The sequence below is a fragment of the Thunnus thynnus genome, chromosome 13, assembly GCF_963924715.1.
Source record: "Thunnus thynnus chromosome 13, fThuThy2.1, whole genome shotgun sequence".
Taxonomy (NCBI): Eukaryota; Metazoa; Chordata; class Actinopteri; order Scombriformes; family Scombridae; genus Thunnus; species Thunnus thynnus.
The window spans coordinates 24,826,742-25,115,099 of record NC_089529.1 but is presented as its reverse complement, the minus strand read 5'-3'; the positions used below and the strand labels follow the sequence as shown (position 1 = coordinate 25,115,099).

General features: G+C 39.2%; 3 protein-coding genes and 1 long non-coding RNA gene across 8 annotated transcripts; 2 read left to right on the top strand and 2 right to left on the bottom strand.

Annotated features, from left to right (window-relative positions):
• The first annotated feature begins 37,208 nt into the window (after positions 1-37,208).
• Positions 37,209-38,574, top strand: LOC137195053 (uncharacterized). The gene is made up of 2 exons (XR_010931066.1): positions 37,209-37,345; positions 37,994-38,574. It is a non-coding gene; the product is annotated as an uncharacterized lncRNA (long non-coding RNA).
• A 69,898-nt stretch (positions 38,575-108,472) lies between these two features.
• Positions 108,473-248,720, top strand: LOC137196011 (glutamate receptor 4). 2 transcript variants are annotated; one of them, XM_067608781.1, is made up of 16 exons: positions 108,473-109,347; positions 115,609-115,767; positions 174,249-174,488; positions 187,273-187,457; positions 192,655-192,708; positions 194,128-194,286; positions 198,238-198,405; positions 199,548-199,652; positions 201,691-201,801; positions 211,544-211,750; positions 220,312-220,685; positions 234,152-234,350; positions 236,200-236,447; positions 240,432-240,546; positions 244,199-244,336; positions 246,700-248,720. In XM_067608781.1, the coding sequence occupies exons 1-16, from the start codon at positions 109,257-109,259 to the stop codon at positions 246,862-246,864; spliced, it is 2,718 nt and encodes a 905-aa protein (XP_067464882.1). In that variant the 5' UTR covers positions 108,473-109,256; the 3' UTR covers positions 246,865-248,720. The 2 variants fall into 2 exon arrangements, with proteins under 2 accessions (XP_067464882.1, XP_067464881.1); XM_067608780.1 differs by lacking the exon at positions 240,432-240,546 and adding an exon at positions 239,600-239,714.
• A 3,663-nt stretch (positions 248,721-252,383) lies between these two features.
• Positions 252,384-268,890, bottom strand: LOC137196010 (14-3-3 protein epsilon). Of its 2 annotated transcripts, XM_067608779.1 has the most exons (7): positions 268,626-268,890; positions 262,518-262,717; positions 260,912-261,018; positions 259,803-260,009; positions 257,865-258,001; positions 257,382-257,436; positions 252,384-253,726 (listed from the first exon to the last, which is right to left on the bottom strand). In XM_067608779.1, exons 1-6 carry the CDS (start codon positions 268,687-268,689, stop codon positions 257,429-257,431), a joined length of 723 nt encoding a protein of 240 aa, XP_067464880.1. In that variant the 5' UTR covers positions 268,690-268,890; the 3' UTR covers positions 252,384-253,726; positions 257,382-257,428. The 2 variants fall into 2 exon arrangements, with proteins under 2 accessions (XP_067464880.1, XP_067464879.1); XM_067608778.1 differs by lacking the exon at positions 257,382-257,436 and having other exon boundaries at positions 268,626-268,886.
• Positions 268,891-271,117: 2,227 nt separating this feature from the next.
• Positions 271,118-285,465, bottom strand: LOC137196009 (adapter molecule crk-like). 3 transcript variants are annotated; one of them, XM_067608774.1, is made up of 5 exons: positions 284,929-285,460; positions 281,087-281,691; positions 275,986-276,991; positions 275,885-275,901; positions 271,118-275,621 (listed from the first exon to the last, which is right to left on the bottom strand). In XM_067608774.1, the coding sequence occupies exons 1-3, from the start codon at positions 285,146-285,148 to the stop codon at positions 276,857-276,859; spliced, it is 960 nt and encodes a 319-aa protein (XP_067464875.1). In that variant the 5' UTR covers positions 285,149-285,460; the 3' UTR covers positions 271,118-275,621; positions 275,885-275,901; positions 275,986-276,856. The 3 variants fall into 3 exon arrangements, with proteins under 3 accessions (XP_067464875.1, XP_067464876.1, XP_067464878.1); XM_067608775.1 differs by lacking the exon at positions 275,885-275,901 and having other exon boundaries at positions 271,118-275,606; positions 275,917-276,991; XM_067608777.1 differs by lacking the exons at positions 271,118-275,621; positions 275,885-275,901; positions 275,986-276,991 and adding an exon at positions 280,641-280,980 and having other exon boundaries at positions 284,929-285,465.
• Positions 285,466-288,358: the final 2,893 nt, after the last annotated feature.

The following is a 288,358-nucleotide window of genomic DNA, read 5'->3' as shown; positions in this document are numbered from 1 at the left end:
TATCATAATTAGTAATTAGCATGTGGAAATGCTAATTGTCGCTCATTGGCAGTGGCTGGTTTTATTTGTGTTGCATTATCTGCCTGAGCAGTACCGTTTGAGTAATTCCCACGTCTGAGGCGAGGCACCGCAGTGATCCAGGAGGAGTGTCTGTGTACTCTCAAACAACACAGCAGAACTAATGTGTGAAAACAGAGCAGCTGCAAATGCATGAATAGTCATCTTAGGAACCTTCCCTGTGAGGAAAAGAATGAGATGGAGAGAAATTTAAAACATGGACGGTTCCATAAAAAGGGATTGCCTCCATGTTTTTCTAATCCATGAGTCAGCAACCTATGGTCAGCAGCCATGACAGTAATTTAGGGACGGCAAGCATATCCTATTAGTTTTTCAAACAACATACGGTTACTAAAGCTGTCCTCGTGTTAACTGGAGACCTGATGTGATGTTTAACAACTGCAGAGGTCATCTGTGGAAAAAATACCGTGTTTCATCAAACACAGATGTCACAGTTGTACCGTGTGAATCAGCATCTTGTACTTTCAACCCTATCGGCAGTCAGAACACTGATACTGTACAATTCTGCAAAACCCCACATAATATTCAGTGACAATGTTTTTAATAGTTCAATGCCAAGGTTTTAAAAAAAAATGATTTCTTTCCACAATATCTGTGCATTTTCACAGAGAAAGTCTGGAGTACACTGATTGATTTGCAGCCTTTAATAGTGCAAACAGAACAAATATGTTCATAATCGATTAATCTGCCGATCGATTTCTCGATTTATTGTTTGTTCTATAAAACATCAGGAAAGTGCGAGAAATGTCTGTTACGATTTACTACAACCCAAGGTGACACGTCTGTCAGGGTGGTGGGTGAGTGGAGCAGGTGGACCCGAATGCAGAGACAGCAGGCAGGTTGGATACGATACTGAATATTTAATGAATTAACTCAAAAATCACAGGAGAAACTGGGACCAGGAACAAAGACTATGAACACAGGAAAAAAAAAACTCAGGAAAAACCATGGAACATACAGTGTGAAAGCAGACGACTTGACAAAGACCAAACTGAAAACTGGACTATAAATACACAGGGTGTGATTGCAAACGAGACACAAGTGAGGGAAACGAGACACAGGTGAAACACATGAGGTGATCAAACAGAGGAAGTAAAGGTGACAAGACACAAGGAGAAAATATTTCAAAATAAAACAGGAACTAAAGTAAACAGACAACAAGTGACACAACACACGGGCAGACTGGGAGCAGATAAACTGGGATAAGACACTAGGAGCAGGGCTGGGCTACACAGGAGGAACACACAAGGGAAACAGAAAAAACCAAAACCAGGCAACATAAATACAACACTGAAACTCAAGAGAACAAAATACACGTGACAACATCTTGTCTTCTAAAACAAACAGTCTAAAACCCAAAAATATTCACTTTACTACAATGTTAAGATGAGGATAAGCAGCAAATTCTCTCATTTAAGAAGAAATGTTTGGCATTTTTGCTTGAAAACTGACTTAAACGATTAATAGTTGCCGACCTATCGGATGGACTCATTAATGTTGGGCAGCTAAAACACTTTTGTGGGGTTAGTGAATGATTATAGTTAGGATTGTGGATTGTGACAAGATATGAACTCAGTCATCCACCACCTCGACCCACACGCCGTTATTTTCCATACAGTAAAATAAAGGGCACACTACATGAATCATACGTAGCAAAATCACCCGGTATGAACGTAATTCTGAGATATACTTGGCTGATAATTTGGGTCAGGGTAGTTGTTTCTTTTGCTTTTTCTTGCAAAGATTACTGTGGCTTTACATGTTTCGGTCAAGTTTATAAGTGATACAGTATATCCATCAGGTGTTGTTGTGGCGCTATCAATTTACTGAAATGTGCGATATATATATATATAACTATAAATCGATTTCTACACTGGAGGCATCTATGGTGTGAACACTCTGTTGTATTATTATACATGAAAACTCATTCTTCGTGCATATTCAGGAGGCTCATGTCGCTACTCAGCATGGAGGGCCATTATGTCTCAACGTATTCACAGATAATCTTTAGGATTTGGTCAGTACATTTGAGTGAAGCACAGATTTAATTTATCCAGAGAAGGAGTGAATCCCATGAAAAACACGTGAGGTACGTTTATAAATCACAAAGTCTCCCAGGTAATACTAGGTAGGAAATTAAGCAGCATCATCTTCAAGGCTGAAATCTTGTCTTTTGGGACACAGTGAAGCCTTGATATCCTTGTTTCTTAGGAAGAGAACACATTCGCTGTTAGCTGAAAGCTGCAGGAGAAGAGCGCTATCAGTAGAAACAGAACCAGCTACAGGAGGCTTTAGTGCTGAGGCATCACATAAAATACGGTAACCCTGTAACGCCACCCAGCCAGCAGTGCTTTCATCGGAGCAGGAGAAGCAACAGCTGATTCAGTTGTGTTGATGTCTGGCAGATGAAGGTTTGCAGTTTCTAAGGCCAGATGTGATGTTGATGTCTGAACCGTCAAGGTGGTGGATCTGACTCTGACCCCAGATAGGAAAATTGCTGTGGCCCAGATCTGTCTACAACTGACACTTTCGGCACTTTCATCCGGCCCACATACTGCGTAGAATGATGGCACTTGGGCGGTCCGCTCCTGTTTCCCAGATCTGGGCCACAAGCGAGCTGTATGTCAACCAAGAACAAACCAGATAAATCAGAATCTTTTAGTAAAATATCTTAACAACTAGGGGATGCCTTTCTATAGAATATGGTACACATATCAATGGTGCCAAGAGGATGAATCCTAATGACTTTGGTGATCCTCTGACTTTTCCTCTGGAGCCATAGTGAAGTTCACATATTATTGGATAGATTGCCATGGAATCGGGTATAAACATTCACGTCCCACTTAGGGTGAATTGTAATAACTTTGACGATTCTTAACTTTTAATCAGATCAAAATTTCTGTTAGCCCAATACTTTGATTTATCACCAAATAGCTGCAGAACTAATGACATTACAAACAGCCTCAGCTGTACTTTGTGTTCAGTGCTAATGAGCAAATGTTAGCATGCTAACACACCAAACTGAGATGGCGAACATAGCAAACACCTGCTTAAAATCAGCATGTTAGCGTTGTCATTGTGAGCATGCTGACTTAAGCATTTAGCTCAAAGCACCGCCAACAGTCTCACAGCTTTACTGAAGACTCAATGTTTAGTTTTAGGACACATTTCAACGCAGTGTTGCAAGTTAAACATGAATTCAGATTTTTTTTAAACATTTTTTCTTTCTGTATAAAAAGTATACATTCATCAAATCTTTTGCAGCACTAAGTAACATGCATATTAACGGTGTCTGGTCGGAAGAATCACACAGTAAAGGCCTGAAACTGAGAGACATAACAATAATGAGATAAGGGGATGAGGGACGGTGAGTCCTGAAGTTAACTATAAAATTTCAAAAATCTTTTGAGACCCTCCAGAGGCAACCTGAGCAGGCTCTTTTCCACACTAGAAAATGTAATTGATGCGCTAGATTTTAATTTGGACTTTGACAAGAGGGCTTTGAATAAAACAGGGAGCAGCTCACTGTTCGGGACATATTAGCATTCAGGAGACGGAGAATGAGCTCTGATTGAGCACAGAGCAAAGGATAGGAAGTTAAAGGTAGGACTGCAATGACTGAAATCAAAGTATGGTAGTGTGTGTGTGTGTTTGAGTGAGTGAGTGAGTGAGTGAGTGAGAGAGAGAAGATAATAAGAAACTAGGACGCCATCAGAAAGCTAATTATCAGTGTTTGTTATCAGTGTTTACGCAAGGAAATAACTGTGATATGATCTCAATATATTAACGGAAGATGAACAAAGGTGTCTATTAATTACATTCATATTAAAGCAATATCAACAGAATCAAGCATTAATTTGAGCATCTTCTGGCATGTGTTCTCCGCAGAGGAGTGCTTTCAATTTTGGGCACTCTATCGGAGAGTATTTATTGAGCGAATGCAAATTATTGCAAATAAAATGTGCATTTTTTTTCTGCTACTGTTGAGCTGACGAAGTGCTGCTAAATGAGAACCTGAGTTTTGGCTGTTTAAAGGCATAGTCCAACACTTTGGGAGATATTTGCTGTCTTGAGACAAGATGATGTGCTATATAAAGTGCAGACTTGGAGGTGGTTAGCCTTCACATACAGACTAGAGGCAGGGGGAAACTTGACTAGCCAAGCCTCGCTGGACGGATGGATAAACTGCTACCGTTTTGCAACAGAAAGTGTTGCAAAACGGTAGCAAGTTTGTTAGCTTGGCTTTAAAGGAACAAGTTATAATAATATAATAAATAGCATAAATAACTTTATTTATAGAGCACATTTCAAAAGATCGGCGGTAAAGCGGTAAAATGTGCTTCACGAAACATGAGCGATCACACAGTTCACACCGTTTATTCAAAAGATACCAAAGATGACCTTGACACTTCACTGAACTTGAAGATTTAAGAGGATTTACTTTGCCCCTGTGAAGGAATCCACATAAGCGATTCAATTTGAAATTAATAAATACATTTATCAATTTCACCGTGAAATTTTGTCATTTTAAATGCCATAAAACCACACATTGACACTTCTGCATAATGTTTGTTTAAAGATAAAACAAACAAGATAAAACATGCTAATCTGTGAGCTTTAGAGGTGTTGGTAAAGGCTCTGGTAGAAAGAGGAGGGAACTACAGCTGTTTCCCATTACGTTGAGTATTTATGCTTAGCTAAATTAACCACATCCTGATTCTAGCTTTTCTTGAACGCACACCTGCAAATAAAGTGAATTATTATGTCTCTCAAAATGTCGCATATCTGGAAAATATTGTAGAAAATGTTGTCTGCTGTTGAATAAGGAATACTGATTGAACAAAAGACACTTGATATTGTGCATTATTCCTGTAAGAGAAAGAAAATATGTGGGAAAATACTAGTTTAAAAAAAGATCAATGATTGAACTAAAAAGCCCTGCAGTTATTTTTGACGGTTCTTAAAACTTTTACTTCATTTCTCTCTAAACTTGACATAATTTAACAGATAAAAATATTCAACAGGCCTACTAAAAAAGTATTTGATTGGTTGTTTCAGTTGAAATGCACAGAACTGGACCATTAAGTTAAATTTTAAATGAAAATGCCTGAGGGAAGTTGTTAGGTGAAAAATGATATGCTGGTCTTTTGTCTTGTGTGGTGTTGTAGCGCCTGTAAACTGACTTCATCTTATAATATGTGTTTTCAGTCTCTCAGCTGTTACTGAAGAAGATGGGCTAAAGGTGTCTAATCACTTGAAAAGGGCCATAAATAACTATCACTCTATAGGATAAACTGTCAGTTTTGTACACAAGATAAGGAAATTGCTGATCTATCACCCAAATTGCCAGAACAACTGGCTAAAAGTGACCGAATACATGAATGACACAAACAAAAGGTTGTTTTTCTGCGTGGTTTTTTGATCATAGCTCATAGGTTTGTTTGGTCCAAAAAAAATGCTGTACCTGCACTCAAGCGCTCAAAGCAATAACTCAGGTACACAGAGGAGCTGTCAGACTCCTGACATCACGTCCAAAGCTCTCCTCCCCTCTGACTGATGAAACTGCAGAAACAAGCTCCCTGTCTTAATCAGGCAACAAACTTCAATTTACTGTTAACACACAAACACAAGGAAAGAGGAAAGTGTTCAGCGTGTAAGGTTTGAAGGGAGTTGAGTAGGAAGAAATTAGCTTTTTATCGTCTCCAGGCTGCACTTTAACTCTAGAGTTTAAGGCAGTCAGAACAAATTCCTGTCCGTCGCTAAACATGATGGAGTTCCATGTGCTTTCTGCTGTAAAGAACATATTTGGTGCTAATAACCAGAAACAATAAAAGAAGAAGCTTGAGGCAAGTCATGTGACTCTCAATGGTTATGCATCAGTTTCGCTGGTAGGCAAGGTGTTGGTGGTAGTCTGAAGTACTTTAGATGATAGCTGGGATTGTTTCTTGGCAAACAACAGTTGGGTGCCATGGATGTATAAAGAGAACTGGGTACAACATTGGAGCCCTCTGCTAATTTGAATGGGGATAAAATTTAATTGTGTGGCTCTTCTAGACTTTCCAAATCTTATTGGACCTAATGGATCGAATTCTGATAGTGAAATGAATCACTTTGTGGGGGTGGTAACAAAGCCTGGCGCACTTCCTGGGGGCTTGCTGGGTGCAGTGACTGTACTTCCAGGAGTCTTAGGGCATTTTCAAACATATAGTTCATTTTCTCTGTGGATGAGTTGGTTAACTTAGTGCATTTTCCCCTTGGTTTGGTTTCTTTTCACAAAGACAAAATCCCAAGCAAACCAAAATGCATCACTAAGAGCCATTGCTTCAGCTCATTGGTTAGTTGTGTCTGGGGTCTGGAGAAAGAACGTTAACACAAGAAGAAGGTCTTGAAGAAGATTGCACACTTGCAGAGTTTTCCTTCTAGTTGAGTCCGCTTGAGGTCGGATCAAGTTCCCAACACAAAATTTGTTTGGGACTGGACAGAGACCACTTCCTCTAAAGCGTCCTACACCTGAGAACGATGGCTGTGTTCAGATCTGCTTAAATGAACTGTACCAAGGGGGAAACGAAGCACAGTCCGATTCAACTGGACTAAACAACGCAGATTGGAAAACGCACGTAGTCTTTGTGAGGTTTCCAGGTTTGATACCAGAGTTGTGATGTGGAACTGGCTATTTTGGGTTCTCCCGGTTCAGGAAGTGAAAGTCACGTTCATTTTCATCACTGAGGATGTTCCAATCTCTTATATGCAATTTAAGATGAGGAGAGGGGAGGCCCTCAGAGGAACTCTCAGAGTGAGGAACCTCAAGTGTATCTTATGCAGAGGTTTTTTATTGGATGGCAGCATCCTTTAAACGTGAATTGGTTTAGTGAGAGGCTGATCTGATGGGACAGTGAAAGGAATGGACTGTTGTGAACTTGCTGTACTTGTACTGTAGCCGTTCTATTTCAACAGCTCATTTAAATTTAGATGCAGACATGCTGGATATTCTTTCAATATTCATGTGTGGCAACTAAACTATGATAAACATTAATATGATGAAACATAACATAATACATATGTTTATATACTACTAAATTGCATTTGCAAACATAATCGCTGGTTGATTCTGTTCTCAAGCAATATTTTTTTTAGAATGAAGCATTTATGATTAAACGTTGTCTTGTGTCTTGTGCAAGTCATCGTGGACTTTTTTTCTGTATTAATCCAAGACCACAATCTTTCCTTAACCCTCCTGTTGTCCTGACAACAGTATCCTGACTAAGAAATTATGAATTATTTTAACTATAGTTGAGATCAGAGGAAAATATGTTGATGGATTATGGCAGACTGGTACATGTAAAAGTTTAGTCAGGATACTGTTTTAAAACCATTTCAATTTTTTTGATGACAGCACATAATGACACCTGTTGTCCTCGGGTCAACCTTAACTAAGTAATTTAACCATTTAACATCCACCAGGTCGTCGGCAACCCGAAAAAGTCAGTTGTAAGCGGTAGCATCACACAGTAATGAGTCAAAGCAATTGGCACAATTTGGCCAATTGGAGATGACTGGAGAGGTTCAGGGACACCAGTGACACCACAAACTAAAAACTCCTTAGCTCCCATAAAGTTAGGCCTAGAGGTCTGGGATTTTATACAGGTTGACAAGATGTAGAGGGTTTATGGTGTTCTGCATAGTTCTGGCATTAAGCATATCCTAATTATTGTTATTTAAATATGACTCATCATAGACGAGGACCAAAAACACTTTTTTGAGCCTTATTTGAACTGATGTAGTTTTGTTTGTGTTTTAGCCGCATGCTAAACAAACACATTTCCAGAAACTAGAAGATGTCACTTGTCAAATGAAGCCCAATACATACATCATAGCCTTACAGTTCTTCTGTTACAAGCTTTTCCATTTGAGTATGCCAAATAGGTGAAAATTCTATAAAAAGGGTGGATGTTAAGAGGTTAATGTAATTTCTAGGAGACAGAGTTTGAACTTTGTACTTAGATTTTCCAGCTTGGAGTGTGTTTTCAAGAACACATTCCAGAGTACAAAACCACGTAAAACATGTTTTGTGTGAAGCATCATCCAGCTGGAGGCTACCAGTGCTGCCCTTTTCTTCCAGATACAGTTTGCTGTCAAAATTTGCCCGGCTCATATATAGGGCTTTACAACGGGAGAGAAGAGAGGTGCCAGCTGGTCTGGAAAGTTAGAGGTAAATTCATGTACATGTGCTGTTTTCATTTTCTCTTAACCTTTCCATGAAGGTCTCTTTGGCTTGACGTTTTGTCACATAGTCAGGGTCACACAGGTGAGTTCTTACTTGTCCTTCCAACACAGCCACTTTTTTGTGGTGAAGGAACACTCATAAAATGAGCAGCGTCCTCCTTTTGTGATGGATTTCTTTTGATTGCTTTATGAAAAATGTACGGCTGCTTTTTTGTGTGCAGCCCCTCTTTTCTCTGTTCCACTCAAAAAGCATTTTCCCCTACACTCCAGAGCCTGAGGACCTGAATGTTTCTTAAGAGAAATAATAAATTGCATTCTGTCATTTGCAAATAATTTGTTACAGTATGCAAAGCAGAGGACAAGAAAAGAAGCAATATATCCACGTTTCAGCAGAAATGCAACCTCTGCTCCAGAGGGAACCATTCTCACATCCTTGTAGAAACAAAACAGACGTTCATCTTTTTGAGACATGAGTGCGCATAATTTCATCAGAATATGAATTAGCCCCAAGCACAAAGTTCCAATTTCCACAACAGCAGGCCTTTGAGGGTTTGGTATCACTGTATATACCCTGTTGTCTATCCCCAGTCTAGTATTTTAAAGAAGATGTTGACAGTGATTAATATGTTTGCAGAAGAGAAAGAGGTGTACAGCATCTCTCCTCCAGTTACGGCACTTTCTTGGCATCAGTTTCACACCTTTCATCTGATTAAGCGCCCAGCTTTCCCTCCTGGTACTGGCTGTCTTGTTGACAAGCTCTGTTGGAGGGCACAATGCAGAGAAACACCAGCAGTGCTGATATTTTTGGACTGAATATGCCAGTAGCCAATATCTGATGTTTATATTCAATATCCTTCACTCAAGAAGTTTTCACTTTTATATTTTTCTTCATGGCATCATGCAAACGTTGAAACAGAAACATGAGATGCTAATTCTGCTTTTAGGAGCATGGTAAACCTGCCTTTCTTGTAGGAAATGTATTCAATTAAAATCTCTTGTTCATTATAACAATAAACCTACAGTATATTATTGTACATATTGCGATATTTTGTTTTGCCTCAATCTTTCCCAACGTTGGAATTACATAGTATGATGCAACTGCAGCATTATGCCAGGATCAGGCTACACTTGTGGTTGCCTAATCTGACACTGTAGCTGTTTCAAAATACAAAACTATTGTCTGAAATTCTTGCCAGTTAGTCTGTGGATTTCATTTCTTATCCTTTTGAAATTTCTTGTGTGTGACTTGGTCGATTGTCCTAAAGAAAAGCGACAGCATGAGTTATTTCAAAGGAGAAAATAGTGTGATGTTATAGAACCACGAGGTTCACAGAGGGAGGAGGTCGGGGTGATGTCAGACTTTGATATGGGAGACAGCGGTTTGCTTCCTGTCTCGACAGTCAGCTTTGGTTTCTTTTAACTGTGACCATGATTATTTCCCATCGTTAAGTAAGTATGGCTGTATTGATTGATAGTTGGTGTTACAGCCCTCTAAACCGGCTCGCCCACAGAAGGTCCCGACATAATTGAGAGTCAGGATTTACCACAATAATTAAACAAATTTATTAACAAAAAACAACAACAAAATAATAGAAGGTGGTGAGCCGGAAGAACAAAAAGAGGAGGAGACACCCAGATTAGCCCACAAAGGGCCGCAGGATCTGGGCTCTCCTCTCTAACCTAAATCCACATAACTAAACCTCACAGAAATAAAGCCGTGAAAAAAAGACTACCGGACTCACCAACCTAAACCAAGAAACTAACAAAGGCAACTGCAACATAACAGAACAACCACAAAGACCAAGCTGCTGCTGCTGATCAGGCTGGGAAGCCACCTGCCTTCCTTCTTTATAGGCCCTCCCCTCAATCATTCACTCAAGGCCACCTGGGAGAGAGAGCACAAACAAAGGGTCAGTAATAAGGCTATACATTTCCCATCCAGCAGGGGGGGGGAGTATGTAACAGGCCTAAACATTTAATTTTAATCATACATTTGTTTTGTTATGGATTTAGTTTAAACACATATGAAGCAAAACTACTAATAGTAATTTAATTAGAGAGATAGAGACCAAGAGAAGGAAGGGGAGACGGTTTTGTTTGAACCTCCGCTGAGTCTCCTCGAGTTCACGATGTAGTGATCGCAGTTATTATCGATGTAGTTAGTTACCTTACAACGACCTGTGCATCTGCATCAATCACATCCATGTTTGACGTCATTTTTCTGTCGCTGTGTTTCATGACTGTAGCAAAGCAGCAAGTTAGCTATGTAGGAGGATGACGTTCCCATTCTCAATCCTGCCTACAAAGCTCTCTGATTGGTCGATTGTTTTCTCCAGAAACTGCCCTCCATGAGCACAACATTTCATTCGCTTAACAAATCTGAGATGTGGGTGGTGATTCAAAGGTCTGGCACCAGGCTACAGGTGTAACATAGATAACCACTGTATTGATGAATTCTACAATAATCAAACTGTATCCGATCTTTATTAAAAGGCCAGTATCATCCTGATGAATCAGTAAATCAGTGTGTCTGTGTAAACCTAATTCCACTTCCTGTCTGAAAGTAATTCCCCATAGAGGATCATTACGAGGAAGATACAAAGGGAAAAATAGAGCACACGCATTAATAGACTAAAAAAGTGAAAGAGAGATTAAGAGAGAGCAGAAAGAAGACGATAAAAAGAAAGGAAGCAGAGAAGCTGCTCATAGATGATATGGTATATGCCCCAGTAAGCAGTGCCCTCACAGCTTTCACATCTCGGAGAAAATATTATCCAGGAGGGCATGCAGGAGGAGATGTGCCAGGGCCTGCAGCCTGTCCACACATTATACCGCTTTCAGCAGAGAGCCAGGCGGCCGCACACACACACACACACAGGATGAACCACACGTGCAAACAAACAAAGAAGTATACAGGGCTCAAGGTGGCGTACATGCTTACACACAGTATGTACATGTTATACAGATTGCATAGATTGTAGATTTATTTATAAATCTACAATCTATAAAATGTATTTTAAATATTTCCCTTACACTTAATCTCACATTCTTTTTTTTCTTTTAATATAATTTTATTTTACTTCTTATTTTAAGATAATTGTTCTCCTCACCATCTGCAATGGTCGTTCTTTTCTTCAGCCAAGATGGATCATAGCTCATGCCAACCACTGCTGTATGTTCCCAAATCCAAATACTATATTTCTAAAAACAGCACCCCAGCTTGCACCCCTCTACTTTCTGTCATCTTATTAATTAAATTATCATTTTGATTTTGTGTATTAATTCAATTGCTATTCAATTGCTTGATAATGCCTGTTCTGCTTGGTACAGTGATTTTACAGCTAAATTTAGGACCAAGCTGCAGGTGATAAAAAATAATAATATTCAGTATTTGTTAAATGCGTCCCCTTGGACTCATGTCGGTTGTGACAAATTGTTGTGACAGAAGGGTAAAACTGCTGCTAATACAACTCAGAGTAGAACAACAGAAGTGAGAATGCGCCTCGATGCTTGTGTTCACAGATAACAATGGTCCGTACTCAGCCTAACTATAATACCAGGACCAGTGTGCGTTCATATTAATCCTTGAGGTAAATAATGTAGCCAGAAGTCCCTTTTTTGTTGTGGAACAGCATCCTTGAAAGGGTCTTATAAGTCAGATTAGGACCTATTTATGGAACAGGGTCACAGATTTATAATAAAATCTTACACTGAAATACTTTAGCCATTAAATTGTCATGCTAAATCTGTTGGATTTGGGGACAGAATTACACCAAAAAAGGATCCTTAAATACAATAATACTATTGACTGACTTAATATGGCGAACATTGTACGTCGGGGCTTGACTGTTCCTGTTTTTAGCCGGTCTCGAATAAAACCTGACATCTACAAGACTGTTGACAGCAAAGTTATTGTGGAGAATGAGTTGCTTAACTTCTTCGCTGTAAAAAATTAAGACGTTAAGCCAAAGATAAGATTGTCCTGTTGGCTGCGAACACTTTCGACTCCGAATGGATAGAGTCCTGGAAGAGAGCGTTGTCTGAACTTTGCCCTACTACACAGCCGTACGTTTCCCATAAATGGCCACAGAAAGACATCAACAACATAAAGAGTTGCCTTAATGAATAAGTGTGGGGAGAACATTCCCAGATTTGTCTCTCATTACTTGGATAAACTTCCGCCAGTGACACTTACCAACATGGGTGTCTCGAGCCTATTGGGGAGAATGGAGCAGTTGTACACTGAGGTCTGCTCTGTGAAGCACGCAATGCAGCTACAGACTGATGAACAGTAAGCAAAGATTTCTGTGCTATCACTGTGGTGATCAATCACCGAGCGTGTGCAGTGACACGTTCCACTGACCTGACTCGGGGCCGCTCTGGCAGGAACCTTGGTCTTGGGTGCCGGAGAGAGGTCTGCGGCAAGGGCCTCCTCTTTGGACGTCGAGAGGGCTGTGACAGCGGAAAGTCCCAGTGGATTAATGTTTTTGCCAGGCTCTCCGAAGTGGAGTCATGTTGTGAAAAAGGGCTGACGTCTAATGCATGTTCTAGAGAATGCTGCTGCTCAGTAAAGATTGTGTACTGTTACCCCCGGGCAGAGAAAGAAATCCAGTAACGTTATGCCTATTGTTGGCACCGGAGCTGTGGGTAACATCAAAATGGTCAAGACAAAGTTTACCATACCTAGAGGCTGAATCTTTATCTGTGTGTCTTAAAGAAAAACTTCACCCTGAGGTTACATGTCCAAAAACTGACATTGTACACAGTAGATTTGGCTCATTTAAAGTAATGCTGAATGTAATGACGTTGGCAAAATGTACAATCCAGAGCTCTGGCCAGAAGGGGCATTTGTCTGGCGCTATTATGAGCTGCGCAGAGCTGGAGTTATCGGGTCAAACATTGCACTCGCTGCGGGGGGAATGAGTGTGCCTGCTGGTGTTATGGGCAGTTGCTAGTCTTGCCAAATTACCATTTGGGTTTTGTCATACAACTGTCATGACCTGCGTCTGGGCCAGAGTGCAGGGGATAAAGCTTGTTGCATAGTTGTTGGCAACCTTTTGGAGAACTGTAAGATACTATGTATGCAAGAGAGATTTTTAGCAAAGCAAGACTTGGAAAAACTAAACTCTTTCAATAATAACTTTCATGAGGACTCTACATCTGACCTTGGCTTGGGAATAGTCAGAGGTAGGATGCCAGGGGATGTTCTGTGGAATAAGAAGCTTGACTCATTGATAAATTGGTTAGTCTTGGTGTGTTCCAATACAGTTTACTCACAATGACAAAAATGAATTATCCTAAATGTGTATACACCCTATGAATGCCATCAGAATGAGGATGAATATCTAAATAGGCATCCCTTCATCAATTCCTTTAGTCAGGATAATACTTCTATAATAATATAATAATCTAGTGTATACGTCATTGGAGATTTGAATACGGATATGTCAGACAGGAACTCATTATTTGCCAATCACATGGCTCAGTTCTGTCAAGATAATTTTATATTGTCAAGCAAAGTGCTTTTGCCTACAAATAGTTACACTAACATTAGTCAGGCCTGGCACACTACGTCATGGCTGGACCGTTGCATTAGTTCAGCTGATGCACATGCTTCATTGGGGTGTATAAGCATTCTGTATGGCAACAACTGATCATATACTGTACCTTTTGCTATGTCAATGAATGTTGAACATCTACCTGTGACAACACAGATGAACTGGACTGGCCAACCCTCACAAAGGAAGACTTCTTAGCCTATTATGATCATGCGGATAAATCCTTAGGTAATATTAATCTATTTAGAGATGCAATTATGTGTAGTGATATTAATTGTAAGGATGTGAAGCATAGGATAGCTCTCTGCTCCATGTATAATGATATAGTAAGTGCTTTGTATGAAGGCAGTAAGCCCTACTACTAGCATTAAAATAGGGCACATAACATCAGGCCTGGTTGGAACAAGTAGCTGAGTATGATACTGAATCCTGTGAAGCCTCTAAATCATTGTCTATGGCAGGTAGACACAGACATGGACTTGAGCTCAATTACAAGAAGCTCACTGATGCAAGATATAAGTATGCTATTCGCTTCATTTGTAAAAATGAGCGAGCCATGAAGGCTGACTCCATGGCTAACCAGCTGCTAAGTAACAATGCTATTGATTTTTGGAAAGAAGTGAGTTCTTAATAACTGTAAAACATCTCTACCATACGCTGTAGATAGAATTACCGGATAAGACAATATTGCTGAGTTATGGCGACGGCATTATAGCAGCTTATTCAACTGTGTCCAAAGTGATTTGTATAAGGGGGACAATATTGAGAGTAATGACTCAATGATGATTATGTCACATGAGGTGTACCAAGCTATAAACAAGCTGTCTGATAACAAAGCAAGTGGTTTAGATCATATGACTGCTGAAGACCTTAAATATGCCAGTCCAAGGATAGCTCCTCTCCTTGCTTTTTGTTTTACTGGCGTTATGACTTTGGCTTGTTGCCAGACTCAATGTTTTCTGTTCTGTTAGTGCCAGTCATTAAGGACAAAGCTAGTAAAGTATACAGCCTAGATAACTACAGACCCATAGCTTTAGCCAGCATACTGTCAAAAGTCCTAGAAAGAATCCTCATGGATAGATTAAATGAGTTTATTAACGCTACAGATGACCAGTTTTTATCCTTTAAATTGTCTGATAATAATCTTGGTGTCTGTAATAAGGTAAAATATCTTTATTTTATTATTTTATTAGAGAACAAATGACAGATGGTATGTATAGACAATGCTGCATGATGTATGCACAAGCAAACATTGTCTCATGTAAGTTTAGTATGTGTACAGATGGAGTGATGATGTCCCTGTTCAGAGCATATTGTACACAACTCTACACTGCACACTTGTGGACAAACTACAAAAAAGCAAGCTTACAGAGACTTGAAGTAGATGATGATGATGATGATGATGATGATGATGCCATGAGAATATTATTTAAGAGACCTAGATGGTGTTGTGCAAGTAAAATGTTGCTGCAGGTGACAATACCTTCCAAACTGTTTTAAAAAATCTCATGTATAAGTTTATTTGCCAGCTTAATTATTTGTTTTATCAAACATAAGGTTTAGTAGTTTTGAATATTTAATATTTCAGTAGTGGCTGTTTTTCAGATATGTCAACATGGTGCAAATAACTCAAAATACATTCTGTCGTCTTAACTGTGAAAACGCTCATCTCTGTCTCCTTGTGGACTGTTGTGGTGAAACCTTCTTGTTTTGAGGCTGAGAAAGTAAATCTGCATCCAGTGTTCTTAGTGTATTCTTTGGTTTAAAGTCTCAACATAGCATAGGCGTTACGGCATGTAACTCCTACCCGAGCCCTCTTCCCTGCTCGTTCACAAAAGACCTGGTGTATACAAGGTACTCTCTCTTCTTCCTGTGAACACTGGGGAATAATGTACTTTGTTTAATGCTGCACCAAACACTTAATCTCCCATCATAACCAATGTGGATTTGCTGCCAAGAGCTGTGTAGTTAGCCCTCACTCTGAACTCTGTCTGTTAACGTGTCATGAGATGTCACAGAGGTTGCCTTTGGAATCTCCTTTTCATGCAGAATCAGAGCCTTTTTCAAAAGCCCTCTGAAGAGATAGCGCACCCTGCCAACCTGATTCTGGAATACAAATGACCTTTTTAGCATAGTGAGGTGAAAAGGGAAAGATAACACAGAGGGAATGTGTCAGAGGAGAGACTGTGCATGAATATAGACCTTATGGCAAACCAAGGCAGGGAAGGACAGGCAAAGGCAGCTATGTATGCACAATCAAGAAGATGTGGACAGAGAGGTAAAGAGACAAGGGTTGGTGTGATACATGGGTTTGCTGAAATACTGTATTGACTTTGGCATTTTGTTAAATAGAAAATTTCCGTCTGTCAGTATTATTTTCAGTGCAAATGTAAGGGTTTTTTTTTGTGATCATAGCTACAGGAAACTGTATACATATTTTTTTTTTTCTTGAGTAAAGTACACTTGATACATTTGGCTCCTGGTTGCAGGCACTAGAAATTACACTAATGGCTGAGGCTGATGGGAATGTCATTAGTTTGCAGGTATTTGGTCATAAACCAAAGTACTGGACACATTTAAAGTTCCAGCTGATGATAGCACTAGAGCATATATACTCATTAGGCAGACTCTGGTCCAGATCCAGACTGAATAACAGTTTAATCCAGACCAGGAACAAAATGTAACTACATCCTGGTACATCGCTATCACGTCACCTCAGCTGTCACCATTCAGCCACCACAGTTAGTAAGTTAGTTAGTAAGGTTGTTGTGGAATGTAAAAGCTTCAGTAGATAAAGTAAAATGTCTTGTTCAAAACTAGCTGATACAAAAAAAAGAAAGGTTGACAGCGAAAAACATGCATTTAAGGACGACTGGACCGAGAAATACTCATTAATTTTGCCCGAGGGAAGATAGAGACCATTTCATTTTCACATGAATGCAGCGAACAACTCACCAACGAACACTTACACCAGTGTCTCCACCTGGCCGTCACACCTTTTTATGCTCAGGTTTAAGGACTTGGTTACACAACAAAGGTGTCACATCTCCCATTAACACAGAAATGCTGTTCATGTACAGAGATCCGGAGTTTTTGTATTGAAATATCATCATGTTTTGTACACTTACTGGACCTTTGATGCAGTGGAAATCAATTAAGTGGACTTGTATTTGATCACTCCTGCACTAGAGGAAAAGTTACTCATCAAAGTCATTACAACTCATCCTGTATAGGAAACATGAATGTGAATGAAAGATTTCATAGCGATCCATCTAATAGTCGTTGAGACATCATACTCAAAACCACAAATGTGAACCTCATGTTGGCGTTAGAGGAAAAGTCAGAGCATCATCAAAGTCAGTAAAATAAATCCTCTGAGTATAAAATTTCATGGCAATCCGTACACCAGTTATGAACCGACCAACTGATAGGCCGACATTGCCCTTCATAAGGCTATGCCGCTAGCGTGGCTAAAAAAATGATAGAGAGGAGAGGAAAGTGAGAGACAGCATGAGGGGCAGCAATGACAAAAGAGGAGTACAGAGTCAACCGCCTGGGGGCAAGACTATCAGCTCTTCAGAAGTTTAACTCCATACAGCACAGCTATCCTGAGAGCAGGTTCCTTAGATTTCCCCTTTCATATGTTCACTCACCAATCTTATGATGCATATTAAATCACTGGGTGAATGATGAAGCCTATCTCACATAAATTAGAGAGACATGCTGAATTCCCCTCAGGTTCAATCACCATGAATATTAAAGCAAACTCACAAGGTTACAGAGAGAAACGGAGACAGGGAGAACAAGCAGAGGATAGATGAAGAAATATGAAGAATGAAGGACAAAGAGAGAGCAGATAAAGAAGAGAGCTCCTGTCCAGAGAGGAAAGCAGTCATTATAAATTAATGTCAGCATTGACAATATAATCATTTTGCTCACATCTGAAAACAGGGTTAGAGAGAGGTGTAATTAAATTGCCAGTACTGCATCGAACATCACTGTTAAATCTGCAATTTAAGAGTTATTTTTTAAAAATGTGTCTGGAGATATGGAAAAATTAAATAAATGCATAGTTGTTGGAATGAAAAAAATCTTGGAGTAGTATAGTTCAGTGTAGTATAATTAACTGTAACTACTCGTATCATATGCTGCATCATCTGAGCTACATGCAGCCCTGCAGACATAGAGACGTGATTTGGACGCTCCAACTAGAGAGTACGAATGTTTTCACACCAACACTTTAAATCAAACTCTGGTTCGTTTTCCCTCTTGGTGTGTTTTGTTTTGGTCGCACTCGGGTGCAGACCAAAACCACCACACCCAAAGCCCTTTAGAGGAGGTGGTCTGAGTTTGTTTGTGGTGGGAACATGACCCGACTTCGATCCAACCCGACTATTAGTTATACTCCGCAAGTTTGAGTGAAAGTGGGATGCAGATGAGCGAATTTAACAGTTGCTAACAACTAGCTGGAGAATGAATCGAGGTTTGGCCAGTGGACCTCCTTCAGGACCTTCTTCATGTATTTACGTTCTTCTGACCAATGAGTGAAGTGACGGCTTGTAGTGCTGCATTTTGGCTCACTTGGATTTTTCTCTGTGTGAAAAGAAACTGAACCAAAGGGAAAATGCATCAAGTTCACCAAACCATCAACTGATTTCGACCAGAGCAAATGAACTACTGGTGTGAAAACGCTGTAGGAATGTTTTCACACATGTTGTTTAGTCCTGTTGAATCGGACTCTGGTTCCTTCTTCCCCCTTTGTGCGTTTCATTTAGGCAGATCTGAACACTGTAGTCGTACTTGGGTGCAGACTAAATCAACCGAAACAAATTCTGTAATGGATTCGTTTGCTACAAGTTTGACCTAAACTGGTCCCCATAACCAGGTGTAGCTTTGCATACTGAGATGCGGATGAATGGAATCAACAGTTGCTAGCATCTAGCCGGAGAATGAATCGAGATCCAACCCAAACTAGCCCAACAAAGTACGTTACATTCTTGATATTTGATAGGGGCATCTTTAGGACTTTCTTTGTGTTTATGTTCTTGTTTGCACCCAGACTCAACTAACCAATGAGGAGTGAATGTTCTCACATGGCTTGTAGTGATGCGTTTTGATTCGCTTGAATTTTTTCACAATAAGAAGCTTTAGATTTGAAGATGTAAGCTTTAGATGGTACTCCAGAGTCAGTATTGCAGTATGTTTGACAAAATTACTCATGTGACATCGTGACAAACGTGTGGAAATTTGGTCATGATGATAAGTGGTCGACACAAGGGTGAAATCATTGCCCTTCTCACTGTTAATAGATGGTCTTTGATGTTGCATGTAAATGGTCTTGTTAATCTTCCTGGATGATGACTTTGACAAAATGGCTCAGTAAAGCTATTAATTGGATCTTTAGTTGAGATTATTTTATCAAACATATTGTTCCCAAGATCAAAAGTGAATTGCTCTGCTCATATATTGTAGTTACAGAAATATGGATCGCCCAATGCAAACAACTCTAAAATCATAAGTGATGACAAATTTACTGTTTTTCAAAATATTGGAGAATTATGTCAGAATATTTATGTAAACTCTAATTCAACTGCTTTTTGTTGTTAGTTTTCTTTTATTTTTCTCTCTGTAGGAACAATTACAAAAATCTTTTGCAAAATGGATTCAGTGCTATCACTGATAAGAGCAAAAAAGGACAGATTTATTTGGGTTATTGTCACATACTTGCAAATCTTGTCAAAATGCTGCCTTTAGATGTAGTTGGACATATCAGAATTATGAGTAAACAAGGGTAAGTAGGATTTGCTGTGATGTTTATGGGCAGAAAAAAACAACCTAAAACCACTGATGGTTTAAGTGATTATCCTGAATTATATTTAATTTAATTTTATATTTAATTCAATTGAAGTGTATCCAAATTATATTTCTTAGATTCTAAAATTACATCTACTTTTCTCTACATGGCCATATTTGACAAAATCAGGAAACAATGACAAAAACAAATACAATTTACTAAAGCTTTCGTGAGCTGGCTGTCAGTTGAAACATTATCACTTTTTCAAAAGTAGAGTCAAACCTCCTGATGTTAACAAAAAAGCCAGAGTCAAACTCTTGCATTACATCTGATGGATGGCATTCCTGTTATTGACTGTGAGAATTACACTTCTCTTTCCAGAATTCACAGAGGAAGAAGTGAACCAGCGGAAGTGGACTGGCACTAAATGACTAAAAGATCAAGGGGATTTTGGAGCTGCACAGGGAAGCGTATTGCAGATTACTGATCGGAATAAGACATTCGTGTTTTCAAATAGATATTTCTCTTTGCTTGAGTGAAGTTTCCAATTTTAGCCGTCGGTTCAGTTCAGAGAACGTTATCTGAAGTGTGTAAATAAGGTTTGAAGGGATGAAAGTGGAGCTTTGTTGGTGTATGTGTATGTGGTTGTCCTAGACCTGAGCAGCAGTCCACAACCCTGACTTTGCATTCACCCTGTGATACTCTGTGTTGCACAAAGTACATAGATCTTCACTATTTACAACAAAATTGCGGTGGAAACCTCCAAAAACTGGTCTGTGGTGTGTGTATTAACTGATCTGCACAACTCATCAGAAGTTTTGCAGCTGTTTCCCAACAAAGACATTAAATGGTCCCTGTTCAAACAAGGCTTATGTTACGCATAGTTTGCAGCTCGGGAAAATTTGTTTCAAGTGAAAATTTGCTTCAAATGTAGCGCAAACCTTTAACCAAATTTCCATAAAATCAGCAAAAGGAAATGCAAATTAATGTGTGTTTCCATCTGCTACTGTGAATATTAGGAGTTCAGGGCTCCCCACCACCCTCAGGACAAAATATAAATATTGGACACAAAATATCTCACAGGCAGAAGAATCCACATTGCCACTTTGGTTATAAGAAAGGAAATAACTGACAGTTATAACTGGCATCTGGCTGGATGTGAATGCAGCATTATAGAAAGACAGAAAACAGATGAGTTAGTCAGTGTCTTTTGGCTCCTTCCCTTCTGACGTCTAATCGGATAATAGGGACGGATGCATGCTCTCCTCTCTATCTGGCACTCCCACATTCCCATGTCTTAATGCCCCCATCTCGCCTCACTCTGTTCACACTTAGCGAGCACACAGCTGGGCTACGAGTGACGAATTCTCTCTTTTGTGGTAGCACACACTCAGTCACACACGCATGACAGGATAGCCTAATGTTCAAAAAGATGACCTGAGTTTAGACCCCTGCAACTGCAAGCATCAATCTTTTATAAATACCCAACAGCAGCTCTAACCCACTGACAACAAATCACTGTTACTTCACATCACAGCAAATGTTTTAGAAACCATGCTGTTGTGTATTTTTCTACCATTCAAGGCACCCATTGGTTTCCATTCATTATTTTATACATTTTTTTTTTGTCAAAGCTATGTTATTAGTTTGAGGATTTAAAATAAATTTGCACTGCCTGAACAACTGCCTGACAATGACCTGCCTGAAACTGGCACGCGGCGATCAGATGGGTCGATTATCTAGAGGAAGAATCATCAGTCTCTTTGAAAAACAAAAAGACACAGACCACCCACAGCAGTCTGAGCCTGCACTATTTAAAAAAACAAACAAACTACACTAAATTATACACAGTCATTTATTTCTTTTTTCATCAACAAAACCCTCTTTGGCGAATTGTGAATGTACAAACACTGGCATGCAGATGTCGTAATAAATCTTTGGACTTCAGAAGAAGTTTCTGCAGATGTCCCAAATTAGTTCAAGAAAAACTTCTCTTTGGTGTCCAAAAAATCATCAGGAGTCAAGAGTTCAGAGCAGCTAAAATAATCCTTAATGCCGACAATAGAGGAGAGCAGTTTACAGTGCACACAAGGTTCACCAAAAACGCTCTGACTTGCAAGGGCCAGTGCTCCTTCTTTTATACTGTTTGGCTTGTATAGGTCACGCCTCTGGTCCTACCCCTTCATACTGTCCAATTACACAATTAGAAAACTCTTTACATCAGCTATTGCCAGGATAGGTCTCAAATAGGCCTGGACATGTCTGGGCATGTTTTGTTTGTCCAGACATGTCCTGATACATCTGCTTTTATTTTTTAAAGGTTGTTCAGGTTCGTTTTACACTATTATTTCCATATCCTTCTTTTTGGCCTTAATTTTTAAAGTTATTCTTGCCTTTAATCCTCTCTTGGGGTTATTTTTAAAAAATAATGAAGCTTAATACAAACACACTTGGAATTTCAACAGTGTGATTATCTTTAACATATTACGTGCTCTTACATTAATCACAAGATTCTATGAGGTGTGAATATAATATGACTGGTGTAAGGTTTAAAAGTGAAGTTAATTTATACATTCAAGTTAATTCAGAAAATATGTATTTACAATGTTTACACAGTTAATTATTTATATATCGATGCTGTATTAGTTATATATTTACAAGTTCAAATATTTGCATCAGCATCCTGCTAAGGTTGAAACAGTATTGAATCTGCTTCTGTGGTTTTACCTCATTACAGTTGGATCTGCCTCAGTCTAGCTTATGATTGGTTGGTTTAGTCACATGTGCCTAAAAGACGAGGAAGTGTTGTGGTTATGTCTCTGATGCCGGGAGCTAGAGTAAAGTGCTGCTTAAAAAGTCACCTGTCTCCATCCTGCTATTTTCTCTCATGAAGAGTGTCAAATTACCACCTACCGAACCCTCACGTTACATTTGGTGGCAGCGTGGTGCTATTTTGGTGGTTTGACGCATTTGGTGAGTTTTATTCCCCTAAACGGCGGATATCGTCACTTTTTGCTAGCGGGATTTTTTTTTTGCCACTGTTTGAGAGCAGCGGATGAACTGTAAACGGAAGTTTTGGAGATATTAAGGACTTTACCTGTTTCTTTTCTACATTTTCATGCCTTTTGTGATTTTTGAGCCGGACATTTTTCTCCTACAATGTCGGCTGATGAAGGTGAATCTGTGCATGAGCCGCAGCCTGCTCCCGCGCAACATCAAAGGTCAGGGGACGATGTCACGAGGTCCAGCGCTGCACATGTAGCCCCACATACTGTCTCCAGCGCCTTAAAAATTGACCTTCCACCAGTTTTTAAAGGAGATGGGACAGAATCTTTCACAAGTTGGGCTCGACGTTTTGAAGTTTCAGTGCAGGCTATGACTCAACCAGATGCAGATTTATCTACACTGATGGCCTCCATCCTCCCAACTCGCCTGGCAGATGCTGCATTTCTGTACTGGGACAGCTTGCCCCCTTTAACCCAGAAGAACTATGGTTTAGTCAAAGACAAACTCAGGGATGTTTTTGGGCCAAAATACTCCCTGCCCTTCTTCCAAACAAATGTGAATGCTCGCCCGCGTAAACCAGGTGAGAGTTTGGATGTGTACAGTGCAGACATCACTCGTCTTGTGCTTGAAGCCTTTCCCAGCTATGACCACAATGCAATAGAAGGCGAAAAATTCCGCCGCTTTGTAGCTGGCTTGGACCCAGCCTTACAGTCAAAGATTCATGAGATGGGTGCAGACAACCTTGATGATGCCCTGCTTATTGCCAGCCGCTGTGAGAGAGCACGTGCAGCGCTGCAACTGACCACTGCAGGATCCCCATACACTCTGCCTTCAGAACAAGTAGCTATGGTACGTCCTAACCCTGTTAATGACAAACTCCTGCAAGCAGTTGAGCAGCTAACTCTTACTGTGACTAACTTGAAACATGAAGTACAGCATTTACAAGAGAAACACAGTTATCTTGCTCAGTGTTTGGACTCCAGACCTGACAGATCCCCCTCCTGTGATACTCGTTACAGTGCACGCAGCTCCTCTCCCTCACCTTATCATACCAGACAGCACCCCAGAGACTATTACTCACCTGAGCAGTATTACAGGCATGATTCAGAGTCCCACTATGAACGTTGTCCTCCACCCCCTGTGCATCAGAGACGCAGTGAGCGTTGCAACAAGGACGAACGTGACCGGTATCACTCTCCGTCACGCCCATCCTATCGTCGTCATGACAATGACACTAACGGATACAGACGCAGTCCTAGTCCAGCTCCACAGAGAAACAGAGATGGAAGTCCACACACTAGGAGCAGTGTTCGATTCCAGTCACCTGAAAGACCTGCACACTCCAGCTCCAACCGACAGGGAAACTTCCATTAGCTGCTGTTGAGGGGCAAACAGCAGCTACTGCATCACAGCTCCAGGATGATTCCCCACAGTCAATGCTGGACGGCAGTGACTCACAAACTGATAACTCTGTCTCTTCCAACATCTTTGCTATTGTTGAGGGCATTGAAGTGTGTGCTTTAATTGACTCAGGCTCATTTGTCTCCATTGTGAGCGAAGATTTTCGAAACTCTCATCCAGCTTTAAAGAAACGCCCTCTGACAGCCTCCTCTCTGCCAGCTCGTGCAGTCAATGGACAACGCCTGGACATCCTAGGCAAGTTAACCATTGGAATCAGACTTGGAAAACAGGTGTGGCAGCAGGAATTTGAGGTTCTCAGGGGTGCTTTCCAGCCAGTCATAGTGGGCTGGGATTTTCTAGAAAAACACCATGCCCTCCTTGATCTCAAACAAAAAGTACTGCAACTATGGGACATGAAAATTCCCCTATTGCCCAAAGGACATGAAGTGGCCGCTTGCTGTAATGTGTCTGTGCTAGCACCCACTAAGATACCAGCTATGAGTGAAACCCTTATCACAGCTTGTGTGTCAGCAGCTACACCCGCCTCACCTATGCCAACTGATTATTGTGGCGTTCTCATGCCCAACCCATCCTGTGCCATCATTGTGGCCCACTCTGTCAGTGAAGTTCAAAATGGCACAACTGTGGTTCGACTCCTCAACCCTTCCAGAGATGACATTGAGCTGCATCCTGGACAACATCTTGGTGAGTTTCATTCTGCCTCATCTGTTGACATCGTACCAGTTGGAGAGACATGTTGTGCAACATCTCCAGTACACGATGAAGCTCCTCCAACTGTACAGATTGATGAACAAAACCTGTCAACCTCTCAAGTTCAGTCACTGAAATTATTGCTTCACAAGTACTCCGCAGTATTCAGTACACACTCAGAGGACAGAGGTCGAACAGGCATAATTAGGCATCACATTCGCACTAACGAGGCCACACCAATTAAACAGCGAGCCTACAGAGTAACACCAGAACAGAGAGCAGAAATACAGACTCAAGTTCAAAACTTGTTAAAAGCAGATGTCATTGAAGAAAGCTACAGTCCTTGGGCTGCGCCAGTTGTTTTGGTGCGCAAGAAGAACGGCACATGGCGTTTCTGCCTGGACTATAGGAAACTCAATGCAGTGACAATCAAAGATTCACACCCTCTTCCCAGGGTCGACAACGCACTGGATGCACTATCAGGCTCTGCCTGGTTCTCCACAATGGATCTTCAGCATGGATACTGGCAAGTTGAGCTGGAAGAGAAAGACCGTGAAAAAACAGCGTTTACGACAGGCAGTGGACTCTATCACTTTAAAGTTATGCCGATGGGACTCACAAATGCTCCAGCCACATGCCAACGTTTAATGGAGATGGTACTTCGAGGTCTCCCCTGGAAAACCTGCCTTGTCTATTTGGACGATGTTCTCATTTACAGCCGCTCCTTCAGTGAACATCTCGAGCACCTGGAAGAAATACTCTCCAGATTCCAGTCAAGTGGCCTCAAGTTAAATCCATCAAAATGCAGTCTTGTCAGAGACCAGGTGACCTTTTTGGGCCATGTTGTATCCAAAAACGGCATTCAGCCAGACCCACGAAATGTGAAAAGTGTTCAGGACTGGCCTGTTCCACACTCAGCAACTGAAGTCAGAGCATTCTTGGGACTTTGTTCATACTACCGCAAGTTCATCAAGAACTTTGCACATCACAGTGTTTCACTACATGCACTCACTGAGAAGAATGCACTCTTCCAATGGACTTCTCAGTGTCAGGATGCATTCACTTACCTGAAACATGCTCTTTCAAGCCCACCAGTGGTTGCATTTCCTGATTTCACGTTACCATTCTCCCTCTACACAGATGCTTCAGGCTCTGCTATTGGTGCTGTGCTTGCTCAGAGACAGGGACATCAAGAGAAAGTAATTGCATATGCCAGCCATGTTCTAACCAAAGCAGAAAGGAAATGGTCAACCTATGATAGAGAACTCTGGGCTATTGTCTGGGCGGTACGTCATTTTCGCCACTATCTCTACAAACAGCCCTTTATTATTGTCACAGACCACAAACCTCTCTTGGGTCTCAGAAAAATACCCATTGACAATGACAGAACTGGTCGTCGCGCACGTTGGGCTCTTGAGCTTGATCCTTTTGAGTGGACTGTAATTCACAAGGATGGCCGCAGCCACCTCAATGCAGATGCACTGTCACGTCGCCCTGCTGACACCAGATACACAGAGCAGAGCACCTCCTGCACCGCTCCTCCCAGTCCACATCCTGATGAGAGACACTCAAGCCCTGTAAGTACATCTTGTCCTATCAGTTCTGTATGTCACCACAGCTCTTGCAGTACTGATCCAAAACCTGTTCCTTGTAATGAGACTTTGCCACAGCCTTCTGGTCCAGACTTACAGTGTGCTACACAAGCTGTCTCCTCCACATTTGTGCTGCAGCTCCCTGAAGAAGATCTTAGAAAGGAACAGCAACAAGATTTCATACTGTCAGAGGTCATTAAATGGACAGTCAAAGGTCAGAAACCACCATACTGGTGCATGAAAAAACGCACGCCTGCTGAAAGAACACTTTGGCAAGAGTACCACAGACTTACCTTTCGTAATGGCTTGCTCTGTCGTGAAGTTTTCAACGCATCCACTAAGTCAATGTTGCACCAAGTGGTTGTCCCTCAAGCCTTAAAAGACACTGTTTTACAGTTGCTGCATGGAAATCCAGTAACTGGTCATCTGTCTGCAGATAAAGTCCTGAAACGTGCTCAGCAACTGTGCTACTGGCCGTTCATGTCACGTGACATAAAGATGTGGTGCAAGCAATGTACGCCATGTGATGCAAGACGGAGTCCTACACCTCACCACAGGGCTCCGATGAAGACAATTGTTGCTACGGAGCCATTCCAAAAGGTCGCAGCTGACATACTTGAGCTTCCCATCACAAGTCGTGGCAACAGGTATGTGCTTGTTGTTCAAGATTATTTCTCAAAGTATGTCAACCTCTATGCCATTCCGGACCAGCGCTCCACAACAGTTGCAAAATGCCTGTTTGAAAGCTTCATATGTGAACATGGTATTCCAGAAATGCTGCACACAGATCAAGGACGTCAATTTGAGTCTGACTTGGTGAAACACCTGTGTCAACTGCTGGGCGTCCAGAAAACACGCACCAGCCCATATCATCCTCAATGTGATGGCATGATTGAGAGATTCAATAGAACACTCATTGATCAGTTAGCCAAGTTGCTTCTTCAGCAGCCTGGTGAATGGGATGACTGTCTCAACCAAGTCGCTTTGGCTTACAACACCAGCCCTCACTCTACAACAGGTTTCACTCCATTCTTCCTCACACACGGTCATGAGGCCAGGATGCCTGCAAACCTGCTGTTGCCTAACAACACACCATCTCCATCTACTCCAGGTTCTCCTGCTGACTATGTTGCACAGTTGACCCGGAAACTTCGGTCAGCTTTCAGTGTGGCTTCATGGAACAGAGACTGTGCCCATAACCAACAGAAACAACAGTATGACAGAAGTGTCAAACACACTCCCTATGTCTCTGGAGACCTTGTGTGGTTAAGTGACCCCACTACATCAAAACAGAAACTCGCTCCTCACTGGAAAGGCCCCTTTGAAATATTGGAGTGCCTCGGATCTGATGTGGATTCTCCTGGAGTGACATACAGGATTCACTATCTCCTGGACCAGGCTGACAAGTCTCAGATCGTCCATTACAATCGTCTCAGACCTTACAATGCTCCTGTGCCGGATCATGGACAAAAGACACCTGATTGTGACTCACCATTGCAGCCTCAACTCCCCTGCTTGACTGCATTGTCAGGTGCTTTGCCCTTTAAACCTTCAAGGTCTGCAGCACCAAAGAGCTACAATGTACCTGGCTGCAGCAGTGCCCCTTCAGTGGCCCCCCGGATCTCCCAGCCCCAGCCCCAACCCCAGCCCCAGCCCCATTCTCAGCCCCATTCTCCCCCATCCCCTGTCCCTTGGACTCAGTGTTTCACTGCTCCCCCTTCTACCACTCAGGGTCGCTCTGATTCTTCACTGCGCCCCAGCAGGCGTCAGGTTAAACCTCCCAGATACCTTATGGACTATGTTTTGAAGTGAGACTGTTGCTTTGTTTTTCCCAGTAGCAGTTACTTGTTTTGTTTCCTTATATGAAACGGGGACGTTTCTTTTGTGAAAGGGGGAGGAAATGTAAGGTTTAAAAGTGAAGTTAATTTATACATTCAAGTTAATTCAGAAAATATGTATTTACAATGTTTACACAGTTAATTATTTATATATCGATGCTGTATTAGTTATATATTTACAAGTTCAAATATTTGCATCAGCATCCTGCTAAGGTTGAAACAGTATTGAATCTGCTTCTGTGGTTTTACCTCATTACAGTTGGATCTGCCTCAGTCTAGCTTATGATTGGTTGGTTTAGTCACATGTGCCTAAAAGACGAGGAAGTGTTGTGGTTATGTCTCTGATGCCGGGAGCTAGAGTAAAGTGCTGCTTAAAAAGTCACCTGTCTCCATCCTGCTATTTTCTCTCATGAAGAGTGTCAAATTACCACCTACCGAACCCTCACGTTACACTGGTATAATGCTTCATAATAATAACAATGCCACATACTTCTGCTTAAAACTTATCATATCAATAATCATCATTTTGCATTGCATTTTGTTTCCTTCAGCACATCACAGGTCTTTAAAATTATACCACAGAGAGAGCATATTAACCAGACAACAGCCAAGATTTTTTTTTATTGTTTCACCAGTTCATAGAATTAACATTAAAGCAGCTACAATCAATATGTTTATATAACCAATCAAGCAACTAAGTGTATGTAAAAGGTGTTGCTGCAGTTGCCCTTTATAATATCTTTCAGCTCATTGTTTTAGTTATCTGGCATTCAATCTCACTGCTGTCAACAGTGGGGGTTCTTTTTTCCAGCAAAAAGCTCTGATAAAGCCAGCGTCCACTTCCTGCCCAGCACCAAACTGACAGATAAAGTAAGTGACTAGTTGATGAACATAGTGGAGATTTAGCAGTGAAAAAAGCTAGATTTTTTTCTCAGGAGTTAATGGAGACAAAAACAGAGCTGCTCGCTCCCCTTCAGAGTCACTTACAGAGTCATCAGGTGGCCAGAAACATGACTCTAAATGAATGATAATGTTGCTCTGTGTCTGCTTGATGTGTAAATGGGCGACTGTTTACCCCCATATGGCCAAAAAAAAACAGCTAGTGCGGGTTTAATGAACTACAGCAGAGTAGAATAATTTATATTTTCCATCCTGTGTCTGCTGTCAGCGTCAGTTTTTGGTTCACAATTTTTTCAAGTCTGTCTTCAGAAGCTCAAATGAACATTGAAATAAGTTTTTCTTGCCATAATCATTCCTCCTGTTCATACTGGCTATTAGAAGTGACGGGGGACAAAATCCACAGTCCTCCTTCTGTGCAAAAATGTATTTAAAAGTCGTCCAAATGAGTCAAATCAAGTCTTATCTTCCAATGTTACATATTTTTAGTGGCTCTTTTTGTTACTATACTTCCACCTGCAGCTCAACAGGGAAACACTGTCCGAGGAAACACAAAGAGGGAATTTGATGCTAAAAAGAAAGTAAATGTGGCAGATATCCACTTGATATGACTCACTCAGTCATATCAAGTGTCCTTGATAGTCCTGATGCCTCATAGAAGCTTTTGATATAAAAGTATAAAATTTCAAATGTATTTTTACACAAAATGACTCACACTGAAATTAAGCTTTGAGCCTATCCTTTAAATGTGCCAGAGACTGTTACCATTATAGCAGGTGAAATCGGTGCTTGCTGAGTAAAACCTTCACCTTTTTATCTTTGTTAAGACACTGTTAAATATGTAAGTTCTGATTTATACTGTGGATTTGAAAATGACACTTTCAGATGGATTTATTATCTATGATTACTGTTCAACCCTGACTACACATTCTTGTCATCATTAACGGAATAAATTATGCAGATTTGCCTAATACATTCAATTGTTTTTTCTCTCATTTTGAAAGGTCAGATTTTATTTCTGAGGTTCACATGTTGAGGGATTCTTTCATACCTCAAAGAGATCTTGTAATATCACAAGATAGGTGCTAAAGAAAACAAATATAAAGAAGGCGGCCGGCCCTGATGCAATTTGTGGGCGCATTATGAAATACTGTGCCGACCAGCTCAGTGAAATCTTTTCTCGCCTCTTCCAATTGTGTGCTGATCATTGCAAACTTGCTTCCATTTGGAAAACTTCAACCATAATTCCCATTCCGAAATCGAAAAAATCCCAGAGAGTTAAATGAATTTAGACGTGTAGCTTTAACGTCTTTGGTAATGAAAATTTTTGAGGTTATCTCCTTAGTGTCTGACAAACCTGATCCCTTGCAGTTTGCCTAGGCCAGCAGGAGGATAGAGGACGCAAAAGTCTTCATTCTCGATAGAGTCTATAAACATCTGGAGAAACCACAATCCCATGTTAGGCTTTTATTTGCAGATTTTTCCTCTGCTTTTAAAATAAAATGCAGACACATATTTTAATAGATCAGCTCTCATCTTATTTTAAATTACCTGATCAGTTCTTATTATTGCTTTTAAACTTCTTAACTGACAGGAGTGTTCTTGTTAATGGCATTATGTCAGATCCACTGGCTTCAAACATAGGTTCACCCCAGGGTTGTGTTTTGTCACCCCTTCTCTTTATCCTGTACACAGATAGCTGCAGGTCTCATAGAGAAGGCAGCTATCTGGTCAAATTTTCCGATGATACGGAGTCTGACCATGGTAGTGCTCTAACTGACTTTGTCAGTTGGTGCGATGAAAAGACCGTAATGTGTCGAAAACAAAAGAACTTCTTGTTGATTTTAGAAGAAACTGTGGAAAACCAAAATTAAGTACTATCCATGGTGACAATGTTGAGATTGTTGACACATATAAGTATTTAGGAATTGTGTTTGACTCCAAACTGATGTTAACACTGAGAGTATTGTGAAACGCGGCCAACAGAGGATTCACCTGCTAAAGAAGTTAAATTCTTTTAATGTCTGTAAGGAAATTTTATGTATTTTCTATCAGTCTTTTATTGAAAGTATCTTAATATTTTCTTTTATTTGTTGGTTTGGGGGTCTCTACAACTGCATCTACAATATTGTGAATGTCTGATCTAAGATAATTGGTATCCGACAAAGAGACTTGCATTCTCTGTGGGAGAGGCAGGTGGTCAAAAAAGCACGGGGAATAGTTTCCCAACCCGACCACATCCTGTCCTCCGACTTCATTTTAATGCCCTCAGGCTGTCGTTTTATAGTGCCACTTGTGAAGACAAATCGTCTTTCAAAATCTTTCATTCCTTCTGCCATCAGGCTTGATAGCAGTATGTGGAATGAATAATATTTCCGTACTAGTGGAGTTTTTATTTGTCTTAACTAATCATTTTGGGGCTTGTTATTGTTGGGACTAGGATTTTACTTATTTATTATGTACCTATTTATTGTTCATTTATTTACATGTCTGTGAGTACCTGTGTACTGACTGTCTCTGGCATAGATCTGTTTGTTTTTTGTTTCTCTTATGCATGGTCTGGGCACACTGCCAAACTGAATTGTCCTTTCAGGAGTAATAAAGTTGCCTGAATCTGAATCAAATTTTTAGTGAAGGGGCTTAACTTGCACTGAAGAGGCTGAATCCTTGCTAGCTCTCGGGCTGACCTGCTCTGTAACTGACATGAGACCTGGGCTCATACAAATTATAGTAGACAAACATCTCGACTTCGGAGATATCACATCTGCTCTTCTTGAGTCTTTTCTCAATATGAATCTTTGTCACACGAAACCAAACGAGCATGCACTCCTCGTCCGCTCAGCTGCACCATCGCTTCATTATTGAAGTAAAAATATTTGAGCCACAGTTGAGGTTTACACTGAATTGTCTTTATGAATGAATTGAGCTCTCTCTGAATGATCAATGCTTACTGCATTACAACAACAAAAGCGTGCCCCGCTAGAATTGCACGGCTCCATTTTCTGACTTAAATGAAAATCAAATCAATCATTAAAATAAAACGGGGTTACGCAATTTTCAGGCCATTGTTTTCATAATTACAGGTTTTAATTTAATATAATGTGAAATCTCTAGCTGCATGCCCCTCGCTACAATGAAGTAATCCATCCACCCACCAGCTCATTCAAGGCTCTGACAGAAAGCAGTGGTTCCCAGCCCACCAGCCTGTGGAGAATCGATTGGCTCTGGCTGGGGAGAAAAAAGAAGATCATGCTGACGGATTTGCAGCAAGCAACTCCACATACACATACACACAAGAAATATATTATTATGGCATAGAGTCAGAAATACACACACACACTCACAGGAATGCAAGAGAGATACATACTTGCAGAGACCCTGCAGCACATTTAGCATTTGGGTCTACTTAATTTGATTACTGAAAATTTGTTAGAAATTCGCACCATTTAAATACAATATTGACTGCGACGGGTCCTCCATCCTCCATCTTGTGGTCCTGCTCTTCAGTTTTAAGACTTTTAAATGTTTTAGTTTATAATTGTCTTCATTTGTTGCACACATAAAACTGAGGGCAGGCTAGTATTATTCCATAAGTACTGTAAGGCTGCTACTAATAATTATTTTCATTATCAATTGGCCTGACAATTACTTTCTTTAATAATCGATTCATTATTCAGTGTATAAAATGTCAAAAAAGAGGATAAATGCAGACCATTATTCCTTGAAGTCAAGATTAACATATTCAGATGAACTATTTTGTTTGAACAACAGTCAAAAACTCAAAGATGTTGAGTTTACTATCAAGGAAAACTTGGCATTTGAACAAGAGAAGTTGGTGTGTGAATTTTACATTATGTTGCCAATTTTCTGTCAACTGCTTTATCAAATAATCATCAAACAATTTCAGCTCTAGAGTAATACTGTGTGGAGGCCCAACAACAAACATAGGAGGTTAATCTGACTGTGCTTCCATCTCCCTACTATCTACCAAAAATGACATATAGTTACGTTTGAGTGACAGATGCTATCTAGCGGCCGTACTAATTCTGACACGGAGCAGTGGCGCATTTCCGATGACGTCTACAGTATAAGTTGACAATTCCTCATTCAGAGGAGGAGGAGGGATGACGGGTAGTATCAACCCAACAGTGGACTTTGCCAGTGTAACGATTTTGCAAAGCTTAGACAAATGATGTTGCCCTGACGATTATTGCCGATAGGGGCGACCAATTAGAAAATGCTCCTATGTGTCGTTCTGGAGTCATATGGTCAAACGACGTACTTGGTCCATTAATTTGGAGGACTCGTAGTGTTGCTACATGTAGTCCAGAAGGACACACATAAGCGTTTTCTGATCTGCTAACGCTCCTATCAGCAGGACAACATTTGTCTGTGCTCTCCAAAACTGTTAACGCAAAGTTTCATTTATCTTTTGGTCCCTAAAACTGTTATTTTTGGAAGTTGTGTTACAGCTCGACTAGTGTAGGAGCTCACAAACCACTGATCACTTGTTCCTTGTAATGATTTTTTAACATAATACTGTCATTTTATGACAGATATCACACATATCTCATATGTTTTAAGTATCAAGCCGAAGATGGTAGCTTCATTTCTCTGAACATCACAACTGGACTCCAGACTTCATTTTAAAAGTTGATCAAGGCTTTTGGAATGCGTGGCAGCGAAGATGGAGGTGGATGGTGAATTTATACAGTGTTTAATTTATTGATCTGAGTCAGCTTGATGTTTGCGATTTCACATTAACAGCCAAACTCTCAGACGGCATTTAATTTGGTGTTATCAGAAACACCAACAGGAACACAGCTGTGCTGTCTCATCAGCCATGCCGAGGGAAAAGAAGGAAAGCGAGATGGGACCTTAACAAATCAACCGCAAATGACGAGGCTGATTTGATTTTTCATTTTGGCATGGGAGAGGAACACATTTTCAGGCTGAAAATGCGAAAGGGTACATTAATTCATTAGCATGAAATATAACTTTAGGTGGAATTTGGAGTTGTTATCATTGGCTCTGGGGAGAGGCAGCGCTGTGCGGGGGCCTGCAGATAGGATGAAAACCCCAGCCAAGGTTGTGCAAATTGAGTAAAAGCACATCCTGACTGACACACAGGATAGATGGCTGCTGTAGCTGGCAGTTTGCCAAGAAAATCTTACCCTACAGTCCTCTAGCCCACCGCTTTTTAATATAGAAGACCATATGTCCAGAGCAAATGGAAAAATAGAAGACCGGTGCCAGTAACAGTAATGAGACGTGCAACAAACAGGCCTCAGACATGGTTCTGACATTTTATCATCTGAATGCTTTCTCTTTATTGCATTTTATTTGATTTTATTACATATTACATTTAATTTACATTGAATGCATGAGATGTATTCACTGAGTCAGTGATTATGATGGATTTTCTTATCTTCTCATCTTCTTGAAAGTAAACAGAAATGAGAATATTCAGCTTAGCAACAAAACAGCGAGAGGACAAAACAATTCACGGCAATACTTTTTTTGTAGATCCTGTTAAGATGCCAAACGATGGGGTGACTCATTTGTTTTAGATCAGCAACTAACGATTGTTTTCATTATCAATTAATCTGTTGATTGTTTTCTGGGTGTTTGGTCCATAAAATGTCAAGAAATGGTGAAAAATATCAATCGCTGTTTCCCAAAGCTTCAAATGTCTTGTTTTGTCCACAACAGTCTAAAACCCAAAGATACGCAGTTTACTGTCACAGAAGACTAAGGAAACCAGAAAATATTCACATTGGAGAAGCTGGAACAGGAGAATTTGGACATTTTCTTCTCAAAAAATGATTCAAAACAATTAATTTAATAGTTGGCAACTAATTGATTAATCGACTAATTGTTGCAGCTCTAATTTGTATGATGCAAGTCATACACATTCATGTACTTAATGATGAGCCAGTAAATGGAAAGAGCAATTTAGCTAACATCCATGAGTTTAATTCCTTTGTCACTACTGGCTGAAAAAGCAGCACACAGATATCAACCTGCCTTAAACTATTGTTTATTACAATTTAAGTTTTATTTTTATAGCTCTGGCCATTGGTTTTATCATCTGATAGTTGTTGAGATATCTCAGTGTAGGTCAAAGTGGTGGACCGACAGACAATGCTATCCATAGAGCTACACTGTTAGTGTGGCTAAAAACTACAAGACACTCAGGACGTGTGATTTCCATCTTTTCACAATCTTACAGCGTCAACATCCTTATCCAACTGACACTGTGATCACACTCAGCGTATCGTATTTCACTGGGACTCATCACCACATGAATCCATGGAAACTACATGAGTCACTGCTATTGTGTATGAAACTAAGACATTTACAGGCTTTAACGTTGTATTTGTTACTGTAGTCACCAGTTACTTTGCAGCTATTGCCTTCAGGTAGTCCTCATTTTGAGCAAAACTGTATTTAAAGGTTTATCTGAAGATAATATGAGGCTTCAGCAGTCTGAGTTAGTCATATAAAGTGGATCTCTTCCATTGTTACAGTCTTTGTGTTTTGACAGTGTTTTTCAGCTGCAGTGGAAGGATTGTAACAAAAAGAGGGAATTTGGCACTAAATAGACTGTAAATTTGAAAGACATGACTTGATTTGACTGATTTGGACGACTGAAGCTTCATATTAGCTTCACATAAACTTTTAAATATATTTTTGCACAGAAGGACGACTGTAGATTTTGTCTCCCATTATGAAGGGATCCTCTAATGGTCAGTATGAACAGATGTTGATTTGGGTATCTGACTGTTGTTTTAAGACAGATTTGAAAAATTGTGAACCTGTATGATCATCAGCTAGTCACTCACTTTGCCTGTCTGCTGTTTGCTGGGAAGCCCGTTCATTTTTCACACAGACAACATTATGATAGTCACAGTTTGAGCACTTCTACAGCTTGGATTGGCATGAAACTCTCCTGGTTAAATCATCTGCGTACTGCATTAGAAAATATCTCGTTCTTTGGTAAAAAAAAAAAAAGTGTACAAGACCATGTGCATAAAAATTTCAATGTAGAAGCTAATTACGACTCCCAAGGTGCATTTAGGCAAGAAACAGTCAATCACCAAGCTTAAGATTCAGTCACATGTGCTGCTAACGGCGGGCAGAAGGGTGTTAATAAAACTAATTTTACAATCTACACAGAGGGAATCAGTGCACTGGGTAATTTTTGAGTGAATTCAGCAACTATGGCGCCACGTTTGTTTTGCAACTTCAGCAACGAAGCCTTTTGAAATCACTACATCTGATTCTCGCCCATTTTCGACCCTTCTTCTCCATAGCAACAGCAGCTGTGGCTCATGGGTATTGTAGTGTTCTTAGCCATGCCAGAAATCACTGTCAAAACCATAGACTGTATAAAAATATGGACGTAGTTACCGTGACGTCACCCGTTGGCTTCTGAAGAGCGGTTTTGAAGCTCAAAGTGAGCCACTCCGGTCGTCGCCATCTTGGCAGTGCGTGACTCTGCCTAACTCCCAGCCAATCAAAAATGGGCAAAGAGGCGGGGCCAAATGGCTGAAACAAGCCGCCTAGCGGCTGGCGGACCTGTCACTCAAAGCAGCCATGTCCTTCATTATGCAGAACTTTATGACTTAATAAAATTTAAATGGGTGAGTTATAAAAAAAATTCACCCCCCGTACAGTTGTCATGAAAGGGGAAATTAGTTAAAGAGACCAAAACCGTTTTTGTACCAGGCTGCAAACATGTTTATTTCTGCTGTAAAGTTGGGCATTTTAACATGGGGGTCTATGGGGATTGACTCGCTTTTTTAGCCTCAAGTGGCCATTCAAGGAACTGGAGTTTTTGGCACTTCCACACTGGCTTCATTTTAAAGCCCCGGAGGTTGCTGCTTGGTCAAAACATGATTTTTCAGAAACAAAGTAAAAATAATTGAAACTGGTGGTCATAATATAATCCCTTACTGTTACTTTATCTGGGAGAGTCCTGAGTTTCTGTGTTCAGTGACACTGAGGATATTTTGAAGAAAATATAGGAGCCCCTATAGCAGCTTTAACTGTGGGAGTGTTAGCAGCTTCCAGTGTTGTATTTAGAACTTTGTTGCCGTGACGACAGTTTTGTTTACATTTGGTTTACAGATTGTGCCTTCAGAGGATTTTGACCACTGGTAACTTCTTCTTCATTCTTCCTTTTGTCAAGGTATTATTTGACACCCACAGCCATGAATAAAAAACGTGAGAAAAGAAAAAGAGGTAAGCTAAAATTTAACACTGTTCTCCTTCTGGTACATGGCATTTCTTAATTGCTATGCAGGTGACACATGGCTCAACGTCTCTGTAGAGATGATTAAGAATTACATTGATGCACTCTGTAGCTTTTTCCGGATAGAAAAATCTTGATGTCACACAGTTTCTTCTACAACCTGGTAAAAACAGCTATGTTAGAATCACCATCATTTCACATTATTTTTGAATGACTTGCCACTTTTGTTATTGTGAAATTTAACAGTTTTCTGATAAGACAATCTTGTAAAATTACAACCATTTTGTAGAATCACTGATTTCAATTTGAAATCATGAAAACTTTAGCCTCATCATTTCCCTTCATTATCATTTTTTAAATTTCTACTTTTTTGCAATATTACAACATTTAAGAGTATGTTCTTGCCTTAACAGTTTACATTTTTGCCAGTATGTTTTATAATTTTTCTTTAAAATTTGGCCTCCTAATCTTTTATTCTTTAACTTTCTTTCCTGTTTTACTCTCAGACTTTATTCTTCACTACTTAAATTTATCTCCCGAGAAAAACATCTTTGTAAACTTTATTTTTTATTTTAAAAAGTGCACAGAAATAAAGTTGTCATTAATACTTTTTTTTTGTCTATGCTATCATTCCGCAGTTTATCCACCAGAAAAATATCTGCTATGTCAGATTCCACCAGAGTGGACTACCCTGCCTGTACATTCTGGTCTGGAGTCTGGTCCACCACCTGACAGTGTTGCAGTTTATACAAAGCATGGGCCGAGCAAAAAGCTTGTTTATGAAGGCTACATTTGTCCATCTGCTCCTGAAAACGTAGCTATGACAGTGTTGCAGCCACCGCCATGGCCGCAGAAAGAGGAGAACTTTGGGAAGAAGTATGCAAGACTTCTGGAGAAGATCAGAGCTGAGGAGGCTGAGGCTAAAGTGAACAGCCAACCAGAGCAAGGTGTTGTCAAAGCACTGTCAAGCACTACTCCAAGTCATACAGATGATGTATCAGCACAACAGACGAATGCAAAGGCTGCAGCCACCACTGAAAGCAAAAACAAAACCAATACATCTAAAGAACAAACAGAGAGTCTAAATCTTCCCTTGCAGAAGACGAAGTCCAACAGCGATTATCCTCTTCCTCTAGAAATCCTCGACAGAAGAGAGAGTTTTCTCCCTGCACCAACTGAAGAAGGGAAAGAAGAGTCAGCATATTATTTTGTTCCATGGGAGAGCATGAACATAGACTTATTGGACTGTGATAAACCGGATTCTTCCCTCCAGCACTTCAGCTCAGCCAGATCTGAGACACGATCCTGAGGAGAGTTTAGAAGGACCTGGGTTAGTGTAAAGGGTTAAAATTCACAATGAATTTCAAATATTTTGAGAATAAATATTTTGAGCAGTAATTAAATTGTGCTTTCCTGATTCAATCGGCACTTTGTCGTGGACAAGATCTTCAGTCAGGACATCCAGAGTTGTCACTAACACAGAAATTCAAATCATCTACTGGCCAACTTCACTCAAACAGAATAAAATATATTTTTTGTATAATGCAACTGACAAAACTGTGAGAGATAGATACACATTAACATGTAGCTGCATGTTTTATTAAAGAATTAACCTTTATTTATAGGATATGCCATCCAAAATTGTAATGATGGACATACTACGATAAATATTAGACATAGAGATATAACATAAAATAGGAGCAAAACAGATTGAAAACAGATTCAAGGTTCAGCTTAATTGTCATGATACGTTACACAATTGCACAATGAATTGCAGTTATAGCCACCCCCATGCTACACAGACAGCAAATGTATAAACAATTATAATACTTTAAATTATAACAGAATAAAACAATGCAATTGGCAATGAAATAGAACAAAGTATATAAAAATAGCAGTAAAAGAAGAAATGAAAAAAAGGAAAAACTATATTATATTCACAAGGGATATACAGTTACATACTGTATATACATATAAAGAGTATATACATACCCAGAAACATATTTTTACAATATGTACAAAATGAATGTAATAGGCAAGTTATTGTGCAAAACAAAACCTTGAGGCAGTAGTCGGATTGAGGTTAGTGCAAAGGTAATGTTATAATAGGAAATGATATAATAGGAAATTATATGTAATGTGCATAAGAAGACCAAAAACAACAGAATAGTTTAGCCTAAGGATAACAAATAGATAATAAAAAGCAAAGGGGCGATGTTAGTCTATCATACAAGTGAGGGATAATGTACAGCAAGCGGGTCATTATTGTGAAATGAACCCTGAAAGGGTGATGCGGGTCTTGAATCACTGTGAAGGGATACAATTATAGTCTTTGACATGTTCCTCTTTGACATAGCATGTTTGACTTGGTAGCGTTGGTTATGTGCAAAACATGAAAACAAGTATGAAGAAAGAGAAAATGTGTAGTTAAAGGAGCAGTGTGTAGGATTTAGTGGCATCTAGTGGTTAGGCTGCAGACTGCAACAAACTGAATACCCCTCCCCTTCCAAGGGTGTAGGAGAACCTAGAGTGGCCATGAAACTCGTGAAAAATGCGAAAGACCCTCTTTAGAGCCAGTGTTTGGTTTGTCTATTCTGGGCTTCTGTAGTAACATGGCGGTGCAACATTGCGGGCTCTGCTGAAGGATTCTTATTTTCAGGTGATTATACACTAATTAAAACATACTTATGAATATTATATTTCATTTCTGCCAAGTCTGTTACACTAGATGCCACTAAATTCTACACATTGCTTGGCATTAAAAAAGTTATGTGTGTCGCTCTTTAATGGAAGAGAATTAACCCAACATATGTTTTCTAAACAAACCACTTAGTTACCATCCTTGAGATCTTTTCCTTTTTAAATTACACCTAACCCCTAACCCTAACACTTTAAAATCACATTGATCAATAAAACAAAACAAAAAACAAAACAGGCCAAATATGAAGATCAGGAAATGAGTGAAATAACTTTGAAAAAGTAGACGGTACAAGTTTGAAAGCTTAATTCTTACCTTTATGTTGCTTGTCCAAGTTTGTTTTCGAGTACAGTCAAAATGCTTTAATTTCTGCCCTTTGTGGCAGATGGAGAAAAGTCAGGCAGTAAGCCTATTCCAGCTCAGCGCATCGGAAAGAGGCGAAGAGTACAGCACAGTAGAAATCTTACTTGGACATCCCACACAAAGGTGACATTCATGCTTTATTAGAAGTGTTTGTTTTCTGACAGTATGATGACATACAGCACATAAGACTTTGGGGGGTAAGGACTAAGTGGTGGGTTTGGCAAATGCCGGTGAAGTGCAGGTCGCAGCTGCTTCTCTAAGCTTAAGCATCTGCTTCCGGGAGAAAAGCTTATCCGCTACATGGGAGACAGTCCCAAATGAGGCTAGAGAATTGTTTTTGTTGAGAGCATGATTAAGTAAAAAGGTCGTTTTAATCTAAGTGACAAAAACATGTTTTCTCTGAGATTTCACCCGTCATACCAATGAAATAAAGGTTAATGGAATTTAATTTGTGGGGTTCACTGCACTGAAATCTTACATTTAAAAACAATTTGACAGAAATGTAAAGGAACAATTTTTGATTAAACACCACTCAAACGTCCAAATGTCACATCATCAAAAACTCATACTGCTACGCTGTCACAACACAAACCTGAAACAGCCATATTTTCCTCTACGCATCTCCTGCATCCTGTACTCTTTTCTCTTTTTTTGCCCAACTCTTAATGACTATTGATTTCCTCCATACAGGTTTGATTGATTTTGTTTGTCCTTACTGAATCAAGGGGCCAGAGATTAAATGTGTGACCCTCTCTCACACACCAGGAACATGTATAACCAATTCACTTGTGATGCCAAACCATGTCTGTAATCAGTGTAAAGGTCATGTAGTGTGTCCTAAGGACTAATGATGCCTGTGGGGACAAAGGTTGTGCTGCTGCTTCTCTAATAATTTGTTGTTTGTTTTTTCTTTCTTAAGATTCTGCAGACTCTGCTTACCTCAATCTACAACACATCATTCTCATTGTATGTGCACCCTAAAGGTGGTGTTGTGGGAGATATTCTTCCTTGTTATCTCTATCTTTAATGCTCCAAGTGATTGCTCTTTCCACACCTCTCTGTCTCTTGTCAGTCAAAAATGTGTCTAGTACTGTGTCAAAGTAATTGATTTTTTGGCCACTAGAGGGCAAAAGGACTCACCTGTTAATCGCCTGTTTGCACATGCAGCTGACATAGAGTAACATTAGCATTTGTAACAAAATAATCAAAGCTAAAAGGCCAATTTGCTAGCTTTTGGAACATCTCACATTCATATATTCCCAAAGGTCAAGAATGGACATGCTCAAATGTTGTCATACATTTTGAGTTGTGTGTCTGGCCTGATTCATGTAAGTCCATTATTCACTCTCCTTTTAGCTCTGTTTTGGTCTCCACCAACTCCCGAGGGAAATATCTGTCCCTTAAGCTGCTAAATGCTCCACTTTCTTCACCATTTTGTTGCTAACATTGTCTGTCTGATGTTTGTCGCTGGACAAGTAGTATACAGTGAGTTTATCAGAGCAGAGCTTTTTTTTGTTGCTGAAAACAGCTACCTGCTGCAAGTGGAAATGAGGCAGATACATTTTGGGTCGTAAAACCAAAATAATGAGCTAAAAGAAGCTAAAAAGCTCCATAGAGCTGAGGAAAACTGCAGAGTTGGGTGATAATCTTCTGTTTTTTATCGCTATGATTGACACCTTTTCCTAAAGTGAGTTAAAGGTGAACTTCACTAATTTAGCATTGCACTCCTGTAATGGACATTGTCAGCCTTTTGTTGCTGAGGTTGTTTCATGGGTTGCTCACGTTGTCTGTTGCATACTTCAGATCAGATTTAGGCTTGAACATGTGCGGATACATTTGAGAAGTTTCCATTCCGAGTAAAGAACAAGAAAAATAAGTGAAATCCAACTACTATTGTTTGTTTGCGTTGCCTCCGCAGTTGGAGGAAGTCTGCGAGGAGCTGGCCAATCAGAACAGAGTGGGCTCATATCCGGAGGGGGACAGGAGCTAAAAAAGCAGAGACTGAAGTGAGGGGCTGCATAAAGAGGCAGTATAAGGTAAATAGGGAGTTTTTAACTGTAAATGATAAAAATATAGACATGGAAATGTGCATGATATGCCCCCTTTAACTTTTGATGGAGGGACTGAACAGAGATTTCGTGGTTGTTATCCGCTGTTGTTTTCTTTCACTGCGAATGTCACTTTGTTTCTTCTTCAAGCTGAATCAGACGGTAGAGTATTTGTCTATTCCAGCTCCAAGGTCAAGGATAATAACTCACTAAGTGGATAACAGGATTACAGGCGTTCACATTTGCTTGGTCATGGACAACCCCACCTTGCCCTCCCATCTCACACATACACACACACACACACACACACACACACATACATTGAAATGCAGGTGAAGTGTACGATACACAAACACAAACTTTGTCATTGCCGATTATCTTTTGCGCTCTTTACAAAGTCAGTCTTCTGACCCTTTTCTGAACACACAGGCTTTATTCCCACAAAGTCAAGCAATCACTGAATCAAGCTGCCTGCAGTTTGTATGATTTATTCCACTCTAATTGCCTAACTCCAATATTAATAAGTTTCCTCAGCCGTGCTATAATCCCTGCAGAAAAAATTATCAAGGAATTACATATGCTGCAAACAAACCTTGTGACTATTTTTTTTTTTAAATAAATGACTTTATAATCCATCAGAGGAATACAAATGTCATTTCATGAGACAGACAGAAGACAAGACAAGAATAGGCCTCTGACTCTATACTTATTTCCCCAGCTGTCAAGTCTCAGACACTAAATCCAAATCTTTGCTAGCCAGAGCTCTTATATAAAGTCTTAGCAGTAGATTGGTATGAATGGCTGCATACTGTTTAGATGCCCTGCAGAGTTTCAATGATGAAGCTTTGTCACTGCACTGTGCAGAATTACCACTCATGATTTTATGTATATACTGCATGTTAAAGGTGCCTAATGCCTATTGAATAATTTAAACATCGCAAAAAGTCAAAAGGATACATTGTATGTGTGGGAAATCGCAGCAACAAAATCAATAGGACTTACATTGGGTGCTGAAGGGACGATAAGGTAAGGTAAGATAAATCTGAGGGGTTTAGAGACAACGAGTCCTCATAAATAATTGACAAAATACCCCCATTGACAGAGCAATATGATTTGTCTGTGCCTTCCTAAGCCATTACAAATCGCTGTTGACACATAAATTGTTTTATAACGATTAATCTTTCTTTTAAATGTATCACACATCAACTGAAGTGAGTAGACTCATACACATGAAGCCTACCATTAAGTCATCCCCAACTATAATTACCACACTGAATAGTCAGTGTTAGACAGCCCTGTAAATAGGACATTGGATTGCCTTGGACACAGCCATTTTACATCGATTAAGAGCTAAGAAAGACTAAAAGCAGTGAATCTCCATGTCAGGATTTCACCCGGTCACGACTGCTATGATCTCTGTCAAAGATTTATTTTTATTTTGTCCACTTAAAATTGAGATGTCTTTTTAAACAGAGGCCTTAACAATTTCAATTAAAGAAACCACACTATACAAAACAGTCTTCATCACACTAAACCATAGCAAAGATTGAGACTGTCCTTCCCCCCCCAAAAAAACGACACAATAGGTCATAATGTCAGTCACCAAAAAACGACCTGTTGTCACGTTTGAGTGAAAGATGCCATCTAGTGGCCGCAGTAATTATGACCTGGAGCATTGGTGCAGTTCAGATGACGTATATATGTTGACAAATTTCCTCATTCAGAGGAGGAGGGGTTGGAGGCATTAACTCAGCAGTGGACTGGTTATTACTGTTGCCATGGTGATGAATGTTGCCTAACTTTAAGGAAGTAGTAACTTTAACCCACACCACATGTTTCTGTAACCTTAACAAAGTGATCATTGTGAAAGAAAACTGAATAGTAGGTTATCATTTGATGTGTTTCTTGAATGTATCATACATATTTCAGTTTAGTGTTAGTTTGTGTGTGCTGTGTCTATTCTAAACTTAGTTCTAATTCTGTTATACTTTTACCTGAGCCAGTGATAAAATAAACTATAGTCATTCAGATGTTTATGTGTAAATCTGATAAGCTTTTAGAGGATAGTGTGGTTTGTCCTTCATTTAATATAGTAGTAATGTTATTTTGTGATGCTACTTGGTGCATGCTTATGTACTGTCATATATGGTCGTGGAGAAAGACTGTTCCTTGGTTAGTTGAACTTTTGACTTGTGTTTCTATCTGAGGGTTGGTTGCTGACCTGTAAGGTTAGTAAACAGATATAAATTCTGTACAAGTAGTATTTAAGGGACTGGTTAAGTGCCAACTTTTCAGACAAAGAAAAGATAGCTAGGTGGTATCTTTGTCTCCAGAACTATGATGCATTATACTTCTGATTGTATTATTTGATTACATTATTTCATAACCTAACAATGCTCTCTTTGTGTGTTTATTGAGTTATCAGCAATTTCCCATCACATCATTTTAACCCAAGCCATGATCTTTCCTTAAACTTAACCAAGTGGTTTTTGTTCCTAAATCTAATTTCGTCCTGCCCATTACTGTTGATAGAGGTGCCAAGTTAGAAAACACTCCCATGTGTCTTTCTGGAGTGCATGGTCAAACAACTTGATTGGTCATTTCATTTGGAGGACTTGTTGCACTTTTAGATATTTGTGACTCTGATTTTGTTGCTCCATCCGTGGTTCACCTCCTATTTACTCCCATAATTCAGGTGGAAGGACTGAAGTCAGACGGCGTTCCACCTCCTCCATACCTGTGGGCCATATAGCACCTCCTCTCGATCATTCACCACCAACGCTGCCAGATTAGACAGACTCTGCAGCATAGCATGACAACACACACACACACACACACAGGGCACACACAGAGGGCTTCAGAAAAACCCCAAACTGTTCGTGTTCAAAAGGGCTGCGCTCATCAAAACGGCAGCTGTCTCACTGACTGTGTGTGGCTTTCTCCACAAGCGTATATTTGGTCAGGACGGGACCCCCTGCTGACATCCGAGCCCACTCTGTGAGGGGCTTGTCATCCTCGACAGCTCTGCTCACAGAAATGTCGCTGGAGGATATTAGCATGGCGTCTCTGTGCCCCTCCACTCATTTTTATCAGTGTGATAGGTTTCAGCTCTCGATGAGTCATTCACCGTTGAATGTGCTTAGTGATGTTTGATGTAATTTCTTCCAGCCTCTGGCGAGCCATATACACTATCTATGGCAAGACTCAGAGGCTGTGATGCATTACAGATATTATGACGCATGCACACACTCTCAAATAATCACCTCTGTGCAACTGTTTGGCGTCACTACAATGTGCAACCATCACTGTGATTCTGTCTCACAACTGCAGAACTCTCCTGTAAAGATCTGTGCGTATCTGGTAATCAGCGTGTATAATAGTGCCCCCTGCTACCACCACTCATGAAAAAGTTCATGTTATTATGCGTCATGGGTATTCTGACGCATGATCAACCTGCTTTTCTTATCTGATTGGAAGTGTTACAAACATAAACCCTCATCTCTGCTCTCTTTCTCAACAGTAGGTCTCAGCTTGAATGGTGGTATATTCCTTTTTTACCCTTGTCATGGCTGTTGCTCTATTTACCCATTCAGGCTGTACCTGAGTGCACCACTGTACCTTCTCTTGTTAGAGGGTTGTTGTTTAATATCTGATCTAACTTGATTTTTCTTGTGGTTGATCCCTTTAAAGGGGATGTATCATGCACATTTCCAGATCTATATTTTTAATCTGGGGCTCTACTGGACTATCTGCATGATTTACAGTTTAAAAAAAATCCTTATTTATCTTATGCTGACCCCTCAGTGCAGCCTCTGTCTGACACAGGCCTGTCTCTTTAAGGCCCCCCCTCCCTCTGGAAGCTACATCTCAGCTGACATCTGGCGGTTCAGGAGGCTTTGTAAACAAGCAGTAATGGTAGGATTTTACTACTTCTTCTTCTTCTTTCTTTACTCGAAATGGAAACTTCCCAAATACATGCATACATGTTTGAGCTCAAATCTGAAATATGAGAGTGGACATCTTGAACAACAATCAGAAAAACGTTAGCAACAACCTGGCAACAAAGGACGGACGGCCATTTATGGGCATGCACAATGAGCGAACGTGTTTGTTGGCAAAGTAGAAAAAGACGCAAATGAAGCGTTTACAGCAGGCTGAAGCCCTGACTTTTGACTTGCAGGGAGCATTTTTACATATGTTATATATATGTTATATTCTGGTTTTATTATGAAAAGGTCCGAGGATGATGTTTTGCTGTATCAATGATCATGAATGGTTCTGTACCTGAATTAGTGTGTAAAACTTTAATGCCAGCTACTTCACTTTAACATTTAAAATTTCAGATAGCTACACATGGCTGTATTATGTCTGTATGACTCTCATAGTGAGTGGATATTTAATTCAGTGGAAAAGCCTCTTTCCTCTTGGGAGACGTCATTCTCTCCTGTACCTTATTTATCAAGCTGTAGAAATGGTAGTAGCAGTCTGTCTTTGCCTGAATTCTCAGTCAGGTTGAATTTGCAGGTATTAGTCTGAAAAAAGGTCAAGTGTAAAGTGGGTAATAGGATGAACTGGGGCTGGTGCACAAGGGAGGATAGACACTGTTCAGATGTGAGCCAAGTGAAGTCAGAGTATTGATGCTACAGACAGATGTTGAGGGCAAGAAAGCAGGTAAACTGCCACAATAATAAAGGTGATGCATGTGTGCAATTGAATATATTTGTACAAAGTAACCATCAGTTCAATTTACAATTCATTTGCCAAAACCATCCCAGTGTAGAGCTGCAGTGTAAAGGCAATCAGCTGAAATGCGTCATTTTTTGTGAAAAGGGAATTCTAATGCGTATTATGGGTGAGTCACCACTCCAAGGCCACATTTGCAACTTGCTCCTTGTTATCTCCCCACTGTTAATTAAGACATCATAGCTGTGTTGATGACAGAGCTGTGGTTGGCCTGATCACAGATAACTAATGAAAAGGCCAACCTGAAGGAAGTAGAGGACCTGACCTGCTGGTGTCAGGACAACAACCTATTCCTGAACGTCAGCAAGACTAAAGAGCTGATAGTGGACGTTGGGAAGAAGCAGGGAAGGAACTACGCCCCCCTTAATAAGAATGGGTTCTCGGTGGAGAGGGTGGACAGCTTAAAGTACCTTGATGTCCACACCACCGAGGGCTTGACCTGGGTGCTGCATACTGACTCGGTGGTGAAAAAGGCAAGGTACAGACTGTTTCACCTCAGACGCTTGAGGAAATTTTGGGTATCCCCTCAAATACTGAGGAATTTCTTCTCCCGCACCATCAAGAGCGTCCTGAGAGGGAACATCACTGCCTGGTATGGAAACAGCACCCAATAGGACCACAAAGCCCTGCAAGGAGCGGTTCATTTGGATGAACAGATAATAGGCAGTGCTCTGCCCTGCCTAAAGGATATATACGCCATGTGCTCCAAGAATAAGGCTAGGAGAATCATTAAGGATCCCAACCACTCGGATAACAGCTTTCTCTCCCTGCTGCGGTCGGGAAGAAGGTCCTGGATACACCAGCACTGAGAGGCTCAGGAGGAACTGTGGACGGAGGACGGAGGACTGCACAACAAATGGAAACACTTTCTGATGATGAGCCCTTGAGACTACGGCTCATATCAGAGGCCTTGGTTATGTTTATCTTGGTTATGTTTATAAGTTTGACAATTGGCAGCTCTGGACATGATCACAAACAAGCTAATAAAGGCTGACAGATGGCAAGTCTGTCTACGAGAGGGGCCAAACAGCTGGCGAGATTTAATCTAGTTCCCGCAAAAATGTATGTTAGACATAGTGCTAGTGATTCATGTTCCTTCTCATGTTTTAATTGGAGCCATATGCAGCATTTTAATCAAAAGATTCCAATAAATAAGTAATTACCACATGAAATCTTGATACACGAGTGTGAACACTGAAGACAAACAAGACCATCACCATCATTATGTTTACCAGCCTCGGCACTGCTGATTATATCTGCTGTGGATGTGAAGAAGGTGACATTCCTCCAGCACAAACACAGCTAAAGCTTTCAGTGGTAGATAATGGACTGAACGGGAACAAAAGAACAAAAAATACCACCTCCAATGTGATTATCATTTTCAGAGAGAGGAGTGGTAGTGGGAAGGAACTGAAAATAGTAAACAGAACATTAGTGGTTAATTGTTGTGACAGATCAACCTTTCCAAATAATCTCTGAACCAATACGTATATGTAATTATTTCTAGACATATGCCCAAACTAAACCATTTTAAATGTCAACTTACATCCATTTTTAATCTGGATCTGTTAGGAAATACCATAATAAAATGACCATTATTTACCTGTGACTTAATACTTAAACATCAAAGAAAGCAGAGGACAGCTGCGCACTCAGTGATGCAATTATAACTAATTTATATCTCAGTTATAACTAGCAAGCTGTGCTCACAAGACCTTTGTCAACAGTTGCTTTCCCTCAGATTCTTTTCTCCTTTGGTAGCCTTTGTAGACTTTACCTTTTAAAAAAATGACATGATAGCTTAAAGTAGAGCCGCAACAATTAGTCAATGAATCAATTCCTTAATTGATAAAAAATGAATCGCAACTAGTTTGATAATCGTATAATAGTTTTAGTCCTTTTCAGCAAAAACACCAAACATTTGTAGGTTCCAGTTTTTTAAATGTCAAGATTTGAGTCTTTTCTTTTTCATTCATGATGTAAACTGAACATATATTCGTGTTTTGGACTGTTGTTCTCTCTGGGGAAATTATAATGGGCATTTTTCACAATTTTCTTACATTTTATAGACAAAAAAACTAATTGAGAAAATAATTAGCAGACTAATCAATATGAAAATAATTGTTAGTTGCAGCCCTAGATTCAAGTTCACCTGAAGTCTTCAGCACCACCAATAGTTCAACTAGCATTTGAAGATATGTTTGAGTGCTAAACTATTTTTATCCATCCTTCTGCAGGAATGGACACATGTGCACCTGTAGAGGAGGGAAGAGAGCTCATCAGAGGCTCTAATATTGTTTTAGATACAAGAAACAGTCCATTGAACTATTTATTCTGCCAATAATAATAGTTTAATTAATAACAGTATAATTAAATGTAGTGTGTGACAGTTGTTTTAGTCTGTTTATGTTGTTTGTATGTATTGCTGTAACAATGTTTATGCTGCACTCTCGGCCAGGTCTCTCCTGAAAGAGAGACTTTGAATATAAGAAGAAGAAAAAGAAGGTATTGAAGTAAAAATTCAGTATTTCGGATAAAAAGCCACGTTGGATATGTCACTTACTAGTAAAATAAAGAGCCAACAGTGTTTATAATCACCTGATGAGGCTGTGAAGGCATGAGGCTGACAGACTAGCTGATGAGTGACAGAAAAGATGACATCAGCTGCCACTCTGCTGTCTGTTGATGGCGGGCAGCAATAAAATGGACATGGATAAAAGCTCTGTACTCGCGCCATTACAGAGCATTTCCCAATCACACATTCCCAGCGTGTCATGTGTGGAAGCAGCTCCAAGCGTGTTCCTGCTTACAGGGGGAGGAGAGAAGAAAGTGCCTGCAAACCTTACTGTACAAAGTAGAGAAATACTGTGTTGTATACAACATATTCATGCCGCATGTACAAGCATGAATATAAAGTAGTATTCCATAATATCTGCATGCAAATGGCTGTTTTGTTAATACAGAGAGAGAGGTGGTATGAATTTATTTTTGCAGTCAGCGTTCCAGTTATTTCATGAATTAGTTTTTTTTTTCTGCATCTGGTCTGTAACACCTCTACCTGAGATGTTGCCAAAAAAAACAAGGATTATATTGGTTAAAAAAAAAAAGTGCTTTGAATTTTTACACCAAATGCACAAGCATCTTGTGTCACAGTCTGCTCAAAACACAGGTCAGATCAAGGACATCTGTCAGTCTGCCAACCTGCATCAAATGTCAAGACAGAAGCTTTCAGTACCTTAGAAACAGTGACAGTACGCTGTGTGTAGTGCAGATCGATTGATACTTGAAAAACTGAATCTATTTTAGATTGAAGACTGAACAAAACACTGTAGTGAAATTAACCTACATCACCAACAACAAATACAGCAATAAAGAACAGAGCAACCAGTTTGTTGAGGGAAGCTGTACACTTGCATCAAAGCCATATTATGTAGATTTAAAAAAAAAAAAAAAGTGATTATACAGCAGCACATTTCAAATTATTCTGATGGTTTAAATTTTTGTCGGTAAGATGAGACAAATTTGGTGCAGTCCAGGTGTTCCTTTCACGATTATGCATGCATTTATTTCAGCCAAAGTGTCCCAAAAGAGCAAAGACTTTACATGTTTTACTGGTTAAAAAAAGGTGTTTTGAATTGTTACACCAAACGTGTGCATGTGTCACAGTCTTTGCTCAAAACGCAGGTCAGCTCAAGTACGTCTGTCATTCTGCCAACCTGCATCGGATGTCAAGACCGAAGCTTTCAGTACTTTAGAAACAGTGATGGTCTTTTGTGTGTAGTGTAACGTGTTGAATCTGTTCTGATTGGCCAGCTTCCTCTGGCAGACGACTTAAACAAACAGAAGTAGTAGGATTTCCCCTTTTTTTTCTCGTTCTTTACTCAAAATGTCAACTTTTCAAATACATCCGTACATGTTCGAGCTGAAGTCCTGGCTTTTGACTTTCAGGGATCGTTTTTACATACATTCACCTCAAGTTCTGAAATTTTGACCATGTTTTTTACATAGACAGCCAACATCATATCATAAATGATAAAAAAAAAAAAAAAATCACAAAAAGCAACGTAACTGTAACGATTGTTTTGTTCTGTTGTTATTTTTCAGCCCATGCAACACAGGCAAAATGCAAAAGATAATTGTTGTGTAACAAATAATATAGTCCGAAATTTGTATTCCGACATAATTTCTTGTGAAAAATATGTTTTTTTTCTGGATTGATTCTTTTGTACGGCAGTTTACTAGTCCCAAAGAGGAACACAATCTCTTATTTAATCAGACTGCTTGTCTATGCTGTGCACATACATTAGTATATATGATGCTTTAGTATCATAAAAGCAGGCTGTACAGTTAAAAAAGCCGAGATAGGAAAGAGAGGGAAGACCTGCATGAATGGTCCGAAGCCAGATCTAAAACCAGTAACTGTAAAAAAACAGTTTTGTCGATACTGATAGTCAGTATTCTCATGCATTCCTAAATTCTTAAAAAGCCAGCCTTTTTGTTCTTTGTGCTCTCAGTGAATATACACCAGGAATATGTAACCTGGTAACACCTGCTTTGTGCTCTTTTGCCTTCTGCCAGTGAGAAGAATAGCACTGACAAGGTGATGGGCTCCAAAGAAAAGGATTCAAATCAAACCTTTTGAGCCCAGCTTGACAGATGTGTCCAGATGACAAAGGACCAAATGGCAGTCTTTACATGAAAAAGTCACACATTGCCAGCATTGTCATCTTTTGTCATTTATTTATTTTTTTCCAAAGATTTATTCAGTCTAGGGTCTAAAATGCTCAGATTATAGCAGGCCTGAAGTGAACTATGTGACAAGATGTAGACTTAGTGTACATTCTTTCATGTTTTACTGCCGTTTTATAAGCACGTCGCTGACAGCGGAAACGCTTATTCATCTCTGTTGTCAAATTCTGAGATAATGAGAGAAAACATGTCACAGTAGGAAAAGCACATGTGTAAATAATAAAATGAATACTGGCTGAATTCATTTTAGCTGCTTTAGTTCATACTGACTCACAGTCACACTGTCATGGCTTACTGGGAAAAAAAGATCCATTGTTAATGTTATTAGTTACACCTGTGCTTCTCCTACTATGACAAGTCAAATTGTCTGCTGTAAAAAGGTCTTGAACAACAGTATTGAGACAGTGTGCCCTCCAAATACAGTTTGTGAGATATTTAAGTTTTAAAATATTTTTGTTGTAGTGTGTCGACAGGCTTACACCTACTTTATTATTCTGCACAGTAATTAAGAACTCTGGAGTCCCAGAACTGAGGTCTAAATGCTGCTGTTGAAGCTTTTTTAATTAGAAATTATGATTATATACTACTGAATTCTTTTCCCAATTACGTTGCATTGGCTAACATAATCATTGCCTGGATTATGTTCACAGGTTTTTTTTTAATGAATTAAGCACTACATTTATACTGTATATCACATAAACTGGACGGCTGGCACACAAACTGCAAGACTTGGACACCAGACACCAAGGTTCACATCCTGAATCCCATGCCACATTTCAGACTACACCTAAACACCCCATGCCAGCTCTCACTAACCTCTCATTTCTTAAAAGACCAAAAAAATACCCCAAAAAACCCTGAGCACTTGTGTGTAATGCAGCACTGAAGATGTTGTTTGTTTGGCAGGAATGCACCTAAACATTTAGATGACATCTAGCTTTTCTTACTTTGGAGGTTGAAAGCACGTATTTTGAGTTACTGCATCTGCTAAATGATTGCAATGTAATGTCAAATCAATCCAGTCATATATGTACATATCTATAGATATATATTCCCTGTGCATCCAGGTGTTTTCCTCTGCAAGGGGACTCTGATCACTGCTGTTTACAGTAATGGGATATCTGGGATGTGTAAAACTTGGCATGAAAATAACGAGCCCGATATAGTTGCCCAATCATGTCCAAATGTTGTTGAATGGCTTCTTTGAAAATCATCTCAACCTGCTGCTCAGACCAATTTCCCAGCAGCCACTTCAGCTTCCCCACTGTTGTTCGTCTTCCTCACATCATACGGTGGTCAGGCTTACTTGACAAGCGCATCCTGACACACACTGCATCATGAGCAGCTCTGCAACCGCAACGCACCGTGAATAATGATTGTGGCGTGTATCGATGACGCTAACTTGTGTGAGCACCAGAACAGAGTTGTCTGGTCTTGTTGCTGTGGCTCTGGCTCGTGTGTTTTCTTCGGGGAATGCAGCAGACGATGAAAGCTGCTGGCTGTATGAGCACAATTACTTTAAAAGGCCGAAACAGGCGAGGAATCCTCCCAATATTAACATAAACAGCCCTCTGAGTCTTTGCAAATGTACTGATTAAGATTAAAGACAGTATTTTGCAGGAATATGTGCGTCAGATCTTTATCTCAGCGTGGTTTTATCATTCGCTACTTGCGGCATCTCTCCTCCCCCCCTCACCTCTGTCTCTCAAAGTTATTACAGCAGTGTGCTCCTTTCCCTCTGCTCTGCGCAGATAACAAGCAGCTACACTCATCTGCTGACTCCTCTTCACCCAAAGCAATGCTTATCGTTCTTAAACACACTGCTCCTGTGAAACTAATTATTGTGCTGGCTTTCTGCCGCTGTGTCGCTGGACCAGTACTGTAAAGAGTATGCAAGGATTTTCAACCCAACCCGTCCTCTCTCGTCACTTTGACTTCTCACTCTCAGAGTCCCACTCAGGTGACAATTCAGAAGCAGATCCTTGAATGTTAAAAGCACGCGGTCAAAGAGTCAATCTGAATCATTTTTCTCTCTTTTTACAGTAAACATCAACACCCAGAAAGCCTCACACTCTGAAGTGTTGAACTCCTCTGGATGAGAGGGATCACTGCCAAATATTTCTTAGAAGTAAGAGGATTTTTTGGTACCATTTAGCAAAAAGGACTGAAAAAATGAAAGATATCATGCTTATTGTGATTTTCTGTTATTTATTTACTATTATATTTTAAATTGTATGTAAATATATTATGTATATATATTATATGTAAAAATACCTGCAAGTCAAAATTCAGGCCTTTAACCTGATGTGAAAGCTTTGTTTGAGACGGTTTTATCTACCTTGCTAACAAGATAACATTGACTCATCATGCTTATTGTGATTTTCTGTTATTTATTTACTATTAAGATGTCAATGTCTATGTTAAACATGGCTAAAGTTCCAAAACTTGATGTTAACATATGTAAAAATACCTGCAAGTCAAAACGCAGGGTTTCAACCTGCTGTGAAAGCTTGTTTGAGACGGTTTTATCTACCTTGCTAACGAGCTAGCATTGGCTAGCCGTGCATGTCCCTAAATGGCTGTCTGTTTTGTAGCCTTGGTTGCTAAGGTTGTTATTCACATTGTCCACTCTCATATTTCGGATTGGATTCTGACTTGAACATGTAAAGATGTATCTGAGATATTGACCTTCCGAGTAAAGAATAAGAAAAAGTAGTGAAATCCTACTACTATAGTTTTGTTTCATGGTTATTTGACATAGCCTCCAGAGTTGCCAGAAGTCGGCCGTGACGCAACTTCCTTAAAGAGACAAGAGCTAAAACGGGCTGTTTCAGACAGAGGCTGAACTGGGGGGCTTCATAAAGGGCCAGGGCCAGGACTTTTTAAAACTGTGAATCATGCAAAGATATTCCAGTAAAGCCCAAGATTAAAAATATAGACCTGGAAATATCACCAACTCAGTGGCCTGTCTGTTAGGACAGATGAGCAAAGGCCAAGGGGTTCCAGTCCATTGTTTTAATAGGGAATAGTTTAAACTGGTTTATCTGACAACAGAAGAAAAGGATAACATAAAATATTGATATAAACATCATAATTCCTAATAAATTGATAATCCAACAAAGACAGTTTAACTTCACTGTTTAAACATAGGGATGAAACAATAACTCAACCACTACTGAAAGTCGATCAGTACAGCAAATAAATCATAAACTACTAAAGCTGCTATCAATGCATTTTAAAGACAAAGTGAACTTACAGATCAAACTAGGGATGAAGCATCCACATGAGGCCAGCCAGCTTCTTTTTTTCTGTCTATATAGATTCTGAGGCTTCATCCATCAAGGGAACAGTAAGGCATGTAGAGGAAGGTTAGAGTGGGAGGAGATTTTCCACATCCGCTTTAATCATTGTCATCATCATCAGTGTCTCGCTCAAAAACACCACAACAGGATGAGACACTCGCTTGACACCAAGGTTTGAAAGACAGCTTCTCTGGTCATTGTACGACTCCGCTGCTTTACAACGTGCACTGTGAACAATGTGTTTGATTTGTGATTTTCCTGTTGAAGCTTTGCAATCTACAACGTGTTCATGTGTATTTACTTTGCCGTAATTGTATTTTCGTGCATCAAACTCAGCCAGAAAAGTTCCTCGTGAATGTAAATATTCCTGCAGATCGACAAACACAGAAATCATTACACTGTTACTCTGCCAACTCAGTTTACTGTGTATTTTTATTGGCTTGCTCCATTTTTATTATATACTGAAACTGTAATACACCGCTCATTGTTAATCTTAATAGACACACAACAACCTACAATACCTATTTATTGTGCTGTGCTATATGTGTAATTTATAATTCACTTTTATTGATTTGGACATGGCTGATAATTCTTCAATATTTGTATATTTTTATGGCAATTTTGACAAAATGATTGATTGTTATCCCTTTAGCTAATCAAAGCCGTTACATTTATTTCGTCAGTAATGACAGTCTTACATCCACACTATCATCCAAACGGTCAGCCACATCAGTCAAACATTTCATGTCCTAAATCAAAATTATGAGATACAAAGTCAAAATGTTCAAGTCAGAGTTATGAGATTTTATTGCTGAATTAAGAAACTTAAAATTTTGACTCTCCTTTTTTTCTTGTAGAAATGCGCTTCCATATGCAACAGCCTCTGAATCAATATTCAACATCCTCCTCTTTGAGTGACTTTGGTTTCTCTCCCTTTAGGCCTTTTTGCCTCTGATAAAATGCTTCTACATAGAAGAAACTTTGCATAAAGAGCAGGTCCAACTAATGTCAGCGTCTTAGTCTCAATATTACTCATTAAATTAAATATTTTGGCTAATTAAGTCAAGAAGTTTAGTGTTGCCACTGATATCTGTGTGTAGCTCCCTTCGGTAAATGAATGTGTAAGTAACTTATTTGTAAGTAACAGCTACATTGTGTATGTTTTCTCTTATATTTTTTTAGTTGCAGTATGCACCAAAGCATATGTTAATGTGGAGAGGCTCACTCAGAGAAGGCCATAGTCAAGGGTGGAAGCTCACAGCTGTCAATCAATACATGAACGCGCGTAACCTCACTACTCCTCTCTTACCGAGGCTCCAAGCTAGCGTTAGCTGCTTACTCACAGGCTAGCGAGCTTGTGATACCTGCAATCGAAGAACTCCATTACTTCCAGTCCCAGCGGAGGAATCGATACATCAGGATGCAGGTGGAGGGCTGGATGGAGCACAGCAGAGCAGAGAGGAGGAGGGGCGGGAGGAGCAGAGAGGTTTGCTCTCGAGTCTCATACTAGCACAAGATTTCCAGAGCTTGTATATTGAAGCTTTCAGCACAAGGAGAATCATTTTTTTTTCAGAATATGAAATATGAAATTGCCCAGTGTTGAAATTGCACATGCACATGTTTTTATTGCTAAGTTATGACTGCACCGCCCGTCTCTGCATCCTCCTCTCTAAGGATCTACATATATCAGCAAGTTACTCGAAATATTACAAATGTGAATATGAATTTGACATGTAGCGTTGTGGAAGATGTATGGGGTGGGTCTAGGGGCGTCAGAAAGGGGTTTTCTTTTGAGTTGCAACAGTGTACAGTAGCGTATAGAGGGCTTACAGTCTCTAGGAAGGGCAGATAATAAAAGTGTGAAAAGAGTGAAAGAAAGAAAAAATCACTTCCAACATGTTTATCTCCTCAGGAGCACCAGAAACCGCAAACACTCTGACTATTTACACCCACACAATAGAGTTGCATTGATTTTGTGTCTTATCCTGTCCTGCAGGTAAAACACATTATTTTATAGGGTAGTATTAATAAAGAGATGCACACCTATATTTTACTATGGTAATAACAGCAAAATTACGTTTGTAGTGCATAATTTCATTCATACAAGTGCAATAATTACAGTTATTCTAGTGCAGTAAGTAGGCTACGCCTGTTCTAGGGTAAAATTACATTGTATTTATTTATTTTAGCCTACTTATGTGTGTATGTGGGGTGAGGAGGAGCTGCAGCAGGTAGCGGGGTCAGAGGGCACCAGGAGGACCACTGACTGAGCACTCAGCCCGGCTCTGTGAGAGCCGGCTTGCAGCAATGGCTAAATCCCAGTAACCCCAGTATATTTTTGATCCCCCGCTCCCGCCAGCAGCAAAGTTAAAACCGCCCGCTCCCGCAGGATTTACATTGGGTCCCACTGGATCCCAATCCTAATGCAGTCCTCTAGTCTGTAGCTTAATTTTGAAATAAAAACAGACAGTAGATTTACATCTGCTGTATCTTCACCACGAGAGTTATATTATGTTATATTTATGTTGCTCCCTGTTGGTCAGAGATGCTGGACTTTGGATGCATCTAGAGATAGTCTGGCTTTGGCTTGCTTGCGCTGAGAAGGCTGATTGAAATCTGATGGATAATTTATGTTGTCGAGGTGAGCCTGTAATTTCCAGGGGAGCAGTAGTCTGTGTGCTTGGCTGGCCACCATGAATGATTAATACGTAAACATTATTCATAATTTTCCCTCATAAATTTAGCTGGTCATTAATTCTTCCATCCTCCACACAGGTCGACAGATGAGGGAGAGCGAATGAGTTTCAGGCTGAGAATGTGTCCAGACTGGAAAGACACGACGGAGGAAAGGATGTCTTGTGATTTCTAATGTCCCCCGTTCAGTTCAGGCTTACCCACTTCTGTCTGTTGCGTTGTTTTTGGGACAGCAGTCTAATGTGGTGGTTAAACATGCTGTTGACATTTTCAGACCAGCAGTTTGAACTAATTAGCTGCTAATTAGGCTGCGCCTGTGTTGTCCTCTGAGAGTATGTTTCTCTGAGATTTTTCAAGGAAGGACTCCAGAAAGCAGCTGATCAGAGGTGAGAGGCTTTTGACAGAAACACGAGGAGATTGATTGTCCTGGCTAATGAGTGCAGGAAATACACTCTCTGTCTAGGACTGAGAGTTTGACTAGACAGCTATTCTGTACACACAGAAAAAGAGGTGTTTTTAATTTTAGTACCCTAGAAAAGATTTGAATTTTGCACTTACACTGAGCTGTTATTTGAGAAATTATTGCTGTGTTTTGGAGCATAGAGGAGGATAAGACAGCTGGTTTCTACTACTTCAACATTAAGCTGAAAACACAAAGGGCCTGTTGCTGTGTCATTAGCTGCAATTAAAGATTTTACCCTTAACCACACCTGTGGTTTAGTCTAAAACCCAGGTGCTGTGTCCCGAAGAAATAATCTAAACACCTCCAGACCATTTCTACATATGTTCACCTCAAGTTTTGGAACTTTGACCATGTTTAACACAGTATCCTAACAGTATATAAATAACAGAAAATCACAAAAAGTGATGTCCCCTTTAACTTCAGCTCTAAAATTTTTAGCAAAACACATAGCCTAATGCTGAACCAGTCATCAAAAAAAGCCTTATTTCGATGTCAATGACCCCATATATGTCACACATTAATTCCATCAGGAATTTTGTTTTTTGCTTGTCTGTAAAACAAATAGAAGGAAGTTTGGTTTCATTCCAGAAGACATCTAACAGCCCCAAGAAACGGTCAGTTGACTATGTGTATAGAGTGATAAATGCACTTGAATTTTTTTTTAATCCTTGCATATTTTAACTCTTTCTAACATTGTCATAATTGTATTTTTAAACTGTCTATATGTGCTTCTGCTTGCAAACTCGCTTGCTTCAAAATTGCCCCTTGAGGGACTAATATAGTATTTTGAATTGAATTTCTACGCATACTGTGAACTACCCCAATTACTTAGCGGGAGGGTATAAGCGGTGCTAGGATATGGTGATGTTGCTGCTCTTCTGTCATGCTGCTGCACATATAGTGTCACATAAAATGTCAAATTAAAGCTGGTGCGTTCAGTAAAAGTCCTGCCTCTCTGAAAACCTGCTTCTCTTCTGCCCACCTGCATCCTTCAGCCACAAAATGTTCACCTGCCACCAATCTTAATTAACCGTGATGTATTCCCTCTGATTTGCGGCGGAGGCCACTGCAGAGAGAATGATATATTGAAATAGATTTGTGCATTTTAGTATGGAGAGGTAGCATCAAGGCAGGGATAGAGATACTGCACACCTTACTGAGGGAAATACAGATCGTTTGGATGTCAATAATGTGTAAAATCACCCTATAACACGCACAAATATATGCACATACACACACGTTTATACACTAACAGGTTTTTTTTTTGTCACTGGCCGATCATTAATGCAAGAGCTTGTGTTTCTCCTGGCTGTGAATCAATACAGGTTTAGACACACGCAGTGCTTAGGTTGGATGGCCTATAAATAAACCAGTTTGAGGTTTAGCCCATGACTGGATTTGATGTTGGATAGCTGAGGGGACGACATTTTTCGATAGTGGAAGTGATACAAAAGCTTCAAAAGACCAACTCTCTGGAGAGTCTTGGAAAGGTTGGGCTCTTTGACCAGAAGGTGAATTATTTTACATACCTTTAGAAGCTGCCAAAGTGTTCACCTCCTTCCTTTTCTTATTTGCTCTCTCTTAAAGTGAATTGGACCTGACTTCAGATCAGCTGCAGAGCCAATACATCATTAACTGGAGAAGCTTCTGTTCTTGGCGCAAAACAGCAAAATGAGCCTCTCCTGCCACTCATTTGAAGTTTCCCTAAACAACATTGATTGACTTTTAACTGACTTTGCATGGGGCTTGTTATCAGCCTGGATGTGCTGACTCCAGCTCACATGGCTCACGTGACAACTCAGCCCTCTCCGCTTCTGCATTAGCACTTTAAAGCACCACATCTGTTGGCTGCCAGGGCAATTACTGCCACAGATAGGATGATTTCACATGAAGATTTTTCCCAATCACACACAGAAAATGAGGCTGGAATTTTTAAATGAAGGAACTAATGACCGAGCTGGAAAGATGTTTAGGATTGGAAAAACAGATGCACGCGGAAAAACCCCCTAAAGATATTAAAGACGGAAGGAAGGCCAGTATGAGTCTTATGTACTGTTGTCTTGAACACTGTACTTTATTTGTACTGACCCACATTTCCTGTTGGTTTGCCTCGGAGGACTTGGCTTTGTTTTCAGGGTTGCATCTCTCCGTCTGGCCATTTCAAACAAAAAAGGCCTTTTCCAAATAAAACCATATGCTGCGCTGGAATCCTCTCTCTCTCTCTCGCCATCACTCAGAAACACACATATGAGCATTTTGCAGCACTCATGTTGAAGAACTACAGTTGAGTCTAATTTTGACTGAAGCAGTCAGTTCTCAGATACACTTTCATTGAATATACCATACAAATAATGGAAATGACATGTCAAAGATCTGATCAGAATTCATGACGGTCTGTCAGGATTAAAGGATAATTCTGGTTTATTTGAATGTGGATCTGATTTTTGTAGTTTTGCTGTGATCTGGAAAACCGTCGACATCGCTGCAAATTCAGATGAAGCAAGAAACACGAGCTGTTGCAAACAAGCGGCGACTACTATGGCTTGAGGCTGAAGCCAATGCGGAAGTACCTTAAAGTGCAACGCCACCGACAGCCGCTGGATGTTGGCTCCAAAAAATCCCTGGCTCCAATTAGATTGTCAACTTCTCTCTAGAAATACTAAGTCAATGATTTTTTTCACTGAGTCATTATAGTCTCAAATGCTAAATTCAGACCCTCCAATGAATGTGCTGGTGGTCATTTTAAAAATTTTTGCTCTATTAATAAGACATTAAGGGCCCTATTTTAACGATCTAAAGTGCACGGTCTGAAGCGCATGGTGCAATTGCAATGAGGGTGTGTCCAAATCCACTTTTGCTATTTTAACGGCGGAAAAATGGTCGCTGCGCCAGGCGCATGGTTCAAAGGGGTTGTCCATAGTCTCCTAATTAATCATAGGTGTGTTTTTGGTGTAACATGCAATAAACCAATCACAGTATCATCTCCCATTCCCTTTAAGAGCCAGGTGCACCTTGGCGAATTGCTATTATGACGGCGCATTTGCCAAGTAGTAAGAAGGAGCTCTTCTCTGCAGAGGAAACGGATCTGCTCGTGCATAAAGTGAAAGTGCACCATCCATAACGAGCACACTGCTGCTCCTGGACCCTCCCGTGGTCAGCCCCAGACCACCAGTTTAAGGTCCTGTTCATTAATTTGTTGCAAATTTATCTTCGTTTGGTTTTTGAACAGGTTTATTTTTTTAGTTACAGCTTTAGTTTCTTTAAAATCATTTTGTTCAGTCATGGAGTGACAGGTCAAATCAGCAGGGTTTTAATTGCTGAAAGTGTGAAAACCTGATCACTGTAATCTCAAAAATTTTAAAGAATATTTGTTAAATATTGTTCAAAAATTAAATAATTCATTTTAATCATGTAAAGAATCATTAACACAGTTGTCAGGGCTTGATGAGCTCTCCAAGGTGCTGATCCTGCTGCTGGCAGCAGCTTGAAGCTGTGCAGATTTATTTCCTTCTTTAGTTTAATAATTGTTTTCACCTCATTTATTTCCTCATGTGGTCCTCATGTCCTCATGTACTGATGCAGCAGGAAAGTCGATCTGTGTCTGATCTGTTGTCCGTCTGTTTAAATACCCACATGTATTGCCACGATTTGGTCAAATAATTAAACAATTTAATCCATCATTACTGTGATTAGTTAATTCTGGTAAATATTAAGACTAAGCATTATGACATTTATTTTTTATTAATATACACAATAACAATCTTTCACATTGTAATCATTTTATTTGTTACCTTTTGCATGTTTGTGTGCTGCTGCGCGTCCTGTGTATGTAACAAGCAGAGTGTATGTTGTGCACCCACCTCTGTTGGTTCATATTACTATAATGATAATGCGCCCTTAAAATAACAGTGAAACATTGTGCCATTGACTTCAGACCAGGTTTTTGTTGGTCAATAGCGCAATCGCTCTCTGCTGCCTCAAGATAGCAATGCGCCAACAATGCGCCTGACCACACCTTACTTTTAGACCAACAGGACCATGGGTGCACTGATGGGCGCAAGTGCCATTGCTATTTTAACAACGTGGGCGCTGGATGGGAAAATGACAACTGTGTCGGTCTTAGAATAGCAATGTGACTGCGCTGCGCTTAGCGCTGCTCTGCGCCGGGCGTAAGATAAGGCCCTAAGACTTATAGTAGCTTTGATGTCTGCTGTGTGGGTGTTGATTGACAGCTGTGATTAACAGCTTGCTCATCTGCTGCTCTATTGCTACAATATTTCGCATGACGCTGGCAGTCAGACGATCATGCAGGTTGTAAATAAGCCCACACTTTAACCAGATTATCTACTGAATGGACCTGCAATGCTGCTGTACTCAACTATGGTGAGTTGAGTCTGTGATGGATGTTTACAGCAGTCAGATTGTGTATTAATTGTACTGTCACTCTTTGTTTTCTTTTCCAAAAAGGTTTTTGCTAACCTGGTGGTTTGTTTACAACCTGTCTGATAGTCTGACCACTTGTGTTTCTTTCCTGGTTACACTTATTTTTAGTGATGCTACTACATTCCCAGATCTCAACAAGTAGTTTGGTGAGTATAACGTCATCATTCATCATTCCTTTAATGTAGTCATCAGCACAGAAAGTTCTCCTGTGCAATGAGGAATATTTGCAACTGATATTTAGATGTTGCCCTGTCTTTTCTGATCATCTAACTGTTTGTGTTTCTTGTATCTTTGTTGTAGTGATGTTGCCTTGTTCCTAGATCTTAGCAATTACTTTGGTGATAACAATGATATCATAAAATACAGAAATGATGGCCAAAAACTACAAAAATGAGACCTAAATTGTAATATTCCATAATTCTCCTTTAAATTTTCTCCAAGCTGGCAGTGATGGTGCAGTATTTGCTCTAATTTAAAAGCTTCCTCTTAGTTATCGAAGCAACATCTGACTGTGTCTTTTTGGTCTTGCCTCCATTGCTCCATGCTGCCCTGATGATGATCACACAAGTGTCCCCCCCCCCCCCCCACTTATCGCTACATAATCAGCAGTTTATCAGCAGTAACATTTTTGGAGTGAACCCAGGTATCACACATGTCCCTCCCTCAGTCACTAGTGTTATCTCCCATTGTGAAAACCACCCACCATGAGCCTTGTTTTATGGCAGATTTGCATGAATCACACGTTTCTATTCAAAATCTACAGCAAAAGAACAAGAATCTGACATTTCCACCAACATCTATATTTTTTAAAACAGTCTTTCTTTAAAAAAAAGACTTTAATTAGATTTGGTAAAATGTACCGAGAAACATCTCTGGACAAATCTAATCTAAAATTGGCTGAAGACATTCTGTCCTGACCTCGACAGCTGAATAGGACTTTTAAGTCCTGAATTAGAAACTGCTCTCACATCCCAGGATCCATTAATTTTAATCTTCCTCTGCATGAAGAAACCCACAAGCTGTAAAATCAAGCCCTATTTTGGTTCTGGAGCCATAAAAATTAAAACTAAACAATTATTGTTAATTGCACACGCTGATATAGAAATTAGACTTTTTAATTGGCACTATTCATGCATTACAATGTGGATTCTTATTCAAATTAATTAAAATATAAAGGCAGAAAGTTTCTGTTCAGTATTTCCACTGCTGTTTGTGTACAAACTCTTTTTGGTACTTTTGAGACATCCTGAACTTCAGGAATCTGTGTCTGTATGAGGGTTTTAACCTACCTGTTCACCAATTGTTTTAACTACATTTAATATCAAATCAAATGACCACAGTATGTGTTAAAGACTTAATCACTCAATTTCACTGTGCTGCAGAGCTTTTTAGCCTCTTATCTTGCGTCAATCGGCTTTCACAAAGCAAAGTGTAAATGCAACCAAGAAGCATTCGAGACACTGAAATCTGATCCTAGCCAGATGTTGAAAAATTATAAATGCATCCATCTCATCGAGATGCATATGCAATCTTTACTCCTCCCAACTCTAAGTACATCAGCAAGTGATCTGTGGAAATAGCTCCTATATGTCAGCTGAAGTTACACTGAAGATACACCAGAATTAGCTGTCAGTCTTCCTGTCTCATTAAAGCGACAAGAAAAAGAGGCTCCACTCTTTTACTGTTTATCTGATCTCTGATCAATACAATCACTGAATGATCTGTATGGGTGAGGGAACGGCGTGAATGAGAGCTCATGAAGATGAGAAAACTTTTGTCTTGCTGGGAGTCATCCATGTGTTTGTCAGTTCATGGATAACTAGCTAAACGTTATTGTTGTAACTACTCACGTGCACATGTTATTCGTCTTCTGGTGGCTAAGCATGAACAAAAGAATATTAAACACATCTGGATTTTATCCGGAAACGAGAAATTACAGATGTAAATGGGCAGTGTGTCTGCTGGATATGTAAATGGGCAATAGTTTGCTGACATGTTAGTCATATGAAACTAATAAGACAAAAAATGTCAGGGCTTTGTGTGTGTTACCTTGTTTTCTGCTGGTTTCTTTACTTAACATAACTCATTGTAAGACTTTCTTCCTGAAGTTGTTTAACATATATGTAGATGGAAGAAGTTACATAATAGCTTAAAAAAGATGGAAAACAGTTGCTTGTTAGCTTGTCAGGGTAAAAAAAAAAAAAAAAGATATCTGCGTATATGCCTATAACAGATCAGGGTGTCACTGAAAACTTGGCAGCAAGGCCGACGTTGCATCGCAATTCCAACAAACCTCCTGAGTCTTGAGAGCGCAGGAGGAGACAGCTGCCAATTCAGACTGCCTCGCCTCTCTGCTGTGATGGATGAGGCTGCCTCGTTCTCTCACCTTGCTCATGTAATTGAGGCTTCAGTTGTTGTCACACCACATGGTTATGGTCGTAGAGGGGAAAAGACAGAGAACATGGCCCTGTACTTAAAGGCAGCACTGGCAACTTGTGCCCAGAGGGAGGAATCTGGATTTGTTGAAGTTCATGTTTATAAAAAGAACTTGAATTTCAGGTTTATTCTAGGGCTCTATTGGAATATCTTTGCATGATTTACAGTTAAAAAAAACTCCTTATTTATCTTATACTGGCTCTTTATGCAGCCCCTCAGTTCAGCCTCTGTTTGAAACAGGCTGTTTAGCTCCTGTTTCTTCAAACCCCCCCTCCTGATGAGCCCACTCTGTTCTTATTGGAAAGGCAAGGCAAATTTATTTATATAGCACCTTATCCTGCACAAGTTTGAGTCTGAATCCAATCCAAAATATGCGAGTGGACAGTGCAAACAACACATGGAACAACCATAGCAAGAAAGGCTTCAGAGCAGACGGCTGTTTGTTTGTTGGGCATGCGGGAACAATCTGAGGTCAGTTCGAAGAGGAAGAGGGAACTTTGCGAACGAAGCGTTCAGAGCAGACTGAAGCCCTGGTTTTTGACTTGCAGGGAGCTTTTTACATATGTTCAACTCAAGATTTGGAACTTTAACATAGAAATCTGACATCATAACAGCATAAAAATAACAGAAAATGACAAAAAGCACGTTATGTCCCCTTTAATAGAGAACTATTTATGCCGATTGTTGAAAGAGCACTTTAACTGTAACTGGACATCTCAAACGTTGGATAGAGGCTCATAATTTAAAAACTGTGTCGTCAGTCGACAAAAACTATTTTATTGTTGTTAGTTCTCAAAGAAACTAAGAAACGCCAAAAGAACAATGTTTATTAGACCATTAAAGGATTATATACACCACGCACCAAACAAGTAAAACATCTCCCTGACAAATGATCCATCCTCTCCTCGTGTCATATCTTCGGATGCGTCATCAGAACCAACATGCTGTGCAGCCATTATGGTCTTTCAAAGTTTTAAAATAGATCTTTAATGATATCGCCCCCGTCAGCCACTCACTGAAATGTTTTTGAACACAACAGCAGAGTGCCAATATGGCTCATTCAAAAAGTTTTATAAGCGGTGTCGGCCTGATATCTGCAAAGCTTTTGCCAAATTCATAAATAGAGCTGATGGGTGATAATGGTCAGTCTTCTGTGTGCAGCAGAGTACAGAGAACATAATATAACATAACATTACACCAAATCTAAGTGCTACAGTCAGATATTTAATAAGCTAAAAAGAGCTTGCAATATTCATGTTTGCTGCAGTGCATATCATTAGGCTGAATACAGCACCCGCGCTAAGTATGTTGATTCAAATGAAGTTTGATGGCTCAAAGTATTTCTGCTTGGGTCAGACACATCTCGCCTGATAGCTGAATGCTTAAAATTTAATATATAACACAGGCTAGCGATCTGTGAACACAAACTGCAATATATATGAGCAAACACGCAGCGAGGAACAGAGATGCTTCAGTGGAGCTGCTCTGAAGCGAAGGACGTTTGGCTGGATAAGGAGCTGACGACCACTTGACACCAAGTCTCCACATCTGTCTCTCTGCTTCCCTTTCCTTCAGATTGGATTGGGTGAAAATGACTGAAGAGTCCGTGTGGATGAAATGTGGAGAGTGTTAATGTGAGCGCGAGTATGTGACAGTAGAGCAATGAGAAACCGTTGGTGCTTAAGCTGGTATCAGCCACTCTGTATCAGACGGCGGTTTTGTTATTTGAGTCAGAATCAGTTAATTTTCAGTCCTGCAAATGGTTGCAGAGACAATAGAGCTGACAGACAGCTTCGACTGAAGGCTGTATTTATGGAAACTACTACAACTCTGTAATTTAAAGATCATGAACCAAAATGTAACACTGCATAATGATGTTGGGTTTTGGAGAAAAAACCCTGAGAAGACAGATATTTAATTAATTTTTTTGCAAACTCTTTTTTTATTGGTTTTGTTAGTAGGAATACAAACAGAGTAAGAACAATTCAGGTCCATAGATCGTTACATAATCGGACAGTTACGTAAGTACACAAACCCATACAGTCAGAGAAAATCAAAGAAGAAAAAATATGCCAAAATGCACATACACACACACACAAAGGGGACGTATATAGAAAATAAACAGCTAGCAATACCTTTATGTGAAATCCACAGGAAAGAATTAGTTAAAAATCAGTCTTCCCAAAATAAGCTTTACTTGTCAGTTTGTCTTCATTACACATGCAGTCTTATTTGATTTACCAGTACATGATTATTTAACCCTGTCTCATGGAAATTACATTTATATACAACTAATTTGAAACGGCAAATATGTTTTGCAGTAAATATAATCAGGAGATGTTGTTAATCATAACATATCTGGCATGTCTGGCAAAAATGTTAATACTGAACATATTGATAAAATGTTTAATGACAATGTATATTATTTGTTTTTCACCAAAATATCAGTTCATGCAGTACAATATACTAATAAACTTTATTATAATGTTTCAACACTAGAAGATCTTGGTCTTGGTTTAATACAGAAAAAAGTCCTCACTGTCTTTACAAAAATAATTAAAAAAAAAATAAATTGAAGCAGTAGAGGCAGAGATATCTTGATTCATAATCCTTGGTATGGGTCAAGCTCCAAAAACACTGAATCCTACATTTCCCATAATGCAACCAGTATCATCTCTTTGTCAAAGCGTCCCTTCTAGATAACTCAACGCCCCTGTTTTTTTTTAATGCAGGCTGTCTATTACATGTCTCCATGCTTAAGTGGATATTTTCCTGATGACATCACAATGACATCATCGAGCTCATTATCCAGTACAACTGTCGTACTGCTCATGATGACGAGTAAACTGACCTTCATATTTAACATTGTCGGTGTTCCTCTTTAATGTGGCCGTTAAACTACATGCGGACATGCTAACAACATGCTAATCGACAGCAGAAAACTATAACGAGCGCCTTCCGATGTGAATCATGATCGACGTATTGAGCGCACATTTTGAAGGATAAATATTAACGTCATTGCAAACATGTCATGGTCAATCAGCTTTTCTCACTCTGGCACACAGACGTCATTTTTATGGAAAAGACTCTCCAAAAAAGAAACTGTGTTGGGACAAGGACACCTTTAAATATGGATATGTGACACCTGAATATGCTGCCAAATACAGACACGTTGACACATTTGCAGCAGTGATAATTAAAAACAGTGCCATGGATTGATGTGCACCAACTGTTATTTTGGAGGACAGTGACTCACACAGCAACTACATGTCCTGTTAATTTGCTTAAGCTGTAATTGTTTTTTTTTGTTGTTGTTTTTTTTTTTTACTAAAGTAATTAAATAGAGTGCATTCAATTAATCAACTCCCCACAATAATCCAATTAATGTGACTGAAGTACTTTAACAAAGAAAGGCAAAGAAGAAGAACATATTTGTTTCCTGTCCAGCAGATATCAAACTAAGCAAAAGCAAAGACAGACATGATTTGTACATCATATTGTTCTATTCATAGCAGCCGTGAGGTTTTCTCTGTGGCAATTAAAAGGCAAAATCACACATTCCCTATAAAAGGCTTTATAATCTGAACTGCGTAAAACATCCAGTTCAGATAAAGAGGAGGCATCTGTCTTCTGGGGGGAGTCCAGAGGCCCATCAGCTCTGATGGGACACACCAGAATCTGTGTGCGCTCTGGGATTTGAAACCTAAGTCATCATCTTCTCTGTCTGTAGAGGCAGAGTTAGGTGACCTTTACCATATTGTGAAGGATTTATTTGTTCACAAGAATGTACAAACAAGAATGTACATTTAGTGTACACAGATCACATTCTGCAGATGTGGCTAGCTGATCAGTATGATTGTTTTAAGAAAGACATATCCTTTAACTTGTGTTATTTCCTCATCCAGATAAAATATCCAGGCACAGATCACATGTTAATGGCAGATGTAAATGTGGTTAAACACATTTATGTCCTCCACTTTTCATCCATCCATTAACAACACTGATATCACTGACATAGCCATACAGTAAAATGGCTTTTTAACTTTTGAATTTAGTGAGTGTTTCCTGTTTGGTCACAGTATTTGGGTTTGTGTCTCTCTACTAACCCAGTTGTGAGATTATTTGGAACAGCTGGTCCTGAGGGAGCTCCGTGATGTCTCATACAAGGAGAACTTCAAACCAACCCAAACATCATGTTCTGTGTCAGCTTGGAAATTGCAAAGACATTTGTGTAGTCACACTGTAACAACGTGGATATGTTTTCAACTTATTTAAAGCCCCCTCACCGGCAGAGGAACACATCCCTCACATTAGGCATATTGTTTTTGTGATTTTTTGTTATTTATACTCTTATAATGTCGGATGTCTATGTTAAACATGATCACAGGTCCAAAACTTGAGGTGAATGTTTGTAAAAATGCAAGATAATCTGTTATGATGTCAGATTTCTATGTTAAAGTTCCAAATCTTGAGTTGAATGTATGTAAAAAGCTCCCTGCAAGTCAAAAACCAGGGCTTCAGTCTGCTCTGAACGCCTCTTTCGCAAAGTTCCCTCTTCCTCATCGAACTGACCTCAGATTGTTCCCGCATGCCCACAAACAGCCGTCTGCTCTGAAGCCTTTGTTGCTAAGGTTGTTCCATGTGTTGTTTGCACTGTCCACTCGCATATTTTGGATCAGATTCAGACTCAAACTTGTAAAGGATAAGGTGCTATATAAATAAATTTGCCTTGCCTTTCCAATAAGAACAGAGTGGGCTCATCGGGAGGGGGGGCTTGAAGAAACAGGAGCTAAAATGGCCTGTTTCAGACAGAGGCTGAACTGAAAGGCTGCATAAAGAGCCAGTAAAAGATATATAACAAGTTTTTTTTTTTAACTGTAAATCATGCAAAGATATTCCAGTAGAGCCCTAGAATATACATATATATATAGAGTCCTGGAAATGTTCATGATACATCTCCTTTAAAGTGAAGCAGTGTCTACTTGTGCTCACTGCCAAATCACAGGTTGCATGTGTTGTCACAAGTTGTGAGCAGTCCAAACAAAGAATGATTTTCACCTCCAAAACTGTCAGCTCTCATCTTGTTAGAGGCCTGAAGAGGTAAAAAATACCTAGTATTTCACAAGAAAACAAGCAAAAAACTTATAAAGTTTGGTTTAAGCACAAAACTACTCAGTTGGGCGATTGCAGTCATGGTTGGAAGAAACCAACCGTGACTGACTGTATAGGACACGACTTTATACATTGTGATATTTGTACTGCATTTGCATTCATAGCATATGGTTATTTTCATATTCCATTCATTAAAGATGTCTCTGGGAAGTGAGACATGATTCCTTAATGATGACTTAATGCTGAACACTTTTTACACGAGCAGGTCTTCAATTCAGTCGCTTACCTTCCACCCTTTTTGACTAATTTAGCCTCCGGCTGTGCTCATCAGTCAATGCAAGATAATCTGGCATATAGTTGAGATTTGTGTCCAGAACATGATTGATTCTGGCAATGTTTACATCTCTTTACTGGTGCAAATCAAACGTGCCATCTGTGTGAGCAAGGCAGATTAACCACAGCTCGATCTGTCTTTCTGGTGTTAAATAGTGGCTCCAACTGTGAACATGTACACACTGACTAATGCACATTATCTCTGCTTTTACAATATGCACAAAGTCAAATGGCTTTAAGGTGGGTGCATACTGGAGGACACCCAAGCCAGACACACAGCCATACAGATACAAATACGATAAATTCAGCCAGATCTCCAGACATGGTGGGTATGAAGGAGAAAGCACGTGCCATATGCCACACTTCATAGGCTCTATTTAGTAGCTGTTGTTGTCGAGGATCAAAGCATTCGCCATTGCGCTCCCTTCCAGTGAGATTTCAGTGCTGTGCAACTCTCAGCTCAGCTAAGGGATTAGGCCAGCCTTGAATTTAAAGGGGTGGGGGTGAATTTTAGCCTACAGGGGGTGGCATGTTTCTATTTATGGCATGAGCTGCATAAACTCAGGCTTGGTGTCTTGCAGGCATTCACTGGAGTCTTGGCCCTGTTTTGAAATAAATACTGCAGTAAAATTATGTATCGGCACAAAATGAGCTTCATGCAGGTATTTTACTTCCACACATCAGTAATTCAGCATTATGAAGGGAAAAAAAGGATCATTTTCCAAGAATACTTAGGTTCTTAATGCACAGCAGGCAGTGGATTTTTAAATACTTTGCATTTTTTTTGTTGCCAGATATGAAAGTGTATCTGGGATGCATCGATTATCCATGCCTAACTCTTTATAATTAATGGGAGCCATGCTGCGTTTGTGTCTTTGACTGTCGTCTTGTGTGAAACGCAGGTGTCACCGAGATCATCGGGGCCCGGGGCCTGGTGTCACATCCACCAATCATACCGGGGCTAAGTGCAGATCAACCAATTACACACCAGCTGTGCACACAGAAGGGGGGAGAGGAGGTGGTGGGGGTGTGGGGGGCAGTAAAAGAGGATGCAGATGATAGAGAGACACAGAGAGAGAAATCTGAGCAGAGCCGTTTTGACAGGAATGGCATGTTTCCCTTTTTCTATTAATAGTTGAATGTTTGGTGGTTGAGTGAATAACTGATGCTTGATCTCTCATTCAGTTGGTTCCCAAATGGTTGCTGCTCTCCTCTCTTCTATTAGACACAGAGATAGCAAAAAAAACATTCACTCTTTCTTTCCAAACTTTATTCATGCCAAAGAGCCAATGAGGCAGCAATTAATGAAGCTATAAAACAGTTTTTCACTACTATTACTATCAATAACGTTATGTATCTATCAGTGTAGTATTGCTCTACTATATACATCATATCAGATGTTGGATTTAGGCAGTTTTGAATAATAAAAATTTGCACAAATTCTAAAAATTTGTAGATAGTTCTCTGGATTTTCAGCAAAGTGGCAACTTAATATCATATGTTAAAAAAAGCTAAATATTGTTTTTCACTTTAAATCTGCATTTACTGATTTTTGGCCACTTGGGGGCAGCAGAAACAAGTTGTGAACACGACACTATCATCACCTTTTAAGTTGATATTTTGAATTTATTAGTAAACAGTTGCTTATTTACACATCCAGCAGTCACTGAGCAACATTGTCATTCATTTGGAGTCGTGTGTCTGTCCACCTGGTGAATGTCAGTCCAATATTCACTCTTTTTTAGCTCTCTGCCAACCCCCGAGGGAAATATCTGGCTCTTTCGCTGCAAAATGCTCCACTATGTTCACCAGCTAGTCTCTATCTGTGTCTGTTTGGTAGAACAGGTAGTGTACAGTGGGTTTCTAGAGTTTTTTCTCTGAAAACAGTTCCTGCTGTGGTGGAAATCTGCCAGACTGCTGAACATGCATTGTTATTATAAAAATCTTGATCATGTCAGACCCACCACTTATAAGATATACTTTATGAAAGGTACAAGGTAGTGAGGTACTGGAGCTCCAGCCTGGAAGCAGCTGTGTGTTCAAGTCAGTTAAGTATTTCCTCTTAATGTAAACACCCATGGTGATTTCAGTTAACTAACCGCATCACACTGAGTTAAAAGAATGAATTTGTCTGAAACATGATTTATTTGCCAATTTCATCAATTTATCACACTAAAAGCCAAGCTGGGCAATTCAAGAGAAAGTTACAACTTTTGCAAAGTGTTGTTTTTAGGTTTTAGTTTGAGTGTAGATTAAACACATGAGATACAGTGTGTTAATTTGTAAGCTTCAGAGGTGTTGGAAGGTGTATTTCTAGGTAATGTTGGTTTGTTAGCGAGTCAGTCCACCAATTTGGTCCAGACTGAAATATCTCAACAATTACTGGGTGGATTGCCGTAACATTTCTTACAGACATTCATTTTACCCAAGGGATGCAGCCTGATGACTGTATTGATCCTCTGACAATTTAGATTTTAAATGTCTTGACAGCTATTGGATGGATTGGTATAACATTTGGTACAGACATTCATGTACCCTCTCCTGATGAATTGTATTAACTTTGGTGAAACCTTATCTTTTCATCCAGCACCATCCTCAGGTCGAAATTTAGATTTGTTCAGCACTTTTAGTTTAAGACCAAATACCTGCAAAACTAATGACATGTCCATCAGCCTCCACTGTTGCTCACACTCTAAGATGGTAAACACGACAAAGTTTATACTATCAAGATTTTACTTTGGCTTTGCCATTGTGTGCAAGAAAATTGGTATCTTTTTTTCTCATGTAACTCTTTGAATTGAAAATGCAAAAACAGATAGCACTGCCTACAACAACTACAACTTATACAGAGTGTGTATATTTCCTTGTAAATGTGTAGTACTGCATGTTTAAATCAGTAAAAAGTTGCTTTTCTTGAGAACCACTGAGCCATATATCCCAGTTGCTTATGATTATTCACTGTAAATGTGTTCCCAGTGATCCCAGTTTATAATAAGTGAATGTTACTAAATTAATACTGTATACTGTAGTGGATGGATAATGATTCTGAAACCCACAGCGATGATGACAAGTCTGAAAATCGAGAGGAACTGAAGACTAGAGTCTCCACTTTCAAACTCGACGTTTGCTTCTGTTTTAGAGCACTTCACATTTTAATTCAAGTGGTCGTTACCCCTGGAAGAGAATGCCAAATAGCTCGCTCGAGTTTCAGAGAAATCATACAGATATTTCTCTGCTGAACCAGTGAAAAGCATATCTATCTGTGATAAGACATGAGCCCTGCCTGGTTGTCAGACAGATAGCCAGACATGTCTGATAGATAGACAGACGTTATCATAGTCCATCCATTATAGATATTGTTGAACATGTGTCAAAGGGAGAGTATGTATGAGTATGTTAAGCAGCCATGGTGGCCAGGCGGGCTTCTTATAATAATTGGAAATATTTCCTGAAAAATATATGCCTGCATTCCTTAAGTCCTATTTAAAAATTCATGCAGTTGCCTCTCCTCCACTCAATAAATAAGCACTTAATAAAATGCTAATTAATATTTAATTGTCTCATTGTGCATTATTAAAACCATAATGAGTCAGTTAGGCATTTCTCATTGATTTTGCTAATTAACCGTGTTCATATAGACTTGGAGATACCTCTTTATTTGTTTACTTAAAGTACTTAACCTGGCTGAGTCGATCTGGATGAAAGAGAAAGAACAGACGAGACCGACAGACAGAAAAGAGAGCTTCAGTGGTGCAGTCATTAAAGATTATTTAAAATGCATTGATAATGTCCAATTCATTCCATGCCAGTTTTAAATGTTTTCATCTTTAAACCCATGCTTATCCATCCTGTGATGCAACACTAAATAAGCATAATTATACTGGTTATAAAGCCATTAATTAGGCTAATTAATTACAAATCCAACTGTGGTGTAAGGGTTAATCAACTGGCAGAAATAAGACAGCCCACACACTCCTGTTTGTCTGCAGATGAAAAGTAGACATAATGCAGTGGATTTGTCTGTCTTCTCTTTTGCAGCAGTGTGAAGGTCTGACTGTTTCTCCTCAGTGGGGGCTCTCCCCGCTGAGGTGTTTACTGGTGAATCGCTCCGACTGAATATCAGCAACATCGGTAAAGTATGCGTCATACCCTTGGTGTACGGAGATTGGATGGTTATAGAGACCATATCCTGTCAAAGAGTCCTTAATCAATGCTTTTACACTTGTCCCAGCTTATTCATATAACATTTACATCACTGTCAATGCATTATTACAGACTAGGTAGGCTATAATACAGTTTGCACACACTCAAGTGCTACAGAAATGTAAAAAGCAAAACACAGTGAAAAGGATTAAGGAGAGTGAAATGATTAAAAACAATATTTAACATATAAATACCTTAACCTATAGTTAGTTTACTCTGGTCCAAATTAGTGAATTAGTTATTAGCTTGTTGCGTTTTCCTCTTTGTTCGGCTTCTTTTCACACAGAATAAAAATTGAATTGAACACAAATTCATCACTTAAAGCCACATGATAACAATGTACTCTACTGCTAGTCCAGGTCAGACCTTGATTCATTCTTGTAGCAACTGTTGATTTGCTAATCCACATCCCAGTGTGCAAAGTACACCCGGCTACAGGAGCTGTTCACGTGGTCTACGGTGACCATACATCCCGGTTTGTCCGGGATTGTCCCCGTTTCAAGCTGGGTGTCCTGAGTCCCGACAAATATCTGTAAAACACTAAAATGTCCCAGTTTTCAACATTCACTGCCAAAACGTCCTGGTTTTAACCACAATTTGTCGTATCCCGCCAGGACTTTCTTTGTTTTGTGTTCAGACTTTTAGTTTAGTTCCTATTTATTTTGAAATGTCTTCTCCTTGTTACTTTTACTTCCTGTGCTTCCCCACCTTTCATGATTTCCTCATGTGTTTCACCTGTGTCTCGTGTCACTCACCTATGTTTAGTTAGTAATCAGTCCCTAGTGTTTCCCCTGTTTAGTTGTCGTTTCCCTCGTGTTATCTCAGTGTTCCTAGTTAATTTACTTTTAGTTTCCCAGTGAGCTTTTCTTGTGTACGACCTGTGGACTGTTTCTGGCCTGCCTTTTCCACATCTGGATTTGTTTGCCATGCGGACTGACACTCTGGTTCTGACCTTAGTAGTCTATGGATTTTTGCCTTTGCCTCGTCCTCATCTGACTGTTAGCCTGATCTTGTTTTTTTTAGTAAACATTATTATTGTGAACTCATCCCTGGCTCCCTGTGTTGTCCTGCTTTTGAGTGATTCACCAATGTACAAATATCGATAATATTATACTTGTTTTTCAGCTCTTACATAGAGGTTTATCATGTTCTGTCCCACTCATTATCACCTAACCCAATATAAAAACATAAACAAGACAAACATGGACAATCAATCAATGTGTCGTTGTCAAGGCCATTACTAGCTCATGATGCTTGTGGCTCTTTCTGTCAGAACCAGTCAGTATGCTAACGGTTAGCTATCATACATAAGAAAGAGCTCCAGGAGGCTTAGTCGGTCCTTCATAAAGTACCTGGCAACGAAAATGCTGCATTCTGCACACACTGCAAGAGTACGTTTTCAGTCGAGCACAGTGGAAATGCTGATGTAAAAGATCATATTAAGATGGCCAAACATAAGCGGTGGTTTCCCCCCCTGAGAGCTCCAGAAAAGAAACTCTAAGTAAAAAAGACTGCAAAGCATAAACTACCCGGCAGTCTTCTTAAAGGTAACTTTAAATCTTTCTCGGTTTTTGTTGTTAACAAAGTGCAATAGTGATTTAATGTTTTGATGTTTTAATCTTTGTAAACTCTCAGCCAGCTCGTGGCCTAGTGTCCTGAAGATGTGAGTTAAAGTTATTTTTATGTTAAAGTCTATAAAGTTCTTATAGGCTAAAACTTCTGTTGTGATTATATAAATGAAATTGACTTGACTTGATTGACTTTAAGCATAAGCAATCTAAACTTTTAATAAATGGTTTTTACACAATATAATGTAGTTGTTAGCAGATATAAGTGTTTATTTTATTTTTATTTTTATTGGTGATACAGTTGACAAGACATAGTGGAAAGGGAAAAAAATAAATAAAAGACAAATCTAGCAAATAGACAAACAAACAAAAATAATGACAAACAACAGCAATGACAACATCATATTACAATGAAAAAGATGTAAATGTAGAAAGCAACTAAGCAATATGGATTGATTGTGGGAAAGGGGGGGTGAGTGAATGAAAGTGAGAAAAGAAGAGAGAGAGAGGAGGCGAAGAAAGAAAAAGTGAGAGCGTTAATAATTATTATAATAATAATAATGATAATAATAACAGTACAATTATATGAAGTAATAATGATAATAGTCTTGTTTGATAGTATACTGTGGCGGCGGTAGCGGCAGAGGCAGCCACAATAACAGCAAAATGGGTTAAATAATTAGATATTTATATTAAGTTATATCAATTTATATCTATTTGAGTTTATATCAATTAAATTAAATTAATATGGCTATGGGGGGTGGAGCCAAACACACAGAGCCCAAGGAGGGGAGGACACCATCACCCTCTAGATATAAGTGTTTATTAATGTATCCGACAACAACTACAACTCCTCTTATGGGCCACCTGTAAATAGAGGCGGGTGTATGAACAATAGTATGTTGTGCTAAAATAAGTATGTCTTCATAGGAGAAGTTATAATTGCTGACAAATAACTGCACATTAATGAATATTGAAAATGCCCTTATATCTCCTTATAACTACATTATAGTGTGTCAATTTATTAAATGTTTATATCCTGCTTATAAATGCTAAAAAGAGTGACTTAAAGTTAAGTGTTAGAAGATATTTTTCTCAGAAAATGGTGGAGACCGAAACAGAACTAAAAGGAGAGTGAATACTGGACTTCCATTCATCAGACAACCAGACACATGACTTCAAATAAATACTGATGTTAACCTATGCCTGATGGATGTGTAAATAAGCAAGTGTTTGCTAAAGATACAGTGTTTGCTGTGTATATTTATTTAACTTTTATTTAACCAGGAAGTCTCTTGAGATACATGATCTCTTTTAAAAGGGAGACCTGAAAATGGCTGCATAAAATAGGTGTCACAAAGTTGCACAAAGACACATCATTAATTCACAACAATCACATCTAATGCAACAAAAACAGGACACGAGAAACATAAAAACGGACTATTTAAAACAATTACATTCCTCATGAAACATTTAGACCAGTTCTTTTTATATATCTTCTGCTATCTGCTTCTATCTTGCCAGCAGTAAGACAAAGGTATATAAATTGAGATTTGGTGGTTTTTATGGCCCATATGTTCTGAATATTATGAGCATAAATAAGCAGTCTATTGCCATGATTTAATATTTTCTCCTTAAAGAAACCTTTAGTCTAGCAGATGAAAGTAAAAGCACTTTGTCACTTCGTTTTCTGTGAATTGAAGGCTTCTGTGGACAATAGGCTTCTTGCCGAGAAGTGAGTAAGAAGTGTTTGTCCAGTGCTTTAATCTGCGATGTCAGACTGATATATGGCTCTACTAAAAGTCAACGTAGGATGGACAAATTGATGCGTTCAGAAGGGCATCTTGAAGCTTCAGCCATTGTATCACTATCAGAGATACTTGTGGGGGTTTTTGTCTGCTTGAGTGGATGGTGTGTTGGCATCAGACCTGATGAGTGTCCTACCCTTCACTGGTGGTGCAATAATTTAGAAAATAACAGCAGTAGATTGTTCAACCATTACTCCTGAGCCAGAGAACAGTACTGGAAATGAGAAGATGATGCACAGCGTTGTGGCTCATGCAAATATCAAATTGCAGATTCTCTTCCGTTTCACACACTTTATCCTCTAAAAGAGTTGTAGAGGCTCAGCCATTCATCATTGCATATCCGTCCTCTAAAAAATGTAAATGCTGAGCCAAACAGGCTGACCTGTATTGGCAGCTTATGTGCCAGCACCAGCTGGAGTTTGTTGGAAGATCTGGGTGTTTTCTCCTCAAATACTGCATCGGGTGTAGATCACCTGCATTTTGGGAATGCTCAAAGTCCAAAAAACAATCACTGTAAAATGTATGACACACAAGAAAATAGATTTGAAGCTTAAAAAAAATACTCTGAGCTACAGTCATGCACATATAGTCTGAGTGAAACACAAGCTATTACATGACCAACACTAAATGGCTGTATTATGGGTGTTCAGGCTGTATTGTGCTTGAATTACATCCCCCACATTACCTTACAGACAATGGCCTACACACATGGTTACATCCAGGTAATTTCTTTTTTTTCTTGTGTCACTATTGAATAGGAGATGATGTGTTTACTTTCTTTCAGTCACTGTGATCCATAGTCGCTGTTGGTCACATGTTTAGTCACGTTTTTAAGAAGGGGCACTGCTTAGCTACAGTTGCTATCATGGGTGTAACGGTAAGTGTATTCACCCCGAACCGTTCGGTAAAAGATGTTTGGTTCGATGAGCGACTTCCTCGGTTCAGTTTGCTCTGTGACCCAAACAATTACTGTCAAAATAGTTTAAACTATAAACTTTAAACTATGATTAAATATGTTCATCAACAACCTTTTTTTCTATGACTAAGATGAGACAATGACGAGATGGCACAGACGTCATTAAATACTAACTGTGACTATATCAACATGCAGTATTAGACAAAATAATAGATGAAAAAAGACGAGACTATGGTGTAGTTCAAAAAATAAAGACTTTACCAAAATTTCCCTTTATTTTTGTTGACAAAAAAGAGGAAACAAGATATTATAGACTGTTTTTTTTTCTTTCTAAATTACAATCCAGATATCCTGTTCATTGGATGGCATGTGCTGCAGTTTCGAATCCTGGGTTGCGTGCACCACCACATCAACTATTGTACAGAAAAGCAAGTTAACAGTAATAAGTGAGTGCAAGTGGTTATATGCTGAGGTGTGTGTGTTCAATATAATCTGATGGCTAAAAAACACTAAAAGGTCAACAGACGAAAACTTGACTTAACAAAACAGGATGACGTTGACTAAATATGATAAAATAAAAACTAGCAAGGACATTTGACACAATATCTAGTAATCTTAGTCCTAGGACTAAGAATAAATTAAAAAAATAGCTGACAGAATTTACGCTACTTAGCTGTAGCATGCTCATGGATATTTGCTAGCTGGCCTGGTTACCCATGCTCATGTAGTGTCACTGCCATCGAAGGACAAACAAGAGACCCTCGATCCTCCCATGACATTGAGATCCACTGTGTGGGAGCATTATGGTTTCCCCGTCAGCTGCAGCGATAATGGACAAAGATTAGTGGATGAAATGAAAAGCCCAGTCTTGCAAATTAGCCCTGTTTAGGAGCAGCATACAAGTGTGCATCTGGCAGAGAAACTATATGAGGTGGTATCAGAGTGGAAAGACCAATCTGTGAAGCTGGACTATGTGCAACACCCTGAATGCCTTCCAAGAGAGACTGTCTTAAAATATGCACCGTTATCCCCCAATTTAAACGATATCTACCCCTCCGTGATGGTCAGCTTTTAGCTGCAACTTTCAATGAAGCCGTTGGGAACAACTATAAACACATTTGATTTCCGACATGGTTGGACAGCATGTTGTAAGAATCAGGTCTGATTGACCATAAATCAGCATAAACCAGCTGTCAGCAGGTGTCCTGACTCCTGGCAAGAAACAAAAAGCTTGTTTTGTTGGGCGTCTGTGGCTCAGGAGGAAGAGCGGGTCGTCCACTAATTGAAAGATCAGCGGTTCGATTCCCGACTCCAATCCTACATGACGAAGTGTCCTTGGGCAAGATAGTGAACCCCAAATTGCTCCCAAAGGCTGTGCCATCGCTATGTGTGTTTGTGTGTGTGTGTGTGTGTGTGAATGATTAGAAAACTACTCCTGATGGCACCTTGCGTGGCAGCCCCTTCCATTAGTGTGTGAATGGGTAAATGTGGCTTGTAGTTTAAAGCGCTTTGAGTTGTCAGAACCCTAGAAAGGTGCTATTTAAATGCGGTCCATTTACCATTTTCCTTCTCCACTGCAGCACAAATAAACTATCTCAGTAATATCTCTGACCAGTGATGGATGTTTACAATTTCCAAAATAAAGGGCAAAAATGTTATTCTCTACCTTTCTTTTGTTTTCTGCTGATAACATACTGAACCATGACACGAAAACCGAGGTACATATTGAACTGTGAATTTTATGTAAAGTTACACCCTTAGTAGCTATGCTTTAACCTGTAAGCGCAGAGCTATCCAGCTTTAATGGTTGGGCTTCGAGAAGAAAAGCTTGAGCAGCCATCAAGCTGCTCAGCTGGTTCTGGTGGAGAAGAGTCTCCTGTTCTTCTGTCAAAGTGTTTGTCCTCTTCTAAAATGTTTCTCGAAGGACATGAAGAAGCAACTTAATTCTTCCCATTAAGCAAAATGTTCTTAGATCATTTTTAAATAAGACAAGTGTATGTGCTTTACCTTTGATAAGAGAGCATGTGATTTGTGCGCCCTGTGGTCCAATTTGCTTACATGACAATATGTCAGGAGCATTAATTAGATACAACCTGTCTTTTATGCCTGCAAACCCAAAAGCAGAGACTCATCACAGCACAGACCTGTGTGTTGGTGGGGATGGACTCCTCTGTTTGTGCACATTCTACAGCAAGTGTTGTGCAGTTGCAATGCAGTTCAGTGAATAAGAATCTGTATTTTTCAGTACTTTTCATCATATTTTACTGCTGGAAGTGATCAAGCTTTTATCCAGGTTTGTTCTCAACAGTGGTGCAAAGGACATGAATAAGATACTACCATTGAGCTGCTCCCTAACCTTCTTCAGTGCAGACTCGTGTTTGTACTGCAGCATCTTTTTTTGGACTGCCTGTGAACTTAAAGGAGGCAGGTATGTTACTTAGTTATGCTAGAGACCTAAGAAGCTTTGTAGAAGCGGAGTTATGTTTAGATGTTGACTACAAATGAAAAGAACTGAGTGCTGCTGACTCGACTTTGATAGGTGAGCGTCGATCCAAGATCAGACATCCTGGACTGTGTAGTGTCGCTGTTGAGTGGTAGAATCTTCCTGACTGTCAGATGTGATTAGGACTCTCCCTTGCTGCTTTTGTGAGGGTGTTAGTGCTGATGTGCATGTGTCAGCTGTGCTGCCCATCACATAGCAAGAAGGATAGCTGGAGAGGGACAGGCTATTCTCTATCTGGATGCATAGGCAAATTCTGTGGGTGCTTGGGGGCTCAGGCATGTTGGGAGATATGGCATAGCAGAGGGTAGGCAAAGCGGAGTTTTAACTGTGAGCTAAACCTGTGTTCATTCCCATATTAAACCTTCTTGGTGTCTTGACAGTCCCCTTCGGGTTTTGACAGTATGTTGAAAAGTACATCTATTTGCATCACCTTGTGAACCGTTTGATCTGACCTCCAACATGTTCACAGTATCTTTTAAACTGAGGTCGTTGCAGCCAGTATAACGCATCCGCTTGATTAACAACTAGACCTTTTAAAAAACATAAGTTTATAGTAAAAGTTAGAGTTCTCCCATGGCACCAAAAACCTACAGGGCCACGACTGAGCCTCCAAAGGTGGCTGAGGATACACCATCTATCTTTGTACCAGTAACGCACAATATTGCTTTATTTAAATAGAATTATTGTGAGCAGTGCGAGGTTTAGTAATTATTTCCTGTTATGTACAGTGTCCCATAGAGTTTCGACTAGGCTTATGTTGATCTGTTGTGTGAGGGATTTTTGATTAAACAGATCTCCAACAAGAACTTAATAACTACATAACAGGTTAACTTAATACTAACTAAAATGTGGCATCCTCATGAGTGGTGAGGGTGGGGGTTAAGGTATCGGACAACCTCTGGGAATTTATTAATTCAGCTCCTATGTCTGGATGACCTGGTGCGCTGTTGTCTGCAGTCAATCGGTTTAATGTCACAGAGAGTTGGAATAAAAACATAGTGGGCCTTCATGGCTCACTCTGCTGGCCTTACTGTTGCACAGCTTAATGTGATGTTGGGTCACAGCAGGGTGCAAAGTTATCAGGACTCCGCTGAGAAGTCTATGTGAAATGCAATGATATTTTATAAGAAGTATCTCCCACCTATTGCTCCTATTGCACCCACAGCGGCCTGAGGAAGGATGATTTGTCTTATGATTGCCGTCTCCTAAAGGGTTTGCCATTGTTCTTTATTAAAATCTGTGCAGTTTGTCTTTACTTTTTAATTGTTAAAAAAACAATCTTATCTTAGTCTTATATCTTAATTTTTGATGATATTATTGACTTTGAACGGACAACGAACAAACAATGCAAATTTCCAATGTGCAGATACACAAAAATGGGTGGCAGAGCCTGCAATGCACCATTAGAGGACTGATTGTAGGACTGGAGTTTCAGTATTTACCATTGTTGTTTGTAACCATTGTTTACAATTTAATTACAGACCTGTCTCCACTGTAGATGGGGAGATGGTGGTGCTAAACGTGATTACAAAGTTTGCTCTTGTATAGACCATTTAATTAGAAGTACATCGCTAGAAAATAGCTCCCGTCTCAGTTTATTTCCTGTCAGGTAGTGATATTAGTACACACTGCTACAGGAAATAATACAAATAAACCATTTAAAATGTTCACTTTAAAAGTGTGAAATAGTCTAATTGGCATTGTTTAATGTGAATTAACTTACTCTGTAATTAGAGTATGCTCTGGTTTGCTGGGCATTACTTTAACACATCTCTCAGGGACCACAAGAAAGATCTGTGGACCCTTATCCCCCAATTCAGGAAAAGGAATGCTAGAAACCAAAAAGACTCCTGGGAACACAACCATGCTCATTTTTGCTGCAGTCTAACAGCACATTTTTCTCCAGTTGTATGCTGAAAAGTGCTATTAGTCAATATTAGTTAAAACTGCATTTGAATAATTAAATAAAGCAACATTATTTTCCCCTCCGTATTTAGAGTCTGATGCCTGTCTGCTGTTTTTTTGGTGCTCAGCAGAGTGCAGCCCAACCCTCTGTGTAATGGGACCAACAGCTCTGATTAACCAAAACTGGAAATGTAATGAGAAACGATTCATCATGCAATGCAGTCAGCCTGTGACACAATGTAATCTATTGATCACAACAATGTTGAATCTGATTATTTTAGGAAACATATTGCTTTCCTTATAAGAATAATGATACTTGCTTCTCTGTTTGTGTGTTGAACTGGCAGATCTGCTTCTTATTATTTTGCTGTGAAATAATATATTATGTTCAAGGATGCACTGTATATGGGCACATATCTTTATGCTATCAAATGATAGTGTAGCTCATATCAAAGTAGAACGATCTGTTAAAAGGACGGCTTTACCATGATTGGGGTTTTGCTCATTTATGTCACTAGATGCAGGAGTTGGAAAAAACAAAAGGGACATCTCCCAATATCATCCACTACAGGAGCCAGACTGTACAATAAACACTATCTTTATTAACATTCTAATATTTTTGTTGAGGTTTTTACCTTAAGGTCTTATTTTAACTTCACATAGTTTCAGTCTTATTCATGGTGTTAAAGTTCATGTAAAGCAATAATGAAAATGTATAATTAACCACCCAGCCAAATTTAAATGATTAAAAAAATCACCAATTATATAAAAGTAACTCTCAAAATTGTGGAAAAATAGGCAGTATTCTCTGCTCTGAAATGCTGGGGGCTTTCAGCACCGCTGAAGATGCTGAAAGCACGGCCGACTGAACAGCCTCTGAGTTCACAACACTCATACCGAACTCCCGTATAAAAATACAAAATTTAAAATAGGCCTTGTTTGTTGGTGTAAGGCAAGCAACATGGATGATATTTTGAAAAATAAAGTAACGTTAGGAGCCATTGTGTCATGGTTCTGTGAGTCTGACTCTGTATTCCTTAGTTGACATTGTCCACCAGATGCCCTCAGACCTTTTCTCTGTTTTGTGAAGACAACTGAGTAGGAGAAGTGTTACTTCTGTACTGAAGTAATTTTCATGTATATTTTGTCAAGCTATGTCAGTCAGTGTGCGGAGTCATTTCTGTTATTCACTTTAAGTAAATAGACAGAGATCTAATATTGGGATATGTGAACTTATAGGTTGAGTTTCTTTAAAAGATTCTGGCATTATTATTGTTTTAGTTGCCTTTCTAGTTAATCTGTCTTTGTTTTTATTTCTTACTCAGTCTTAGTTATTAAGAGTATTGTGTTTTCTGGGTTTTGGTTTTCTGTTTTCTCTGCGTTTCCCTCCTGTGTTCCTGCACTCTTCCCCAACCCATTTTTCCCCTCCACACCTGCCCTGCATCTACCCTCGTCAGTCCTGCCCTGCTCTCTGTGTCCTCCCCAGCCAATCAGCTCCTTGCCTGTTCCCCATTTCTTCATTAGTTCGGTTTGTATTTAAGCCCTGGTTTTCTTTTCTGTTCTGTTCTGTCAGTTCAGTTTCTTCAGTCTTATCCTGTGTTCAGTATTGCTCAGCTCAGCTCGCTTTTTGTTTTTGCCTGCAGTCTCTGCATTTGGGACCACCTGCTCTGCTACTCATGATACACAGTTTAATTCAGCACATATTTTGTAGGTAAATGTGGACTTGTCTTAGCAACAATATAACTTAAGTTAACAAGCGAGCCAATCATCGTTATGTATTTTTTTTTCAGTGGAGTTTGGTGCACTTAACGTTGTGCACTTCTCTGCTGAAAAGTCCTTGTTAGCTTCATTGTGGCTGTCACCCATGGGGCAATTGCCTCTCTCATGTTGTGCTTTTTGGTGAAGTGGCAAATGCTCACCCTCTGGCCGGGGACCTCCCAGCTGCACAGCCGGTGCTGAAGCCAAAGCTGCGGGCGGTGTCGTCTGCAGCCGGCAGCGGCGCTGTGTCTGTTGATTCTATCCATCCTCCCAGCTAAACAGCCGATGCTGAAGCTGATGTCACTGGTGGCTCCACCTGTCAACAGATGCTTCTGCTGGGTTTAAAATAACGTTGACCGAAAATGGCCTCATCCACCAGTAACAGAAGATTATCTGAAGTGAATCCCTTTGTAACCAATGAATGCTTGTAAAACTACTTGGTGTAAAAATAGTAACTGTGCGTATGTGCACTCTAGTGTTCATATAGTGGGGGAGGGCTAGTAACCCTTCAGCAATAATTTTCTAACATGTATAATGTGTTGAAGAAAAAATCCCTGATTTTCCTTTACACGCAATGAACTGAACTGCAAGGTGTTCCTGTTGTTTTGTCCAAATATTTTTCAGTGCTTGTTAAATTTTAGTTAGAGAGAGCTGATCTTACATATCCCTGAAAATAACATTTTTGATACTTTCCATTTTGGATTTACATCACTTAGCAATACAGAAAAAGCACTCAGAATCAATTACCTCTTGCTGGCAGAAGATGCAGGTAGTTACCTGGTTTTACTATACGTAGCTCATCACATCCCATCGGCTGAACGTTAACAACTTTGGTGATCCAAGCACCATCATCACAGCCAAATTGTACTGTACTTTAAATACCTGCAAAACTAATGACATGCTAAAATGAGATGGTGACCATAGTAAATATCACACTTGCTAACGTACATTCTGCTTGAAGTTCACTGCTGTGTGTAAGTACAGCCTGTGAGGATTGTGTAGAAGAGGATCTGTTCTGTGTTGTTGCACTTTAATGAGGCTCAAGTCTAAATGTTACAGATGTGACATGATTCAGATAATACATATTTTAAACAAACCCACATATTAGCCAAATGTATAGTTGAGAAGACAAATGCAAACAAAAAATTAAAATCCAAACTGTCTGTTGTAAACATCCACCATGGTATATAGATCAACTTCCTGGTGCTTGTACCTAGTTGTGCACACTCACAGTTTTCCTGCCCAAAGAAGGATTATTAGCGATGCTTGAGCACCCTCAACTTTGACTTTAGCTCCAAATAAACTGGTTTAGATAATCTGGCTAAACCGTTTACTTGTTTTTCACCTGTCTGCTCATGTTTCTTGCCATGTTGGAGTTAGTGTAGCGATGTTGCTGTTACTGCATCAAAGCAATTACTTTGGTGTGCACTATGTTATCATAACCCACAGAAATCGTGGCCAAAGCTACAAAAATAAGAACCAAGTTGTAATAAACTGGAATTCGCCTTTAAAACTGAGGTTGCATCGAAAAAAACAGATTATCCCCACATATGAAAGATGAACAAGGCTGATCTACACCTCTCACAACCTTTTGTTGCTCTTCCCTCAGCTCACATCACATCACATCTGTTCCCTTCAGGTCCTCCATGTTCTCCTGGAGCACTATAGAGCTTCCAGTGATGTAGCTGCGCGATAGAGATGAGAAATTAGAAAAGAGCGGAGAGAGATAGAGAGAGAGAGAGAACGGGGAGAGGCGTCTGATGAAAACCCTGTGACAGCAGCTTTAATCACAAGAGCGCAGGCATTTGTTCTGTCAGCAGAAAAGAGATAGTCATAGGGGATGTGTGTATTCAGAACGAGGCTGATATGAGCATTCCTGCCTCTGAGGACTTGAGTGTGAATCCGAGTGTGTATTACGGTGAGAAACATTGCAATGAATGCCAGTCCAGATGTGAAGCACCTGGATGGAAGTGAGGATTTGTCTTATTGTCTCAGTGAAAGAACCCACGTAGGGGTGAATCCTGTCTCTCCTCTTCACCTTCCTCCTCATCTTCCCATCCCTCTTGTGATTTTGGCACAACTGGCAGCAATCATTCACACCCGGTTGAAGATACTGATGGTTGCAGCTCGACCTCTTGGGCTCCCTGGCACTCTCACACACAGAGAAAACCGAGAAGAAGAATGGAGCCTTGTCTCGTGTAGTTATATGTCTCTGCTGAGTTTTAAATCACTGTAACTGGCTTGGTTTCAGCTGTAAAGACTGTTCTGTTAAGTGTAAGGTTAGAGCGATACATCTGTTTGCTGACACGTAGAGCACATATTGGCTTTAAATAATAATCGGGCGTGAAAAAGGAAGAATGGAAGAATAGAATACCATAATTGTTTAAAAATAGCAGAGAGAAGCATTGATGAAAAAGCCAAACTTCTTGTGTCTCTCATCTACTAATATCACCTTTATGTAACATAGATGGTATAGAAATATTTATGAATTTATACTAATTTTTAACTAATGTAATTCACACTCATTTTAATTCTTCGGTTTACATGAAAACGGGGTTTCCAAATTTCAAAAAGATCTCCACTGAAACAGCAGAAACTGCCAAAGAGATTAGGATGAGGTAACGGTATTATTTGACAAACATGACAATATACTCAGTACATTTCTGAGCAAATGCACTCAGAGTGTCAATCAAATCAATCAGTGTTTTATAGTAATTTGACAGAAAGATACTGTATGTCAAAGACAACGCGAGAAACTTGGCCTCTTAATTTTGCTTCTGTTCAGTGCTCATGTCACTGTTTTCAAAATGTTGAAGTTGGTAGGGAGTTTTTGAAGAGCTTCTGGTGGTGGAAGATACCAGCTTTGTGATGACAGGAGTCCAAAATAGAGAAAAAATGATACTGAGCGATACTGTGAGACCAATACCAGTATTGATGAGAGCTAAACACAGTTTTTTTTGGGCTGATATTCATTTTATGACAAACACATTTTTGATTAGAATCTGTGACATTTGGTTAGTGAAGAATTGTGAACAAGATATGTGCAGAGTGGGACATTTTACAGTTGAAAAATAATGGTGAAACTGTCTCTAATTACCTCAAACATACTGTATCCTCACTACCACTTACACAATTTCAATCCTTAAACACGTGTTGTGATGCATGTCATATGCTGTTGGTGTGTATTGCCTTTTAATAGTTTTAGATATTTTTCTACAGCCATGCTAGCAGCTCTGAGGATATAGGCCTACTGAGCTAAATGCTAATGTCAGCATGAGAACATGCCCACAATGACAATACTAATATGCTGCTGTTTAACAGGTATGTTTACCATGTTCAACGTCTTTGTTTAGCAAGGTACATGTAGCATGCTAATATGTGCTAGTTAGCACTAAACTCAAAACAAAGTAAGGCTGATGGGAATATCATTAGTTTTGCAAGTATTTAGTGATTAACCGAAGTATTGGACAAATTAAAAATGTCACCTGAAGATGGCGCTATATTAATGAAGGTCCATGAATATACCAAACAGTTGTCATTCTAAAAAAAAAAACCCACAAATGTTAACCTCATGGTGTGCGTAAAGGCAGTGGATGACCATCATCATTAGGATTCAATGTTTGCACAGGATTTTGTGGCAATCCATGTAGTATATGTTGAGATATTTCTTTAAATAAGTGAAAATTTTGGACTGCTGGCAATCAATGAAAAGTCAGAGCATCACCGGGATTCATCTTCGGGACACCCATGTATATCTCTACCAAAGTTCATAGTAATCCATCCAGTAGTTAAGATTTTTCTGCCTGAACCAAAGTGATCGATCAACAGACAAAAAGGTCTAACCCATGCAGCTAACATGGCTAAATATACTCAGCTGTAAACAGGATGACCATCAGCAACAGATGTAACCTTGGTTATAAGTTCAACAAGGAGGCACTTGTTTTGCATAGTCAGATGTATGACTCCGGGACACGAGGAAAGGTGATAGCATGCAAATAGGTTAACCTATTTACAAAAGTCACTAGTTTTTATAGGTCAGATTCTCTACAGCACATAATGACTCATGCTATGTGAATCACACACAGCCCAACGGTTGATAATGGTGGCTTTCCTTCTCTGCATCCCACCTCTGCCAGTCGCAGAATACAGAAAGGAGCTTATAGAGGAGTGCAAAAGGCAGGAGTTCAGAGCTATGGATTATTCTCACTAATGGTTAAGACCTTCTGCAGTGGCAACAGCCTATAGCGCATTGCAGGGACTCCACATTTTATATTCATGAATTGAGCTAAAGACGGAAAAGAAAGTGAAAAAAGACAGAATGAAAGAGGAAAAAGAAAAGAGTGAGAAGACTGAAAAGAAAGGACTCGCCCGCCGCATCCCATTCATGCTTCAAAGAGCCTCCAGTTGCCATAGAAAGTGAAGCTATCAGCCTTGGGTGGGGGGTGTGAATCAATGAACGGGTAGATCAGTGAGGAGCTGTGGAGTCTTGTGTAGAAGAAGTGGGAGGAGGGTGTATCAGAAAGGAGAGCTTTGGGCTTTAGTGACAGGGGGTTGCTAGGTTTCCAATCAACGCGTCCTTAAATAAAATCTGCATTCATGTATTTGAAGTGGCAACTCGTAATTCAAAAGCACTTGCTCATGTGTTGAAACTCATTTGAATGATTTCAAATGTTGTGGAGTTTTATTGCTTCAGGTTGTTTACCACACATCAAGGTTGAGAGGGTTACATTTCTCAAATTGTCTGCCTCAAAATTTTGTTTTATCATAGTACTGTTACACAACAGACGATGACTATTATCAATGGCGACAAAGTTGGAAAAGGAGAGGCATAAGACAGGAACTAAGAATCCTTGAAACTATTATTGCTTTGGGAGCAATTCAATTTGAAAGTGCTGCGTCAAGACTCTGTTAGCAGTGTTGCAAGATGGGACTGACAAGCAGTAGCCCAATCAAAGCCTAAAACCTGCCCAATCATAATAAAAGTAGCCCAGTTTTTCATTTTCATTTGGGAATGGGTTCATATCACATCAGGTCTTTTGTTTTACCTGATTTATTTCCTTTGCAAATTTTAGATAAAGTTACATTAAAAGTATAAAAAATAAAAGTTTTCATTCATATGAACAGTGGTCAGAACTATAACAGAATAATAATTTGATTGATGAATGAAAACGTTTCAATTTAGCTTAACTTTAGCACTGAAATAACAGGGTTTTGACGTTTACCATATATCAGAGCTTTCAGAAAAATCAAATTTTCCCAGTCAAAATTGTGACTTGGATGCTGACGTGAACACTATTTACTATTTTTACTTGCCCAGTTGATTGGGCAGTCCAGTAGTAGTCCAATAGTCCAGGCGATTGGAAAACTACCAATGTGGACCGTCTGCTAGCAACAAATCTCATGTGCAGAGTCAAACCAGCAATTCACTGATCCTTACATGTATCCAAAGCTTGATGTATCTTATTCCTCTGTGTTGTAGACCTCCATTGTTGTCCAAAAATTATTAAAAACACGTGAATGAGCCACACTGTAGCACTGGGTGACATGTTCCTCTGTTTGTTTGTATGTTTATCTCAAACATGTAACAAATAAAAAAAAACCAAGAATAAGTCTTCAAGTTCAAGGATCAATTACTCAAACTGGGTCACATTTCATTGTCTTATTATCTCATGGTGCCCGAGCAACACACTTTTGATGCAGTGCAGTTTTCGGTCTAAATGCCTGGTAAAAGTTAAATAACTGCCCCTCCTGGAAGGCCAGTCCTAGATTTCAGGGCTGGCGGTGCCCTAGAGCCTTTAGTAGACGGGTATGTGGGGGATGAGGAGGACACAGGCTGCAACACTGTGCAAAACAAATGAATTTCGCCGCAGCAAATGTCGTGTATCAGTGAGGAGGCCAACCTGGTCGAGAGCTAGCTGTGTGTGTGTGTGTGTTTTGGGAGGGTTGGCGGCAAGAAAAGGGTATTTATCATAAAACACCAGGACTGTTTCCTACTTACAACACACAGTAATCCAGCCTGGAGCAGCCACCAAGATTACAAAGAACACACAGCACACAGGCATTCACATACTGCTTCACTCATTCTCACACACACACACACACACACACACGCATGGGCTTTTGCACAAATAATACATGTATACACCATCCTGGGGGTATGAAAGGGGAGTGCTGGTGCAATGAGTTCCACTTGGCCTGCACAGTAAGAGATGGCTGGTGGCTATAGGAAACTGTCACCCTGACACCAAAGAAACATACAAATGTAGCTAATATAGCTGCACTATTCCTGCTGCAGAGTAACTATAAAATATATTCTCTTCAGTGCACTAAATGATATCAGTTCTCGCTGTGCGGCCTGCAGGGGTAAACAGGTTTAGTCTTTCAAGCTCAGTGTGCCTATGGGCACATTGGGAAGGCTCAGATCAATAAGAGAATTAATATCTACACACATTTTTTATTAGGATTACTACATCACTCACCTTCCTCCTGCAGGAGCCTCTGAACTCCACCTATCTTGCTGTCTTCTTTTCACTGACACTACTAAATATCAGCTAAAGAATTTATAGAAGTAGTGAGGGATACCTGAGGAGGTGCATGTTAAATCACTTCTGTAGAGGAAAAGAACTACTCTCCACAAAACTGTTTGTCTCTGCTGCCTCCATTAAAACCATTTAATGTACACCTCGGAGGGCATTCTTCTGCGTCAACCAGAGCCAATTGTTAAAGATTAAAAACAGAGTGCTTATTCATCTACTCCGAGAGCATAATGATATTTGAGCTTTTTCAATGCTTACTTGAAGGAAGATAGTCCCTTTGCAACATACTGCTTGACAAGCAGAACGCACCGGCGAATGCAGCTGATGTGCTAATGCTCGACTGCAGGACTTTAAAGGAATTCCCAAATCCAATGAACACGGTGTCAATAAGCCCAGTGCTGATTTACTACCTTGTAACAAAGCTGGTCAGGCAAAAATCAAAACACCAAATGGGAGAATATCTTTGGGAAGAATGGTGTTCATCCCTCCACTTGACTTCTAGGGAGCAGTGAAGCTGTTCTGTAGGTTTGTGGTGTATTAAAACCACATTAATGTTTTCTATTGTGTTTTTTTTTTTTTTTAATTTATCACCCAAATATATCTCAACAAGCACTGACCAGATTGTGATGAATATCCATATCACATTTCATTTTCCTGGGCATACTCATAGTCCCCAGATGACGATTCTTGATGTTTTTGGTGAGGCCCTAACCTTTAGTTTTGTGTCATCATCATCGTCCACTTGTCCTCAAGGATATTTGGCTTTCCTGTAGCTCCATCCTCATGTCAGATATCTTTTCGTGACAAAATAATCTAATAATAATCTCATAGTCACTTGTTTTGTTTGCAGCCAGAAATATTTTATTGTGAAAATATTAAAAAAAATATCAAAAAATACTGAAGACTTTTTCCCAATTGCTTTTATGATAAGAGCTTAATACCCACATTACAAAATAATAAATAGCAATAAAGAGATGGCCTTACTGCCTGAAGGTGCCTCTCTATCTAAAACAATGAGGGTTGTGTTTTGTGTGGTATTATCCTTGTAAATATCCCCTTAAGGAAAGCTTTATTCCTTGGCCTTTATTGCCAACTTCTTCAACTTGTATTATGGGAATTCCTAAATGGAATAAACAAAGCAGCCATACACAAAACACACTTTTCCAACTGTCTTGTTAAAACAAAAAACTGTAGGTTGAGTTCAGATGTGGGGCTGCGAGCTATTGTAAATGGGATGTCTTTGTAAAAGATGATGTCTAATAGAAATAATGATGCATTCAGATATTATGAGAATAACTGTCTGAGTGAGTTGCTGGTTAGAGGCAAAACTGTCACAAAAGTAATTCAGTGTTTAAATTCTTTGGAAGGCGTTTTGATGACAGATCAGATCTACTATCAGGGTGTTCTCAGTGAGCACCGAGGGGCCCGGCATGTGGATTTATAGTAGGACAAGCTGCCTTAAGGTTATAATCTACAAAACCTAAACTTTTCAAAACTTGGAATGACCTAGGTGTCAGTAGGAAGTAGCATTAGCTGCTAACGCTAGCGTTACTCTCCTTGTGTTGACGCTCCTTTCGGTAACTTTTCTGTCAGTGGACACATCGCCTTCACACAGTAATTTAGGGGCAAGATGTGTGGTTCCCAGGATATTTATTATACCAATGTGTGTCTTGAGGACTGTAAATGTGAGGCAGCGGTGAACACGGTGGTACCAGCGTTTCTTTCAGCGTGGAAATGTGGTGAATGGTTTGAAGCAGGTGTGTGATTGGGAAGCGAGGTAGCAGGAGACACACACAAACAGAGGATCTGTGGTTGTTCATCAATGTAGCAAAATCTCTGACACTTCTATCGGTTTTCCAATAGGTAAACCGGTTAATCTTTACGCCCCTAGTGTCTGCGTACATATGCTCAGTTTGATTTTACCACCGCAGTCATGGCGGCAGCACTTGAGAGTGCAACACATAAATCCATCGCTGGATTCGTCTACAAGTCAGGATAACTGTCTCATTAGGGTCATATACCGTATGAACACTTGGTTACCGGCTTGTTTTGACAACCTGAAAGCTTAGTTGATCTGTAACTTGTAGGTTGATCAGCTCTAAACAGCTGGATGTTGTCCCCGTCTAATCTGCTGTGTCTGCTGTATCTACCTGTGACATGGATCTTCTGTAATGGACCAGATGAAGGAGGAGGCAGCGTCCGTCTGCCCGTGCTCTGACACGGAAGTAGAAATTGCTTTTCTCCCATGAGGCAACCTGTGAGTCAGACCTTCCCTCAGTGAGCCTTTCTCAGGGGTTGCTGCATGGTCTTGTATCCCTTCTGTCTTTTCTTGTCACTTTCTATTTCCTTCATTTTCTTCACACTGCTTTTCCCCCCTCCCTCCCTCCCTCCTTCCCTCCGTCTTGCCTGTTCTGGTGCTTTGGCTGGTTATTGTCTCGGACTAGTACAGTCAAATCACCCTATATCCTTAACTCTTTCCTTATTTTCCCCCCATTTACTGCCCGGCTGTGGAAATCAATACCATGCCTTCACCAGACCTTAGCTATTTAATTTGACATATGATCCAGTCGTCCAGGTTATTTATGTGTAGGAGATACAAATGAATTCTTTCTCGCTCTTTCGTTCCCCCCTCTGTGCCCACCCACCCCCGCTCCGCTCTTTGTCCCCCTCTTTGCTCTGGAGGTATAGCCGTCTCCAGTAGAAGTGTGCTTATGTAAGCCTCCTTGATACACCATGTAGTAATGCCCACAGGACCCCAGTTACAGCGATTGGTGACGCTACCAAGTCATTCCCTTAGCTGTGGTCTAGATCCCCATTTCAGGTTGCATGACTAATATCTTGCATGACTAGTCACATGCATCCAGCTCTACATACAAACTAAGGCAATTGGCAATTTAGATGGGGCCTCACGCAGTTATGGTGTCCCTGCAAGTTAAGATTTAGCCACTGCCGTTTTATAATCTGGATGACTCAACTGGGGTGACGATGGTGTCAGATTGTGCATGCTTGCATCTGTGGTTCTTATTATTACATAGAGCAGAGGAACAATTATTTTATTATATTTAACAAAAGAAAACAGTTTTTCTCTTCATAATAATGATGATTTTTGGGACACAAATTATGTGAAGGTTATTTGCCACAAATTGGATAATGTGGGAATTATATGACAAACACGTACATTTGATGTGACATCTTTTTCAGGTTTAATCACAGGAAAACCAGCTATAACCATTTGGTTAAGGTCAAGAAACAAGTTTGTTTATTTCCCTAACAGTAGAAAAATTGCCTTGCTGTGAGGTGTGAATTTAAACTGGATCAGTTTAAGATCATCAAAATTCTAGGTTAGGGCCCATATGTAGCCAGTCAAGCATCTCAAGAGCAGAAAATTGGTTCTAACTGGCCAAAAATTCTCATGCTGAATTTAGGCACAGTACTAAAAGCATTTTATTACCTTGGACTATGACTCTTTATCTATGATTCCAACCTCAGTCGATATTTAGGAGAACCCCTGAAGGGCCCTAACCTGTTTTGGAGTCACCAGGTGATGGCGTTCAGGCAGAAACAATCCACATGAGTGGAAATGTTTTGGGAACACTTGATGACAAAAAGCTTTTTAAAGGATACTGTTCTGACAAAAACTGGGTAATTTTTTGTGACTGATTTTTGTAACCTTACACCTTTTTATCGACCCAGGAATAGCTGGAGGAGAGATGCCCAGGTGGAAATAACTAGAAGTGGGCTCAACTGGGGAGATCTAGAGGGATTCGTTAGTAATCGAGTGAAATGGGGGTCGTTTGTTGATGGCCTATGCTCCCTGGATGAGCAAAGGGCCTAAGAAGAAGAAGAACACCTTTTTGTCATGCAGCTTTGCAGAACAGATCATTTTGGTCACAACTAACAACTACAGCAAGTAAGGTCATAAATCGCTATCTTTTATCAGTCACACAGAGCATGCTAACGACTCAAGGTTTCAAAGTGTTATAAAAAAATATATATATATATATAAATATCTAAAAAGTGCAGTGTATAAACCATAAAAAGATGTTATTTGGCTATAATATTTGACAGATATGATTATAATGGTGTATTTCCCAATACTTTTACCCCTAGCTGTGCATAGATGAAAGGGGAACTGGACAGTGAAAGACAAGACTCCAAAGATATGCATGATGTGGCACCGTTACAGGCGATTTAATAGGATCATTTCATTTCATACAGCTGAAATTCCCTACTATTTCAAATCGTATACTATCTGCCAGGCAAATGGCAAAGTTTATTTAAAAAGCACTTATCAAAACCAAAGATTACATGTTTTACAACATAAACTAATAATAATAAAAGCTATTTATGTTCTGCACTGTAAGCTACAGTATTTCTTAAGCTATTATGTATGTAACCTTGTGTACATTTCCTGTACACAAAAAGCCTACACATGATGAATGGTGCTATTATCTGCATTTCATTTGCATTATACTGCAAATTGCAACTGTCACAAAAACATGTCATCATAATTTTGTATTTTGTGGCTGTGAGTGCCATAAAACAGCAATGTCACACTGGCTCCAAGTAGTAGTCCATCTCTTTGCTGAAAGTGTATAAGTTACATAAATAACTACAAATGTATGAGGTACAAGTGTTTTTAGTTTTTTAGTAGTTTAGTAGTTTCTAGTAGTTTGATGAATATGAAATGTAATATCCTTGATCCAGTATTTAGAAGAAAGTTTAAGAATATAAACCTTGAAGCTATTTTACAGTTCATATCCCCTTTAGACTTTAAAAAGAAATGTTTGTTGTTTTTAAACTTTGAATGACACTGGGATTAATGAAGCTTGTTTGACACTGATCAACAGAGAAAAGTCTATTAGGGAAAACTAATCTTGACACATTGATACAAACTATGGATGAAAAAATATGTGGAACAAAAGTGTCAAGGCTGACAGTACGGATTAAAAATGTTTGGTGGCTATGGGTTTAGATGCCAGAAAAATAATTTTATAATCAGCCAAAACTGTAGTTAAAAAAAGAAAAAAAAATCCCAAGATACAAATCTTAAGCAAATTCGGTCAAAGCAATCGAAAAAGCCTCAAAGTGCTGGAATGGATACATTTTTAATGAAGCTTCCTCCAATGGAAATTGAATTTCATGCGGGGAGTAATCACTGCTGCTGTGTTGTACACACTCACAATCACTGTTTGTGTGGCACTTAATGTTTGTAAGATAACTTTTCATATTAATGCTGCTGCTTCTTGACCTCCCTCTCCCTCCCTGTGTCTCTGGCTTGACTGATGAGGATAAACATGTTGGAAGTAATTTTTTAATCAGCCTTTCCTTCATTCCCCCCACCATCTGTCATCACTAGAAACTCTGAAAGCTTTAGCTCCATTTGCAAGGCTCCCTACGCCTGATCGAGCCATGGAGCCGTCCAGCAGATTTCCTCCTAAATTCGACATGGTGACACATAGTGCAAAATGCTGTGAAGGAGCCACCTGTATGGTAATTGCAGTGTTTCCCCACAGGTTTACAGTTTATTTTCGGTGGTGGGTAGTGGAGGTTGTGTGCTTGTGGCCAGCTGCTACATCCAGGATTTGAGGCACAAAAGCATCACTATCACAAGCTAACTTGTGATCAGGACAGGCATATTTGGCCTGGCTCAAGAGATGGCAATGCATCAGTTGCTCTACCACTTTAATCCAGACAAACTATGGATTAACATAGTTTTTGTACAGAAATTCATGGTCCTCACAGAATGAAGCCTGCTGATTTTGGTGATCTCCTGACTTCCTGGAGAGCCATCATGAGGTTGACGTTTTTGTTTTTTCTCAACAATTTCTTTGATGGATTTCTATGACATTTGGTAGAGATATCCACTGGATGAAACCTATTGACTTTGGTGATCCCCTGAGTTTTCATCTAACACCACCAGGAGATCAAAGTTTTCATTTATCCTGTGAAATATCTCAACATCTGTCAGATGGATTGGCACAAAGTTTGGTACAGACATTCATGGTTCCCAGACGATGAATCCTAATGAGTTTGATGATTGCCTGACTTTTCCTTAAGTGACACTGTTGAGACTGACATTTTTGCTTCAGAATGAAATGTCTCGTCGTTGTATGGATTGCCATAAAATTTGACACAGACATTTACGTTTCCCACAGGATGAATTGTAACAATGTTGATGATCCCCTAACATGCCATCTAGGGCCAATATTTTGGTTTATGACCAAATACCCATTAAACTGTGGCTCAGGAGGTAGAGCCACTAACCACTATACCCGGCTCCTCCAGTCCGCATGTTGAAGTGTCCTTGGGCAAGATACTGAACCCCAAATTGCTCCCAAAGGCTGTGCCATCAGTGTGTGAGTGTGTGTGTGTGTGTGTAAATGATTAGAAACTCCTGATGAGGCACTTTGCATGGCAGCCTCTTCCATCAGCATATGAATGTGTGTGTGAACGGATGAATTGGCTTGTAGCGTAAAGTACTTTGCGTGGTCGGAAGACTAGAAAGGCGCTACATAAATGCAGTTCATTTACCATTTAAACGAATCAGCCTCAGCTGTACTTTGTGCTCGGTACTAATTAGTGAAAAGCACCAAGTCTCTTTGTTCTTGTAAGCTTTGCTCCTACGCTATTTAGAAACTGACTTTGGCAGGTCATATGTTATATAAAGACAAGAAAATGTACAGACTGTAACTAATTTATCAGAATGTATGTTGAGCTGCTGTTGGGGACGGCAGCTCCACAGCAAATGGTCCAGTTGATAAACTGCTTTCAGCGTCTTTAAATGAACTTTCAGTGGGTATAATCACGAGTACTCTTGATAACAAATAAAAGTAAATAAAATTAATAATCATGTTATACTGGACATGGTTCAACGAGTGCTTTAATACACAAAAAAGTGTCTGGACTCCTCATTGGTTTTATCTATAATTTTGTTGAAAGGATACTTCACGACGGAGAAGAAAACTAGCGGTGAAATGATTTTTTAAAAGATCTTAATTTTTAAACAAACCTTTTGTTTTCATTTTTTTCACTCTGCAGACTTAGAAATGGTCAAAAGCACTGTTACACTATCCAAACCAGGCTAGAAAAATTGGGTGTCAAGAGCTGGAAATTGAATTCTCAAGTCCACTGAAAGGAGGACTTTCACACACATACTGAGACACGAACACACACACACACACACGGACACACACACACATGTACATAGAGAACGACACTGTGTGTGTGGGATTCCCTAACATACCTGAAAAACACTCACGGTCACCCCTGATGTGAGCAGGAAAAACCTACTGCAGGCTTGCAATCTGTTCAACTCCAGAGTCAATGCCAGAGATCCACCACACACACACACGCACACACACACACACACACACACACACACACACACACAGAATCTCCTCTGAAGTTTACTTTTTACATACTGTGCCATTTAGAGCCATTACTCAGTCGCCCTGCTGTGCATGCTCAGTGTGTGAACAGTTTCCTGACTGTTAGAATACAAACCTTAAAGCTATCAAATGTTTGAAACGAAGTGTTGTCCTAGCATTGCAAAGATGACCCCGATTTTTTTTAAAAAACACTAAAAAATATTTGTAAACCTTGTTCCTTGGACAATCAATAGTTTAGTCAATAGTGAGCAATAAATCAAGATTTTGGACAGTTTTGAATTGGCACCCCTAAAAACACAAAGTCCTCTGAATTAAATCATAACTTCGCTCCAGAACAACGAATATAAGCATTTTATAATCTGACACCTGTAAAAATAAAACAATTTTCTGATCTGACGAGGCAATGGTTAAGGTTTATTTAGATTTAGGCACACAAATTTCTTAGATATGGTTAAAAAAAGATTGCGGTTTGACTTAGAATAACTGTGTTAAGTGTAGGTGACCTTAGTTCTTGTGGTTAAAATAAAAACATCTTGGTGAAGACTGAGGAGCCGTCGTGGTCTTGGCTGAAAGAAACCAACATACAGTGTTATTAGGAAATGGGAAGCAAACTCTTGTCCCCTGTGTCAAAGTCTGACATTTTGCTGAGACATTCAACCACCCAACCTCCTTCCTCTGCAGACTTTGTTACTCTATAACAAACTCACACACTAGTCATAATTCCTTCAGCTGCAAGAGGGCTTTGTCAGTGTCGTTATTGGGCATTTGCTGAAACAACTGATACTGTTGTTTTTCCTCTCTCTTCACATGGTGCCCGAATCGGAAGTTAGCAGAGGCCACCAGGTCTGCTTTTTTCACCAGAAAAAAACTGATTAATTTTGTGTGATAAAGACAAAAAACAATAAATTATCTTACATGTTCTACCATAATCTCTGCTAAATATATAATATAGTAGTTTAATGACTTGGTGGTACTGCTATCAGTGCTCTACATATGAATTAATATGGCCACCTTTATTAAGGTTTCTTGATGTGTCACACTGAGAACGAGGCCTCTCTATGAAAACACTGAGGAACAAGTCAGACTTTATTGTTCTTGAAAGTAAAAAAATTAACAATGAACTGAATTTAAAGGGATAACTGCCAGTGAGACTGACATACTACATCACACTGATGTCTCATCTATATGATGGTGTACTACACTAGAAAAACTGCACTGCGATAAATTAGATAATGGAGCAGAAACTGAATGACGTGTATTTAAAAACATAGGGTTGTGGTTTTGATGTTGGTGGGTTTAATGGATGTGAAGTGTATAGTTATGATAAAAATAGATACTCTCAAAATGTTCTTCTACAGTGTGGTTCTGTTGTGCAAGTGCATATAAAATACTGAGTTGAAGTATACAAGACATTATTATCATCTATTTTCCAAAGCACAACTTTGTGTTTTGCATTTTTGCAAAGTTTTTAAAGTGTGTTGGTCATTTCAGTGCAGCATTGTAGAGACTTGAACCTTACTTGGGGTAGATAATCCATCACATAGATCATGATTCCTGCTCACATTTTTTAAAAATGTAATTATTAATTCTCTTTTATCAGTGCAGACCTTCAGAATCTCCTCTGACAACCGCATAACCTCTTAACACCGACAACCAAAAAAAGCAGACAGGATGTTCAGTTTAACTAAAGCAAGTTTCTCGTCTGAAAGGAAATTGTTTCAAGGACTTCACCTTTGGAAATCTTCCTTTTCATCGGCTTGGTCTTGATCATTATGCCCTCGGTTTCAGGACTTGCATGGTAGTAATGTTACCGTTCTCTTAATAAACACAGACAAAAACATAAAAACATCTTGACCGTCGAATTTGCACTTGAAAGGCTACTTGTTGCAGGGCAGCATGAATCCCAACATTTAATACAGTATATTGTTGCCCTGAGGCATTTTTCTTTGCATCATCAATTTTCTATGAATATAGGAATGGACAATTAGGATATTTGTCTGTCGTCATCTAGAGAAATTCTCAATTCTCATATTTATTTTTTTCTCTTCATAAATAAGACTGGGAGCCTCTGTGCCTTTGCTTTGCATTTCACAGTGTGCCACCAAGTTGAAAAAATGCTTCAGTTTTCATAACTTAAACAGACAGTAGAACAGAAGAATGGTAAATGGACTGCATTTACATAGCGCCTTTCTAGTCTTCTGACCACTCAAAGTGCTTTGCATTATATGCCAACATTCACTGATTCACACACACATTCATACACTGATGGCAGAGGCTGCTATGCAAGGTGCCTGCACATCAGGAGATCTGATCTTATACTCATTCACACACACTCACGCACCGATGGCACAGCCTTCAGGAGCAATCTGGGTTTCAGTATCTTGCCCAAGGACACTTCGACATGCAGACTGGAGGAGCCGGGGATCGAACCGCCGATCTTCCGATTAGTGGATGACTCGCTCTATCTCCTGGGCCACAGCCGCCCACAAGAAAGACATAAACAGAAACATAATTTCCTTTTTGTTTTGATTCAGTCAGGGTAGATGCATCAGAGAAGTAATACAGTAAGTAAGTAATAACAAGAAGCAGCAGAGTTTATGGGAAATGAGGTTTAAATTATGAGAAACTATGACCGCTGACAGCACCACAGCAGTGAGCTGGAGGCTGCCTCCACCCTGTGTTTGTGTACAGTAGAGTTTCCCACCTATGGCGCTCATAAAGACCACTGTTTGTTCCTATTTGTTTTTAGTTTTGTGTTGCCTTTTTGTGTTAAATAAAAAGAAAAAGAAAAACATATAATAATTAAAATAACTGCAGCTGCAAAGATTAGTAGATTCATCAGCTTGTAGAATACCAGAAAATTAACTGGCAACTATTTTGATAATTGATTAGTCAATGTTCTTTTAGTCAGTAATTTTTTTAAAAGCAAAAACACCAGATGTTCTCTGGTTGCAGCTTCTCTTATGAGGTTTGCTGCTCTTCTCTGTTTTATATAATTGTAAGTTCAATATCTTTGGGTTTTGGACTGTTGGTGAGACAAAAAAGACATTAAAAGACATCCCCTTGGACTCTGGGACAGAGAAACTTTCTGACATTTTATAGACCAAACTATTTATCGATTAATGGAGAAAAAATCAGCAGATTAATGGATAATAATAATTATAATTCATTCTCTAACATTTCTGTTTGTGTAACAAATGACATACAATCTGTTAACTGTTAAGTAAGGATTAGAGGTGTTGGTGTGTTTTTACACTTTGGACATAGCCAGGTTAGCTGTTTCCTCCTGGTTCTGGTCTTTATGCTAAATTAGGTTAACTAGTCCCGACTCTGTCTCTGTACTTAACTCACAAACGGTTGACTTCAATCTTCACTCTCATAAAGTAAATAAGCATAATTCCCAAAATGTTGAACTATTCCTTTAAATATGTTATGCGTCTCTAAAATAAGCAAATACAGCCCAGAGTCCAGGCAAGTGTTGTTGTTTTTTCAGCCATCTATAGTGACTCAGTCAAAAGCATTCAGCACCAGGGACAGCTCCTCTCCCCTGTATACAGTTAAGTCCTAATGAGTTATTCATGCACCACATCAACAAAAATCCCTCACAATGTTCTTGTTTTTATTGATTTAAAGGCTGACATGAAGAGCCAATGAGTTGCATTTGTTTGGATATAGCAACCTAATTACATTTCCTAATTTCAACACATAGGAACACTGCCACACTCACAGATTTGCAGTAGCTTTCCATATTTAACACATTGCCAGAAAAACTTGCTTCTACATTGACCTTTCTTGTCATTACATCCAAATAATGTGAAAGATGGTTTAATGGGTTTTGTGTTCAGGCGGCCTCAAGACAATAAAAACTGGAAATGTGAAAAGTGTGTGTAGACATTTGTTATCCACTGGAGATGAACCGAGTCTTTCTGTTACATTTTCTTGTAGAACCTCAAACTGGGAGACAAATAACCTTGCACTTTTTGCTCATCATCCTAAAGTGCTACCAAAGCAAATATTTTCAAAGAGATGTACATTTGATGCAAATTCCAAGAACAGCAATTAGGAGGCGAGAGATCTGCCCAACAGCCCATGCAGGACCACTGCATTCTGCAGATCTGGTGCACAGTGAGAGACCGCTTTCTGCTTCATAGCAACAAAGCTTAAAGATAAGCAAAACTGAGCTCAGTGATAACTTAATGAGTATATCTATTTGCCTATATGGAACATGTGCCAGAGAATTACATTATTAATGACTTCATGATAAGGTATTTACAAACTGTATTCACTGGAATTTAATCAATTTCTCAATACGTCAGCGACATTTTCCCAAAGACTGTGAGTAAAATGAATCTTTATTGATCTCTGTGGGGAAATCAGACCTTAGCAGCAGCAAATATAATTGGATACAGAACAGAAGTTGAATGTGGGAGTGTTTTTCTTGACCTTGGGAACAGAATGTGTTCAATTTTAACTAGACGCCACTTTTACCAAACTGTACTGCTCCAATGACATCCAACACCTCAACAACAACAACAACAACATCTCACACATCAAGTTCAATAGTTAGCAGGAGGAAGATGGTAAGCTTTTGTTCCCAGACACCTCAAAGTTGATTGAAGTAAAGACAACAGTGTACAAGAAAACTACTCACACTCAACTCTTAATTTTAACTCCAACCACCACTTACAATATAAAAAAATCAGTGATGAGGATGCTACTTCACAGAGCAGAACATCTTATTATTGAGGAGGAGAACAGACACACATGCACAAGCCTGATTTCCAATCCCACAGTTTCCTGTAACAGCTTGTAGAATATTTACATTGTCTTATACAACGATTTGTCTCATGGCGGTATGGTTGCCCTGATTCATTATAGTATACCACAAAAATGTCTGTTCATTATGTAGTTATTTTGTTGTTTTCCATGTTGGTTGAAATTTTTTTAGAATTGGCCATATGGCCCACATTAATATATGTCAATATCAATTTTCTTGTATAATCTGTTTATAGTTTTCAGTCAATCAAAATCAATCAAACTTTATTTGTATAGCACCTTTAGTGCAAGTTCAGAGTGCTTTACAGATGACTGACAAGCTGATAATAAGACAGAACAAATTGAGACTGATGCACACAATAAAAATGTAATAAAACCAATATAGATAGATAGATAGGTAGGTAGGAAGGTAGGTAGGTAGGTAGATAGATAGATAGGTAGGTAGGCAGGTAGATAGATAGGTAGATAGATAGATAGATAGATAGATAGGTAGGTAGATAGATAGGTAGGTAGGTAGGTAGATAGATAGATAGATAGATAGATAGATAGATAGATAGATTAGACCCTGTGCTAAATTTTGACATTGATAACTGAATAGAAGGAACAATCTAGTTGATTTTATTGTTTTTGGATTTTTGATTGAGCACAATGTTTTATTTTTTTCTTCCAATCTCACAGTTAGCCATAAATTGATGTAGAGATGCCCTTAATCAGACATTTGCATATAAACACTTCTGTCTGCTCCACCACTAGTTAGACCTCACCGCTCATTCTTCTTTTATGAACACTGGTTTATGTTTGAGTTATGGAATATGCATGGTTTTTGTGCGGATGCATTGTTTATACATCTCGCCCCAGGAAGGCTGCTACTAAATTAACAGGGACCACCAGAAGCATCCCAGTAGGACTCCCATACCTGGCTATGCTGTTGGAACATTTGACCAGAATCTTCAAATTACAGGGGATCAGTACTTATCATAAATCATTCAACACCTTATGATCTCAGCTAGTACACCTTAAAGACAGGATGAAGACGTTCCCCAAGAGGAAGACTGGAATGGTGTATAACGAAATTCTAAAAACATATGACAAGTATAGATTTCTGTCATGTGGGGATATTACAGATGATTTCAACCCAGAGAGAACAGAGGAGCTGAAATTTCCTGCCCTTTGTGAATCAGAGTTTTAAAATATCATAAATATCAATATGATTTTCTGTGATAAGGTCTCTTTTAATTGAATTCAGGATTGAATGTTTAAGCCTCCATTAATATTAGTAGAGATAGCTGCTTGTGTTGTAGCATCACAGACTGAATTTTTATTTGATTTCTTCTCAAGGATGAATGATCCTCCTTTGATCACAAGTTGTGTTTTTGCTTGAATGCCGAAGGTTTTGTTTACCCAGCCTTGCTCACATTGAGAAAAGCAAAATCAATTTCCTCCTCGCACACATAATTACTCATTTTCCAGCAGTTCTACCCGAGGCAGCTGCAAACCTCAAAATCAGCAGAACTTGAGTTGACTGCAGTTTCACCGTCTTCTGCAGTTCCTTCTTTAACCGCAACACCTCAAGCGGCCTAGCCTACACTTCCTTAATGTCTCATAACTCTGGTTTTCATTTCCCCTCAGAGAACTCCAGAGAACAAAACTTCCAAATTGATTTATTTTAATTACATTTCTGGAGACAAACTGAGGTTAAAGATGCAGTGTGTAGAATTTAGTGGCATCTAGCGGAACGGACTTGGCAGAAATGGAATATAATATTCATAAGTATGTTGTAATTAGTGTATAATCACATGAAAATAAGAATTGTTGTGTTTTTGTTAGCTTAGAATGAGCCCTTTATATCTACATAGGGAGCGGGTCCTCTTCCATGGTGGCCGCCATGTTACACCACCATGTTTCTACAGTAGCCCAGAACAGACAAACCAAACACTGGCTCTAGAAAGGGCCTTTCATGGTTTTCGAGGCCGCTTGGAAGTGGAGGGGAAGGTTGCAATCTGCAGCCTCACCACTAGATGCCACTAAATTCTACACACTGCACCTTTAATGGCTGAAATTATCCGTTGTTTGGTCAATGTACGAAGGTTTTAGTTCACCAAATCATCAGCTTAAATGTAACATTGATGCTGGAGGAGTCTCAGTAGTGACAGTGGCAAAACATATCCATCTCAAGCCACTTAGTTTCATATTCATCAATATTTTATTTTATCAAAGCACACGTTTGCCAGTGCTGATATATTTCAACACAATTTTGTTCAGTTTTTGTAAAAGTTTTAATACAGTATCAGATGTGTTTGTTTCCCTCCAAACAGATTTAGAGAAATAGGCACACTGTTGTCCATCAGCTGTAGGTAAAATTAAAATAACTATGAGATTTAGAAATCAAGTTCATATCTTTGAAGAAAGATGGGAAAATGGGTGAGGATATACAACACACAATATTTATAATCCTGTTAGATTTGATAACTAAGACAATCATATGATATTAACTGTATTGATGTCTTTCTCTTTGTACATGGGTATGTAGAGGAATGTGTGTGTGAGTATATGCATATGTATGTGTATGCACACACCCATGTGTGCATGTATATGTGTGTGTGTATGTGTGTGTGTGTGTGTGTGTGTGTGTGTGTCTGTGTGTGGATGTGTATATCTATGGCACCCCCTTGTTGTTCCTGCATTGGTATAATGTATCCTCTGATTTAACGTTATCAGTTTATTCAACTTCATTAGATATTTATGTAATCAGATATTTTATTTATTTTTTCTTGTCTTTCCCTCTTTATCTGTTTCTTTGATTTTTTTTTCTTCTTATGCTCTGTAACCCCAGTATTATTATGTTATATAATTTCTTAAAATGCAGCTGGAGGTAAATTTTTCCAAAATGATCATTGCATTAGTTGATGCACTGATCTGAATCTGCTTTAAGGAAAACAAACATTTCTCTTAATTTAAGTTATTATTTTCTGTACATTGTACACATCAGCAATGTTTGTAATGTTCTTCAAACATTCAAACTAATCCAGGCTAAAATGATTCTGTTAATACTGTACACATCCAGCTAACTTGGTGTTTTGAACATTGTTAGAGGAGGTTTGATGAACGCTTGTTTATCTTGGATACAGTTTTGAGCAACAGTATGTTCTTGTTTTGAGATAAGAGCAACATGGTCAGTTGATTTGCTGGCATGGCAACTGCAGCTGCAAAGAAGATGTCAAAGAAGAACCTCCTCTAAGTTAAATATACATTTCTTTCCTTTCATCATAGATATGCCTTTTACACTGAAATCATATCAGGAAGAAATCTCTCTCCTCACTGGAAAAAATGTGAACCTATCTCAGTTAAGACTCACAGAGTTTTTAAACGCCTCGCTCATAGAGATTCAGGACAATCTTCCAGGTTTCATTGACAAAAAACTGGGTGGAAACAATTAGAGAGTTTTAAAAAAAAACTTGTATTGCAGAACCAATCCAAAGTCTTTAGGGCAGCCCTTCATACTGGGGTGTTGACATGCTGATCACTGTGGAGGAGAATGGGTGGAGAGCATCATTTCCAGTAAGGTGTGTCCTTGACAAAATGTAAGGGGTGTAGGTTTTTTTTAGCGGCTGTTCTCGTCACCGTTCAAGCAACTACTGTGCATTTAGAAATTCCCAGACTTCGCTAAGAGGAGATCTCCAATTGTCTGGTATTGCGAAACTGATCTCGGTAGCATTTTCTTGGATCCAGCAACTAGTGGCCATTAGAGGAACTGCAGCTTAAGACATCTTATGTTTAGTCTCATAAGACTTGTGTAGGTTTCACCTCAAACTCTTTGACACTGAGAACATTTTGGCACTTTTTCTATTCATTTTCTTGTAAAAACAATGGCACATTTATGCTTATAAAGAACATTTCTCTAACCTTTGCCAAAAGGGACCTTTAAGGGATGTACAGGGGCTTTATCTTGTTTGCTAGTTTAAAATACAAAATGTGCAATAACATGTATACATCATATCATCCATCACTGTCCTATAGTAACTTATTATTGCACTACTTGCACCCTGTTTACAATTGACAAAAACGGTTTTACCTGTGCACAGACATTGTATATTGTTGTCCATGTGTTATTTCTAAATGTATGTATCTATATTTTCACCTACTTGCTTGCACATAATAGTGATATGTTTATGTTTGCTTTTCTTTCTCCAGCTTTGTTGTCCTTGTTTTGGCTGTATGTCCATGTGTATCTCCTGAACTCTGTTGTGAGTACATTATGAGCCACCAGAAACAAATTCCTTGTGTGCGCAAACATATTTTGGCCAATAAAGCAGATTTCGGAAAAAGAAAAACAATAAATTAAACTAAATTACCCAATACAAGGCTATTTTAATCCTGGAAAATTAAGTGACGTTTGGAAAAATAGAAAATGCCAAAACCCGCTGATGGATTTGTTTTAGCTTGTCATTTAAATCCTACTAATTGGGGCAATTTATGCATTTTAAATGACACGTTACAGCACCTTTACAGGCTGTATGGCGAGCCGTTTGAGCATTAAGAAGACAGAGAGCAGGGCTTTAGAACATTTATCTGCTTCAGCAGAAAGAATAGTCCTTATCTGTAGTAATTTGTCACATGGGAGAAAAAAAAGAAGAAATCTCTTGTCAGCCATCAATCATCAGTTCATCATCAGATATTCACTGTGTATTCTTTGTATCAGCGGCTCTGGAAGTTTTGGTGTTATATGAGCTTCGGGGACTTTTCCGCCGCCCGGTGCTGAGCGGACTGACTGACGCCCCTCCTGCCTGCCCTGTTCGGGTACAAGGCGCATGTGTGTTATTGCTGTGATGTGAGTTGAGCCGCATCCAGACGCACTGGCCGCCGCTGGCTGATGCTCCCCCACCCACCCACCTACCCCCCCTTCTCATCTTGGTGGTGTTGTGCGCAAAATCTCCAGCGCCGGACGGACGGACGCAGTTTGACGGTACAAACGAGCGGCACTGCGGGGGGATATCCAAGAAAAAAGGCATCCAAAGCAGACATGGATATATAAAGGGCATTTGATTCTTTTTTTTTTATCTGTTTGTCTTTTTTTACCTTGTGATGTTGCTTTTGCCCCGGAGGTGTTAATTGAACCTGCTCGATGTCTCTCATCAGTTTATAACCGAAACAAAATGAGGATTTCTTCTCGCGACTGGTTTCTGTTGATATTCTCTGGCTTTTTGGGATTGACAATGGGTGCTTTCCCGAGCAGCGTTCAGATCGGTGAGTGGAAGCCTTAATGTTTAATTCTAACCAGAAAATGAATCATGTGCATGAATGTGTGGACGTCCTGTCTGCCGCGTCTGTCCTGTCATTTAACACCTCAGCGCCGCTCAAAGTGGAAACTGCTGATATGCTCCACAGTCTGTAATTTTTATTCTCTTTTTTTTGTTATTGCAGACATGGTTCTTTCCTCTGTTGATGCTGTGCATGTTTAACACACACACACACACACACACACACACACCCCTAATGCGCTTTGTATCTGCAGGCTAGAGTGTGTATCCTAGTGCACTCCGCCACTGCAGCAGATCAGAGCAGCAAAGTGTGTGTGTGTGTGTGTGTGTATTCCCGATGCAGGCTGCCTGTGCATTGACTGCTGTTAACACTCTCACAGACTCCGGACCTGGCGCTGCAATAAACCTCTGCCATGGTCCCACAGACCGTACAGTTCCACCGTTTCCCTATTTTCCCCAGTTGCAATTTGTTAAAAACAAACAAACAAACAAACAAAAAAACATCTCCATATTTGCATTTTAACAACTTAGCAGTGTTTGTCATGGGAGGAAATAAAAATGATGGATTCATAGTTTTCATTTCACTAGCAGGCAGATTGACTTGGCTGATTTAAAGGCAGGGAATGAAAAGAAGGGCAAACTGTGACCTCCAGTTGTTGATCATCACAACCCTCCTAAAAAAATCAATTATTAGAAAAGCAGTCATTCATGCTTTTTACGATACAAATCCTGAATCCTCACAGTCGAATCTCTTAGAGACAATGTTCGAACCGTTTCCCTGGAATTAAACTTTTGCTCAAGCTGACTTTTTTTTTTTTTTTGTGGGTTTACCCTCCACTGCACCCCGGCTTGTAGTGGAGTTGAGGCACATCAGAAGCAGTCAGACTGATGAAAAATGACAAGCTGTTCAAATGATTCTCCTTGTCCTTTTATATCAACGTGATACTCGAATCCCCAGGCCCCTACAGGGGGGGTCAGAGGTCAGGGTCTGTTACAGAACAGCACCCCTAGAAGTGAGGACACTTGAGCAGGGTGGGGGGTTTAAATCCAGCTCTGTGGAACTGCTGTGCCATCATGCTTAACATTATTTTGCTGCTGCAAGCAAAACTACAGTTTTTTGCTCACTTTTCTGTGCCGTGTCAGACTCCTGATGTTTTTCACATTATATTCTTTTTTCATTATCATTTGGCTAACAGCATTGCTGCTAATGATAGCAAACATTGTTGATGTAATAGCTGTGCCATCATATCTCCTGTCTCAGCTGTGGTTATTGACCTCTGGGAGAGTAAAAATCCACACTGCGCATCAGCCAACAGACTTTATTATTTAACACTTTATGTAGCTTTGAGCTCCATCAGCACTCAGAGGGCAAACATCTCTCCAATCAACATGCGTCACCGAAAAATCAACACTTATTAGCAGTGGGAAATTTGCCATGTACACATGTATGCATCACAAAAACAAGTTCACAAATACATTCATGGCAACGACCACAGATTAATTAAGACACCACTGACACATTAGACTAGATACTGAGAATTATTGATGCCATTTTTCATTCATGCTTTTTTTTCATTCATTTTCCATACTATTTCTTTTGAAGGCCAGGATGGGGCTGCAGCATGTCCCAGCATGCAATGGATGGAGGACAGGGGGGCATCCTTTCATCCATCCATCACATCCAAAAAAGCCTGAAATATTCTTAAAATAATCATAAAAAAATGACCAAAACTAGATTAAATACATTTACAGAGCACACTTCAAAGTCAACCAGGAGTTAGTTTTTGATAATAACCTGGAGTAATTGATACTCCAGGTAACATTAAAAGGTCTTTCAGAGTTTTTAAAGGTTTTACAGGTTTGTTTTTTGAAGGATCCTGAAGCTATTATCACTTCTAAAGAAGAAAGACTTACTGAGACCAGTTACATCACCACACATGAAGAACTCATTTACACCTCATATGAACATGTGATCTGTATGTATAGTCTTTTTTTATCTGGATAAAAAAAACATTAATGCAAGTGTAAATGCACACAAAAGGCATGGCAATCAGATCAGCCAGACACATCTAGCAACACTGTTCCCTAGAAATGATGTTCATATACGACTGAATTGCAAGAGCAAATACATTTTGCAGCAAACATAATGCTGGCTGAATTACGTTTTCTCTCAACATAAGGAGAAAATGTTAATGTATTTGGCAAGTTGCAAAAATGTTGACACTGAACGTATGAGTGATCTGAACAATATCTGCTAGTAGAGACTAGAGTACTGTTAAACTGTTTATAGTTTTGTTTAGGCAGCACTCGGTTGAGGTTAGGGAAAGAGCTCAGCAATGACTTGAAGTACAACATGTTTATTAACATTTAAGCAAAACCACAATCTTTTTCTAATCTTAATAATAATAACTTTATTTGTATAGCACCTTTCATACAAGAAATGCAGCTCAAAGTGTTTAACAACAAAAGAAATTACATCTTAACCAAAGTGCTTGTGTTGCCTAAACCAAACCACACGCAGGACTCAGAGTTCTGTGTCTTGTACACCCACCATCCACTCAGACTTCAGTGTGACATATAAATGTAGTGCCTGTGAACATAATCCAGGCAGTGGATGTGGAACATAATTTTCAGGAGACAGGGTTGCATCTGTTTGAGGTGATCAGGTTCACAGTGAGAACAGGTGTAAATGACATCTCTTCAGTGTGACCACAGTCACAAGAAAAAAAATCTGCTGAACATTTTGAAAGGTCTTCTCGTTATCTCAAGCCACTTCTTGGCAAAAGGGAAAATTAGTAGAGCCTTTGAAGCGTCTTTGCTTCCACAGACTCTTCAGGAACCAATATGATGTGCAAAATGAGGGTCACATGACCGATGAGGGTATCAGCTAGCATAAGCACCTTTAAGCTTCTCTAATTACTCCCTTCGAGATAAGTAATTTTAGCCTAGTTAGCAAGTCTTTTAGGGATGCCATCCACTTGTGACCCTCACCTTGCACCTGGTAGCGGCTTGTGGAGAATATCCTGCATTGCTTCCCTCCGACCTGAGAGAAAATATGATTGTTTACAATTCAGCAAGCTCCACCTACCTAGTTTTCAACACAAATTTGACTCAGGGGGCTTTAAGATCCGCACAGCAATGCATCTTATATCATTAGACCCTCGATTCAGTTAAGGAAAAACTCCCCAAAAAAACCTTTTAAAGAGGGAAAAAATTGAAGAAACATCAGGAAGAGCAACAGAAAAAGGATCGTTCTTCCAGGAAGGACAGACATGCAGTAGATGTTGTGTACAGTGTGCACAGAATAGACCAGGTAGCAAAGCTACAGAAATACAACATGACAAAAACAGGATGACAAAAATCATAGATAGATTGATAACATATATAGCAGAATTGAGATAAGACAAAAACACCAGGAATAAATTCAGTCCTGTGATGAAATGTCATCATTCATATAACATAACGTTAAGAAATGGGGTCAAAAACAAACAGGATCCTCGAAGCCACAAGAGTCTTGTTTTATGCAAACCATATGGCATTCATGAAACTTCAAAGTCTGAGTAGTTTTATACTGAATCTCATTTTGTGTTACATCCAGCTGTAGAGAAGGTCATAGCTGAATAAGTGGGATTTAGGCCAAAGCTTGATGTTATTACCTTCTAATCAGCAGCGAGGATAAGTTTTCAAATTTAAATTGTGTAAAGGGCATTCCTGCTGATTGGGAGCCAAAATGTTCAAAATGTTTACACCATTTTTTTTTTTTCCATAAATCAGGAATTAACTCCTCCTGTGAGCATTTTGTAGTGAGTGTGAGTCAATGAGATATGTGGAAATTAACACAATTATCACAATCAAAACTTTGCTTTATCTTATCTATACTGGATCCATATAAGGGATTTTCATGATGATGATCATGGCATCATAAAGGAGTATAATATTCTAAAGAGGTCAACCATGAAAAGAACACAGTGGCATTTTGCTTAAAGGACACTTACACTTGTCTCGTCCCAAGAAATATAGCCTTAAGTTAAATTTTGAAACATGAAACAAACTGCTTCCAACCTAAAACACCACTGACATTTGCACAATCATGAATGGCTTAGTCAAGATATTTGTATGTGAACAAGGGCTGTAATGTCAAAAGAGAGAAAAAAATAAACCAAGACTAAAGACTGATTGTTGATTAGGGGTGTGCCTGAATACAAATACATTATTCGGCAAAGCACAAATAATGTTGTTTTTTTTTTTTTTTTTCACGAATATTTGTTTCATACAAATATTTAAAAAAATTATTTGTTAGTTAGAGGTCTGTCTGCAATGAGGTGATGAGTAAAGTTTTAGCTCAGTAGTCAGCACAGTAGTCTATGATCTGGGAGACTCCAGTTCAAGACCCGATGTGGGGACCTCCTTCATAAGGTAGTTTACTTATGAACACTTATTGTAACACTTTAATTTTCTAAAATTAAAAGCATAATAAAAACAAAAACAGGATTTTTAAGCCTCTTTCCACTTTTATACAAATACAAATACAAATAATTTTGCTGCCTCAACAAATACAGATACAAATACAAATACTGGGCTTTCTGCACATCCTTATTGTTGATGCTGCTTTTGTGTAAAATAGAATAAATGAAAAGTTGTGTTGATCCAGAAGGATATTTTGTGAATATTATATCACTGTTTTTTACATGTTAGACTGAACCCGACATTGTCACAAAGCCTAGATATGCCTAAAGAATCACAAGTTACTATATTGTAACATTAAAACTGAATTGTCAGCAATAGGATATTGGCAAAGTGATTTACCAGACTTATATTGGTCCTTTATTACTTGTCATATATTGTCCAGTCAGTTGTGTTCACCTCTAATATGACTGAGGTTCCTCTCTGATCACAGCTGCTAAAACAGCCGGTAAAACCATAATAAACCTTTGGTGACAGTCTTTTTTTAATTGAGATGATCCTCAACAAGAAAGACAGCATTAATCGTTTGTTCTAATGTCTAATACAACGTGTGTTTACCTGACAAGGTAACCCCCTATTGGCTGTGTGAATTATCACACTTGTCTATCAGAAGCAAAGACAGAAGTAGCCTGAAATTGGAGTTCAGCTCCACAAAACCTCTTGGGAAAGAAGTCAGGCTGGATTGATGGGTCTAAAAATAGTGTTACTTTGACTCGGGATACCTGTTTGTTTCCCATTTCCTACCACTCAGCATTGTTTTTGGTGCACCACCTGGTAGAGACTGAAATATCTTGGCAATTTTGGGATTGACTGCTATGATGCCATGGTACAGATGCCGCCACCAGGTCAAAGTTTTCATTTACTCATTAAAATATCTTTTAACCAAAACAACAATCTTTCCCTAATATTAACAAGGTAGTTTTGGTGCCTAAAGCCAAACATATCCAAACCATAGTGGGTATGGTTAGCCATAGTGTTGGCAGATCAGGAAACGGTTATATACATATGCATAATACTCATTCTTGACATTGGGAACATTCTGTATGAAACTTGCTCAGACACACAAGAGGACGTGACAGTGTCTGAAAAGGGAAAAACTTAGGCTGTCAATACACAACATACAGTACTACGATCATGTTATAGGTGTATATATACATATATAAGTGATCTTATATGGAGGTTGGTTTTGGAAGGTGCTGACAAACTGTGTTCTTTCATTTTGGATAGCAATAACAAAAAAAAAAAAACCCAACATATTTTGTCATTTAGTTTTGACGGAGTTGTCTCTCATATTGGTCCACGTTTGCTTCTTAAATCAGCAAACCACCAGGGGAGGAATGGTTTAATTTCAAATTTGACATCTTCCTCCACAGAAAGTGTAGGGGAACCACTATTGTGATAAAAGGTTTCATTCTCACTGCTATTATCTTCTAGTGTAGAGTGAAGATAAATCAATATTGGGGATAATCAATCTGGAGACTGACTGGTCAAATAAGGGTATGTTGCTCTAATGTCAGATTTTTTGGAGGTTTGACTTAGGAGTGTGTGAAGACCTGTGTCCTAGAAAAAAATGGCTTCATTTGTATTCAAAATAGTGAAAATCTGCAGATGATGGTGAGATTGTTTCAGTGGTTTTCACTTGTCTTGTGTCTCTGTGCCAGGCAGCAATAATTGAACTGTCTGTAGAGAGATTAAACATGATGGTAAAATAGAGCTGGTTCCTCTCTGGTGCTTTCCTGTCATGTGGTTCTCATCGGACCTGTGTTTCTCCCCCTCTGTTCAGGCGGTCTGTTCATCAGAAACACTGATCAGGAGTACACCGCCTTTCGTTTGGCAATCTTCCTGCACAACACCAGCCCGAACGCCTCGGAAGCCCCGTTCAACCTGGTGCCTCATGTGGACAACATCGAGACGGCCAACAGCTTCGCCGTCACCAACGCCTGTAAGTTGAGTTGATTAGAGTAAAACAGGAAAATGAGGATTCTTGCACAGCTTAAGTGTTCAATAATATTTAAACAAACAACCATGTGAGGTTTTCAGAAGATTTTATCAAGATACATGGTCAGTAATGGCCTTTTACTGAAGGATAATTCAAGGTTCTTCATTTCACCATCATCCTATAAGTAATAATAACATTGTACTCACCAAGTTAAAGGGATAGTTCTTCATTATCTTGTGTTAAGGAGCTGGATATTTGATGTGCTTACATCATGTAATTTCCTCTAAAAGTACAAATTGTTACGTTACATTTCTGTTTATGTGCGTATTAAACAACAAGTTGTTGTTGTTGTTGTTGTTTTTTACTTACTTTACTGTGGACACCGTTTTTTCCACTCTTTATGGTAAGCAAGGCTCAGCGCACCCTGATTCCAGCTTCCACAGACATGAGATCGTTTCATCCTCAGAAAGAAAGCAAATAAGCACATTTTCTCAAAATGTTGAAGTATCTCTTTATTTGCTATGAGATGGGATCCAGCAATATCGCTAAAAAGAAGTCAGATAAATCAAGAAACACAAACCGTGAGGCGATCAGACTGTTTTGAAACAAATACCCAGATTAGCCAAACTTACTTGAAAGAATGATCAGAAACCTGGATGAGGTACCGCAGTAGTACTGCACTACACAGGAGTACTCCTGGTAACATATCCACGTTTCTCAAAACTGGGACAAGGCCTCATTCAGGTTTCTGGAACCAGGATAAGATGGTTATATGTGAGAGGAGAAACTGGGAAAAACCTGATCATAACCAGGACACTCATGCACATGTGAATGCACTGATTGATACCCAAACTGTCAGTTGTAAACACGTGTCACAGTTCACAGCTGTATTTATGGCTGTACTTTACTGGAATTATGTGCACACAGTTCATTTAGTTTTACATCCAAATAAAGTGGTTTAAATTATCTGACTAAACAGTTGTTTGATTGTCTGATTGCTCGTCCACCTTTCCCTGTTGGATTAAGATATTGTTGTGTTCCCAGATCTCAGCAATTAGCGAGAACAATGTAATTATAACTGATAGAAATTAAATCCCAAACTACTAAAATAACACCCAAGTTGTGATAAACAGGAATATCATTTAAAAATCTGGATACTTTCTGACTCTAATATGATGAATAAGAACATCATCATTATCAGCATTAGTGCCGGTAGATGTAGGTGTAATGGTGTAAAGAGTAATAAAGCTAAATTATAATAATATAATGGGTGTGGGCATGTGTGTGTGATGATGTGGTGATACAGCTGTGTCTGTATGCTGGTTCACATCTGATCTGAGCAAAGCCACACATGCTGACGGCAACAGCAGCTGTACACACATACATACATACATACACACACACACACACAAAAACAATCACACACACAGCCATGGTTAGATCTCCTAACCGTAGTAAGCAGTGATGATCCCTGGGGAAACGTCCTCTTTCTTTCCTTCTTTTGTCACTCTGACTGTGAGTGAGTGTGTGCCTCTGAGTGTGTGACGGTATGTGTTTGTGTGAATGTGCCTGTGTGTGTGTGTGTGTGTGTGTGTGTGTGTGTGCAGGAGGTGGGGGTTCCTGCAGACCCATAAAACACTGCAGCCTGATGTCTTCTACTATCTATGGTGTGATCTGGTGTTAGAAAAATCGATGGCTAAATTAAGCAGAGAATGAAGTGCTGTTATGTTTGTTGGGTAATGGAGTCGGTGTTATTTATGTGTGTGTGTGACGGTTTTCAGAAATGTTCTTATCCTGTGATCAGATTTGGAGAGTTAGTATTTTGAAAAGTCTTAATATATTTACTCCACTTTTTTTATTTTACATAACCATTTCAGACCTCATATTTACCTGTAAAAGATAAGGCTGGAGATTTTCTATATTTTTCTTATTGTCAACAAATGTCATGTGTAGAGCCAAACCAACAATGAACTGATCGTATCCAAAGCCTGTCATATCTTATTCCTCTGTGCCATAGACCTCTGTTATTGTCCAAAAACTATTAAAAAAGCCACACCGTTACAATGGATGACATGTTCCTTCATTACGAAGAGTTTGGTCCTCATGTTTTCAGTCTCCAGAGAGTAGTTCTGTGTAAGGCTACGTTTACAGAACTTCGCTAGCTTGTTATGCTATATATCACAACCTTTTGGCTTTGTACTGAAGTTATTTACAATGTCCAATGTAGAACAAAGTTGAGACATTGTGAGATATAGCACATCAAATTAGTGAAGCACTATTAACGGAACTGTGTTCCTGCACATGCTCAGTGGCTTCTGCCTTACACAGAACTACTATCTGGAGACTGAAAATTTGAAAAACCTCTGAACAAAATAACGTAGCCAAACTCTTCAAGGACGAAGGAACATGTCACCCAGTGCAGCGGTGTGACTCTTTGGCGTGTTTTTAATAGTTTTTGGACTACAACAGAGGAATAAGAAATATCAGGCTTTGGATACACGTGCAATACTTTTAAGTAGGATCAATTCATTGTTGGTTTGGCTCTGCACATGAGATTTGTTGACAATAAGAAAAATATAGAAAATCTCCATCCTTATCGTTTAACTTTCAAATTACACTGACAACACCTCATGTGCATTTTCTGCTGAATCTCAGTAATTTTAGGGATATCTCATACATAAATTTTCTATAGCTGCACCATCACAGCAAATAAAAAAAAGTTCTTTTCTGCAACATTATATTTGCATTTTTCTGGTGGAATCACCTGAAACCTTGAAACCATGTTGGTGCAAGCATTCAGCTCAAATCCCCTTTTAACTAAAACCAGTAAATGTAAATGTATCAGTAAAAGGTTTCGCCTATTAGTGACCTTCCAAGATGAAATTACAGTAGATGAAGTGGTATTGATCTTTGTGGGGAGTTGTGGCTGCAGCAGATAGAATAATGCAGGGAAAAAATAGAAAAGTAGGTTATGAGCACAAGAATAGAATATAAGATGAGCAATTAAAATATTTACTGTATATATGCATGCATTTGCAGCTGACAGTTGAAACATATGTAAAGTGGACTGCAGGAAAGAGCTTGAATATTGATGTGTGGTTTAAAAATACATATACAGTTCTTAGATATACAGTTTTTTTATGAGCTACTTAAAACATTGTCAATAATTTGCACAAAACAGACCAGGGTTGCAGAATCTGAAACATTATTTCAATTTCAGCTTGTATACTTGCAAGGTTACACCATCCTCGAAACAGGCATTTTATGTTCACCCGGTCAATACTGACACTGAAATGAGGCAGTGAGACAGGAAACGGCTGTTAGAGGAGCTCTAAATGACCGACGCTATGGAAAGAGAACAGCAGTTATCTTGTAGTAGAGGCATGGGGTGGATGTAAACTATATATTTCCAGGAACAGAAGAAGTACTATGGGATTTTTCTCTTCTAGTCTAATGGCTGCACAGTCACAGGATGTGAGTCTACAGCCCATTGATTGGCCAAGCCAAATCAGAGCAGAATTACATGAGCCAATCAATGGCTCTGATAGCTCAGGGCCAGTGGGGGAATCTGAGATCGAACCACATCACTTGTTTTCACCCCTCGTTTTTACATTTCCCTGTGTCTTTATTCCTTTATGCTTCTCGCTCCATTATCAAAGGCCCTGAGATAATGGTTATGAATAGGCAGCGTTACCATGTGACGTTTAAGGGCATAGCGTACATTTGGGAAGGGGAGATGAGAGACGGAGCTAATTTGTGAAGAGAGATTAGGCCATTCAGCGGCTCAGCGTGCTGCTGTCAGTAAGGCTGATGGGGATAATTGGTGGGAGGACACGGACAAATGTTGTTGTATGTTCCCATTGTCACTGATAATCATTCAGTGGACCCAGACACTGTGCTACATTTGATTAACAATATAGACTCCTTATTAATCACAGCAGGGTTAGTGGTGTTACTCTGATGTAAAGGTACTCATAAAATGTATTTGGTTGGTTATCTCACAGCTTTTAAAGGTCCTACTGTTAGCAGTTTACAGAGCGACACACACTGCATCAATATCAAGTTAATTGTGACGCCTCAGGGTAATTACCATTAACAAATGAGACAATGGTCAAGACATTTTTTGGTCTCTGTGTCGCAGCGATGGTATTCAGTGTTTCCCACAGGCTGAGAAGTTATTTGAGGTGGTCGGCTCTTTGGGGCGACATTCGGCTTTTGCCAAGAAATGGACTTTTGGGGATTGTTTGTCTTTTACAAAAGGAAATAGTTGAAAATCTAAATACACAACTGTACTCTTTATGTATAAGAGTGTCATATTTTGCTCAGCTCATCATATTTTGCTCATTATTTTTGCTTTCTCTTGTCTAATTGATCAATGTGGTTTTGAGTAGTTCTTTGTTTTATTAATGCTATTTTTATGTGGGCCAAAGGGGATTCAAATAAAGAATGAAGGTTTTGAAAAAAGGTAAGCTGTGTCCCCAATCCATACTAACTCTATACAGTATATACAACTGTACATACTACTCATCACAGAATACTGTTTCTGCAGTTAATATACCACAAATAAAGCCTACTACATGTCTCATACTAAACAGAAATGACGCAAAACCTACTGTGACGGACATCATATCTTCTGCGATCTCAGATAATCAGCAAATGGAGATGTTTTTTGTTTTTTTTTCCAGCTTTTTTCCAGCCTCTGTTTTTCTTCTTCTTTTCATGAGATTCCAGAAAGCTGTATGCCACCAGGTGTGTTGCATTGTGGGACATTAGTGTCCCACACAAAAATGGAAAAACCATACTTAATATGGTTTTCCACTGTGAAAACACTGCATACTCAAAATCAGCTTAGAATTAGTATGTAGTATGCATTTAGGACACGGCGATTGTCTTAAACAAGGTAAACTTACTGTAGCTTTTTTACAGTAACTGTGTGTAGAACTGCAATGTGTGATAATAGCATCTTTGAAATACATTACTGTCTACCACAGTGCCTTTTTGGTCATTAGCACAGTGATCCCCAAAGTTGTTTTTAAATTCTAGACACAGTGGCTTTATGATGATATTCTATATTTTCTTCACGTCAACAAATCCAATGAAAAGACCAAAAACAACAAGGGACTGATACCACTAACAAGTATTGTCTGTGTAGCCACACACCTGTGTGCCATAGAGCTCCATTGTTGTCCAAAAAACTATTATACATCAATGAGTCACACTGTCGCACTGGGTGACATGTTCCTCCATTACCATGAGCACACTGCAGTTTGTTTTGAGTCAATCCCGCTTTGAAATATGCATTAGTGCACTAAATATGTGTTAATCCGCCACTGAAAACAGTGAAAACAGAAAATAAATGCACTATTTACTCATGTTTAAGTGGTGTTTGCTAGAAACTTTTTAAAAATGAAAGTATATATTTGTAACCTGTTTTAAATGTTCTTGGAACTGATTCCCATTGAAAGTCTGAGGAAGTTGGACATATTGTTGGTTTTAGTATTTTTTGGGGGTTTGTTGAGAATTAAAAAAAGTATAGAATTAGACCAGCCTCATCTTTTAGTTACTTTTGAAAGAAAAAAGAAAACGCAATAAAAATGCACCTCATGAATCCAAGTTTAGTTGACATGCATCATATTTTTCTCTACAAGCTGGCTCTTTATTTTGTATTTGTAATGAGGAAGAGAGTATTATTGGTCCATCCATTCATTCTTTAATTTCATTTCATTTCATTTCATTTCATTTCATTTAATTGCACACAACGTGACTATGACACCAATTATATGATTTTGTGATAATGGGACATGTTGCATCTTACTACTGCGTTTTGACATGTTGAAAGAGGTCATGAGGTCAAAACAGTGACGCAACTGTTACTAACTGGCCTGGAGGAACATCGGTTGTGGGGAATGAAATGTTTAATGTTGTCTACAAATGATGCGTGATGCATCACTTACATCATATTTCACATAGACTGAAATCTGTAATTTGGAATAATTTGTTTTTTATGCATGCACAGTGGATGCAGATTTCAGCCTGTCTGTGTTTTTTTTTTTTTTTTGTAAACTGGTGTTAAGACAGAAAATCTCTTTCCCTCACATATATGTGTGCGCCGGAGGTAAAATGCCAAAGCAACAGACTGCCTGGTTTATTATGAATCACAGAGCCAGCATGACGATGATTTCATGGATCTCTGCCTGGCTGTCAAGGTGCCATTTCTGGTGATGTGCTGAAGTTCAGGACAGTCAGAGTGACTGTTTTAGAATGAGTCCCCGAACTTGAATGGCTTCTCAACCGTTTGTCACTTGGAAAAAAGGATTTGTCTTCTGGGAATTCAGACTGAAAGTCCCTGAGAACATTCAGGTGTTTCTGACAACAGTAGCGAGCGATGTCATTCGATTAACATCACCAGTGAAAATGTCCCTGACAAAAAGTAGAAAATAGATGGAAAATTGAGGCACTGTGACCATATGGTACAAGTGTAATGCTTGAGAACTTGGGATATTCCATCTATTTTCAGCACAATACTGCTGATACTTTTGAGAAAAATGCTTCACTGAGGAGCTTTCACCTCAGATAATTCTGTAAGCTGAGATTCTTCACATTGAAGCGGAATAAAAATGAGGAGTATACGTGAAGAAAATAATTGAAAGGAGTTTTTTTTTTTTTTTTTTCTTTGGTGACAGGTTGCAGTAAAACTCCACCTACCGGATTTTACTGAAGGGTTAGCTTAGCACGGCTATTGTCACTGTTCAGAATACTTTGAAAATGCATACAGACTTTAAATATCCACACGTCGGTCTTACTATCACCAAATTATACTTTAAAAGCCAAAACATTACTGTGATAAAAATCCCAGTTTCCTAAATCTTTATTGTTGTTTGAGCTGCAGGCTAACACTTCCTTTGGCTTCATTATGTGATAGTTGGAGTGAAAAACTTGAGAAAATAAGAAAACTTGGCAGCTGTGTCATTTACAGTGTTTACATTAACATGTGTGGCGTTGTGTCTGGCAGTTTTGTGTAGGAGTTTTAGGTCTTTTTAAGTCTTCACCCTTGTGGCAATATATGTAACAAAATGATCAAACGTCCACTTACTGGCTTTCCCAGAGCTTTCAACTGCATCTTCATTCAGCCCTTGATGTCTGATACCAATGCACAAGATACCCTTCGGAGTCTGTATGAGGCGCACCGGGCTTTCAACTAACTCCAATCAATATTAGACGCTATGAGGCTGATGACGTCTATATGAGGTGACAGTTTACGTCTCAGGAAGAGGTGGGTTGGGTGGATGGCTCCATAGTTAGGTGGCAAAAAGTGGACTTTGCTGCAGGAGACCACGACTGTCATGTATTAAACCACGACTCTGAACAGTTTCTTGTCGTCATGTTGTTACTGTGGCCACGACGACATTTCAAGTGATCATTCTAACCCAAAATATGATGTTTCCATAACCCTAACCAAGTGCTTCTTGTGCCTAAACCTAACCAGACCACTCCAGTTCTGAGCGTGTAATGCAGCGGATGGGTCAACATTTGATTTAGATGAAAGCCCGATGGGTCTCATACAGGTGCCAAAGGATACCTTGTGCATCAATATCAGGTGCCAAAGCGTAAGTATTTGACAACCTGGAATGAGAATGTGTTGGGAGTTAAGAAAATAAAAGTATTAAACTGTAGTTTTCGTTTAAATTGATTATGAGATGTTACTGTGTATGAAGTCAGTCTTCCTTTTTTTGAAAATTGCTAATATCAGTTCAGTAAGTAAGTAAGTAAGTAAAGATTTATTTGTTTTGAAAAGTACTATAACTTTTCAAAACAAAAGATGCAAAGTGCTTCAAGTTTAAAAGCATCAGGCAAACATGACAGTAACAACAAGATTTACATTTAGAGAATAGGAAATAAAATAGTTACAAAACAGAAATGATATGAGCAAAAACAACAAAACATAAACACAACGAGGGAATATAAGTGAGTTTTGAGAGGGTTTTTAAAAATGTCAGTTGAGCTGTATAGTCTGATAGTAAGAGCTAAACTTAGTCTCCCTTCATCTTAAGTCAAGCTCTGGGAACGTACGGTAGACTCTGGTTAGCTGATCTGAGACTTTAAATTACTGTAAGGACACAATAATTCAGAAATGTAGTCAGCTGGCTTCACCATGTAGAGCCTGATAACCAAAATTATATATCTAAATTGTGATGCTTAACTCTTGAATAAGAAGCCATGTAGGATTTGAGCCAATGACCTACTGAGGATGTGGATGATTTTATCTTCTGTAAAAATGTTTTATACCGTAGCTTCATTTAAAAATGAGACAATCCTGCTAAATCCGTGTTGATTCCTTTTATAAATCTGGGGATGGGGAGATGATTGGCTAGAAGACTTGAGTGAACTGAGGAGGAAAGGTTAGCATTTCACTGTGCAGCACACAGCAGAATGAGTAGGGAGTTGGAAATAGGATATTGAATAAATTAACCTCAAAGAGACGAAGAAAGGATTTCGTAGGGCTGTATTTAATCAAGGCACAAAGTTCAGGTGAAAGTGAGTATTAGAATCTCTACACCTTCATTATAAACTCCAAATTTAATCAGGCTTTGGGCAGACTCTAGCCACTATCCTGTAGAAAACAAAATGAAAACTAATCAATATGTCTCTGAGCAGCTTCTCAGTAGTGTGTGTGTGTGTGTGTGTGTGTGTGTGTGTGTGTGTGTGTGTGTGTGTGTGTGTGTGCTTTTCATCTGCAGTTCATTCATTCAGTTGATTCTTGTTGTGTGTTTCACGGTAACCTCTTAACCGCACAGCCACAGACAAAGGCTTTGAAGGCAGTATGGGGGCGGAAGGGGTTAATTTGACCTCCTACATGCTGCCCCTGCCTTTGCCTTCATTGAAACAGTGACATCTTAATCTGCATTGAGTCATTTATATTCAGCATGGCACTCTGACTCACTCCAGATCCAGATAGCAAGCAGCCTGTGCTCCTATATGCACTCATGCAGCATAGAAGACTCTGCATTTTCTCTGCTGCTCTCACGTGAACACATGCCTTCTTTGTCTGTCCTTGAAGTGGGAAAACGCCCCCCCCCATTTGTGTATTATGTGTGCCTGTGTGTGTGTGTGTGTGTGTGTGTGTGGGCTTGCACGCAAATAATTCAGCTGTGCAGCATGTTTAAGCCTTATCTCTCCTTCCGTGGGCTCCAATCAGAGGGGCTCTTCTGTTTTGTAGTATTGCCCTTTAAATGGCTGCCTGTGCCCCTCATTTGTCTGAGGATTCTTCTGATGCACGGGTGAAAAAATACAGGCCTTTTGGCGGTGTATACTTGTATGCGTAATGACTGGTGTTAGGAGAAAAAGGATGGAGAGAAAAAGGGGGAGGGGGACACTAATGAGAGATTAATGTGGTGAAGCAGGGAGGAAGATGGAGGATGGAGGGGTGAGGAGATGGAAGGGATAAAAAGAAGAAGAGGTGGTGGAGAAAAAGGGATTTTTACAAGAGGGAATTAGCCTGGTACAAAGTCAAATGTAAGCATGATAATGTAAGTGTCCCCCCTCATGTAGCCATATTTTTTTTGTTTTTATAAAGTAAAAGCTGTATTCAGCTGTAATTGCATTTATTACCTGTTCCTGAAATGGTGCAACGTTAGTTATACGTTGCTAAATTTAGTCAAGGCATTTGGATGAAAAGTGCCCCCTGCATTGCTGTTTGTATAAAAGGGAAAATGCAAGGACGTCCAATGAAAGGGTTGACTTTGCAGTCATAGAAAATGCACAGTCCTCTTCCCTTCGCATAATAGTCTGCAACCTTGTTAGCCTGTCAAAAAAACAGTGATTTTAATCTATTCAAGTGGTAAAACATTCAAAGTCTTAATTGATACACAACACAGGCTTTACGTCATGGTTAACAAATGTCAAACATCTGCAATTTGAGGTGAAGAAGTGGAAAAATTCATTACTGAATAAATAATTTGGCACATTCCTTTATCCCAACTGAATAACTATGTTAACCTCACGAGGTGGACACACAATTAAATAGTTTTAATCTTGTTTATGTAAAACAAAACATACACTAAGTATGCATGCTCACAAGTATTTTACATCTCTCTGACTCATTCAGCATCACTGCTTTTGTGGAAAAGAGAATAGAGCAAAAACTGATTATGCACAGCTTGAGGTATTTTATTATTTGTTTTATATTGCACCCACATAAACCCGAGAAGTTCTTAATTTAAAAAAAAACAAGCTTTTATTTGCATTTTACAGCACAGAGCTGACACCTTAACTGCACCACTGAATATAGAGTCTCTTAAATGTCATTTCTCTGCTCTGATGGTTTCTCCATGTTTCTCATTCAACTTTGTCTCCTCCTCTTCCTTCCCATTCCACCTCCCTGCACCTCCCCCTCCTGATCTGTGTACTGGTTATGTAAGTGGCCCCCTGAGGTGTGTTCGTGTTTGTATGTGTGTGTGTGTGTGTGTGTGTGTGTTTGTGTGTGTGTTTGTTTGTGTGTTTGTGGAGGTTGCACAGGTTGAGAAAGAACTCTGAGGAGACAACTTGCACTGAACAACAGTTATCTGTTAATGCAATCCTCCAGATGCAGTTTGATTCATGAAGTTGATAGTCTGACATTTATATCTCACAATGTTTTAACAACAGATGTTTTAACACAAGGAAATATGGTTATTTCAACAGAGAGAAAGGTTTTCTACACATAACCATTGTCACCATAAGACAGTTTTAAAAAGTTTATGCAGACACCGAAAATGCTTGTACTGAAGCTGACAAACAGCCTATATTTCATGATAATCATTATTTTTTAAAACTGACCATTTCCATGCAAAAAACATGAGCACAGTGCACTAATATGGTATCCTTGTTAGAAAGAGAAATCATCTGAAACAACATTTAGACCATCATGGGATGTTAAAAAGCTCTCCACTGAAACTCTAGCTCACAAAAAATAAAGTCTATGTAACATATCATTTGTCATCACCTACAAAACCAAAACAACCAATATGGGTGTTTTCTGATCTGGCACCACTGCAGGATGATATCGTTTGTCACTGCCTTCCAAAACCTTTACAAATCACATACAAACATAGGTTATGTGTTGGCACAAAAACTACCCTGAAGGGAAAGATCATGCAACCTGATGTGCCAGATGATTTGTTACACAGAACCTTCTGAAAAGTCGTCCTTGGAAGTTATTTGGAAAAGGGCAGGTGCTTTCAAAAAATACTTGGCAGGTGATTGGATGAACCATCTGTCTATCACCGTCTATCACCCTCTTACCTTGCAAGGTAGCTGGATTTGCGAGATCATACAAGAATCTTCGTAGGACAATGATTGGTCCGAACTACCGGTTGTTTGGACACAAACGCATAACTTGAAGCCTGACAAGACGGATTCTCACGTCGCAAGGTAAAAGATCATGATTTGGGTTAAAAATAAACACTAAGGTTAGGGAAAGATGGTGGTCATGGTCAAAAGAAATCAATATTGACTGTTGAAAACAGGATATAAACTTTATAAGGAGGAGTTCAGGGTCGATGGACGGAGGCTCCTACCGACAGCTGACGGTTTATTTTAACCATGACTGTGATCTTTTCTCTACCTTAACCAAGTGGTTTTTGTACCTAAACCTATCCAAACCTTAACCATAGAGGCTGTGTTGGAAGGTACTGACAAATAATGTGGTCGACTAATACTGTTTTTTTTTTCTTGGGAGGACAGTATCTAATGTTTGCTAACATTAGCTAACATTATCCACCACAAGCTACTGGTCATACCAGACCAAGTAAAGCTGTAGCTGCATTGAATAAGACTGAATGTACTGAACTGAGCAATGGTGCACTTGATTGCATATGAATTATGGTGAAAACCCACTGGAAGCAAACAAATCGCACAGAATCGCCTCTGCCACTTCTTGCTTGTCACTATGGGCGTGTCAACAGCAGCTGACAAGGACGCACAGTCAGTTCTTAATTTTAAATCAGAAGCTGCTGGAACTCAAAGTGCATATGAGAGTGGAGGGGTGACGAGGTGGGTCAAGAACAAGTACAGAGCACGCTGCTGAAAACAACATGCTCTGCTCACTCACTAAGCTGTTGGGGTTACAGGCCTCAATTTTAACTAATTTGCATGATATAAATGTATGGTAATAATTTAAAATTATTTTAGGCTACGCCCCCCTTATCACCAAATGCTTAACTGTGGGGCTTACACCACTTGCAGTCAAAAAAATTCATTTCTCGGATCAGATCTAACATATACAGTAAGAATACTTCACAGTTCACAATAAATAATCACACAAAGCTTTCTAAAATTCCATTATTATTTGAAGATTAGCATGGCAGCCCAATAAAACCAGTTGAAATGGCGACTTATCTTGTTATCCAAAAGACCCCACACCATAGCCATGTTTGGATTCTCCTCCTCCTCCCTGTCCAGGTTTTACTGTGTATGTCTGTGGCAGTTCTATTTCCTTTGGCCACCCACGACATTATGTAAGGGACTGGATTGAATTTGGCCTGGGGGGGAGGGGGGGGTCCAACAAGATATAGAAATACTATAGACAGCAACCGATAGCTCCTTTAGTTCATCAGCAATGTCTTTTCCATCTGAGTCTCTGGATTCTCTGAAGACCTGAATGTCAAAGTGCAAACAAAGCAATTCAACTTCAGTCCCCTTGGGCCAGTACTGTGCGTAAAGCACCTTCAACTACTCAATAAACTTGTTATATACAGTTTTATCTGGCAACCTCCCCACTTGGGATAACGTACGGTCCTCCAAGTTCTTAGCCAAACTTTGGAAAAACTGCCTCTGGTAAAGTGTTTTGTCACTGGGTTTTCCTCCGTTCAGTGTGACACCCTGGAAAAAGTTCTCCTCAATTCCCCTTTGGCTGAGTTCAGTGTAGCATCCTGGCTACTTCGACATGGCCTCAAATACCCTAATTTGACAGTTCAGTGCACATGATGCCTAGGTTGTATACGAACACATGGGAAGATATATGCATAGCAAGTCCACTGTATGTTTGCCTCATAATACCATCACAGGAGGGATCCTCTGTTGCCGTTTTAAAATGCTTGTAAAGTGCTGGGTAATACTTCCACACTACTACTGTTCTAAAACTTGATGCCACCCACCTAGTGTCTAATATCTGACTGATTTTGCATAGCTGGACATCTAAACTCTCTGTAGACTCTCTCAGCTCCATTCAGTTTTTGTTAAATGTGCTATAAATTGCATATAGCTTGTCCATCAGGATTTTGATATAATTGATAGTGCCCTCTTTCACTATGTTATCTACTGCAAGCTCAAGCCTATGGGCTGAGCAGTGCCAAACAGTAATATTAGGGAAAATGGCCTGGAGCCTACTTGCTACTCCGCTTTTGACAGAGGCGCCATCACATGTTACTTCAATGAGGGTTTTAGAGAGAAATTCCTGAGTCAAACGTAGGTGCTCCAGAGCAGATAATAGATAACGGACAATTCCTTCAGCAGTTAGATCATCTAGCTCTACGAGTTCAGTAAACATTTTCGTAGGTTTGTCCATAACAGGCAACTGAACCCTAAGGTATAAAATCATGGATAAAAAAAAACATTATCCTTATCAAACTCACCCAGAAACTAAACATTTTCATAGTTTGACCATTTAATCATCAAGCGGTTTCATAATGAAAACCTGACAGCCAGATGTAATTGCACATAGAAGGGCTATAATGGTTTTCAATCTTCTAAACCAGAGCCAGAGAGTAATTTGGCAACACATGCTGAGGTCATGTTGTTAAAGTGCATGTCAAACACTGCCCCTCTACATTCAGTAAAAGTCCTATGAATGGCTCTCCTGTTTGCTCATTGAAAAACAGCTGCAGGTGACGCTGGACAATGAAAAGTTAGCTACCTATGGCTTTTGTCATTTGAAGGCAATAACTGAACATTTAGAAGCCATCAGGGGTGTGAAGCAGCTTCGCCACCTTCTTACTCAATTAGAAGGCTATTTTTGGATATGTTCTGATGGATTTTTTCAAACTAGGACAGTAAGTCATGTCACTTACTTTGTGTTAATCATTTAGAGATTTCTGCTCAAATCTGAGCATCTTTGAACTCCTGTTTGAATTGCGATGCATCACTTCGAGGGAAATAAAGTCACAGTAAACAGAACTGGGTGAACTTTATGATACAAGTAAACAAGTGCATAATTTGCCTGAGGGAAGCCAGGGTGGCCTTGAATCATCTCACTCAGTATCAGAATATGTCATGTCTTTTGTGTCATCCTTTGCTTCAACAGTTATTTCACTTTTTTTATCATTTTGGGACAGAATGTCAAGTGGGAAATATGAATTTACTAATTTATTTTTGCTTGCTTGCTTGTGGAAATTAGGAGAGGAGACAGAGTTTTATGTTGATGATGTGTACGGCCTTGTGCTCAAACCCTTACTTCCACCTGAGGAAGACCATTTGCTGTCAAGGAGAGTCCAGAAGGAGGTGGGAAATGTCTCTTTTGTCTCACCCAGCACCTGCAAAGAATTGATGGATGTCTGCTGATGATTGCCCGAGCACTAATCAGTTTTTTTTCCACTTCAAAAACTCTCACTTGCTACCTTTAGATGGTGTTGCGGTGTTTATCACACCCCACAGTACAAAGAGATGGATGGACCAACATAATGAAGATACTGTTATTCTGAGAGCGTTATCGTTAGAGGGACTAAAAACGGTACCCACCATCCTCAGGGACAAAGGAACATGTCATCCAGTGCATCAGTGTGGCTCATTGATGTATTTTTAATAGTTTAGACAACAACAGAGGTCTACAGCACAGAGGAATAAGATATATCAGGCTTTGGATACATACACAATACTTGTAAGTAGAAGGAGTTCATTGTTGGTTTGGCCATGCACATGAGATTTGTTGACAATAAGAAAAATATAGAAAATTGCCGGCCAAATCCTTTAAGAAGAAAAGAATGGATGGATTGACCAAATAACTGACATCATGACCCCAAGGTTGTGTCACCAGCGGGCAAAATTGGACATAAATGTTGTTCAGCTGTGATATAATACAGGTGATGCAGTGTGAGTGGCTGTATGAGTGCTGGCCGTCTGCAGGAATCCACCTGAATTCACTCCATGCATATTCTAAAGAAGACTTGACACACTTAATTTTTTCCACCCACAAAAAAAACATTAAAGATACAGAATATACACACATCTTCTTTGCCAAACCATTGCTGTCTATGCCGACCTTCAAACAACCGTATCAGTCAACTGCTAATATCAACATTGTTCATGCAACATTAAAGCTAATGAAAGCCTAACGGATTGAAGTAGATTGCTTTTCGAGACAGAGAATATTTCAAGAGACTGACAGCGACAGGGAGTTGAGTGGGAGAGAAATAGCAGTAGGTCTGCTCTCAGATCACAGTGAATAAATCGTGTGAATTCACAGATGGGTTTTAACAGGAGCACACTCTGACCAGGGGAGGTATTCTCACATACTGGAGAATGCTGGTACAGCTCACACATATACTCATACATACTGGACTCATGAGCCGCTATCACATTTCTGAAATGACAGGAAGTAGCTGCAACACTGCGATCCTTAAATTTCTAGCTGCAAAAGATTCCTTTGGTATGTAAATCACGCAGAGAGGACAACACTGGAGTGATAAGGCTCATGTGTAATCGTAAAAATCATCATGATAAAAAGGACTGAAAGGAGAAAGAAAGTTTTCTTTTCCATTTAAAGTAAAGCTGTTAACTTTTAAAAGAAGAAATATCTGATTCATTCTCTTACGGATTAAAAGTTTTGTACCTAAAATATAAAATGCACCCATGATCAGCTCAGTACATTCTGGGGTTTTGAAGCTTTCAGCCTTACTTGTTCTGGTATGACCATTAGCTTTGCGGTGGCTAATGTTAGCTAATGTTCACAAACTTTAGATAGATATTTATCTATTTATTAGATAGACTTTATGTCTCTTCTGTACACATGCTACTGTTATGTTTCAAGCATTTCAGTGGTTTTATCACTAAAATAAAACCAGAAGTAAAAACATCTAAGTGTATAGAGCCGCAACTAACAACTATTATCATTATCAGTTAATCTGATGATTATTTTCTCAATCAATCAGTTAATGGTTTGCTCTATAAAACATCTGAAAACAGTGAAAATTGTCTGTCACAGTTTCCTAAAATCCATCTTCAAATTGCCTGATTTGTCAGACCAACAGTCCAAAGATCACATGAGGCTATGAGAAGCAGCAAGTCCTCACAAATGACTGGCTGGAACTGGGGAGTGTTTGACATTTTTGCTTTTCAAAATTATTTAAACAATTGATCGATTATGAAAATAGTCCCTTTTTTTTTTCTGTCGATCAACTAATTGCAGTTCTAGTAGCGTACCTCACCAGGAGACTCCTCTGACTCTCAGTCAGGTCTGATGATGATGTCTTTATAGCTGCACTAATAAATATTACAAAATTAATCAAATAATTATGTATAATGTGAGAGGGGTTGCTCATATTGATGAACCTCATAGAGAATTATCACTAAACGCTGCAGCTCTATGGAGCGTTTTAGCGTATTTTAGCTCATTGTTTTGGATTTCAGCAGTGAGTATTGGAATTACATTGATCAGGTGGACACAAACTCGACTGTACATGAATGTTAATGTTGCTCTGTATCTTCTGGATCTGATCTTAGGTGATAATATATTGTGTTTTCAGGCTGTTCCATTAAGAAGAAAAGAAAAATCAAATAACATAGCCTCAAGACAACATGCTGGTGTACAGTATCATCAGAAAAAAATGGAGGTAAAGAGATTATTTCTCACAGTATTGATTGAAAATGGCACAACAGAAACACCTTTTATTAAACATTTAAACCTGTTTCCTATGTCTTCCATCGACGCTGCAGGCACTTGCTGCCTCTAAAATAAGTAGCAGATATGCGATGTGAATGGAAATTAATAATTAGTAGTCATAAGGTGATGACTCATCACAGTATAATACAATGTTTTTCACTCAATAAGGTGATTCAGCATTATGGGCCTGAATTACACTCCAAATCACACAAGGAGCTCTGATAGAAAAGCAGACAAGGTGTGATGAGGGACCTCTGTTCTCCTGTGGACGCCTAAAGACAAATGAATATCATATCCGTTAGTTAAATGTGTAGGTGTGTCCAAACAATTAGCAGCTCTGGTTTCATGGTCATTAGATTTCCAATGAGTTGAGGTGCTTTGATGGAGAAACCCTTCAAGGACTTTGTTCATTAGCTGCAGCGCTCATTAGTTAGAGGTCAAACTCCCACTGAAAGGCCCCAGAAGGGAATGGATTCTGACCTTACTTTCCCTCGCCCACAGTCATGGCCTCATGACCTTTAACCCCTCATCCTTGGAAAAAAAAAAAAGATGTAAGGGAGCCAAATGGTTTCTCTCAATCTGGGGCTGATTGAGAGAGCATTTCACAGGTACAACTCCAAAAATATGGATTATTGATGCCATAGTTTGACCAATATGAATTTTTGAAGAATCCCACTGTCAGATATTTAGGCTAGTCTCTGAACACTGAAAACAAACCCATGCTCATAATGAAGCTATTACATGTAGATGCACACATGCGTTAATTCTGTGTCAGATCAAAATCTGAAATTGAAATCAGCTTAGTTTAAGGTCTCACTGGGAGGCTCCTGTAGTCCCCGCAGAGCCCGCGGTGTTTGAAAGTGTTTCTAACTAATTACCGCTGTGTTCATCAGTCTTTATCTGTGTGTGTCATACAGAATTGTATGATTAGTTTAGCTGCTTGTGTTTTTTCTGTATTTGTCAGCTTTTTTCTAAATGTGATGTATGTGTTGTCAAAAGGGTGTCATAAAACACATCAGATAATAAAGTTTTGTTTTACAGTGGCCATTTAGCAAAGAAAAAAGGCTTTAAAATTAAATCCTTTTTTAAAAGTGTGTTTATAGTCAGTTGGCTAGTTTAGTTAAACCAGTGACTTAAAGGTTTTTTTTGTAAATGAAGTAGAACATACAGTTTCTACAAACTAACAAACATCTTGAATGCATTTTCTTCAAAAACATTTGTAAAACCAATTTTTAAAATATTTTAAATCCTGCATTGTTTACATTTGCTAGCTTGCACCCTTCCTCGCCTTTGTTAGGGCATTGCTATATTTACCACCACAACTGTCGATTAGAGTAATAGTATGAATATTATGTTTATCGCAAATTAAACCACTCCTCTATAGCACTACTAGTGGTCAAAATATCCACAGGGTACCTTTTAATTAAACGATTTTTACACATAAATACCAGATAATCAGAAACAATAATTTTCTGTGACACATGGTGCAACACTTTTTAACCAGCCATGCTTTATCAGTCAGCAGTGATTCAGTCAAACAGTTGGACATGTGGTTTACACTCTGTTCATACTATGTTTCCCAAACATACTGATCACATATGTCTCTGTAAGCAGCCATTCAGTCAGTGATGAAACACAGGACCCCACCTTAGCAATTACAACGCCCACTCTCTCTCTCTCTCTCTCTCTCTCTCTCTATGTCTCTCTCTCTCTCTCACACACACATGCATGCATGCACACACATGCACGCACGCACACACGCACAGACACATACACATCCTGACCTTTCACCCTGCGCTACTACTACTGCTTCATCTAATGATGAGACTATTATTAGAGTGGATCATTACTAGTTATCAGTTCTCTGCAAGCCATTCACCCTCTGTGTGCCACTCTGTGTGTGTGTGTGTGTGTGTGTGCAAGGTTTATCTTGACAAAGCTGTTGTTGGATGGCCCCAGCATTTCAACTCTCCAGCAGGCTGCTTGAGAAAAGCCTCTGATTGCAACATGATTGGCCAATTACTGCATTTTTATCGCACAGGGGATAAACCCCCTCATTGGTCGGTGGATGAGCTGATTAGGACTAGTTCTGCATTTTTGCTGCCATGTATGGTAGCTTAATAACAATAAACATAATTTGAAATCACTCAGATAATGGGGTTGATGACTGTGATTGAGCTCAGGATGCTCACAGTGTGGCCGCTGAAAAAAGGGGCAAGGATAAGAAAAAAAGAGAGAGAGCTGCTCTTTGGAATAAACAGAGCATGCAGGTAGTTTGCAAACAAGGATAGCATGAGCGGAAATGTTTGTGCTTATTACCAAGGGCGTAGGTTTGATTTTGACATTGGTGGGCACGTAAAAGCGGTCCACAGTTTCCAAGGACGACTTCTCAGATGGTTCTGTGTAACAAACCATCTGGCATGTCAGGTTAACTCATAAAGGAAGGTTTTTTTTCTGTCAGTATGTTCTTGAGACAATGGGCCTCATTCACAAACAGTTTTAGATGACAATAGCTTATATCGGAGCACACTTATATGGTGCACCCTAAATAGAAACAGCCCAGTGTCCACTGCCTTGCTCCTAATTGAAGGAGCCAAACACATGCCTTTAACAGAAACAGACTGTTGGTATATTTATTTCACATCAATATTGTGCAGGTTGTCCTGGTAGACATGGCACACAAGCAACATTGTTCAGTCTCACTTGTGTCATTGTTGTTCTGAGCCATGTTTTCGGTCTCCTGAGAGCACTGAAACTTCTTTTAGCCTGAGCTGATGAGACTGAGATGACTAAAAGCAGGCTGACAAGGGTTTCAACTTGATCAAACAGGCCTCTCACTTCAACTGTCATTCCTCTCATGATATTAGCCACTTCAGCACTAGATTTGAAAGTCTTTTTGGACCAAAAAGTGGTTAGGTAGACATAGATTCTCCCTGTTCAGTTCCGTGTACTGATCAACAATGTCATTCACTTCTCCAGTCAGTAGAGTTTCCTCCAGCTTCTGCAAGACATCTATATCTAGTTGGTTGAACCTCCCCTTAAACTGAACATCTACACTATCTAGCATTTTATAGAGCTCATTTCTGTAATGCTCCTCGGGTGACTTGGGAGTGTTTTGGTAGCTGTGTTTGGTGAAGAATCTAAATGGACTCAGTCTCAAGGGAGTCAACCATTGCCACTGCTTTGTCAAAAACCTCCTGACAGCTTTCCTCATTCATTTTGCCTTGTTAAGTTTCACACTCTCTTGCACTTCTCATTCCTGCAATAGTTTCAGTGCATTTTTACAGGGACTTGTTCAGACACTCCCCAAACAAATCTAATGCCAAAAGAAGCACAATTTTACCCTTTTTGAACGTCTCTCTCAAACATGTATTAGATGCTTTTGATGTCATCTCCAAGCTAGACAAAACACTGATATACTGAGACAGCTACTACTCTGATAGCTTTTCCTTACACTGTCCTCCTGGTTGGGCATAGTGGTCTGAGTGATGTTGACGGTCCTTCTGAACTTACTGCTACTGCTGAAAATATGGCCTTGAATTTTCCAGACTGTTTTCTTAATGTCTCTAGCTCATGGACCCACTGCAAGGCATCACATATCAAGGGACTGGCTAAGCATGCAGACTGTGTGATCAACTTAAGACAGTGTGTCCCACAATGCACATACAAAGCCGATGGCTGCTGTCTCTTTCAGTTCTGCTTGTGCTCCCGAATGTCTTCCTGACATATTGGCAACACCATCATATGTCTGACCCCCTAAACCAGACATTGGAATTTTTAGCCTCAAGAGGACATCCACAGCCACATCCACCTCATACAAACCAACAAAAAACAATTCCTGAGACATCTCGAGTGCCATCTATTATGATTGAGTGCAGCAAAACTGGTAGAGACTGGATGGATAGTGCAATGCTCCTGACAATACAATGTCCTAACAATTGCAAAATTTCATTTTGCAATGGAGAAGAGGTATAGTCATGACAATGGAATAGCCTACTAGAGAGACAGGTATCATCTGTGGCTTTGAATTTCAAAAGCTGAAATATATTCTCATCTTACATCTCACGGCCTCACAGTGCCATACCTTGCCTAGCGAGGTCCTATTGTATTGAACCTACAATATTTTTCAGGCAGTGCTTAGCATCTTCTTGTTTTGTCCAGGCACGTAAGAGTTGTGAATCTATTGGGGCACTATCTGTGACTGCATGATGGTGGGATTTACTATTCTGGTGGTGTTCAAACCTAACAAGAGTATTCTTCCAGTTATTGTATCCCTTTGACGAGAATGCAGGGTCTGCCGTTTTGGACAGTGTACTTTTCTCTATAGTGTATGTTTTCACAGGGCTAGAGTGAAGCCCAGGATACTGCTTGTACCAACTGTCCTGAAAATGGAGGACCCCATTTGACAGCTTTTAAATTGCAATGTATTTGTGGTGAGGTTGGTTTGGCTTGACTTCAGTGTACAGAATATCTCCTAAAATAACACATTGATGCATCCCATATGATCCCATATTAAGTGTGTATCTTCTACTAATGTGTATAATGATTTTCTGAAGATGCTTGTCATAGGAAAACAATGTCATAATCCATTGCATGTGTATTAACTGAGATAGTCCAGCTAATTTGACATTTTTGGAAGAATTGTTTTTGAAAAAATACTTACAGATTATATAAAAAGGCTGGCCTTTTTTCAGCCACAGTTTTCAAAACAGTCTCCTCTTGTTTTGTAGTCTGGAAGGCCATTAACAAGTCAGGACGACAATTACTCCTCTTTCTCAAATATTAATGGCGCAACCCACGCTGTACATGAAAAACAGAGGGTTAAAACCAAGTTTTTGGGCAGGCCCTGGCTGTGGTAGAAAAATCTGCGCTTCAGCAATGAAAAATGATCACACAAACATTTCTGCTTCTAAAAATAGAGGAATAGCTGCTGACATGCACTTAAAGATGTTACATGAATGGAACATGATTACCTTACATTACTAACAACACTAGCATTAGTCGTAGTAGCAAGAGTACCATTAGTAGCAGCAGCAAGGATGTACTCTGAATAAAAGTAATTTTGGTTCTAGATAAGTCAAGATTTAAAAAAAAAACACAAAACACTGATTAGATTTTTAGCAAGGCCATTTTTCACATTCACACAGCTGACGTAAGGGCTTATTTTCTGAGACATCTTGCAGCGGCTTTGGAGAATGAGCAGGGAAGCGATTTGTTTATTCGATGCCCTTGGCATTTCCCAGCTCCTCACTTCAGCTCAGTCAGAGAATCAAAACTCATATTATTGAACTGCAGTCCTACAGACCACCGCCACATCTACATCCACCCCCACTCTTGCTGTTCCACACCCTGGCTGTGATAATGAATTGTCCTTGAATCCTGACTGGGGATCTTAAACCCCCTTCTCTCCTCTCTGAGTAAATCTGCTGACTTGCCTGATCCTGTGGGAACAGCCTGCATGATGATGCACATTAATGGCCCAGAGAGAAAAGACATTTCCATCTGATGCTGCATGACTGGTACCGATGAGATGTTTGATTTTTGTAAGAGAAACAAAGAAGGAGATGGAGGAGAAAAAGGGAAGGATGGAGGGAGAGGAGTAAGTATGGGGTGGGGAAAGGAGAAGAGTGTTTGACATTGAATTGTCATATTATCAGTGATAAGACAGAAAATGCAAATGACTGCAGATAGAAAGAAAGAGAGGGGATTCTTTAATAAGTGAGTAAAACCAGACACTCTCAAACGCCAGGGTTTATGTGACTTGGTAGGACAAATTAATGAAAACATGCACATGTAGGGATACACTGTACTCCTGGTATATAATGCAGGGAGTTGTTGTTGTTGAAAATTCAGACTTTGTTGTCAGCTATCAAGAGGAACAAGGTGAGAAATAATTTTGTCATGAAACACTGAGATTTTAAATTTTCAAGAAGGTTGTGTCAAAAGATGCTGCTGCAGTGTAGACATGTGGTTTCGTTTTCAGCAGTACGTCAACTCTCTGCTGGGTCTACCAAGGTGGTAGACCCAGCAGGCATCAGTACAAGTATTGAATATGAAAAATATTACTCTTCCTTTGCTATATAGTAGTAGGGGTTGGCTTGTTTCCTAATATAACTCGGGAGGTGGGAGAATATAACGATACATTAGTTTGAAATCCAGCCAAGATTGAAGTCAACCAATTTGAGACATCGGCACAAAACATTTTCAAATCATCAGAGGATGATGCAAGACTGCAACAACACAGTTTTAATAAAGCTTTCGTAAAAAAAAGTATTGGAGATTTACAATATATGCCAAAAAGCTTAAAAGCAGTATACATGTATTGCTTGTTTGTACAAAAGCCTACAATACCCATTATGAAATTGGTGTGGCAGCATTTGTGGTCACTGGTGGGAACAGCAATGGATTTTACGTGTCTCAGAGTTCAATTTAAAAACGTGTATGAACCACTGGGGTAGAAAACACATCTTGAGTAGCTGCTCTATCAGAGATGCAATGAAGAGCAACTGGTATATCTGTATACAACACATCCAAATAAACCAGTAGCTTATTCCTCTGATGCTTGGTTTTTGTCCAAAAACTATTAAAAACACATCAATGAGCCACACCGTTGCACTTGGTGACATGTTGCTTCACCACGAAGATTACAGTCACATTTGTTTGTTTAGAAACATCTCCAAAGACTAATAACAGCAATCACATTTTCAGTCTCCAGGGAATAGTTCTGTGTAAGGCAACGGCTGCTGAAGTTCTTTGAGAAATTAACAATGAAATACAAAGTCAAGAGGTTGTGATATGTGGCACAACAAGCTAGTGAAGCTTGTTGTGCTACATCTGCCTTACACGGAACTACTCTCCGGAGACTGAAAATGTGATTGCTGTTAAACGAACTAACATGCCAAAACTCCTCCTTACCCAAACCCTATTTGTAAGAAGGACCAATTCATTGTTGGTTTGGCTCTGCACATGAGATTTTTTGACATTAAGAAAGATATTAAAATCACCAGCCATGTCCTTGAAGAAGACGATCAACAAAGTTGTCCGACATTGGTTATGTCATGCATATTAAAAAGTGCACATGCACCATCTTTTGTTTCCTATACCACATTCAGTATCTGCTTGTATAATTTCATGTGAATCCCTTGTGCAAGAGTATGCAATCCGAATCCTGTGTGGGAAAGGTGGACTCTGCCAGTGTGACAACTGCTTTATAAAGCTCATATCAAGCATGATGCACCTTTTTTGGCAACAAGTTTTAAGTATAATGATGTGCATACTATCAAATCTACACTTGTGAGAAAGAATATCTTTGGGACAAACCCAGATAACTCTAAATGTTTTGAAAATTTTGGAATGACAAATTAAACTACTGTATATTGATATTGATTTTCTAATGGTAGTTTTAGTTTCTAGACTTGGAATTCCTTTTTAAATTACATAATAGCTTACGATCATAACCTGTAGTAATTCTTTAGTTGCTCTCATCTTCGTGTTCCCTCCTTACATCATTGCTTTCCGATTTTCCCTGAGCTCCTTTGCCCCATTTTTCTTTTTGTCAACCAAACACACACACACACATGCAAGAATACACACAACGCCCATCATTCATACCACTTCATGCATCCTGCCCTCCCCCCAGTTTTATTTCCTGTCTCCATGGGGAGCTGAGGGTGGGTTAATGAGGCAGATAGGCCAGATGATGCTTCTCCTGGTGAAGAACATCCAAAGTTCCTTGCACCTGCATTATGCAAGACCCCTGTCTAACAAAAAATCTTGTTTGGTGCTGTGTATACGAGTGTCTGTCTGTGTCTTGCAGCATGAAATACTTGTTTTGGAATGTGTTTGTCTGTTCAACAACCTCCTTTTATACATCTGCTAGGTACACTTAAAGGCAAATGTTATGCTTTGTCAACCAGGGTTTTATATTTATGGCTGCACTTCCATAGGCTTAGATATTCCCCCAAAACTCTCTGAAGCTGCTGCAGCCAACAAGAAAGTAGTTGTTGAGCAATTATCTGATGCTGTAGAGCAATCTTTATCACATAGTATCAGTCAGTGAAAACAGTACGATGTGTGTCTCATCATTTTATATTTGAAAAACTTGCAGACAGAGACGTCTTCTCTTCTTAAACTTTGCTACTACTTCTCTAGCATGAGCATGAGCTTAAGTGGATGCGAGTCGCCATGCACGCATGAATATGGCTTCTAATTCAGCCGGCAAGTTAACCAGATGGTGGCTATGCTATACAGTTCACTACAACATCTACAAGAATTTCCAGGTGTATAATGTCTTGGTTTACTTTCAGTCAAACTCTGGGTCAAATTTTTCAGAAAGCTGCTGGAGGTTTGTGCTTCTTGCCCTGATTAACATTGTTGTTTCCCAAATCTCGACAAAGAGGTGATGACACACTAATGACCAATAGTCATAATGAACAAAAATATGAGAAAGAGACCCAGGTTTTCTCTTTAACCAAGTTATCCTCCAATTATGTCCTCAAGAAACACTGTCGAGATCTACACCATTCAATCAATATCATTCTTTAACAGGAGTAACTGTGTGTTCAGACAACATGAGAAGCGAATTTTAGTGGCGGCGTGATTGTATATACAGTCAATGGAAAGACGCAAGTAGATGCAAATTGACACATGTGTGACTTAAACTTGAATGAAAAAATAGCGCATATTATCCAGGGGTAAGCTTTATGAATCTGGTTCATAGATGTAGAGATGAGAGAGCAATGGAGAGAGACTAGAGAGAAATAACTGAAATAAGCAGAATCTCTGGTGAGTTCTGAGTTCAGTCAGAACTGAACACACAGATATGGTCGGTTGTCTGTTGCTAGCTAGCTTACAGCTAATGTACAGTTGGTATTTTGGCTGTTTGGAGTGAATAAACATAAATTAGTCAAACTTGCATGAATGACGCAAGGTGAAAATTTTCCTTGTGTTCTGTCTGAATTAAGAGTCTACAGTAATGCTTTTATTAGCATGTTAACATGCTGATGTTTAGCAGGTAATGTTTTTGTATTCACCCTCTTTGCTAACGGTTAGCAGTTAGCATTTAACACAAAGTACAGCTGAGGCTGATTGTGGTTTATGACCAAATATCTACAAAATTAAAGCACTGTACAAATTGAAATTTCAACCTGATGACGACGCTAGACAGCAAGTCAGGTGATCACTAATGTTAATATAGTTCATCCTGTGGACGAAGATTATATCTCTAACAAATTTCATGGTGATCTATCAAATAGCTTTTGAGATATTTCACTAAAACCCATAAATGTCAAGCTATCAAGTTATTATGATTCATTACGATTCATCTCCTGTGGACTTTGAATGTCTGCACAAAACTCCGTGTTAGTCCATTCAATAATTTTAGATATTTTTCAGTCTGACAGACATTGCCATTCCTAGCAAGAGTTAAAGGTGTTTTCATGTCAGATATATCTAACCAGTCTGAGTCTGGGTACAGACTAAATGCAGTACACCCTGATGATGTGCATCCTTGTTAGATGGTTTAGATAGATGTTGGTGTCTGTTTGGGTGACTGATGGAACTGAAAGATAATAGGCACAAAAACACAGAGCAGGAGGGAGAGAGAGAGAGAGTGACGTTAAGAAGGAAGTGCTAAGGGGATAGAGGAGACAGGGAGGAGAGATTTTCTAATGTGGTTGGACACCATGAGCCTAATATAAAATGTAAACACACACACACACACATACACTCTCATTGATGTGGATAGGTAGCAATGGTAGAATAGGGTTGTGTTGTTACTGCACAAAACTCCAGAGCTCGATGTTGGACTAAATCCAGTCAGGTGTCCTCTCCACTCACGGTTTCTGTTTACTTTATGAAAAAGGAGGAAACTTTAATGATCTCTGCAGGGAAATTGTTTGTCAGAGCAGCAAAGGAATAACAGGACACATTATGAATTGAAGTATTAAAAATCAGAGACAATAACAAAACCTTTTTTTTGCAGAATTTATTTACATTTACAGATTTATGTGTGCATTAAGTGGCAATTACCACGCCTTGAGATGCCTTTTTTTCAACGAGTCATTATGGTTTCAGTTGCTAAATTTGAGCCCTGTAATAAATTATTGCTCCATTAATAGGATCTGAACACTTATAGTAGCTTTGACGTCTGCTGTGTGAGTGTTTATTGACAGCTGTGATTGACAGTTGGCTCACCGGCTACGCTCCCTGGCTCTGTGACTATTGTCCCAATCCTTCAGTAAGTTCAGTGTTACTTGATTGAATGTTTTTAGTAAGCTAGTGTTAACTTTGGTCTGAGGTAGCGGGGCGTGTTTCCAGAGTGTGAAAGGCAAACACCCTGCACTCCTTATTTGGAAGGTCCTGGCTCCAAATGGAGAAGATGGAGCCAACCATAAACAGCAGCTCTGGGCTTTAAACCAGTTCCAATGCAAATCAATGGGTCACACTTCATTACATCTATCTTTATACACAGTCTGTGGTGTACATATATAAGCTAATCTGTCTATTTGACAAAATATAATCAATACAGTACAGAAGTATCTGTTTTGGAAATGTGTTTTATTAGTGAGGGGCTTCCCAAGCCAAACCATAGGATCAAGTTCAGACCCGATCAAGGCACCTGCTCAATTTTCAATCCTTTGTTTGTTGCTCATTTCCCAGGTACACCAACTATTCAGAAATGCACTAAGTTAAATAGTCAAACCACTCGGCAAGTGAGTGAGCAGCAGAGCTGAACAAATAAATAAACAGCAGCCAGCAGTTTTAATTAATGATACACACACTGACAGCGAGCTCACCTGCTGACGCTCACAACACACTCTTTGTCTCGATTTCAGTGACAGTTTGCAGGTGCATCACTCCTCTGAAGGGCTACTCTTCGCTGAAAACTGCACCTGGACTTCAGTAATTTGTTTATGCGGCAGATGCAAAACTTCTTGCAACAACAAATCCAGAACAACCTCTCCGTGGGTTATACAAAAGGGCACTATAGGCAACCATAAAAGGAAAGCTTTTTATCTTTGTACTAAAAAATATGACTGTGTTTGAACATTGTTCTCGCTGGCCAAGTCACCATCTGTTTTTTCCTCAGTCAGCAGTAAACCTCCAGGATGTTTTTCATCTTTTGTCCTACAGTGTCCTTTCATTTTGGATTAATTCTTTAGACACTAGACATTATATCAAATACATTTGAGGGCCACAAGATACAAACCTTTGTTGAGAAACACCATTATGATCTTTTCTTTTGTGATTTTTTATCCCTGTGCTGTAGCTCTGCTGTGGAGGAAAGCTGGGAGGTTTTCTGCAAACTACACAAAGCTTTGATCTTGATATAAAGATCATTTTGTAAACTCAAAATGCAGCATGTAACTCCGTGCAAGAGGTCAGGAAGGGAACGTCAAGTCAAAGCAGTTTTAAGGAAATGTCTTGATTTAAATATTAATCAGGAGAAGAAAGATCAGAAAGACACAGAAGGACCAAAATAAAAATCTGGAAAAAAAGATACTCTTGTTCAGGCGTAATTAACGGTTTACTTATCAGAGTTTAACGAAAATTTTACCTCCATTTTGAGTTGAATTGGAAACCTCTGTTAGGAAAAAACAGAAATTATAGGCAGCTAAATCACAGTGACACAGTAATACAGTGTAGTGACCCAGAGGTTAGTGCTGTAGCAGGGCTGCAGATATATTGGTGTCACACACACTAAATACTGTAGGTTAGTTCAGGTTCCCTGTTGTGACGTGATCTCCTGCTTGTTTTCCTTTACCTTTGTACTTGAAGTCATATATTACATAAAACAGAACCACATGGAGAATGGATATGAAGTTCTCCTTAAAGTCCCCCAAATATTTTATTTCATCCGATGCAGTGCATGAAAACTGAATACAGGGCAGCAATTTAAATGGCTCTCTGGATGACAGTTTGTATGAAATGTAAAATGTGCTGTAAATGTAGTATTACACACATGATGTTTCAGACAAAAAATGGCAAAACACTAGTAGACTAGTGAAGGTCTTTGACCCAAAATAGTGGACCCAAAATTATTACTACATATATAGGGTTGCAGAAGTATTTTTCCCCATTCTGTCTTCCCAGTTCAATTTTTTCTTTAAACAATCTCCTCAATATTACTTAACATAGAGACACTGGACCCTCCCAGATGAAGTAACAGTCCTATAGGTTTATATTATGACCACCATCTTTGGCTTGTGCTCACCATTAGTGGTGCACATGACTATATTTTAATTATATTTTTTCTCTTGCTGAAATGCACCTTAGGAGTTGTAGTCAACTCCTACTCCAAAATCTTTATTTACCCAGTCTTGTAACTTTGACTCTTTTTACTAAAGAATCAGATACTTTCTAATGCAGCTGTTCATTTTTTGTACTGAAAATTTAACCAGGAGGGTTTCATGCCAATCCAAGCCGTAGAAGTGCTTAAAATGTGAGTCAGGTAACATTGTCTATTGTCTATTCTGCAATATTATATACTATTATACTATAGACATAGACAATACTATTGTCTATTCTGCAATATTATATATGTAAATCTCAGTTCTGTAGTTTTCCAAAGGAAAATCCTAAATCCTTGTAGGGTTGTTTAATTTTTTGGCATGAAAGGACTTCAACGAATGATGCAAAACATAAGTTACAATACTGGCAGACTTTTGTTTTTTGTAAAATCACATTGGCCTTCATTTAGCCTAGACTGAACTCTGTGGTGAAAACATGCTTTTCAGCACCTCAGCTTCAATGCAGCGTGAGTGTCTTCTGTTGCTGTGCAGCAAAAGGAACAAGGGAGTAACGGGAGGAAGAAGATAAATCCTGAGCACAAATGATGTTGATAACGCTTGTTACTGGCTGTAATGAGGTCAGAGTCGCCGCTGTCTGGCTCCAATGGAGATTTATAAAGAAATGAAGAGGTCCAGCTGTCTTCCACGGCACATACCAATAAAGATAGATCTACTTGAGTAGCTTGGTGCATGAAGGGTGACGGGCATGATAGAGGACGCTGGGGGCTGATACAACATGCAGGGGCATTTCACATTGTGAAGAAAAGTGTCACATTTGAAGATTATTTGACGTTTTGGATGGCTAAATGTGGTACATTGATCCCTAGTCACAGTCAGCACCCATTATTTTTGTTTGGCCGTCTAATGCCTATCTGTGATTTCACATTGTGAACAATTTGGATAATGGGTCACTCTTCTGACCAACAGTGGGTGGTGGGAGATGCTTGATTACATCTGTGCTGGAGTCTGTTCGCTAAATATAGGCAAATCACAGACTTTTCACTGCTGGAATATAGTTGAGTTGACCGGTGCGCATTCGAGAAACATGACTCGGATTCACGTTGAGTCAGCAATTTGATGATTTTAGACTGTTAGACTTGTCAAGATCAAAAAAGACTTATAACTTTGACTTCAGCACCAATGACTCATGACTCAGGATTTCAGTCTTCTTCAGGCTTTGAATGACTTCATATTTTCCCCAAGCCTGAAGATTAAAAATAATATTATATAAAAAAAAATTGGACAGCGAGTCAACTCTTCATTTTCCCTGGCAGCGGATATATTTCTAACCGATTGTGGTGCACGAGCATGAGGGGAAGGTACATTTGGCACTGCAGACTAACAGACAGCCAACAGATGATACCACAGATTATCACATTCTGATTTAAAGGCCTGGTCAACAAAAACTGGATGGTGACACACAATACACCCGGTTCAGAAATGATAATTGATAGTAATTGTGTTGATAGCTCAGAACTTAATACTTAACAAGACCTCTAATTCTTTTTATACACTTTCTCTCCTTTATTCCTGTTGTCTTATGCATGTATAGCACAGAGTTTTCTGCCTAACAGTCTTTGCCTCACAGCTCACCACATTATTAACATTTGAACACTAGACGGGTCCTGTCTGTCTGTCATTGTCTATCATTAATCACTTTTGGATAGTCGTTAACGGGTCACCCTTTGGCTACTTGGAATCAGCTCAGGATCATCGAGCTGTAAGTGGGCATGAGAAAAATTTGTGGAGGTGGATTATTTTTGTGAAGAATTGTGAAATACCACAGTTGTACCTCACAAGTCTCACCCCAATCATCTGATGTATGAATTTCTCTTGTCTGGGCCAGCAGGAAGGCTTCTTGGGAGAGGAAAGCAATTAAATAGGCTGAACCAAATCACTGGACTGTGCTTTACTGAAGTGTAACAGTAGCAAGAGGAGGAGAGAGACCAAAGGACCAGAGTTACCTACCACCGTGTCATCTCTTCTCTACAGTGGGAAAGAGACTACATTAGTGGCAGAACAAATACAGAGAGCAGACAGGTATGGGCTGCTGGGACCAGACACAGTCACAGTCAGCTGGGAGGAGAGAAAAATGCAGAAAAGGAGAAAGAAAGAAAGAAAAATACAGGGGATGACTGATGGAGTTCATAGGACCATATAGTGTGTGTTTTGGAACTGAAATATCCTTGTGAGGATAGATGGTGACATTTTGCCATGTACACCCTCCAGAGGCGCCAAGTAAAGTGTTCAGCAAGACTGGACGGTTTGTTGCTTTGATAACTTCCAGCCTACTTCCAACTTTATATCCCGAGAAGATCCTTTACACTTCTCTGTGGCTGCAGTACAACTGTGTGCTGCTGAAAGTTTAGAGACTTTTAAAACTGTCAGAAAGAACGCAGAAAGAAAAAGAAAAGTCCCAGGCCTGGCCATGTCTCCTTAATCCTTAGACCATCAAGGTGCCCCAAAAGTTTAAATCTTTTTAATGATAGGGTTTGTCAGGTGAATACGGTCGGTGCTTCTATTGCACCCTTTTCAAACACTCATTAAAGGTTACATAATTTATATTCAACCTGCTCTGAACGCTTTGTTTGCAAAGTTACATCTATTTCCCCAACGAACGTCAGATTTTTCGCAAACGGCAGTCTTTGTTGCTAAGGTTGTTCCATGGGTTGTTTATGTTGTCCACTGGCATATTACAGAGCGGATTTGGGCTCAAACATGTACGGATGTATTTAAGAAGTGTCCATTCTGAGTAAAAAACAAAAAGAATAAGTGAAATCCTACTACTACTGTTTGTTTACGAAGCCTCCAGAGCTGCTGGAAGTCTGTCGAGGGGCAGCTTCTGGAAGCTGACCAATCAGAACAGAGTGGGCTCATCGGGATGGGGGGGGCCTTAAAGAGACAGGAGCTAAAACAGGCTGCATAAACTGCCAATTTAAGATAAATAAGGAGTTTTTTCAACTTAAATCAATCAATCAATTAATTTAATCAAGTTTATATGTCACATGTAATCATATAAGGTACAATAACAGTGAAATGTAATCCAATCAGATCCTTCAATTTGTGCGATAAAAAGAGTTTAAATAGGATATAAATTGTAATAAATATATGTGTGTGATAGGAAGGAAAACAACAAAAACAAGACTCTTCTTCTTCAAGCCATCGTCTCATTTCTTACTTTATATACCGTTCACCTTGAGACCCATGCAATCATGCATGGAACTGTGCATTGACATGAGCGGAACAAATAAATGAAATGAAATGAAATGAAAAATAAAATGAAAGATAGTCCAGTAGAGCCTCCATTAGAGCCCCAGACTATAAATATAGATAAGATATGTGCATGAAAAAAAATATAATGGTGTCACAACACTGGCCAGCCTCTCAGTTTCAAGGTGAGAGCTCCCTCTTTGATTGTGCAGCGATTTTTTTTTACTGAAAAAACAATTCATGTTGCATTGTGAGGCGTGTAAATGCAACACGGGGGTTTGGATTACTCATGGTCCGAGTTTTAATAATGCATGGTGTTTTACTTTACATTCACTGCATATTTTACAACAACAACAGTGAAAGTGAGATGTAGCTGTGTGTATGTGAGCACTCCTGCAGCTTGTTGGGTCGTCAGTTTAAGCCCCTGGAGCGACGGGAGAAACGCAGGAAGTCTCCCCTTTTTCAACAATTACTCTTAAGGATCAAGTAACAGTACTGTGCTTGTGTGTGTGTGTGTGTGTGAGAGAGAGAGATTGGGTGTCCATGCTCCTCTGAGCACCCAGATGGTGTTTGCCAGTGACGCAGTTTTTAGCTTCAACCTTCAATCCTTCATCACACACATCTCATACTGTAAAAACACACATACACACACTCTCTGTTGGGTCTCTCAGCGCTCCCTGTTGGTGCGGCCCGACACCGAGGCGTCGTGTTCAGGCATGACTTTCTCCTCATTAACCCTCCCATCTGGTTGCAAGTTGTTGGCGGTGTTTAAATAGAAGCATGCTTTCCAAGCACTGTCACTCAATCACCACTTCCTCTTGTCTCTCTTTATCTCTGTCTCTCCTCCGCATTCACACTGGTTCAAGCTCACTCTCTCATGTGGTTTGTTGTTCCTCGCTCTTTGTGGTTCACCTTTAATCTCTCAGGTTTTTCTTCTCAAAGGGTCAGAGTGCCAATTGGTGCTGATAGTTGCCGTTTCATTCAGAATCAGACATGGTGTAATGACCATGGTGTAATGACTGTTTCTCTGAGAGGATGTAGTCACAATTTCTTTATTCATATTCACAGCATGGTGGCCCACTACTAGTATGGATTGCCTTGAAATTTGGAGGATGAATTGTGATTATTCATTAATAATTTGTTCCATACTTTGGTTTATGATTGGTAAAACTAATGGCATTGTATTTTTGCTAATCAATAATTGTTAGCATGCTAACACTGTAAACCAATAATGAACATGCTAAACAATATGTCATTTTATGCATGTTAGCATGCTGACATTAGCATTTAGCTCAAAGCCACTGTACTGTAGACTTCTAAGTGCACACGGTTGTCAGTTGACCCCTATAACACACACAGGACACATCAGACAGAAGTCTGGTCAATATACAGTCACCGGGATGTGTTGTTCCTGGGGGTGAATGTGATAAAATAGCTGCTTTTAAAAATAATTGACATTTATTAAAGCTAGAACATAGAGCACTGGTGAGTCAAGGACATCAAAATGCTGCAGAGTTTGGCTTATAATGGTATATGTTCATGCTGCTGGTGCGTGTTGCCCTTTAGTCTTGTGCAGAATACACACAATATCTTTCAAGCCCAGGTTCTGAGTCCAAAACACTTCAGATACTTTGTGGTTCCAAAGGACTTGCAACAAGGTAAAATACTCCCTGAAAAATAACTAACTAATAACTAATAACTTTGGTGATCCTCTGACTTTTCATCTGCCACCATCGTCAGGTCACGGTTTCAATTCGTTCAATACTTTGGTTCATGACCAAATACCTGCAAAACTAATAATATTCCCATCATCCTCGGGTGATGTTGACTTGTATTGTCACCTTGTGGCTGCTGTGATACGGTAACTGATGCTGATTCAAATAAACAAGAAAACAAACAAACAAACTGTGTTTAGTGCAAATGTCCATGTTAACAAATGTTGACACAATAAAACTAAGATGGTGAACATGTCACATTACCTGCATGTTAACATTGTTATTGTGTTTCTTTACAATGAGCATTACCTCCTTATAATATGTAAAGTAATTACAACCTTTTATTTATGTATTTATGTATTTTTAATTGAGAGTCTTTTTATATTTTCTGCTTTCTTCCATATTTATCATTATGTCTGTTAGTTTTAGTCTCTCCGTCTCTTCCATGCACACACTCTGGCATTTATTAATGTGTGCTTATGCATATGTTAGTGTTAGTGTGTGTGTGTGTGTGTGAGAGAGAGAGAAAGCAGCGCTGGTGAGCCTGAAGGTCATTGCTGGCTGACGTCTTTTTCATTCACCCCATGACCTTCTATGTTCACCACCCAAGGGTGAAAGCATCTCATTATTAAATTAATCACTTTCTGCATTCACTTAAATTATTCTAAGTGCTCATTGATGTGGTGTTTCTGTATGGCTTTAATGATTTGTAATATAAACAAACATTTCTCCCTTTTTAGACATATTTGTTTGCTTGTTTCTTTGATTTTCGTCGTAAGTCTCATGCGGATCCCTTCAGAGGGATCGAGATTGAAATTCAAACAGTTCGTGTCAGTTTGTTTGACATAAGCTGATACAGAAATAGCAAACTGGAAGAGATAGGATTGCATCGTGTAGTACAAGCATACATTTAACACTAGCAGCAGCAGCGTGAGTCTTCCTGGCTGTCATTGTGATTGAAACGATGACCCTGTCACACATCTTATTGCACAACCTGTTATCGGCTGTAATGTAAACCCATAAACACCCTCCACAGACAGATTTTTATACATCATGACAATATACAGAATTTGCATAAAACTGTTACATAAAGCAGTTTCCTTCTTTGATAAAAGGCAGCGGAGAGGCGGAAGCTCCTCCTGGCATTCCCAGGCAATCCAAGTTGACGCTTACTTTAAGTTGTAAATAACTGCTTGTCGTCCTCCTCCTCCTCCCTCTTCCATGCCTTTGCCGGGTAACTCTGCAAATATATTGTGTGCTTTTTGATATTTTCTGCTTGTCTGAGCTGCTTTCAGCGCTTCTAAAAATAGGACAAATATCTCTACAGTGGTTAGAGCAAGGTAGTGGCAGGACAGAACATGTCAGCTGTGTGACAGCAGTGGTGGGACTTGACCACATTCCTAGAAATGTATATGAAACAATCTAATATAATCTACTACAACAGCCCTGGAATGAATCTGACCTTACTGAGGCTTTTAATGTTCAGCTGTGGTTGACGGTGTGTCAGACAGGTGTCAACTCGTTTCTATGGTAATTTGCTGCAGTTGTAATGGTATTTGTATTGTATTGTCTTTAATAGTCTGACCTCACAAAAGCTGCAGGGCTTTTATGTTAATATTAATAAAGTGGTATTTTTTTTAAAGCTGCATTAATTGATTTTTTTTTTTTTTTAATTGTGCTATTTGGTGAAGTGGAACAAGCTGAAAACACAACATCTGATGTATCATCACCTTATAAAGTATTTATAGTGAACATGTTAGGAAACAGATGCCCATGTACACATCCAGCAGACATTGACAAATTTATCATTTGAAGTCGTGTTTTTGGCCACCTGATGAGTCCAATATTCAGTCTCCTTTTAGGTTTGCTTTGGTTTAAAGCATCTCTTGAGAAAAATATCAGACTCTTCAGCTGCTAAATGCTCATTTTAAACTATGCTACACATGCAAAACATATATGCTGCATTGCCATATAAAGCTACCCAACAGTATAGCTGCTAAATGCTCCACTATGTTCACCAGCTAGTCGCGATATTTCGTCAGCTTGAAAGATTCTAAAACGCTCCGTAGATCTGAGGGGAACTGCAGAGTTTATGATGATTCTCAGTGAATCTGTCACTACGAGTGACACCTTTCACATCACAGAATAGTCATTTGATCCATTGTTAATATTATATACTGTAGATATAATATAGATATTAATTAGGGCAGGTTTAAAGTTATAAGCTTACAATTGGCTGCCACTCTCCATTGTAAGAATATCGCAATAACAACAGACTTGCAAATGGGAACAACAGTTGATAAAGACTGCAAGATTCATTAACATACCGATTCTTTGAGCTTTATCAGGAGTGGGTCTAAAAATATAAACATGAGCAAATTAGTTTGCCAGATAACCTTTTATGTAGCAAAGTGTTTTTCGAGGGAAACCTTGACCAGATGAAGAGGGTTCATGAGTCATCCTCTGGGGAGTCTTGTAATTGTCCTTAAGATATCTTTCTCTTTACCAAAGTGTTGGATGGAAGGATGAATTGACAGATTGAACCTTGGAAGGACATCATTATGATTAAGCCCTGCCGCTAGCAAGACAAGAATTAATTAATCAACACAATCCTGCTCTCTCTTGTTACTTTCTTAGACGAAGGCATCTCAAGTTCTTCTTTAAAAAAAGAGCCACCTGGGTGGATTAACACTAATAATGCTGTCTTGAATGGATGCAGAGAGTGTGACGTAATTGAAAGGCCGAGAGTGAGGAAGAAGGTTGAATCATATAGGGACGAAGGGTGTGAAGCTGCGGCGATGGAGGGAGGAAACGAGCATGTCTGGACTCTGGTGTGTTATGGCTACAGAGATATCACTGTCTGTGCTGCCCTGTCTCTATGTTCTGTCCTCTCTTTGCCCTGAACCTTTTCAGTCTCTTGTCCTTCCTTTTCCTGACTCATAGTTTTGATTTACCTCCCCTAACCCCACACACACATACACACACACACTGCATGTCATGAATATTCATCTGCTTGTTTGCCTAAATCCTATTCTCTCACTGTTTGCTCCGTTACTCTTAAGACAGAGCTTGAGGAAGGCCCGGTATATGTGTGTGTGTGTGTGTGTGTGTGTGTGTTTTCAGTGAGCTCCATGCATCTCTGAGGATGAGTGGATCTGACAGCATCAGCCGAAAAAGAACTGTTGTCCTCAGACCAAGAATCTCCCGGCTCTGCTAGTGTGTATATGAGTGCATGCATGTTGGTGTGTATGTGTGTGTGTGTGTGTGTGTGTGTGTGTGTGTGTTTGTATTTCGGTATTCATGTGTGTGTGAGTGTGGCTGGATACGCTGTCTCAAAAATCAGTGAAGCAGTGTGTTTCTTCAACCAGCGTGCTTCCTCTTTCTGAACGCCCTTTCCCATGACGTCTCAGTGTGTGCGTGCCACATGTGTGTGTAACATGTGTGTTCATGTGTGCACTTCTATGACCTAAACCGGATCCTATTAGCCATAATATCCCTCTGTGGGTAGCCAGTCAAGGCCCCATGGTGCAGCTCCAAGCTGGGCCCCAGGACTGACAGCAGACCAGCAGCCACCTGACTTAGCTGGGCAGGAGGAGGCCTCTTGGCGCAGCTCTTCCCCCAGGCCCAGGCTGTGCTTTCTGACACATCCAGTGAGTCATAAACCATTAGCTTATATGCTAACAGGCCCCCATCCTCCACCACTGATTCCATAACACAGGAGAGCCTTTTATATAGAATTATTTTACATTACATACGGCACTGATCTGACTGGCTTTATTTTCTTCTGCAACCTTCAAATTAAAGTACTATGTGTTTTTTTGTCATTTGAATTAATACAAAAGAGAATTATAAAAAAAATAGTAGAAAAACATAATTTTCAGTCAGTAGTAGAGGTAGTATTACAGTTATACAAATGGACTTGTCCCTGCTGCACCAATACACATGGTCATACATTATCACACAAGTATTCACACACACAATATATATACACACAAACACCACCTGGTGTCATTTGTTGTGTCTGGCTGTGTTTGTGCTCTGTCCTTGTTTACGATGGGCACTGTGAACCTCACTCAGCTACTTTTTCTCATTGTTCCCATTGTCAGCATGTATGGTGACATTTCTGCAGTTGCAGGTGTTGGTGTGTGACATAACTGATGCTGCATTGGAGCGTTATGGTGAAGCATTGTATCTTTCTCATAGAGTAGCACTGCTGTGCAATATCAGTCACTTGCTCATGTACGCTCATTGATTGGTTATACAAAGGGTCAGATTAGCAGATGTGAGCTACAGCAGGGCAGCACTCCTGGTCAGACTGGAAAAGGATTTTGGTGAAGTGATATTTTTTAGATAAATGTGTTTGGGACATACTGAGCTCATGAGTGGATACATAATACTAACAGCATGTCAGTTTTTAGGGAATTTTTTCTTATTGTTTTGATGTTAGCTGTTACTTTTTGAATGTCTGTTCTCCATTAAGAACAATCAGAATAAAGAATCGTACGTAGTATTCAAGGCTGAAGGATTATAACAAGACCAAGAGTCTACAGCCATGCTAGTGAGGCTGCAGTATGTCAGCATGTTAACATGCTAATGTTTAGCAATCAGAATCAGGTTTATTGCCTGATAAGTAGGTTTGCACATACAAGGAAAGAATACCAGCAGGTAGGACAAAATACATGTACAAGTCAAGTAATCATAAATGATATAATTTACAATAAAAATATCTAATACACACACACATATATATATGATATCTTAGTTTAGAATGCTAATGCTAATGCTAATTAGCACTAAACACAAAATACACTAGATGCAAAGTCAGAGGATCACCAAAGTCATTACAATTCATCCTTTTGGGAACATGAATGATTATACAAAATGTAATGGCAATCTTTCCAGTATTTATCAAGATATTTCACTCTGGACCATAGAGGTGCACAGACAGACCAACCTATCAACATTGCCATCCTTAGAGAATATTTCAGGATATTTTGGAAAATATCCTTTGTCAAATTTATTTTGTTGCTATTTTACATGAAAACATACCAAAACAACTGAGATTCTCAAATATATTATAGCACATAAATTACTATTTTGTTATCGTGTAGATTGAGAAATAGAAAATGCACTTTCAGAACAAAGTGTGTATTTGCTTCGATCGCTCAACACACAGCACAATTTAATTTGATAGATAAAAATGATTTACTTTCTGATTTATTTTTATTTTTGTGTTACCACAACTTATGCAGAGGTCTGTGTGCAGTAGACTGTACAAGAGCCGCCGGGTGACGTTCGTGTTGGATGAACCACGGCTTTATTGTCCAAGTCACCTGTGGAGCAGGAAAATGTCTGCCTGCCGCTGTAAATCAGGCCATACAGATACGAAGCAGCAGCAGTGGTGATCATCAGGGGAGCCACAAGGCAGCTTATTGGTTTTCTCGCTGATATGCTCGCATGTGGGCATTTATGTGTGTCTTATGAGTGTGTATGTGCGTGTTGGAGTGTGTAGCTTTCAGCTTCATGTGAGAATTGGACCCATTCAGGCTGATAAAGCATCATATCTAAAATCATGAGAACATTGGGTCTATATTTATTGAGGCTTGTGTAGAAAAAGGAGGGAGGTGGGGGGGCAGGCGGTAAGTAAGGGTCGAGGCTTTCAGACACACTTTCCGCCTCTTCTGTTCTTTAGTATGAGCTCCATTCGGTTGGAGGTCATAAAAAAGAAGTGCTAATGAAATATATAAATCAAGATTTAACAGATATTCCCTCAGGAAACAAAGAAATGGAAAAAAATTAAAAAAGATTATCTCAATGTCAAATCAAACCTCATCAGCGATTAACTCTGAGAATAATGTTATTATTACTGGCAGGAATGACGGCCAAAACTATGAAAAGTTGTCATAAATTAGTTATAATCCATAACATTTTCATGAAATCAAACCCAGTTTTTGCTGCTGGTTATTCTCTGTATTTCTCAGCGATACCCATTCAACGTATTTACATCCTGTAATTACCTCTGTATTTAGTAGTTTTCATCGTTAGTGGTGAAGTCTGCCATTCCTGCGTTCAAATAGCCTTCACATGCACAAAGGATTTAAGGAAATGAGGCATGCATGTAACCCAGCACGACAGTTTCTAATTGTATTTTCATCATCAGTCTCACTTTTTGTTACTGCTAAAGCAAACTCAACATTTCCTACTGCTGCCAGATCACATTAACAGCATCTAACTGATGAAACACATGGCTTTTTATTATGAAGCCGTCACAGGAACCCCACGGTTAGAGCTGACAGAAAAGAGAGTGACTTCACAAACCAGCACATACGTTGAAAATATCTCTATTATACAGTAATGCACCACTTAGCACACGCAGTAAAATCAATTCGTGCTAGAGTTTTCTCTTTTAATTAAGCTTTTAAAGTGGAGGTTTGTGCCGGAGGTTTCACTATTTAATATGATTTTTTTCCTCAGGTGGAAGGATCCAAGTTGAGATATTAATTTGTGTGAAGTCTCTGTGTGAGTGTCTCTAAGGGATACCAGCTCTTGGCGCTGTACATAATAGCCTGTTTTTCACACTTTGTCAATATTTGGCAGCATTCTGTCTATCAAATTCTCCTCCACTGAAATGTGGTCTTAGTTTGACTGCTTGGTTAATTTACAAAGGACTGCAGAGATTAAAATGCTCCAACACTCGACATCTCCTCAACTCCATCAATGTTGGTCTTCTATCCATTTGTTTTCTTTCTCTTCTCTCCATTTATTGTTACTTACTGTGTTGCAGATTTTTGAGTATCGTTGGTTAGGGTTTGAGCGTTTTGAATGGTCCTTAAAGGAAAATTTTATTTTAGCTTGGGTTTTGCAAGTAGTCATACAATCAGAGAGGTTGTTAACAAAGCCCCAGGTTAGTGAAAGTTATTTATAAGTAACAGTTACTTTGAGAAAGAGAGAAAAAAAAAGCTTCCTGGGGGTTTGTTGGATAGACACAGAACTAAAACTCAAAGTAAACTGCAAGAGAAACTGAAGGCAAACAATAAATTTTTTTATTTCAGACATACCATAGATGAGGGAAGTAAACAGTTGTGGAAGAAGCAACAACAGAAGAAGAAATTTCCTTTCACGTTCATGTGAACGGGAGATTTGAGAGTGTGTACAATGATGGAGACTGCAGGGCACTACTGGGGCTTGCAAAGGAATCCAGTGCACTTTGTAGTTTTTTGTGTGCATTGTGATCCCTGCACTGTTTGTGCCGGCGTGTTATATAAGCATTTCTTCGAGACATTGTGTTTGTTGTAGTCCTCTCTTGTTGTAATGTGATGACACATCTGCGTGACCAATCACGATCTTTATTTAGTATCACCTCCTGAGCTGCGCCAACATTTAGTTCCAGGAACCTGAAGTGGAAACTAAAGTAGAACCTGTGACAAAAGGCCTTTTTCACAGCAGACATTTTGATTCGTCACAGTAGGAAAAGCACAGGTGTCACTAATAACATTAACGATGGCTCCGCTCTATTCAAGTGTCCCAGTAAGCCATGACAGTGCGACAGTGAACCAGCACAATACCAGGACCCTGAATCATTTAACAGAGCCAGAGACAGTAATGTATTTGTTTTGGGCTTGTTTTGAAATGACATTTACAATTGAACTAAGCAATCTGTAATGATTAGACTTAAAGATATTGTAACCAAGTTTGTGTTTCATTGTAATTGGTAAATTTCATATTCATTAGACATGATTTTTAGCATCTTTACAAAACTTAAAGAGCATCTTGTCCATGGATACTTTGGACATGGACGTTTAATGATTTAGTGAGTCATGGGAACAAGTGCCTTAAAATGTTCTCATTTTCTCATATTATTTTATTTATTTATTTAATTTATGCATTGTTTTCAATATTCAATACCCTGCTGTGTTAGCTGTCTGCTTATTAGCTTAAAATGGTCAATAAAGCAATTTAAGAAAGAAACAAGCAAACAACACAAAAGGAGCCTTCAATGACTCTGAAACTGAAACAGCTAAATGGAATTCAGCCATCATTGATTTCATTATTTACACCTGTGCGTTTTCTACTGTCTGATATGTTTCACTTGGCTAGAAAATGTAATTTTTATGCTGATGTTTGATTGTCCATTTAATCCTAAACTTCACAAGTAATGCATTTTACATCGCAGCATCAGTTTTTCCTCCACAAGCACAAGAAAAGTCTTAGCAGGAAGTCTGGCCAGTATGACTGGCTGTTATCCATTTACTCCCAATAACTTTTCCCCTCTCTCTCTATCTCTCCCTCCCCTCCTCTCTCCTCCCCCCTAGGCTCATGTTTTATGGATGTTAAGTGGTAAAGGATTTACAAGGAGTTTAGTTCACTCATCCCTTGGTGCTTGCACTTAAAATATTCACAGTTTGGAGCGTTTTGTGCCTCTTGGCGATCCCTCTGAGGATATCTGCTACATTATGAGCTGTTATAGTTGTTGTTTTTTGATGTTTTTTGACTTAGAAATCTGATTTTACCCCCCTCTTTTAATAAAAGTATAGCTTATACTATATATATAGAGGGCCATGGGCCAACAGCAGTGCTGGTGGTTGTTGTATGGCTGACTTATGGTCATAGCTGTATTTTACCCATCTGTCATATGCTTTTTCCCACAGGCGCAACAGCATAAGAAGCAGGAGTCCACTGGCTGCAGCATGCACTTAGTGTAATTGTGTAGCTCCGGTTCAGTTTCTGATTGTGTGACTTTATGTGTGTCACCAGTATATATTAACATTTTGCTGATGTCTTGGGCCAGTAGCTCCTGATATGATGGATATGATGCTAAATAGATTCCACACAGACACCACATAAATATGCTTTGCTGCTTGTTTTCTTGCTATTGTTTTTATTCAGGTTTATGTTTTATCTGAATATCGTTGAAGAGGTTTGTCCTTGCCGATAGGACCCAAAAAAAAATTGTTTTCATGAGATAATGAGGTGATTTGAAGAGAGTTTTAAGGCTCATACCTGGTTTCAGCCACCCTCCTCTGTGTACGTGTGCATGCATACACACATACACACTAGACTACCTCTAATTCCCTTAGCATTCAACCTCAGGCTGCCTGATTTTATGGCAGGGTGGAGGGAAATAGAGGGGGAGAGGGGGGGTGGTGAGGAGGAAGAGAAGTGTGTAAATGATGTGCAAAGCAGAGTTTCATCTCCCCTCCCGCCCTGCAACATCACTCTTTAACCCAGGGCATGGTGGGAGACAAAGTCAAGCAGACAGTATACGGTGCTGCTGCACAGTGAACGGGTGTGTGTTCATGTGTGCGTACGTGTGTGTGTGTTTGTGTGCAATGAGACGTGGTTTGTCTTTGGCACTCATGCATTATGTGGAAATGTGCAGCAATGATGTCCAGTGGGACTCAATGTCTCTCTCTCTCTCTCTCTCTCTTTCTCTATGTGTGTGTGTGTGCGATGCCAAAGGAAAAGTCATGTGCACAAACGCGTACATGCATGCAACATGCACTTGAATGCACACAAGCACACGGCACAAACGCCTTATTCAATCTGAAATACGCAAATGAAAGGAAGTGGCAGAATGCTCTTATAGTAGGTGTTTAACTGAATGGCGGCAGGGATACAGATTTGAGGTGTGTGTATCATATGTATCATAGGAATCATATAGTTATTCTCACATACAGCACATCTGTGCTGCTGCTCTCTGTTACCTTAGTCATCACTGAAACTGTTCCAGCTGTTGTTCTGTCTTCGTTTTCACAAAGAATGTGAATGTTTTCTGTTGTATCGGTTGTTTCTTTTGTTTGGTGTAAGTAAGATATTTGGGGAAAAGTCGAGCAAAAGATCAACAAACGAGATCAGATTTTGTTGCAGATCCAGGATTTTTTTTTATTATTTCATTTGATATGGAACATTTTTGCTATTTTCTTATTGACTGCTTGTGTTTTCTATTTCTTATTTTCCATCTAAAACTGCAAATTTGGTGGATTGTGCAGCTTTAGCTAGGGTTCATGGTTTCTGAGTGCTTTCTTGTAAGGTTTTAAACCAGTGATGGCCCCGAGGCTGTAGATCCTGGTGGTGTAGTGTTGGTCAAATCAGCCATAGCGGGAACATGCCAGTGACTCAAATTTTTATTTAAAAAAAAAAAGCAGTGCCCCAGATTTGTAAAGACATACGGTCAAGCATGAAATTTTTACCTAATGATAAAATATTTGTCAAGATATTTCAGTTATGATGTCAGATGTCTATGTTAAATATGGTCAAACTTCCAAAGCTTGAGGTGAACATACAGTATCAGTCCTTCCCATTCCTTTGAATGAGAAAGTGTGTCCATGACTGGTACTGGTTTGACTGGTACTGTATGTAAAAATGCACAAACATGTACAAACTGCCGTCCGCTCCATAGTCTTTGTTGCTAAAGTTGTTCCATGGGTTGTTCACGTTGACTCGCATATTTCGGATCGGATTATATAAGATATTCCAGTAGAGCCCCAGGAAACTTGTATGATACATACCCTTTTAAATCATAATGTGCTGTGTGTTCTTGTAATCAGTTTAATTTTAAAATTTTTAAACACCACAAGCTTAAAGGTGGTTGAAATTGTCAGTTTTCTATAGGTTAATTACTATAATTGCCATATTAGAAGTGTTAATATGAGTTACTGTTGTGGGTCAGCTGATAGTGAGAACCTGTTTGACAATTAAATGAATGAAACATGAGCCTCAGTGAAGCCACTTTATTGTGTCTGACAGTAGTTGTGTCAATAGAGGTGTTGGATCCAGAGAGGGAATTGAGTGACTGCTTGCTACAGTGATCCAGTTCAAAATGGCTGCCTGCCCAGCGTGAGCACCGTGTACGGTTGGTAAAATAGTGATGGTTTCCTTTCATTGAGACAGCTCAGACAAGAGGCCTGTATTGATTTTTACCTCGTTGAAACTATTACGGACACAAAGGGGCTACGTTCTCTTCTTTCCATCCTTTTTCATAAAAGGCCTCCACTCATGTTGCTTGTCTCTTTGTGAGTTGGTGAAAATGTCTTTTTACAGTCAAACGCACTTCAAGAGCTGATGATGATAGAAAATACAATCATAAATGACTTCTCACAGTAATTACAGTCACCAGATCTCACTGAGGAGGTTTCCACAACACAATAAACTGGTGTCATAGGAAAATCTTCCTTTGTGAAAATCTAAAAAATACACGTTTCATCCTTTTGAAACAGTGATATTTTAAGGACTTATTGTAAGGACTACTCATAAGTTCAAACTGTCAATTTTGCAGTTTCTAAAGGTTTTCCACTAACAAAATTAAAGAGCCATTCATGTCCCTTCATTACCATAAACACAGCCTCTAATCCCACATATACTGTTCTGCTGCCGGAAATACTGACTACAACACCAAATGCACTGTTTACTCCTGTTGGAGTCCCAGCTGTTTCAAATTACTGAGCTTTGTTTTTTTTTCAAAATGAAACTTCCTATTAGATTCAAGAGACATTTGCACAGGCACAACGTAGATGCACATTCTTGCTTGGTTCACTCAGTCAGGTTTAAAAAAGATACAAATTTACAGTTAAAGTTCAATTAAAAAAAGAGTAGTAAGGTCTGATAGAAGTTACAATATTTATTTATTTACAGTACTTGCAGTGAAGTACTGGATATTGCACATTACAAAAAAACAACAGTAACAACTAAAAAAAAACAGATGTTGCACCACAAGGCAGCAGCCTTCAGAAGGAAACTATATGGAAGTCAAAAAGTCAAAAACTACCACATTGTTGGTTTCATTATTTTTATCGGATTTGTTGACAACAACAATAAGAAATAGAATAACACCTGTTCAGTCATTTAAAGTGAATCTCATTCAAGCCAAAAATAGCTTGAAGATTTCAGTTTTAATGCAAAAAATGTGTATGTTTTTAGATTTGGAGATGAATTACAATCATGTGACCCTTTTTTTTCCTGAATGAATCAATGATTGGTTTCACTGTGGACAGATATTTAACCACTTTCCTTTTGCCAGTTATTAAAACCATCTACTGTATACTGATGCTTGTGTAAACATGTTTTTCATCAGTCTGGTACAGCAGCCTGGACAGTAAAAAACTGAAGCGTATAGTTAAAAAAAGCATCCAAGATCATTGGTAAATCCCTCCCATCAGTCAAATCACTATATATCAAACGCACTATCAAAAAGGCAAATAAAATAATCTCTGACCCCTCTCACCCTGCTCACCACCTTTTCCACCTGATGTCCCACAGGAGGCGCTATAGATCCCTGTCCACCATAACATCCCGTTTCAAACACAGCTTCTTCCCCACTGCCGTAGTGACCCTGAACACTTTACAATAATCGCATCTGCACTTTATACTTTAAAATGTCATGTCAATGTATTTACTGTCTGTAAATATTGTTGTGTAAATGTGTGTATATTGTCTGTTGTGCCAGTCCTGTGTGAAGCTGTTATCTGTTCTATGTCTGGCACAGTGTTATAAGCTTCCCTACATGCTGTACCTTGGTCGACTTTATGATTTCACCAAATATTGTATATTATCATAAATGCATACAGTTTTTCATACATGCAGCTGTTTTTGTTAATGGAACCATTGGCAGTAGCAAGGTATTGCACAATTTTATCTAGTAGATTTGATCATTGAGAAAGAAAGACAATAGATATATATAGATATTGTCTCCTCTAATCATTTTAATGATGTGACAGACACCAAACAAATGATTTAGTGCACTGCGGTTTGAAAGATTGATGGATTTTAAGGAGTTACAGTAGATGAAGCCGTAAATAAAGCAGGATAAACATACTCAGGACTGATATCCATCAAATTAAATTGATTTAAACAAGTTTGGATGTTTTGCTGACAAATGATTTGAGGTGCAAGGAATTTGCCATAACTCAAAATTCAGTGGATTGACTCCCCCGGCTGCTGGCGTCGGATGTTTTTGCTCTAAAACAAGTGGTTAATAATGGAAGTTTGTTCTGTGCAGTTGAGATCAATATATTGACAGGGCAGAGGTCAGGGGCAGTCATCATCAAACCGCCCTGTGCTGTGGGTGGGGCCTGACACCTGGGGGACCAAGGGAAAAGTGTGTCACTGGCACTAGACCACATCAAACCACGTCCACTGATTTACACAGAGCACTGATGACAAAGCAGTTTAGCCGCCCAAAGTCCTGCCGGTCAATATAACCAGATTTAAAAAGCTCATCTTACCTCAGCGTAGCTTAGCATCGCTTAGCTCAAGTCGATGGTTTGTTAAATTTCAGATGATCCAGACAGAAGACGCGCCTCAGACAAATTCACTCGCATGAGATTTATTTTTACTAGAATTGATGATGTGAGATGATTTCAGAGGGGCGTTATGTAAAACGACATGAGAGCTTCGGTTGCGTCGCTCTGTTAGTGTGTCACACGCAGAAAGTCTGGTCCATTGATCAGAGAGAGCTGCAGTGAGTGTGTGTGTGTTCTGACCTGTTTGTGCATTGGAGTGTGAGGCCAGCGGATGCTGTTTCAGGGTCACTGCTGGTGTGGGACTAAATGGACCAGTCCAGGAGGCCAGCCTGTCACTAGTGGACGCCCACTCGTTGTCAGTACTACTGCTGTCACATCACGAGTAGGTTGTAAAGAGCAAACTCTGTTTGATACAGCTTGACTCTGATGGATTGCTACTATTGGCTTCTGTTGTCTCTTTGCACCGGAGCGATCCTGCTCTGTATTGTCTGTGGATTTGTTTTGTCTCAAAACACATGTGACAAATGTCACATTTCAGACTGAGTACAAGTCACTTTGACATTTTTCTGGAATTTTATTCATATTTTTTTGTCCTTTTTATGAGGTAAAAACACGTTGCTTTCTTTTCCGAAGGGTTGGATTCGTTTCAGGCTTGATTGCTTTTCCTTTTAGCGTCTAAATTTGACAAAGTGTATTTAAGCAGCCAGAGAGTTTTTAACACAATATTTAGCTTATTGAAATAGAGCAACTTGAATATAGATTTTGAATATTAGGCACATTATTTTTTTCTATCTGAATTAGAGAAGCCTAAAATAAATAGATACTGGAAATAAAGTTATTCACATTATACAACAAGTGACTATTGACACCACATAAATTCAGAAATTTTCAATGGCAAATATTTCAGTGAAATAAATGTTGTGATATTTAAATTTCAACATTAAGTATTCAGTAGTACATTTCAGAATTTGGTATTCAATTTGGTATTTGCTGATATAATTCTAATTATTATGGCAATGATTTGTTTCCATATATATGCATAATGGTATATATGGTTTAATAGTTAGATTGTTTTAATTGTATAGTGAGTCAATATTGGGGGGGGGGGGGGGGGGGGTCCATTAGATCCAGACAGCTACAAATTATATTTTTCACATATTCCCAAGCAATCTTTGCCATTTCTCTCAAATTTCCCAATTAGAAGGATTAAAGAGAGACCACATTGACCACAGGAAAGGCATCATGACATCATATGACAACACTGACTCATCTGCTCTCATTTTCATTCCCTGTATTTTTGGGAAAGAATCCTCCTTTTGCATGAAGCACATCTGACTCTCATGGAGGCGACAGTATCATCCTGTAACAGAAATGCAATTAGCATTTGCCTTTTTATTAATAACAACATTTCCCTAAACTTAACTAAGTGTTTTAGTTGCCTAACCCTAACCACTGTTTATTTGGCAAGACCACAATATTACCTGCTTACCTGGATTTTTAAATGGCAACAGGATATATAATCGTCTAATATCAACATTCTTCTCTGACGGCTCAAACACATTGCAGTTGGTGAAACTAAACATCAAAATTGAGCAAAAAGAAGTGGTTAGTGTGTGAAATGATGCACACTGATTTTTCAAAGAGTTTTGGTTTGGACCCATGGTGCAATGATTTTGATGCTTTTTATAAATATGGGAAGAAGTGGAGCTGCAAGTTCCACTTTTATAAAGTTCAGTGTGGTACTGAGCAGCCTCAACTTGAAATTTACTGAATCTTACCTGATCATGAAAAAACGCTGCAACCATACTACATAAACTCCACTGTAACCTGTATAGAAAACGTACAGACTGCAGGATAAGAATAGTACTGACATACAGTATATCTTGTCTCCTTTCTTGTCTTTGCCACTCAGAAAGATACATGTTGTTAAATGAGAAGAAACTGTGCAGGCTGGTGCTTCCTGCATGCAGACAATAAATTCTGTCTTCCTCTGGGTAAAAAAAGAGCCCGAACAGTAAGTGCAGTGACTGACTGAATGGAAATCTAGAAGTGATCCTCATGTTTTTCATCTAGGAAAAATACTGAACAACCTCACTGGTGAGCAGGCATGCAGTAAGCTGTTAGCTATATGTGGCTTTGATGGATTCTTTTCTCTACGCTGAGGCAATCTATTTTAATGAAACCGATAACTCTCATCATTTGCCATTTGGCAGGTACTGTAGCTCAGATTTTTGGCTCCTCGAGTAGACATAGTGACTGTACCATCCACTCTGCCAGAGCTTCTCTGGGCAGAATAATTTCATTGGCAGCTCCTGAATGTGTGGAAATGATGACCTTGAAGGAATCCTTTGTTATGTCAGAGTTGGACTGAACGTTTATAATGAACAACTTTATGGAATATTTCAGCATCAGAGGTGCCACTTTTGAAAAGCAGCCAATCTGACATCTGCTTCAGCATTTCAAAACATATACTTTAATGGGGTTTTTTAGGTATTTACTCCACTTAAACTATAAATATAAAAAGCACCATGTCTTGTGTGCCAGAAAATATAAGACTTTTTATGTAGCAGGTCTAACTCTGCATTTCTATATACAAGTACCAGTCAAAGGTTTGGATGCACTTTCTCATTCAAGTGAATGGGAATGGACTGTAGCTAATAAGGACAACACTTCCTGTTACTGTCTTTTTGCACTTTATCACTATCATAACTCCCCTGCAACTCTAGAGAAACAAAGCATTCACAGGTAATTCTTGCATAAATGTGCAACCAAGCCTGTTTAACTCCATGAACAGATTCACTGAATGCTCCACACTAGTCGACAAGATCTCAGCAGTACACTCAAAAGTTGGAAATGACACATCAGCCCTGCCACACACGTCTCGACAAGACGTCATGAACAAATGAATGCATGAAAAACTAATTAAAGATCCCTTCCTTACATGTTGTAAAATATATAAAAAATACTCTGCTTGGAATAATAATATGTGTCTAATAAGTACAGTTACCTCATTAAAAACCATTGAAAAATCCAGAATTTATGAAAATGCAAATATTGTTAGAAGTTTAACTGCTGGACACAAGATGTCTCCTACTTCATTGTGAAGTCCATTCTCAGTGTTTTTGCACTGGATGCTTCAAGTTTCCACATCACACTTGTGTAAATTGCATACTGGACTAGGATTAGCCTCCAAACTAGTTGTCAAAAATCATGCTCGTAGGTCTACCCCTTAAACTCAGATTTCCCCCCCTTTAGCAAATGAATGTGAAAACAGCTTTCTAGTGTCAAACTCTGCACATACTTCATTCTGTACAGTGAAGCCCAAACATCCAACTTAAGGAACAAGAAGTAAACACATGTTTGATTTGCCTGTACATAGATAACGGTAGGTTCAGAAGACTCTTTAGGAAGATCCACATACTCCTCAGCTCTTGGGTCTAATGTAGTAGACTATACAATGACTGACATGGACCCCTCCACTACCAGTGGATTCACTGTCAGACAGCAATCCCCCCCTTTCAGACCACAACCAAATAAATGTGTTCTTCAAACTCTCAGGTCAAATGAGTGACACAAAAAGGGAACCCAGTGAGCTGTATAAACTAAATCCTACTTACAGATGGGTCCCAGACAGAGGAGACAAATTCAGCATGGCCTTGAACTCACCTGATCTGATGAATGACATATCAATATATGACCAGAATCAATACATCCCTAGCAGAGATGGTTTAAACAAGGCCATTGATGATATCAATATATTTCATAAGGCAGCTATTAAAGCTGACCTTATGAAACAAAAATGGAAGCCTGTTAAAAGGCAAAATGCCAACACATGGTTTGATCACTAATGCAAGACCATCAGGAAAGACCTGTGAAGAATAGCAAATGAAAAACATCTTCAACCAAACAACCCAGCCTTACGCATTAGATAACAATGAAATTTTAAGCAAACAATTAGGAGACAAAGACAAAATTATACCTACATGAAACTTGAAAATATTGAGAACGCAATTAATCAAAATCAATTCTGGGATATGCGGAACAACTTCAACACAAAGCAACTACAAGCATTATCCATCCAAAAATGGTGACATCTGGGAAGCACATTTTGAAAATCTGTACAAAGACATACCAATAAATCTAATTAATTCAGATCAATGTATTATAAAAGAAAAACTTCAAACATTAGAAGAAACAATTAAAAGACAACCAAAAACTTGATTTCCCAATTACTTGGGAAAAATTGACTTGCTTGTGGTCCAGACAGCATTAAAAATGAAATGCTCAAATGCAGCAACCCAGAGATGCAGGGTGCAGTGTTGAAGTTGTTCAATATCGTATTAAAGCCAGTATGTTTTCCTTGGTGCACAAACAGACCCTAGTACCTATTTTTTATTTGTGCCCAGCAGTATGGGCTTAATGTTTTAGTCTTTTTGAGTCAGAGGATAGTTAGGAGGTGAGCTTTTTGGTTCTTACATTTCCTCTCCTCGTGTCTACTCTTATACTTTGGTCTTTTGTTCAGCATTTTGGTCTGTGTGTCAGCAGTGGTCTGGGTAGATTATTCTGTCGTACTCTAAACAAAAGAACACTAGATTTCCTTGACGAACACTCCATCTTGAGTAAGAATCAAATTGGCTTGCTCCCAAAACACCACACCACCAACCATGTGTATACCCTTCACATTTTAATTAACAAACATGTACACAAAACAAAAAATGGTAAGATATTCACTTGTTTTATTGATTTCAAGTAAGCTTTCAACTCTATTTGGCACAAAGGGCTCTATTACAGACTTCTACATTGTGGTATAGGGGGTAAAATGTGTGAGGTGATTAAATCAATGTCTTTGGAAAGTAATTTGGAAAGCAGGTGTGCTGTTAAAATTCAAGACACACAAATTTAATTCTTCACCCAGAGAAGAGGTGTTCAGGGTTGCAATTTAAGTCAGACTTTATTTAATTTCTATGAGTTCAGTTGGATCAATGTGCTGTTCCTGGCCTCTCCCTCCTAGACAGAGAGGTGAAGTTTCTGTTTTATGCTGATGACCTTGTTCTACTGTCTCCTACTGAACAAGGACTACAGCAAGACATAGTAGAAAAGTACCGTCTGAACTGGGCCCAAACAGGAAATATGAAGAAAACTAAAGTCATGATTTTTTAAAAACACCCCAGTTGTGAGGGGAACAAATACCAGTTTACCATAAATAATCATATCATTGAACGTAGTATGAGGTATACCTACCTTGGTATAACCAAACAACATCTGGGAGTTTCAACATGGCAGTGAATACACTAAAACAAAAATCTTGAAGGGCTCTGAATGCAATTAAGAGAAAATTTTATAATTTCCAAATTCCAATTAGTGTCATCCTTCCCATTGTGTTGTACGGTAGTGAAGTCTGGGGTCCATTCAGTCATCATAGCTTAAACCCGCTGGGACAAACATCCAACAGACTCTTTATATGCAGAATTCTGCAGATACATTTTACGCATGAAAAGAGATTATGAATTGGCAGAATATCTCTCTACTGTCAGAGATAGGAAGCAGAGACAGATCCTAAACAAGTACAGGCTCAGTGACGATAAATTGGCAATTGGAAAAGGACGACACAAAAAAATCATGGCAATCAAAAGAAAACAGAATATGTGGTCACTGTTCAACAGGTGAAGCTGAGACAGAGATCCATAGAGACTGAGGACAATCTCTCAGGTTTCAATGTTTAAACTGGATCGAAACAATTAGAGAGTTTAAGTGACATGTGACATGCAGTTCACTGCATCGTTTCCAGTATGGCGTGTCATTGACGAAATGTAGGGGGTGTATGTATGTTAACGGCTGTTCTCGCCACCGTTCAAGCGACTACCTTGCATTTAGAAATCCCCAGATTTCTGTAAGTGGAGCTCGTCTGGTATTGTGAGACTACACTTCCTCCTACCATGTAAAACATTCAATGAAATAAGGTTTAACAAGTTCAACTCTGTTATTTCAGATTTCAAAGAGCTCAATGACCTCTCAAAATTAAAAATACTCCTAAGAGAAGGAGACAGAGCATATCTTCCTGCCCAATAAGTATCAATACATATATATATTGAGCAGCAACTGGGACTAAACTTAAGTTTCAAAACAGAAAAATGCTAATACATTCACTCAAGAATTGCTTCCTGTCACATATAGAGCCAAAACACTCAGACTAAACAGCTAAAAAATGATTACCATCCTAGGGAAAAGTGAGCGGAAGTAAAGCTCGTTTGTAAAATAAAACAATCACTGTATTTCCCTTTAAAACACAGAAAGTGTGCAAATTCTGCATGAAAACACATATATTCCCATAGAATAAAAGCCTCCGACTAATCCACACAGGATTTCTTATGTCCTGTGTATAATATAAAGCAATGATATACACACTGCTTCATTCAGAGAAGTAAAAAGCTTTTATAGTCTTGTTAAAAAGTCGTGTTGTTGCAGAACTCGCATTTACTTACATGAAGATCTTGGCTTTTTTTTTTTTTTTATTGTAAATGATGTCCTGTCCTCTGTTCTCCAGCATGTTAACGCTGTAATTGTGACCATACTGTAAGTGTGCTTGAGATTAATTGCTACCAGTATTATGATAATCAGCTTAATTGTTATTGGTCAATTGGTCCTATTTACCTGACTGTCTCCATACAGAAGTGGCAGTATTATTTACCAGACAGATACATCCTGAAATTCAACAAATGTACAACATAAGGATGTGTCTTTATTAAATTATTAAATTATTAATGGTTGTAGAAGCAGTATTTGTGTTGTTTTTCCTGTATTATCAGTTCCAGTCTAAAATATGCATGAGTTGAGTCCTAATGGTATGAAAACAGGCAGTAATTAGACACAAACACAGCAGGGGGAGACAAAGTTTGAACAAGACTGTCAGGTTTTGATCTCAGACCAGCAGGTTTCCGTACATGCATACTGATGTGCGTTGTTATTCAAAGTGTTTTTTTCTACACAGTAGCAACATAGCATCAGATAGGGTGTGGGTTGACATAAATAAATTCATGGAAGTGTGCGTGTTTGTGTGTGTGTGTGTGTGCTGTGTGTGCTGATGTCATCCCATCCCTTGAGGGGACATCAGTGGGCTGTGTGGATTTTCCAACCTCTGGACTCCTTTCTTGGTTGAGTGGACACTCTCTCTACCACGACTCTACTGCTCCTGAGGGCCTTCATCCCTCAATATGGACACACACACACACACACACACACACACACACACATATGCACACTTCAGTAGGTGTAAATCACTGTGTGGTGTTACAGGAGCAGGTGTGGCAATGTGTGCAAATAATAGCAGTTTTGGGGCATTGTAAGCTTTGCACTAATTAGACTAATCCTTAAATCCAACTTAAATTAAATTGTTTCTACAGATTTTTTTATGTAAATTACATGTCCTCTCTTTTTTTAAAAAAAAAAACAGTATCCAAAATAGAGACATTTATAATTATATATTTTCTTTTTTTTTCATGACAGCGTCCCCTATCTGTACACTAACCAGTGATAATGCTGGTGTCTACATAGACAGAACAAGTCATTTGATTTTAAAGGAGACATAACATGCACATTTCCACGTCTATATGTATATTCTGGGGCTCTACTGGAATATCTTTGCATGATTTACTTTTAAAAAAAATCTTTATTTGTCCTATACTGGCCCTTCATGCAGCCCCTTCAGTTCAGCCTCTGTCTGAAACAGGCTGTTTTAGCTCCTGTCTCTTTAAGGCCCCCCTACCCCTCTCCCCCCTGCATCATGGAGGCAACATAAACAAACAGTAGAAGTCAGATTTCACTTCGTTTTCTTCTTCTTAACTTGAAATGGAAACTTGTCGAATCCAAAATACGAGTTTGAACAACTTGAACAACCCATGAAATAACCGTAGCAACAAAGGCTACATCAGTGTGATGTCATCACATATGTTTTGGAACTTTGACCATATGTAACATAGACATCCAACATCATAACATCACAAAAAGCATGTTATGTCCCCTTTTAACATATTTGCATAAAGTTTTAACAGCAGAATTCTAACTAACAGCCAGACAGACTTTGAACCACATCGTTATCTACAAGCGTGGAGACATTTTGTCTTGCACCTTGGCTTAAAACACCTGCAAATGTCAACATCAGTCAATATAGATACTACATGTTGTGATTATGTTTCTTCAATACTACTGCAACAAAATATTGACTTCTAAGCTTGCTTTGCAGGGCAGGGTTGTTTAGTTCTGCTGGCGCAGCTGTCAATCAAACACCAACCTTGCCCAATGAGAGGCTCGGAGGCTAAAGAAGCATTTCTGATGTATTTCCAATGACCAGTTTTTTCCTTTCTTAAAGTAAAATATTATAAATCCCCTTGAGACATGTTTTTAAGATGCATAACAATATTTTGAGTTGAATAATAATTTGTGTCTGACGTGGTTTTTCCACCAAAAAAAAGTTAAATTTTCTTGAGTAAAAAGTCTTAAAATGATATATAGGCCTTCTCCCTCACTGAAAAATACAAAATCTATGAATATGCAAATATTTTTAATTTCAAAAGTTAATTCTCATGAGGCTTCGAGTTTTCAAGTTGCATATTGTACCACAAATGGCTTCCAAACTAGTTGTGACGTCAAAGTTTGTAGGTGCACTACTTGAAGTCAGATTTTTGATAAGCACAGATGAATCTGAAACGACCTTGTAGTGTCAAACTCTGCACGCACATCATTCTGCACAGTGAAGCTCAAACATGCAACTGAAGGAACGGTAAGAAAAAACACATTTTTGAGTAGAGGAGGACTTTAAAAATGATTCTACAAACCACTTTATCATGGATTTTGACTGCAAAAAGGAATGACTTTTGTGATTTTATTTGAACCTTAAGATAAGTCTTCTCCTGGTCAGGTACAATTCTTTGAACCCATGAAGATCAAATATTTATAATAACATCTTTCTATGCAACAATGAGACTGAGTTTAAATGAGTCATGACATGAGGAAAAGCAAACTTAAGCTGTGATATTACAACAAACTCCACTACAGTACAGTCTTGACTGTCATGTTTTCCTGACACAGTAGTTCCCGGCACCTCCATGTACCTGAACTGTGTGTACAACAGTAGAAGCGTGGCTCTCCTCTCACTGTCTCTCTGACTGTTGTCTTGTTTGTCTCACTGAGGGAGGAAGCTGCAGGCAGATCAGAAAGGACGCAGACTCTCCCTCCCTCCCTCTCTCTCTCTCTCTCTACAGTGAAGTACTGCATCCTGCATGGAAACAATGGGTTTGTCAGTAAAGCAGCCCTCTTGTTTACTTCCCAACCCCCCATTTTCCTCTAACAGGAACATCTTGAGCTCCTTCTTCAGTTTGCTGCTCGCTCTGATTCTCCTCATACTCAGAAACTGGCAGAGGATGCTCATTATCTTCCATTTCTGTTGTTGTTCTGCATGCGTGTAAAAAGTGGGCAATTATAGTATGGCTCTTGTAGACAGCCAAATCTTTCTTTAATGAGGAGATCTCCTTGCGTGTGTGTGTGTCTGTGTACAGCAAAATTGTGTCAACTTTATGCAAATGCACATTTCCATTTCATTCAAAGTTTGACCAATAAAACAAAATAGACGCAGATAGAGGTTTATTTGATGTCATGAAGCAACGCAGCTTGAATGCGGTGTGTTTTGTTAACGGCGAATACGTCCTCTAGAAAACATCTACACAACAGCAAGAAGAATGATTCAGTGCGCTGCTAGGCAATTTTGGTACTGTTGTTGCTTTTTAAATGGGGGAAGAGAACAGCTTTTAAGATGAAAGCATCAGAAGAAATGGATGCGTTTGGTTTTGATCTCTGTTTACTGCATTCGTCAGTTCTGCTGAAAGGATTTACAGTGCTAATCAGTTGGATAATGGTTTGTTATTTTGTCTTCAGTCGTGGCGCTAAGCGTTCATTGCTTTGGTGATTTTTGCACCACATTTCCCAGAAATCCATTGTCATTCAAAACAGTGAGAATCCTTTTTTTCCCTCCGCCGTCTGATCAGGTGCATCAGTCAAATCTGATGGCGATCACTGCTCATATTAACTACCCAGTTGTTTATTCTGAGCAAATTGGAAACATAAAAGCCGTCACTTCCTGTGTGCCGAGAAGAGTTTTCTGGTGTTGTGCCAAGATTGGTATCATTTAAATAATGTGTTTCTCTGGAGATGTGCCCTCATTGTGTGTGTTGTTGTCTTGTGTGACACAATGAAATTATCATGGGAGAAGTGTGTTTAATAAAAGATAAGTTAACCGATTCACAGCCTGACAACATCCTTGTACAAGTCTGTGTGCTTGATTTCAGAATAATAGATCACAATGAACCTACTTTTGTTCAAATAGGACAGACAAATTAGAAAATTAAATTAAACTATCATATAAATGTTTTATTTTTGAGGCTGCTATAATTATTTTTATATAAACAATGGATCAAATGGCTCTTTGTAATGTTTCCCCCAGCTCTTCGTTGGGATTTAGTGTCTTTTAGCTCATTGTCAAGTCAAACTTAATCTGCTCTCATTGACTTAATTTTTCTCAGAAGTTCTTGGAGACCAAATCAGAGCTGAAAGAGGAGTAAATATTGAACTTAACCAGGTGGTTAGAAATAAGACTCCAAATTAATGCTAATGTTGCTACAGTACATGTCTGCTGGATGTGTAAATAGGCAACTGTTTGCTAACATTCACCATAACAACTTTATAATGTGATAATATGTCAATGTTGTGTTTACAGCTTGTTCTGCTGCCCCCAAGTGGCCAAAAATACATTAATGTAGCTATGACAGAAGATTGGTTGTGATGCCAGATTTAGCCAACTCAAACCAAGGACAATGACGTGAACGATTAATAGCGTATTGACTGAACATTTATGATAGAAAACAGATTAGTTAAACGATTTGGGGGAAACATCAAAAGAGCAAATCCACTTACTTGTTTAGGATTAACCACATGATGAATGTGGAGTAAATTGATTAGATAAATAATGAAGGAGAAATGACAGATGCTTTTGAAAACTGATGTGTTCGAGGTGGCCTTCCTCACCCTTTTCAAAATTCCACTTTATCTTCATTTGGCTACGTTCATTCCCACTAGCTCTATATTCTTGTTTATTAACTTCATTTTGTTGTTGTTTTTTTTCCCTCCCCAGTTTGCTCCCAGTACTCCCGTGGTGTCTTTGCCATCTTCGGCCTGTACGACAAGCGCTCGGTCCACACGTTGACGTCCTTCTGCAGCGCCCTGCACATCTCCCTCATCACTCCCAGCTTCCCCACCGAAGGTGAGAGCCAGTTCACCCTGCAGCTCCGGCCGTCCATCCGGGGAGCGCTCCTGTCCCTCCTCGACCACTACGACTGGAACAAGTTCGTTTTCCTGTACGACACCGACCGAGGTGAGTTCTGAGGGAGGATCTCTTCCTCCGTGTATAAAAATTGCTGATGTGCTCTTTATGGAAGCCTCTGAGTGTGCTGTACTTCAAATGTGTTTCTCATCTAACTGACAACCTTTAAAAGTGCTGTTCATTGATCTGAGTGAACTGACGAACCGTGTGACCTGTTTGTTGGGTAATATTCAGATTACTGTATCAGAGACAGCATCTGACGTATTTTCAAATGCTTAAAAAAACTTTATTTTCCTGATAAGCAACCTCTCGTGGTTGTGTGAATAATGATGGATCCCTGTTAGAAGCAAAGTATGTAGCTTGACGTTATAGTGCCACAAAGCCACCTAGGCATTGTGGCACCATAGGGAACGATATCCCCTTTAACTGCTGCTGAAGTTGTGACAGAAAATACCATAAACCTATAGGTCATCACCTGAAGAATCACACTCCAATAAAACACGATAGAGCGCAATGGACTCTCATACACCAGCAATTAGACTCATCCCCCGGAACACACAGCGAGGCTCTCACAGAAACAGCGTTATATAACATCTGTTTTTTTTCCATTATTAAGAGACACATCACACATACTGTTGCACTTTTTAAATGGTAAAAGACACCATGCAGATACATGCAGTAACTGACTGGAGATGCACTGCTGCAGGATTTATACTAACAAACCGGAAGATTGTTGCTCTAAATCTACTGATAGATGATGATTTTAAGGGAATCTCAAAGCTCAGGGGAAATATTCTCTCAATTTATAATGTATAATAAAATAATTTATAAAATGAAAAAAATATTTTTTTACCATATCGCCCAGCCCTACTTGGGGCAGATAGATGATTGGGCATACAAAGTGTCTGCATCATTTTGAAAGGCAATGATGATCCTTGTTCTAATATGTACATCTGTGATTTTTGTAATACATTTTATTTGCAGGAGCTCTCCCCAGCTCTCAAAAAATAATTTAACCCTGCTAAAAAGGCACATTTATTCCAAAATAATTCAATTTTATTGTAATAAATGTTGAAATCTTCTCAGCAGACTCTTTATCAGGAAGGTTTTTCCTAGTTCTTGGTTATATCTATTGTGTCTTTGATCTCATGCACCCCACACAGCAAACACAGAGGTGTGAATGGATGTACCTCTAAAATAATGGCAGTTTTTTTTCTGTCCACAACACGTCTTGGGGCCAGCAAGCAATCAATATTGCAGTGCAGCTGCTGTTAGAAGTGTTATATGGATGTGGATAGTCTTTCTCTCTTTGTCTCTCACTGTCCCCACCTGAGGACGAGGACTGTGTATTCACCTTGTGGTTTTCTCACTCTCGTTCTTTTTTGTCCCTTTCCCTCTTTCTCTTTTCTTTTTCTCTTCTATTTTTTTTTTTTCTGTCAACCACCCCAGCCTTTGCCTTTCTCTCACCACATACACACTCACAGAGTCACTAGGTTTGTACTTATTCACCCTAGGGACATTTTGAATTCCTGCAAATAAAATGTATTACACCCACACCCCCACCCACACCCCTCCACCCCCGGGTCACATTGCCATTACAAGACAGAATGGATATGGGCTACTGCTTGGATCACATCTCCACATCTCGCTTTCATACATTTTCCAGAAGGTAGTCAGGGGTTTTCATTCTTTCTCTTTGCTGCTGTCGGGACTGCAGTGAATGTTTTTGAGCAGATTGGCTATATAAGGGCTGCAGAGTGAGAACAGTATCAGGATGGCCTCCCTTTAGAACAACTCATTCCCTGAATCTTTTTTTTTTTTCTCTTATCTCAGATCGTGCACGCTTGACTGGGTAAAAAGCCTCGGCCCTTCTCAACAAAACCTACTAGTATCTGATCAAGTGTTCTCCAAAAACACAACAATGATTCCTAGCTGTAGGACTGCTCTGCCCCACACTGGGGATTAAAACAAATACTACCACTTTGTTTTTTGCCTCAATCGGGCATTGCAACTGATTCAAGATCAGCATTAGTATGTGACAGGAATACAGATGATCTTATGGTGCGTGATATTTCAGGACCCTTTCTGTGGTTCCTGGTAAACTAATCAAATTCATGCTGCAATGACTGCTAGCAAAACGCAAGAAAAGGAGAGATGGGAAAAACTGTTATTCACTTCCGCATTTCTTTCCTAGCTGTAGCTGTGTGATCATTTGTGTTTTTGCCAGTTTTGTAATACTAAAATGAATGTATCTTTTTTTAATGTATACAGTTTTTTTTCTCCACAAGATGTTATTTGGTGTCAAATAAAAGCGAGTTAAAAGAGATAAAGATTATCCAGGAAAGGAGTTTGACATTGTATGCTTTTGGCTGGAACATTTTCTCAAAACATCCAGTAATGGTGTAAAAATACTTTGAACATTTGAACCAGTAATGGTGTAAAAATAATTCAGAATTAACAATCTTTGCCCTGAAACTATGGATCTTCTTGATCTATCATTGTAGATATTTATTTCACAACATGTAGAAATCAGGAGCAAGAGAATTGAAAAATTAAAAAAAAAAAAAAAAAAAGGTGTTGATATGTGACACATGCAAGTCTGTCAGTGTTAATGCATATGGATATATTTGTACAAATGCAAGCATATCTGTTCCCAATAGACAGATGACTGATGCACATAAAAAATACTGCAGAATCGCTTTAAAAACACTGTCAGTGTGTGTTGCCCTTTATACTATACTCCTGTTAATGAGCTACTATAGGACTGTCACTTTATTTTAAAATTTGAACCACTGTTTAAATGTAGGAGAAAAGTGTTATTTGGTATATGATGATCTATTGAAATTCAAGATTGTCAGTGTTTAAGTGCAACAGGTTGTGCCTCACAGAGAGCAGAAATTGCAGTCAAGGAGCATCTCTCCTTTTTTTGCTGTTTGAATTATTTGGCTATGAAGAATATAAGACAGTAAGAATATAAACAATCTGTATTTCCAGAATAGGAGGTCAATCCCAGCCCTTCTCTCAAACTGTTTGGACATTAGAGATATTAGAGAGTAAAGTTTTATCTGACTGAACTACAGGCAGAGAACGATTTGTGGTCAATTAACAACCAGAAGTTTTAACGTCTCATCCCTACTCCTCAAAGTAATGATATCAGGTGTAACCACAACAACGTATTTTGGAGTAGGCTACGTGGGTTGCATGTCAAAGTGAAGTACGGTTTCATTCAAACTTGATTTTTTGAAAAAGTGACAGCCCTACTGAGAGCTCTGTCCATGGTGCTGAAATCAGGAAGCAGACAGCAACTTATTTCAGCTGACTGATGTTTGGGTTCAGCCATTCTGTTGATGTTACTGTCATCTTAACAGTGGGAAACACTGGCTGTCAATGATATGACATAGTTGATAAAACATAGAGGATGTGAAAAACATGACTGGCTCTCTGTGGTTACTATTACAAGCTATGGCTGATTGAAATGTGGCACTGAAAATGATTTAAACCCTAATCAGGGGTTTATCCATTTCACAAATTAAACGCCTCTTAAAAAGGGCTCGAGTAGCATTTGAAGGCAATCATTTTCAGTTGTATTATAATTAAATATTTACAGTGAGTTATTGTTCATTTATCTCAATTATTTGTCCACTTTTTTCTCATCTTTCTCCATAATTTGTCTTTTTTCTTTATTCGTGTCTTTTTTTCTAACAGGTCATAAAGCCCCTATGTTCTTCCTTCAGTTTTCTTTTACATTCATTGCTCCTACCAGCTTTAGCTGATCAGTTTAAATCCGTTTTGCTGCCAGGCAAAGCATGGAAGTAAATCTCTGCACAAGCATTTTGTACCATCCTAAAAAAAAACGACGAGGCATTCTTTCTGCAATAGGCTAGAAAAGCATAGTGTAAATTGAGGATCACTATTTTACATTTTTCTTTTAAAGTTTCTTTACTGCACACACTTCATCCATGAAGTAGTAACGTGAGTAAGAGTGTGATCTCCTTAAGAGGCAGCGTTGCATATTTGAATACCTTAAATATGCCATGTAGTCTTCTGTCTTTGTTAGTGGGTATGAATGTGTGCGTATGTATTAGTGTTCTGTATGTGCATGTGTGTGCTTTTCATAAGGCTTTTGGTTGCAGGCTGCAGCACTTTGGCCTGAGGATTTTTTTTCACACACAGGACCAGGCATTCATCCAGTATTGACTATAATGTAGAATCAGCCCACGCATGGCTGAGCTCAGTCAATGAGTGCCTGTCTGACTCCCTGCATCACAGCAACAGAGACACAAGGGACTGGATACTGGAGCACTGTGTGTGTTTGTGTGTTGTGGTGGATCCGATTAGCTTTCCTAGAATTTCCATACATAAACACACACTCACACAAGAAAACAAATTATAAATGGTAATATGATTAAAAATTATTTAAAAAAAAAAAAAGAAAAGAAAATGGGAAATGTTTTGGGGAAAAATTGGGAGGAAAAGAAGAGAGGAACTAAGTGAAGAGGAATGGAAATGAGAGGAGATAAAAAGGAGAGGAGACAAAACAGTTGGAGAGGAGAAAAGAGGAGAGGAGGGAAAATGAGAGGGAAGAGAAGGAGAAGAGAGGAAACAAGGAGATGAGAGAAAACGAAAGAATAGAAGATAAAATGAGAGGACAGGAAAGGAAAGAAAGGGAGAAGAAATGAAAACACGAAAAATGAGGAGAGGAAACAAGTCAATAGGAGAGAAAATTAGATCAGAGGAGATGAAAGAAGAGAAAACAATTGAGAAAAGAGGTGACAACAAAAAAGGAAAAAAGACAGGAAACAAGAGGTTAAGAGAGAAAACCACAGCAGAGGAAATGAGAACATGAAAAAAGAGAAGAGTAGAGGTAACAAGAGGATAAGAGAGCAAATGAGAAGAGAGGAGAGGAGATGAAAGGGAGAGAGGAGAAAATAATTGGAAGATAAAAAGAGGAGAGGAGAGAAAATGAGACGACAGAAAAGGAAGAGACAGGAAACAAGAGGATAGGAGAGAAAACGAGAGGAGAGGAAATGAACATAAAAAATGAGAAGAGGGAAAGGGAAACAAAAGGATAGGAGAGAAAAACGAGAGAAGAGAAGAGAAAGGAGGGAAAACAAGGAGACGAGAGTAGAGGAAATGAGAACATGAAAAATGAGAGAGAGAGAAGAGATAAGATGAGGTGAGGAGAAGAGTCGAAAAGGAAACGTGGTATGAAAGGAAAAGCAGAGAGCAGAAAAAAGGTGATAGTTCTCCAGCAGATAGACTGGCAGCAGCAGTGTGTTCAGGCCATGATGAATGGCTCTTTTTAAAAAGCATAAGCCTCTGTATATACTCTCTGGAGAGGAAGAGGTGAAGGCAGAGGACTGACTCAATGAGGAAGGAAGGGAAGGATGGTGGCTCAGTAGACAGACGGCGACAGTGTGCATCACACCGGAGTAAAGACGGGACAACAGGGAGGGAAAGAGGCAGAAATCGCACACATAGCCCAGATGTGCACTCACTCTCCACTCTACATGCTGCAGCTGCTTCCATCTAGTGTCCAGCTCTGCTCCAGTCAGCACAGCATGCTTTAGCATCAGTCAGCACACTAGCCTGTGGCTGTGTCTTTGACGCTGACGCTGATTGCGGCTGGCTGCTGCTCCACATACAGCCCCAGGGCTACACATTTATCAGCTGGTAATCAGCTGGCCCTTTGCACGCTTTGCTTGCCTCGGCCACAGCAGCGTTTTTCTGTCCATGCTCTGTGTACGCCATGTGGCACAAGAGGACATCATGGGATATCATATTGTTACATACTGTACAAGCAACTCCTTCCGGCTGCTGATTTGTACCTGGTGGTGTAGTGATAGCAGTGTGAACCTGGCGCCTGATTTTGATTTGACAAAAAATATTAGTTTTTTTGTTAGTTTTTGTCTAAATTTAGTTAAAAACTCAAGACTTATTAGTCTGACTGAAGTCCTTAAAGTGCTAATGATGAAAACATAACAATTTGTTAGCATACATGTCAACAGATCCATCTCAGTGATAACTGACAGCGCAACATGGTTGAAAACTGGAAGTTGACCTTCAGTCAGGATTGTTTTGTCAAAAAACTTTGAAGTTTAGTCTAGTTTTTGTCATCCATTTTTAATTTTTATGTCTTCAAAGACTCTGGAGGAACCTTAAAGGCAGGGGTCATGTGACTGACGGGGTTAGCTGAACTAGTATAACTACTAGCAAGCTAATCTGTTAGCATTTTTTACTGCCGCGTGACTGTTCGCTACATGAGCTGCCATCAAATACAGTAGACCACACTGGCCATGTTTTTTACGTTTTTTATACTGTTTTTTATATTACATTGGACACATTTCAGTAGGAACTGATTATTGGAAATCATCTTTGTTGCCTTTTTACAAGAGTTTATAGGTTTCAGAAGCAATTCGACCACCTGACAAGCAATTCTGACAGATTATACCTGGTGTGCAATTGCAGTTTTTTTTTTTGGAGTATTTGATGTTTTGAAGAAATTTTTGTTTTCTTAACAGGATAAACCGGCTAGTCTTAGCTGATGCATTTTAAATTGTGGTTCTAATATTACTTAAAGATCATAAGTTATGAATTATACTTAAGTTGAACATCATGTAATGATACGTAACCATAATTGCAGTGATTTTCTGAATAGTACTGCATTGTCATACTCTACTTTAACACCACTGTAAAACCTCCAAAACAGAGCATTAAATGTATGTATTCATGCAATGGCAGCATACAAGATATAAAATACACATTTTGAGTTTAAAACACAAAGGGTAGGTCTACCACTTCATTTGAATTATTCATTGCAGTAAGCAAATTCACCATGCTGCCAGACACCTTTACCCTAAAAGAGATTGACTCTACACCACACCAAAGCATAGGCGCACACCTCTGTAATGACATAAATTACCAATCAATATAGTCAATAACAGCAAAGTAGCTGCAGCTACCACAGGGAGTTGCATTCAACCACGTCTGCACAAAGTCTGCACAAAGGGACCATATACAAAAAGCAGTAAGAGGAGACGCTTTGTATCAGATTTAGAAACCAGCTAGAATTCCTCTGCAGTCCCTGGACAGGTAGACACAAACACCAGAAAATAAATATTAAGAAATAAAGTGTATCAAGACCACTGAAGACTCTGAATGTCTTGAATGGAGCTAAAATCATTTTTTTCTGTTTGTGGAAAAAAAGAAACTATTTAAAAATGAGAGTAACTCACACAAATGAATGAAATAGGTAAAAAAAAAGTTGGATAACAAGCTTGTCTGTTAAATAGATGGAGGTGATAGTTACTGCGCCCGAATAGAAATACATTAAGCTCAAATAGTGGGTTTTATATGAATATTTGTTTCATACAAATATTTTAAATATTATTTGTTGGGGATGTTCCCCAGAGATAAAGCTGAGCTACTGACACAAGCAAAGTGCTCCAAATGGACTCTCCATAACCTGTTGTTCCCCTTCTCCTTTCCACAAAGTTAGATTGTAAAAAATAGGCAATAAATGAAAAGTGCAAAGCAATAATTGCCTTTGAAGTTCCTCCCTACGGTTTGCTGTGTCTGTGTTATGGGTGTATAAATAGGTAGAGGTCTGTCTGCAATGAGGTGATGAGCAAAGTTTTAGCTCAGTAATCAGCGCAGTCGTCTATGATCTGGGAGACTCCAGTTCAAGACCCAATGTGGGGACCTCCTTTATAAGGTAGTTTATTCATGAACACTTATTGTAACACTTTAATTTTCTAAAATTAAAAGTGTCATAAAAACAAAAACAGGATTTTTAAGCCTCTTTCCACTTTTACTCAAATACAAATACAGATACAAATAATTCTGCTGCCTCAACAAATACAGATACAAATACAAGTACTGGGATCTCTGCACATCCCTAGTTGCTACTAATGTGGCTGTAGGGATGTCAGTGTCAGTCACAAGATGTATCTAAAAGACTTTTTCATGTTCAGTATGCTAACATCAGAGTTTACCTTGAAGCTCGGGAGACTATCGAGGGAACCACGATGTCAGGGTTAGCTGAGCTAGCACTATCGCCAGGGGACTGATCTGCCAGTATGTTTACCGTCGGCTGACCATGAGGGGCTGTGAGTTTCAGACTAGATTGATCTTTGAAAATGAAGTAGAAGTTATGTTGACATCAATATTCATGAAGGTACAGTGCAGGGTAGGAAATTGCCTTTTTTTTTTTTTTTTACGAGGGCTTTTTTTGCTCTCATGAAATATGTTTCAGGGGTATTTTGGATCATTTCCGGTTGGCTCTCCGTTCGCTTTAATGGGGATAAAATGATTTAGTCAAGCAGTTCTTCTAGACTTTCCAAATGTTATTATACTGAATGGATAAAATTCTGATAATGAAACAAGTCATTTCGGGTTGTGATGCTCAAAAAATTGTATTCACCATTTTACAGTCACTCCTTTTCCAATGATTGCGTGCAGGAAAAATGCTTTTTGGGCCAGTGTGCATCACACAACGGACCCGGAAGTTTTAATTAGACGGTTTGGCCACTATGTCAAATTGACTTCACAGCTGGGGGGCTTGGTGAAAGAACAAAGAAATTCAGCATGTTGATTAAAAAGCTTTATCATGTTTTTCCCCTTTGCTGCTGAGTTTTACACATTTTTTAAGGACAACTGATTTACTGATTATCTTCTTACAGTACAAGTAAACAAGCTAACAAAGCTACTAAAAAGTAGCATAGTAAAGTCTTCGGTTATCTCCGTCTGTCACGCGACGCTTGTCTTGCAGGTTGTAGAGGTCACTGGCAGCCTTACAGAGCCGCTGGTGTGGTTGTGGATTCTTGTCAAACCCTCTAAGACAAGTTGTTCCAGAGACATTAAAGTATTACAATATTGACAATATAATTACTGATCTACTATTCAGAAACTAGTATTCCAGAGGGAGAAATACTATGTGAAATATCTCTTTGTGGGTTTTGGCTGTTTTATCTTGCAGGCTGTTGGTTTCACATCCAGTTGAGTGGATTTTTCTGGCATGTCCACAATGTTTCTGAACTCCTGCTGGCATGTTGTGACGTCTTATTGATCCTCAAACAGAACTGTGGTCCCATTCTCTTTGAGGAATCTCAGGTTTTCTGGGTGTTTGAAGTGGGATAGAAGTCTTTTGGTCACACTTGTTTTCAGCAGGCTAGTGATGAATTTTATTATTGTGGCTCCAATATAGTTTATTTGTATTGCACAACATCATACAAAAGCAATTCAAATTGCTTTACAGAGTGAAAGAACAGTAGGAAATAAGTTGAAGCATTATTGAAGACAGATAGCAGGTATGCATGAACACCAACAGACACACATAAACATCCATACACACATGCACATTAAAAGCTAAACTAAATAAAAATGTCTTCAGCTTAGTGTTAGTACAAACCTCAATTCAGCAGGTAGGATGTTCCAAGCTACACATTTTTGATGGCACTGTCGGAGGGTCCTGTGACTTAACAAACCTGCCAGGTTGATAAACTGGGAGTGTGTTGGATATTCAGAGCTTTGTAGACCAGGAGCGAAGCCAATAAAGTAAATCCTGTAATGAACAGGTAGCCAGTGGCCAATTTATAGATAATAAAGTATTAATTGGGCTGAAAATCATGTAATGACAAACTGATTTGCTGCTGATTTGTCTTGTGTTATAATTGGGAAAATGAACGGTTTTTATTTGAGTCCAGCTTCCCAACACTTCCAGACAAAATGACATGAACCAGTTCTTCTCTGGAGAGACTGAGGACACTCTGAGATGATGCATGCATGTTCGAGTGGATGCATGTGTGTCAACTCAACTAGCAGTCTCTCTTGGCCCCGACATCCTTCTAATGGGGAGTAAGGTGCCGGGGAGGGGATAGAGGAGGTGGAGAGGGAGCCGGGTTGCCAGAGCACAGGTTAATCCTCTAATTGGGAGCAAAGGGAGATGGGTTGCCAGATTGTGATGGCCACCAGGAGGGGCCGTTTAAGGGGGACATCTGTTCCTGCTGGAGAACAGCCGCCCTCACAGCTCCCTAGTTTACTCTCTGACACTCATCTTCTTTATACACAAACCTGACGGCAAGAGCCCCTCCAACCCCCCTAGAGTCTAGTGTTACATCCAACTCATGTAGACCAGTCTATTTCCCTGACTAGACCAAAAGCCAGGATCTGGTTGGACAAGGATAAGAGCTTTAGAGGAGTTTGCTTCAGTGCAGTTTCTTTTAGACATGTTATCTTGCCAGGGAGGATGTGTTAACTAAAGCCAGTTGGCTATTGAATCCCAGCAGTTATGAGAAATATGTTTTATTACTTCACATGGTCCAATGTGCCATATTTCAGCCAGGAAGTATACAGTATCAGCCTCAGCTTCATCAATTAACAACACGTATAATACTGACAACTGAAAAAGCATTCAGAGAATAAGTACTGTTATTTTAACCCTTTCATGCATGAATTATGATAATCTCAGTCAGTCTGAAAAAAAAAATTGAACTTCATATTTTTTTAAACATGCATTTTTCAAGGAGTTTCTCACATGTCCACTCAGGTGGACAGCATGCATTTGAGTTTTCAAATGAAGAAATTTTTATTTAACAAACCAATGAATAGAATTATACATTATTTGAAAACTATAAAATAATATATATTTTCAAAGTTGTTTAATGTTTTAACATATTCTAATACTGTTCAATGCAATGCAAAACACTGAACCTTGTTCCTGACTCCTCAGCCTCTCCCCTCTGTCTTACTGCATTTATTAGCACATGAGCTTCAGATGACTTGAAATGCAGAAGATCTTTCTTTTCTAATCCAGACATTCTTTTGAGGTGCCAGGTATTCACTCAGCATCCTCAGCTCCCTCAGCACCCTTATCCTCCTCAGCATCCTCAAGATCCTCAAGATCCTCAACCCCCTCAGCCCCCTCATTATCTTCAGCATCCTCAGCATCCTCAGTATCCTTAGCCCCCTCAAAACTGCAAGTTAATTCTAATAACATAAATCATCAATTTATTTACAGCCAAAAAAGTTACTGCAGGTGAAGTATTTTCAAGAACAACAATAAAAGAGTAGCAGTAATAGTATAATTGTAGTTGAAATATAGTCAGCAATGCATGATGTCCAACTTAGTGGATAGATGATTAATTGTCATTTTCTCCCAACATAAAATCAATACTTGGAAATTTTAACAATTGTATTACTCCTTAGTTGTTACTTGATGTTACAAAATTTTATTTACCTGGAAGGGTCTACTACCATAGAAGGATTGGGAAGATATTCCTGAGCCGCTGAGTGATTCCGGCCAGCCGGCGGCCATCCTGGTTTTGAGAAATTTGTGTTGCACTTACAAAGGCTGGCCAATGGATGGCAGTGTATGGGATGAGTCCACTGTGTTGGCTGATGTGCAACTATACCATCAAAACCCATGCATATATAAGAAAACGGCTTTTGAATAGCTGTCCACTGTAGTGACCACTACGCATGAAAGGGTTAATAGACAATAAGACAAAATGTTAGAAAATGTTTGAATCTGGATCAAATACAGTGTTAGACAACCATGGGATACTTTTTTTTCCATTAAAATATGTGCAATAGTTAAATTACAAGATTATGAAAATGTTAATGATAAAGGTACCCAGTGGAGTTTTTGACCACTAGAGGTGCTATGGAGCAGTCCTCATTTTGTTTGTGTTTTACACTCTACAAACACAAGGACGCATGTATATGTTCACAAACATGCAAGTGGCACACAAAAAACATCACTGCATACTAGCAGAATGCAAGTTCCAAGTTTTTTTAATGAAAAAATCTGCACTACAAATGTTTTATGAGGAAGAAGAAAATGCATTCAACACATTTGTGACACCGCAAGGGCACAGAGTGTGTTTTTGTGAGAAGTACTTTATATAATTATACATCATGTCATAAAAACAGACAAGAAAAGAAACAAGACTCAATACAAAACCTTCTCAACAAACCTGATTACCGGGCAAGAATGTTGATATCGGACAATTTTATGTTTTTGGACAATTGGACAATTCTAATGTTTTTTACTTTCCATGTCAACATTTTTTTCTACAATATCTGAGATATTATATAATGTGTAATTATACATATATTATATAATCTATATGATTGTGGTGATGGCAAATAAACTATTACTATTAATACACTTTTTAGTTAGATCCTCTTGCATTTACATATTTATAGCACACAATATTCTGTACATAATGTTTGTAATTGTTGCACTTTTCTTTTTTTTACCCTATGTTGTACTTCTGGTTTGATGCCTAACTGCATTTCATTGTTTTAGTACTTGTGCTTTGTGCAGTGACAATAAAGTTGAATCTAATCTAATTAGGGAAAAATTGCAACAACAACAATGCGAACATTAATAACAGGTCTGTAACATGATGCCAACGCCAGCCTCCTGCATAAAGTTACATGCTCTACATGCCCGTCCACCACTGTTACCTATTGCCTCATTACATAAAGGGTACAGAGCATAAATTATGACATCCAATATGCACACACACCTAGGGATACTAGGGGCTGTTCTGAACAGAAATAATGAATGGTACAAGATAGTACAATTACAAAATGTCATGAAAGAAAAGGAGTTAATTGTCCACCATATTGATCTGAAAATTAGCCCTGTTGGCTGTTTGTTTATGTCAACAAAGACACTGAGCTCACCTCTGCCTACAACAATGTACAGCACATGAATAGGACATTATTATTCATTATGATTCAATAAATAAAATGATACTCATGTTGTGCTAAATTAAGCTTCCTTCCACCTCTAATGAGTCTTGCCCTGTGTGTCCGACTGTATCAGGATACGCCATCCTGCAGGCCATCATGGAGAAGGCGGGACAGAACAACTGGCAGGTCAGCGCCATCTGTGTGGAAAACTTCAATGATGCCAGCTACCGGCGACTGCTGGAAGATCTGGACCGGCGACAGGAGAAGAAGTTTGTCATCGACCTCGAGGCTGAGAGACTGCAGAACATGCTGGAACAGGTGATGCCACCATGATATCAGCATTTAGACGCTCATTACATTACCTTTCCAAAAGAAGCATTGATGTCAGTCATGTTCGTTGTTTATACATCTGATGAGTGTCGCAGCCAGCTGCAAAAGTTGAAATCCGCACCAGCTTCTGAAGTTATATTAACCACAACTCTCGTATTGATGTTTATTTCATCTTGTGAAGCTTCAAAACACTCAAAAATGTGTCAGGTGACAGTAGATTTAATTGGCTGATCTGCTGTTTTGTGGCTTCGTTTGTTCTTTAACATGCTAACTAAGCAAATCCATTACTTAGTGTTAAATGGTGTTAAATGGTCTGTTCCATACGATTCAGACTGTTTAGAAATGCGGCGAGAACTGTAAATCTCCGGTGTGGCTCGCAAAGATGGTATTACAGGAAAAATACTGATTATTACAACTCGGGGTTTATTTTCATAGCTCTGGAAAATTAGTATTAACATTGTACTAAATGAGGTAATAGATGAGCTCTCAGAATGTGGAGACATTGCTAGAATTCGGTCGACCCACGTTGTAATGAATTGTAGATTTCCTTTAAAGTATAATTCATGTTTAATACAACTTGGGTCTTATTTTCAGAGTCTTATTTTCAGAGTCTGGGCCTTCATTCTTATCAGTTATGGTAACATTGTACTCAACAAGTTAATTGCTGAGATCTGTGAGCACAGAGACATCGTAAAAATGTCGAACAGAGCAGGAAACACGAGCAGTCAGACAGATTGTAAACAAACCTCCAGGTCAGTAAGCTTATTTGAGAGCAAAAATTATGGTGAATGGTAAAATTATTACCAAAAACTGGGAAACGTCTTAACGATGTATTACAACAACTGGACTCCAAAATGGCAGCCATTAATTACAATGAAACCAGAGCATATGCCAAAAAATGTTCTCTCTTCCTGTTTTGTGTGAGCGCACGGGCCCGTCCCATCGACTTTACATCGATCAGAGAGGATGTTAGACACATAAAAACTTTCTTCTAGACTCTGTTGAAGTTTTACAAATATTACATTTTCATATTTTAAAAACTCATAATGCAAAGAGTAATAATTTACCTTTGTTACAGTTCGAGGTGTCCGGTCAACAATTGACGGATGTCTCTTTTATAACGGTTGTCTATGGGAAAATAGCTCTTGTTCTTTAATTGTGTTGCTTTCTGTGTATCTACAATCTAAAACTCTTTATACTGTAGGAGCACCATAAGATCAGCAATATCAGCTACATCATTGAATTTTCACTCTCCTTCTCTAAAATGCACTGACAGTTGCTTTCAGTATCACAAAAACTAAAGTTTATACTGTTCACAGTTACTCAATGTTTGTTTCACTGTTTTTTTTTAGTGTGTTTGTGCTAATTAGAAAGTTTTGAACTTGAAAGCAGTCTGTTCCGATCTCCAGTGGTGTTAGTTGGCATAAACACACTCAGAATATGATGTACGCCTTCATCCCTCCATCTTTCCCCGGGGCAACTGGTGTCTCTGTAATTGTTCAATTATTCAGGAAATCTCCACTCCGACATCTGTCATAGTTCTAACAATTTACTTTGCAGATGTGTGTGTATGTGTGTGTAAGTATCTTTGTCCCACAGAGAGGCAGACTTCCCGCTACATCCTTGCTTGATGCCAGTGCACACAACATCTCACAAGTAGATGTGATGGACTCTGTCATAGTTAGAGCTTGTGGGATGACGCACTGTTATGTGGTCAGAGTTACTGCCAAATACAGTACATACAAACATCTATTTTAGCCTGTATTCATTCTAACTGTCATCCTGTTCATATATAATTATCTTGCCAAATTATCCTGATCCAAGACAAGGATTTGAATACATAATTGGGCCTCATTAGCTGCTTCTCAACAGCACGGTCAGTATATAAGAAGGCTTGTAAACAGCCAGATGTTGCTTTGAATGTCAGAAAATGTTATCTCTGAATGCAAAGCTTTTTCATTTACAGATGGAAATGTACTTTGCTGGCAGCTAAATTAAAAGTTGTACAAAATGTACCATAGCTGCAAAAGCCCAAGAGCTGTCAAAGTTAACGAAATTTCTCCAAAAAGTTAGCGTGAAGCTCCTTTCAGACATGCACCTCATTACGTAAATGTTTCAGCAATTTTATTTGTCAGTCTCATGTCCAAATAAGCACTCAAATCGCTTTTACATAAAAGCCACAAGGGTATTTTTATTAGATTTGACCTTATAACATTTCCATTACGCTTCCAAAGTGATTCAAGTCTGAACTGAATGTCACATTAATGTAAAGACCACAACAGCAGAGGTAAAATACACAAAGAAAGAGACATATAATTAGAATAGAAATATATTTATGAAACTCTTGTTCAACCACATTAATGATCTGACCACTAAACATTCAGTTTTCATTAATGCCAACTGCATGCATAGAACTATGAATATCCAGCAGCCTCTATGCAGCATGTCAAAAAAAAGTCCCAACTTCACGTGTCATCATTCTTTGCTTGTACACTGTCGTATTTTGTAAAACCAGGCAGCAAAAATGATAAATGATAAAATTCATGAGAAGATATTTTAGTCTCACTGTTAGAAAAAGAGGGGGTCCCAAAAACCCAACAACATTCGTTTTAAAATCCATCACTGATGCAGCCTGTGAGAGAACTGAGAACACTCTTCTCTCCTTGATATCTTTACTTTCAAAGTTGTTCTCCAGCAGTGCCACCTCTCCCTCTCGCACCAGGGAGCGAATACTGCAGCTTTGTGGCTTTTCTGTCATGTCTGAATAAAAATGTCACATTTATGTAAAAAAAAACATCACTCTCACAGATAAATAAAGATATTGTTATTGTCACACATTCCATGTCTGAAAAGGGCTCATGTGGTTGAATTTTAGTGATGTGCGAATCATGAATGAATTATTTGAAGCGAACGACTCTTTTTACTAACTCAGGAGTGACAAGGCCTCGTCTCCGCTAACGACAATGTTTCACTATTGTGCAATTCTCATATTAACTGTGGGGGTTTATCAAGTTAATTACTGTATTCACCTAGCCTTGTGAGAAAAGCAACCATTTTGGCCCTTGTTTTCAGTACTACACAGTGCCCTGAGCTGAAGGTCTAACTCTAAATCACTCATTCAATCACCCACAAGTTCCATGTCACAGTCAGAAACCATCCATGAATTTTAATTTGTCCCTTTTTAGCAGTCAAGTCAATTTATTTTATTTATATGGCACCAAATCCCAACAGAAGTTATCTCAGGGCACTTTTCACATCAAGCAGGTCTAGACCGTACTCTTTAATTTACAGAGGCCCAACATTCCCCCAGTAGCAAGCACTTGGCAACAGTGGCAAGGAAAAACTCCCCTTTAATGAAAGAAACCTTGAGCAGAACCGGGCTCTAAGTGGGCGGCCATCTGCTTTGACCGGTTGGGTTGAGAGAGAAGGAGGGAAAGAGGGGAGAGAGAGAGACACAGAGAAGCACAGCAACAACAATAAAAACAATAACAACAATAATAAAAATAGAAGATGCCAAGTAAGTAGCATGCATTAATGGGACATGAATGTGTGCAGATGGAGAAGGAAAGGAGAAGAGAGGAGCTCAGTGCATCATGGGAAGTCCCCCAGCAGTCTAGGCCTATAGCAGCATAATTACGGGATGGTTCAAGGCGAGCCTGGCTGGCCCTAACTATAAACTTTAACAAAAAGGAAAGTTTTAAGCCTACTCTTAAATGCAGAGAGGGTGTCTGCCTCTTGGACCAAAACTAGAAGATGGTTCCACAGGAGAGAAGTCTGATAGCTGAAGGCTCTGACTCCTGTTCAACTTTTGGCGACTGTAGGAACCACAAGTAAGCATGCATGCTGGGAGCACAGTGTTCTAGTGGGGTAACAGGGTACTATGAGCTCTTTAAGATATGATGGTGCCTGACCATTAAGGGCTTTATAGGTGAGGAGAAAGATTTTAAATCATATTCTGGATTTTACAGGGAGCCAGTGCAGAGAAGCTAATATGGGAGAAATAGTTTTTGTCAGAACACGTGCAGCTGCATTCTGAACCAGCTGGAGAGTCTTTAGAGACTTGTTAGGGCAGCTTGATAAAAAGAAATCACAATAATCCAGCCTAGAAGTAGCAAATGTTTGGACTAGTTTTTCTGCATCTTTTTGAGACAAGATGTGCCTGATTTTTGCAATGTTACATAGGTGAAAAAAGGCAGTCCTTGAAATTTAAAGTAGTAGTTTAATACTTCCTGATTCTGATTGATCAATCATGAAATTCAACAGTCTAATATATTGACTATCACCTTTATTGAATTTTACTTGACTTTAATAACCATAAAACATACAGTATAGACTCAACACATTATGCTGATGTTTCTCAAACTATCAACCCTGTTATTTTTCTAGTAGAACAGTCAAAAAAATTGAAAATGCCTTCCTTTGAGGAAACATCTCTTTTAAGGATTCTCATAAAACTTGTATTTTTATTTTCAGTTTCAGTTTTAAGAATCCATACCCAGCAACGGAATTTAAAATATAGTGTCTTTGTTACTTATCCACAGCATCACTGTGAAGAGTTGTGATTGAAACTACTTTCTACTGAAGAAATAGTCCCTACTGGGTGAACTGACCCATTAATACAAGCAAATTGACTTATTTCCAACATCTCGGAAGTGTGGATTGGATGCTAATCTCTGCAATAGCTCCATGTTGATAGTCATATTGATATATTGGATGTATTTTCATATATTAATCTTACAAACTGCAGATTTTTCATAACCTTGTGCTCAGGTCTTGTCAGCATCAAAGCTATCAGGAAATTATTCAAAGCATATTTTTTCAGCTAAATTCACACCCTTATTAACTGGTTGTCCAGTGGGATTTCCCAGCAGATGTCTGCTTTCAAAATCAGTTTTTATCACTAAGATGCAGCTCTGTGGTGTGTGTGTGTGTGTGTGTTGTGTAAGGGTGTCTAGAAGCATTGATATGTCTTTGAAAGCATGAAGTGTTTACTTCCGTGGTGAGATACTGACATGACTGCCTGCTCATTTGTTCAGACGTCCGATCTTCTACGGATTAAACCCGACGGTCCCATTGTGTCAAGACACGCACACTTGCCTGTCATATACATCATATAAAGTAATTAATATATGCTATGCTGTAATCCAATCACATTAACGTTGAGCTCTGTTCCGCCTCCTTGCAGATCGTCAGTGTCGGAAAACACGTCAAAGGCTACCATTACATCATGGCCAACCTGGTGAGATGAAAAACACTCTGTCTTTGCTTTCTATTTGTTTACTTTTTCCTCTTGTTATATCTGTTTCACCCCATCTTTCTCTTGCATATCTGCTTAATACCGCTGTACCGTAATTTCAGTCCATTTTTTAAAACTGTGTGTGATATTGATGGGTAGACTGTATCCCAGTATCTTTAAATGGCTGGCTATAAAAGCAGATGAGATGAGTTCACTGATACAGGATCACAAAGTGATGGACCAACCTACTGAAACTGGCATCCCTTTATGGAAGAAAATGAATTACTTTGAAAACCATCTGAATCTACGGTATGGACATCTGAACATGTCAGCCAATGAGGCATTCATAAATTTATGACTAAGAATGAGTCCAAATGTCCAGACTTCCTTGCACTTGCAGATTTAACAGGCGTGTCAATGGCAAGTCCACAAGTGCAGAGGGCTGTCCAAATCATTTATCTAGTCCACAAGGGGGTTCAGACACTTTCCTCTGACCTTCAGAGAATCCATTTGGGGTGCAGACTTTGCTAGACATCACTCATGAGATTACCCATAAAGAAAAGCCTGAAGTATGTACATGTGATGATGTAAAAACAAAGGAATAATAATAATAATAATAATAATAATAATAATAATAATAATAATAATAATAATAATAATTCATTAATCAATTTGTCGATCTGCAAGAAAATAAAACTTTATTATAGTATACTAATAAATATAACTATACTAGCAATTGATTAACGTAACCTATTTTTCAGGCAGAAATGACAATGTGTTGTTTCCACTCTCTCAAATGTGATGATTTGCTACTTTTCTTTGTCTTAAATCACAGTAAACTGAACATCTCTTGGATTTTGCATAATTGGCTGGTCAAACTGCAATTTGAATATGTCACTTTTGGCTCTTTTAATATTGTGATGAACATTTTTATTGTGATTTTTCATAGGTCAAAAAAACAATTGTCAGATTAATCGATAATGACCCAAATAATAATAATAATTCCCAGATAATGAAAGAAAGGAGAAAGCTTTACTGTGCATACCAACCTTTACCTACTTTATTTATCCTACACTGTGTAAAGCAGCAGAACCTGCACCAGTCTCAGTCTGCAGCATTTTACCCAAGTTCACCAACTGGAGTAAACAGGAACGTGATATATAGTGTGATGGTCCTGATTAAGGGCTAAAGAGAATTTATACCCATTCTTCAGCTGCTCTTATTCACCTCATGTATATAGAGTAAATCAATCACAGTTCAGTGCTAGCCAGCTGTGAGCGTCCTGGCTAAAAAAAGTCCTCCTTACCTATTACACTTAAAGGAATACCTCTGCCTTCAATGTTCTTGCTGTCACTAACTGGTTTCTTTCTTCCATTGCTAGACTCAGTCTAAGACCACTTTCTCTGCTTGTTGCCCCTCAAGGGTTTCAAGGACATCAACCTGGAGCGCTTCATGCATGGTGGAGCCAATGTGACAGGCTTCCAGCTGGTCGACTTCAGCAACCCCATGGTCATCAAACTGATGCAGCGCTGGAACAAGCTGGATCAGAGGGAGTACCCAGGCTCGGATGCCCCTCCAAAGGTACATCATGTCAAAAACAGGAATAAGATCAGCAATGTAACACAATGTTTATCTTATTGTGATTGGGTATAGCAGGAACCCTTCTGAAAACCCCTTGGTGGTCGATTCAGAGGGTTGGATGATAATCATATCCAAAAACACATATGAAGCAAAAACAGACATTGTGAAAAGGATAAAGTGAATTTAGTTACAGCAATATGGATTTTCAAATATAAATGACATACACAGAAACCAACAGCTACCTGGATGGTGGGAAATCTTAAATCTTAAACTGATGGCTTGTGTTTGAAGAAAAGGGTGCAGTCATGTAAATTTCATGCTATGTGTAGTCGATGGTCTAAAACATGCAAAACCTTTAAAGGATAGGGCTCGTGATTTTCTATATTTTTCTTATTGTCAACAAATCTTATGAGGCTGAAAATATGATCTCTGTTATTAGTCTTTCAAGCCGTTTCTAATCAAAATACTGTAACCTTTTGGTGTGAATGAACATGTCATCCAGTGCAGCACTGTGGCTCATTGATATGTTTTTAATAGTTTTTGAACAACAGCGGAGGTCTAAGAGGAATAAAATATATCTGGTTTTGTATACACAGACGATACTTGTAGGTAGATCAGTTCATTGTCGGTTTGGCTCTACACATGAGATTTGTTGACAATATGAAAAATATAGAAAATCACCATCTTTACCCTTTAATGAGCCCTCTGGGGTGTAACATCTAAAAAAACAAATGGGATACAAAGAAAGAGAATATAAGTAAGGACAGTGCCAGATAAGATGAAAAGTCTATGAATATACAGCAGCATGTTTGCACGGTATGCAGAACAACAGCAGCAGAGCACACTGAGACAGAAATATACAGAAAACACTGGCTTGGTGCGGAAACTAAAAAATAGCATATTGTGACAAAACACAATCATGAGCATGTAAATACAAGGAACAGGCATCGACATCATCATCATCAGCAGCAGCAGCGATTTGCTCGGCTCCATCCACCGCTGTCATATGCAGTGATGTGACAGACTGACCCACTTTACATTTTTTTCAGCCACGCAGATTGTAAATGGCACTGGGGCAAGAAGGCATCACGCCACGGTGGTCAGCAAACCTCTTGCCCCGAGCAAATCTGTGTGTTGCACAAAGATTTCTATTTTAAAAACCTGATGCAGTGGAGTGGAAATGGTGTGAGTCAAGCAGAGTGTAGTATGTGTGTCTGATGGATTGGGGTGGTTCAAATTAAAAGTTTACACCAAGGGGTGATATTACATGACATTATGTGTGTGTATGTGTGTGTGTGTGTGTGTGTGTGTGTGTGTCTGTGTGTGTGTGTGTGTTCATCCCCACTCCATTTCTTGATAAATTGCTCTCTCTCCTGGAAATCTACTCAGACTAAATTACTCTGCTCCCCACCAAGTTTGTCCACAGCCTGAGTCACAGTTAGCCTTTCTTTCTTCTAATATATTAACACAACCGGTGAGTTGGGCCTTCTTCTGACATGTTTACTCGCTTTGCAATGATGAATGCAATGCCAATCATGTTTAAAAGGTCCAGGAATCAACAGGGAGTGAACTAATGAGATATTACTTAGCTGTGAATGATAGCAAGCTTTGTCATGACAAGGAGAGTTGTGAAGATACAGCAGTAGACCCCATTTACACCTGGTATAAACATTTGATCTGTGTCTGGACATGTTATTTGGATATTGACATCTGATCAGGGGTGTACGCATTTAAAAGTGGTATTAATGAGCGTTCTTGTTATCTCATTTAGATATGTGATAGCTAAAGGCATACAAAGGCTACTTTTCGGTAGCCTTGCTAGCTAGGCGGACAATTACAAGATAATCACAGTGGAGATGCTTGCTATCGCTAGTAGTAGCTAAACTTCCTGCGTCAGTTACATGATCTGGTCCCTCAAGAGTCTCCTGAGGTGAGGAGAGGGTCTGTAACTAACTGTAGCCTAAGAGGTGGAATTAACAAACCTATCAACTTGTTGGGAGTCTTTTTCTCAAGCATGTGGTCATGCACACAGATTGTGTTCAAACCTGGCATTTCAATGAGCCACACCATTGCACTGGGTGACATGTTCCTTCACCATGAAGAGTTTGGTCACATTATTTTGTTTAGAAACAATTCCAAAGACTAATCAATGATCACGGTTTCAGTCTCCAGAGAGCAGTTCTGTGTAAGGCAGACGCCACTGAGCATGTGCAGGAACACAGTTCAGTTTACAGTGATTCGCTAGCTTGTTGTGCTATGTATCACAACCTCTTGACCTTGTACTGAAGTTCTCTGAGAAATGAATGATGTAGTACAAAGTCAAGAGGTTGTGATATGTAGCCTAGACTGAAAATGTGATCGCTGTTATTAGTCTTTGGAGCCATTTCTAAACAAACTACTGTCACCATTGTCTTTGGGGCGAAGCACCCAGTGCAGCTGTGGGACTCACTGACATGTTTTTAATAGTTTTTGGACAACAGAGGTCTACAGGACAGAGGAATAAGATATATGTAAATAAGATTGATTTGTTGTTGACAATAAGAAAACTATAGAAAATAGCAGCCTTATCCTTTAAGATAGTCAAGAACTAGACAGCTTTGTGCAACGGATGGATTTAATGTTTATATGGAGTCTGAAGTAGTATCTAAACCCCTGGTGTTGATCTCATTTACGGTTGCTTTCCTAGTTGGAAGAAACAATAAACCAGTCAGGGCTTTGTAGGCAGGATTACAGATGGGGATGTCAATTTGCTACATACTTAGCTAGCTACCTAGTAACATTCAACAAGCACAGATAAGATTGAGATCTAAGTCAATTTGGAGAACATATAACAAGCCTTAAATCATCATATTTCTTCAATCATTGTGAAAACATTAAATTAGATCTAGCTGCTGTCATTTGACTTTTCATAAATTCCATGGAACGAATAAATCCAAAACCATCCCTCATTTCTCCTGTCAATGTTCATATCCTTGGCAGCTTTGAGCAGACAGCAGCAAGTCTGTTAGTGAGTTTATCACATACCTCGATTGTTTCTGTTTATGTGTGTGTTACTTTGGGCAGCTTGTCAAAGAGGAACAGGGGGATAGAGTGCAGCAGTCTCCGTAGAGAGCCATAATGTCACAGTGAGCAGTGGGCTAATGAATAGGATTCACCCCCGGCCAGAGGCGAAGTTAATGAACTCCTGCTAGCCGGGATAATTAATGCCAGACTGCTACCCGGCTGGACAAAACACTCGCCCTTTTCCCTTTCTTTTCCCCCCGCTCCCTCTCCATCTTGATGCCTTTTCGTCATTCACTCAATTAGTTTTCTGCCACGCCAGAGGTGAGTTTTAGCAAAATGTATGGCTCATGAGGGATTTTTGTAGATTCAAATAATCAGAGTCTACACTGAGTCTTCAGGTCAAAGATAGATTAGGGGAAATTGGGAGGTTTATACTGTGGGGAATATGCTCTTCCCTTCTCTAGCTTCTCTTCCTTTGCATTCCCAGAAAATAATGAGCAGAGTAAAACTGCTGTCTCTCTGCAACAGTCAGGCCGTTAAGGCGCACTGCTTGGCCCTGCAGAAACTCAGCTCACTCTCAGAGGCAGCCTTTACACAGATTGTTTTTAAGGAGATCTGACCGGCAAATATTGCAGAACATTTTGCCTGTCCAGCTAAATCAACATTTAATTGGCCTCATACCTTTTTCCAGTATGTGTCCCCAAGCGCTGCATACACCCAAAACAGAAATGAACAGCAGGGTGGCCTCTAGGTTATAAAGACTGTAATTTACAAATCACATGGTCCGTCCCCACTGGCTTTATATTTCCTTTTAATAAATCTAATAGGCCAGATTTGAACCATAATTCCTACTGCAGTGATTTCATGTGATGTTGAGTTGTTTTTTTAGCTGAAGAAACCTGCACATAACCCAACTGTGCCCACATGCAGTCTCCTCCTGTCTCCCAGTACACCTCAGCGTTGACATATGATGGGGTGATGGTGATGGCCGAGGCCTTCAGGAACCTGCGCAGGCAAAAGGTGGACATTTCCAGAAGGGGGAACGCTGGCGACTGTCTCGCCAACCCTGCCGCCCCGTGGAATCAGGGCATCGACATGGAGCGTACTCTTAAACAGGTGAGAGAAACAGAGGGGTAAATAAAAAGAAATACGGGGTATATGCTAACTAGCTGCAGACTACTAAAGATTAAGACATCACACACTGAATTCACAACTTCCTCCCTTTTTGTTTGCTTGCAAAAACTCAAAAACAGAATTACAACTTGTTACTTTTACAGTTCTGCCTGAGAGCGGCAAACAAGATGCTAATTAAATAGCTTTGTGTAAATAGACGTATTTTTTAACTTTGGACAGAGCTGTTTCCCCCTGTAGACTCCAGCTTCATACTTAATGCACCATGTCATTTTCTGGGGAAAAAAAAAAAAAAAACAATTCCCAAAAAGTCTCTCAAATCATGCTCAGAAAGAAAAGGATGACTGGTTAAATTAACTTTTGCATACTTATGCAGTCAGCTCAATCTGCTGGCTCGTAGTTTCCAAAATCAAAAAGGAAATAGAAAAAGTAAAAGTATTTTAAAAACTAGTTTTACACCTGCCCATTTCACCAAATTTCCCCAAATTTAAGTATCACACTTGACTAAATTGTCACATTGATGGTGACTTTCTGCCTTGTTTTCCTCTTACTTATATTGATTGCTTTTTTCTTCCTGTGACAAGTAACTTTTGAATCTGTGTTCCCAAGAAATAAAAGAGAGGATAAGTTGTTTATTCAATTCCCTGAAAAGAACATATTAATACCTTCAAGTGACAGAAGCCCTCAGTGGCTGTAGTAATTGTGACGGGAGCAAAGGAGGAAATCAGGAGACGTTATTATATATTGACAAAGTCAGCGTAGGGAGGAGTGACAACACACAACCATAAGAACACAGATTTTTAAAAACCATAACTGTGATCATCCCCTAACCTTGACCACGTGGTTATTATTGTAACCATGATGACGAGGGTTGCCTTACATTTAGGAAGTTGTTAAACCCTAACCCCTAACCCTAACCCTAACCCTGACCCTAACCCTAACCCTTCCCTAAACCTAACCAAGTGGTTTTTGTGCCTAAACCTAACCAGACCTTAACCACAGAGTTGTCAAATCATAAGACGCTCTGTAGTGAATGGAACAACAACGTATTTTGTTGTGAGGACCGCCGTTGTTAGCTGTGTTATGTCATTGTGTGTATGTGTTTTTGTACGCTCCTCTGTGTACAGGTTCGGCTGCAGGGATTAACAGGTAATGTCCAGTTTGACCACTATGGCCGCAGGGTCAACTACACTATGGACGTGTTTGAACTGAAGAATAATGGACCCCGACGGGTAAAACATCACACCACACTGCCTCCACTTGTGTATCAGAATAACATTTGTCAGTATTAATGTATGTTTTATTTTGCATAATATATTGTCTATATGCACACTGCCGTCACGTGAATTAACTTGGGGATTGGGCGATGCAGAATGTAGTGCAGCATTTTCTATAATCATAAGTATGTTGTAAACAAGCCTCAGGCTCTGTCAGCATTTCTGCTTCTGGTATAAGAGGATGGATGTCTGTACAGAAGGAAGATGAAATTCAGAGGAAAATGGGAAAAAGAGAGAGAGAACACTTGTGAGAGTGATGGCAAGAGGATAGAATGAAATAGAGAGCAATCAAGGTAGAGAGGAGGGAGAGAAGGAGGAGGACGGAGAGAGGGGTTCCCATCAATCAAAAGCTGCTTTGGCCTGTCTTCCTGCACACAGCGAGGGTCCTGTCAGGACACAGTGTGTGTGTGCCTGTGTCTGTGTGTGGGTCACAGCATCTCTCCCACATTTTCCATGTTCCTCAATCATCTTGACGCCCCGGCACAGTGGAGGTACCATCCAATCACAGCTCTTCGTTCTCCCTGGCTTCCCACCAGCAGCGTCCAACCAGCAGCCAGCTGCTCGCTCAGCGCCGCCACTCTCACTAACTTATTGCTGCTTATGCTCTCTGTCAAAGCTCCTATCTATTGTAAGATCAATATATCAGTTTGACACAACATTGGCTTGCAGATATTGGCTTTTTATTAAGAATCATATATAGGCCAACCAGCTCTGTGTACCACCTCTTGACATTCTTTAGACAGAAGATGCTGATATTGTGAACACAACGTATCAAGTCTGTCAGTTCCAGTCAGTTAGTTTGACGCTGAAGGACTTCTGGAAGATGACAGTAATGTCAACTGAAGGTGAAATTGCTTTTGAAGCAACACAACATGGATCGCAAAATCAGCATCTTACATGAAAGCATTGTAGCTGAGGTTGAAAAAATTCAAGTACCACTTATCGTCTTTAAGTGGAATCATAGCATCGTGTGATCATACTGTGATTTAAAAATATGATGTACTTTACTGACTAAGTTGATAAGAAAAATGGGAATTAATGTTTAAAAGCAACCGGAACCAGACATTTGAGCATGAAAGTTTATTCTGACCTTTGAAATGGTAATTTAACAAAATGAGCCCTGAGGAAAGCTCTCAAATAGTCCTTAAATGAAGATTATATTATTAAAACAAAAAACTATGAGTATTATGGCCACTCTTGAGGAAGAAAAATTAAATTTCAACAATACATTTGTGATATTTTGGGGAAAAAATCATAAAGTTATGAGAATAAAAAGAAAATAAAAAGATGAAATATTATAAAATATAGTCAGATGGATAGTAATCCTCTGTCTTAAAAAAACTGCTAAAATTAGGTATGAAACATGTTCTTTTATTTTTTAAGTCATAATGATTATCCTGATTTTGTTTGAGACTATTTTATTCATCAGCCTTCCATCCAGCAAGTTAAACATGTAAACTCCTTCAAGCCACAGCAAAGGGGTTATTATGCTTTTCTACCTTTTGTCTTCAAAATGTCTTCATCACGATTGGTTATAATGGTTTTCATATATGTCCCACAGTGTTGTTCAGTTCTTCATCACATGCATGATGTCTGTCATACTGAAGTATAGGTGACACTGAGTAGACCAGATCTGATTTTTAATAGAAGCTTTATGTCATGTGCACAACTTCATGTATTGTGAGATTAACGTAGACCAGAAATTAAGGGGGGTGAATTACATACAGTAGCAGATTAGTGCCCCCATTAGGTCGTTACACACAGATATGTTGGATTTTTCTGACTAGATCATCGGTACAACCGGAAACAGGAAGTGGACGACGGGAGCTCTGTTGTAAAAGAAATATTTTGTCTTGAAAGAAAAAAATCAAACTTTTTCCCAGAATGAAAAGTTGTTAACAATGGTTATAATATTATTATATGACACTTTTTTTTATACACATGAATATATTCACATTTTGGAGTAGAGTCTCATATTTTCTTTTCCCTGTAGATCGGCTACTGGAACGATGCAGACAAACTGGTGCTGATCCAGGACTCTCCGCTGCTTCCAAACGACACTTCTGGCATGGAGAACCGCACTGTTGTAGTTACCACCATCATGGTAAGAGACTGGCATGTGCTCACACACATACACACACACACACACACACACACACACACACACACACACACACACACACACACACTTGCACATGCACTCCTACTGTTAACAATTTGTAGTGCCAGAAGACTTTATTATCTGCTGTTGACTATACTGAACATAATACTTGAGGGATAATTATGCAGAGTCAAGTGGCTACACATCATACACATTACATCAAAAACTACATTCACATCCTCAGCACTGACAGGCCAATGACATTACATCGTTGTTTTCTGGGGCCCTTTACGGGTATTACTACAGTACTCATTCTACATTCTGACATTGTAGACAGTTATTGATGGTGGTGATAAACTTTGCAGTCCTGTGTAATCTCTCTAATCTTGTCTTATTTGATGCTGTATTTTATCACAGACACAGACAATCTGTAGACATTGTATGTGCAGAATATACAATAGAGTTTGATACTTTTTTTTTTTAGAAAAACATTTTGAGCATTAAAGTTTTTCGTGCCAGCCAGCTTATCTATCATTTTGCAATGACACAGAATATTCTCAGTAGGAGAAAACCCTGACAAAAAGAAAGAAATGCCAATCATCCACTTATAGTAACATAAGTAGACCAGCATACAAGAGTGGCAACAAGATATGTGGTGTGTGACAAAATGATCTCAACTCAAACATCCACTTATGTAACATTTCGTCACACATAACTCCTGAAACAGCATGACATCAAATTGATAATACCCTAGGATTTATAGCAAAAGTATTCACACACCAACATTATTCATGAAGAGACTCTTAAAGAAAGAGGCTTTTTTTGTCACCCCAAATAAATTTTCAATAAAACATCATACAACTCCAGAACCAACTACCTTCAGTCACTCAGATTTTCTTTTATTGCACCAATAAACATCTCAAAAAGCAGCCAAAACAGCTCCACAACCAGCGGCCGTTACTGAGATTTTTTTTTATTCTTAAGAGTTCATAAAAGACTTTCATACAGCTACAAAAGCAGTCAAAGCAAAATTAGTTTTTATAAATCATAGCAATGAATGGCCTTTGCATGGCATGTGAATCTCTGGCTGTAACAGTGACGCCAACATGGCTGACTAGAGTACAGCAGCCAGATGTTGAGCGTAGCAGCTGAGTGGAGGAGGGAAGGAGGTGGGAATGGAGAGTCACAGCTCAGCACAATCCTCCCTCTTTTCAGCCCCTGATGAGGAACCCCATTTTAAGAAACTGAGCCCCAGTTGGACGCAAGCAGGATATGAAAGCCCTTAATGGCAGAGTGATGGACACAACAACCCCAGCCAAAATGAAGCCCTAAAGACACTGGGCGAGAGGAGAGACACGGCAACTATGTTAATGGACACCCTGTTCAGAAAACTGAACAAGAAATGGAGCCACTCAGAGCCATAATGGAGCCCCTCGAGAGGAGAATGAAATGCAAAAGGAGGGAAAAAGACATTGTCTTTTTTAAGGACTTGTGGATGGACACTCATTGAGGCTAAAATGGGTCCCCAACTCCTAACAGTATCTGTTTACTAGCATAAACAAAGTACCGCTACCCTTTTTTCTGTGTGTTAGAATCATACATTTTCATTGCCGGTGTGTTTGTGTGGCCAATCACAGCTTGAATCTCATCTTGAGTTTGTAATTTTTCCAAAGATCTATAGACTTTGAGCTATAAAGTGAGGCGCTACCAGAATGTGAATGTACATTATGTCTAAGTGACATCCTGCTTGCTTGGAAACCAACTACCTGCTCCACCCCACAGTACACTACACACTCAGAGGGCTCCCTGTGAGCTTTCAAACAGCTTAGAAAGACTAATGCTCTCATAATCATCCCAGTTCATACTCATCACGCCTTTACGCAGCATGATTTTATAGCTACATTGTGACGGCTGCCTTCCACGCCTGCTTTTAATGTTTGTTCGGCGTGTTTGTGAGAGTAATGTTGGTTTAGCGCAAACGTAATGAAGTGTCCTGGTGTTATATTACATTACGTCCTCTGTTTTAGGAACTTGTGTGGAGCAGTTTTAAAGGAGCGGTTTAAGATGTTGGGAAATGCACTTGTTTGTTATCAAACATAGGCTACTTCCCACCTGGTTTCAGTCTTTATGCTAAGCTAGGCTAATCACATCCCATGTGTACCCATGTGTACATCATGTACTGTAGGTAAAGCAGTGAAATCGTTAGAGATTATAGATCAGTATCTCTACCTCTTCAGGAACTTAAAGCCCCTAAAAACTTGGTTTCAAATCTTAATATCAAAACACCTAATCCTAATCCTTCTCTATAATATTAAATACTAAACATAAGCAAGAATTGAAGCTCATAGGTTTAATTTATTCCAAGTTTAGTGCTCAAAAATCTGTCATCAGATTTTGATTCAGATATTGTTAAATCCTGATTGCTGCACATAAGTATGTGACATCACCTTTTTCCATTCGAGCCTCGCCCACCTCAAAACAATAAAAATAGAACGGACAAAAACGTAAATTAAGAAACTTCTTGTGTAAAATGACCAACACTGTTCAACTTTGGCAGATTATCTTGTGCTCATATAAGACCTTATTGCTTATAGAGAGAAAATATGTTTTTCTTTTTTTTTTCTTCTCATTACCAGAATTTTTAAGAACCTTGTGATGTTTTGGTACAAGGTCTGTCCTTGAGTTTCAATGTGAGATGCACATTTCAGGCACTGCTGGGCCTTTATTTCTCTAAAATCTTGCTTCATCTTTTCAATTATTTCCCTACAGTGTTTTGTATCCCATTTTCTGCCAGAAGCTGTGTTAGTTGCAGTCGACCTTGTGTGGTATGACGTGGCAATACATCTGCTTGACCAGTTCCTGGAACTTGCATTTAGTATCACCTCCTGAGCAGCGTAGAAATTTATTTTCCCAAAGAGGGCTGAAAATTTGGAACCAAAAACAGAACTTGCAACGACATAACATGTTACGTTATGTTAAGTTTCTGCAGTGGAAAACGGCTTAAATAAAAAATAAAAATTCTTCTTACCTTTTTAAAAGACAAAAAGTAAATTTTTGAGCGTCCTCTTCAGCTCGTTTTGGTGCTAAAATAGTATCAATCAGCCTCTTGTGGCCTATGGGGAGACAACACCCACTGTGACTACATTTGGTGAGAACCGGCAGTTGTTGGATGTTTTTCCCCCATCGACCACAAGGGGGAGTATTAGTCCATTCCAGACACACACGAAAGCTTACTTTAACAAGCCACACAAACATGAGATTTATGCTTTAAGCTTACTTCAAATGATTGTCAGCTAAACCTCCCCACCTATGTTTAACTGTGCATTTAACAATAAAAGCTCTTAAATCTTGAATTTCTTGAGCAGTGCACAGCCACTTCATCGAGCTTTTCAATGGGGGAGAATCTCAAAGGTAGAAGTCAGATAGCAACTGCTGCTTGTTAGCGCTCTGATAATGTTGCATGGCTAGTGGCTGCTCTTAGCTTTTATTTTAACATTAGCTACCTTGCTTTACAGTTAGCTAAGTGATAGTGTTTCAGACTTAAAGACAAGACTGTCAGAATTGTTATTAAATCCATCACATTCACCCTTAACTTTGGTTCGCATGAATGAATAGTTCTGCACCGACAACTTGATTTTCTTTCATCTGTATGATTTATATGTTGTGTTGTTTTTTTAAGTATCTCAGCATTTCTTGCTTCGGCATTAACAGATAACATACTATGATGGCTCCAGTCATAACTGCTTAGAGGTTGGCACATCAACAGTATAGCCTCCATAGACAAGAAGGATGTTTGACTTTCATCTTATTGGCAGAACAAGGCTGAAAGCTTTGATAAAATGTGACTTGGATTCACACTCCTCCACTCCACTTTAAACGTAGCACACCATTAAACTGCCAGAGGGCAAGAAGTACAGACAAGATCTTGTTATAATTATGTTTTTCTTTAGCCTTGTTCCAGGAGTTCTGGGGGAGGAGGAAATGTTTGGATTTTGTAGACAGAGACCGCTTTGATACCCAAAATGCCTCCTGATGATGCAACTACAGTACAAAGCTGTGCTCGAAAAACACATCGGGCCTCATGCAAGAACCACTTCCACAGATTTGTCCTTAAATGGCACATACGAGTGATTCAAGAAAACTTCTATTCACTGTTTTTTTTTGGGGGGGGAGGTTGTATTTTGAATTACTTTTAGGCATGACTAAAATTCACCCATGAAGTTTAAATATGGCACCACAATAAATTTACTAAGAGGCTCAACATCAGGTTTTTTGTTAAGATGTTATCGGCATAGAGGAAATGGAGTATGTTTGCATGACAGTTTATCTTTTTGAGTGCCGTAATACAATCATTTCTAAATTTCGTTTATGTCTGCTGACATCAAAAAGCAGGACCTGAAGCTCCAAGTTCTTCTTTCTACTCCTGGGTGATATTTTTGTGAGTGAAAACTCCCCCCAAATATAGCAATTTGGGGGTGTTAATTATGCTAATGAAGATATCTCACAAACATGCACCTTATGAACAGGTGACATTCATCAAGGTGAACATTTTTATGAAAAATGTGTGCAGTTAAGAGAACTTGGAGTACTTGTACAAGCAAACCTAATGAAAACAGTACAATCGATTTTGTATAAGAATACATAAATGTTGTTGCATGAGGCCCATTGAATTGTATAAATTCAGAAAAAAAGTGACAAACAAAACACAGCAATTATTCTTGGTGAGATAAACTGATTTGTGCAATTCATACGTTGTGTGGTCCTGCAGAAAAAGAGTAGCATTTGTCCTGTTTCTTCACACATACAGTTTATATTCTAGTTTTCAGTTTTTGTTATGTTTATTGCTACCAGTAGCACACAGTCTGTACTGCAAGTGTACATGTGTATGAGGTTGAGGCTCAGCTACAACCATACTGGCCTTCAATAAGGCACCATGGTGATCTAAAACCCTTGACAAGGCTGTGATGTCCCTCTGCAGTAGCCAGTCGAGTGCACTTCATGTGAAAAAAGCCACAGTGGACATGCACTAATATTTTTCTCAAGTATGCTTTAAATCTGCTCCCCATTCTCAATGTCGTACAACCACATTCAATCAAATGAAAATGTGATTAGTGCCTCAAGTGGCCACTGATGAATGAGTCAGAAAAAGTAGTCACTTACTGTACAGAGAAGTATTAATGTGTGTTTGCTTCTTAAAATTGTTGTTTTTGTGGTCAAGTAATTGTATAGTATGTACCATCATTCTGATGCTTTTTACTGCTCATCATTAAACAAACTGATGTGCTACAGATTGTTTATCTTCCACAAAGTACAAACCCATACAGGCAGATTTACAGTGATTGTGTGTGTACCTTGATGTACATACGTATGGATTTGTGACATCAAGTGTTCCTTGTAGTGTGTGTGTGTGTGTGTGTGTGTGTGTGTGTTTGTGTGTGTGTGTGTGTGTGTGCTTTTAAGGGCATGTTTAATTAGTCTCATTAGGCAGTGAGTGAAGGAGTGTGGTTGTGATTATTGACCAGCCTGTCAGCCATGCTGGCCTTTGCTGTGAAGACCTCTGAAGCACTGCTCTCTTCTCATGCCAGAAACACTGACTGCATCCTTTATCTCTGCCACTTTCTCTGCTCCTCTGGCTGCCAGTGCTGTCATACACCCTACCATCATAAATCATCGGGATTAGGGCTGCTTTCCCCTCTGATATACATCCAAAACATCTGCGAATATTGATCTGTGAATGAAGTCTTCATAATTAAAATGGTCAAGACTCTTTAAAAGCACATCACACATTCCATTTTTTAGCTGTTGTTAAATAGAAAGTAGAATAGAACATGATAATGATTTGCCTAAGACAATTTTTATAATAATAATTTTATGTTATTATAGCATCTTTCAAATTATTCTGATTGTTTTTCTCTGTAAAAAAAAATGAGACAATTCCTGTGAAATTTGGTGCAGTCTGTGTGTTGCTTTTAGCCCGTTATTTTAAGTGTCGTTGGGTCAGAGACACGACATTTTAAATCCTACACATCAGTGCTTGAAGACAAATTTGTTAACTCTTTCTTTTATAGGTGTGTAATTTCCTAATAATTTCACAGGAAGTTTCCTAGAAATGTAATTTTATACCATTAATTGGGAAAATAGGAATTTCCTTAAAAGAAAAACTGTATTTAACCCATGTAAATATAAATTTAGTTAATGCTTTATTTTATAGGTCCTTTAATTTTATACTAAATTTATATACATTTTTTTAACTAAATTTAGTAATTTTCAGGTATTTAATGGTAAATATTATAATAGGATATTTTACAGAGAGGGTGTTGCAATTAAAGAATTGTTACGAGTTAAGATTTGTGAACCCAATGAATAATATAATGAATCTACCAACTTAACATTTTTTCTGTTTTTTCGTATAATTTGTACCAAATTGCACCACACGCCCTTTAAAATGTTCTAAAAATTTACCGTAACTACCTGAAAATTACTCAAGAAGACCTTATTGTTAGACCTTATTGTTCATTTGTTACCTTTTTGTATTTTAATTCTCAATATATGTTGATACCTGACGAAGAGGACATTTTTTCTTTTTTTTTTTTGCATGTTCAACTGACTAAAAGACTCAAGTTTAGGCTTTCCTGGAAACTTCTTGAAACTTATTTGGAAATTATTAGCGGGTTAATGCAGCCTGGCTTTTAAGCTTTTTGATTGTGTTATATTTATAATTATGTTTGTAATACCACCATGTGCAAAAGTACAGTATCTTTGTACAACTATTTTATAATTTGCTTATCAAATACATTTTAATTAACTTCGTATTAATGCGTCATAACCCACTTCAAGTAAAGAGAAAATGTTTTTGTTCTGTAATCTCTGCAAAGACTTGAGCTTAAGTGCCGTTCTTGTTAAAATTATGTCAATTACAGTAGTTCTAATTATGTTGACAGTTTTTGTGCAAGATAAGTTGTAAATCCTGTATTGCTTATATTTCTTGAAACTGCTAAATTGTGCCATCGTTATGTTGTACAGTAACATTTGTGCCTCAAGCTCAGCCCAGCATTTGCATTCTCTCCCTGCTGAGGAGTCTTTGGTTTACCTTGCTTTGGCCCGGGGCAATGTCAAGCAAACACATCTCAAGAATAAATTGCTCTCGTTCTCAATATGCAATAGGCTGCCTTACATGACAAAAGTAATTTGTTTGGAAATATGAGTGCAGAAACCAGACGCAGTTTACATTTAGATCACTTTCTTAGCAACAGCGAATCCAATGATTCATAACCTGCCGTTGGTCACAGTGCAGACGGATGTAGCCACCCCTGATTTCTTTAAATGTTCAAGTCGAGTCTGGCTTGTTTTAGGTATTAAGTCATTCACTCTGACTGCAGCTCATTTCTCACTTCCCTTCAGCTTTATGTCTGCCTCTGTTTCTGCTTAGTCATACTTTGCTTCCTTCTCTTTGAGTCTCTGTGCATCATACATCTACATTAACACTTTGATGATTTTTTTTTTTTTTTTTGCCTGGCTAAACTGCAGTCTGTGCTGTGTATATCCAGCATGATGCTGTCATCATGATTACACATGCATCCCTTCCTGTTGCTGTTCACTTACACGCAGCAAAAATTTAAAAAAAAAACCAGTATCTCCAAGCAGTGAGTTTAACATCAGGTTAAATACATTCAGTTTAAAGCTGCACTATGCATTTTTTTTTACTTTAATGGACTTGATTTGAAGATTTTCTTGATTTGCTAGAAACCCCAGCTGTAACTTAATGAAATTGGCCTCAGATTGTAGTATGAGTGGAGGTTGTGGCGAGATTTAGCTGTTCTTGTTGATCACTTCCTGATTCCTACCAGTGAACCTGACATCACAATTTAAAGACACAATCTGCAGCTGGTGAAAACCACTGATTACACCCCAACTGTCACATCACAATACAGTCCATGCTCCCATTACAGCACATGGTTGCTGATCACATGGACTTTTTTTGTTGGGATGGAAAATGTGTTATACTATCAAATTATGGATTGAACTTTTAATTGACATAACCAGTTACACTATGTCATATCAGTCAGTGGTGATACCATACTCTGTTGAGCTCTATGGGCGTTTTCAAACCTGTGTTGTTTAGTCTAGTTGAATCGGACTCTGGTTCATTTTCCTTCTTGGTAAGATTAGTTTGTTTGAACAATCGACCGAAACAATGCAGTGAGACCGTTCAGAGACAGTGGTCTCATTCTGGTCAAAAACTAATTCTGGAGCGGTTTGTTTCCGATGGGAATGTGATCTGACCTCAATCTTATACAACAACAAGCCATATTCCGCAAGTTTGAGCAAAATGCCTTCTATAGCCAGGTGCATTTTGGATAATGAGGTGCGATTTAGCAAAATCAGAAGTTAGTAGCAGCTATCCAGAAAATTATTCAAAGTCTGACATGGACTGGCAACAAAGTACGTTCCCTTCTTGATATTTGGGCTGATATTTTCTAGCTTTAGGAAACATCACAAGAAATGTTCAGTCAGTAGCTGAAGAAGAGAGGATTTGACTGGTCCACTGAACAGTGCCGTATTATAATTAAAAAACTGAAGCAACAGTACATAATGGAGAGAAGAAGCATGCTCTAACCATGGATGTATACCGGTCCGTATAACTGTAGAGCTAGATACCGGACCAAAAATGGTGCCTAATCAGTCTGATAAGAATTGCTCGCCTGGTGCATACACCAAAAAACGTTTCTAGCTTCCGGGTTTCTTCTGGGGGTATGCAACCCACTGAATATGCGCATTAGTGTTTCTCCCACTGGCCCTGCCCGCAAGTTCCTGCTTGGCACGTAGACTTTACATTGTGATGATCTCACAGTTTTTGAAATCGCTTTTCTCAGCTCAAGGAAAGTTTTCCAAATATGAAGCCTCCATGGATCAAAAATTCATAATAGAAAGATTCATAATTGTTGGAGGTGCAGTTTGTCCTGACAACAGTTTTACAGATGTCTTTTACAGTGGTGGTCTATGGGGAAAATGCTTTTTGGGCCATAGGGAAATTTTTCGCTGCAATACTGCAAGTGGCCACTGGGAAAAATTGGAAGCAAGGCTGAGTGGCTGCGCCGTACGCAGCTCTTGTAATACATCCATGGCTCTAACTCAGAACATGGGACCTTCTTCCTGTGTTTACAGTCTTGCTCCCGCCTCAAACACATCTGACCGATGAGCAGAATGAGCGTCCTCGAGTAACTTTTGTTGATCTATTTTAGTTTGCTTGAATTTTTTTCTGTTTGAAAAGAAACTGAACCAAGAGGAAAATGCAACAAGTTAACAACTCACCCACAGATTTTAACCAGAGCAAATGAAATATGGGTTTGAAAATGTCCTTACTGTCTGATTTTCTTGAGTTATTTGGAATTCCATCTTATTTTAATTAAAATCTTTAGTGCAGCTTTAAAATGTCATTCATAACTTAATGACAAAGCAAATGTTTTTCATGTTCAATACTAAAATAAAATCCACTTCAAGAACTGACTGAAATAAAACTGAAGGTACCCTGTAGAGTTTTCTTGAAAATAAACACAGCTATGTTGCTCCATAGCCAAAACTCTGCAGGGTACTTTTATTCTCAACCCTGGTTGATATTAATAAACTGCGCTTATTATTTCATTCTGTTGTCTGTTGATGCGTCATTGACTCATTGTTTGACCCCTCATGTCTGTGTGTCTGTCTGTCTGACGTTTTGGTTCAATGGTTATGGTCCCTTGTGTAGGAGGGTCCCTATGTGATGCTTAAGAAGAACTGGGAGATGTACGAGGGAAACGACCAGTACGAAGGCTACTGCGTGGACCTGGCCTCGGAGATCGCCAAACACATCGGTATCAAGTACAAGATCTCCATCGTACCCGATGGGAAGTATGGCGCCAGGGACCCGGAGACGAAGATCTGGAACGGCATGGTCGGGGAGCTGGTGTACGGGGTAAGAACTTGTTTTCGCTCTTTGGTTGACAGGAAGTTGTTCTTCTCGCAGCTCCCTGAGGCACAGTTTTGGACAGAAATGAGCTTTTCATCTAAGCTGACTTATCCCATCCCAAACTTTAATTTTATGCTGTCAGTAAGATTCATGGTGCTATTTAGAGACAATACTGTGTCCTCTTCTAATCTGTTATTGTATTATTATGAACTTGTAAGGCAGCTTGGCTTTGGACAGAAAAATTGGTTTTCAGCTCCCTTAAGTTGGAAATGGCCTGAAGTGAGACATCAAAGTCTCAAACTGTAAGCAAAAGTCCATAAAGATGAGATGTATTAAACAGAACAATTTGTACATCATTTCTTATCTTGATGACCTTGTGAAGGTCACATTAAAGTCATAAACATATGTACTTTACATATCTGAACTTGTTAAAATGACATTATCAAGTTTCTAAATGGAAATAACTCACCATAAATTCCCCCAAAATGCCGGTGTTTATAGCAGGAACAAATAAAAGCTGGTTAAAACATTGAGGGATACCTCACAAGGTAATTTAAGTACATTTCCACAGCACTTTATCCAAAAACAGTTATGTCATTCTCACCTCTCTGTTGATCTGAGTCTCTCTTTTTCACAGAAATAGTTTTCATTCACCAGTTCATTCATTTTCATGGTGCAGTAGGTGTTGAGTTTCATTGATGGTAGCTTAAACCACAACAATGGATGAATTAAAACAGTTTTTGTCAGAGAAAAGAGCAACAAAGTGGTGAGTATGAATTGATTGTTGTTGCACTGGTGGAAGTAGAGTTGTAGAAATGTGTACAGTTTATCAAGACAAGAAGTAAATATGATGGACATGGAGCATTTACACTTATCAAACAGGAGGTGACAATAAGTCAAAAAGATTCCAGGATACATGAAATGCTTTAGGCTGTCTTCTTATGTTTTTCTGGACAAAAAGTCTCTACGCAAACAATATTTCTTGATCTTTAGTTGACTTAATCTCTGTCTGAAGAGCTGCGTCTGTGGGTTGTTTTCTGTGTAGATAATTAAACCCATCTGAAAAGAAGTTGTAAACAGGATAGCAGTCTGTGGTGGTATTAATGCTAGTAGAGAGAGGGGAATTACGGCAGCATTAGAGCTGAGCTTCTGGGGGGGTTAAAGAGGAGAAGTGGAGGTGTGGAGCTTGTTAAAGAATCCTTGAGGTGGCGATTTGGAGGTGAGGTGTCTTTCTGCTGCTGACCTTGTTGTGGCATCAAAGTGGATGCTAGTGTCGGTATGGGATGATGTTGGGATTTCAGGGCCTGAAAAGACCATCAAAGTGAGGAAAGAGAAGCGTGTGTATGTGTGTGTTCTTGTACTTGTATTTTTTAAAAGGACAAAACAGTCGTATGAGGATAGAAGGATAAAGTAAACCATTCAAAGTGGAGATTTTGTCACTTACACTGAATTAAAATTGGATGTAGGTTCTGTTACAGTTAAAATAACGCTCTGATTAGCACATTTTCATAGCTAGAAACAATAGAACAATAGTTAATTAACGTTTATCCAGTTCTTAAGTTTGCTTTTCCCAGAAACCATTCTCTGCTTTTTATGTTTACACAAGCAGAAATAGGAATTTATTTTAAAAAACAATTAAGACATTAAAGAAACCACAGTCTGCCTGGATTACTCTGTTTTTCTAGTCCTTTTTTTGTGATGAGCTAATTGGCATTTTCACAAAGTGGCATTTTTCTTGCCTTCGCCTCTTTGGTGCCGCAGAGACTCACTGTGAAGTCGACTGCAACGAGTGCAAGCAGTTCAAGATGTGTCAGGACTGATCAAGCAGTACAGTGCACGCTCGGTATAAAGATTAACCAGGTTGGTCTAAAGCACAAGAACAAAACGTGTAGCTGTGTTCTTTGCTATTTTCTTCTCTTTAACAAGCACCATGAGTGAAAAACACATCCTGTACAAATGTTTTATTTGGAGTAGAGGGCATGTAGGGAAAAAAGGAGTTGTACAGATTTTATAAATGTGTTATTTTGCTTGCAAAGTAGATGCATCATCAATGTGGTTTTTATGGTACAAGCACAGGAGGTGGATACATTTATGTATTGTTTCACATCATTGCAATCACCTTCTTTTTTTTCTTTCACTGCACTTCACTCAGCTGTCCCTCACATTTGTTAGATTTATTTACGTGGACTTCCTGCCCCTCTTACTGTGCACAGTTTGATGTTAAGTAATGTGCATTTGTCATTCGTCGGGTAGGGAGAAAGGGAGGAGTTAGGAGCATTTGTTTTGATGCACTGGATCTCCCCACTAATACAAATACTGCAGAATCTTTGTCACATAAAGGTTAGATTTTAAAAAAAAGAGACCTGAATTGAGGCCTGTATTTAGAATAACTGTGTAGCCCAACATTAAACCATATCACTAACATGTAGAATTTGAATTGTTTCCCGGTTTGAGTGATAGTGTTAATCTGTAAAAATTACATTTTCATTTGGTCTAAGTGGGTATCACATACAGTTAAAAATGTTGTGTTACCAAGACAGAGGAATAGCTATATTAGGAAGACATATGTTATGAACTTCACCTGGGAAAACCCCTAAAAATTCAGTTTTTCTATTTTATTTCCCCTTGAGTAGCATTAAAGTGGAAAAAGTCATCTTATTCCACACTGTGTTCCAGTACCACTTACTGTCCTGATATTCTTGATATTCTGTATCAGCTTGTCTCATCACAGGACAGTTTTGCCAACAATTTAAAGTTTTAACATAACAAATACACTAAAGTCTTTATTCCAAACAGTTAGCTGAATGTGCACCGAATGTTTTTAATAAGTCGTTGCCTCAAATTACAAATTCGTGCACTCAGTATACCTTTAATTAATGAATCTGTATCCTTGAATTAATTAATCTGTGAAATTGCTAAATTGTGCTCTGAAATTGTTTTTTGGTTTCATTCAAGATTCATTTTATTGTTATTTTCCTGTGTACTTGATTACATTAAAAAACAAAGTGTTGTTCCTCCCAGCCCACAACAAAAAGGATAAAGATATATATCTAAAAATTCCCTTAAAAAACTATAGACATATAAATACCGAGAGAAAAAAGTTAGTAATCCTTCAAATTCATAACATTCACTTATCACCTTCCTTTGTCCCCTCAACACTCTTGCAATGAATCACTTGGATTTACAGTTTGATTTTGATTTTGAGGTGACATCCACATCCAATGACAAAAGTGTTTTTCTCAGAGAAGGAAATGTCCGTTTTGTGTTTTTGAAGGTACAAATTTGTACAGTCATTCAAGGTACAAATGACATATATTAGAGGGCCCAAATTATTAAACTGAAGGAACAAAATAAGCATGTTGAGCTCACAAATGATTCATTTTAGGGCATTATTTGTAATTTGAGGGTAGTGAAGGAGAGATTTATGTTTGCTCTTGACATTTATGGGCTCTGTAAAATCAACCTATACAGTTCTGTGCTCTCATTAAGCTAGTTCATCCATAACAAATTAAGTTTAAGGGCTTTGTGCTGCCAGTAGAATACAGGCCATTTCTGTCAGCAGTCGTGCTCTCTGTATAGGCAACTTGGTTTCTGAGCTTTGGGACTGATCATCACAGACTAATAGTAATTAATGGTTATAGATTCAGGCAGTAATAGTCTCTATGCATGTATCAGGGAGTGTGTAGCTGCTACTTCGCCCTCTGTAGCCAAACTCAATCAGCTTATCGTGTTTGTTTGTTATATCCATGAACTATAGCAAACAGTTGGACAGCAGCTCTCATTACATCAAAGAGACCCATGCTGAGCCAGTGTGTTACCTTCTCTCAGGCTGAGTCAATATCCTCCTTGGCAGCATATTTAAGATATTGTATAGTCTGTCATTGTCCCCTTGGTGTACCTCCCCAAGGCCAGCAGTTTCCTCCTTCCATACTAACCGAATGTCAGTGCTGTGTGAACAAACCTCTGGCAAACCTCAGCTGCCCTGTCTCCTGCGAAATCTAGTTTGCTTTGCCAAATACAGCTTCACACATTTTCAGGTTTAGGTTATTAAGATTCTCCTGACCTCACTATGTGTGTAGGTGTACAGCTATGCAGCAAGCTAAAGACATTTCCAATAAAGGTTGAAGACAGCAAGTTGCCTTTAATTTTTTTACTGGAAGCAATTGTGAAACTGTGAAAACAGTATTGGACAACAAATTCAATCACGGTGATTACAAATTGGAAAAAGATACCATAGATACCAGTCAGACCAATGTTATGTAAAAATGAATTAGTGTAGTCAGGAAACTAGATTCACAAAAGTATAAACTAGCTTTGGTTAGCAGGAAGAAATTAAAGCATCATCAGTAAAGATCAACATTCAGTCCTTTTAAATACACAGAGATGAAAGTAAAAAGAGTGAAATACTGTACAGTTAGCCCAACAGTAGCAAAACATTAGCACCAGGTAGCTAGCAAAGTGGCTAGCTAGGCTAGCAGTAAGCTAATCATTGAAAAACTAAAGTCTGCAAACTCACAAATCAATAATCACAAAACATCTGTAATGAAAGAGTAAATACAGATAGTTATCTAACATGGGAATTTGCAGAGTAGACAAAAGATCAGATAAAAATAGGATCAAAGGAAGAGGAGCTGCAGGGAGCTGCAGTTTTCTAGATAAAAAGCACTATAATGTTGATATTTAGGCTATAATGTATGTATGTATTAGGCTTACAGTACATGAACTGAATTACTTGGTGGAAAATAATTCATCGTCTTAAGGAATTGTAAAAACTCATGTTTGTCAAGCATGGATTTGGCTTATTTTCCTCGGTTAATACTTGTGGAGACGTCCCGATATAATATCATTTAATGTACATGAAATGTTTTTTACATTATGGAAATGGCTTTTTCTGTCTATGTCCCCGTCATGTTAGCCTTTCTTGTGCTCCAGGTCAGAACACAAATCATTCACTTTGAAATACTGAAAGAAAATCAAGGGCATTGTTCACAGGGCCACCAAATGATTATATTATTATTTTATCAGATTATATTATTATATTATTGTGCTAATTATACTATTGTATTATTATCCTATTCAGGACTCACTTTTATTTATTATTTTTAATTTATTATTTACTATATTATACTACTATTTATACTACATTTCCTATTTACTATTATTAATCAAATATTATTATTATTATATTACTCTTATAATATTATAATATACTCATACCTTATTGTATTTATAGGCTATTAATAATAATAATATGCTATACTGCTGTACTATACTGTATACCGTTATACTACTACTACATCTCTCTTTATGGTATACTACACTTATATTCTATACTAGTTATTCCGCACTATATTTTTACTGTTTTTTACCATATCATGTAAATATGTTATACAGCTGTGACACCTGAATTTCCCCTCTCAATAAAGGCGTATCTTTTTTTTATCATGTAATTGTCTTTGTCTATAATTGACTGTTTTGAAGTATATCTGTATCCTTTCACTGCTATAAAAATATAGACTATAATATCATCAATTTTAGTGTCTCACTATTTGATTTGTGTTTGCTGATTTTGTTCCATTTTTTCTCAATGTTGTTCAATTATTATACTTAAAGATGCACTATTTCAATTTTCTGTCAGTATTTCAAAGTGAATGAGCTGTGTTCCGACCTGGAGCACAAGAAAAGCTAACATGATGGGGACGTAGACAGAAAAAGCCATTTTCACAATGTAAAAAACTTTCTGCACCTTTCATGTACTTCTTCTTCTCCTTTTGGCTGTTCCCATTAGGGGTCGCCACAGGGGATCATCCGTTATAGCCTTCCTCTTTTCCTCTTGCCTGGCAGCTCCATCTTCAGCATCCTTCTCCCAATATAACCAGCATCTTTCCTCCGTACATGCCCAAACTATCTCAAACTCGCTTCTTTCGCTTTGTCTCCAAAACGTCCAACCAACCCTCTAATATACTCGTTCCTAATCCTGTCCATCCTCGTCACTATCAACAAAAATAGCATCTTCAACTCTGCCACCTCCAGCTCTGCCTCCTGTCTTCTTGTCAGTGCCACCGCCTCCAAACCATACAACATATCTAGTCTCACTTCCCTCTTGTAAATCTTCTCTTTCACTCTTGCTGGTACTCTTCTGTCGCAAATTACTCTTGACACTCTCCTCCAACCACTCCACCCTGCCTGCACTCTCTTCTTCACCTGTCGTCCGAACTGTTGACCTCAAGTATTTAAACTCATCCACCTTCGTCACCTCTACTCTTTGTTCCTCATCATTTCACTGTCCTCCATCCCATTCATGCACATATATTCCGTCTTGCTCCTACTGATTTTCATTCCTCTTCTCTCCGGTGAATACCTCCACCTCTCCAGGCTCTCCTGAACCTGCTCCCTACTCTCACTACAGTTCATGTCATCCGCGAACATCATAGTCCACAGAGACTCCTGCCTGATCTCGTCTGTCAAGCTGTCCATCACCATTGCAAACAAGAAAGGGTTTCAGAGCTGATCCTTGATGTAACCCCACCTCCACCTTGAACCCATCCTTCACTCCAACCACACTGCTCACCACTGTCACACTGTCCCCGTACATATCCTGTACCGCTCTCAAAGTACTCATTCCACCTTCTTAACACGCTCTCCTCGCTAGTCAGCATATTTCACCCTAACCTGCTGCACTCAATTTCACAGTTGACACAACTGAAACCAATTGCTGGTGGCAGAACAAAGTATTAAGGTTATGGATTGGGAAAAATGGTGATTTTGATTCAGTATTGAATAAAAATCAACAGATTTTGTCCACTGCTTCAAGTCTGCACTGGCTTTTTCAGTGTTTAACCAAGACCATTAATGGCCTAAACATAACCATGAAAACATTACTTTACTTACCAAAAGCCAATACTGTAGGAAATTAATTTAATTAAAATTTTGTAGATTAGATGTAGTTCAGTGAACACTTTGCAGATACAGTCAATATAAACATGATTGATTAAAAATATAATACAGACAGCAGTGCATTTGCAACAGAACAAATCAATGAAAATTATTTGTACCGTATGTGAACATAGATTTTATTGTATAGTATTGGGAAATTAAACTTGAAAAGAATGTTGTTCAAGATAAACAAACAGCATGCAGTCGGTTATTTATACTTTATTTATGATGTTATGGTCATTAATAATTTGGTAGAATAGACGAATAGCACCACTACCATGAATAGATGAATTTTTAACTAATGAAAGTCTGAGGACCAAAAGATTGTAAATAAAGTGAGTAAAATCCATCAATAATGTGCGTGATTTTTTTTCATTTATGTGAGTTTTTGAATCAATGCATCTGTCTTTAAGACTTTCTAGTGTACAATGAACGAAAATATTCCATAACTACTACTTCAAGGTTACTTTAAGTGTACAAGTTTCAAGCTGTTAAGAACAAGATTTGCGTTAAAGACCTAATTTAGGACCAAAAAGGAGAGAACGAAAAATGTCAGTAGGAGGTTTTCACAAGTATAGTAATACCTGAATGTGTGTGAGTTTATGTGTTTGAGAATATATGTTGTGCACCAGTGTGTATGTGTGTGTTTACAGATAGTTAGGACTGCAATATAGAGTGTGTGATTGGGGGCATAGGGGAAGCTGGCAGCTATTTCTCCAGCGTTCATGGGAACGTCTGAGGACATGGAAGCTGTCAGCACTTTCCTGTCTAAGACTTTGCTTAGAGACCATTCATTTCTTCCCAGCTCTCCCTGAAAAGCCCCTCACTACCACAAAAGCTCTGCCTCCTTTTAACCTGCCATGTATTTCAGCGCACACTAAATGCCCCAAGGCTGTCATCTTAGTACATTTTGCTGAGGATGAAAGAACTTAAATCTCTTTCATTTTCTTTTCCCTCGTCCCTGTTTTCTCCACTCCTACCTCCTTGAGTGTCAGATGGTCGTAATGAAACTTTAAATTCTTGCTGATATTAAGCCCTTTGCTCCCGAGCCAAGGCAGACAAGGTCACAAGTGTTGCTAAGTCACTAACTGTAATCTGGTTTGTGGATTTTCAGCAAGCCAGTATGCACTTTTCCACAGCTGCATCCCATTTTTGCCTTCCTGTGCTGTAAGCATATTTCTCTGACACATTATTTTATCCTCCCTGCTGATTCTCCCGGAGTTTGAGCTATAAGCCTCTCAGCATTAGAGAGGGTTTCAGAATTCTTTTTCAATTTCTTTTCTTTTTCTTTTTGTCTTAACTTGATCACTCTGAGATATGTCCCACCACTGTCTAAACTTGATTGCTGTGAGATTTGTTCAGTGAAGGGGGAAATTCAGATGAAATGAAATGAGCTGCGGGGAAAAGAGACAGGGCGACTGTTGTTGCTTTGTTTTCTGATGGCTGGCTGGCTATTGGCCTTCGGGATGTCATATCTGTGACTAAGTGATGTTTGATTGTTGCATGGCCCAGCTCAGAGAGATGATCCATCATTTGCGTTTGTTTATCTGTCATCATTTGGATTTAGAGTTCAGTAGTTTCTCTCAGAGGGGCTCACTCGGATGGCTAATCAAATCCCTCTTCACCCACAGAAAGCGGAAATCGCTGTGGCCCCTTTGACTATCACGTTGGTCCGGGAGGAGGTGATTGACTTCTCCAAGCCCTTCATGTCGCTGGGCATTTCCATCATGATCAAGAAACCCCAAAAGTCCAAACCCGGGGTGTTCTCCTTCCTGGACCCGCTGGCCTACGAGATCTGGATGTGCATCGTGTTTGCCTATATCGGCGTGAGCGTGGTGCTCTTCCTGGTCAGCCGCTTCAGCCCGTATGAATGGCACACCGAGGAGCCCGAAGAGGGCACCGACGGTCCGCCAAGCGACCAGCCCCCCAATGAATTTGGTATCTTCAACTCCCTCTGGTTCTCCCTGGGCGCCTTCATGCAACAGGGCTGCGACATCTCCCCCAGGTAAGACACACTTTCATTAACATGATAGGGAGATTCATCTCAAAAAAGTTACTTGATCTTTCCTGCAAAGCTCTTCTCAAGCTGGGGACACATTACATGACCTCTAGGCCAATTATAATCACAAATCTGCCATCACGTCTGACTGGTTTGTATCCATGTTAGTTTGGACGATCCTACAGATGACTTTCTGCTTGCTCTGTTTCAGTGTTCAGTAATTAAATCCCTCACCAAGACCTTCATCATTATTTCAAACATGTTTGATTGACGCAAAACAAAACTGTACAAATCTTCACACCTTCCTGTGACAAGCATAACACATTAGTGTTTTATTCAGTCTTAATGTTCTTAGTCATCTTTAATTGTCGTCAGAACCACCAGTAGTCTCGTATTTTTAGATTCTGTATAACACAAGGTGCAAAAAAACATCTGTACTGAGTGTAGCGAGTGTAGCATGAATCATTTTTATATCTTCCCAGTCCGATTAGTTGTGTTGTGTGTCCTCAGAGTGAGTCATAACTGACATTTAAATTCAACTGCAGCGACCACCATAAATCATGAAAATATCGAAAAAGTGTCCAATTTTCACTCTTTGCAGCTTTTCTTATTGACTCTCATATAGATCGTTCTTGGCACTCAACAGCTGAACTAGAATTATGGTGATATTGCAATATGATATCACCATAATAACTATAATAGTAAAACTACAGTATATAACTTTATTTATTTAATTACTTTAACAACTTTTATGTGAAAATCTCATAATTTAGTAATTGTTAGGCTTTAAAGGGGTACTCCAGCAAGTTTAAAAATTGGTCAAAATATCCTGACTTTGAATCCCATGTATGTACTAAGCTTTACAAATGCTGGATCCTACAATTCCCATAAACGCCACTCAGCAGTACCCTTTATTGGACATTCCCTGCCAAGTAAATGCCCACATCTTTCAAACTCCACTCCCATAATTATGTGTAATGCAGGTTTTCTGTTAAAGATTCTCCAAGTTAAAAAGTCTCAGAGCCCAACCCATGGTAACCCTTGATGACATCATCAGGGTTATTTTCTCAGATTTGACAAAGCTCAAGTTGTCACAGTCACAGACTGAGTAAACTGACCTTCATGTATAGAATTGGTGGATTGCCCCTTTAACTGTGTTGTGCTGAGTGTTGACTTAATTTAAGATTTTGAATTATATAGTTCTCTGTTGGTTAAGAAGATTGTATGGCCATAAAGATGAAAACAAAACGGCTTTGTAGTTGAAGGAATAGTTTAAGATTTGGGACAGTGAGATTAGACGGATATGAACCTCATATCTGTTCAAAAAGAGTGGAGCTGGACTTGGTACACTGTTAGCTTAGCTTAGCATAAAGACTGATTACCTAAACAGCTACCAACACCTCATTTGTTTAACCTCTACACAATCAGAAATGTAAATGTAAATGACCATTTATGATTTAAGGGGGAGTAACATGCTGTAACTACATCATGATGAACTGTTTGTCCATCCACCAAGTATTTCAGGAAGCTCTTGTCTCTAAAGAAATAGTTTCTGCAAATAATACCCCCCAAAACCACCAATATTGTGTTGATGTTTCTGTTTGTGTATAGGTTAAACAAGAGTCTACTGCAAGAGTCTGCTGAAAATGCTATACTGATGTTAATGTTCACCAGTGTCACCATCTTAGTTTAGCACGTTAGCATGCTAACATTAGCACTAAACATAAAGTACAGCTTAGGCTAATGGGAATGTCATTTGATTTTTAGTACTAAGTATTGGACAAATAAAAATTTTAACCTCATGATGTCACTAGAGAAAGAATAAGGAGATCACCAAAGTTATTACAATTAGTGGCAGGGCTAGAAGAAAAGTCGAGGTCACCAAGGTCAGTAGGCTTCATCCTCTCAGGACTATGAATGTTTTTACAAAATTTCACGGCAGAAACAAGATACCTATTAACTTGTGAGCTTAAAGTTGTTGGTTGGCATTTTTCTGAATTACCAGCAAGTTTCCCCCTGTTTCCAATTTTTATGCCAAGCTAAGCTAAACACATCCTGTCTCCAGCTCCTTATTTAACCTACAGACATGAGATTGATATAAATCTTTTCATTCCATCATCCCTGGAAAGAAAGCAAATAAACATATTTCGCAAAATGCTATTGCTAAACTATTCCTTTAAATTCACATTTTGACATTTTTCATCTATCACTGATGATATAATGTACCTCCATGTACCAATTGTAACCTAGTTCTATTATTCAAGTAAGTTACTGCATCCTGCTGTGTATCAGTGGTAATTTGCATGGATACTGTAGTTCACAAGCATAATATAGAGGTTTTAAGTATGAGGTACTGTTCTATTATTTGTTCTCAGTTTTAGCTACGGTCTCATCTGTCGCAGTGTTTGCTACTCATGCTGTGTTATACCTGTATGTGTGTGTGCAGATGCAGTGTATGAATGTGTCTCTGCTAGTATTGATTTTTTGTCTCTCTCCCTATTCCCCTGCCATATTGTTCTTTACTGTCTGACTTGCATACACTGTGTTGTCTGCTTGTAAGGGAATTAGGTTGTCTCAGTGTCTGTCAGCTTCAGCAGTTGTGGCTTCGCAGTCGTGCGCCTCATGTCTGTGTATTTTGAGCTCCAGTTGACGTTAGTGACCATGGTTCTGGTTCCATATTATGAAAACCTGTGTGACTCATTAAGAGTATACCGTCAAGGTGTCGTCTTTCACCGTGTCTGTGACTTCTCTTCCCTTTGTCCAAATTACCTCAAACCCAGCATCCCTTGGGCTTCAGACCAGCGGACTGGTGTCTAGTGAGCATGGTGTACTTTGGTGGAAGGGTGGAGAATTGGGGCTTGTACAGTTTACTGTCTGTTTATGTTCTCCTCCAGCCTTTAAAAAGGTTGGTTGTCTTTGTTTTTCAATCAAAGATCAGGCTTCCTGTCTGTCATCACACACTGACATTCGCTCTGCTGACATCTGCCTGTTATGGTGAAAACTATAGACTGGTAAAGCCTGCAGTATTTAATGGTTTGTCACTTTCTGCAAAGCCTTTTTTTGCTGTCCGAATGGCTTTGTCAAGCTTAAAGTTCCAGCAGATGGATTGTTTGGGTTATTTTAAGCTACTGCTAATATGGCTCCTATAGTTATTTTAAGTCTTTCATATAATACTTCTTTTATCTGCCTTAATCCCTTATGGATCTTGTACTATAATAGAGTTGGTAAGATTTTAGGAGATGAAAGGAGGACCAAACCAGCCTGTATCTTTCAGCCTCCCCCACACCAGAGGAGAACTGAGAAACACACAAGATGGAGGATCATTAGAGCGCCTTCGAAATTATAGCCCGGCCTCACGTAAGCAACCCATAGATAGTAGGCCCTGTGACTGTGATTAAGTACACTCATTTAAGGAGTACACTTGCTTTGTTCACATGTGCACAGACCACCCCCACCCACCGCCATAACCACCCCTGCCCGCCACATCTCTGCCTGTGTACCGCAGATAAGGACTTCAGAGCCGCACAACAATGTCGGCATCAGAATGAAAAGTCTACATTTCAACCTTCTATGTCTCTGACTGTGGTCCCCGCTGCATTCCACCTGTCACTGCTAATCCCATGGGCCTCTCCCAATCCATCAGCACAGAGCCCCGGAGCTCAGGAGCGCTTCCACTCCAGTTTAGCCTGACAGGGCAACATGCAAATCCCTTCACACAGGGGAGATTAGACGCCGTGGAGGGAGTGACAAGGGCAGAGGTGAATGGGACGAATTTGGGGCGAGGGCCGCAGTGCTCGCTCATGTGTTACAGTTGGGAGCTGGCTGGACTGTGAAACTCAGTCTGCATGCATCACAGTCTCTGAAACTTTTGAGGGTGTCGTATTAACCCTAAAACACAGATTACTTGTTCATCCAACAGAAAATGATTAAACAATAGAACTGCAAAATGTACGCATCCTTTTCCCTGTTCCCTGTTTCTTGGTAAGGTTTAGGTTCATTCCAGAAGATTGTTTGTTTTGGTGGATTTGGTCACATCCATGGTGACCGGCGGTCCCATTGTGTCAGTGTTAATAATACATTTCCCAGAGTTTATAAGAACTGGAAGACAGAAATTGTCTCGTCTCGCAGAAATTCCCCGGAGGAAAAAGTCTCATCTGAAAAGCTACAAATTCAAACAAGCTAGCGAGATTGAAGCATAAACTGAAGAGCTTCGAGCATTTTATTTGGAAGATAATCAAGTTGTAGAACAAGATTAGCCAGGGGTTTGTAATCTGAGAAAAATCATTTTATATTAAAAAAAAAGATAAAAAAGAAAATAAAGGGCCAATGCTACAGCCTATTAGCTGCTTAGAAAGTAAAAGCAATAGAAAAAGAGTAGCCACTTGTCACAAGAAGCCTTTGGGGGGAACACCACTAGACTGCACGTAAAAGAGATTTGATCAAAAAATGCAAACTGCTGCTGAAACACTTGCGTGCTAAATGCTAAAGTAAGTGTCATATTTTCCAAAGTATGTGTTTTACCCATAGACTGTATAAAAATATGGACGTAGTTACCGTGACGTCACCCGCTGGTTTCTGAGCAGTTTTGAAGCTCAAAGTAAGCCGCTCCGACCGTCGCCATCTTTGCAGTGTGTGACGCTGCCTAACTCCCAGCCAATCAAAAATGGGCAAAGAGGCGGGCCAAATGGCTGAAACAAGCCACCTAGCGGCTGGCGGACCTGTCACTCAAAGCAGCCATGTCTTTCATTATGCAGAACTTTACGGCTTAATAAAATTTAAACAGGTGAGTTATAAAAAAAAATCACCCCCCGTACAGTTGTCATGAAAGGGGAAATTAGCTACAGAGACCAAAACCATTTTTTGTACCAGGCTGTAAACATGTTTATTTCTGCTGTAAAGTTGGGCATTTTAACATGGGGGTCTATGGGGATTGACTCGCTTTTGGAGGATTCGCATTCAAGGAACTGCAGTTTTTGGCACTTTCGCTTTGGCTTCATTTTTCAACCCCAGCAGTTGTCTCTTGGTTTTAGCCAGCATTACAGGCAGAATTGAATAGCCAGGTTTTTGACTGGACCTCATTGTTTCTCTGCACATCATTGAGGGAAGCATCTATTGCTCTGGCTTTGAAAGACTCGTCCTGGTGCTAAAGGCACATAGCATTATTAATTAGCCTGTTAGCCAATTTCTGTTTGGGGGATTACTTTGTTTTGTCTGGCGCTAAACAATTCATAGCAAGTGACGCTAAGAGCATTAATCAAAGAAATATGTAAGTCGACTTACAACAACTTGTAAACCTGCATTTGACCAAACTCATCAAGGTTCGTTGCCATTTGCCATCAGTTGTTGCTCAGTTGAACAATTATAAAGCTAAAGGATCTCTTATCAAGGTATCCACTTAACTCTCAATCAGTAAAAAATGACAAACAAAATAACAACAGAATAAACTGAGATGGAAGTAAAAGGGGGGGAAAAGGAGAAAAGGTAACAAACATAGAGATCTCACCATTCTTAATCCCACTTGCAAAGCTCTGATTGGTTGATTGTTTTCCCAATGGGGAAACAGCCATCAGTGAGCACAGCAACAGATCGGTTTTAATCGCTGGACAATTTGAAGATGTGGGCGGTGATTCAGAGATCTGGAAGCACTTTAGGTAACTGTTTGCACAGATGATTACACAGAAATGATTACAAATGAGATTTTATGTTACGGGAGAACAAAATGATCTATAAGATACCACTAGTGGATAATGGGCTAAAGCTACAGAAACTCCTACATTTTACTTTTTGCTAAACTAGTTCAAACTACTTTCTATTTCTAGTTCTATCTCCTTTGTGTGATTTGGTCCGCTTAGAGAAATGTAATTCTCCCACTCCTCATGCCGACAGTTTTTTTTTTTATTTCACTAATTTCATGACACAGCTCAAACAGGAAAGGCAGAGGTTGAAATAGCTCACTTCCTCTCCTTCTCTCTCTCTCTCTCTCTCTCTTAATAAGGGTTAATACCCCCTTCTGCTCCCTCGAGGCAGCCCATAATAATTAATTCAGTGATTAATATCCGGGTTTCCAATGGTAATGTCTCCGTGGAAACAGGAGAAGAGGGGGGGGGGGGCTTAAATGAAATGGTGACACGATAGTCTTTTTAATTGACTACAAATCCCAGATGAATAGAACTTAAATTATTCTGGTATTTTCTGTTGAGACTGCAGGATGTCACGTAACTCTATCACAGGTCAGAAAATATCAACATAAATGTCAAGGCAGCTGTCTTGACACTCCGTGCAGGTGTACTTTCATGGCTGTTCCAGGTGTTTTCAGTCACTTCTCTCTCATTGCTTCATGTGGATTATCTTTGTCTCTTTTGCTGAGTCACAGTCACCACAAATCTCTGTCGGGCTAATAAGAATGCTGTGATTAGTCCTGATTATCTCCGAGTGTGTGCATACTGATGGCACATTTCCTGAATGCTTCACATGAAACATAACTTTTAATCTGAGTTGTGAATTTAGGCCAACAAAAGCTGCATCTCATAAGGAGGAATGACTTTCAAGTGCTCTTTCTATCTGTAAGATTCCCATTATTCATTAATCCAGTGCCAATTAGCTTTTGTTATCCAGCGGACACACTGTCCAGCTGTTCAGCTGCACTGCTTATTGCATTTGTCAGCCGGGTTTGTCCTTCTTCACACTTGGTTGATTTGTCGCAATATTCTTGCAAATTGCGGGTGCTGCTAGAGGTTCTGATTGCATCTATATACAGCCATGTCTATAGCTTCAAAGTCAAGAGCCAATTTAATGTTTCCTGCTTTGATATCGTAGTAGCGAGCACTAATTAGGTAGCATTAATCACAAACAAACATCTCCAGCTGCCATTGAAATATATACTTGTGTAACCATAAAAGAACATTTTAGTGCAGTGGTTCATCCTTTGTTGTTTGTGAGAGTTTGTTTTTGTGAGCAGTTTAACTAAAGAGTGATTTTTTTTTCCCCCCCTGACAGACTGTTTCATTTCAATAATTTTAGAGGTGGGAAGATGTAGTGAAGTGTTTCACAAGAAAGAAAAACAAGATTAGAGAGAGGTCTGAATAAACTTAACATTGAGTTACAATGATTTGTTGATTAGTTGATCAACAAATCTTTAAAGCAAGCATTCAAAAGTTTTGCTAGTACTCTTGGACTTTTTTGTGGTGTGATAGTAAATTCAATATGTTCAGACAGTTGGCTGAACATAAACCAAAGCAATGTGATGACATCACCTCAGCATAAAGAAACTGTGATGGGCATTTTTCACTGTTTTCTGAAATTTTTACAGACCAAACAGTCAATCAACTAATTGAGAAAAATAAACGACAGATTAATTGATAATGAAAATAACCATTATTATTTCCTACCCTGGCAACTTCCCAACTCCAAACTCTTCATTCATTTTGTCAATTAAACTAATTCACATTAATAAGACAAAGAGGAGCACATGCTGCTTGATGTCATGACTCCTACTGGCCAGAAGGATTATACAACTCATTAGGGATCTTCAGCAAGATTTGATTTTCAGTCATTGTGTTATTTTTTGTTTTGTTTTGTTTTTGTTTTGTTTCCTCTGTTTACTCACCTCTATAGGAAATTAATAAACTGGACAAATGAATACTGACTTGATGAACATGTTCAAAATGTTATCTCAGAATGACAGTTCCACTTATGATACGACAAAAAGCCTTTTCTTCAGCATTGGCAGCATATGGAGCAAATAGAGAGATGTGATCTCATGTGTTTGAGAAAATTCTACAGATTTTATCTCCTTAGGGGAAAATGTGATGGGTTCTGCAGAACATCTGATCTAAAAGAGCCCAGATTACCTTTGACGGTATATCACCACCCTATAGGCCGTCTCAGCAGCCAGTGCTGCTCAGATAGACATCAGTAAGAATGTAAATTCTCCAATAGAGAGAAGCAGGCATTTATTTGAAACAGCTTTATATTAGAGGTCCTTATTTCCCCCTGTTTTATAAGCATATTTTATCATCTGTAGCAAGAAGCCTCTCTATGGCTGTTGTTGCTATTAATGTAAACTAAATTTCCACATTTCCAGAACTCTATTTACATGAGCACAACAATAGTCACTCATCACTCTGCAGCTTTGAGCTTCTCCTCTGTAACAGAAATAATGTTTTCATTCACTACAGAGTGCAGGTAATTCCTCCCCAACCTTTATTCATGTTCATGCACGCTGTTATTTGAATATTGGTTTTTATTTGGAAATTTACAGCAATGCACAGATTTCTCTCAGGGCTGCAGCTGGAGTTGGGAGGGAGGCTTGAAGGAGAGCCAGAGAGTGGGATCTGGAGTGACAGTTTGTCCGTTATGAATAAGTCAAATAGTGTGGTCTCGCCCCAGGTGTCACCCTGGGAGCAGACTAGCACCTTTTCATTTATTTAGGCTCTGCTCAAGGTCACAGCTCTCCTCTCTCCCTCCTTCTCTCTCTCTCCACATCTTGCACTTCATCGTCTCCTCTTCTTCATGTTGCTGTGTTTTCTTCTCTGCCCTAATTTATTTCTTTGTCTTTCCTGTCTCTCCTTCTTTCCTCTCTGTCTCACAAACATTCCTCAAATCCTGTGGAATACATACACATACACACATACACACACTCTGCGCCAAATCATCTTTGACAGCAGCTTTTTATTTCTGTTACTTTTTCTTTCACATCAAAGGAAATAAAAGAGGAAAGTAGGGAGCTGTGAGCTGCGAGCACTTTAAAGTTTGCTACCTCACATCGATCATCAGTGATCGGTGCTAGATTGGAGCAGCCAGAGGGACTGTTTGTGAAACTCTCGCAAGATTTGTACACTAACCTTAACCTTAACTTAACCCTAACTGCACTTGTGAGAATTCGTCCCTCCGACTGATCCACGCTAGGATTCACCATCACCAGTCACAGTGTGTCAGATGGTTTGCAGAGTGGTCACCATTACTAACATAAACCATATTATATTTAATCCGGAGATGAGATTTTCTTTGCTTTCATGTTGCGTTTTATCTCTGAATTTCCATTTAAGCCCCTCATCATTATTTTCCCTTTAAAACTTTACCATCTTAAGATTTAGAATATAAAATGTATTCCTAAGTGTCTGACGGTATCACATGTATATGCTGCTTGTTCCAACAATTCTGGGAGGCCACATGATGCTTACAATAAGTGAAATATTTAAACCCAAGCCACCATTTTTTATGGCTGCACAGTTGTATCAAATGGAAATATTCCTGATATTTAGTGATAAATAACTCTGCATAATTGAGCCTGTCATGCTCTCTAGCTCTCTAAGAGGTCCTTTATTATTTTTTAAAGCAGCTATTATTGATATTTCTAATAATAATAATAATGTATGAATAACCTACAGAGAGTTATCAGTGACTCTGCAGCTCCCCTCAACTTTATGGAGCTTTATAGTGAGATTCAGCTCATTGTTTATCTGTCCAGCTGCAACTTTACTGTTGTGGTTCACTCTCAGTGCTCTCTTAGTGTCGTTTTTGGCTGCAACAGGCAGCTGTTTTCAGAGAAAAACCTCTAAAAACCCACTGTACACTACCTGCTCAACACCAAACAGCAAACAGATACAGTTGTAGGGATTAGCTGGTGAACATAGTGGAGCATTTAGCAGCTAAAGAGCCAGATATTTCCCTCAGGAGTTGGTAGAGAGCAAAACAAGAGCTATAAGAGAGTGAATATCTGACTTACATTCATTATGTGGACAGAAACACAACAAATGATTGCTAATAAGTTTGCCAAAGCTAATTATGCATCACATCGTTTCTGCTGCCCCCAAGTGGCCAAAAAGATCAGTTAATACAGGTTTCAGTAAAGTAATAGGTTAAATTGACAAACTCCACATTTTCCAAGTTCAATTAGTTAATTTACATGTGGAGATTAATTACATAAACTGTTGGATGAGTGCAGGAATGCCACCTAGCCAACATGCAGATCATGCCAGCTACATTAGATTGATCCCATTTAAGAAATATAAATGGATTTGACTGAAGCAAATGAACCAGTAGGGAAAAAGCGCTGACTAATTGCTGAAATTATTCCTTTTTTTTTTTTTTTCTACATTTACTATTCTTTATACCCTGAGGCTTGCTGCACTGCTGTGAAGAATCCCACTCCCTCCAAACACCAGAGCCAATTTCTGTTTTGTATCCACTTTATTTCTTCTAATATAATCCCCGTTTGGTTTGCTTGTTTCCTCCACTCATGGGAAAACTGAACTCATACATCATTACAGTCAAGTTCTCCCCAACATTTTTCACAAAATCCAACTGCAGTGAAACATTTTTTGGATTTTTTTTTTTGTCAGCAGAGCTTTATATGGCAAAAAAAAAACACTTGTAATGGAAGCATACGTATTATAGAAAAACAAATTATTTAGCAATGCTCATAACCCTCAGAAATTAAAACATAACACAACCTCTCCTCTACGTTTCCTCTTAATCTCAATTTTAAGAGTTTGTTTGATGGACAAGTTTTCAGTTATCTAACAGTCCAGTTTCTCCATACGTACAATCATTTGAAATTGCACATTCCTTTCTGAATGTTTTACATACATATGTGCTGCTTCATATGCAGTCAGTGTATAAAACTGCAAAGTGTCATAAAGACGATTCAGGTTCAATTAATGGCGATGAGTTTTTGGTAATCTGATTAACTGCAAATGTGTTTGATAATACTGCATGCACCATGTTGCTCTTAAAACAATGTTCCAAATGAACACAGTGACACGTAATCATTCCTCCTGTTCATACTGACCATTAGAAGATCCCTTCATAATGCACTTACAATGTGAGCGATGGGGTGCAAAATCCACAGTTCTCCTTCTGTGCAAAAATAAATTTAAAAGTTTATTTGAAGCTAATATTAAGCTTCAAATCAGCCCATCCAAGTCAAGTCTTTCAAAGTTACTCTTTTTAACTCTTTTTACAGCCAAATTCTGTTTTTTTTTTGTTAGAATTCTTTCACTGCAGCTCCGTTGAGACACAAAGAGGGAATTTTTTCCCTAAAAGACTGTAACTATGAAATATATCCACTTTATTTGACTACGTCAGACAGCTGAAGCCTCATATTATCTTCAAATAAACTTTTAAATACATTTTGCAAAAAACAAATACTGTGGATTTTGTCCTCCATCACTTATTCACTCACGCGAATGGGAAGGTAAATGGACTGTACTTGTATAGCTCCTTTCTAGTCTTCCGACCACTCAAAGCGCTTTTACTCTATGAATCACATTCACCCGTTCATACGCTGAATGGGTACAGGGGCTACCATGCGAGGTCCCAACCCGCCCATCAGAGGAAATGTAATCATTCATACACATCCACACACTTTGGGGTTAAGTATCTTACCCAAGGACGCATCGACATGCGGACTGGAGGAGCCGGGAATCGAACCGCTGATCTTCCAATTAGTAGATGACCCGCTCTACCTCCTGCGCCACACCCGCCCCCTGTGTCCAGACTTTTTACTGGTACTGTACATTGTAAGTATGTTTAGAGGAGATCTTCTAATGGTCTGTGGGAACAAGAGGAATGATTATACCAAGAAAAATCGACCCGATAGTCCTCTGTGTCATTAGCATTGTGCACTGCCTTCATTAATTCAAGGTGAACAGAGAAAGATGAAAACACTAGAAACACTGATGTGGTCTGAAAATTACTCCAAATCCCAGTGCTGAGCTTCTCCCACCTTTCTCCTCCATCTCCTCTGTTTACTGCAGGCCCGTCAAGACACACAGTGTGTCACTGTGGATCAAAGTCAGCGGTATCAGCCAGCAAACACACAGCACAGAGGGTTGGAGGGATGGCAAGGAGACACTCCTCCTTTGCTCCCTTTATTACAGTCTCTCAATCCACGGCTGCTTGAATTGCAAAAAAAAAAGAGAGAAAGATAGAGACGGTCTGATAGAGAGAATGAAGGGATTGTGGCAGGTAGGGAAAGGAAATAAGGCAGGCATTGGAAAGAGAGAGGATAGGACTCATCCTCGCACCTTATCACACACACCCTCCACCTCTTTATCCATTATTTTACAGTTAAATTCCCTGTGCTCAAAAGCCAAAGAAACGTCTCGGGGAGAGGGAAAATAGAGTGTGGGGAGAGAAAGAGAGGGAAGTCATTTGTATTCAAATCCAGAGCTAATACGTCAAGTAAGTCTATTTCATGGGTAAAGCTTCCTGTGTGTGTAGAGGAGACATGCTCTACTGCAGCACCTCTCTATTGGAAGTGGCCTTAGCCGCTACTGGCTCTTTCAGCGGTACAGAGCGAGAAAACAGAGGTTTCCTCCGAGATTCTTTGGTTAGAGTGATGGCTCTGCTCAAGACTGTAGTTTGGTTGTTTTTTTTTGAGTTGCCTGATTTTTAAAGTAAAATAAAAATACCCTAAATGTCAAAAATCAAGGTTCTTTCAAGTGTTACAGCATTGGGTCCTAAAAAGGTGTTAGAGAAGGATTCTTGGTCTACTGGATGTGGTATTAATTGAGCAGGATGGATGCTGTATACATGCATGCACATTACAAGACATTCAGAACAAACCCAGTGCCTATTGGGAACAATGGAGGATAGCCAGATTGCAATAAGACACAGTGGAAATACCAGCCAAGAAAACACTGACTGTTGCAGATGCCTTTCCCCTCCCCATCTCTCTCTCTCTCTTTCTCTCTCTCTCTCTCTCTCTGACTCTGACAAGGAGGCCTGAGGGTTTTGTATCCTCTGCTGTTTGATTTGCACCGAGGGGAGATCTTGTTTGTTCTCCTCAATGCAGCATTTATGGTTTAAGATTCTCCTCACGACCTTGTGCTGCTCCTGAGCAGGGAGCTATCTGTCTCCCCCGAGCGAACAAACAAGAAAAGAACAGTGCCGCCGCTATGCCGTCCTGGGGACCTGCAGCTCTTTTATCCCGCCAATAAACAAAAAGAAGGGAGTGGGGAAGAAGGGACAGACGTAGCCCACCTTTTCTTTATCAAAGCCGATCGACACAAGCATGTGTCGGTTTTTTATGAGGCAATCTCAACTAATGAGGGGTAAATACAGCTCTGGCAAGTTTGAGTGTTGTCAGAGCTCCACCTTGTGGTGGTTTATCAGCATCTTTGGTATCCACAATGGTGGCTAGTCTCTTCATGCTTTATTCAATCATTTTTCATTCCTTCTAATTGTCTTTCACTGTATGTTCACACACTGACTGACAACTGTTTTCTATGTCTTTCTATCTCACCCCACTGATCCCTCACTCTCTCTCTCTCCCTAACCCTATTTTTACCTCTGACACCACTCCAATGCCTCAACTTTCTGGCAATCCCTTATTCCCTCCCTTCGTTTCTCGCTGCCATCACCTCACCTTTCCTTATTTTTTTCTACATTCCCCTTCTAATCCTTCCAAACTGTCCCCGCAATATTCTTCCTCTTTTTTCCCCACCTCCTTCCTTCCTCTCTCCAAGATCACTATCGGGGCGAATCGTAGGGGGAGTGTGGTGGTTCTTCACTCTCATCATTATCTCATCTTACACGGCTAACCTGGCTGCCTTCCTCACTGTGGAGAGGATGGTTTCTCCTATTGAGAGCGCCGAGGATCTGGCCAAGCAGACAGACATTGCCTACGGCACTTTGGACTCTGGCTCGACCAAGGAGTTCTTCCGGGTGAGTTGGTGTTACTGGGGTTAATGGTCCATTCTCAGATAGGGAGGGGAACCCATGCAGTACACACATCTTTTACACACACACCAAAAAAGTCTGATCACGTAAGGAAGCTTAGCAGGTCACCAAGGCAACTGGACCAAATACACTTTCAATGTACAGTCCTTATTCTGTGCAAAAATGTATTTAAAAGTTTATCTGAAGATAATATGAAGCTTCAGTCATCCAAATCATTCAAATCAAGTGAATATCTTGCAAAGTCGCTGTCTTTTTGGTACCAAATTTCTTCTTTTTGTTATGATTCTTCCACTACAGCTGAACAGAAAAACACAGTCGCAAAGAAAAAACTGTAACTGTAGAAGATATCCACTTTATCTGCTGCTGACTCATATTATCTGCAGATAAACTTTTGAATACATTTTCACTCAAAACAACTACTGTGAATTTTGTCCCCTTTCATTTACATTATAAGCACATTTGCAGGGGATCTTATAATGGTCAGTATGAACAGGGGGATTGATTACAGCGAGCAAAACCTGTTCCAATGTTCATTTGGGCTCATGATTATTGTTTTAAGACATACTTGAAAATTGTGAACCTTTTATTTAACCATTTAAAAACAGTAACACATCGTCTACATTCTGCCTCTAGTTCCCTCTTCCTGCTGGGAATTGTAAATCTAGTTGCAACAAGCAACATTCGTGGACTCAGAGAGAGAGAATAAGATAAATTACCTTCGAAAATAACCAAACCCCATCCAGAAACTTTACGCAAACAACTTTATGCAATCACTTAGATATGGATCAGGTAGCATAACTCTAGCAGAGGGAGAGTGTTTGATACCAAAAAAGTTTTTTCGGGTGCAATAAATCTTTACCTGCTGCACACAGTCAAGACAAGTTCAGTGTAATATCAGAACAGAACAACAGAAAACAAGTAAAATTATGTTTTCTATTAACATAATTGCATTTTTAATTAATGTAAACAATAAGTCACAAAATATTCGTATTGAATGTATCTGCAAAACGTTCACTGACAACATGTTTCATTTGTTTTCCCTACAATATCCACTGGTAGCAATTAAGGTATGAGCTAATGGTGAGAAATGGTTCAAATAGAGTGAAGATTTAGCTTTGGGTCTGAGGTCAGCTCTACCTCCTGTAGACTTGAAAGGTTCTTGTAGTCCTTCATGAAGAAAAGCATCTGTGGGCTGCTTGAATTCATGTCAATTACAAAAAAAGCATGTTTCAAACCACTCCTGTAGCATTAAACACATCTCCACTCTCCATCTGTTCACTCAGTATGTTGCAAACACTCATCAGCTCACCAAAATACAGTAGAAAATGCTACTTATTTCTGAGCTTCAAAGAGAGAAATACCAACATATAGAAGCAGAGTACTCTTTCATATTTTTGCAAAAGTGTTTGGAGCACTCTGAACCTGTAGATGCACAATGGCAAAGTGGATCCTGCTGCAGGAGTGTTTAAATACATTTCTAGGACCATTTTGATACTTTTTCCACCACAAAAACTTCTCAACATCCATTGTAAACAAGATTAATTCAAACTGACCAGACTTTTTGAAGAAGTAAGCAATAGCCTCCTTTGAAGCCTACAAGGTGTCAGTCTTAATAACAATCACCAGAATACCCAACATGTAGAATATTGATTTTCTAGCTATCTCAGTAGAGCAGGTAAGTTATAGAGCTTGTAGCAAACCCAGTAATCGTAATGCCAATTTCAAACTGCTGTTTTCTCTACCTTGTGTTGTATGCGGATATATTTTCTCCATCTCCCCCGTCTCTCACAACACATCTACCTTTCGAACCTCCAACCCCCTTAAAACCCCACAGCGGTCAAAGATCGCAGTCTACGAGAAGATGTGGGGATACATGAAGTCGGCTGAGCCCACAGTCTTCACCAAGACCACGGCTGAGGGCGTGGCGCGGGTCCGCAAGTCCAAAGGGAAATACGCCTTCCTCCTGGAGTCCACTATGAATGAGTACACAGAGCAGCGCAAGCCATGCGACACAATGAAAGTGGGAGGCAACTTGGACTCCAAAGGCTACGGAGTAGCCACACCCAAGGGTTCACAGTTAAGGTGGGTGGAATAGTGTAACAATATGTTCTACGTGTTGTTATGGTATTCCACCTTCCCTGGTGTGCCGCCTTTTCTATCTCTATCTGTCTCCACTTATTTGCTTAGTGTGTGTGGGTGGGTGGGGCGTTTTATGTGTTTGTTTTAAGGCAGAAGTAGTGGCTTTTTCACATCTGTGTTTGTTGCATGCGTGTGGGGTTCATCATGATGATGCAGGGGTGGTTTTTATTTCATTTTCTGTCTTTACAGCTCTCCACACCAGGTAAATCTTTGTGCATGTGCTTGCTGTTTTTGCAGCGATGTTGGGAATGGCATGCTCAAGGCTTTAGTAAACTTGACTCGTCTGAAAATGTCTTATTTAGAAAATGCCATTTAAGATAATCAGCTTTTTTTTATATGCAGATGTGATTAGTTTGAAATATTTAGCTAATGCTACTTCAGCTTTCCTTCACAGTTGACTAGTTCTTGTTTTTTCAACTAAGCGACTGAAATAGTGTTTTGGGAGCCATCTGAATGCTCAGCCCTGGGTAACTCTGCCAGACTCTGTCACTGCCTCCCGCACATAGTGGAATTTACAGACCTGCCAGTGAATACAGTGTCATTACTGTGGGGAGTTGCACTTTCAATCCGCACACTCATCGATCAAAGCCCCACCAGCAAGGTCTCACTGTAGGGAATGGATAAATACAGTATACTAAAGGCAAAACTGCACACATGTGTGTGTGTGAGTGTATGTGAGAGAGAGTGTGCCCATGCACACGTCTGCAAACCAGTAGAGAGCAGCTCCATGATTGCTTGCACTTTCATTTATTCCTGTGGAGGAATGAGAACATTGACGCACAATACACACGTCAGAAAATAGCAGGGAGAGCACTTTTTATGAATGCCCCTCTGCTGTATACTACTGGAGCGTAGATCATATGTAATTAGAGAGCACATTGCAAACAATAGCAAGTTTTTGGGGGTTTTTTGTGAATAGATACTAACAGTATTTGTTCCAAAGCGGCCAACTCCTCACAGCCACTAAATCAAATCCTGTTAGTTGTTTTCTGTAAATTCCTCTGGCCATGCCGAGCCTGAAGTCGAGCAGAGCAGCTACTGGTTTGTTTTTGCAGCCAGGCTGGTGCCAGTTTTCAGCCACTGCTTTGACCAGGAAGAGTCCCTGACAGATCACGGTAGTCCTCTCCTCCAGGCGTCCATCTTGTTGTTTTGGGGATTATCATCTTCTGTCAGTCACTTGTCCGGATATCAGCCAGGAAACACACCAGCAACATGAAGAGCAGGCAACATTGTTGGTCAAGGCTGCTATTTCACATGGCTCTGCAAACATCATCATCAGCAAAAAAACTGAAGTAGAAGCTGTGCTGCTTTGTGTTTCGTATTTCCATTACTGACTGTTTTTTATTTCTTATTTTTCATAATGATGCAAATAAATTAAAAGGATCAAAATGCACGCTGAGGCAAATCTCTCTCTCTCTCCCTACCTCTCTCTCTCTCTCTCTGCTATCGTCAGACATCACAACAGCAGCCCACAAAAGAACCCATGAAATTATGATGCACACTTATTTTAAACTGCTTTTCATAGATGTTTAATGCAAGTCAATCACGATTTTCCAGAACAGCTTAATGCTCCCAAATCCTGTGAGCTTTGAATTGGCTGACATACATACACTACATACATGTGTAAAACAGGTCCAAATTATTTGGATGTGTCTGTTTCTCAAATCATTGGCTGATGCTGATATTTTGGGTCTGACGGTGCTGGTTGCCAACATTTTGTGCCAATATTTAATGATTTAAACAGACGATTTTTGTGCAAAAACAAAGAAAAAATAATAATTACTCAATTAGGTATTATATTTCCCATATTTTTATTCTTATTAGGATTGAAACAACAAAACAACATTATGTTACGCTAACTCTGCACTTAAAACCAGAATAACATTGCTACACTTTGTCATATAAATATATGAACATATTTGCATGCAGATTCAAAATGTCACTAAATCAACTCTATTAGGCTGTTGGCTTCCTCTAATCAGTGGTTCCCAAACCTTTTTGCTTGTGCCCTTTTAAAGCAAAGCAATGTTTATTTGCAAATCTGTAATAACAGATTGCATTTGCTCATTAGTTTCTGGCAATATTACAGTATTTAGAGCAGCTAACAGTCTTTCACAATATTTGGTCATTAACCAAAATCGTGCTAAAGAAAAAATCTGGTACTCATACATCAAGCAGAATACATTAATGTCTGTACATTTTGCACTAATTCACGTGATAGATGTTGAGATATTTGAAGATTTTGACCCTCTGGTGCCCTAGATGCAACTTCATGGGATCACTAAAGTTTTGGATAAATCTTCTGGACGTTATGAATGAATGTCTGTACAAAATTTTATGGCAATCTATCAAATATTTTCCTAAAAAAAAAAAAAAAAGCTAGAGAAGAACGATTAGAGAGAGCATTACATTATTTTCTTTCTTTCTTTTTTCCCATCTTGTTAGTTATTTTGACCACATTGAGGGTCCTCACTGTTGCTACGCCTGTCAAGCTCTTCTCACACAGCACATATACCATTAACAGCGATACCGTTGGCAGACATACCACTCAAAATTTGCAGTCATTTTTGAAATGACAGGTCTTTTCACACAGAAATAAACAAATGTAGGCTTCTCATTTCTAGACCATCGTTTTTGTCAGCTGTAATAACGACAGATGCTGCCAGCTGATTATGTAACGCTACAAGATGATTTATTTGAAAACCACAACCCTGTAAAAGGGTTTTAAATATGCACATGATAGCTACATACATACATAATGATATGCATTTATAATGATTAATTTCTGAATAATTCTCTTCACTTCAGATTTGGCCCTATATATCAAGCTAACGCTAATATATGTTTATTAACATTCATAACATTAATATTATATGACACTGTTTTACTTAGGACATCACATTAAAGAGGAGAGATTTGTGTTCAGTGTGTGTTTGGGTCCTGGGATGGGATGTAACAGTTTAGAGCATTAATGCACTTTTCCACCCTTGTTCCTCTTGCTACTCCTCCCTTTCCCTCCCCCCCTCTCTTCCTTCCCTCCCAAATTGGACAGCATACTCACCCCCTCTCACCAAATATGTTTTATCGTTTTCAAGAAGTGCAGTTAACCTGGCAGTCTTAAAACTCAATGAGCAAGGCCTGTTGGACAAATTGAAAAACAAGTGGTGGTACGACAAAGGAGAGTGTGGCAGCGGAGGCGGTGGCGAGAAGGTTAGCCGCTATGTCGCTATGCCCATGTGACCTTGATGCGGGTAAAAATGAGAAATGTGTTTTGTTGGTAACAGGAGCATCTGCCGGGTCGATCCCCACGGAGGAGCGCTGCTGATTAGAAAATGGCAGCTTTTAATCTTGAGAGAGGAGAGCGAGTACTGTTGAAGCAAAAATATTTGCTGTACTGCTTATGTGGTGATATACATTGGGAAGGTGAAACTATTTCTTCACCTCAAAATTGCTTGAAAATGTGGTCATCAGTAGCACCTTGCTTAAAATGAGCATCATAGAACATGACAGTAGGTCCACATGGGGTGTTAAAGTGTACATGTGAGCATAAAGTACATTTTCTGAGCCAATAGTTTTGTGTCAACAGTACTAGCCTCCGTGTTTATTACAAGAAAGGTCCCGGCAGTATGTGCCCGTTCCAGAAAAGCGATGCAGCCAGGGCCCCACGTATATATGTCTGTTAGCTCTGCCCCTTCCCCTCAATATCTCCCAAAAAACCCGACCCTTAAAACAACCATCTCAATCAATGAGCAAAGAGACATGTAGCGTAAGTGGGGCCCCTTCCCGGCTTCGTCACTTTGTGAAGAGTACTGAGCTGCTCTTGTTGGGCTTCTTCTGATTGAATAACATAAAATAACATGTCCTATGATGTTATTTATGTTATTTTCCCCACCCCACCCTACCTACCCCGTCCCCCGTGATTTGAAGAACGCCCGTAAACCTTGCCGTATTGAAACTGAGTGAAGCAGGAGTCTTAGACAAACTGAAAAACAAATGGTGGTACGATAAAGGGGAGTGTGGACCCAAGGACTCGGGAAGTAAGGTCAGTCTCCACCACCCCGGGAGCCTCCCCTCCTCTCTTTGTCTCTGTGCACACTTTTGGCAGTACTGTTCTGTTATTACAGCAGGCTGGCTGATATGATATGATGCACACACATAGTACTCTTGAGAAAGAGCGAGTGACAGACATGCAGGTAGAGACTTAAAGGGTACCTATTATGCTTTTTGTGGTTTTCTGTTATTTATATACTGTTATGACGTCGGATATCTATGTTAAACATGGTCAAAGTTCTACAACTTGAGGTTAACGTATGTAGAAATGCTCACTGCAAGTCAAAAGCCAAGGCTCCAACCTGCTCTGAATGCTTCGTTTGTGATGTTTTTTTTGTCTACCTTGCCAACGAGCTGACGTCAGATCGTCGTGCATACCTGTAAATGCCCGTCCATTCTGTAGCCTTGGTTGCTAAGGTTGTTGCTAAGGTCTTTCCATGTGTTGTTTGTGTTGTTCACTCGCATATTTCGGATCAGATTCCAGCTCAAATATGTACAGATGTATTTTAAGTTGACGTTTTGAGTAAAGAATGAGAAAAAGAAATGAAATCCTACTACTTTAGTTTGTTTCATGGTTTGTTTACGTAGTCTCCTGAGCGGCCGGAAATGACGCAGCTTCCGAAAGCTAACCAATCAGAACAGAGTGGGCTCATTGGGAGGGGGGCCTTAAACGCACAATTTGTAATTTCAGCCGCTAGGGGTCTCAATCAAAACAATAACAAAAGACGGAGTGTGATGACGCTGTGAAGTAGCAAGGGATCATGGGAGTTGTTGTCCTTGTCGTTAAATAACCAGCTTCACCGGGATAGGATTACTCCAGTGTTAATCATTCAGGATGTTTTTACCGGGAGGGAGCCGAATTACCCGCAGAGGTCTCCTCTCCAAAAACAAACGTACACGCAGATTAAAATCGTTAAAATACTAATTAAAGCTGTTTCACCTAAAAAATCAGTATTTCTCCGACAATAACATAGGTCTAGTTGTTTTTAGACATTTTAATGTGGAATAATTACATATTATACCTTTAAAGTGGCAATCTCGAAGAGCTTCATTTCGTTCTCTTTGGCGGCACCATATGGCGTTAAGAAGTAATTGCAGGTGTGTTTTTGGACTTCACTCCCAGAGATCCAAACAGTGTCGAGATGTGCAGAGAGTCCAGTATTTGTATTTGTTGAAGCAGCAAAATGAATTGTACTCAAATAAAAGTGGAAATAGGTGTAACAATCCTCTTTTTGTTTTTATTACACTTCTAATTTTAGGATATTAAAGTGTTAAAATAAGTGTTCTTCAATAAACTATTTTACAAAGTAGGGTTCCCACACCCAGTCTTGACCAGACCACAGATGACTGCACTGACCATTCAGCCAAAGGTCAACACAGACCTGCAGCTATTCATACGTCCATGACACAGATATAGACAGTGACCTCGCTACGGCTCCACCCTTAATTGATGCATGACGTCACGCACGCGCAAGCGGATTGAAGAGCGAGTCTCTCTGGCAGATCAAACATTGGGTTATGGAAAACACGTCACTAACTGCGCTGCTTGTAATAATCATAATACTGCAAATGCAAATCATCAGCTCAGTCACCATTGTGTATCCTCATTCGGCGATAGATAGTGACTTAACAGACGTTTATTTAAATGAGACAAGAAGTAAAACAGCCTGTTTCACACAGAGGCTGAAGTGAGAGGCTGCATAAAGAGCCAGAATAAGATAAATGAGGATTTTTTTTTCTTTTGAACTGTGAATCATGCAAAGCTACTCTAGTGGATTCCCAGAATAAAAATATAGAGCTGGAAATGAGCATAATAGGTCCCCTTTAAGGCGTAGCCTGAGGGATACAGCATGACAGAAACAAGGCATGGCGCAGCACTAACAGTTTTACAGCAGCTAAGCTATGTGTCGTAACTGCAGATGAAGGATCACACTCACATTGGTTGTCACCTACGATGGTTCCAGGGCATGTTCAGACGTTACTGTATGTCTCACTAGATGTCAGTTCTACTGTATGCCTCAGCTGTAGCACATTCAAGACTGATCCACATTGTTGATGCACTGTAGCATGGAGAGAGCTGCCACATTTTAAACAAAGCAGCATGTATCTTCCACATCAGTCATGTCCTCTTAATCAGATTTTTAGGTATAGGACAAACACGTAAATATCACCTGCAAATGAGACTAAGCATGATAGGCAGTCGTTTTTTGTCAAGGTAATAAGTTGAATGCCCCTTAAGGACGTAGGAGATTTATTGGAGGGTGATAAATGGCAGGGAGGAGCAAGAGCCAGAGAAAGCAGCTGCATAAATTTGAATAAAAGAGGGTGAAAGGCGAATGTCAGAAACCGAGAGACAGGGCAGCCTGTCAAAATACTGGGAATAATTAAAGGGCAAGTTACTCAAAATAACAACAACAAAAAAAAATCTCATTTACCTCTAGTGGTGTCTAGACATGCAGTGCATGTCCTGATAACTGCATTAATCCACAGAGCAGGCTGTCATTGGTTTTCATAGCAACTGTTTCTTCATTAGAAGGTAATTCTGGGGAAAATCATCTGCAGTGTGGATTATTAAGAGTAACCAGGATACAGTTATTTGATGATATTTTATGTAATTTTTGTTACATTTTTGTTTTTGTTGAGACATACAGTTATATCTGTATATATCAACATGGGCAATTAAACCTGCTTTAACTGTTGGTTTTTGTTGGGGTTTTTTCTTGTTTTGTTTTGTTTTTTGGCCAGTTGGGGGCAGCATAAACAAGTAGTGAACATATCATCACTTTTTAAGGTGTTACACTGCACTTGTTAGCAAACACTTGCTTATTTACAACATTATCGTTCATTTAGAGTCGTGTTTCTGTCCACCTGGTGAATGTAAATCCAATATTCACTCTTTTTTTAGTTCTGTTTTTGCTCTCTACTAACTCCTGAGGGAAATATTTGTCTCTTTAGCTGCTAAATGCTCCACTATGTTCACCAGCTAGTTCCTATAACTGTGTCTGCCGTTTGGTGCTGAGCAGGTAGCGTACTGTCGGTTTTTAAAGCTTCGTCTCTGGAAACAGCTGCCTGAGAGCACCGAGAGTGAACCAAAACTGTAAAGTTGCAGTAGAGCTGCAGAGTCACTGATAATCCTCTGTAGGTTCATCACTATGAGCGACAACTCTCAAATGTCATTCCATACATTGTTAAATACCGATTATAGCTTGCTTTAAGTATCTGCATGTCTAGAGAGCACTGGTGGTAAATGAGAAAATATCTTTGTTTTGTGATTTAGTTAAACTGACCTTTTAATGCAGGGAGTTGATTAATTTCTATAAACTGCTCTGTGAAATATTCTTGGCGGGGTTAGAAGAAAGCAGGATATGATTTTTTGCAAGCATGGCTACAAACAGCTGTGCAACAATAGACTGGGAGGTTAGAGGTAGAGTAGTGAAAAAAAAATGATGAAAGTGCTGTTTGTGATTGTGATCAGGTGTTTGTGTGAGTGTGTGTACATGATGTGAATTTGATGTGTGTTTTTTTTCATATTACCTGTCTTATTTGTGTATAATTGTTGAGTGATCGTTTGCATTTACTGCTACCTCTGCTAAAACTAGCGCTGATTTTTGTGTTTGTTATGTCCTTCTCCCCGCCGGCTACAGGACAAGTCGTCCCAGGCCCTCAGCCTGAGCAACGTGGCGGGGGTCTTCTACATCCTCGTCGGGGGCCTGGGTCTGGCCATGCTGGTGGCCCTCATCGAATTCTGCTACAAGTCGCGCAACGAGGCCAAGAGAATGAAGGTGGAGGCCCAGTCCCAACACCCCTATTACTACCACTGCTACCCCTGCCAGACAGGCAGCCCCCACCGTAGCCCCGAGCCTAGCCTAAGTCAGAGTCCGAGGCCCAGCCCCAGCATCCGCAACTTAGCCGAGTTTAGCGAGGTTTTCAATGGGTATGGCAGCGATGGGGAAGCTGATAAGATGTAGTCGGGGTTTTCGTAGAAGGTCCGCCCAAGCCTTTGCCCCCTCCCCTTCCCCTCACTAGCTCCCTGCACAGAGACTGTAAGTGAAACCTATCATATCCCCGTGCTAGCTTTGCCATGCTGAGTGACTGTCGTGACCAGTGGCAAAATGCTTCCTACTTATCTGTCTATCTGCACACTATGTGGTCATGTGACGTCCTGGTCTGCATTTGAAGCTTTTTTCTCAATGTGAAAGGAAGCAATGAGTCATCCTCAGACATGACGTCGCCTCTACTGCTTCGCAGCTTGTGTGGCTGCAGACGTTGGCCCTCATTTATCAAGCGAGCATACCGTGTGACCCATTTTCCTGCCAAAATCAAAACTGTATTACTCATTCTGAACCCTGTGGGAAGTTAATATTCAGGCCTGATATTCAAATGAATCCAATAATATTGAAAATACACGATAAATGACATGATTGATCACCTTTATCAGAACCTAACGGTATTGTAACCAAATGTGCATTTAATTAGGATTTGTCTCTTTTATAGTTTATTGTCAGTTTATAAGGATAAAATGTGTGAATAAAAATGCACGTTTACACAGATTAAGTACACCGAGGTAGCTTCATTGGCATAGAAATCATAAGAACAGTCTTGGATTACATTTCTAATGTTAATAGCACATTTGGCTATTAGAAGCCAACATGCTACTCTTAAATTCAGACCTGTAGTTGTGGCGATGCTGCTTTTCCACTGGACTTATAGCATATGAACAGGTAGGAAAAGCCTAATAAATGAGGACCAATGTCTTACTTGTACACACACGTCTACACTTGTGAGGACATTTCATCGTCCATTTAACGTCTATCCTGACCCTCCGAAGCCTTGTTTTCTCATATAGTGAACCATCAAAAGGTCTTTGTAGTCTTGTTAGGTCCTAAACACACTCAAACATGAATAGTATATGTTGTAGCTCGGGGATGTTACTGTCTCAAGTCTGTCTGTTACAACAGAACATCAGTGTATAAGTACAGATCAAATATAATAATAAACCAATCCTAAGCACACAGGAAGCCCAATATAATAATAAAACCATATTTAAACACTGCACATTGTGGGTTTTGTAAGGCTAAAGTCAACACAAAGTGAAGTATCCGTCCAGCTGAGTTGATTTTATTGATGTGTTGCTGTTTTCTCTGGATATTTCCCCGAGGTCCTTGACCGTTAGACTTTCAGATATCTTTTCTCACTCAGTGTATATCTGTCCAACGTGGTTATGTGTCCCCCATCAGCACTTCAGCACGAACTCTTCATGAGCTTGACTGTTGCTTAGTCAGCTTCCCTGTCCCACTGCCTGCAACTATCACTCACTGTGTAATAATTCTGTCGCTAATGGATTTACATGTAGTATGGGGCTGGCTTGATACTGTACTGAATGGCTATGAAAGGTGTTTTTTGTTTTTTTTTTTGACTCTGTGGTTGCTACACTGTTGTATATATTTAAATGTACAGCTGAATTGTGTTGTGAGACTGCAGATTGGAGTTTTAAAGTTGGAGTATAGGCTATAACACTTCACTATAAGTGCTATTTAACATTTATAAGCAATATATAAACATTTAATTAAGGGTTTATAACACACTATAATGTAGTTGTTCGCAACTATGTTAGCTAACAAACCTGAATAGCGACGACACAGTGCTGTTCAAAATATCGTACTATTGGAGGTTTAACTAGACTATAAGCAGTATATAAACATTTAACACTGTTTATAACACACTATAATGTAGTTGTATGCAAATATAAGAACATTTTAAGTTTTTATTAATTTACAGGCTTTGTAAGACATTTTATATACACTTTATATAATTACAACTGTACTTTACTATATTGTCACTTTTCATAATTCTGGATCAAAACCTGTATGAATGACAGAAATGACTCCCGTTTCCTTAATTCCTGTTTAAAATGATAGCGCCGTCTCTTTCTCTTGGACGCTTTGTAAGGTACCTTGTTGAGCAAAATACAGTTGTGATTTTTCAGGTAAAAAAATTCAACACATAGACCCACATTTTCTAAATCTAATAATCTCCGAACACGTTTGGCATGAACACATCCTAAAACTCCAATCTGCAATGGTGAATTTTTTTCATATTATCACCTTGTCCCTACACAAACCTGTCTCTTTATTTCTCTCCTCAGCTAACATTTACAGAAGCCATGAGGAACAAGGCCCGTCTGTCCATCACAGGCAGCGTTGGGGAAAATGGACGAGTGCTGACGCCCGACTGTCCCAAGGCCGTCCACACCGGGCCTCCCCTCCGCCAGAGCTCCGGCCTCGCCTTGGTCTCCTCTGAGCTCCCGTGAAAACCAAAAACCTCTCAAGTGCCTTATTCCAATAGCAACAACGACAACAACAACAACAACAACAAAAAAAAAGACAGTAACCACACCACCCACAAAACCACTAGAAACTAACCACAAAGAAACAGGATTCAGACACCCAACAGGTGACCTCCAGTGGGCGAGACGGGACCGACAGCGGAGCGAACAACTAATTCCGCTGTTTGAGGTTACGACTTGTTGCGGCTCGACGATTTCTCGCTGAAATCTGTGGAAACCAGAGGACAGAACAATCTTGATATTTGGAAGCATATGTTTGAATCAAAGGGTGACGAAAATCCAAAACGGAGCCATTCAACCTTTACCACTCCAGCGAGGGAAGAGGAACAGATGGGAAGAAAAATAATAATATCATGATATATGATAAAGATGAAGACCAGAAAACTGTAAACTCAAAACTGTGCTTTTTTTTTTTTTTGGGTGGGGGGGGGAGGATTGCTGTGAATTTGGCGAAAAACCGAACCACAATCAAGATTGTTTTCAAACTGAACAGTGTTTGCTACACAGACATGAGTAGCGTTCAAGAGACAACAATCTCGCTAGATATCAACACAAGTGACGCTGGGAGAGTTGTAGCCCGGCGCCATGAAGATACGATGAAAATATTTGTATTCATAATAACGAAAATGAAATCTATTGATATTGAATATATGAGCAAACATAGGAAACTGTGAAAATAAGTAAATATGTATATTCCGTGAAAAACAAAATGAAAAATCTAGCTGTACATAGGGACGACTGTGTAACATGCTTGCTTTTTAAACAGATGTACATAGCAGATACTGTAGTGGACAGAGAGTTCTTTTTTGTAATCATCTTTAAAGATTTTATTCATCGCAATAATGAAAAAGATGATGCCACTTGAAACAGGAGACATGTGTCAAGGCAGTGTTAAAACTTTGTTACGTGTTGAATACTTAACTGTATTATATAGGAACATTCAAACTCTTAAATGTGAAAGGGGTATCGACTGCCCGAATATTCTGATACCTGTTACATACAAAATTAATAAATATATTCAACGATGAATGTTATGAACTAGCTCCACACCCAATCCTTAAACCACAACCCTCACTGTGCAGACGTAGACCCAGAGAGTCGCTCATGAGCAGAGCTTTATAAATCGAGTCTCTGCAGTCAGAATATAACTATTTTTTTCATTCTTTGATCTATTTTTTGTACTGAGAAATTAAAGGAACTGTGTGTCTCCTTGTTGACAGTCAATTACTATCTGGGTAGATGTTTTAGACCATTACGTGTGTGGAGACAACGAGTCGAAAACGATGACGCGAAAATGAAAAATGCCATTTCTCTCACTATACAGTATGTTATTTGAAGTGTCCATACTATTTCTGGTTAAGACGTCGAACCCGAGCTGATGAGGCTACTGTTTGTATGTTGAACAATGATTTAGAGCCCTTCCTTATTGAAACACTGTGGATCCTCCGGGGAGGCTGGGCACACTGTAGCAGAAATGTATTCGCTCCAGTCTCGTCTCTTTTGGGAACGGAAGGACAATCTGCAATAGGATTACAAGACGCCACATCTTCAGCAACAACAAGCCAGCAATGGTGTTGGTATATGTTTTCGTTTGTTCCCAGCTCTCGTCGGGGGCTCGTCCCCTCACACATGCTGTGGCTGGACATGGAGGGGGGGGGGGGCGTTGCGGTGGAAACAACCAGCCGAAATATTTCAGGTCATGCCTTTTTGTCCTGCCATCTGTCTTTAGAGCTGAAGTGTAATACGGCGTCTTCTTTTGGGTTTCAATTGTACATCTTTATTTTGATCTTTTTTAAGTAAAAACAAATTTCAAATTGCAATGTACTGTGTCATTATTTGACATAGAGGTGAGAGAGAAGCCTGATGTTGTGTTGATGCCCTGCTAGAAAAAGATGTCGACTACAAATGATTGACTTGTAGCTTTGTATGGATATAATAGTCTGAATGTTTTTGTTGACCCCTTGACAAAAGGTGTCACCAATAACAATTGGCTTGTGATCTGACTAATTATAATTTCGTTTGGTGATAGTACGCACCATTAAAACACAATATCAACTGACATAAAAAGGAAACTAATTATCTGATCTTGACGTCCTGTCTTTCGGAGTGTCTCTGTGTCAAAACGTGTAGCCTTAAAACCTTCATTATTTCAGCTGATATTGTGCTTAGATGATGCATATTCCTAAATGAATTTGTGTTTATTCAAATTACCGCACAGCACATAGTATTCAAACATACAACTGTACATATTGCACTGAAAGTGAGAGATTCTGCATCTCCCATGCAGCTTAATCATGCCCGGCCTTTGACCTTTCTCCCAGTAACACCATCAAGTCAACAAATATAAAAATCAAATGGGCAAATTGCCATGAAATTTATTGAGCATACTCATCCTCAATAGAGGATGAAGCCTTTCCATTTCACAGACTCCATTAGCTGCCTTCCACCCAGCGCCACCCTCAGAACAAAATGTCAACATTTCACACAAGAAATCTGCTAACTGTTTTATTAAAGCAACACCATGTACGTTTCCAGAAACAGTGGTCACTGTGTCCATAAATTGTAATTACAGGATAATGGCTCATTGAATTTCCCTCCATTTTCCAAAGCAGTGCGTCTAAAGGCGTCATCATTAGACAATCTGAGAGTAAGTGGATCAGGATCACAAGCAGGAAACAGGAAACATGTATCCTGCCTGAGTACGATGTGTCTGCGTCTTGTTTTCTGTCATATCAAGACAATCTCTCCACACTTTCATACAGTATATTCCATGTGTAGGGGGGAACGATCCCCCAGTGGTCAGGATGCGAGGATGTTTCTTTTGTCAAAGTATGTTTACACCTCCGAATTGTGCAAAAAATGGGTTTTTTCCCCCTGGCGTCACTGTCTGTGGTTTGGGTTAGGGCTTTTGGGCAGGTTATGGTTAAGTGTTGCAGAGATATGTGGTTGAGGTTAGGGTAAGCATCTCAGAAGACATGTGGTTGGGGTAAGGGGAAAAACAAATCGACAGGGGAACAGTCTTTGTAAAACAGCAGCTTTTCCTGGCCATGTCCTACAGTTTAAAGTACCTATAAAACACCTGTGCTGGCGTGACATCACTGCTGGTTTGGGATATGTCTCTGAGCACCGATAAAACCATTGAAATGTTTATCTGCAGCTCTGATAAAAAATTATAGAAATGGTCTCTGGTGGCATATTAAAATGAAGTGTAACAGCAGCCAAATTAAACAAGTCACATGTCTACAAACAGTAGTGACTAAGCTAACGTTAACGTAGCCATGATAAGCTAATGGTCATATCAGAACAACTAAAGCTGTTGCACCAAAACCCCAGACTGTATTGAAGTCATTAAGGGTGTTTTATTACTTATGAATTCAACTTTTCATTTGTAAAAGCTTGTGTCACTTCTTCTCACATAGTCTCGTGTCCAACTAATTAACAAGCACATTAGAGACCCCAACTGACAGCAAGAGGTAAGTAAGAAATAAACTGTGTTAGATATAGAAGTAATTTGATACACAAATGTTTTCTATTGTAGCTGTATCTAGGTTTCAAGTGTATGATATAAGGCACTTTTCATTGAATTATCACAATAATCTTAAAGTGATGCATTTCAATCTGTACGTGTCATTCTCCGCAATCTGTTTTTTGTGTGTGTGACCATTTGTGTTATTGCATTTTGGTAAATGTGTAAAAAAAAAAAAGAGAGAATCTTACACTCAGAGACACATTGTTTTCTAGAGAGAAGTTATTTTTATCCTCTATTCCATGAAGGTGATTAATAAACTCATCAGTACCAATAAACTAAGAATAATGGCTCTGAATGGAAAATACAGTAAAAAGAGTGGAAGAGAAGAAATTATTAGTTATAACAAGGAAATTAAAGCGTTCAAGAGCCAAGAAAAAAACAAAAAAAAACCCCACTGCAGTCTGATTTAACCTTCACAGATGTTAAACACTGCGGTGTATCAACGGGAGGTCTTGGATAACTATAATCATAACAAAGTCCTAACTCGTGTTGCAGCCTCACTTTCACCTTCATGGGTAAAGTCAAACCACAGGGTGCACACTCTTATCACAAATACTCATACGTATGACTCCACAGAAAAGAGACAGTATTTATAAAGCTGCTCAAAGTAAAAATTTAGGTCTTTTAAATGCTTTAAAATTCTGAGAATGATGTGATTTATTAACACACTTCCCGTCTTTTTTGAAATGTGTAAGTTGATAAAAAGATGTAAAGTCTCTCCCAATAACTCACACTGCTGTACGCACTATCATGACGTAGTGGATTCAACGGGAATAAATGTTCTGTTACATGTTCACATTAACACATTAACACAGGTGTGTCAATTACAAAAAGTGAAATACATGAATTCTGGTGAGTTTAAAAGATGATTATTAATAAAAAAAAATATTAAATGATGAACTTGGAGGTAAATGTTTTATAGAGAGGTTTCGTTTTCCGGTCGACTCCTCTGTTAAAAAACAGAATCAACCAAACGTGTATTTGATTAAAATATAAACATTTTGTAAAATGTCCACAGATGAGTATCAATTAAAATGGTTACTATATCCTTCTACTATACCCGACTCATTTAAGATTTTTATGAATAATATCCCAAACAGAATTTATACAGTAAATGTTTATCTGAGGATAAGATGAGGCTCTTGAGTTAGTCAAATAAAGTGGATTTCTTCCACAGCTGCAATCTTTTCTATTTCTCTTTGTGTCTCACTGTTTTCCTGTTGAGCTGCAGTGGAAGGTTAGTAACAAAAAGAGGGAATTTGTCATTAAAAAGACTAACTAGTAAAAGATATTGACTTTTAAATACATTTTTTGCACAGGAGGAGGCTTGTAGATTTCATCCTCCATCCATTACATTGTAAGTACATTATGAAGGGATCTTCTAATGGCCAGTATGAACAGGATTGATTACAGCTAAGAAAACATGTGTCAATGTATGTTTGGGCACCTGACTGTTATTTTAGGACACACTTGGAGCCATTCTGGATGGTTTTGTAGCGGCCAAACACATTTTACTAATACGCTTGTTTTTCCTTTAATAGTTCACCCATCTGTGCATGTTTCCGCTCCATTTTTTCCTCATCTGGTTCGGATTTGTCACGAGAAATATAATGTGAGTAGGGTGAAACACAGCAGGGGAACTCCTATAAAAAAAAAAAATAAAAAAAAAGTGGGGAACCTTGGATAGTGCTTGACATCAATAAGGGCTGACATGAGAACAATCTAAAACTAAAATACAGCTTTGTGTTTGTGTTAGAAAATGTTTTATAGAAAAAAAAAATGCAAGTGAAATTACACTTTTTTTTATAAAAGCCTCAACTTAAAACAATGAATATAAAATATAAGTGTATTCAATCTTATCTACAAGTGGGACTCATTCGTCTGCTGCTGGCCAGCGCTGCCCTCTAGTGACCAAAAACATAAACTGACAGGAAATAACAACATCTCACGCATGTTAATTTGACATTTTTTCAGTTTTGAAGTTTAATGTTAATTCCATGCTGTGTTTCAGTAAGAATACAGATGGTACTTGTGGCTCCGGTGAGAATATCCAGTAGTACAAATCAGATTCACGTTACACATACTGAACAGAAGGAAGAGAGGAAATGAGAGGAAAGAGACAGAGAGTAGAGACGAGGAAAACCTGAAAGAGTCAGGGGAGTAAGATACAGCAGGCCTCTATTTTCCCAAACTTTTTTTTTTTTTTTTTCCCATATAGTGCCAATGCACAACTGCATTACATTACAATCAAAGAGTGTTGAGCATTCCCCTCCCATGCACACACACACATACACACACACACACACACACATACACATTTTGTCTGCTAAAAAGCCATTACCTAGCTATCTGCCATTAGCAAAGGCGCTACAGCCTTTCAGCACAATACTTGGTCCAAGAGCGGACGAGAGAAGAGGTCAGAGTGATGCTCGGAGAAGGGGGGACATTCTGCTGTTTGTCTTTTTAATAAAAAAAAAAAAAAAAAAAAGAAGACCTGTTGATGTGTGGGAAGAAGCAGATTTGGTAACCACAAAGTAAAGAGGGCACTTAGTTCTTCCTAAAAAGCTTTAACGCATCCCTTTTAAACCTTCCGTCACCGTTATGTTTCCTCAATTTGCAAACTGAATTGTTTAAAAAAAAAAAAAAAAAAAAAGACTGACAGAGGCATGGACATTATTATTGTTCATAAACACACATACGCAGGAACAAGTTGAACAGCAAAGTATTGTCTTTAAATAAACTCTTGCATATGTGTGTTACAAATACAGGCAAGCGTACTTGGCAACAGATGATACAGCAAAGTAAAGCAAAAATTAAAACAGTAAAAGAGGACATGAACCTTTAAAGGGTTACAGACTTGCAAACTGACTCATCAAAAACGAACAAACAAACAAACCAAACAAACAAACAAACAAAAAAAATGGTAAAAACCCCCGGGGAAGTGGAAATGATGACCCGACTGGGAGATGATGTGCATACGAGGAGAAAAGGTGAGACAGGTGGGAGGAAACGGAGGAGAAGGTTGAGAGAGAGAGAGAGACAGAGAGAGAGAGAGAGAGAGAGAGAGAGAGAGAGAGAGAGAGAGAGAGAGAGAGAGAGAGAGAGAGAGAGGGCTGCAGTATAAACCCAGTTGAAAACTGTAACTAAGGACAGGAGCTAGTGCTGGGAGGAGAGATATAAGGGAGGAAGAGGAGGAGGAGGAGGAGGAGGAGGAGAGGAAAGGTTTGTCTCGTGTTGTTCAGTCTCACTGGGCCTCGTCCTCCGCATCTTGCAGTGCTTCTTTGTTCTGTTCTTCACCTGAGGAAGAGGAACAGAAACGGATCAGTCACAGAGGTTTGCCGTCATCTTTCAAGGCTTAATAAGACGTTTTCAAAAAAAAAAAAAAAAAAAAAAAAAAAAAAAAGCAGCTAAACGCGGTCGTTACGACGGACGGATCGGCCGGGAGAGCCGCGGCCCTGCTGGGAGAGAGTGAATGAGCGTGATGCGTTTCTCCTGCTGTTAGAGACACAATTCATTTGTCTAGAAAACGATTAACTCACAGAATTCACTGCTGAATTACAGACACACACACTCCATCTGAGCAACAACAGAGCTTGTAAAATAAATCCACACATTTGTTTTATTACATGCAAATAAAAAAACAGCCAAACTGGACTCAAATCGTCTCTTATAAACATTAATCTGATCTTTAAAAGCTACTTTGTGATGAAACTACTTTTGACACAAATTTTGCCGTCTGATGAACTTCAGTTGACTTTTTAAAATCACAATTATAAAACACAGACATGCCAACAACATACAGTATATTATTATATCACTACAACAACATACTGTATCCTACATTTCCCATAATGCAACTGTCTTCATCTGTAAAACATAAAACCAAAGTTGGTATCACAGACTTTCCTCCATCTGACAGGGAGGAGATCAAATTATTTTCTAATATTTCTGTATAAAACTGTCATCACAGGCAGAGCAGAACTTTTATTTGCTGTTATTAGTCTTTGGAGCCGTTTTGAAGCAAGCGACAGAGGAATGAGATAGATCAGGCTTTGGATACACAGATAATACTTCATTGTTGGTTTGGTTCTGGTGCATCAGATTTGTTGACGATAAGAAAAAAAAATATAGAAAAATTGCCAAACTTATCCCTTAAGTACAGAATTGGAAGACGGTGCGTGTTGGCGAAGTGGTGACGGCCAAGTTGGCTGAACACACGCGGGAAGGTGCTGACAGGGTTCGATGTACTGCGTTAATATTCTCGTCTCTGGGATATGAACCAACTAAATGTTCCAGCATAAGCCCTCCGCCCCGTGCAGTTCCTGTCTTTAGTGAGTAGAGGGATGCATTAAAAAGAATGAGTTCACAATTTTTTTTTAAGTGTGTCTTAAATCACAAACAGTCAGGAGCCCAAATGAACGTTGACACAGGTTTTGGTTGCTGTTAGAAGATCCCCTTCATAATGTGCTTTTAATGTACGGTAAGTGATGAGGGACAAAATCCACATGAGTCATTTTATGCAAAAAAGCTTATCTGAGGCTTCAGCAGTCTGAGTGGATATCTGACACAGTTACAGTCTGTTTAGCATCAAATTCCCTCTTTGTGTTTCCCTGTTGAGAAGTATAGTAACAATAAGAGGGACTCGTAAGTTGTATGATAGAAAGAAGAGTGATGTGTGATGCAGGCAGTCATACATTCATATACTGCAGTGTTGACCACTGAGCGTGTCAGTAGAGCGAGAGTTAATCCACAGCGCCTTCAAAAACAAGTCAGATTTACGAAGGGTGGTAAAAAGCCTTGTGATCTCGCACCACCGGTTGCTTGGAGAGGTTACCATAGAGACAACACAGCCATCTGTGTAATGAAGAATTAAGAGGCACAAATAACAAAAGGCTTGAGAATCCGTCATGATTAAAATAGAAACCGTAACAGTGCTCATTAGTGCCGCGGCTAACCGGGGGGATGTGAGAGAGCCACGGGAGATGGAGCGAGCGAGCGGCCCCGCATGCTGTTACATCACACTTCAAAATCAGCTGCGTTCACAGGTTTCCAAACTCGGCCCGCTGGTGCGTATCGGCAGATCATGTCTGGGTGAGGCTGTGTTCTGTGATTACTGACGTGCACGGTGTGAAGGAACAGGGATGTCCGCAAGTTCTTCCGCTTTAGATTGAAGCTTGAATCAACACTAGAGGAAACGTTCACTTGTGTTTCTGCTCACGTTTTCCAATTAGAAGTGAATCATGGACTGTCTTTTCCACAGAGAGCCAAAGTGAACGTGTTCTGAAGTAAGAAAACCTTCAAAATCCATAACGCTCTTACTTAATATTTCTGTTTTTGGCTTCCTTAAAAAGGATACATCCGTAATTTTTCCAAGTCTTTCTCATTACTCAGCTTCCCAAATAAACATTGAAACAGGTTTTTCTTGCTGTAATCATTCTTCCTGTTCATACTGACCACTAGAAGGTCCCATCTAAATGTGCTTTCAAAGTAAGAGACGGGGGACAAAATCCACACTCCTCATTTTATCCAAAAATATATTTAAACATTTATCTCAAGCTACCGTGAGGCCTCTGTCCAAATGAGTCAAATCAAGTAGATATCTGTCAACGTCTTTTTAGTGACAAAGTTCCTTTATTTGTTTCTATACTTCCACCGCAGCTCAACAGGGAAACACAAAGAGGGAATTTGATGCTAAAAAAGACTGTAAATGTTGAATTTATCCACTTCATTTGACTAACTGACCACTGAAGCTTCATCATATCTTCAGAAAAACTTCATCTGACGGTCAGTATGAACAGGAGGAATGATTACAACCAGCAAAAACCTGTGTCAATGTTCATTTGAGCTCCTAGACTGTCGTTGTAAAAAAAGACTTGAATCTGTCCTTTAACAAACAAACTTTCCCACAAGTCCGACACTGTGACACATTAAACATCAGCAGTCTGTGACCAGTCTAACAGGACCGTCTGTATCTTTTTTTAACAAAAAAAAATCAACTAAAAACACATTTTCTAAACTACGTGGTCCAGCAATCAGCCTGACTTTTATCTATGATTATTTCATCTTTTGTATCAAAATCCAAAAATGCTTCCTCACATTACTTCTCAGATGGTTTGGCGTCATAATTATCTGTTCAGCGCAGTTCACTAGTTTCTCACATTTTTTGGTTATCGGAGAGAATAACTGCCTGGTGGGACGTTTGACGGAGTGCCCACCGCTCGAGCACAAAGCCTGACCTGTAGCTCTCTGTCACACTGAACTTTAATTGAAACAGATAATTACACATTGAAGATTTTATCTTTTCATATTCAAACAGCGGTTTGACCTTTTAGACAGCAGCTAACAAGTTGGGAGGTTTCAGAATAAAAGTCACTTGCACTCATAAAAGGAAAGTGTGTGTGTGTATCACAGGTAATTGTGAAAAAAGTAACATAACACACACATTTCCCTGCTAGAAAACTTTCATGGGAGAGCTGTAGCTTTTCAGAATGCTAACAAATTAAACATTGCTTAACTTTATTAAAATAATAAGGGTTAAATTCTCTCTTCTATAGCAACTGTTGTAGTTGATACTTTATCTTAAAACACATGTGAGTGACAGAAGCTGGTGGAGGAGCAGCTGGCTGGGAAGTGAAGTCAGGACTTTGGCTTTCTTTTGGACACGATCTTGCATGATTTAGACTTTTCATAGACTTGCAGACACCCTGGAGACACTAAAAAAAAAAAAACACACAGCGCTCGAGCTCCACTCATGCAGAAAAACTTGTGAACAGGTGGAAAAAAAAAGGAAATAATACAATTTAAACTCAGTAGTGTGTTCAGGGCTGTGGACAGGAGAACATTCAGCAAGGCCGGACTCTGTGCTGTGCCGTGTGGGGAGTTAGTGACGGGCGTCGGGCTGGTGAGACAGGACTGACGTTAGAAACGGTCCAAGACAGGAGGAAAGACTTACGAAATATACTTCTATAATGGAGGAAGAGTGAAGGAAGATGGCTGTCCTTAACAATCTACAGAAGAACGAGGGAGAGATGAGACGTTAGAGGAGAGTGTGAGTAATGAGTCGGATGTATGAAGACAGGAAGGAAAGGAGGCGAAAGCGTCTGAAGAGGAACCGCTGTGAGAGGGGGAAAATTAGAGGGAAAAAAACAAAGTTCTGCACAGTTTTCTAGATGCTATTTTATATTATTATCAGCCTCTGCACTTAGACGAATACTTGAAACTCTCTTGCAATCATTCTTTCTATCAGCTGCAATCAAGAGCAGCAATCATCCCTTGGAGGATGAGTGGAGAAGGAGGCTATCATTTGAAGGGACAAGTCGGTGTTAAGAATAAAAGAATAAATCTGTCAAAAAGCAGAGTAACAAAAAGGTGAAAGTAAGGAATCACTCAGAAATGAACATGATGCCCTGACAAGAAAAAGGAAACGCTCTCTCACCGTCTCCCTGCACGTCTGAGGTCCATAGTGTCAAGTTGTCACGTAGCAACTGCATGATAAGTGTTGAGTCCTTATAGCTCTCCTCGCTCAGCGTATCCAGTTCTGCAATGGCATTGTCAAACGCTTCCTTCGCCAACCTGTCGGCAGAGAGGACGGCAGGACAACACGGTTACTCACACACACACATATATATATATATATATATATATGTATATACACTGCGAACAGGTGGATATACTGTCTACTCAGCAAAACCGTCGACTGTGTATTAAGATGGACGACATGACAGCTCCCAGAAAGTAGAGCCAAAACATCTCCATCACCGCCTGGTGGGCTGGTTGCAGTATAAAGCCCGCCCCCTCCATGTCAATCAAAGTACAGGTCAAATACATTTTTACCCAAAGATGGTTTCTGTCATTTTAGGTCGTTCTTATCATGCTCATTTTTTTCTGATAAGTTTGTTTTTAAATTTGACAATATAAAAGGGGGGTGTGACGTCATGATTGACAGCTGCGACAGCCGCTCTCAAACCTCCGTCGGGCGGCGGGACGGCTGAGGGGGGCGTGTCCCTCAGGTCATCATCCCGCCGTCCGACTCTACAGCTCAGACTCTGGCTCCAAAATGGCGTTGCACAAGCAAGATGGCGTCACACAAGAAAGATGGCGTCACATAAGCAAGATGGCGGCTCCCGGAAAAGGAGACATTTTGGCTTCACTACCAGGAAGTGGAGACGCGTCGTCCATATTTATATACAGTCAAAGAGCGAAACACACAGCGGCAGCATCTGTACTACGCATGTTTGATTCTGTTCACAAAAGAAAGAAGGGGGGGGGGGGGGGGTTTGTGTCGGGATGGAAATTCACAATCTGTTCACTTTCAGAAGTTGTTCCAGAAAGTTGCCACGTTCCTGAGAATCATTTCGCTCAGCGTCCTGACAGCTGGAACACGCTCTCGGCTTCTTTTCATGTTGGATTTGAGCCACGGCAGAGAGGAAATGATGTTGAAACATGTGGACACATTTTACCAAATTGGACAAAAATGTTAAACTGCAACAGCTTCACAGCACTTTTTTTTTTTTTCCAAATTTTGGTCATTACAGGGCAGAAAAACAAGCTGTTTCCATCCAATTATTGGAATTTCCAGGTCTTTATTTATATTCTGGGGCTCTACTTGTATATCTTTGCATGATTTACAGATCAAAAAAACTTGTGAATATTTAGAGTTGATTCATCAAGACAAACAGCTGGTGGCACTATTTTTCCCCAGTCGAGGCCATTAAACCATTACAGAGGAAGTGGGTGATTAAAAAAGGACTAGTCAAACCTCAAACTGTGAAAAATAATGTAAACAACATGATGGAAATATAACATTTTTTTCATGTATTAAGTTGAGCAACAGAACTATTTTTTCATATCTTCAGTAGAGGAGGAACATTAGTGGAAACTCTCTTTCCATTGCATTTTGTCGCATTTTGCTTTCATTTACGCCAACTTTTCCACCACAGCTAAAAACCTTTCTGAGATACTTTTATTGTATTTTTTTTTTTTTATACACAAATTGAAAATGTAAATAAAAACAGGTTAATGGAAACACATCTATTGGCTTAAAAGAGGCAAAAACTTCAGGAGAGCTGAAGAGTTGGAGGACGATTGTGTATAATTCTGGCGCTTTGAACGACCCATTTCCCATCACACACACACACACACACACACACTGTAGTTTCAGTCTGATATTTATATGTTCAACCAGCCAGCTCTAAAGCAACACTTCTCTGACGAAAACTGCTAGACTCAATGACTGCCTGGAATTAGGATTTCTTATTAAAACATCCTTTTAACGTTCCACAAATACAAATACTAGAAACACATTAAATCTGTTTAATAAAACAATATGAAAGGACGTCACATCCTCGAAACACGGGAATCCCGTTACACCTACCTGCAAGCACGGTCTGGCGAGTTGAGGATTTCATAATAGAAAACAGAAAAGTTAAGGGCCAATCCCAGACGAATAGGGTGCGTTGGAGGGAGTTCGATCATGGCGATGTCGCTAGCAGCTTTGTACGCAACCAAACTGTTCTCTGCTGCCTCCTTCCTGTCGTTGCCCGTGGCGAACTCTGCCAGGTACCTGTGGTAATCTCCCTTCCTGAGCAGAGGAAACACCGCGGTCAGTCAGACAATCTGCTTTCACACATTACAAAACACATAACAGGTAGCAGTTACATCTCGGGTCTCACACTTTTGGCATGTAGACATTTGTATGTTGTGCTCTTATGTTGTGTTATGTATTTTTACTTGTGGCTTACAGCTGTGACGCCTAAATTTGGCTTCGTGGGATCAATAAAGTTTCATCTCATCTTAGTTAAGAGTTCAGATTTGATAAATTCAAACAAGCCAAATACTGAATCAAACGTCCTGTATTGTTCAGTTTTGGAGCAGTTGCACCCCTACAATAAAGACACCAGTGATGCTGAACAAGCCTTTGAATATTAACATTGTTTACTGCTTAGTTGTTGTTGTTTTTTTTTCATACAATATACATTTTAACATATTTTTCTGGCATTATTTTTTACAGTTTCCTCAACTTCTCTCCACAGCACATTTCATTTAAATAGTTAATTGCTTGTACTTGATAATCAATGTGGTCTTTATTACTGTCTCTTCTGCTGCTGTTAAATATAATTACTCAACACCTCCAGTGCGAAACTGGAGGAAAAAGCTGTAGCTAGAAGCTGTATGATACAGGCTGGAGATATTATTAGCAGAGCTGTACATCAAACTAACATCAGATGAGCTTACTGGTTCGATAGTACTGATCCAAGTGAATGAAGAGGTGACTGAGGTTAGCAGAAGTGCAGTTTAGAGCCCAGTGAATCATGTTCATGCCAGCCTACGTCAAGGTGAGAGGTGTGTTTGTTTGCCTAAGTGATGTTAATGCTGATGTGGAAGCCAAATCAAACTCTGCGTGTACCTGACTTTCACATGTAAACGATCAGGACGAACACATTAAGTTCAACAGAAACACACACACAGACGTTTATTACATACATTTTGTAGTAGAAAACCTTAGATTCTCCCGTGGTTGCAGCTAAGATGAGGTGCTTGTCCAGTACATCCAGAATGTCGTTGCAGATTGATTTCAGCTCTTTCTCAACCTGCAGACACACACAAACACGCACCGCTGTCACTGAACTGCGCCGCCGCGGGAATATATATTACAGACGCTGGAGTGAAATTTGTTTGGAACATAAAAATGTAATTATTTTATGATTCACAGCTGATTCGATACGATTTGACTCAGCTGAGATTTAATGTCGTGAATCATAATGTTAATGAGCTCCGATTGAATGTGATTTAATATATTAAAATTGTAAATGAGACCGGATGTGATTCATTTAAAAAAACACATTGATATAAATTCTGTCTGCTGCTGCACCAACAACAGTGAAGTGTGTAGTGGGACTGTACACTGTCTAAACCTGACATTTTAAACATCATTTCATGGCCACATGTCCTCAGAAATGAAACTGATCTTTCTTTGGATGTTGCCTTTACCCAGTTGGAGCCGGTGAGTTTGTAACGACAGCAGAAATGATTACAGATAGTCTTGATTAAAAGATTGTTTTTTTCCTTTTTGCTAAATGAACGGATGGCTGCGGCGTTGCATTGCACTCGGTGTCAGTCTGCAGCAGAAATGTAGAAAAAGTGATTTAAAGTGGATTCATAGTTGCTGCCTGCCTCCTTATTACAGTTAGACATGTGGTGTTGGGCTGTTAAACACACATAAAAAAAAAGATCAGAGAAGAAGAGCTTAAAAAGTCTTGCCAAAAAAAATAAATAAATAAATAAAAATAAAACATCTGTGGCACCTCGCCTATTAGATATGGAAATTTGATTATATTAAGAGTGCACTTACGTCCATGAAATAAAAAGGTAAGCAGCAACTTAAAATTAGTTCTAATTCAATCACTCAACTCTGATGCATCGACTTGGCGGGGGCGACGTGCTTCTTCTTCTTCTTCTTCTTCTTATCTTCGCATAGTTTTCGTTCTTATCATTATTACTGAGGTTTCTTTCTTCAATACACCTGATCTACCAGTCACAGTACAATCCAGCTGACCTGCAATGTAAACCTCCTTTAACAGTCTACACGAGTCTAACGTTTCACCTGTAAGACTCCTGTTTTAATGCTGTTGTTCAACATCTGGATCCAGTTACAGCCAGAGAAATAGAAAGTGTGAATCCTGGTATTAGCTCATTTAGAGAGAGAACGCTCTGTAAAGGTTCACAGCCTGTCATGCTGTCAGACTGTGTTACTATGTGAGCAATGATGCAGCTAAAACAAGGCAGTGATTGGCAAAAACGGAGGCGATCGGGGGAGGGGGGGGGGGGGGTTCACAACGAGGAAACTGTCGGTGTACTGCAGCAAGAGCCACAGAGGACGGGTGATGTTTTGTTAGAGGGATGACAGATTATGAGTACAAAACGGGCATAAAATGGACTTTTGCTGCTGAAAATTTGAAGCTTCCCCTCGACTAAACATGCTTGATAATACTGTACATTTCATCACATGAATAAACATCTGCATTTTCATCATTAAACATCTCACACGGCTTCCAAACAGTGAATGAGACAGTAGATTTATGAGTCTGACCGTTTTCCTGTATTCTCTGATCATCTTTAGTTTATCTTCGCCGCCTTTGTTTTCTTCTTTCTGTTCGAGGCTGCTGATTATCCTCCAAGAGGCTCTTCTGGCTCCGATCACGTTCTTGTATGCTACCGACAGCAGGTTCCTCTCCTCCACCGTCAGCTCCACGTCCATGCTGGCCACGTTCTTCATCGACTCCACCATTTCTGAGACACAAGGACACGAATCACATAAGGAACGGGCTCTTCCAGTTATCGTGTGAACAAATCTTGGCGGTATTGTGTAACAACAGGTTATAAATGTATGGTGAGCTGAATCAATATATTAGCAGGGCAGATATTATTATTAACTGTTAGCTTCAGCTACTGGTATTCAGTATTGGCATGTAAGTCAGCAAATAAGTAACAAGAAACTGATGTCTTGGGAGATTTATAACATTTTCAGACCGACATGGTTACACAAGTCAAATCTGTATCTGTGGGTCAAAACACATCAGCTGACGCTTCTTCAAGTCAATCCAATGTTGCTGTTCTCTCTATTTTTGGGGTCTGTTATGGTAGATCACATTTTGGATGAAATTTAATAATCAAAGGGTCTGTTTTAGATTTTTCTCCAGTATCTTTCAGGCTGTTTTCATGCACGTCAGCTTGTTTTCCAAAAAAAATGGATCTATGAGGAGGAAGTTTATTTTTCTATTGTTAACCGTCTCATTCACTACTGTTCAGGGTTGCAACGACTAATCGAAAACTACTTCTATAATCAAATAATCATTCAAGTGTTTTTTTTTAATTGTTTGCAGCTTCTTTTTATGAAGATTTGCTGCTTTTCTTTGCCAGACATGATGGTAAACTGAATATCTTTGTCAATGCCACATTGGGCTTTAGACGTTGTAAGAGGCATTTCTCACTATTTTCTGACATTTCAAACAACCAAATGATTAATCAACAATTAATTAACAGTGGCAGTACAAGAACATTTATCAACGCACGAGTGTGATGTTCGACAGTGTTTGAGGGCGTTCGCTATCATCAAAAAAGGAGAATTTATTTCACTGGATTTCATCAGAACTACTTTCTACTGGAGAAATAGTCAAACAGTGTCTTCAGTGGATTATCCAGAGTAACTGGGACACATTCACCTCCGTTGTTTTGCTGGTTGAGGCAGAAATATCAGACAAAAAAAAAACTCAAATCTGAACAAATATAACCAAAACTATCTGCATGTCTTAAGATATTTCTGTGTAAGTTAGGTGAACTGTCTCTTCCATTATAATTATTAATAATGTTTTGGTGGGGGGGGGGTTAAGAAGTGCACACAGTGATTTTCTTAATTCAAAATAAGTGCATCCTCCTCCCGTTAACAAAGAGCTTAAACCACAGTGTGGAGCTCTGAGAGGTCTCTGTCATCCTCAGTGTTTTTATTAATGGACTGCCTGGTACGCTGCCCAACTATAAACTCTTCTAATGCAGATATTCACCGCCGACGGGACAGCTACTGTGCGGTGTGATGCCGGGAACTAAGCCAGGGGAGTGAAGCTAGATCGGAGGTGATTTGTCTGCCTTGTGCTTTTAAAATTTTCACATCTTCGAGGTGACGCAGTGTGAAACGTTGAGCATAGGATTAGAAACGGCGATGAAAACAAGCTGTTTCATCTGGAGATATTGTGTTGAATGTGACGATGCAACTGTGGGACAAGGTCATGTTTTCTGGTGCATGATGTGTGGTATGTAAAAAATGCCATAGTAATTAAAACAAAAAGTAGCTGCAGATTCAATGAATGAATAGTTTCCCCTCCCCCGCCCCCTCAGCGTTTTACTCATGAAGCTTTTATTGCACTTACAGTAATGCATCAAGTGTAGCTGTCTGTACTCGAGTACCTCTCCTGGTTCACCGTCTCTCCTCTGCTGTGCACGCAACACACACGCAAAGAGGGATGAGCCCCGCCCCCGTGGTGGCGAGCAGGTGACAGTATAGAAACTAACCACCACCATAAATGACAGCAAAACACAGTAGAGACCCTGTTTATTTATGTTATTTACCTAATTTATGTGCGCTAGTTTCATTTCAGCTCAGTGTGAGAGTCTCTGCTGCATTTTGTTGTCATTTATGGTCACGCTGCTGCTCTCTTCTGTGTTTCAGCGCGGGCCGGGTGAGCCCTCCCTGTGCGTAAGACACAGTGAACCAGGTGAAGCACTCCAGTTGACGACAACTACATTCGAGTATTATGAGTAAAAAGCCAAGAGGAATCATTTATACATGTAATCCGCACAAAAGATGGACAGACTAAATAGTATACAATGAAATAAACGATAGAGCCTAATATGAAACTATAGATGTTTTTCCAATCGTCACACGATATATATCGTCATATCGCAGAGCCCTGGTGTTACCTGCAGGAGCCGATAGCAGGGTTTCATGCAGCATGCTGGTGCTGGAGAAACCTGATACACCATGGTTATGAGCCAAGAAGAGCACTATGCTGCTTTGATGGCTTTACCCTCCAGCCCAGCCTGCACTCTGAAAAACCCAATGACCTCTCCGTGCCATTTAAACACTTTTTCAGCATTACGAGCTCTGCGAAGCTGATCACAATCACCGCTCCGCCGGTACTTGGAACAAACTGTACTTCTCCGACCCTCTTTGGACACCAACTTCTAGGGCAACAACAAAATCATGTTCAAGTCGATCCGCGAGAGTGTACTTCATAGACATTCAACGATCATTTTCATTATTCATTAATCTGCTGATTAATTTCTCAAGAAATCAATTCATTATTTTGTCCAGAAAATGGGTTGTTTTAATTTATTTATTTGACCATAAACACATAAAATGCACTAATAAATACAAATGTTATTTTAAGTCTATTATAAAGAAATAGAGGCCTTTATATTAGAATTGTTTCAGTCATTTTTTAAGAAAAAAAAACACACAAAAAACCTGCTGGTTGCAGCCTGTCCACTGAGGAATTTGAAGCTTTTCTGTATCGTACATGACAGTAAACTGAATATCTAGAGATTCTGGACTGTTGATCAGATATAACAAGACATTTGAAGACATCACCATGAGCTCTAAGAAATTTTAACGGGTATTTTTCATCCTTTTCTGACATTTTATTGATGAAACAATCAATCGAGAAAATAACCGGCAGATGAAAGAGATTAGTTGCAGCCCTTCTTTATATACATTAAAAATACATCTGGTGCTTATAGAAACCAGAGCACAGAGAAGAGCCTGAGCAGAGGGTTACTGATCAAAAATCAGACATATGGAGCTGCGAGACCTCTGAGTGCGGCATGGACAGGTTAACACAGCGGTGTTCACTATTCACACTACGTTTTTTTTAATCATCTGCACCTTGTTATTGTGGAGAAGATAACCAGGTATCAACGATCTATTCATCATTTCAGTAAGTTATGTTAAAATATAAAACAATCGCTGATTAAGTATTCCAAAAAAAAAAAAAAAAAAAGCTTAATCGAAGTGTGTATTTGGCAGATTAGAAATTATTCAATTGTTTCGTTATGGGTGTAAAACGATGCAATAAAATGTGTGTTGCACTTAAAGGTGTGTGTGGTCGGAGTCTTGCTGTGTCATGTCAGTCGATAAACAAAGTGCTGTTGAGTGCAGCTGTGCTCACTTCACCCCTCAATATTAAAAACCAGTTCTGAATATTATTATTATGGGTAGAGCTGCTACGATTAGCCGATCAACATAAAAGTTAATCGCCAACTATTTTGATAATTGTTTTGACAAATTTTTAAGAAAATATGTCCAAATTCTCTGATTCCAGCCTCTCAAGTGTAAATATTTACTAGTAACTTTTGTCTTCTGTGATAATAAATTAATATCTTTGGGTTGTGGACTGTTGGTCGGGACAAAAGACATCTGAGGACGTTGTCTTGGGCACTGGGAAACAATAAATCAACATTTTCCCTATTTTTTTAACAATTTATAACTATCAATTAATCAAGAAAATAATACAGATCAATTGATAATGAATATAATTGTTGGTGCAGCCCTAATTATAGGCGTTAAAGCATACACGAATTGACCCCTGTGACTTGCCATATATTGGCTTTACTATCACAAAAGCCAGGCCACACACACACACACACACACACACACACACACACACACACACACACACACACACACACACACACACACACACACACACCAGTGGCTAATGTAGCCTGCCTGCATGTGCTGAATCTTTACTACAAAGATTGATTGATTGATTAATTTCACGGTGCAGTGTTTGATGTCGTTATGATAACAAAGAAAATGTCACTCAACCTGCTTTTCTGTTTTACAGGCAAAAGAACGGCGGTATGCCTGTGCTGTCCGCTGAAAAGACTCAACTAACCAACAATGGAGCTAAAGACTGAGAGCAAATCATACTAATAAGGCCTCTGTGAGCCGTGACAATGCACAAGACTCTATATGTAAGTTTATACTATACCGTGTATGTATGTGTATACTGTAGTCGATTGAAAGCAAAGTTGGCTCAAGCTGAACTCGTGGCCAACATTGTTGTCTAGCCAGCCATTACACAGTGACTATAGACTCTGCCACGCCTGTCCCTGTATACCATTGATGCTACACCTATCAATCAATTAGCCCAGACCACCATGCAGTCACATGGTACTGGGACGCCATTAAAACACCAGATGGGGTTTAACAAATGTGAAACAAACTTACCATTTTACAGTTTAAAACTTACATGCTGCCTTATTCATGTTTACTGAATTCACCAGTGGTGCAACAGAAAGTCTAAAGACTAGTTGTTTAAATGTAAAGTCACTCTTAAAATTAAAAAATACAAACACATTGTTAAAGATGAAACCAGTGGTCTCCAACCTTTTGGGCTTTTGAAGTCTTAGATAAAGCAGTGTGTAGTTGGTGTCACATGTCAGATGTCTATGAGTTGTTAACAGCTCCACCAAATAGTGATTTTTCCCTCTAAACTTCTCACATGCTTTCATTTCATTAGAGAAAAAGTAGGATTGGATCAGTATTAATAATCTAATGATGTCATATATAATAATATATCAGTCAGTCAGACCAAACCACTACTTTTACTGCAATACTTTAACTACATCAAGCTCATAATACTTATGTATTTTTACTTAAGACGGATTTTTCATGCAGGACTTTTATTTGTAATGGAGTATTTTTACTTTTACTTAAAGTATTTAGGTACTTCTACTACTGCATATTGGTGTTGCATTTTTGGTGAGATTTACACCAAAATACACAGGGAAGTGAACTAGTAATAAAAAGGTTAAATATTAAAGTAAATGCTTAATATGTATGCTGAATAGAAGAATTAACAAATGGTCACAAATATTTTAATCAATGAGCTTTTAATTTAATTGGGAAGTCATGTACTTTTGCTTTAGTAGGATTTTTCATGCAGGACTTTTACTTGTAATGGAGTATTTTTACATTGCTGTATTGCTACTTTTACTGAAGCAAAAGGATCTGAATGCTTCTTCCACCAGTGTCCGATAATTAAAATGTGAGTTATAATTTGGTGAAACCCAGTATGCCGAGCTGGCACCATCCTCCCTTCCCAAAACAGTTGGTGGGGGCGGAACGTTAGCATTAACCAAGGCAGTTTTCAGATTAATTGTGCCGCTAGTAGGATCAGATAGGTTAGATTTGGACTTTGTCAGCGGATACTAGAGCCTCGGAGGAAGTCATGTTTGATGGGGTGTGGACGTTTTGCAGTACCGCTGTATTTTTGAATGGAGTTTGGCGTGACGCGTGTCTGGGCTGAAGAAAGGCTAGCCAGCTAGTTAGCCATTCAGATAAGTTAGCCAGCTAACTAACGGCTGCAGGGCACTAGTTTATCACACCGTGTAACGTTAATGTTAACAAGTACCCAACATGGATTTTTTTGTTAGCATACTGCTCTTCCATTTGAGATGTAACGGTTGATTTTTTTTAACGTTTAATGATACATTCGGCCGGAGAAATCTCCGCCATTTTGTCTCCTCTCACCCAACAAATCCATGTGAACTGCTTCACCTGCGTCTCCAAGCCCCCTGCGCAGGGAGACAGAAGCGGGGAGAAAGGGGTGCAGTGGCGGTTGTCTATCCAGACACTTACCGTCGTATCTCTCCGCTTGTTCGGCGAGTTTTGCCTGGTACACTAAGTTCTCTCTATCTGCCATGGTGCTCGGGTTATTCGGGCTGTTCGTGGCGTCCCGGTGGAAAGGGAGGAATTGTCGGCTGCTCGGCGATTCCTGGTGGTGGATCAGCAACAGCACCCGTCACTCCGCTGAGCCGAAGACCCACCGGTAGCACTGGCGTAAAGATGGCGTCGCTACTCCATCCGGGAAACCCACGCAGCAGTCTCCATCCACGCCTACAATCCTCTCCAAAATGACCCCACCACACTCCATCCGCACACCGCAAAATCCACTGTCCAGTGACCTCTCAATAACATCAAATCCTCAGTGATTAAAACATTTTTTACCCATTGCAGCAACTCTTCCATTTGGCATACATATAAAGCAGTTTTGTTTTTTTTTTTAATATTTTACGTTTTTATTACCAGTTCACTGCCCTGTGTATTTTGGTTTAAATCTCACCAATATGCAGCAGTGGTTAAGATGTATATAAAATACTCTACTTTGAATAATAATTCGTATGATGATGTGGTTTTTCCACAAAAAAAGTTAAATTATCTTGTTAAAATCCTTAAAATTGCATCTCCTCCCTCATTAAAAATTACAGAATCTATAAATATGTAAATATATTTCAACTGAAAGAACAACAAGAAAAACGTATTTTTGAGTGGAGGTAGACTTTAAGTAGAAATACCTATACAGCAATGTAAAAATACTCCATTACAAGTAAAAGTACAGCATGGAAAATCCTACTTAAGCAAATGTACATAAGTATTATGAGCTTGATGTAGTTAAAGTATTGCAGTAAAAGTAGTGGTTTGGTCCCTCTGACTGATATATTATTATATATGACATCATTAGATTATTAATAGTGAAGCATCAGTGTTAGAGCAGCATGTTACTGTTGTAGCTACTTTATATACAGTTAACTAGTTTAGTCCAGTGGTTCCCAACCTAGGGGTCATTGCCCCTCCAAAGCGTCACCAGATAAATCTGAGGGGTCATGAGATGATTAATGGGAGAGGAAAGAAGAAAAAACAAAGTTCTGATACACAAATCTGTTTTCAGTTTTTGGACTTTTTCTCTAATCTTTGATTTTTGCTGAAATATTGGATCATTTGAACATTTATTGAAATGAAAGCATGTGAGAAGTTTGGAGGGAAAAATCACTATTTGGTGGAGCTGTTAACAACTCATAGACATGTGAAATGTGACCCCGACTACACACTGCTTTTTGTAAGACGTCAAAAGCCAAAAAGGTTGGAAACCACTGGTTTCATCTTTAACAATGTGTTATATTGTAAAAGCTTGTTATATTATCCATTGTGTCAAATCTTCATCTGAAAAGTAACTAAAGCTGTCAAATAAATGTAGTGGAGTAGAAAGTACAATATTTCCCTCTGAAATGTAGTAGAGTGGAAGTATAAAGTAGCACCACATGGAAATACTTAAGTAAAGTACAAGTACCTCAACATTGTACTTGAGTAGATGTACTTAGTTACTTTCCACCACTGCCAGTAGGCAAAATCAAGTTGAAATTGAGCCAGTTAATTTGACAAATGAGTAAATGTATATATATATATATATATATATATATATATATATATATATATATATATATATATATATATATATATATATATATATATATATACACACACATATATATATGTGTGTGGCAACTAGTATATATATATATACTAGTTGCCATGAGTAATAACACTTATTCCTCTTTCTAAATAGTTTAGTGGGGCTGAAAACATTTAAGTCATTGATCTTTCTTTTTGGGGGGGAACTGAATCCCCTGAGGCAAAAATCCCCAAAGTTTAATTTTATTTTACATCTTATAAACACATTATCCATTCAGCATTTTCCACTTTGAAGTGAACATAATTAAAATGTTGATGGTCCTGTATGTCTCAAATGTGAGGCTATTTTACAAGAAGACTACAGTTATTCAGACAAACATATTTTCTAACAAGAAAATAATAAAAAATAATATGTTGCTTGGCAACTATTCACGATGGAACAATACAGTGTATTATAGCATACAGTAATGTAAGGGGAATGCAGAAGAATACAAGCACAATGTAGGTCCAGGGACATACTTTCATTTAACCTTAATATCACTATTCAATGTCACTATTTATTCTCCTCTTCTCTTCTACATTGTTGTAATGGTTTACTTCATCCTGAGACCACAAATCTGTTCTGGAAGTGCTTCAAAAAGTTAAGTTTCAAGTCAGTATATTGCAAAGTTAGCTGCTATTGAACGTCAACAGTTAACACTGGATGTAATTCAAGAGAATAAATTCACCACATAGAGACAGAAATGCCCAAACTGACAATTTGGTACATTTTTATTGACTAGGTATATTAACACATTACATGCTACAGAAAATAAAAGGGTAAATTTTAACTTCAAATAATATATTTTCATAACACTTTGACACATTGTACAATCTTTAAAAAAAAAAAAAAAGAAAATTAAAAAATCCTATTTTGCTTGTTCCAATCCTCTTCAAGGTTGGGGTGGAATGGCACAAAAGCAAAAATATTTGATCTTTGTGGGGAGAAAAAAAAAATCATAAAACAATTAAACATCATTTGGCATGGTGACTTAATGCATTTTTTCTTGAGCTGTAAAGGAGATAAGGTGCATATTAAAGGATCACCAGTGGTATCTTCTTAAAAAACAAAAACAAAAACATGTCTTAAGCATTCATTGGTCCTCAACTAACTGCTGTGGCACAGCTGAGTTACAATAATGTCATGAATAAGAAATAATCTTAAGCATATGAATGCAATACCCAGATTATTCTTTGCATAAAGGCATTACAACAAATAGAAAAAAAAGGATCCATAAACAAACAAGTGGTACCAGTATAAAATGGATAGACCAGTCTGTGAAACACAACAAAGAAAGGAGATTACAGAACATTGTGGCACAAGCAACAAACACTATTGAAATGCCACCGTTTTGATATGAAATTGATGTCAAATTATGCAAAACCATAACTAAACATGACAGTTGACGCAATTCATTTTCAATTTAGATCTGTGATTTTTTTTTTGAAAGTTTGTCATTACAAATAATACATTAGAGAATTTAACGCTCCTAAAACTGTTTTTGTTTTACAATAAAATACATCAATATGATAAATTATTGTTTTGGGATACACCAAATTTTATTTTTTTTTAAGTATTACACCTCCCCAGAATCACTAACATACCAAATTTGCAGTTGCACCCTTCATAACTATATAACTTTTGTCTGTAACAGTCATTTTAATTGGCCACCATTATACCCATGTAAGCTCTGTATTAGCTGTAAATAATGTAAGTTACAAATAACTGGCTTTTATCAGCATATTAACCACTGTATGTACTAAATTTTAATATTTCTACAGTGCTCAAATATAAAGAAACATGGAATATGAGGGCTTAGGAGTATTGCATGTATTTATTAATATGTGGGGCTGTATGTGACCGACAGATGTGGTTCAAAATTATTATTAAATATATAACGGTAATAAAAATATGGCATTAATGTAGCGTACAAAAAATAATTACCTTAAATTTGAATCTCAATAACAAAAAAAAAAATTGAAATGGACAATTTCACAATTAGAAACACAATGTAAACTCAGGACCATATTTTCAGGACATCTGGGGCCAGATGCAAAAAAAACTGTGTAAAGACAAACTTTCTGTGTTCGTACAAGATCAGAAATATGCACATTATGCACTCTGAAATTGTGCAAGGGTGCATTTAACTATAACTGGACAGATGCACCCTTAATCAACTGTTTACAAACCAACATTTTTATCTGCTCCACCATAATGGCAGAAATTCACCAAATATAAAAAATAGATAGCAAATAGATGCTTATAACCTAAATGAATTATGATGTGTGTTATTCAGTCTCTCAGCTTATTTTTTCATTTGATGTTTACATCATATCACACACAGCTTCCCAAAAAAACAAAACAAAAAAAAAACATGTGTATGCCATGTTGACCTATGTGTGACGTGTACGCCTTCTCATCATACATTCTTTATCATAAATACCAGTTTATGTGTGTGACATGAAGTGTGGCATATGAATGATTTTCTTGTGCATTGGCATTGTTTCCATATCTGACCCCAGGACAATGTTGGAACCTGTAATTTTCAAAAGCTCAAAGATAAAATGTAAATATATGAGTGTTATAGAAACCGTTTGGATATTTATTAAAAGCAATACTGACTGATGGAGCTTCAGGCCAGTAAGTTCCTACTCAAAACTCCTCATCTTTTCTGATAGCAGACATGAGGTAGAGAGGATGTAAATCAGCAGATCCTCCCTGGTGACTGAAACAAAACAAAAAAAAACAACTTTCTATGTGCAGCTGAGGTTTGTCACTCACCATGTTCCTACTGTAGTTTAACACTGCCTAATATACATGAAGGCATACAAGGAGCATCCATTGCAAGTGTAAGGTACAACCCAATCGTAGTTCGCTATAAACAATAAGACTTTAACCACAGGATGATTGTTTTTCTCTTAAAAACACAGTGTTTTTATCAGAGTCATTTACCACATTTTATAACCATTCGTAAGCCACCTAATTAATGTTCACTAGCTTACCTAAAGTAACAATGGACATAATGTTAATAAAGACCCCTCAAGTTAGTGATTGCTCTGCCTGAGGAAAAGGACGCATTCTGAAACAGTTTGTTGGGACATTTAACTGAGGAGAGCAAAATTCCTACAGTAACAAACCATTTCATGGTTCGTTCTCATATTGACATGATGCTCAGTGGGCTGCTGATTTTCTATATTTTTCATATTGTCAACAAATCTCATGTGCAGAGCCAAAACAACAATGAATTGATCCGCGTACAAGTATTTGTGTGTGTATCCAAGGCTTAATATATTTGTCCAAAAAAAAAACATTACAACACGTCAATGAGCCGCACCGCTGCACTGGGTGACATGTTCGTTCGCCTCAAAGATTGCAGTCAGATTAATTTGTTTAGAAACGGTTCCAACGTCTAATAACAGCGATCATGTGTACGTTTCAGGAGAGTAGTTCTTTGTACTGCAGACACCACTGAGCATTCTGTTTAGTGCTTCATTGGTTTGTTGTACTACATATCACAACCTCTTGACTTTGTACTACACTGTAAATTGTAAATAACTTTACTATACAGTCAAGAGTTTGTGTTATGTAGCACAAAAAGCCGATGAAGCTCTATAAGCAGAATGCACAGTGGTGTCTGCTGTACAAGGAACTACTCTCCAGAAATTGAAAATGTCATCCCTGTTATTAGCCTTTGAGCCGTTTCTTAACAAACTAATGTGCCAGTGATCTTCATGATGAAGGAACGTGTCACCCAGTGCAGCGGTGTGGCTCCCTGATGTGTTTTTAATGGTTTTTGGACAACAATGGCGCTCTACAGCACAGAGGAATAAGATATATCAGGCTTTGGATACACACACACAATACTTGTAAATGGATCAAAATATTGCTGGTTTGGCTCTGCACATGAGACTTTTTGACAATAAGTTGTTGCCATATCCTAAAAGCTTTATGTATAATCATAGCCTGTGTATTCAACGTAGAAAAAGCTCATGACAAACAACAAACCTACAGCAAATGTCAAACATGGCACCTTAATTAATGGCATTGGAAATGACATAAATTGACATAACATCTGTTTTACCAGTTATACATACAAATGTAATAGCATTAGTGTTTTAGGGTGGATTTTTATCTTTAAAGCATCTCCAAGTGACAATGTCATAACAACCCTGCTGGAAGACAAAAATAAACCCCCCCCCCCTCGACCTTTCTCATTTCATTTTCTAAAAACAGCCTCAGGAGACCTTTCCTTTCTGCTTCAAACGATGCGTCTCTTGTTCTTTCACACGGTTGCATTTGAAGTCATCCATGCTGGCGCTGAATAGTGTTTTTTTTTTTGTTTTTTGTTTTTTTTAACAAGAGGAACATAAAATAATAATAATAATAATAGGTGTCCAGTCTCTGGTAACAAAAAGTAAAAGAAAATCAAATATAAGGAAGGAACAAATGTTTACAGTATTTAGCATGTAAGATGTGTATATATATATAGTCAATTCTATCATAGTATTTTCCACTTTTAGTACAAAAAAAGAGGACTTGGTTTGTAGTGTGGTATGTAATAAGTTGGTATTGGTGAAGTTGTCTTTGAAAGGAGGACCGTCCTTCTCCACAAGACGGAGTCATCGGGAGTCTTTGCTCGTTTCACTCCGAAGTTCACAGTCAAGCACTACAAAAACTCACTGATTCATGATTCTGTGAGAGATGTCAAGTTGTTTTGTCTCCTGTGTGCAATTGATTTTTTTTTTTTTCCCTTCTGTGTAATAATGTAAAGTAGTGGGTGGGGATGGATAGATACCACAGGAAGGGAAGAGTAGGCTGCTGTGTATGCGTGGTGCAGACTTCAATACTGGGCTGGAGGTGTGTAAACTAGGGTTTGACTGATATCGGTTTCTAGCGCTTAATAATGCGGAGTGTGTTTGGACATTTTTGCCAGTGTTCAAACTCTCGAAACTGACAATTTCCCAGTCTTTTATTCCATTCAAAAACAGATTAAAATTAGCAGCTTCTATCTAACTATGACCACGTGTAGGTGAAGAAAAAAACACCAATGCATTTTGGTTGATTTGGTCAGAAAATGACCCATGTTAGGTTCTGGTCCATTTCCTGTTTAGATAGACTTATAACAAACTAGAAAAATGCTGTAACAGTTGATACGGACTGACAGGTAACTCATTAATCTGACAGTTTTGGTGTGGGGCAGCAACTAACAATTATTTTCATTATCGATTAATCTGGCGATTATTTTCTCAATTTATCGTTTGGTCTATTAGATGTCAGAAAATACTTTCCCAAAGTCATTCAAATGTCTTGTGTTGACCAACCAACTAACCCTACCCTAACCAACCCTAACCCTGACTAACCCTAACCCTGACTAGCCCTAACCAACCCTAACCCTGACTAACCCTAACCCTGACTAGCCCTAACCAACCCTAACCCTGACTAACCCTAACTAACCCTAACCCTGACTAACCCTAACCCTGACTAACCCTAACTAACCCTAACCCTGACTAACCCTAACCCTAACCCTGACTAACCCTAACTAACCCTAACCCTGACTAACCCTAACCCTAACCCTGACTAACCCTAACTAACCCTAACCCTGACTAACTCTAACCCTGACTAACCCTAACCCTGACTAACCCTGACTAACCCTACCCTAACCCTGACTAACTCTACCCTAACCCTGACTAACTCTACCCTAACCCTGACTAACCCTAACCCTGACTAACCCTAACCCAATGGTTCAAAACCCAAAGATGTTCAGTTAACTATCATGTATGACAAAGAAAAGCATTAAATCATCACATTTAGAAGTTGAAAACAGGAAATGAAATAGAAAATGATTATCAAAATAATTGCCGATTAATTATCTGTCAATTTTGGTGACAGTCGAATTTCAGTGACTGAAAACAAGTCTTGGAGCACTTTACTGCTCCGTCTCTTATTTGGCATCACAAAGGGTTCATGAAGATTTTAGTTATTAGTCGAGACTGCAACTGGGCCTCGAGTGTCATAAATAATGAACTCCGCCAAACAGGTTAAAGTAAAGTGTCTCATCTCTTTAACCTGTTCAATAAATACTGTTCAAAATGTAAATGAAACTGCTTTAGTTACGGAAAGCTGTCTTATTCTTTTGCCTTTTGATTCAGCTAGACTAACTGTTTACCTCGGCTAAAGACACCCATCACAATAAATATTAAACAAATAAATGCTGCTATCTACCTGAATGCAAGGAATATGTCATTGCAGGTTTCAGAGAATTTTTAAGTGGCTGTGGTCAGGAAGGAGGCCAACAGTGGCAATGGCAAAAAAAAAAGAAGCTAATATAAGCAAACCGATATCAGTCTGACCGTAGTGTAAACTGTTCGTTTGACCCGACGTCCATCAACATGACATTACGTTCAAATCGCCCGACACGTCTTGCATTGGCAGGGTCAGGAGTGGCTGACCGGTTTAGCTCATAGGTTCATAAACTGTGTGCTTATATAAATCTTTTTTTTTTTCATTCTGAGCATGACAAAACGACCAAAGGGAAGGGATGTGCTGGACACTGCCGAGGTGATGGGAGTGCGTGTGTTTCTCAGCTCTCGTCGTCAGGATGGTGTTGTTCCAACAGTCGAACGTGGGTGAAGGGAAAGTGGCCTCGTTTGCCCTTACACTCACCCTCCCACTGGCCGTTGACGTTGATCTTGGTCACTTTTACCATGTCTCCCACCTGTCAAAGGACAAAATACATATATGTAATTAATATACGCTGAAGAAACTGTAAATATTGACTTTTTTAAACACAGACTAAAAGACCATCTGTTAAGCTTGGCTTTTATATAGTGTCTTATAAATTTATGGTTTAATTATCACATAATACATCTTTTTATTGAACATTTGACTGTTTTACTATAATCTATTTTGTTTGTTTTATAATTTTATTTTGTCTTTTATTGCTCATATTTTCTTTTATTATATTAACTGTTCTCTTACCTTTTATTTATCTTTTACTGTTGTCTCATTCAATTAATTTATATAAAGGTTTTCTTAAAAAAAAAATCTTTCTAATATTAAATCTAGAAATATCTTTATTTATTTGCTTCTTTACAAGTCACCTTGTTTTAATTTTGGTATTTTACTTGTATCTTGGTGTGCATTGGTCTCCCAATCAAAGCACATTCGACTTGTATGAAAGGTTCTATATAAATTGATTGATTGAAAATATATATGTAATATAATGTATTACACAAGCAACACTCTCTCTGCTCAGGATAAACTGGCAGCATCAGTTCATGCAAGTCAGACTCATCAATAAAAGCTCAATGTCTGACTGAAATGCTGTCAAGCCCACAGAAAGAAAAGTATTGATTGATTTGAAATTGATTGACCCATCTTCATTTTTTTTTTTTTACAACTACAGAACAGCAAAACCATTCAGGAACAATACGACACTGCTTGTTTCATGACTTATTTTCCTGTAGAGCTGATTGATACCATACTGTCAATGGAAGGTCTTCAATATTAATTCATTTTTGATTAAATGTTAGTAACAGTGTTTCACAACAAGTCAGAGTTTTCAAGCCCACTAAAACTTCCAATTTATCTACATTATTTATCAGCAGCTTTAGCCTGATAATCAGACTGAACTGCCATCTTATTTCACATAATTCAGCCTAACATTGTCTTCATGTTAGCCCATTTCAGTCCTAATCACAGCGCTTATTTTATGTGGGTTGGTGGTCTTTCCATCGCAGTGCTTTCATTGGGAATTACTGCATCCAGAACTGAAACACAGGTGACGCAGACGTACTGAAATACTAAATTACAACAGGCAGATGAAACTTGAGTTATAAACTGCTAATTTGCCAAAAAATAAAACAACACTGACTGCATTATGGATTAACTGTTAGTCCTCATCTACAGTGAAAACATTGTGTGCAGCCCTGTGAATTTCACTATGACCGGTCCATACTTGGCCAGGCTGCACAAATATATTGCGAACCATTTCAACAACTGCAGAGGTTGATAAACAGTGTGCCGTCATCTAGTCTGCTCCTTCTCACACAGCAGCACACACATAAACGCCATCTTTCACTCTCGTTAATTCAAACAAAATGGTGGCGTCTGTGTTTCTTGAGAAGACTCGAATAAACACGGCTGCACCGAGAGCACAGAGAGCCCCAACGACTGACTGGTGGGAAATTTAAGAGGTGGCTGTGTTTAAAGTTGGTACCAAACCAGCACTTGTCCAGAAGGTAGACTGTGTGTGCAAAATAAAATTCAATCAAGCTGACACATGCTGTGGCTTTAATGTATTTTAGCTGTGAAATTAACTTATATTCAGCTTTAGCTTCTGAATGTCCTCTTCAGCAGCTCTTCCTGAGTTTAAAGGACGGGTTCACAATATTTCAAGTCTGTCTTAAAACAACAGTCAGGTGCCCAAATAAACATTGAAACAGGTTTTTCCTTGCTGTAATCATTCCTCCTGTTCATACTAGTCATTAGAAGATCCCTTCATAATGCACTTACAATATAAGTGATGGGGGACAAAATCCACTGTCCTTCTGTGCAAAGATATAAAGGTTTATCTGAAGCTAATATCAAGCTTCAGCCGTCCAAATTAGTCAAACTGAGTGAATATAAACTGTATTTTTTAGTGCCAAACTCTTTCTTTTTGTTACCACCCTTCCGCTGCAGCTGAACAGGCAACTATTTTGATATTTCTTGCAAAATGGGAGTGCCACAAGGCTCTCTTCTTGGGCCACTATTGTTCAGTTTATACATCAGTGATCTCCCATCTGTTTGTAAGGATGTGGATATTCAGATGTATGCTGATGACACAGTTGTCTACACTCACAGGAGAGGTGCTGAACAAGTGGCCACTAAGCTCTCATTAACGCTTTATACAGTTGCTAAATGGCTGAGTGACTCATGTCTTACCATGAATATATAAAAAAACAAACTGAGTGTTAATGGACAATTAATCAGAATGTTAATGAGGTTAAATATTTAGGTATGATTTTGGATTCAATTGAAATATAACATAGTTAAATTTAGACATATTAGGAACTCATTGACAATAGAAGCATCAAAAACATTTTTGCATGCTATGATTGTTTCACATCTTCATTATTGTATATCCTGCTGGTCCCAGGCCAGTAAGACTGTGTTGAAACCAACTGAAACTCTTTTTAAACAAGATATAAAAGTTTTCAATAGGAAATAATTAAATCACCATTATTGTAACATATTGTCCAAATAGTCTCTTAAATTTTGATAAAACTCTGTTTTCAGAAGTCCGACTGGTATTCAAGATAATTCACAATGCTGCTCCTCCACCACTGAAGAGTTTTTTTTCAGCTTTGCTCAGAGCAAATCAGCAGAACCTCTCGATCTGCTCTAAACTCAGACTTGCACATCCCTCTGCGGTGGACTGCCTTTGCACAATCTGCTTTTTCATTTACGGCCATCAAACACCGGAATATGCTTCCAGCTGTGCTTAAAACTTGCACAGACTTTCATTCTTTTTCCCATGGTGCAAAAAAATGGATATTGAGCAACCAGTAATGTCAACATTAATTTTACAGTGATTCAGATTTTAAAATTGTAATGAACCTTGATTCTGTAGTTGTACTGGATGAATGTGCTGGTATTTCTATGTTGATGTGTGTTTTTAGATTTGTCTGTAGAATTGTTAGTGTGATAGAGACTATGTAATGTTGTTGCATGTAAATGAATGTTTTTATTAACTGGTAATTGTTCTGTGTACCTGCCAAGGGACTGCAGATGGAAATTAGCTAATAGCTAAATCTGGCATAAATCATCTCTTCTCATTTTGAGATTGATGTTTTTTGCACATGGTCCTTCTTTAATAAAGACTAATAACACTAATACTAATAATAATAATAGGCAAATAATATGCCAAAAATTTGCTCATATTAGCCTATTTGTCCCTGAACACTTACATTGAAGTGAAAGAATTGTAAACTTATCCTTTAAGAACCCCCCACCATACGTATGACTGATGGAAACAAATTGGGAGAGGGAGTCTTTGAGAGAAAACCACTGACACAACACACCAGGGACTAAATATACCCACAGCATCCTGTATCAGGGCTAATCACTACCTTGCTGGCATGTCAGCCGAAGGTCACATGCTGACATTATTTAAATAAAATGACGGCTAATGGCTAGCTCCCTCTGGTTACTCAGGACAAATTGACTCCTTCTTAAACACATTTAGTCCATGAACTCTGAGTTGTGAGTTCACAGTCAAGGCTCATTACTCCATCAGTTAGTTAACAGTGTGCTGAACACAGTAAACAAGTGTGTGTGACGAAGAGACACTGTCGGATGGTCTCAGAGGACAAAAAACCAGATGATGTCAAACTGTCTTTATTAACCTCTGCCATTGTTTGCATCTTATTTACCATTTAAAGCAAACACTGCTTATTTATCTGTCCCAAGAAAACAACATGCCTTGTTACACTGGAGTCCAGTGGTAATGAAGTACAATGCAACATTCACATTACTCTAATGGGCCTAAATGTACAGAAACAGGCCATTGTAAAGGTCCTGTGCCCGTCTTTCTCTATAGAGCCATCTCCACTGTGAGTGTCTTCATGTGCGCTGTCAGCTTGCATTTGTAAAGATACTTTGTGTGGATGCTCACATGCATGAGTAAGCCATTAACAATCAGGACAATCTACGCTGCCTCAGCTGAGACCCAAATAAAAAAAAAAAAGAAAAACAAAGAGACAAAAAGAGGTTAACAGTGAATAGAAGGACAGCCTTGGAGAAAATTCATGGTGAGTGAAATTGCTACCTCCAGAGCGAGCGCCGTCTTGTCGTAGGCGTTGGGCACCCTCTTCTGAATGGCTCGGGCATAGACAGGCCCGTTTTGTAGGTTGGGAAGTTGGGTGTTGACTACAGGCTGAGCGTACTGGCCTGGGTCCCCCTGAGGGTTGGCCTGAGCGGCCCCTGTTCCATCTGTGCTGCCCGCTGCACCTCCGACAAGCCCCCCCTGTCCCGTCCCCGCAGCGGGGGGACCCAGGCTGGCAGCGGGCGGCGAGGCGGGCCGGTACTTCTCCACATAGGGGACGGGGATCATTCCGGCTCGGCCTTCCTGGTTAGCAGCGTTCCACCACTGCTCCTCCGGCTTCTCCAGGACGCGCAGGATGTCGCCCTTGCGGAAGGGGAGGTCCTCCTCATCGTTGCCAGGGAAGTCAAACAGTGCCCGAACAAACTCAGCCTCCTCGGGCTGCTGGGGGACGCCAGCAGTGGAGGAGCTGATGAATCCTGCGTGCTTGGCCTTGCTTATGGGCTCTATGAGTGTGGTGGTGTCCAGATAGTGGATCTTATAAAACTCCAGCAGGGCCGGCAGCGCCTCAAACTCCTGATCCCCAATCCGAAACCGAGGAGGAACCAAACCTGGCGGTGGAAAGGTGACATATGAGTTTGTTGAAGGTAAAAATCATAAAAAAGACACAAAACAAATAATAAATACCAATGTCCATAATTAAGATTTCTTGAAATTTCTTGATTCTAAGAAGCATCGCAATGCAGACATGGACGACTCTGCTTCAATGCAGTGACAGAACATAATCAAGAGTTTGGAAATATAATTAAGCATACATGAAAAAGAAAAAAACAACCCCAACTCTACAATTAATTTCTAATAATCAGATTTTATTGTGATTAAAATTATAGCCTACTAAAAGTGATTGTTGACTTTGTGGCCTCGGCTGGACAATAAAGTTGTAAAGTTACAGTTACCTTCAGGAAGCAATGTCGCTCTCTTGCATTGTGGGAGAACGTTAGGCTAACGTTACTTTTATATGTTGGGAGATATGGCGACGGGAGATCAGCAGCAAATGATAAAAAAAAAAGTATTTTGAAAGCAGACATCTGGGAACGTTTCGGATTTTATGAACTTACTGCGAATCACAAACTGGACGAGACGCACACTGTGTGTAAAATCTGCCACACAAAAACTAAATAATACAATGAATTTGAGGAACCACGTTAGCCGTTTTCACCCTAAGCTAGCAACCATAAAGAATACAGCGAGCCCAGTTAATCAACCAAGAATTAAGAAGACGCTGTCAACTACTGAGCAGTATTGAAAAGATGAAGCTTTTTATATTATAGACTCCTGTAGACTGCTTGTATTAATTGATGAAAAAGTAGCCATGTGCAGTAATATAGAAATCTGAGGATGCGATACGCTGAGCATTCGAATCGTTGACACGTGAATCGTAATTGAAATCGTGAGGGCAACGAAGGTTCACACCTCTAGCGGACGGAGCAACACGTGCCACAGTTACTGGCAGCACAGACTGGCATTATCTAATTTAACATTTCACACTGCGAGCAAGAGCATCAACTATTCACCGAGAGTCCAATCAAGTCCCTGAAAGTGTTGACGTGCTGACAACTACCCTGATGTGTAGGCGATAAAGACGACACAACTTTCATCTTGACTTTGTCTTCAAGGTTGAAAACATAAAGCATCTTTCAGGACAATCTGGTTATCGAAGGTGAGGTGGGCAGCTTGTGATGACACAGCAGGAGGGGGGTTAAGACGCTCCTAATGACCCAGCCTACACTCATATTCTTAAAACTTCTTCTAGCGTAGGTAAAACACACTGTACTCGCTGCAGTGATGAGTCCCTTCCTGCTTGGCGAACAAGAATGAAGCAAAGAAGACGCCACATTCAAAAGCTTACTTCCCGCATGAGGGTGGGATTTATGATTCATTTGAGATGTTTGCAAACAATAAGTTTAAGTTTTACGAGAGAAAATGCTTCAAAAGATGAGGACTAAGCGGGTTAACGTCCCCGCTCCCAATAAAGAGCAGCGAACATCCGCTTTCCTGAACTTTTCAATCAGAAGCATCCAGGACTGTTTCACATGCAGTGGAAGGGGTTAATGTGATTTTATATCACATTATAGTATTAAATCTTCTGTAAATACCGATGAGAAATCTTTTATAAAATAACCACGATGTCTGGTATGGGGATAATTTGGTGATTTAAATGCATGACAAATCGAGGTGATACAACACATTAATACAAATATCCTGTAAATCTAATATTGCTATAAAGCAGTGCTGCTCAGTGATTTACAACATTGTCCACAACGGCCTCATTCAACCGCAGATTATCTACCTCTCTACAAACAATCCAGCAAATTCTCTACAGGTTGACAAATCCAACAAAGCTGCATCGAATAAGTCAATTGACTGATTCATCGATAGAAAGAAAACTTATCCCCAAGATGAGCGAATAATTGTTTTAGTCAAATAATTCAGTGGTTGCAGCTTCTTAAATGTGAGAATTTGAAGCTTTTCTGTGTCATACGTGATAGTAAACTGAATATCTGTGAAAAATAGGATGCGTGAAGATGTGTCTCTGAGCTTTAACAGGCATTTTTCTCTATTTTCTGACATTTTGTAGACAAAACAATTGAAAAAATAATTGGCGGATTAATCGATGATGATCATACTGGCTACTCATGAAAGCTCTACTTTCAACATACACTTGACCACTGTTACTTATATCAGTTTTCATTCTTTCTTTAGCAGACTAGGATACCATAACAGCCCACCACTGATGATTTACTACTGGGAGGCAGTGATAAAACTGCCCAATGCCAAGGATGCCCAGAAAGGACAGGAATTGTGTAACAGCTATAAGCAGCAGACCTGTGAGCAGGACTGTTTTTGAGTGTGTGTGTGTGTGTGTGTGTGTGTGTGCAACAGGGAAGGATCATAGACATTCCTAAAACGCCAATCTGACCAGTCATCCTCCAGTTGTGACAGCCGGGCCTGCCCGGCTCCATTCAATCCCTGCAGCAGCAGCAGCAGCAGCAGCAGCAGCAGCAGTAGTCCGCCTCACCTCACTACCGCTGAGCTACCGTCCTGCTGCCTAAACAAGGACAAAACTCCGCCTCAACCCTCAGTCAGGAAAACAGAAAGAAATGTTCTCAAGTACCGTGATTTAATAAATTAAATCTGATTGGTTGCTGGTGGCTAGCTAGTTAAACGGTAAAGTTACACCAAACTCCATTTAAAAAGTACTCAACTTAACTGTTACTTTGCTTATAGATTAAGTACACCATGTGTACACTCTGTATTATGATTTGCTTTTACTTCACTGGTTCAGCTGATACCTTCGGATTATCCCACATACAGCAAACCACTTGTTATATCAGTAAAAAAAAAAAAAAAAACGTGTCAACACCTCTGTCTCTCCTGTCCTGCTCATTAGTAGCTTGGCAATTAGCGACACCATCCTTAAATAACGTTAAATTACACCGCGGTGGGCGGTAGCGAGCAGTGTAAACCCACATGTAAAAGTTTTCATTTTTGTTGGAGGTGAGTCGTGATTTTTGAGTTTTTACATACGCCGAGTTTGAAAATACCAACCGAAAACACAGAAAACACTCTAACTTCTGCGATAATAGAGGGGTTTGTGTGCAGATTTACTAAGAGCTAGTTAAACTGGATTATTTCCTAATGGGAGTTTGGCGCGGCGTTGTGATCAATGACGAGAGAGGCTACAATCCTAGCATTCCTGAATTAAAATAAAAACACTTTATATGTTGTTAGTGTCGGGTGAGCATGTGTAGGAAGCTCGGTTAAGGTGACAAACAATTCAACGTTACCTGAGCCGGATTGCCGGTTGTTACTGATGCTGTTGATTATATAATGGGACACTTTGGAGTTCTCTGAAACGGACAGCACGTAGTCACCGGGGCTGGTTATTGAGTCCCTCACCAGGAAAACGCCATGTCTCTGTCCCTGTAGGAGAGAAACGGCTTCCTGGCGGCTCAGCCTCCCCCAGTACCAGCTAGCACGGTCTTCGGCATCAAAATTACCGGCCATGGTTGTAAATTCCCGTCCGAGGCTTGAGGCCTTTCCCCTTCGCCTCTCCCTATCCGCAACTCATACAAAAACTTTGGTTCAGTAACGCTGCTCCTGCAAAAACGGTGTAATACCGTGAATTTAGCAACTTCCACGAGTAATGTTACGGCGTTTAAATTGACTGTGTTATTGCTAAGCAACAAAACCCGACACTCAACTGCTTAAACGTTAAAATGACAAAATATTCTAAACTAATGTGCAACAAGAAACTCCGGGACTGAAATGGCGGATCTAGGGAAAAGTTGACCTCATCTACCGGAAGGGATGCCTGGTCAATGGGAAGAGCTGCATTCAGGGACCGTAAAAAAACACTGTAGATGCGACTCACACCTCTTCTACCTCTTTTATATCACAGCACTTTAAATGCTGCTGCCGTTAATCGTTTGTTGAGCATGACTTTAATCCTTCAGTTGACTCATTGGAAATGTTTGGATACAAAGGAATGACTCAGAACAACGTGATCACTTGAATTGCTCACACTTGCCCTAACTAGTTTGAAGCAGCAAACGCACCACAGTGGTGGAAGAAGTATTCAGATCCTTAGCAAATGCACCAATACAGCAATGTAAAAATACTCCTGCATGAAAAGTCCTACCTAAGTAAAAGTACATAAGTATTATGAGCTTGATGTAGTTAAAGTATTGCAGTAAAAGTAGTGTTTTGGTCCCTCTGACTGATATATTATTATATATGACATCATTAGATTATTAATACTGAAGCATCAGTGTTAGAGCAGCATGTTACTGTTGTAGCTACTTTATATACAGTTAGCTAGTTTAGCCCAGTGGTTCCCAACCTAGGGGTCGGGCCCCTCCAAAGCGTCACCAGATAAATCTGAGGGGTCGTGAGATGATTAATGGGAGAGGAAAGAAGAAAAAACAAAGTTCTGATACACAAATCTGTTTTCAGTTTTTAGACTTTTTCTCTTTTTTTTTTATTTTTGCTGAAATATTGGATCATTTGAACATTTATTGAAATGAAAGCATGTGTGAAGTTTAGAGGGAAAAATCACTATTTGGTGGAGCTGTTAACAACTCATAGACATGTGAAATGTGACCCCGACTACACACTGCTTTATGTAAGACGTCAAAAGCCAAAAAGGTTGGAAACCACTGGTTTCATCTTTAACAATGTGTTGTATTTTAAAAGCTTCTTATATTATCCATTGTGTCAAACCTTCATCTGAAAAGTAACTAAAGCTGTCAAATAAACGTAGTGGAGTAGAAAGTACAATATTTCCCTCTGAAATGTAGAAAGTAGCATCACATGGAAATACTCAAGTAAAGTACAAGTACCTCAAAACTGTACTTAAGTACTTGAGTAAATGTACTACTTTCCGCTGCTGACGCACCATAATTGAACTTTTCTGCAGATTACAGTAAATCAGTCATTTCAATGTCAAAACCAGAAATACAATAATGATGTGTGATTTCAAAATTACTTGTGAGACTGTCAAACTAAACGTTTAAAGTACTGTTTACAACTGATGTGAACAATATTACTGAGTAGTAGCCTAATTAACACATGAAAGCTGAGCGATAAGTAATAATCAGGTCCTGAAAGCTTTCTGTCAATATTTTTAACTCTCTCTTTGACTGACTTGTTGCATCATTTAAAGCTGTTTTATGACAGATGTGAAAAATTGTGAACCTATCCTTTAAGCACATATGCAGTAAAACATATGTAATAAAAGTAAATAAGTACATAAATAATTGGAAAAAAAAAATGTGTTTCAGGCCACAAAACCTTTTGAACATAATCACTTAAACGATTAAAATATAAATTAATAGGTCTATCTCTGGAGGGTATCCTGGAGTGTATCTTTCTGTAGGCATCCCTTTTTTCTGTGAACCTTGAAGCTATTTATAAGAATCACATTCAACACAGTGTTCCTCCATTTTACTCATTAAATCTACAGAATCCACCATCTTGTACCAGCTTTTGTTGGCTTTAAAGTCTCACTTATTGTATTATGGTGTTACACAACTGTGGCTATCTTAATATGAGACCTATGCTGATAAAAATTGAATGTAAACAGATTTTTTTCTCTCTTTCTCTGACAATATTGTGTATCTTTGAGCATTTTTCCGCTTTACATACAGCTAGATTAGCATAAGGTTGACCCTAACCTCTACAATAAAAGCAATTTAGGCGTCCCTTTTCCCTTCATTGCTTCACCAGACTGGTCAGAGAGAAAGGAGAGTGTGGTCACAGGCCTACAAAGTCTTGGCAAAGGCACCATTAAATGGACGAAGGAGAGGATGTACCCTTGTAGAATAATAAAATGAGTATGTGTCAGCAAAACTGCCCACTTGGATGGGCAACCGTGTTAAATGCTGTAAGTTGAATAGACATAATTAAGGTGTTCAAATCATGTGCTGTATTTTCTTACCTCCCGCCTGTGTTAATGATAATTAGTCCAGTCAAGGTGAGGTTGAGCAGGTTATATAAGGCTGTAATTCTGATTCGGTAGGTTAAGAATGTAACAATTGTGGGGCTGTGAAATGCTGTTGCTTATTCATGTGATCTGCAACTATTTGTTTCATCACTAATCCTCCTGATTAATAAAAACCAAAACTTCTTTCTTGAACAGATCTCCCAGTGTAGGTAGGAGGTTATTTTTAGAAGTATAATAATCACGGTCACAGTTTTGCATTAACTTGAACGGTGGTTAAACAGATACAGTGAATTCAGAGTGCCTGTTCTGGTGCTAGAAATCAACTGTTCCCTACAAACTACATTTGTCATGTTCATTGAAATGATTTTATGTAATTTTGTTTTGTGACAGCAGCGGAGGTCTAAGGCAGAGAACCCTCAACTAAACAAACAACACTTGTTAGCAGGATAAATTCATTGTTGGTTTCATCTACAAGGGATTCCTTGATAATAATAAAAATATTAAATGATACTAGCCTTATCCTTTAACCACTCTGTGCTTCTCAAACTTGGTCTTAAAGGATAGGGTCACAATTTTTCTGTCCTAAAACAATAGTCAGGTGCCAAAATGAATATTGACACATTTTTTTCTTGCTGTAATCATTCCTCCTCTTCATACTGGCCATTAAGAAATCCCTTCATAATGCATTTTCAATGTAAATGATGGGGGCCATAATCCATGTATTCAAAAGTTTATTTGAAGCTAATATATAAACCTTTTACTGCAGCTGAACA

Excerpts from the sequence above, each read along its gene's own strand:
- LOC137196010 (XM_067608778.1), bottom strand. The coding sequence starts at position 268,689 with ATGGCAGATAGAGAGAACTTAGTGTACCAGGCAAAACTCGCCGAACAA. Across the intron at positions 262,718-268,625 it reads ACAAGCGGAGAGATACGACG|AAATGGTGGAGTCGATGAAG; the intron begins GTAAGTGTCTGG and ends CTTGTGTCTCAG. Across the intron at positions 260,010-260,911 it reads AAGGTTTTCTACTACAAAAT|GAAGGGAGATTACCACAGGT; the intron begins GTATGTAATAAA and ends TCCTCTGCTCAG.
- LOC137196009 (XM_067608775.1), bottom strand. The coding sequence starts at position 285,148 with ATGGCCGGTAATTTTGATGCCGAAGACCGTGCTAGCTGGTACTGGGGG. Across the intron at positions 281,692-284,928 it reads CAACCGGCAATCCGGCTCAG|GTTTGGTTCCTCCTCGGTTT; the intron begins GTAACGTTGAAT and ends TTCCACCGCCAG. Across the intron at positions 276,992-281,086 it reads AGACGGCGCTCGCTCTGGAG|GTGGGAGACATGGTAAAAGT; the intron begins GTAGCAATTTCA and ends GTCCTTTGACAG.
- LOC137196011 (XM_067608781.1), top strand. The coding sequence starts at position 109,257 with ATGAGGATTTCTTCTCGCGACTGGTTTCTGTTGATATTCTCTGGCTTT. Across the intron at positions 187,458-192,654 it reads TGCAGAACATGCTGGAACAG|ATCGTCAGTGTCGGAAAACA; the intron begins GTGATGCCACCA and ends GCCTCCTTGCAG. Across the intron at positions 192,709-194,127 it reads ATTACATCATGGCCAACCTG|GGTTTCAAGGACATCAACCT; the intron begins GTGAGATGAAAA and ends TTGCCCCTCAAG.